This window comes from Mustela lutreola, chromosome 9 (assembly GCF_030435805.1).
Source record: "Mustela lutreola isolate mMusLut2 chromosome 9, mMusLut2.pri, whole genome shotgun sequence".
Lineage (NCBI taxonomy): Eukaryota > Metazoa > Chordata > Mammalia > Carnivora > Mustelidae > Mustela > Mustela lutreola.
This window is the reverse complement of record NC_081298.1, coordinates 130,675,397-130,963,754: the sequence shown is the minus strand read 5'-3', so window position 1 is coordinate 130,963,754 and position 288,358 is coordinate 130,675,397. Positions and strand designations below refer to the sequence as shown.

Genomic DNA, 288,358 nt, shown 5'->3' with positions numbered 1-288,358 from the left:
AGTGAGTGTGAAATGGTATCTCATTGTGGTTCAGATTCTCATTTTCCTGATGACTACTGGTGTTGAGCATATTTTCATGTGCCATTTGTGTATCTTCTTTGGAGAAATGCTTGTCAAAGTCCTCTGGGCATCTTTTAAATTATGTTTTATTTTATTGTTGAGCTATCAGAGCTCATTATGCATTCTGGATACCAGATTGTTATCACATATATGGTTTACAAGTACTTTCTTCCATTCTCTGAGTAGATGTTCTATTCCCTTGGTGATGTCCTTTGAAGCACAATCTCCTTTGATTTTGATGACATTAAATTTATTTTTTCTTTTGCTGCTTGTGTTTTTTGGGGCATATCCAAGAATCCATTGCCAAATCCAAGGTCATGAAAATCTACCCCTATGTTTTTTTTTCTAAGGATTTTACAGATTTAGCTTCTATATTAATTTAGGTCTTTGATCCATTTGGAGACAATTTTTGTATATGATGTGAGGCATGATCCAAGTGTGTTCATTTGCATTTAGATACCCTCTCTGGCACCATTTGTTGAAAAGACTATTCTTTCTGCATTCAATGCTCCTGGCACCTTTGTCAAAAATCAATTGACCATTTAGATGTACACATTTATTTTTGGACACTCAGTCCATTCCATCGATCTATATGTCTATCCTCGTACTAGTACCCCACTATTTTGTTTAAACTCTGGTATATATTTTTTCAATTTTTTATTTGAATTCTAGGTACTTAACATCTGGTGTAATATTGGTTTCAGGAGTAGAATTTAGTGATTCATCACTTACATACAACACCCAGGACTCATCACAAGTGCTCTCCTTAATACTCATCACCCAACTAGCCCATCCCCTTCCTACATCCCCTCCAGCAACCTCTGTTTGTTGTCTATAGATAAGAGTCTCCCCCTCTTTTTTCAATCCTCTTTCCCTATGTTTTGTTTCTTAAATTCCATATATGAGTGAGATCATATGATAACTGTCTTTCTCTGATTGACTTATTTCACTTAGCATAATACACTCTAGCTCCATCCACATTGTTGCAAATGGCAAGATTTCATTCTTTTTGATGGCTGAGTAATATTCCATTGTGCATGTGTGCGCGTATGTGCATCTCACATCTTTATCTGTTATTAGTCCATGGACATTTGGGCTCTTTCCACAATTTGGCTGTTGTTGATAATGCTGCCGTACATATCAGGGTACACATGCCCCTTCAAATTTTTGTATCCTTTGGGTAAATACCTAGTAGTGCAATTGCTGGGTTGTAGGATAGTTCTATTTTTTTTTTTAATTTTTAAAATTTATTTGACAGACAGAGATCACAAGTAGGCAGAGAGGCAGGCAGAGAGAGAGGAGGGGAAGCAGGCTCCCTGCTGAGCAGACAGCCCAACTCGGGGCTCAATCCCAGGACCCTGGGATCATGACCTGAGCCGAAGGCAGAGCCACCGAGGCACCCCACAGAATATATATTTTAAAATTTCCACTTAACACTTATAGAAGTTACTTAGGTGCTAGGCTGTAAAGGAAGATTTTAAAATTATAGAAAGCAGAAATCATATGGATCCCCTTTCCCAGACCATAATGCAGTAAGACTAGAAATGAATCACAGAAGGATAAAAATAATAATAATAGTGGTAAAACCTTGGAAGCAATAGCACCAACATGTCAACACTACTAGTATTTAAAATAGCTCCTCACTATTCAACAGGAAATAAAAACTTCCGAGTTAGACTTCTAAAAAATTAATGAAAATGAGAAAATTATGAAATCTGTGGGAGGTGACCCAAACTGTGCCATAGAAAATTCTGTAGACTTACCTATTTTTAAAAGTAACAACAAAAAAGGGGAAGTAAATTAGAAATGTGCTTCTAAAAAAAAAAAAAAAAAAAAAAAAACCCTAAAAGAGAAAAGGATCAAGTTAAAGCGGAAGTTAATGAATTAGATGGAAAAGAAGTAAAATAGATCTTTAAAAACAAAACTCAATTTTAAAAAAAGATGAATACATTCCTGACAAATATAACCAGTTAAAAAAAGAGAATAAAGGGGTGCCTGGGTGGCTCAGTCGGTTAAGTGTCTCCCTTTAGCTCAGGTCATGATCCCAGGGTCCTGGGATTGAGCCCCCCTCAGACTCCCTACTCAGTGGGGAGCCTGCTTCTCCCTCTGCCTGCTGCTCCCCCTGCTAGAGCTCTCTCTCTCTCTCTCTGACAAATAAATAAAATCTTAAAACAAAAAAAAAAAAGAGAGGGAGAGAGAGACAATTAAAAAAAAAAACAACCCTAGAAATGAAGATTGCACATTAGCCAACAATATGAAGACAATGTTTAAAGTTATAAAAGAGTGTGACATGTATTTGACATCTGGACAACTTTCTAGAAAAATATAAATGATCGAAATTAACTTGAAAAGACCTAGAAAAACATGAGGAAATGCATGTTTATCGAAGAACCAGAATAATTACAATGAGCTAATAAGCCCCTCCAGAGAGTGGGACATTTCTGAGGTGAGTGGTCGGTGGGATGGGGTCCCAGCGTGAGAAGGGCGAGAGGCAGGCCTGGGGACTGGCCAAGGGCTGCATCATTTTTACATCATTCTGATCTCCACATGAGCCTGGGGACCCACTTCTTGGATTCAGGCTCTGGGCTTCCTCCTCTCTTCTCTCTGAACTTGGGACCCTTAAGCCTCAGGTCTAAGGGCCTCTTCCTCAAGCTGAGCCCAAATACCAACGCCAAGAGAAAATGTCCTTCAGGAACAGGCAGGAACGTCAGCAGGAGCTGCCTCTCACGTAGTAGCATAAATAACACCTTGGGCTTCCATTAAGGGGAAACGAGGTACCCCACGTAAACCTCCTGGAACGTAGCCATGCAGCGTGTTCACGTGGAGCTGACCATGGGACAAAACACCTGTGTCCGACGCCACAGCAGGTGACTCTCCGGGGACTCGGAGGCCCGGCCCAGCCCCACAGCAGCATCCCTGCCTGCTGCAGCGCCTTGTGGGCAGTCTTTGGCTCTCTGCCCCTTGAGAACCACACAACAGGACTTCCTTGAGCCCAGTGAGCAAAGGCCCATGCGCTTTCTGACCCAAAGGGAGAGGTGATGGAGGCATTCGGCAGGACTGAGACTTCAGAGCCCGCACCTCGGGTCCTGATGGACCACTGAGTTTCCTCCCAGGAAGGCTCATTCTCTCTCTCTCTCTCTTTATGGTTTTATATATTTATTTGAGAGGGAGAGAGAGCACAAGCATGGGGAGGGGCAGAGAGAGACGCAGACTCCCCCCAACCCGAGCAGTGACCCCAGGATCATGACCTGAGCTGCAGGCAGATGCCCAACTGAGTCTCCCAGGTGCCCCAAAGCTCATTCTCTTGAGGCCCATGTAGTCCTAGCCCCTGGAGCTCGATGAGGCCTTTGGGAGAGCTCCTAGCACGTTTTCCTAGCACTGAAGCCCCTCAGCTTCATTCCACAAGAAGACAGAAGAAGGAAAAGCTGGCTGTGCTGCTCCATGATTGGCTCAGGGGAGCTCGCCCACCTCCGAAAGGCACTGAGCCGTCTTGCTGTAAATCCTCTCCACCTGCTTATCCAGGACAGCTACAGGGAGGAATGGAAATCATACAGAAGAGAGATAAGCTTTCAAGGAACCAAGGCCAGTTAACTCCTGAGGCTTCCAGGCTGGCCGGGTTTTGAGCCCTCATTTCTCCCAGGGGACTCTGGGGCAGGTCCTCCACTTCATGGGGCGGGGAGGTTTGCCCATCTGCTGGACCAGAAATCCCTGGAGGCTGTGGGGGGTGTCACTGGAGGTGGAGAGCAGCCCCGGGCAGCAGGGCTGACCTCTCGAAGCAGCGGGCATCTTCGGGGTGAATGAGCCTCAACTCGTGGTTCCTTTTTTTAAAAATCGACTTTATACTTTACAGCAATTTGTGGCTCACAGCAGAATTAAATAGGAAGTACAGAGAGTTCCTATGTCCCCTCTGCCCGCATACACAGCCTCTCCCATTATCACCACCCCCGGCAGAGTGGTACATTTGTTGTAAATGATGAACCTGCGTAGACACGTCATCTCACCAGAGCCCAGGGTTTTACATCAGGGGTCACTCTTGGAGGTGTATGTTCTGTGCGTTTGCACGAATGTGGAATGACACGTATCCATCCTTACAGTTTCACAGCGTAGTCTCACTGCCCTCAACGTCCCTCGTGCTCCCTCTGTCCATCCCTCCTCTCCCTCAGCCTGACCTGGCTACCGTCGCCATAGCTGTGCCTCTTGTAGATGGTCCCACTGTTGGGAGGAGAGGGTGTGGAGCCTCTTTTAAAGCTTCTTTCGCAGGCTTTTCAGGCTCCTCTTTGGAAGGAAGGTCTTCTCATACCTCGATGATTCATTTCTTTTTTGTGCTGAGTAACATTCCATTGTCTGGATAGATCACTGTGTGTTTATCTGTTCGCCTACTGAAGGACGTCTTGGTTACTTGGATACTCCCACGTTTTGGAAATTGTGAATAAAGCTGCTATAAACATAGGTGTGCAGGTTTTTGTGTGGCTCTGAGTTTTTCATCTACTTGGGTAAATACCGAGGAGCAGGACTATGGGACGGAAGGCCCAAGAGGACATTTACTTCTGCACTGTGGTTCCTTTTCCAGCAGCTTTATGGGTGTGTGATTTACATACAGTAAACTTCCCCTATTTTAAGCGTACAATTTAATGCATTTTGTTTATAGCCATGCTCAAATTTTAGAGTGTTTCCATCACCTCAGAAAATTTCCTCAGGCGCCCTTACCCAGCCCCAGCCCCGGCAACTACTGATCTGCTTTCTGTCACAATAATTTTGCCTTTTCTAGAATTTCATCTAAGAGGAATCACCCCGTTTGCAGTTTGGGGGTGTAGGTTTCTTCACGTCGGCTGTTTCTGAGGACACCATGCCGTCATCTTCGTTAGCATTTTCCTCTTCTTTGCTGAACAGTATTGCACTGTTTATGGGTGTCCTTGCTGGTTATCTGCTGACCGGCTCGGGGAGACGTGGGTTCCGTCCTTTGGTTGGGTGTGTTCTGAATGATGGAGCCATGAACATGTGTGTGTGTCTTTGTGGGTGTAGCTTCCTCCAAAGGGGAATGCAGGAACCCCGATGCCCGTCCTGGGAGACGAGGAGGCTGGAGGAGGCCTGAGGCATAAAGAGGAAGGGGCATCATGTCCAGGCCCTCTTCACAGTCTGGGCAGGCCACAAGCAGCCAGAAACTTCTCTCCACCCCCCGCTTCCTTCCCCAGCCCCGCCTAGCCAGTGGCTCCGTACAAAAGGTCAAGGGCCAGGAGAGGGAAGCCATGTGTTTATTTCCTTGTCTCCATGGTGCCGTACTTGTTTTGGGGTTCGGGGTGTGCTGGGACAAGCTCCCTGCTGCATGGCTTTGCAACTGCTACTAATAACGCTCATCAGAATGACGTCCTCTCCAGAGGTTTGTTTCCAGCACGTTCCATCTGCCCTCCCTCTGGTCACCCTCCATGGTCCATCCAGATCTAGGACACTGGTCACATCCCAGAGCCCCCAGCCACCAGGCCCCCTGTGGGTCTCAGATGGCGCATCTGCCCTCTGATGATGCCGCCTCCCATGACCCCCACCCCACGTGCGGTGGCCGAGCAGGCTGCGTAGCCCCGTGCGGCAGAGGGGCCAACAGCAGCCCAGAGAAGCCGAGACGCTGGCAGAGAACGCCACAGCCTCTCACCACCGGCCACCGTCATACAGCAGGCCCCATCGGCTTCATCTTCCTGATGAAGAGAAGGAGCACGCGGACCCTAGAATTGCTGACAGTGCAGCAAACAATGGAGTCACGACGCGCTTTGGTTCTGCCTGCGGAGTGTGTACCAGGCATCAGGTCCTGATCATAGAAACGGTACAAACAGGAACTCATTTTCTCCTATAACTACCCTACTGAAGATTACCATCCCCATTTTATAGGTAAGAACACTGAGGCACAGAGAGGGTGGGTAAGAGGCCTGGGGCCACATAGCCAGCCGCCGGAGAGCAGAGACTGACCCAGCCCTTCAGCCGCAGCACGCTGCTGCCCGTGGGTCAGCTCGCCTGTTTCATTCAGTCATTAATCTGTAAAACCGCTTCATTGAGGTATAATTGAACACTATAATTTAATTTAAAATTCACCCATTTTAAAGGTGCAGTAGAAGAATTTCAGTGGATTTGCAGCATGGTGCAGTTATCTCAACAAAGCCCCCGGAACATCCTCCGTCCATCTGCAGTCCCTGCTCGTTCCGACCTCCAGCCGGAGGCGAGGACCATCTCCGTTCCATCTCTGCAGGGCGGCCTCTTGAGGAAACGTCCTGGGAACAGAACGCTGTGCTCCGTGGTCTCTCCGAGTCCGGTACCTTCCACTCCGCACGACGTTTCTGAGATCGGGGCGTGGCGAGCCCACGTTGTCCTTCCCATCACCCGCTTGTGGGCTTGGTGGTGGTTTTCCCTTCTTGGCCATGGCGAACCGAGCTGCTGTGCACATTTGTGTTTAATGCATTGTGAGGACATGCGGTTCCCTCTCCCTTCGGGTGTGTTCGTAGAAACCGAATGGCTGGGTCATATGCTAAATTCATGTTCACCTTTGAAAAAACTGCCAGACTCTCACTGTGGTGCTGAAGCGTTTTTTGTTCCCGTGCCCGTGGATTTTATGGTCGCGGGGACCCGGGTTCCTGTCCGAGGGCCACCCATAAAACCAGACGAGCCTGATGAGGATCCCAGACCATCAGGGAGTAAAGCGAGGCCCTCGGGCCCCTGGCAGGTCAAGCAGAGCCTCTCTGCTGCTCCTGATGGTCTGAGAAACAGGGAGACAAAAAGTCAGCTGTTCTGCGGTCTAATCTAGAAGGATCACTTTGTGGGACCAACAGCCCTTGCTGGGGGGAAATCAGCAAAGTGGCTATTAAACTGAAAGGAGAAGCAGAACCACACATGTGGAGAAGCCGAGAGAGATCTCATCAAGGAAGAGAAGCCACTGGAGACAACAGGGGAGGCCCCCTCAGGCACCCGGGGAGTGGGCCAAGCGGCTGTCCCACTCTGGAGGCTGGTTCTCCCCACCAGCTCTGTCAGAGCCTTTTCTGGCTTCCTCAGATGCCCAGTGAGATGACAGGTTGCTGGTGGGAGGGCAGCCCAAGCGGCCAGGAGCCTGGGAAAGCCATCGAGCCCCTCCTGAGCCAGGGTTCTGCAGCGGCCCGACCGGGAAAGGCCTCCTCCAGCACAGTGTGTCCCTCTAGAAAGGGAGACATGGCCCCCCGCTAGCCGGGACCGCTCCGACCGCTGCTGACCCTCCATGATATACCACAGGTTGCTCCAAAGAGTCATTGTTTAAAAAAATTTCTTTTCAGCATAACAGAATTAATTGTTTATGCACCACACCCAGTGCTCCATGCAATCCGTGCCCTCCTTAATACCCACCACCTGGTACCCCGACCTCCCACCCCACTCCCCTCCAAAACCCTCAGATTGTTTCTCAGAGTCCATAGTCTCTCATGGTTCACCTCCCCTTCCAATTTCCACCAACTCCCTTCTCCTCTCCATCTCCCCGTGTCCTCCATGCTATTTGTTATGCTCCACAAATAAGTGAAACCATATGATAATTGACTCTCTCTGCTTGACTTATTTCACTCAGCATAATCTCTTCCAGTCCCATCCATGTTACTACAAAAGTTGGGTATTCATCCTTTCTGATGGAGGCACAATACTCCATAGTGTATATGGACCACATCTGCCTTATCCATTCGTCTGTTGAAGGCCATCTTGGTCAAAGAGTCATTTTTAAAGGAAGTTTTGAAGTTTCCCTATTCAATAAAGAGATGCAACTTCGGAGGAAGAGGTTTCGACCTTTCAGGTGGCAGCTGCCAACGAGAGAATGCTGACCTGGCACATGGCAGGAGGCCAACGAAGACACTTCTCTCCTGGCTCCCTCCCCAATGCAGACAGGGCACTGCTGCCACACTCACGGAGCCCCCACAGAGGCCACAGAGGCCATCGCTTGCATGGGACAGGACGGGACAGGACAGAATGGGATGCTGCCTGCCTCAGCGGACTCCTAAAAGCCCATGGCTCAGGACAGGAAGTAACTGAGACCCATTCTGGGCCTGCTATTGCCTGGGGAAGAGGAGGCATGACAGCCCGGGGGCAGAGGGTGTTAGGCCACCCCTTGGCCACGTGGGTCAGGGCCTGGAGCTCCACAAGTCACACACTAACCTTTGGTCACAAGTGATGACAAAGGCTGGGTCCACTCTCAGCGGCAGCTTGATGGTAAGTCCCAGATGGCACCTAGCGGGCCCTCGGAGAAGGTCTTCGCCAGGCCCTGGAGCAGATGCTGGAGGCACAGAAATCATCACTTCTGCTATCCAGTCAGTCAGTCTTCTGGCAGGTCCCAGGCCCTTAGTGACTACACTGGGTGGAACTGCCTCCTCCCGACTTTCGACATTCGTGTCTACCCGGACCTGTGAATGGGAACTTGGAGGTCAGGTCTTTGCAGGTGGAATTAAGGTAAAATGAGTCCTGTTGGGTCCTAACCCAATGACCCGTGTTCTTACAAGAAGAGAGAATTTGGACGCGAACCCAGAGAAGACACAGAAGCGATGGCCCTAGGAAGAGGAGACGGGAGTGCCGCAGCTACACGAGGAGTCACCGCCACCGCCAGAAGCCAGAAGACGCAGGGAAGGATTCTCCCCAGAGCCTCCGGAGAGCATGTGGCCCTGCCAACACCTTGATTTCGGGATTTCTGGGCTCCAGATTGGGGAGACGATAAATTCCTGTTGTTTAACGTCACCCAGTCGTGCTACTTCGTTACAGCCGACGGGAGGCTGGGCTCAGGTCATGCGCAGCGCTGTGCGGTGGTGTCGGACGGGAGGGAAGACGGGCGAGAGGCTGCCGGGGAGGGGGTGCCTCCCTCAGCTACGTCTGCTGTGTGGGCAGGAGCCCGAGGAACGGGACTGAAACTGGGCACTCCGCACAGTGCACGGCAGATTCAACTTTGACGGCTGGGGTTTCTCTATTGCTGTGACCTCTGCCGTGCTTGGGAAAGGCACTCAGGAAATATTCACGGCACCTCTAGCTCCCTGTGTGCCCCTAGCCCCAGGGTTGTGCCTCCCTCTGGTCCTGGCCTCCCTCTGTCTCGCCCCGGATCCAGGGAATGACCGGCCGGCAGGGCTGCCGGGCTGCGGGGAGCTAACTCAGCTGCACTAAAAAGCCCGGTTAGAGGCTGCTGCTATCTGCTGCGTTGGCAGAGAAGCATCGGTGCCTCTGAGAGTCGTCCGCAGGGATTCCCGCTTACCCAGGCCGCGCTCAGCCCCCAGTCCCTGCTCCAGAACTGTGATTTTATCCTAAGTGTGACTTGGGGAATGAAATCCCTCAGCTCTCACCCGTGGCCGGAGCCACGGAAGACTGGAGCCGAGGTCAGCCGGGAGAGGGGTCAGTACCAGCCCTCCAGGTTATGCTCCCCAAGTCGCTCCGTTCTCCACGGTGGACATAGCTCAGCACCTGGCAATCAGGGCTCAGTGCCCAGGCTGGACGCCAGGCCGAGCTGAGCCCGCCGGCGCCTTCTGACCACCCACCGACAGCCGGCCGCTTCCCATCAGGGTTCAGCTCATCCCGGGCCGGGGTCCCCCCGTGATGCGCTGGTGACCACCCCACGGAAATTCCTCCAGCACGAACAGGACGTCACAGTCCTGCTGGCCCCTTCACGAGAGCCCAGGGAAGTCTCTTCACTTGGCACTGTGGGCTGTAGGGGTAAGGGATGTCACACAGCCCAGCTGGACCCGAACCTTCCATGCCCAGAGCCCAATGGCCGGTTTCTCCAAGGCTCCTTCAGTCAGCGATCCCTGCTGTGAGGCCTCAGGGTGCTGCCGGGGAACGGTCTGGAGTGATCAGGATTTATACTGAATTGTTCCCTCTGAAACTTGACACTGAAAGGGCAGCCACTCAAAAAGGCTCTGGGGGTTGACCAGGCCTGCTCTGGGCAGCCATCAGAGCCCCAGCAGCACCAGCATCCAGGGATGGCAGCCGCGCAGCTTTTCTCCCCAGGATATGCTCAGCCGGACGGTCAGGGATCTGGGTGACTGGGCATAACTGCCCACACCAGGCCTCCCCAGAGATTCCAGGGGTGGAGGCAAACTAAAGCCTGATGCTGGGTGTTTGATCTCTGCACAGAGCGCCAACGCCATGCCCGGGCGGCGGGGAGGGGAAGCGGGCACCGAGGCCAGAGCACCCTGGAAAGTGGCTGGATGTCTGCTGTCTTGTCTGCATCCAGTGTGAGGACTCGAGCTCGTGGAGGAGCGGGGATGTTCCTGCCCATTGCACGGACGTGAACACGGTTGTACCAGAGCTCGGAAGAGCAGGCGCTCCCCAGCGAACACCACTGCACAGACTAGCCCGACGGGTGCTAGGATGGGGACTTCCCAGCAGAACTGGAGTTCCTGGCTTCCGGGGAGAACCATGCTGAAGGGGGAGGGGGACCCCCGCCACGGAGGGTACGTCCTGTCCACAGAGCTCATGGAGGCCTCAAAACAAAGGCCATTGCCCCTGAATTCCACCTCTGAGTTTTCTTCGTGTGGTAAGCACTCGGCGGCAGGCTTCTGGCTGCAGGGCCCTTCTCAGAAGAGTCCAACTGTTTGTCCTTGGGAGCCAAGACCCCAAGTGAAGCCTGGAGACGAGAGCCAAAGCCAAGCAGGGGGAGGAGGCCGGTGCTGGCCCACAGCCCACCCCAGCTTGGGGCTTCACTGGCTCCTGGGGACTCATTTCTAGTTCCCCAGTGGCTGTCAGTCTGCACAAACACCTGGCCAGGACCTCTGGGGCCCAGGCACAGAGCAGTGTCTCAGAATCTGAGCTCCAGCAGCGGGGAAGCAGGCCAGGACGGGAGTGTGTAAGGATGTACTTGACGTTGGAGCTTAAAGAGCCGAAAACCAGTCCAAGCCTAGGCCAGTCCCCACTGTGAAGAGATGCTAAGGGTCCTCTTTCCAGACTATTTCCAAGGGTCCTAGCTGGCCAGTTATTGATGCAGTGATCCCTGCGGAGCCTGGGCCTCTGGCCCCTCGGCCCCAGTTTGCATACACAGTGGAATCCTCCCTCTGGCCTCAACTCGCCCTGTGAGCAGCAGCCTGGGAGCCTGGGCAGAGCCGTGGCGGACCCCAGGGGCCTTCCAGGGCAGCAGCCCCTGCCAAGCCCGTGGCCAACAAGATGCTCCCCTGCCCTCCCCAGCGTTCCCTGCCAGACTGGGTGCAGAGAAACCACCATCAACAAATGCTGGAGTGAGTCACTGATGTGACCTTTATTGGATCACCGGGCGTCATCAATTCACCAGCAGATCACAGATCCACGGAGGAGAACCAGCCACAGTTGAGCGCCATTATTGGGGGATATGCTGGTCTTCACTCTGGTGTCTAGGCAGCACCAGGCCTCCAGGGAGGAGGCCGGCCTGCAGTGGGTGACCCCACCCCAGAACGGTAGGTTCCCTCTGCCACCCCTTCTGGGCACCTGCCGGCTGTGCCCTCCGCCCGTGTCATAGCTGCTGAGTAGGGGCAGCGGGTGGGGAGCTGGCACAGGAGGGAAAGCGGAGAGACAGCCCTCCCCTCAGCACTCTCTCCTTTGGAGGCCTTGCAGGGTGGGGGCCCGAGGCCTGGCAGTGAAAGGGAAGTGGATGGCAGGCATGAGGAGCCCCGCAGCCGGCAGCCGGCAGCCGCTGCCCCGGGGACGAAGACCTGGAAGCCCCGGGGAAGGCAGAGGAGAAGGTATGCAGCCCTCAGACCTCATGACTGCCTACTTCCCTCCTGTCCCTCTGGCCCAGGCTGGGGGAGGGCAGCCTCCTCAGACCTGACAGCTGCCGCAGGTGCCGGGGTGCAACAGACACAGGACAGAGCAGAGGGAGTGCCCCGCAGGGTCACAGGTCTGGACACGGGGCAGGAGCAGGGCACTAGAGACTGACGGTGGCCAACAACCGGCCCGGTTTGGAGCCTCCCTCAGGGCTGGCCGGTGGTCCCGATCAGGAAAGCTTCTGGGGTCCCACCTCCAAACCCCCTTCTGGGGTCTCCATTAAGCGGGAGAAGCCAAGGGACAACAGGGGTTGCATTTCATTAAAAACCGTCTCAATAAAAACTAGTTCGGAACATGAAGAATATATTTTAAAAAAAGATACTCTTTGCTCTATTCAACACCGTTCACTGAATTTCCTGAGCACTGCACCATGCCCGCCCCGTGTGCAGGGGTGTGGGGGCGGGGGGCAAGTCTAAGGCACTGGCCCTGCTCTGGCACAGGGCTCCTTCTCCCCGGAGAGGCGGTCCCCGCTGCCTAGAGGCCGGTGAGCATGTCCAGATCTGGGGGACAGGGGAGGCCTGGCAGCACCCACCGCTGGACAAAGTACTTGAAGCAGCAGCTAAGAGTATGCTGCCTAGGCCCACCGTGAGTAGGAGGGATGCCCCAGCCTCAGGCCAGGCAGTGTTCTGGAGGGTGCCATGACCACTCTGCTCAGAGCTGCAAGGGTGGACACTGGCCATGGCATTCCCTGGGAAAGGAGGGAGGAAGACCAGGGGCTTGTCAGGCCGTCCACACCCAAAAGAGACAGGCACTGGGCCTCATGTCTCCCTCGAGTTGGACACATGGGAAAGCACTCCGCTTAGCCCCTGGGGACCAGAGGCTGCTCAGGAACACGCCACCCAACCAGGCTCTCCCGGGCACCCACTCTGCATCTGTCCCCCGGGGACCCTCTTGGAGTCTGCAGGTCCCCAGGAGCCACACTGCCCAGGGACTCCACTCCTTCTCCCAGGCTTGCAGACCCTCCCTACCCTGCAGCAGGCATCGATGGACACAAAGTTTCCCTGCCCTGAGTAAGGCACCCTGGGGCTCCTGCGGCCTCAGCTTCATCCAAGGGGTCGAGCTCCTGGCTAGCAAGGCACCCCACATGCTCTCCCCTCCACACCCACGTGGCTGAGACCATCTGACCCCAGTTGCTGTGGGGAATCCCTCTTTCTGTGCCCTGCAGGGTTCTCTGACCCCACAGGCAAATAAAACAAAACAAAATACCAAGGTAGTACAGGGTCCTATGACCTGGGCGTCTACCCCTCCCCTGGCAGCAGAGGTCCTGGCCCCGCGGGGCACGGTGCCTCCCTCGGTGCACATCCCTTTGGGGAGAGGCTCTGCCAGCCCAGGGCCAGTCCAGGGTTGCGAGGGTTAGAAGAGGCTGGGGGTGGCCTGGCTGGGCGCATCGTGGTCCCGGATGTACTGGAGGATGTCCATTTCGTCCATGGCTTGAATCTGCTGCTGCTGCTTCCGCGGCCCCGCTACGGCCTCTGGTGGGCCCGCTGGGTGGGGCACGGCTGGCTTTCGGGGAAGTGCTGGCTTAGCGGCCACTGGCGGCTTGGGCTTGGGCTGGGGCTTGGCTGTGGGTTCAGCCCCCAGGTTCAGAATCTGGTCCAAGTCCTCTTCAACTCTAGGGAACCAGAGGGGAAGCTCTGAATGTGACCTCCTGCAGAGGGAGCAAGTGCCCGAGGCAAGGGCACCCCGCTCTGGGCAGGGCAATGGGCCCCGCCCCACCCAGCCTTTCCACAGGAGCTGGGGGACAGCCTCTGCCTTCCTTGCAGCCCCTCAGTGGCCTCTGCTTTTCAGGGGGTCCCCCGCTAGATGATGGTCCTTTAGGGGACTTGTCCTTCAACCTCCCAAGAAGAATAACAGCTGCCAGACGCCGAGTTCCTGCTCTGTACCAAGCACTGCGGACATACACAGTACCTTGATCTACCCCAAACCCCTTGGGGGTACGGCGGAGCTCCACCCCGCAGGTGGGACACTCTAGCCTCAGGAGGCCAAGCTACCTGTGAGACGACCACGTGTGACGTTGCCTGGGTCTGGACCAGGGCGTCTGACTTCAGGAGCCAAGCCCTCGTCTGCACCAAGTTCAGCCCAAGAAAGACTTGATGAGGGGATCTGACCATGGTGGGTGGTGCCACCCATCCACGGTGCCCACTGTGGGCCCACTGAGGGCCGGGGCCTCGGTCCTGGACCCAACAGCCCATCGCTGGGTGGGACTCCAGCCCGTGGCAGTGAGACGGTCACACAGGACCTGCCCCAGGTACCAGGTATCCCAGAGGCCACAACCTGCCTCTGCCCTCTTTGCCTGAGCGAGCATCTGCTGCCGGTTCCTGGCGGAGGAACTCAATTTGTGGAAACCAGATGCACAATGCAAGACCCTTTCAATCCATCCCAGCACCCAGCCACCCGAGGCACACCGTGCTGAATGCCTACCGAGGCTGGGCATTTCCACGTTCACTAATTCACTGAATGGTAACTAGACGCTGTCTGGGAGCAGGTCGTAATCTCATTTCACAGACAGGAAATATGAAAACTGAGGTACAAAGAGATAAAGGGCCTTGTCTGGAGCTCACGGCCAGCTTGTGAAGGAACAGGACTTGGCCTGGGGGTGCCTGGGTCTCTCAGGTGTGTGTGCCTTCCTGGGGCACCAATGCAACGAAGCCCTTTCAGATTGGAATTTCTCCAGGGTTGAGGGCCTTCAGGTGACACCTGCTGGACATGTTGCCTCTGAGGACCTAATCCAGATCCCCTGATCCAGACTCCTCCCCTGAGGGAGGAGCTTCTCTTGGGATTCTGTGAAAAACTCCACACACCTGCATCCTCAGGAAATTCTCTCTGGGTCAGGCTTCAGGATACCTGCTGTCCAATCTTCTGTCCTTTGACAGACAGCAGTCCCATCTGGACACAGTAATTGAAAGAACTGCAAAATAAGTGACCCCTGGCAGGGTCCTTCCTCTCCCTGGGCCTCAGTATCCACATCAGGGAGGAGCTGGATGAGGTCATTTCAAGGATGCTCTAGCTTCCAGAAGATGCTAAGGAAAATGGCCCGATCAGGGCTTTCATGCTTTCATGCTTTCATGCTCTCAGGCACAAGGCGGACACATGCGTTCCTGGCTTCACACTCTCAGGCGTGCAGCAGGCGTCCTGCCCTCTGGGAGAAGCTGCATGCCGGCCAGTCTAGTCTGGAACCGGGAGACAGCAGGAGACCCAGGGTTGGGGAACAGTGGGGAGTCTGGTAACACTATCCTGGGGGCTTTCACAGAGTCACACGGAAAGCTCCCTTTGAAATCCAAGGGCCAATTTTTGAATTCCTAAAAGAGGATGCCTGGCCCTTTATATGCTTCTTAAACCAGCGACCAGCAGAGACATCTGGACCAGTGCTGCCCATACTTGGGCCAAGGTGTCTAAGGGTATCTCAGCAGGCCGCATCTGCCATGCTGGGGACAGGGGAGAGAGGGCTCAGGTGCTAGAGGCAGAAGACCCCGGAGACCCCAACTGCGAGATGAAAACGCCGGCATCACCCAGCAAGGCCTGCAGAGCCGCTGTGGGCCTGAAAGCACAGGACACGGCTCCTGGGACATGGCTCCATTTCCCTCCCACTGTGCCTTCACCAGTGGCCTCAGTCCACTTCGTCATATTCCTTCCCTGGTCCTCAGTCTCCCCATGTCAATGGGGTCCAGCTCAGACATCAACCGGGCTAGGAAGCAGTCTGTTGGAGTGTGGCATGCCCAGCACCATCCTCCCCTGGAGGGGCGGCCTGCCAAGTACCAGCTGCCAGAGGAGCTCTGGGGTCACCCCCCTGAGGTGGGGCAGAGACCCCAAAGGGAGGAGTCAGAGCCTCTGAGGATGGCAGAGCTGTCCCTCCGGCCCAGCCCAAGCCAGGCCTTCGGAGAGGTAGCTGTCTTGGGTTTGAGGCAATCCCCAAAGTGTGACAAGACCGGCTGCTCCTGGCCACCTCAGCTCAGCTGTGGCCCGGCTCCCCGAGGCACGGGCTCATCCCTGAGGCCCTGGGGCAGGTGCAGGCTCCTCCTGCAGCCTCCACCTGGGCTGGAGCCCCGGGACAGCTCAGGGGGACTGAATTATCCTCGAGCAGTGGCCTTCAGGAAGCAGCAGCAGCTAAGAGCCCGTGTGAGCAGCCCGGATTTATGCAGCTGGGGGAAACCCTGTTGGGAACTCATCAGCAGCTGCTGTCGTGGCAGGTGGGACCATCACGCTTGGGGTACAGGTGGCGGCAGGGGCACCCCTTTCCATGAACTCTTTCTACCCAGGCTCCCTGAGTCACGGCTGGAACTGGGTTTCACGAATGCAAGGCCCAGCTCCCACAGAGAGGGACCTCCCCAGGTCCTCACAGCGGACAGGCCAACCACTGGCCTGGCTGCACAGCAGGGGGTTACTGAGCTTGTGAGACCCCCACACCTGTGGGGCAGAGTGCTCTGGGGGGCTTCAGGCTCGCTGATGGCCACAATGCCATCAATGGGCGGGTGATAGCATCAGCGAATGGATGAGGATTAGGAAGCTTTTCATCGTCAGGAACCCCGATCGCTGCCTGGATAGTCGTGGAGCCGGCACAAAGAGTACGACTCGGCTCCTGCTCTCAGAACGTGAGTTCATGCTCACCAGCCGTGTGGCAGAGTGAAGGCCGGGCCGCGGACACCCATTCCCCAGGAATTCTCAGAGGGCTCTGGGGGACGCCAATAGGCGTGACAAAGGGAAAGGGCCCCAGAGACCAACGGAAACATGCAACGCTACACGCTATTTCCTAGTCACGCCCAGAGCCATGCTGAATACTGGTACTGCCCCAGCCGTCTGGCCACAGAACCCCTTGAAGGGACACCGGAGCGCTGAAGAACGTGGGTCGGGAAGTGCTGGCATCACAGACTCAGGAAAGACTGTGCCAAGAAAGGCCCCACGGAATGGCCTCCCTGGGACACACCGAGTCCTGGAGATGGCAGAGTCTCCCCAAGGAGGGCACACTCTGCAGGGCCCTGACGCCCTCCCTGGGACTGACTCTACTAGTCTGCTTCCCCGTGCCTCAGTTTCTCCTCTCAAGGTTTCGCCACCCCAGCTTCTCCCAGCCTGGTGGGGCGGTCAGGGGCGAGGACACAGATGACAGCGAACAGATGTCGGGGCCATGGGGAGATGTGAAGACAAGATGCATTCGCTGTGACTCGGGCACTGACAGGGCTAATAGCCCGAGGCTGCTAACGGCGCAGAGGACAGCGTGTCAGCACCATGTTCCTGGAAAGAGACAGCTCAGCCTCCTGTAAACCACTGAGCACAGCCACGTTCTGGGGATGTGGGTGACGCAGCGGACACACACAGTACCAAGCATGCGAGAGCGCAGCCAGCACACGCGGAAGTGGCTGGCCCAGGGCAGGAGGCAGATCTCCAAGCCTCTCCTCCTCTAAGTGCTTCGAGGGTCCTGGAAGGTGCAGGAAGGACAGGACACAGACCGGGGGACTGGGTTCCAAACCCGGCTCTGTCCTGGGGGAGCTCGCATCTAGGTGGGGGCCGCTGTGAAGTCAGGCCGTGTGTAGGGTGTGGCACACAGACCACAGCCAGCACCCTGAAGCCGGAGCCCCCGTGCACACGTACTGTCCACCCACCTCTGTGCAACAGACCATGCCTCACCCTCCCCTCTAGAGCCTGCCCCTGGGACCCTCCCGGGACCGGCCGCGGTCCAGCACACCTGCGGTTTTCTCCCCAGGGAGGGCTGTGTGCTACCAAGAACCCACTTTAATGGTTGTTCCTAAATGTATTTATGCCAGTTATACTTGCTCTTGTGATTATATAATCTAATTATTCTCCACATAAATTATGAAAGCGTGAGTGTGGGAAGGCAAAGAGTCGTATTCACGAAGTTCTTTCTGGAACTCGCAGAGCAACCCGGCCTGTGGCCCATCCCCACCCCTGCCCCTATCCCCGCCGCTGCCTCCTGGTCAGCGCCCACGCACAGGTTCCTGCCTCTGATGGGCCAAGACGCCCTCCCTTGGTGGCCGAAGCCGGTGAGATGCTCCCACACAGGGACGGGTCCCTGGCTCTGCCCAGGCTGCTCTGAGGGCTGGCGGAGGAGCGCCCGAGGGACAGGTGGTACCTGAACAGCTCTGCGTGGGACACAGGCCCTCCGCTCTCACGGGCAGCAGGCAGCAGCAAGGGGTCACCTAGAGGGACGGCACCGCCGAGGTCAGGGTCTTCGAACAACTTCAGGGCTGTGGAGAAGGCAGGGGCAGAGTGGTCAAAGGATGTCCTGGCCTGTCCTCAGCAGCTGGGGGCACAGGTGCGGACAGCCTCGTCCAGCCTCCTGGCCTAGCTAGGAGACAGTGAGCAAGGGACAAGGCAGAGCAGAGAACTGGAGGAAGAGGCCCGGAAGGGGACAGCAAGAGGGCAAGGGACAGCACTCAAAGGCGATGCTGAAATTGCCAAGACATGTCCTCAGAGCCGTGAGGCCGGGACTTTCTCATCAATGTGTTCTCGGGCTCGGCACAGAGCCTGGCCCTCCGTGGGTGGTCACCAAGTGTTGGGTTAATGGGGGACAGCGTTTGTCCATCCTGAACGAGGACCCGGGTGATGAAAGGTCAGATCTCGGGACAAGTAGAGGAGTCCCAAGGCCGCTCAGCTCTCCTCTTTCCGACTCTGCCCAGGACCCTCCAGTGGGGACTACTCAGGTCACAGAGAATCTATCATAGAGCCACGGCACACCTGGGTAGTTGCATCCCCCTCCCAGACAGTGCCCACATCTGGCCACTGGAATGATAAAGATGCCACCCCCACTTCCCCAGGGTGACTAGAACAAACATACAGTCCTGGAAGGTTCCAGGCTATGGGGACACAAAGCGCATGACTAATCTCTCCAGCAGAAAATCTCCGTAAGCTGAGCATGAACCACGTCGAAACAGGACAAGGGAAGATCTCCACTGTGCTCACGTGTGGTGGGTCCAAGCCACTTGTAAGAGTCTGGCTGGGTCATGGAGCAGACACCCAGAGTAGAGAGAAGGCCTGTAGGCTCTACTTACGGTCCTGGAGGGGCACGTCCTCTGTGGGGCGCTGTGGGGAGAGCTTCGAGCTTGAGCTGAAGAGCCCCTCATCAGGGTCCACCTCCTCATCAAAAATGGTGAGTCGGGGTGAGGGTTTGGGCTTCACAGCCGCTTCAGGGCGTTTCTTGGACTTCTTAGAGCTACAGAATCACAGACACAGCTCAGTTTTCACGAGAGCCCGGCCAGCGAGTGCAGATGGCCTGGTCAGAGCCATGCAGGCGAGGTGAGCTTGAACTTGGGTGAGGAAGGAACTTTCCAGTACCCTGAGGTGTAAGACCCTGCTACGGGAAGCTGCTGGGCCCTGTGCCCCAGGATGTATGGGAGGAGCAGGGCAGTGTCAGCCCGAACAAGATGACTGCCGGACAGCTCCCCGCCCTGACGGGCCAGCCAGGACTCAGGCCTGCCTGCCCGGACACGGGGCAGAGCAGCTGCTCTCCTTCTGGAGGCTGCAGGGGCGAGTGCCCCCAGGGTTCCCAGGGCCAGGCTCTTCAGAGCCACTTGGAAAGGGGGGTGGATGCAGCCTGAGGCTGGGATCAGGTGGTACCCAGGGACAAGCAGAAAGCAGCCTTGAGAAGGGAAACCTCCATCACTCCAACAAATACTTCAGCCCCATCTCCTTCAGGAAACTTCTCGGCTACTCAGAGCATCCCCCACTGGCTCTGTCTCATTCACCCAGTGGCCAAGGTCCTCCCTTGGACCAGATGCTGCTTTGGCAAACTGGGAGAGGGCACGAGGGAGAGTTCTGGGCCATGGGCCTGCTTCGTTTCCTGCCCTGGGGGGTGCTGATGCAGAGCGCACAGAAGCCTTTACTGACTTGGACCCTGCAGCTCTGCATACGTAAGCCACACTGCAGATAAATAAACAAACAAACTTAGATTTATTTTAACACGGCGATCCAATCCCTGCTGTGGATACCAAAATTAGCCACTATAAGGTTCCTGCAAATAGTGAAAAGACGCTGTTTACTGGAAACAGAATTTCTGGGGTGCCTGTCTGCCTGGCGGGCAGTTCCACTAGACAGAGGTCACCGTCTGAGCTCCTGCTGGCAACACTGTGTGGGAAACCTGCGGCAGAAGCCGGCCCTTCCTCGATGGCACAGACCAACCAGCGGCAGATGGACAGAGTGCCAGCGGCCCCGGGGGCTGGAGGGCAAGCTGCTCAGAGGAGCCCATTCCCACGGTCTGGCTGCGACCTGTGGTCGAATCGGAGGCTCAGCTGAGATGGGAGAAGCTGTGGGAGCTGCAAATGCCCCTGCCGCGGGGTCACACCTCCAGGACGGAGCACACCTATGCACTCAGGGCCGAGGCCTACTCGCAGTCCTGCGCTCTTGTCCCCTTGAGGTGTCCCCGCAGCAGGGAGATCCAGGGTGGGGTGAGGACAATAGGCTCAGGCCTGCACATTTTGAGGATGAAACGGAGAGTAGAGACTCAGGGCAGGGGTGTGCCAGGAAGTCCCACGCGCCCCGACCCTGCTTTCTCCATCCTGGGCACAATCCAGACAGGCTCAGGTCACAGACCTCCTAGGCACACGACTCTGCTTTGGTGCCACCCCCAAGCCCTGCTTGTGCTGGGCCTTCTCCGTCCGCATAGCAAGTGCTTTCCAGAACCTTCCGCCATGCCACCTCACACACCCTGAAGGGCCAAGGAGGACTGCTCTGACAGGGACACCTGCTCTTTGTTTCTCGGATCAGGGTGAGCCGGTCCGCCTTCCTGACCCCTGGGACGTGGGTGCCAGAGGCAGGCCAGACAGAGGCGGCTCCAGCCGAGAGCTACTGAGTCAGAACCCCAGGGCCGGCCCAGGAAGCCGCACTGGAGTCTCCGAGGAATCTCTGCAGCTAATGGCCCAGCCTGAGGCCTGTGGGCTCGGCCCCACTGCTGGCCTCCATCACCCAACAGACAGCCCTCACCCGGAGCCCTGGAGCGTGAGGGCCGGAGGCTTCCCACAGACCAGAAATCAGAAGAACCGCGGAAAGATGGGAGCGGTCTTGCGAACAAAGGACGGGAGAGGACAGCATGATGAAGTCTGTCTACGGAGAGATCTGGGACTTCCTGTCTCACACCTACTTCTGGTTCTGAGAACACAAGTTCGGCCCGACTTTCCTGCTATGTCAATTTTCCTCCCAAACGGGATGAATGATCTTGTTTTTCTCCCCAGAGACATTTCTGATCTTTCATGGTCTTGAAATGACATAAAGCCAATCTGTGGCACGTGGGGGCGTCCAGTCAGGCAGGCACCGTCCGCACTCCACCCCCCCACCCCCGACCGGGCTACCCTCCGTCTCCCCAGCCCTCCCTGAGCGTCCCCAGGGGAGGCAGAGAACAGGCCGGAAATAGGGAGCCCCAGGGTCCTGCTCCGGTTGGCCCCCGAACTCGAGTCTCTGGGACACACCCGTGTGCCTGGTTCAGAGAAGACGCTCCACGGATACTGGGCCAAAGAGGAGGAGCGATGGATGGAAGGACAGATGGAAGGAAGAAAGGGAAGAGGGGAGAGGGAAGAACAGACACGTGAGCAGGGAGATGGACGCGGGACAGTACGTCTCTCATCCAGACTCATTTCTGCCTGCTCCCCAGGAAGAGCGGAGAGGGGGTGCGGACGGGGTTCCCAGCACCAGTCCCAGACAGAGACGGTACCTGGAAGGCTTCACTCCTCCCAAGCTGGCGGTCACATCAGCTGGTCTCCTCATCCGCCCTCAGCCACTCTGTAAGCAGCTGGCGTTCACCCCGGATGCCCTCTGGGACCCACACTCACCCACGCGCACCTCCTGGGCTGAGCTGTGAGACCTGCCACTGCCCCAGAAGCTCACAGCTGACTCAGAGGCCCATAAACCCGTCATGACCGCACAGGGCAAGAGTTCTGGAATGTGCGGAGGATCCAACCCAGCCTTAGGGGCTTCCTGGACGAGGCAAAGTGAAACAGACACGGACTCGGGCAGAGGAAGGGAGCCCCTCATCCATGGGGTCTGCCAGAGGCACGGCTCAGGCACGACCAGGAACCGGGTCCCCAGGGCAGCATGGCTTGTGGTCCACGGAGAAAAGATCAGGGCCAGGCCTGGGGAAGCACCGCAGTATGATGAGAAAACGGGGTCGGGGACATCAGAAGGCAGAGCTCCTAGAACATGTGGACGGTGAGGTGATCAGTGAGCAGAAGCGGCGAGTCTAGAATGATGCCAGACTTCAGGCCTCAGGGCGAGGTCGTGCACGGCCTGTGTGAGGTGAGTCTCTAAGCCCGTCTTCCCCTCGTCCACAGACTGTGTGAGCACGGACTCGGGCTGCATACACAGGCTATGGCCCTGCCCCGACCCCCACCCCCCAGGTCCCTGCTCTGCTCCTGCCCCCACAGCGTCCACCCAGCTCTCTGCGTCATGCACCACCCGACTCTGCTGTGCCCGTCTGCCACCCGCCATGCCCGTCTGCCACCCACCCTCTGTGCCACCGCAATATAGGGTGCCTCTCCTTTCTTCACCGAAGGGAGGCCAATAGGACTAGACTCTTGTCACCAGGGCTGGGGCAGCGGGGCACGGAATGGAGAAGTGTGCAAAGGACAGACCTCCTGGAGAGAAGGCAGGAGGTCACCTGAACTTGGGCAGGCTCTGGCACAGGGGGCACAAGGTGGGGCCGTGCAGGGAGGCCCTCCCTGGACGGGTGCAAGTCTGTGGAAGCAAGTCTCTGTAGCAGGCAGGTTTGTGCACGGACAGACACCAGCTCTCCCGCCTCGTGCGTCTGCTGGCAGACAGATGTCCCGAATGGGCCATGTGGCACAGGCAGGAGCGAACACGGGGAGGCGGCAGGCGCCCAGGCTGACAGCACCGACAGTCGGAGTCACAGCCCCACTCATGGGGCTCGGGCACTGCTCAAGCAGTGACAGACACATGACAGCAGCCTCCCCTCCGGCCACCCAGGGGGCCTGTGCCCATGTTTCCAGGTGCACCTGTGCCCCTGGCCGACCACCGAGAGCCACCAGCTGCCCAGGACCTGCATCACTGAGTTGTGGGAGCACCTCCTGGACCCAAGGGAAGGCAGTGGGTCCTTCTGATGCCCAGACTCAAAGACAGCACGACGCACCCACCAAGCCGGGGTGGTGCGTAACCAAAGACAGAGATCAATCTCCTTTCTAATCGTACTGTGTTCCTGTTTTCCAATAAAGCATTTTTCATTTTTAGATTTTAAATTAGAAACTCGCAGAGTGACCATGAATGAACTTCCGTGACCTGTGTTCTGGGACAATGTTGTCTGTACCAGCGCCAGGCCTCAGGGCCTCCACGATGACCCAGTCCTCACCGGGGCGTGGGTCACGGGGGACAGGCAGTCACCCCCGAGCCGTGCCTGCCTGCCCGGATGGGAGCTTCGGGGAAGCGCTGGACGGGGGCTGAGCAGAGCCGGGAAAGCAGCGCTCCGGGCGGAGAGGCTTGTGCAAATGCCAAGGAAGGAGGAGCGCAGTGTAGGCGCAGTGGCCTCGAGTCGGGCAGCAGGCACACGGGGGAGGGGAGTCTGAGGGGAAGTCGGGGCCAGAGCCCACAAGGCCTGGGGGAGAGTCTGGCCTCCCTATTCCTGGGGAGCAGCCCTGGAGGGGATGCAGGGAATCCACGTATGACCTCGAGTCAGTCGGTTCACTTCTCGGGGCCTCTTCCCTTAGCCGTTACATGGGAGTAAGGAATGCTCTGGAAGCGGGAGCCTGCATGCAGGGCGGCGCAGGGCACAGCAGGAGCCCGATACCAACTAGGTTCACATCAAGCTCTGGCCCCACAACTGTATTCTGTGCTCTGACAAATACACAAGGCCTGCCTGGTAAAGACCCATCATTTTTTGAAGCCCAGGTCACATTCAAGGATCTTTCTCAACAGCCAGAGCCGGACTCCCCAGGCCACTGAACCCCACTCGAGGGCTCACCGATCAGCAGCCCCCCCAGAACGCCCCTGCCTTTGCACCTCGTGCGAGCGGACGTTTCTTCCCCGGCCTCTCACCCAGCATGGTGCCCTGCACCACCACCGAACCAGGCCCGTCTGGCTGCAGGGGCCCTGTCGCCCCCACCCCCAACTGCTGGGAAGCAAGGCCCCAGCTCTGGCTGCACCCCCGAGGGACTGAATATACAAATGGGCAATGGGCAGAGCAGACGTCAGACAGACCCGTGTCTCACACCCTGCAGCCCCCAGACCAAGGCATCAAACCACAACACAAACTGTCAGCTACCCTAATCTTTACTCCGGCTTTCCTCCTCATCCAGCGGCCAAAGAAAGCCAACTATGCTCAACTATGCTCCCCGAACCAACCGCAGAGCGTGCGGGACGCCACACAGGCAGCAGCCTCCCTCGCTAACAGCCTCCCGTCGGGCACAGCTGAGCCTCTTCCTTCCCACTAGGAACCGTTCCTACTCCCGGCCTGCCTTGGAGTCTCTGCTAAATGCAGGTCTGACCCCTCCCTCACCACAGCCAGCTCCAAATCAAGGCCTTAGCCTGTTCTCACTTGGGCCATTTTGGTTTTATTCCCACATCCCTGACGATAGTCCAAATGCTCACATGACCCATGGGGCACGAAGAGGTTCAACGACCTGCCCCGTGCCCTTGGGGATCTCAACCTGGGCCTGCTGGCCTGTCATTCTGCTCCGGGCTGACCGCACACCCAGCTATCCCAGTGGCTTTAAACCGTGCTCTAAGGGGCCTGGCCTTCCACAGAGCCAGGCAGGGCCACGGGAGAGGTGAGATGAGGCCTAGGAGGCAGATGTCCAGTCCCTACTCCTGTCCCAACCAGGCCAATTCTCCCTCGGGCTGTTTGATACACACTGGGGCTCTGTATGAGATTTCTCCTGAACTGAAGTTCTTGCTACTAAATTAAAAGAGTGGAAAGCAGATGCCTGGGTGGCCCAGTCAGGTGAGCGTCTGCCTGCGGCTCGGGCCATGATCCCGGCCTCCCGGATTGAGTCCCACATCCGGCTCCTTGCTCAGGGAGGAGCCTGCTTTCCCTCTCTGCTTGTGCACACGCGCACTCTCTCTCTGACAGATAAATAAATCTTCAAAATGTCACCTTAAAAAAGAAAAAAAAAGTATACAGCAGTGTCACACCATTCATTCAGGCCAGACTTTCTGCGCTAAATGGATGAGGAGATCTGGTTAGTAGAGCATGCGTGGCTGCCCTAATGGGGGATGTGACTGGTAGGACAGCTGTCACCGTGCCCCCTATAGTCCTCATTGATTTTGGTCCCAGGCCAGGCCAGGGCTGACTGCACAGCCCCACTGTGACTGGGAGAACTGCCCCCTAGCAGGTGGCAGGGGAGCGAAGCCAGAGAGCCGGAGGGGGGTCCCCCGAAGGCTGCCTGGGACCACCCTCCTGGAAGCCCTGTGGAAGCCCCGTGGCCAGTGGACCTGCTGCTCCTGTCTCAGTTCCCTCTGCCATACCCAAGGCCCTCATCAACTTTGGCTTCTGGGGCTCCTCAAGCGGGACTTTCCCTGTGGATCACCTAGAGAATTCCTTAAAGCCCCAGTCCGAGGGGCTTCTCGCGAGCTGCAGGGTGTTCAGGGCTCCCAGCGGGCCTGCTACCCATGTGAGTGGGGTGGGCGAGGAGCCGCCCTGCTCAACTCCCCGCACACCCCGCCACGGCCTACCTGGGGGACACCATGCTTCTGAATCTCAGAAACTGTACTTTTGTGTGGCGATCGATGGCGGCTGCCGCTAACCTCACCGCGGTCACTACTTCACCGTATGTATGTGCATTAAATCACACAGAACACCTCAGACTCACACAATGCCGTATGCCGACCAGTTCTCAGTAAAGCTGGGGCAGAAATAAATCAGTCTCCCAATGGGAGCAAGTCTAGGGGTACCTGGCAGTGTGCTGCGGGGTTTCCAAAACCCCAGGGTCATCCCAGATCAGTGATGTTACCCAAACGTCGGGTAAGACATTTTTATACTAAGATGCGTAAGATTCTTTTGTGAAGATAACGCAACATTTGTATAAACAATTGTGACAAAACGCATGATTCATGCTCCAAAAAAAGGTCCAGCTTCTCTGCTGGAGGCCATGCACAGGCCACTGGGCACTGGCCCCACTCCTGTGAGCAGAGAATAAGGAACCCAGCCTTGAGGGAAGGCATGTCCACGCAGGAATCAGCCTGTCCCTAAAGGTGCCGATGTCCCTAAGGGTCCTCTGGGACTGGGGGCTAAAGAAGGGACTCCCTGAGCACGGGGGGAAGAGGTGGGAGGCAGCAGCCTCGCGAGTAGGCAGAGAGGCCTTCCCAAAAGAGAGGGACTGGGTCCCTAAAGAATGCTTCCCTGGAGGGGCACAACCAAGGCCCCTGGGCAGAAGAGCCCAGGACCTGGCTCTAGGGCAGTTATCCGGGGGGGAAAAGCTCCCCACAGGGTCAAGTTCCTCACCGCCTGTAATAGCAAAAACTTTCGGAAAACACCACAGTGCCCCCAGGCAGGCCTGGCAATACCACTTACAGGCCATCGACCCTGCGGACCAGCCCAGTTACGAATGTAAAAGTCGATTTACTGATCTGGAAAGACCCAATACAAGCTGAAAACAAGCAAACTGTGGAATGGTGGACACAACAAAATCCCATTTTGGGTTTGAGAAATGTACATCCAGAAGCACAGACCTTCAGGGCAAAAGGCTTTCGCTGTGTTTTCAATTATCTGTACCAGTCGTGTATCATCGGAGTTACGATTAAAGACCTTCCCAATGAGGTATTTTCCAGCAGAAGGCAGAACTAGACGGTAGAACTCCGTCTTTCTCAGATGTGCAAAATCTCTAACACGGAGAGCGAGACCCGACAACTCTGTGGGATGGAGAGGGGACCGTGACAGGACACGGAGAGAAGAGCACAGCGTGCAAGGCTTGTGTGCTCGGCGTACAGATCTGTGGGTCACGCCTGGACCAGGATGCTCAAACCCCCCGCGAGCAGGGGAGCAGCATGGCCAGGACGGGCCCACGGAGAGCGCTTTCTGTCTTGGAGCACTCGGTGTTGGTGCAGCAACTCTTTCCCTCTAATCAAAACCAGGTTTAAGAGACAAAGAAAAGCCAGGCCTTCTGGGCACGGGGCTTTGTGCTGGCAACCCGCACCCCCGCCCCCACCGCCCCCCAGCAGCCCTGCCGTGGAGCAACAGCGCCCCACCAGGCCCACGGTAGGAAGGACAGATGCCTGTCGCCTGGAAATGAGGCGGCTCAGGAAAGCCAGGCCCACAGGAGTGCTGGGGTGGGGGTAGGGGGACACATCTGGGAGTGTGGCCACGGTGCGGGGGGAGGGGGGCGGCGGCAGGGGGGCCACACACAAGGCTCAGCCAAGTCCCTGCTCAACTGTCCTGGACTTTCCCGTCCGTGAAAGAGGGTAATCCCAGGACCCGGCCCTCCTCCCACTTTGCAGAATGACTGGAATCAAGGGACAGTCAAGGGGGCGCCACTGAGTCACGGCCTGCCAAATGGGGCTGCGTGAATTTGGAGGAGCTACTTTGTTTGTGAAGTTTGTCTCCACACTTCAAGACTTCAGCTTCCACACACACACACACGCACACACGCACACACTTCCTGGAGCACACCAACCCACACAGGTTCTGAGAGCAATGTGGTGTGTCATGACCTCTAAAAAAAAACAAAAGCAGAAATAGAAGAGAAATGTCCAGTCACAGGATTGGAAATCACTTTCTGGCATTTCATAGGCTCTCAAAAGACCTTAGGGGTTATTCTCCCTGACGAGAGTGACAGAACTGACCACTGTCACACCCGTCATTAACACAGAGAGTGTTCCGTCATTACAGGAAAAACCAGCAGAAGGTCTTAAGCCTCTGGGGCCCTGGGCAGGTGCTACGTTCTCGTGGCATTCGAGAATGAGGCCCCCAGAGCTGGTGACAGTGCCGGGGGTGGGTGGTCCCAGACATGTCCCTTGACTATCTGCTACTGGAATAAGTAGGAAATTCAAGGCGGCCCTTGCCGACCCCAAACAGCATTTTCCTACCCAAAAAAGGAGCCGCTTTGCTAAGCATGACCCTCAGCCAAAAGCTGGCACAAACCACTGAAATCCTGGTCTGGCTTTACGTGTGGTTCCTCTGAACAACAGGGAGCCTGAGTTCAAACAAAGCCTCATCCTAACCAAAATAAGCCCAAGAAGGCCCTGCAGGTTGTATGAGGCTACTAAGAAGTGGCTCCTACAGACTGCTCCCCACATAACCTCGCTGCCTCTCCCCCAGGGCCGCTGACCCCCCGTCTGGGTCAGGGTGGCCGTGGAGGGCTAGGGGGACCAGACCCCAAGCCTGCACTTCTGGCTCTGGGCCCGGGTCTCCAGAGTGGGACTCTTCATCTCCCCTAGGCTGGTTACAGGGGACCGTGCAGCCACACCTCCACCTGCCCGTTCCCAGCCTCACACCCGCCGACTCCCCCAGGCCAGGAAGGCTGGTGGGCGGTGGGCAGAGCCTTCTGGACTGCGACTTTCATGTCCTTTACGCTGAACTTGCCCCTCCCTGATTCCTGGAATAGGACCTGCGAGGCAGGCGTCCCTTGTAGAATGACTGAACTTTGATCTCTCATCAGGACAGAGGGACGGTCACTCTGGGTCTACAGTCTGATTCGAGGTAGGGCGTGGGGCGGCAAACTGCAGCCGTGAGAGGAGCGCGTGCTGGCACTCGCGTTAACTCGGCCTCCACCCGGGCCCTGTGGAGAGGGGCTACCATGACCCGATTCACCACAGAAACTGAAGGGCCACACTGCTGGGAAACAGCTGAGCCAGGATCAAGGCCAAGCAGCGTCCAGAACCCTGACCTAGACTGGAATCCCAGTACGATTATTTACCAGCTGACTGACCTCGGGCCGGGCACTTGGCCTCTGCGGCTTTTCTTTCACCTGTGACGTGGGAGAACATCACCTCCTCGCAGGCAGGGTGTCCGTGGGACACAGGACATGGAGCGCGGGCAGCACGCTTGGCGTGTGGGAGATGCTCAGAAACATAGGTTCCCACCTGGTTTCTTGTTCGGGCTGAGAGGGGGTGAGGGCCTGGGGCGGCCGAGCCTGTCTTGTTTGGGAGGTCCCGCTCAGACACCGCGGCCTGTGCCCACTGGACGGGCCTCAGGAACAGACGTCTCTCCCACCCGGACCCCTGCCCCCAGCACAGGGCGGCCACGCAGCGGGGGCTCGGGAGCAGCGTACTGATTCGCGAAGGCATCAGGGGCTCAGGAAAGAAGGCAGCAGCGGATGACAGCCGAGGGACCACTGAGACCATACCTGGCTCACCCCTTCCTCCCCAGCCAGGGCACCTGTGTGTGCGCCCCTGTGTGCGTGTCCGCGCACGTAAAGGAACTCAGCTGACTGGCGGGGGGCGGGGCTCGCGCCACCTTCTCCATCACCCACAGCTGGCTCCTTAGAGGCTATCCGTCCCCTCCATCCATGTGATTCACGGGCCTTACAACTGCCTTGTGGGGAGGCAGGGCCCAGGTCAACACCCCCGCTTTAAGGACAGTGCAACAGGGCCCGGGGTCTCCAATCACCCGCCACAAGCGCCAGGCTGTCAATGATGAGCCAGGTGGAGAGCCCAGGGCTCCTGGGCTGCTGAGCTGTACGGGGGTGGGGGGGGGCAGCCCTGCGGGGACTCAGTACAGGGCTGGGACCCAGGGCCTGCCCTCTGGCCAGGGAGGCTCTGCCCTCTGAGCCCAGCCCGAGCACACCAGGCCACAGGGAGTGATGACCAGGGAGACAGGCGTTCTCAGACTCCAAGGATGGAGGGAGAGAAGCCCTCCCCAGAGAGCTGGGGGCAGGCCAGAAGGAGGCCCTACCCCGGATGCGGAGACCTACCGCATGATGCCCAGGGGATCCAGTGCCTCCTCCTCTTCTTCCTCGGAGGATTTTCCCGCTTCCTCGCCCTTCTGGCCTGGGATGGGCAGAGCCTCAGGCTCTGCTCGGTCCTGCTGCTCGAAGAAGTCGAAAGCCTCACTGTCTTCCTGGGCCTGGTTGTGTGTATCCAGGACAGAGACATCTCTGCTGGTAAGGTCTGCAGCCCCTGGGGATCTGGTGCCTGTGGAAGGAGAGGGAGGAAGGCACCTGACACCCCGTGCCAGGGAACGAGGCGGTCTTGCCCCACACCCAAGTCCCTGTGCCAGGACCTGAGCTGGGGGCTTCCTACAGCATGCTGGGACAGGCTGCTGGGTCTGGGTAGACAGCGGGCAGCCGGGGCTCCAAGCCTAGAGCCTGCAGCAAAGCCTGCAGTGGAGTAGCTATAGGCACGAGCCTTGACAAGTTGACAACACGGCAATAGCCAAGCCTATGTCCACGGGCTAAGGGCAAAGAAAGCCAGCCCGTATGCATTTCTGGGGCTTATCAGGGAGCTCTGGCAATCCAACCATAAATGAAGACCTGTTCCAAGGGTCTGGGCACTTGGACTATGAACCCAATGGGGTGCACAGTGAGCTCATGGAAGATTCCAGAACAAACTGTAACAGTTTCATTACAAACTGGCTTACATCAGCACTTCTCAAAGCATGGTCCGCAAATGGAAATCCATGATGTGGTAAGCACAGAAAGGAAGAGCAAGCATCTGGAAGCTTCCACAGCAGCTTGACATTGTCATGACACCCAGACATGTGATTCTGTATTTGTGAAAGTATCTGTCGGTGACAGATCGGGAATACAAATCTAGCCCTTCCCCAAGGACGGGTTGAGAAACATGGGTTTACATTACTTGTTCACCTCTATCCAGATAGTTACTGAGTAACAGACCGTTGAAAGCAGTTCCTTTAAAAAAAAAATACCACCCTTAGGTAGAGAACCTACTGCATGCCTGGGATACACCAAAGCAGTATGTGCGACTGCGTTATGTAGATCTAAATAATAACGATAGGCTGCCCGATGTTATGCTTGTTATTAGAACAAATGTGGAACTATCACTCAAAATTTCAATTCCGTGTGATAGGCATCGTGTAAAAAGCATTTTTGTAGGTATGGACTCATTGAACTATTGTAAAAATCCGCAGGAGAGATCCTGTTCACGCCTCCGCTCTACAGATAAGGAAATGGAGGCACAGAGGGCTGGGAGAGTCAGACCACTGTACCCCACCCAGTCTCTGTAACAAAGGGGCCAGGAGATCCGGAGTTTCTTCCAATGACGGGATCAGCTGGGGCGCCCGTATCACAGGCAACACAGCCCACTGGGAGGCAAACAGGCTGTGATCTCGCAGCGAACCACTCGGGGCCCACAGGTGCGTGTGGGGGCTGGAAAAGGAGGGAAGAAGCCGGGGCTCTGCAGCCTCGCCCAACCCCAGCCTCTGTGCATTCACCAGCTTTGCTTTTTTTATTCCTCACCCCTTTAAAAAGTTTTTGGCTTATTTGCTGTTGTCTGCTGAAAAACTCCCATCTGCCTTGCGAAGCTTGGAGACCACAGTCATTGGGAAGAAAAGTTAAATGGAATGGTCCAAAGAGGGGAGAAAGTCGGGGTTGGGGGGAGAGCCAGCACCTCTGGAGGGGGACCCCTCCCCACCCAGGGGCACACAAGTGCTCATTTCCGCCTTGGGGCCTCTGTGCAGGCCTGGATGCGGGGGTGTGCTGAGTGGGGGTACACGTCAGCCGTCCTAGAGAGCAAGCTCGTCGAATGCGCTTCCCTGGCGGGAGCTCGTGGAATTCTATGTCACCTGGCACCCTCCTATGTGACAGCTGAGGAAACCGAAAGGGGGGTGGAGCCTGTGAGGGTCTGAGGTCCCCAGGACTGGCCCAGTACGGGCCGAGCCTTGGCCTGCTGCCATACCTAGCAAGATCACCGGCGGGCACCAGCCCAGGGAGGTGTCCCCCGGGCGCCAGGTCTGCAGGCCTGGCTGGCAGGAGGCAAAGTGGGGCATGTGTATGTATGGGCTGGGAGGCTCTGGGGACGGCCAGGATGGGCACCGGTGGGGTCAGACTACAGAGAAGGCCCCGTGGGGGCCCCATCTGGCGGCTCCCGTGGGAGCCCTGGGCAGCAGTCTTCTCCTGCCAGCAGCGGTGGCCCTGCTCTGGCCCAGCCAGGGGAGTGAGGCCTAGTTCTGGGCCAACAGAGACCTCAGAGGTTTGGGACAGCGCCCCAGGTACCTAAGAATTCTAGCAGCTCTGGACTTCCAGCCAGGTCGGCGTCCTTCGAGACACAGCGCAGAATCTCATTGAACACGGCTCTTCTTTCCCGGATGTCGGACTCCCCAACGAACAGGACCTTCCTGGGGAGCGGGGGAAGGCTGGCCGTGGGATAGCGGTTGCTCAGTTTCTGGTAGAACTCCTCGATCTCACTGTACTTTTTGGAGACCTGGAATGAGAGGAGCCATGTGCTTCCTGAATGTTCTCCCCCTAATCCCACCCAGACAGCCTGGGGGGACCGGCCCTGGGGGACAGCTTCCAGAGGACAGGCAGGTGCCTGGGGCATGCCTCGCTCCCTCTGACCCTCCCCCCACGCCGCTGCCTTAGGCTCTGCTCCCAACACCCCCTAATCCATGCGAGGCTAAATTATGAAAGTCTTCGTAGCCAGAGGGGAGATGCCGTCGAGGGGGATCCCACGTGCTGTCACAGGTCCAGGTAGAGACATGTGACACAGGGACCCCAGCCTGGCCCACAGGTGACCGCGGGGGCCGCCTGCCTCCATTCTGAGCCCGCAGCATGTTAGTGGGGTGACCTCATGGTCTGGGTGGCAGTGAGGTCGTCTTCCTACAACAACATGATCTGCCTCTTTTAAGCATAATTTCTTGGTCATTCTCCTGCGCAGGAACAGCAGCCTCCTAGTGGGGACGGTCCTAGTGTTCATGGGGAGAACCAGATACGGCAAGGCTGTTTCTCGGGGCTGCTGTTGGCTAGGACCCCCAGCATCATGGAACCTCAGGGAAGCAGGCCGGAAGAGGTCCCAGGCCCCGGAATCACCCTGAGATAGCACCCTGTCCCCGGCTGAGTTTGCTCTGTGTGAGGCCACCCCAGCATGGTCTCTGCCCCACGTGGCCCAGGCCTCTTGTGGTGTGAGCGGCTGAAGCACGGTGGGAGGTAGGAATTGCTGTAGACCATGTCACCCACTGTGGGCTCTCCCGGCCCCGGGCACCCAGGCACACACCCCACCAGCCGCCCAGCGTCCTCACTCAGCTTGGACTCTGTGCTCTCCCTGTATGCGAGACCTGTCCCCCCAGCTCCTCTGAGGGAGCACGGAGTGTACAAACGGGGACAGTCCCACTTCTACTCCTAAGCCAAGGCTGGAAATGCTGGTGTGGCTGATGGACAAGACCTGGGAACCCCGGGGCACAGCAGTGTCACACCATGCAGCCCTGGATACCTTGAACTCTCCCCAGATGCCCCAGCCTATCAGGGATTCAGATGCCGGCAGGTGGCAGGGGCAGAATCTAGATCCCCAGCACCCCCAACCCCCACACACTGGGGAGTGGGACAGGGGACTGCAGCCTGCGGCTGTCAACACAAGAGCCTGGCTCTGGAGCTTTCCTAAGAACAGCCCTCAAGGAAAGGTAAGAGGATCCTTTTCACCTAAGGGATGCAGGCTCCAAGCCAGCCCCAGGGTCCTGAGAACTGGTGACTGCAGTCGGCAGGGACCCAGCCCCGGCCAGGAAGCTCTGACCCTAAGGGTTGAGCGCCCTCTGCTGGCTGGACAGCTCCATGCAGGCAGAGCCCATGGACTAACAGGGACCCTAGTCCTGGAAGTTGCTAGTCTCCAGAGCACTAAGCCTGCGGGGGCCAGGAAGTTCTATATCAGGGGTGTCACCCCATCCAGGACCCACATGCATCAGTGTTCCAAAGCCAGGACTTTTCAAGTAGCTACCCGGACAGCAGCATGAGGAGGCCTGGAGAGAGGCAGGGAATGCAGAGGATTCTCTGCCTGGTGCACCCACGTGCAGGGTAGACAGCACTGCTCCCCAGAGTCCCCGAGGGAAGCCTGTGGGCCTGTGCCACTAGCACACGGGGCATCTGCTCAGCGGCAAGCATACCCAGTGCCCCTCTCTGGGGATTGGTTTACTTCCTGATTAGCAATTAAACTCATTTTTACATTAAAGCATGGGTATCCTTTTCAGGAATAGAAGGCAAATGCTTTTTTTTCTTTTTGCAGCTAAATCATGGAACTTCAGAGATTTTCAGGCTTTGGGTTGCAACCCCAGAATTCATGGCGGCGGAGGGGGGTAAAGCACTCTCCCTCTCCTCTGCCCTCACAGGGGTTAAGACTGCCTGAGAGGCACCCGCCGGAATGACCACCCAGGCCTGCACATGCCCCCTACACAGGGTGTGGGTGTTACCGGTCAGAGGAAAGCGGCACTGGTGTGATGCACGAAGGGGTCAAGCTGTCCTCGCGCACAGTGTCCCACGTGAGGCTGGCCCTCGGCACAGCAGAGGACACTGCTCCCCGCTCCCCACACGCTGCCTCTCTGTTACGCCCAGAGACTGGACCTCAGATTTGCTCTTCAGCTCCCATCCCGGAAAACAGGGCTGGGGGGGTGGGTGCTGGGGTGTGTGTTGAGCGCCATGGGGAGGGGGTCAGACCAGACATCAGGAGCCGCAAACCCCCACCACTCAGAGCCAAGCAGAACCAGAACCACCACCTAACCTTAGACCTCGCCTCTCACCAGAAGTCCAAGCAGCACATGAAAGATACCGTCCTCTGGATGCTTCCATGTGTTCCATCTCCCGCAAAGACAGACCTGGGCCATGCATTTTTAACTCTGAGAAGGTGACATCTCTGCTACTAGAGCACCACAGCCAGGTCACTCACTGTTTCCCTTTCTGTCTCGGCTGCCAGGACGTTCAGAACGAACCATGAGCAAACCTGTAGCTACTGATCCTGTCTACACCACAGGGCTCTCGTTCATTTTGCCTTTATTTCAAAGCTCTCTCTTCCCTTAGCTCCTGTAACTCCAGGATGCCCCCTTCTCCCTCGGCCCCAGAGCCTCCTCCCTCTCCGTGACCATCCCGGGGCTGCTGGGTCTCTGGGGTTCCCTCCTAAGCCCTTCCGTCCGTCCTCCACGTCCATTCTCTGGGCAACTTCGTCCACTCCCAGACTTTCAACATCACTTCTAAGCTGACCCTTCCCAAACCTGCCTCCAGTGCCTGACCGGTCCCTGGCTCCGGCCCATGGATTGGTCCTCTTGTGTCCTTCTGACCGACCCGACACCCCACACAACCCCCTGAGACCCGCCCCTCTGCTCCTTAACTTCTGCTGGTGCAGACGATATGCACATTACCTTGGAGGTATTTCACACATCGCCGCTGCCCCCTCACTGCTGGCCTGCCTCCAGCCCTCCCTGGAGCACCACTGGCCTCATCACTGGGCCCCCTGCCCCTGCCCGGTTCCTCCCAATCCATCAGCCTTCCCCACTGGAGGGGCCAGTGAGTCACTCCCCTACTTACAACTCCTCCCTGGCTGCAGGACAAGCCAGGCTCCCCATACGCCCCCTGTGACTGGGACCCTGTCTGCTGTCTCTGCATCCTCCAGGCTGATACTCCACTGCACGCAACCCCCCCCCGCCCCCGCCCTGTGGCCAGTCTCCGCTTAGCATGGGCCCTCTGCCTGGGAGACCCTCACACCCTCCCCGCCTGGCACCTTCTGGCACTCTCTGGTCCAAGCAAGTGCTGGCTAGAGATGCGCCCGCTCGATGCTGCTGCTCATGCGGTGGTGGCAGGTGTGTCACCGGGCCCCTGGCCCCCCTGGAAACCCCCTCCCCAACCCTCCGCTCACCAAAAACTGGACGACATCCTCGGGCCTGTGCTTGGCCGACTTGAACGCGGCCAGCCGGGTGACCACCAGGATCTGGTACTCCACGTGGCCGGACAGCATTTTGCCCCGCACCTCCTGGTGCTGCGGCACCGTCAGGTCGAGGCCCGTGTGCACATTCTGAACTCGCCTGCCAGAGGGAGAGAAGGCAGAGGAAGCTCAGGTTTAAGTCGGCAGGCTTCTGGAGCGACACGCGAACGGGGCCTCAGGGTCCTCTTGCTGGCCTGGCAGGAGGCCACTCCGCAAGCGGTCCTCCATGGTCACTGCTTCGGGCCACCTGCCCCGCCACACACCGGCCCCCATAAGGCCTGGCTTCCCAAGCCCCACGTGTGGGCGCTGCCTTCGGGCTGCGTGCAGATCAAGGGCCGTCCCCAGCAGGAATACAAGCGGGAGCAGAAGAGACAGGGCTAGTGGAAAGTCACCAGCGGGGAGGTGAGCTCCGCACACTCAGGCACCTGCAGGATTTGGCGGGATGGCATCTGGGGGCTCTCGGCGCTCAGGGAAAGACGGACACGCCGCCGGGAACCAGGGCAGAGACCTGTTTCTTCAGCAAACCTGAGGGCAGGAGGGCTACAAAGGAATCTGCCCAGGGCAGGGAGGATGGAAAGGGCCCTGGGTGCAGGGTTCTCAGGAGCCATGCGGCCCCGCGAGGCCCTGAGAAGGCTGCGGCGTGAGGCTTTGAGAGGCTGCCCAGCAAAACAGCGCAGCTGCTGGAGAACCGGTCACCGCGACACAGAGGTGTACGGGGGGCAAACAGGTCATGAGACGTGACGGCAACTGCACGCTCGCTGTCTGAAAGAGGGTAAGGCGGACCCACGCGTACCAACACACTTCACACACACCCAGGCAGGACCCCTCATTCTCGAGGTGCAGACCTACAATGGGCTGAGCAGGACTTCAAAAACACTCTGTCCCCCAGGACTCCTTCGGTGTGGATTTCTCCCACCTCTACACAGGCATGCGACATGGTCACCACGGGGATGCCATCTGCCCCCACCAAGGAGGACAAGTGCCACCCGCCTGCGTGTGAAGTGCACACACACGCAGGGAGCCTGCAGACCTCCGCACACACACGAGCGTTTTCGTGGGACACAGGGCTGGCTGTCATAAGCACTGACGACTGAGGGACGCCCAGGCGACACCAAACGTACGTCTGTGAGATGGAAAAACACACCTCACGCATCAGCCCTCCTTTCCTTGGGCCAGGGACCGAATGAGCATGCTCGGCCTTCGGCGGAGCGAGCCGGTGCTGCTCCCGGCTTAGCACACGGTGTGCGCGCGTGTTCCTGGGACAGGCAAGGGAGCGCAGAGCCCATGACAGTGAGCCTGGGAGCAGCCGGCACTGCTGTGGGCTCTCAGGACCTCACCGAGGTCATTCCTGCTCTTGCAGCCTTACAGGGGACACAACTGCTGGGACCCATTTATACAGAGCGGGAACAAGGCACAAGGGCGTCACCTGCTTGGGTCTCGGCTGGTCAGAGCCGGAGCCAGCGTTCACACCCAGGCCGCTGCCCCAGAGCCCACGAGCGGCCTCTTCCAGGCTGGAGGGAGGCAGGACGAGGATCATTAAGGCAGCGAAGCACAGGTGGGCGGAAGTGCAGAGGAGGGGGCCTCTCGGCCGAGAAAAGCAGGTGTGCAGAAGCCCACCGGCAGGCACCTCCTAACGCCGGGTTCACACTCTCCCTCTCAGTCCCCTGCACTGGACCACACCACAACCTTCAGCCCACGATCCCACTGCTGCCACTGTACCTCCTGCTCCTGTCACGCCTCCTTGGCTGGGAGGCCCCAGGGTAGGAATCACTGCTGCAGGCCCCAGCTCTCCCGCCTACCCACTCCCCCACCGTAGTCCCGAATTCTCCAGTTCTCTGCCTCCTTTGTACCGGTGCCCAGCAGCTGCCCGGGACGGGGACAAACGCTCAGACATGCCACCTGGTCCCACCTGGAGTTCACAGCCACAACCTACAAGCCGCAGCCTGGGCCTGGCACCCCTCCCTTGGTCTAGACTGGGCTTCTCCAACCGTGGTCCCCGCCACATTGGTCCCACCTGGGAAGTTCAGTCCACTGCATCAGAAGCCCCGGGGAGGGGGACCCCCCAGCTCACGTTGACAACTCCTGCAGGTAACCGATGCACCTGAGCCTGGCTCACTCACTCTCGCACACCTCTGGACCCCAGGCAAACTTTTGCCGTAAAAGACCAGACAATAAACATTTCAGGCTTTGTGGTTCTATGACCTCTGTCATAACCACTCAACTCGGCCATATGCCATGGCAGCAGCCAGGACGATACACCAACTTTATGTACAAAAGCAAGAGGTGGGTGTGATTTGCCTCATGGGTGTAGTTCAGTCGGCTGAGCCCTAGACCAAGCTTCTGGAACCTCAGGTGCACCCGCGGAAGCCGTCAATGCACAGGTCTGGACTCAGCAGTTCGGGGATGTGACCTGAGAATCCGCTTTCCAGCCAGCTCCCGGGTGATGCTGACGTTACTCTGCTGCCCCTGGGACCATCCACTGAGCAGCAAGGCGTGGGGTCTAAGCCGCGTGGCTCCACTAACCCCCGATGGACCCCCGATGCTGTTCTCCCCTGACAGCCCTACTTCTTATTTCACTGAGAACAGCAGCGATCAGAGAGATCCCCGAGCTTCTGCCTCACAACCGGCCTGCACCCACCTCCCCCACCTCTGGGGACACACTGGTTGGCTCCTACTTGAGGCCATCGCCTTCTCAAGGCACACTTCTGCAAGTCTTCCCTGTTCCTTCTCTCTCCCTCCACCCCTGCACTACCCCCCCCCCCCACCTACTCCCAAACCCACAGCTCTTCACTGCCTCACCCAACACTCCCCCAGGCCCACGCCACGCTGGTCTCCTTGCTGGTGCCCTGCCCCAGGACATTGACTCTGCTGTCCTCTCTGCTCGGTACAGTCTTGTACAAGACATCCTCATGGCTCCCTGCCTCGGGGAGCCTGTCTGGATCTGCCCAACTGCCACTCTGTCAGAACGACACTCCTGGACGAAACAGCACTCACTCCTGTCTCTTTTTCCCTCCTGTTTAATTTTCCTTCATACCATTTATTGTCTCTGACACACCATCTATTTACCTACTGTCCAGCTGTCCCCAGTAAAGCTCCACAAGACGGGCTTCATTAGGTTCACTGCTGTACCCTAGAACCTGAACCAGGCCTTGGCACAGAGCAGGCACCGGGCCAGGAGCTGCTGGACAAACGCAGGTGTAAATGCCAGCGGCGAAGAGCAGTGGGGGGCTGCGCTGGAAACCTGCTTGGTGGCCGGTTTCAAGCATCTGGACCCCCCTGCAGCAGAGGCTTGGGCAGCGGCTTGGGTCTGTCGGTGCCTGCCAGCGGGAAGGAGTGAGCGCCACCTTCTGGGCACCCGTGACTGTGACAGGCCCTGCAGGCGGGGTGCAGGGAGGGAAGCCACCCATCCCCTTCCGAAGCCCTGGGCGAGGAAGTCGCACCCCATCTGCATGGGCCAAGAGGGGAGTCTGCCGCAGGCACGATTCATACCTGCCAATCTCAAAACTTCTTTTTGTAGAGAATGAAACAGGCTCAGGGAGAGGTGACTTAGGGAACCCCAGGTACACTTGTGCCAATGAAGACACAGCCTGTGACCTCACTGGGTCATGCAAGGGACACCAAGCAGGTTCTGGCATCAGGGTTCACTTACAGAATCACATTTTTCTAGACCTGAAGTCACAGGGGAGTTCAGATGACAGCGGGAAAAAGAACCATTGGGCTGGGAAACAAATACATCCATTTCTGCAAGAAACTGGCATCTTAGACCAAGATCCTGGGTAGGGGGAAGGAGAGTGGCGTCTGGGGAAATACCTTAGGTGAGTCCCTCTATAACAGAGTCAAAGCACATGCCTCCTTCCCAGGATCCACCTTGCACAGGTCCTCCAGGTCTGGCTCAGGCGGGGCCCCCACGGCACCTTCTGCCTCCCAGGCATCTGCTGTAACTTGCAATTTTCTCAGGAGCTACCTCCTGCAGCAGCTGCCACCGCTTCTTTCCCTCACCCGGTTAACTCCTACTCTTCCTTGGGACGTGGCCTGGGTTCCGCCCTTGCGCTGCGCTCCCATGGCAACCTGAACCTACTGCCCCCTCCCCCTTAGCTTCTGGCCCCCGCAGGCCTGGGTTCATTCCGTGTCCCCTAAGGGGCCGGGCCTTTTAGGATTCACCCCGATCCCCAGTGCCGTGCACGGGGCCTGGCACACAGTGAGCGCTGACAGGAGGCATAAACTATATTTTCGGGCTAAAAAGAGGTGAACGCACGTCGGCAAAGGGGAGAGGAAACCCCCTCTCCGCCCGCCTACGGGACCAGCCAATCCCGGCTTTCCACTGGGTCGGGAGCGAGTTCGTTACCCTCTTAAGGGCCTCAGTTTTCCCCATCTGTAAAACGGGGACACTCGATGCGCCCACTTCTCCTGCCGGGCGGCGGGGGGGCCGACTCCAGACGACCCGCCGGGGCGCTGGCGAGGCCGGGCCGCGGGCCCACGGGACGGAACGCCTCCGCCTGCTCCGCGGCCTGGGGCGCATCCGGCTCGTTCGCGCGCACCCGGAGTCGACGCGGCCCGAGACGCGGCGCCGGGCACCGGGGGTCTGGCTCACCTGGAGGTGACGAGCACTGCCGGGGACTGCATGACCGCGGCGGCTCCGGGCAGGGCGCACGGTCACGGGACCCGCGGGCTACGGCGACGCCGCGTCCCCGCCCCGCGCGCTCGGCCCGCCCCGGCTCCGGCCCCGGCCCCCGCCCGCCCCCTGGTGGCCACCGGGCTCGGCCAGCGGCCGCCGTGAATTTGCGGCCTTCCTGGTGCTTGGGACCTACTGCGCTGCGCAGGGTGGGCGCTGTCGGAGGCCTGGGTCCAGCCTGGCCACGCCCCCTGCCCCCCACGACGCCCCCATCCCCGGACCAGGGTCCTGGGCCAACCCCGTGGCCAGGAGGCACCGAAAGATAAACCGAGGCTTTCTGGGAACCGCAAGGCCTGGTCTGCGCCAGTTGTCCTGGCAGCGACAGCGCCTGGTTCGCTCCTAGCAGAGTGTCCAGAGTAAGACGGCAGATTACTTGGCTTCCCTGCCTTGGGGAGAGTGTTGGGAAGCAGCGCAGCCAGTGGTCATGGCCCTGGGAATGCTCAGAGGAGGGTCGAAGGAGATAACCTATACCCCAGCAAACAAGATCCGTTAGACCGGTTTGCGGGGCGCTGTCCGAAGAAGCAGCAGCTGACGATTCCGGAGGCCTCCCAGCGGCTCTTCTGAAAGAGACCAACAGGGTCTTCTCAACAAAAGCTTCCCAAAGTTTCTTTCCTCTCCCCTGATAAAGAGATACCGTATATCGTTCAGACTCTTGTTAAAGCCCCACGGAAGATTTCCGGAGACCACTGCAATGGGCTCTGGACTGTCACAGCAGGGGGGTCAGGCCTAGCTCGGTCCAGCCAGGGCACGTGGTGACAGGTGGCCAGGGGTCTGGAGGAGACAGACAGCAAGGGGCGGTGGTTCTTGCTCAACCAACCTAGCAGGATTCTTGCTGAAGGCAGGCTAGGGCTTAGACATCAAAGGTGGGGATGGAGACCTTGATCAGATGTGGAGGGGGATCAGATTCCCCTGGGGGTGGGGGTGGGGTGGACAATCATCTCTCAGCTTGCTTAAGAGGATTCTTGCTAAGACTGGGCCATCCATGCAGATTGCAGGGGGAGAGTAGAATCAAGGTCAAGGCTGACTGCGGATGAGGGATCAGAGGAGCCTAAAGTTTGGTTAAGGAGACAATCTTCTCCCTCTCCCAGAACTGCTAACACTCTCCCTCCTTCTCCATGTGCAGACCCGTCTCTCCAGGTGCCCTTCCTTCCTAATGACACACACACACACGCACACGCACACACCCCGAGCCCCAGATGTCAGGGTCCTGGGTCAGAAGCTGCTGAAGTCACTTGGGGCTGAGCCCTCATTGAGCCTGTGGAGACCGCCGGGGAGGATCTAGGGAAGCACTTATACACCAAGCACAGGTGCAGGGTTGCGGAGAAGGGGACTCCCCACTGTTGCCGCAGCTGGTAGCTTGCCTGTCACCCAGGCCTTGCAGGCAAATGAAATTCACCCCTGGCCCCGGGGGCTCCCGAGTGCACAGCGCTGGGGACTTTGGGGCTCCTGGACCCTGCCAAGAACACGACCGGCTCCCCATGATAGAGCGACCTGGTCCCTGAAAGCAATCCCACTTTCTGTCTCTGTGAGTCCTGCTTGCCCCTATGTGGCTCCAGTGGATAATTGTATACAATTCACGGAATGTGGGATCTAAATCTGATATTTTCTGCTTCCTGCCTGACTCAGGGAGCCCCTTCCATGGCTGAAGCCGCAGTAATGCAAACCACATTGCTGAGGATCTTACAGTTTCCCTTTGCACCGCCCTGGAGGAATGCTCCAGGCACCGGGCTTCCCTCCACCCCAGGGAAGTCGCTGGGCCCCAGGGGCACTGCCGTCCACGGCCCGCAGGGAGTCTGATCTGAGCTCTGGCCACACGGTGCACTAATGTTGTTTCTGCCGGGACGGTTCTCCTGGGGACCTGCTGGTTTGTCTCTGTCCTCCAAAGTGATGCTCTAGGACTCTAGCTGTGTAGGCATTCCATGTGGAGCAGGGCCACCATCTCCCCGGTTACTCAGCAAATGCTCCCAGCCACGGTTCTGGGCCTGCCACCCGGCCAGGCTTGGAGGATGCAGAAGACACAGCTTTCCTTGGTGGGGCTCACACATTGCTCAGGAGTCGTTGGAGATGTCAACAGGGATGCAGACCCCAGCTGCACAGGGAAGGGCATCCAGCTAACTCTGTCTGCGTCTGGGGCATTCAAGGAATTCTTCTGGGAGGAGGTGGGGCCAGACCTGGGTCATGAAAAACATGAATGTCGTCTCTGAGCTTTGGGTTTTCTTATTGGTGAGGTGAATGTAATGGCAACCTTTAATTCACACACTGCTGGAGATTCAGTATGACAGGGATGAGAGGAAATGTCTGGTAAGCACTGTGGATTAGCTACCCTAAAGCCATTCACAATCCCCTTCCTTGTTAACTTTCATGCCCTGGAGGCAGGGAGGGTGAAACACTCATACTCCCAGCCTCCTTTGCAGTTAGGAGGGCGCATGTGACAATTTCTGGCCCCATATCCTGAAGTTCCTGAAGTTGATTTACCTTGCTAGGAGAAAACTCTTTATTTTTTCCTGGTCTTCTGCTTGGAAAGGAGATGAGATGTTGGAGAGACAGCAGCCATCTTGGGGCTGTGAAGCACAAGCAAGAATTTGGGGCCTACCCATTAGGGATGGAAGAAGCCGGGGACCTGATGGCTCATGAACTATCGTACAAGCCCTAGATTCTTTCCTGAGAGGTGTCGAGACTTCTCACACAAGTGCTTAGACCACTCTAAGTGGGGTTTTTGGCAACGGCTTCCTAGTTGGTACAGCTGTAAAGCACTTACAGAAGGCTGGAACTAAAAACTGTTCGGTACAGCTTAGAGGTGCTTAAGGAGGGGGAGGGAGAGATGATGTAAAGTATGTCATGGCCAGCATTGCAAAGCCAGCATGCTTCCAGAGAGCGCAGTGTCCTGCGGCTGGGTGGGGGGCGGGGTGGAGCGTGCAGGGGGGCGGAGGGGTGGGGGGTGGGATCAGGAGGCTGCATGCACCACAGGGGACCTGCCCTTGGGGGTCTTGAGTGCGAGTCCAAGAGTTGACATTTATCCTGAAGAAGAAGCGAGTGGACTCACAGAAGGAACAAAGGGAAAGAGTACTTCAGGACGGGGTCTGGGGTGTGAGGGACAATATTCCTGTAGGAAGCTGAGGCCCGAGGCAGGGTGGGCCTCAGGATGGACATGACTGTAGGGCGGCGAGTGAGGCATCCTTCTCCAGAAGCGTGATTCTAGAAGATGCCCTGCTTCTAGAACTGTCGTATAGCTCTAATTCATCCTCATTACAGAACAAATACAGAAAATACGGATAGTGCAAAAATGGCCTCAAATTCACCGCTCATTCCATACCAGACATAACAACTGTGAACATCTTGTTGTTCCTGCTCTCTTGGCATTTTGTTCTACACACACACACACACACACACACACACACATCTTTAAACAATACAAAATCTTTGGGGATGTACTGTTTTATAACTTGCTTTTTCATTTATCACCCTGTAAGCATTTTTCACTGTTACCTCCCAAACCATCGTCTTAAATCTTTACCTAGGATGCTTTGTGCTGATATACGAAACTTAACTTTTCCAGTCCGTAAGCTACGGACATTTGACGGAAAGGTGGGGTGCGTGGTGGGATAAGGGTGGGTGACCGTTTGATGCTAGCGAGCTGTTTGAGCCAGATCCACCGGGAGGCTGCTTGGGAGAAAAGGGGTAATGTGTCAGAAAACACTTTGGTGGGTCTCCGTGTCCTTTGTTGAGTGAAGGAGGATCTCAGGAGATGGGGAGAAAGGCAGGAAGACCAAGAGCTTAATCCTTTTGCATTAAAAAGTAATAGATATTTCTGAGGAGTTGCCTGTGGGCAACTTGCGAGCTTGGGAGAGACAGGTGGGCCTCCGTCTGTAGAGGAGGACCCCACCAGGACGGTAGTGTTCAGTGGCTGCCTTGATTCTGTTCTTCTCTGTGATGCTCCTCCAGGACATCCCCTGACTCCATGGGGCCCGGCAAAGCCAGGCTTCCTGTTTGGATGCTAAAGGAATGGGACTGCGGAAACTTCCGGAGAACTTGGGCGCAGGCACAGGGACACAGAACTTTCAGTGGCTTTGAGAACCGCCACCAAGCATTCCCCCAGGAGGCTTGGCATAGAGCTCCTCCCCAAACCTGTGCCAGCCCTGGGTTCATTTCCTTAAATCCTCTCAAATACGGTAAGCGCAAAGTGATAGTTCCTGATTTGAAGGACATTGTATTTAACTCCTAGTGAGCTTAAGCATGTTTCCCCCCATTTGTTGGTCTCAGAATTTTCTTTCTAGCGATCCTGTTTATTTCCTTTGAGCATGTTGAAAGTTGGGCTGTTTGTCTTTTTCTTACTGATTTGTAAGAATGCTTTATAAATGAAAGATCCTACCCTTTTCTGATACGTATTATCCCATTTGTCTTTAACTTATTTTTCCCCTAAGTTTTTATTTTGAGAAAGTTTCAAACTCACAGAGAAGTGGCCAGGTTCATATCCCGCATATGCACTTCACCTGGGCTCACACTGGGTTTTGGAGAGGGAACCGCAGATGGCCAGGGGAGGATGCGGGGCTGGACAGAGGGGACTGAGTGCCACGGTCACAGCAGAGCCCAGCCCGGGGCGAGGGAGCTCCAGTGACCCTCCCAGACCCTCCTGATTTGAGAGGAGGAGGCAGGAGTTGATACCCCCACACTGACCAGACCAGCTGTCCATTGTGGCCACCCCAGGCGGGGTCTATCGGTGAGGCAGCTAGCTCTCTTCAGTCACCACAAGTCCCAGGGAGGACTGAGCCTCTGCTCAGAGGGTGGCCGAGTCCTTCAGTCCCGGAGAAGGAGCGGGGAGTGAGGGTGTCCCCACTGAGGAGATGCACAGTTGTTCGCACGACCGTGACCGTGTGCCTTCTCCTTTCTCTGTTGTTTTCCTCGCAGATGCCATGACATTTCGCACTAAACCCTTTAGCACGTGCTTTCTTAGATGCACAGTGTGGAGCCTTGTCCTGACTAACCACGATGCAGTGCTCGTACTCAGGAAATGGGACATGGACACATTACTCTTACCTAACTTTTGCTCATATTCCAGCTTGCCCACTTGTCCCAGTAATGTTTTTTCTTCACAACAGCTCCCCTCTCCTCCCAATCAAGACTCGAGCTGACGGTCATGCATCGTATTGGACTGTCATGTGCATTTCGTCTCCTTCATTCTACAGTTCCCAGGCTTTTCTGTCTTCCGTGAGGCTGACGTCTTTACGGGGTCCGCACCAATCCTGCAGGCTGCTCCTCGACTGGGATTTTCCTAGTGATTTCTCATGGTTCAACACAGGTGATCAGCCAGAGGGCTCGTGATGCCACTGTCTCCCGTGACGGGTGATGTTGAGTTGAATCGTTTTCCAAGGGTCAGTTCTGTTGTTTTGAATAGTTTTACTTGCAGATTTAAGATTTTTATGTAGTTCCAACCTTGGACATTCCTGCTGGTGGTTTTTACCATGGAATGATACTTAAAGAAGCATTCCTTACCCCACACTATATGAATAGTCACAAATTTTCTCCAAATATATTTTCCACAACCAATTCTTTGATTCACTGAGAACTCATTTTGGTTTATGTCTGAAGATAAGGGTCATTTTTTCCCCCTAAAAACTCAGTCAAGTCCCCAGTGTGATTCTTTGGCAAGTTTTTTGGAACAGTTTGTCCTTTAGTCCACCGGAATTGTGACTATATTGTACCCTAAATACTCACAAACACTATTATTCACAAACATTGTGATCTGGACTCCCTATTCTGTTGTCTTGATCTGTCAATTAATCTTCAAGTTCTATGCAGGAATCCCTTTATACTGACATGTAATAATGAAGCTCTCCAAGACAGATTTATTGTTTTATGATGTAAACAATGTGCACCTGTTTTTAGATGGAGCAAAAAGAAGTGAGATAGAGCCCCGAGGACGGGAGAGGGCTGGGGTACAGAGAGTGGATGGGACAGTGACTGACACATGACAGCTGGGCAGACACACATTGATCCACACAGCCTGAACTTTGTGTGGATGGAGGCTCCTTCCTCTTCCTCTACTCTGTCCACTGGGCATTTCAGTATGATATACTGCAGGCACCTTTCCATGCCACACACCAACATCTACCTCGGTCTTAGAAGAGCAGTCCGCATGAGGGTGTGTCATAATTTATTTTATTATGACCCTATTAAAAGCCATTTTGGTAATTTCCAGTTTTCATGATTTCCTCGATTTTAAAGATGCTTGTATATTTATCTTTACTTAAAACATAAGTAAAGATACCTTAACCCATAACATAACAACCCATAACATAACCCATAGTAACTTAAATTCCTACAAGAGTCCTGAGTCAAAGCATTTCCTTCTTTCAAATGTTGATGCTGTCACATTGCTCTTGGAAAAATCTATGACTTTCCATTCCTGCCAAGGATCTGCAGAATGTCCACTTGTCCACTGCTTACCAATAGCGGATTTTATCTTCTCCGGTTTTACTAACCAGAGAAGTAAAGAAGAAATGGCATCTCCTTGTTCTCTTAATTTGCCATGATTTTTGCTGGTGGCTTTTGGGATTTTGATTCTGACACCCAGTGTTTTCCTAATTCTCAGATTTGTGTCCCCAGCAGTCAGGATAAGCAATTTAATTAGAGTCCTCCAACTCTTTATCTAACCCAGGAAGGAAGTCTGGGACAGAACCCAGCTGGGGTGTTGCCTTAAATTAAGGTATTACTTTGAGGTGGAGCAGCTGTCTAGGAAAGTGGGGAGCACATGGGGGTGGCCATGGCCTCAGGCTAAGTTCCCAATTTTGTAGCCAGCTTCCTCCACTTCACGGCAGCCTCCGAGACTGTCTCTTGCAGACAGATATCACAGATACCTTTGCCATGTGGGGCCAGAAGACCTGAGAGAGGCCACCCAACCTGATGACACTGGGTCCCCAGGTCAACCTCCCTGGACACTCTGCTGTGGGAATCAGGACACTTTTTGGTCCCAATGTCCTCATCCTCGGGGGCAGTGGCAAGGTCTCACATCCCAGATTGGGGGACACACCTGGCTCCTCCACCTCTGCTCCTGACCCATGCCAGCCCCCATCTTCCCAGACGAAAACAGTATCGTCCGTAATTCATTGTATGTCTGGAACAGAAACTCCAGGCTCCTGTTTGACCAAGATTAAAGGATTGGGCATTCTAAATCATTGAATATTCTAAAAGTACCTGTTTTTTATTCCAAAAGGAGTTTTATTATTTTTTAATCTTATGTGTCTACAAAGGTCCTCAAGATAATCTCCAGAACATTCAGACTACTGATACTCACAAGACAACGAACTGACAGAAGGGAAATGTCTCAAAGACAGTGACTTTACCTACTAAATTTATGCCCTGCACACTTTGGCACACCCTGACAAGAGGGAACCCCATCTCTGTTTAAAGGTGAGGAGATGGAGGACTACAGGCTCAGTAACTTAACCAAGGTCATAAAGCTAGTGCTTTGCAAAGGTGGTTTGGAAGCCAGGTCTTTCTCATGACCCCATACGTACTTTCTTTCCTGACCTCAGTGGAGGCCCACAGTGCTTGTCCCCTCATCTCCCAGGACACCTTACAGATCCAGGTAACCTGGTTTAACTGCAGGTGCAGAACCACTCACCTGGTTAAACCCGGTGCCAGGGCTCCCAAATCTTTCCCCAGACTGTCCGGTTGGTCCTGGTCTTTTTAAGTCTGAGAGGGAGGATGTTCAGCCACACAGTGATGCTGTTATAACCAGTGACCAGCAGATGGCAGTGTCCACCAGCCCTTCACTATTTGTCCCAAGGGGAAGGAAGGGCTCTGAGAGGGCTCGGTAGGAACTTCCAGGAAAGAAGCGGCCCGCCCCTTTCTTCTCTGTCGCCTCCCCTCCCCCACTCAGTAGCGTGGGGCCCAGGGGGCAGGTCGAGCAGGTGGTCCCAGGGCCAGGCTGCAGCCGACCTGGTGTGGATGCCAGAGCTGTTGCCCGGTAACCTGGGGAGAGGCAGCCCTGGGTTGAGCATGGGAAATTCCTGGGAGCCTGAGGAAGCCCAGGCGGGGGCATCAGGCAGCGGGCGGAGCCAGGGCCCTGCTGGAGTCTTCCCACCCCTGCAGCTCAGGCAGCCCCAGCCCGGGTCTTCTTGGAGGAGAGGACTGCTGCGGAGACCAGAAGCCCGGATGCAATGGTAGGTGGCTCCCTCCGTGGGCCGTGGACACCATCTTCCCTTCACACCCTCCCAGGGAGACTGTCCTCAGGGGCGGAAACCCAGGCTCACCCCGGGCCCTGCCTCTTCACCACGAACCCTCTCTCCAGCTCTGAGCTGCAAAGGCCAGAGGCCCTGGTGGGTCCAGACTCCTGGCTGGGTCCCTGGCACAGCGCCACACCCTCACATGCTCTCTACCTCTTGCAGCTGGATCCACGGTGGCCATTTGATCGTCACCCTCACTGTGCATTTGCCAGGAGGAGCTGAGGAGCAGGCAGCCGGAGGTTAGGCGCTGGGTTTGAACATCAACCAGTCATGGCCAGGGGGCCTCTGTTTCACCTTGCAGAATAGGCTTGGCTGGAGGGACCCAGAACCCTTCCAGAACACTGCTTGGCTGCTGTGGGCAGGGTGGAGGCTGAGCACTCATCAGCCTCATCTACAGGGTGCCTGAGGCACACCAGCTGAGCTGCACAAACAGCAAAGGCACAGGATCACAGAAGGGACCCGCCATCAGGGAAGGTTCAAGGACACAGAACGGAGCACCGACGGCTTCCCTTCCCAGAGACTGGGCCTCTTTGTGGACAGCGGAAGCCATGGAGCAGGCTATCTTTGGGGGACCTCCCATGCTCCTGTCATCAGACAGGGAGGCCTGGTGTCTGGTGTGGCAGGAGACACTTGTTCGAGGCTGAGAGGGCTGACACTGGGGCCCGGGCAATTCCTGGCACTTGATGGTGGCCCCAAGGTGGCTCTAGCTGGCAGAATCCAGGTCAGCCGCGGACCCTTGAGCCACAAGGGTTTGAACTGCATGGGTCCCCTTTGACATGGATTTATCTCTATAAACACAGGACAGTACTGTAAATGTGTTTTCTCTCCCTTAAGATTTTCTCAGTAACATTTGCTTTTTTTCTAGCTTACTCTGAGAACACAGTACATGAGACGTGTAATATACCAAAGGTATGATAACAAAAATGGACCGTTCATGTTATCAGCTAGGCTCCTGGTCGGTCGTATGCTATTAGTAGTTCAGTTGTGAGGGAGTCAGAAGCTATATTCAGATTTTTGACTGTACAGGGTTCGGGGGGCAGTGAGGGGTGCCAACCCTTGCCTCGTTGGAGGGTCAAATGTAACTTCCTCCGGGGCGTCAACACAGCACGCCCGGCCTGGTGCTGCAGATGTCATGTGACCTCCCGTCAGGAAAGGTGCCTTCGCGAGAGGCCACGAGAGGCTGTGGCCGTCCCAGGTGCAGTGTGGAGCACTGGCTCACACTCAGGAGCTCTCAGAAGGCTGCGCGCCCTGGCGGACTTTGCATCTCTGCAGGTACACAAGCTCAGCCTGGGGGCAAACTGTTATGATTCAGGTATGGTGTGGAACGTTGGCCCAAGTAACTCAAAATGCTCCTTTGGATTCTGGGATTCTGTGACCTGCACCTGAGTCCCGGTGCTCTGGGAAAGCGGACAGCTCTGCTCTCCACGGGAAGGGCCTGGAAGTGAGAAGGTGGGGACCCTTCCTGCCCACCCCAGTCAGTGACACCCACCCCTGCACCGGGCTGCTTTTACCCCTCGTCCCCCTTTGCAGCCAGTCTCTCAGTAGACTGGTGAAGAGGGGAAGTGAGAAGTGTCCCCAGTTTTCGGCAGCCTTCTTGCAACTTCCGCACTGGCCTCAGGGCCTCATCCCTGGCTTCCCAGTGACTTTTGGGGCAACACAAAGGATGGAGGAAACTCCCTTCCGGAAGTTTCCCTTCAGGAAGAACACGACTTCTGGTCTCCAGGCAGGGAGTGCGAGCTCCCTCTGCCCAGCCCACCTCCCAAAGGCTCCCTGCATCCCCTAGGAGGAGACGCCAAGCACAGCCTGGGCCAGCCTGCCCACCCAGGGCTGCCTGTTCCCCCAGAGGCCTCATCCTCACAGAGACGGAGAGTCAGGGCTGGAGGACTAGGAACTCCTGGCCCCACATTTCTCTCTCCTGTGGGAGGACAGTCCTGGGTCCCAGCGCATCCAGAGACAAGGATCTCGTCAGGCACCAGGTGTGTGGGCCTAACCCACGAGGCCACCAGGTCACATCTTGTGAACCGAGCAGCTGAAGCAGAGGCTCCTGGGAACCCGTGTTCTGTTCTGAGCTCTGTGGCTTCTGGGACAGTGGGCAGGCCCTGAAGTCAGGGATGACAGGCTGTGTTCCACGGCGGATGTCGTGAGATCCTAGCTGGCAGCAGGGGCAGAAAGGAGTCCCCAGGGTGATACTGCCGTGGTCTTCACCTGGACCGGACCAGAGAGTTCATTCTCTGCTGAGAATTTCCCAGAGAGCTAGAGAGGCAAAGCAGGGCACTCTGCCTGGCCCGCAGGGTTGGGGAGGGTATTAGAGACCAAGACCTTCACATGCATGCCTCCTGAGAGCAGCCAAGGATTGGGCAAAAACAGAGACTCCAGGCTCTGCCACCTGCCCAAGGTGTTGAATAGACAAAATTTTGTCTAGGAAATGGGACAAACCATCCCTCCTTCACAGGACACAGCAGTGGTGGGAATGACGTGAGGTAGGATGAGCAGCTGACACGGTGCCCAGCAGTCCAAGAGCAAAGCATTACTGTCAGGATTTCAGGGGAAGGACAGGATCCAGGCATCCCTGTGCCCCCATCCCCTCTGGCCTCAGCTTTAGGGTGTCCTGCTGGTCGAACCCCACCCCCCCAGCCCTGGTTTCCTGTGCATCTGTCCTGGGCATTACTGGACCAGCAACACACAGAAAGCTACTGGCAGTAAGTATTTACTGGAAAGAAGAATGAATTGGGGGATGGATAAATGACCAAGGAATGAATGATGACGTCACTTTACAGACAAGAAACACAGGTGGGAGTGGTTAAGTCCCGGCTCAAGCAAAAACAGCTGGTGGGCAGTCTTTTACAGAGCCTTTCTGGTGCCTACGAGCAGCTCCTCTCTGGGCCATCATCACTCTTGGGCCCCAGAACAGACCCGCTGGGGGGGGAGCGGGGGCGGAAGGGGGGCAACGCTACTGAGCCTCATCCATGCCAGCCTGTTATCCTGGCCACACACCAACGCCCTGACGTGAGAATCGGCCCATTTTACAGATGAGGAAATTTGGTCTCCAAGGAGCTAAGTGGCCTGCTCCCGCTGGGGCAGCAAGAATGCAGGGGTTTCACCCCAAAACTAATTCCTAAGCCCAAAGACAGCCGCAGGGCAGGGGAATCATAGGCACAGGCTGTGCCTTATCTGCGCAGGCACCTTTCCATTCTGTCCTTGCTGTTAAGAGGTCAAAGGGCCAGTGTCTCTGGGGGCACCCTCTGGAGACAGCTTGCTTAGATTTCTGTGGGGCCCTTTGTACCAGCACCACCCAGAGAGGGAGACCTGGGGCCAAGGCCTTGTGGCTGGCACCCCATCCTCAGTCCCCAAAGCAGGGTGGGTTAATGCAGCCCTTGTCCTTCCAGCCCCCCCCCCCCCCCACGCCCTGCCCAACCACAACTCCCCAGAGAGAATAAACTCCGCTCTTTCTTCTCTGCTCACCCGAGGGAACTGCGGTCCTGGGAGAGTAGCCCCCCCCCCCACGCCAGGCCTTTCTTCCTGCCCCCACACGTCTCTGTACCCGGTGGTGGTGAGTGGACCAAAGTGCCCGGATGAGCAGCCACCGCGTCTGTGCGGTGGCCGGCACGGCGATGACTGGTTCGGGACCTCCCTGCAGGGGAGCTCCGAGCCTGGGCTGGAGTCGGCCGGGAGCTCCCTGCGCGGAGCTTCTTCCCAGGACCAGTGTGGCGCAACGCGAAGAGACTCGGGACTCCCTCGACTTTGGGTCCTGTGGCATCGTGTTGACGCTCGTCACCCAAAGTGGCCATGACGCACTGACCCCGTCTAGATTTCAAGTTCGGTAGCAAATAAAAAATTTAAAGGATAAAGAACGCATCTGCGCAGCTTCGAGGGTCCGCCTGGCTCGGGCCCTCCATCTACCCCGTGCATCCGCCGCACGTTCCCGCACTGACGTGTGCCGGGCTGCCGTGGAGCTGAAGCGATCAGTACCGGTCAGCCACCTCCCTAACCGATCCGAGTGCGCTCCGGGGGGCCGCCGCCGTGGCCGCTGGGCGTGCCCTCCACCCATCACCCAGAACCTCATCCTGAGGTACCACCCTGGGGATCCCGGCCGCCCGCCTTCCAGGCTTCTGGCCGCGCGCCCCAACATACCAGGTAGCCCGTTTCCGCTGCCCGCCCCCCCCCCCGAATGCGGGCGGAAGGTCATCACTTTCGACGCACGAATGAATTCGGGGCGCTGCTCCCGCGCAGGGGTCCTCTCCTCATCCCGGCTCTGCCTCCGTAGTTCCCGCGCTCCTTTGAGATCTTGCTCCAGCTTAAGCACAAGTTCTCCGTCCAAACCCTGGCTTTCCGACTGTCGGTCCACGTCCATCTGTCTTTCTGGCCTGCCCTTCCAGCCACTAGCCCTCTTTTCCCTCCGGGTCCCCTCCCCTGCTCCGATCGCGCGCTCCGGTATTCGGAGGCTGTGGCAGGCTGGGCAACCTTCCAACCGGAGACGAAAAAGGCGCCTTTGTGGCAGCCCTGAGCGCCCCCGTGGCCTCTTTACGCCCTATGGCCTCGCTGTGCGTCCTGGCCCGGAGGTCCCGGCAGTGACCGGCGGGGCCGCGACCTTCCACGACCCCACCTCTGGCGTCTCGGGCACTCAGAGAACCGGAGCGGGCAGGGGGCGGGTGCAGCTGCTTCGCAGGGGAGTGGGCACGAAGCTGGGCGGGTGCGCGCGATGCCTCGGAGCCCCTAACTCGGGAGAGCGCGTTTGGCTGGGGCGCGGGCGGCGGGAGTCGCACCGCCGCGGGGAGGTGAGGCGGGGCCCCGGGTCGTGTCGGGAGCCTCGGGCGGGTAGCACTTGCTAGACGAGAGTGGGGCGAAGCGCCGTGGCGCGGGGAGGAGGCTCCTGTCCCGGACTCTGCGTTAGGCCGGAGCCGGGGGCGCGGCGCTGCCACTCCAGTGTTCAGCAGGGGGCGCTGCTCCGGGCGTTGGGCGGGGGTGGGGTGGGAGAAGAGGGGGGGCCGCGACTTGCTGCGCACACTTCCCCCATTATTAAACACTATGTTCAAAAGGCGCCGGGGGACTTCCCGGAGCCACGGAGCCCGCGCCGCCCGCCCGCCTGGCCCACGGAGCCCATGGACCTGAGCGCAGCCGCCGCGCTGTGCCTCTGGCTGCTGAGCGCCTGCCGCCCCCGCGACGGGCTCGAAGCGGCCGCCGTGCTGCGAGCGGCGGGGGCAGGGCAGGTCGGGAGTCCGGGGGGCGGCGGCGGCGGCGGCGGCGGCCGGACCCTCGCCCCGGCTGCGGGTGTCTCCGCTGCCCCGGCCGCCGCAGCTCCCGGAGCCCGCGCCGGGCGCCGGGCCGCCGGCTCCGGCTTCAGGAACGGCTCGGTGGTGCCGCACCAGTTCATGATGTCGCTTTACCGGAACCTGGCCGGGAGGGCTCCGGCCGGGGCGGCCTCCGCCTCCACCTCGGGCTCTGGCCGCCACGGCCGCGCGGACACCATCACCGGCTTCGCAGACCAGGCGAACCAAGGTACTGACGCCTCTACTGCGCCCGTCCGTCCTGCCTGCTCCTAGGCGGAGGCCACCGCCGGAGCCGAGCCCCAGCTCCAGACCCTTCGGGGCGCGGCCCCCTCACGTCCCAGCCTCAGGTGGTGGAAACTCCGCCGAGGCCCACGCACCCGAACCCGCTGGACTGTGGCGAGAGGCACGGCAAGCTCTCAGGGCTCGGGCCCCAGAGGGCTGAGCTAGTCCCTCTGCCGGATTGTCCTGGCCCTGCCGGCCGGCGGGTCCCCTCGAGGAGGCAGGATCCGAAGCAAGAAGGGGCCTGGGCCGAGAGGGACGGCGCCGTGATGGTGGTGGCGGCGGCAGCGGCTTTCAGTGCAGCCAACTCTGCAGCTTCTAGTCTCCTGGGGCCGCACAAATTGGGGGGAACTCAGGGGAATAAGGGAAGGAGGAAGGCTAAGTACATGACCCCGGAGAGGCTGGTGGCATCACCAGGTACACAGAGGTCATCTCTGGGCAGGATCTGTCAAGGGGGAGGTGCATGGCTATGGTGGCCTGTGCCCTGTGCCGGGCCGCTGGGACAGCCAGAGGTGGAGGACGCCACCAGCCCTGTGAGGTGGAGAGGACGGAGCCCCAGCCGGAAGCCAGGCCTGGCCGGGAGCAAGCACCCCACCTTACTCTGCCCTGGGTCCTTCAAAGGTAGGACATGGGTATGACTCTGGTGGTTGCTGTGCATCATCTGGATTTTATTAATCTCTATTGAAGTCATTAAAGCAGACAGATAGGGAAAATTTAACTAATTTCAGGCGGAAATGCAAGTAATGTTGGCCTTAATTCTATCCAGCCAGAGACCCAGCATAGAAGGCAGGAGGGGAAAAAAGGGGAGTAGGGCTGGAAAGGAAGTAGCAGACAGGCCCACACTGCACACCCTAACCTGGGAAGGCAGGTGGAGGTGGTGCAGTAACCGATTACACACCTCCTCCAACACACACACACACACACACACAGGAGTCTACACACAGAGACGGCTTTATTTTGGGTGCTGGATATCTTGGGGCCAGATGGCTCTACAGTGCAGTGCGAACTCTCAGGCATTCTCTGAAGGCCTGGTTTGCCCCCAGGACTGGATGCCGCAGTACCCCTACAAAGCTGGAGCCCTGGTATCCAGGGCCACAGAGGGCCCCAGCCCTGAGGCTGCCTTATGAGCCCCCAGGGATATAGGACAAATGGGTGTGCAGGACACTGCACTAGTTGCTTTCTTAGATACAGTTAGGCCGACCCTTAGCCTCAGCCTGAGCTCAGTCTTTTCTTGGCTGGCAAGGCTCTGAGGGCATCCCTCCTTCCTCCTTCTGGAAGGAGGGGATGCAGCAGCTGCACCTTGTAAAGCGGGGAGGGGAGATGCTGCAGGGGAGGCTCAGGAAAAGTGTTCCAGGGAGCCTTGGGGGAAAGCAGTGGCAGTGAAGCCGATGCACTTGGCCAGGACTTTGTGCCTCCCTCCCTCTCCACTCTGAGGTTCAACTTGGAGCAGGGCTACTTGAGGTTCCCAGAAGCCACCGGCAGAGCCCAGACTTCAGAGCTCCGGAGGCGAGGGCCCCGCAGCAGTGGTCGGTGAGCAGATCTCCAGTGGTGGGGGCAGTCTGCACAGTCTCTCCGAGTTTGGGGCAAAATGAAACCATATGACCTTCTTCAAAGGGAGCTCCTTATCTGCTGCTCCGTGGAATTTCAACTTTTTTTTTTCCTGAGCCCAAAAAAGAAAAAAAAAGTGCCCAAGACCGAAATAAAACCCCCAAACTCAGAGATAAGTCATAACGGAGGGAAAGAATATGTTTGCGAAGGCATCGGTGGGTCCTGGAGGCAAGACCTCCTGGAGCAGCTGCCCTCACTGCAGTGAGGAAGGCAGTCCTGGGATCCCCAGACCCTTGGGAGAGGGATCCTAGACTCCTTTGCCACCTTGCCTCCTTCATCGGAGGTCGTGGAAAGCCTGGAGAAGCTAAGCCAGGGCTACTCCCATCTCGAGCAGCCGCGCTCCCTGGTGGGAGCCCTTGGGCCGAGCCCGCCGCTCCCTATGTGGGCCTTAGTTCCCCTTCAGCATAGCCAGGACGCTGGATGCGCTAGACGGTCCGCAGCTCCGCTGTGTCCTTCCCCTCCGGACGACTTCCATGCAAGGCCCAGCCCGCACGGGCGATCGTGGCCGGCAGGAGTGTCCAGGCTGGGCTGGGGAAGCGAGGTAGCGCAAGGAGCAGAGCTGTCAGGGGACCCGAATTTTCCGTTTTCGCACAGCCGGGACTTCCGGGCTGTCCTGGGGCATCAGCAGGGCAATAAAGAGCAGTCCCAGAACAGCGCGGGGCCTCTGCCCGGCCTCCGGGCCTTGGAAGGGGCGCAGGGCTTCTGATGCGCCCACTCGGCCTTCTTTCGGCCACCCGCCCGAAAAGTCTGGCTTCCGATCTAGGCCCGGTAAACCTGAGGCTCTGGGTCAGGCAGCGGACCTGTAGTTGCATCGGGTGTAGGGGTGTGGTTCCCTCCCCGGGCTCGGCGATAGGCGGTAAGTGAAGGCTCCTGGGTTGTCGCGGTGGCAGAACTTTGGCTCGATGAACCGAAGCCCCGGTCCCGATAATCGATAGTCAGGGCGAAGGCTCCCTTTATTCTGGGCCAGGCTGGCAGCTTTCTGACTGGGCCGAGACTGGGCGGCCGGCGCCGTCTCCGGCGGGCTCGCTCCCGCATCCCGGGCAGTGGGCTACGTGCACTTCGGAGGCCCCGAGTGCGGGCTTCGCTCTCGACTCTCACCGCGCTCTCTTTCTGTCTCTGCCCGACTCCTGCAGACGAATCGCCAGCCGAGACCGGCCAAAGCTTCCTGTTCGACGTATCCAGCCTTCCCGACACCGACGAGGTGGTGGGAGCCGAGCTGCGCGTCCTGCGCCACGAGTCCCCGGAGCTGGGCCCTGGCGGCGCCACTCCCCCGCCGCTGCTGTTGCTGCTGTCTACCTGCCCCGGGGCCGCCCGAGCGCCCCGCCTGCTGCACTCGCGGGCCGCCGAGCCCTTGGTCGTAGCGCGCTGGGAGGTGTTCGACGTGGCAGACGCCGTGCGGCGCCACCGCCAGGAGCCGCGTGCCACCCGTGCGTTCTGTCTCTTGCTGCGCTCAGTGGCCGGTCCCTCGCAGGGCCCGCTGGCACTGCGGCTGCTGGGCTTCGGTTCACGGGACAGGGGCCGCGCAGCGGCGGAAGAGCGCGCTCTGCTTGTCGTCTCCTCCCGCACGCAGAGGAAGGGGAGCCTATTCCGGGAGATCCGCGCCCAGGCCCGCGCGCTCGGGGCCGCGCTGGCAGCGGAGCCAGCGGAGCAGCCTCTTGACCCGGGACCCGGCACTGGGTCGCCCACGGCGGTCATCGGCGGTCGCAGGCGGCGGCGGACGGCGCTGGCCGGGGCTCGAGCGGCGCAGGGCAGCGGCGGGGGCGCGGGTCGGGGCCACGGGCGAAGGGGTCGGAGCCGCTGTAGCCGCAGGCCGCTGCACGTGGACTTCAAGGAGCTGGGCTGGGACGACTGGATCATCGCGCCGCTGGACTACGAGGCGTACCACTGCGAGGGCGTTTGCGACTTCCCGCTGCGCTCGCACCTTGAGCCCACCAACCACGCCATCATTCAGACGCTGCTCAACTCCATGGCTCCCGACGCGGCGCCGGCCTCCTGCTGCGTGCCCGCGCGCCTCAGCCCTATCAGCATCCTCTACATCGACGCGGCCAACAACGTGGTCTACAAGCAGTACGAGGACATGGTGGTGGAGGCGTGCGGCTGCAGGTAGCCTGCGGGCCAGGCCGGGCCAGGGAGGGGGCAGCCGCGCCACCGAGGACCCCCTGCTGCGGTCGGGGTCCGTCGCCAAGCGTGGGTGCGCATCAGACTCTGGCCCCGCGCCCGCACAATGGAGGGGGAGCGCGCGTTCACACTCACACCCACACACTCATTCACTCATGCACACATTTATCTTGGGCAGCACCAAAGCCCTGGGAAGAGACGACCTGACGCTGCCAAGCCGAATGCGTACTCAGCAAAGGCACCATTGCATCCGCTATCCCCTTTCGGAGGGAGGATGGTGTTTGTGTTAATGTTACAGTAACAGGCCCTAAATGGGGGTAGAAATGAGTTAGGGAATTGGGGGTTCTAGAATGGGTGAATTAATGGGAGTACGGGAGTAGGTTTAATCTCACCCCTTTTTGTTTGTGGCTGAGTGTGGGGGAACTCTGGACTGGGTTGGCTGGGTGCTTGGTGTTGCACCTAGGACAGTCAGAACGGTTGTCATGCCCTTTCTGAAGGTTTTGTGTTGCAGGGAGGTCATTTACTCTGGGAAGGAACCGGTGCAAAAGGCATGTTTATTCTTTAATTGAAAAACTCTAACAGGCGCCTTGAGTTTTGAAAGGGAACATTTGTCCAAAAGAATTCATGGTGGAACTACCCAGATCCTTTCAAAGGTCAGCACTACCCTTTTAAAAAAAATCAGTTCCAATTGGGAATGATCTAGAATGTGGAAAGAAATGTTTGTCTTTTAGGGGAAAGTGAAGTGGAGAGGAGGTTATAAACTGCCAGTCTGAACCGATACAAACTTAGGGGTGGGATGGTATGTGCCAAGTTCTGAAGCTCCTAGGCTGGGCAGCTCAGTGTGTAGGGGTGCCTTGGGGGGTGCTGAGGAGGAGGCTTAGTGCAGTGGCTGTGAATGGGGAAAGGCAGGCAGCCGTGCTTTTCCTAGAGACCCGCCAGGAGGTTTTGGTAAGGAGCTGGGAAAGAGGCTCTTAGGGCTTGGAAAGAGGTGGGGGAGGCGTCCTGGGGCGGGCTTCCGCGGAAGACTCAGGCTTTTCTGCCAGGTAGGCGCAACCCTCTCCAAATGGTGTGCTCAGAATGGGCCAACATGTGCTTGCGTTTAGCTATCAAGTCTGTGTTGGCTTTTACACGCCTTCGCTGTGTTGTTGCTGTAGGTTTTGGCAGTGTGATAGTAACGGGAAGTGAAGCTACACAAAAGTGCTTTTGTGAGATTTCAGCTCCGCACAACCCAGTGGTTCAGAGCAGGAGGAAACCCCCCGCCCCCCAACTTCTGCAGCAGTAGAGGGGCATTAGGGCTTGGCTGTGGCCCCTTGAGAAGGGCGGGACCTTTGCGCAGTGGGGAGGACAGAGGTGGAAGCGTCTCCCCCAGTCCTGTCTTTGTCTCATTGATGGTACAACTACCTGTCCTGGCACAGGGAAGCTAGAACACGACAGGCTACAGTGTTTTATTTGGTTCATCTCTACTTGGGAGAACTTTGTGGCCTTGTGTGAGTGGTTGACACAGGGAGAAGAAACAATTTGGATTCCACCTGTCTGGGACTCTGAGGACTTCTATGAAAACCCCTGCATGTCCCCACCCCGTCCTCCTCTTGAAGGTTGTGTGGTCTGTTGCCTTTGGGGTCCGTTTTACCCTTGTCTTGGATGCTACGGTCCAGATGAGTCATATGAATTTTAATTCTCAGTGATCAAACATTCAAGAGAGAGGAATACGAAACATTTAGATATAGCTAATTTATTTAAGGGCCCCACCCGAGTCCGTGCTATCCCATAAAATTCCCCCAGAGGAAAAAGAAAACACATTTACAATGTGAATTCATATGCTGTGGTTATCTGAGTCGCTATAAATAATGAGAAAGGAAAGTCTCTTTAGGTCAAAACACGCAAACAAAATATCTGAGGTGGCAGCTATGGTACGCTTCCTCACAGTTTCAGTGACTGGTGGTCCATTTACATTTATGGATTTTGCCAGAGAAGCTTCGCATTCCTAAACCGTTTTTAATAATTGCATGGCGATTGCTCTGTCATTGCGAAGAACAAAAAAGAATGACACTAAAATATTAAAGGTTGTAGTATTTGAAGTTTTAGAAAGGGAGTTAATGAAAAAACTAGCTATACTTTGAAGAAATTCTAGGTTATTTAATATCTTGGACAAAAGGAAACATTCTGATTCTTTTTTAGCGACTAGGAAAAACAAGTTTTTTGAGAGGACCTGTTTTGATTTAGCCTGAGCTTTTTGTGGCAGGAAAAATATGTCCATTTTCACTGTTTTTTTTTTTTTTTTCTTCTTCCCCTGATGACCTCTTTCTACCAAGATGTGTTGTAAGTGGTGTAGGAAGTAGGGGTCTTCCTGCATCTGGAGTCCTGCCTGCATGTTGGGGGGGGATGTCTTTGGGCTGTGACAGTTCCTCTGATGGTCTCGGACTCCCTCAGTGTGTCCTTGGTGACTGACTGGAAGTGATGTCTCCAGGAACTGCTCTGGAGCTGCCTGTCACCCTCCAGGGACCACCTGTGCCTGCCACCACTCTGCTCCGGCTTCTGGCATCTCAGAGTTAAAAGTAGGTGAATGGAGAAGATGTGTCACATTTTGCAGAAATGACAGAAGGGCCACCACATGTAGAGGCAGACGTGTTTTTGCTGCTATGATGTGGTCTGAGCTGCTTTGCCAGGATTTGGAGAAGGATTCTGCTGGCACGGTCGGCCCTCCACTGGCTGTATCTTCTAGGCAAGGGGGTGCGGGGCTGAGTCCCTCAGCTAGAAGCCCCAGTCCCCACCCATGGGAGAGCTGTCTGCTCGCAAGCAGGGATTCAGTGTGTCAGCCCTGTGGGCGAAAGCAGTGCCCCCTTCCCAACTCAGGTTCCCCTGGGTCTGGGGCCACCACAGTATTCTTCCTCAAGACCCGCGAATTTTCCATTCTGTTGGGGGAGACGCGTGCTTCTAGTTGAGACCATATGAACCGCTCCTTCCTGATAGAGAATAGGGTGGGCGTCCCTGCTTGGGGAGCACAGGGCAGGCCAGCTGGGGCCCACGCGGGTTGGCGCTGGGTCTGCTAAACATAAAGACAGTTCGGTCACTGCGGCTGGAACCAGGCTTCTGTATCGGGGGAGACATTTCCAGTGGCGGACACCTGCGGCCACTGTTGCCCAAAGGCTCGCCTTGAATTCTGGCTTTCCAAGCAGCAGGGTCGGGTTCTCCCGAGAGGGTGGCAGGCTCTGTTGTCTCAGTTGGAGCTCTGCCCATTCCTCATGCACAGACTCCCCTTCAGCCTAGTTTTCCACCATTTTGGTACCACAGTGGCGTGGGGGAAGAGAGGAGCTGTGGATTGTGTGATGTCCAGTCGAATCCGCCAAGCCCAGAGCAGTGACTGCTCCCTGACAGTCTCCTGGAAGTGTCAGCGGGAGTGGGGACCTCACGGTCAGTGCTAAAGGGAGTACGGACCACCCTGTGGCTGTAATCAGAGCGTAACTCAAATCCTACAAGTCATTTATCCTGTTTGTAATTTTATTGAAACTCGTAGCAGAAAATAACCTGGGACTGTAGACCGATTCTCTTCTTAAAGCGGGGAGGAAAATTGAATTCTTTCCAGGAGGAGCTTGTGCACAAAAAAAGGCAGACTCTTGCTTTGCTCGAATCTAGTGTCCAGCAAATGGGGCGAGAGGAAGAAGCAGAGCTACAGCCGTCTGTGGGACACAGACATCATGGGGGGGCCTGGCCGATCCCCTGAGAGCATGTCGGTGGGGATGGAGAAGCCTCCCCAGGCTCAGAAAGCAGGGCCCTCTCAGCGGTCCTGAGCCAGGAAGCCCCAAGCAGGTGCCCAGTGGGCTGGGAGGACCGAGGGTCTGGAAAGCAGCCTTCTGTCATTGGCAGGGAAAGACCTGAGTGGTCCCCTCCAGTGTCTGGATTGGGAAGGGAAGAGAGACAGCTGACAAGCGAGCCCGGCAGTTGCAAGATGTTGGGAGTGAGAAGGGAGGGAACTAGCTCCCTCTGAGGCGGGTCTGAGCAGCACTGGTGTGTCTGGGGATTCTGCATACCCAGGAGGGGACCGCTCCACGCTGTGGCCTGCTGCCCGCCTGCTGCAGGGTCACTTGGGGGCTAGAGCTCCGCGTCCTGAGAGGTCTGGGACAGCGGTGGGCGGCCACCTCTGTACCCAGAGCTTCCATTTTTGTTCCTGTAAAATGAGAAGCTCTCCAGTCCCATAGTTCTAGGGTTCTAGTTGGTCCAAAAGCTCACTGACATAGTTGAAAGGCAGAGCAGATGCGGCTGTTCCTGGAAAGTGTCCCTTCCCTACCCTAGAGGCACTTCTCACAAGTATCACAGCTCCTGCCTAGTGTACGGGTGTGTGTCGATTACAGTCCTGGTCTCTTTTGGTGCCTCATAGATGTGCCTTTGATTTCAACCTGGGTCACGGCAGGTGCAGGGGAAGCCAAGATCTCAGGGGTAGGACTCAGCTCACCAAAGCCACGATCTTTCCTGTGTTCCAAGTGAGGAGCTCCACCAACCCGGCTGGAGCTCCCCCAGGCTCACATGGTGGGGGTGGGGGTGGGGTAGAATGTTCTGGACCAAATCCTGGGATGGCTGCCACCTGCTGCTGGTGCCTCTGTAGGAGCAGCGGGAGCAAGCAAGCCCTGGTCCTATTGGGAGCCTGGCAGAGATCTGGGACTGTCCCAGAGTCCCCGCACCAGGCAAGCAGGGCTGTGTAAGGGGGGGGGGGACAGGCCCCAGCAGGTGGCCACGATTCCCCAAACCCCGGTTTGGCCACGGTTCACTGCCATACCCATGTCTGGTCCTTCTTGCTGGAGAGCGACCTAGGGCCGGCCACCATAAGAGCTGCTGCTTCTCACCATTTTGTGAAAAATGGTGGTAGAGTTTAACATTAAGAAACAGGAGGCATCGAAAAGAGGTTATTTCTAATTTTCAGGCAGCTCTGTCCTTTACGCGTAGAGCCCTCTGGCCATTTAGGCTGGAGCAAGCTTCTTCTTCTTTTTGTGTCATTTCTGGATTTTTCGTCTGTTAAATAGTTACATCCCAATGGGGCTGAAGGTGAGAAAAAGCCTGCTCTTGTCAGGAAGGCCACACGTCCCTTATGTGGAGTCACCTGTCCACACGGCAGCTGTAGGAAGAGGGCGGGAAGTTGGCTTAGTAAATCAGTGGGGGCAACTGAGGGCTTGATGCGTGCCGAGTGGGCTCTGGTTATTGTTCAGGGGTATCTCATGAGGCACGAGCACAGGGCATCACCAGAGCCGGGCTTCTTCTTCCCCTACCCCAGAGCAGCCAGCACGGGGCCATGCCTGAAACCGGCCTGGGACTTGGCCGAGTTGGGGGGTACTTCACGTAGCCACCGCCCGTTCCGCCGCTGAGCAACCCAGGGAACGGTGGAGTCAGAGTGTGAGGTCACAGAAAAGCTGGTCCGTGTTGCCAGTTGTGCTTAGAGTTGTTGAAAAGTGCAAGCGTGCCCCCTGAGCGGCACGACTGGTGGGCGATGGTCTGCTTGCTCCTGCCCGTGCCTACCTCCGGGGAGCAGTCCTCAGGCCCCTCCGGCAGGGGTGGGTGTGCGTGTGTGCAGAGGAAGGGGCTGGTGTCTCCCGCTTCACATGCCCTGACATTGGCGAGAGGGCTGCCTTGTGCACCGAGACTTCTGCAAAGGGGTGTTTCTGTAGTCAGGTGAGTCTGTGGGCAGGACCACTTTGCAACGCTGGCCTAGAAGACACTTTCTCCCCCAAGGTTAGAAGCTCTGCATTCCAGATGGGCCCACGAGGTCAGAGCTATAGTGCAGACACTTTCCTTTTTCTAAGTCAGTGGTAGGAAGCTGAAACAAATTGTTTAGGAAAACAAGGACAAGCTTCTGATGGTCGTGTCCCAGGCACCTTGCGGCTGGGTAGCACAGCCCTTCCAGGAGGTGGCCAGCTGCTTGGTTTCTGCATTTTTATTCTATTCCACCATCTTTCGAGCTGTTAGTGAACAGGAGCGTGGCGCGGGGGCGGCTGACTGGGCCGTGCAGGAGGGGGACTGGTCTTCTTTGCAGAAATCCTCTCCGCGCTGCTCCGTCTGACCCGCCGGCCATGGCAGTGACCACACCCAGCTCCTGCGACGGGAGCTGAGGGCCGGGGTGAGATGCTTGTGCTGAGCCCACATCCTGCTCAGACACTTGGTGGCAGGAACCTAGAACCTTGTCTGAAGCTTCTGGGGCTGAGGGGTGTCTGTGTGGTTGACAGAAACCAGAGGCCCTGTAAGGCTTATTCATCAGAGTGTTGCTGAACAGGCGGGGACCCCAAACCCATCTGGGGCACCCAGGCTAAACGGCCCCTGAGGCTCCCCACCCCGGGCTGCAGCACGGGAGGGGGCTCGGTGGCCCGGTGCCTGGGCACACAACCCGCGGCCCTCTTACCCAACAAGCCCGGCCTGTCGCAGACCGCACTTGTGGGCAGCCCTCGCCTGCACTCGTCAGCCGAGCGAGTCTGAAAGGCAAGTCTGACAATGTGCAGGGGAAGCCTTCCCCGGTCTGCGTGTTTCTGTCCGAGTGGCTGGAGGCTGCCGGGCGCAGAAGACGACACATGCATCCGAGGAGTCCTGAGGCTTCCCCCGGGGCTCCCGACAGCAGCAGCGCGCCTTGGGATGAGCAGCCTGGCTGGAGGGCTCTGTGCACCCGCAAGGAGGGCTTCTTTTTCTCTGCAATTTATATTTCCAGGTCAGGGCCTATCAGAGTCCGAGGAAAGCCAGCCATGCAGCATGCTGTCTAGAAAATGATGATACATGTTCAGGGAGAAAGCAAGAATGTATTTCCTGGCTGGGAAATCCTGGAGGGTTCCAAGCCAGGCAACAGACACTCTGGAAAGTGGAGCTTTCAGAGAGCTCCTCTGGCTGTCTCCACCTCGGATAAGTCACAGTCCGAACATAAGCTTCCTTACGGTAACTGCTGTTCTGTTGTCATGGTGGTTGTTTGTTTGTTTGTTTTTTTTTTTTTGTAGTCCACTGTAGTGTAAACAGCTTCTGTGTTTTCTGTGACAAAGAATCATAACTGAGTCACTTTCGGTCTTTCAGCTGGAAGCATTTTGCCCCCCAAAAGTTAATGCATTTTTTTTTTTAAACAAGGATTAGCATGCTGACTTCAGTTTGCCATTCAGCGGATGAGAATAGAGGATTCTGAACAGTTTGGAAAACTTAAAAAAAAATATATATATATATGTATGTATATATATCAAGAGGTTGCTGCTGAACCTGGGCACCTGGCTCGCGGCGTGCCTCTGTCTGTGTGGGCAGCAGCATCTGACACGACAGGTGCCCTGCCTCTTAGCCAGCACCTGGACTCTGCCGCCAGTACTGTGGTTCTGAAGAAACGGGCAAAACTTGAAGTGACAGGAGTGCCCTCACAGCTCAATACGCACACTCCCTCCGCAGCTGAAGACAGGATGTATTATTGGTGGGGGGGGGGTGCGAAGTCCCTTTCATTTTGCAAGGATATCCACTATTTCTCGGCTCAAAGATGGGGAAAGTGGTGAGAATTGTAAACTCACTGAATGCAGGCTGGAATGTCTTCCTGCTCTGGTTTGGCCAGAGCAGAGCTCCGAGGCTGGGAGGCTCCGAGACCCGGCCATCTCCCCCTGCTCCTCCGGGCGGCTGCGGCAGCAGGAGCTCATGTTGTGAACGCTGCCCACGCCCAGGCCGGCTGGCAGGGAGCTCGAGGTCAGGCACAAACCCACTGTGTATACGTATTCTCAAGTTTAAATAGATTGTACATATCGGAATGTAAATGAACTGTAAAACAGCAATCTCTATTTTTCTCGACAGTTATACAGCAGTATATAAATTTCTTAAACATGCTCTTGTATGCTCTTCCTTAACCATTTTAATATTTTGTACAGACAAGTTGATTAAATATTTTATCAGTGGAGCTGCTGGTGGTTGGTCTTCAGAGAACTGTGTTTTGCCTTGTTATTCCGCCGTTCTCGGGGGCTCTGCTTCCTCTGCTCCGTACTTCGGGCGTTAGGACAACTCTGGGCCTGTCGGACGTCGTGCCCACTGTTCTCCCTTGAAACAGAGCAGGCTCTCACGTGCCTTGATTCTTTGTCACTGGCGTGGCTCCGTGGGACACGGCACAGCCCGCACCGCGTGAAGCCACTGCATGGGAAGGTACCCAAGCTTGGGCTCGGGCGGTGAAGAGGTAGACATGCCGCGGGAAGCATTTTCTCTTTGGAGGTCGGGCGCCGCCATGTGTCGCAGGTGAGCGTTGACAATGCAGGCACAGTCCCAGTGGAAAGGTTTTGCTCCATACACAGCAGGCCCCTGCAGGATCTGTCTCACTGCAGGAAGCCCGAGCGCCCCCATTCTGAGGCTGCACAGGGAGGCCTCCACAACCACAACCATAGGAATGCCCAGCTGTGGCAGCTTCCTCTGCAAGCCAGGTATGTATTTTAGGGAAACCAACAAATTCTGACAGCACATCCGGCCGCTTTTTCTCAGTACTGTTCAGACGAGTAGATCTGTGCTCTGTGGCACCAGCCGGCATCCTTCAGTACCTGGGCAGGAGAGGACCAGTCACTCATGACTTTGCCCTACAACACAGGAAGGAGAAAGCTATTTTATCTGTTCCTTATATACTTCTGGGAGAGGATTAGTGATAGAACAGCCATATGGGGAAGGTGACAGGGCCTTGCTTTCAGGAATGGCTTGTTACCAGAATTACCTCCTCTGGGATAGGGACGTGGCCAGGGGGAGCCCCCCTTCCTGCAGGGCACACGTCCACTGGAATAGGGCTGTTCCTACCCCAGGGTTAATGCCAGTCCCCGTGGTCATGACTGTCTCTCTCTTGGGAAAGGTAGATCTAGAAAGTCTTCTCCCCTTTTGCTTCTTAATTTCATTCCTACTAAACAAGGGAGTCTTTTTCTTTGGAAGAAAATCACATTCACCTTTCAACTAACTCACTTGGTAGGTGCATTCAAGTATAAGATTTGAGACTCTGCCGTTGAAAAGTGTGAAGTCTTATCGTGATCGTTTATACGAACCGTGAGTCGGTTCTTCGTTTTCCTATTTCTCGGTCTCCACGTGGCCTACCCCGGCATTCCCTGGTGAGGGGATACCTAGTTTGCCGATAAGGGGGAGTTATGGGGAGAGTGGAAAGTCGGGGGGGTAGCATTTAGACTTTTACCCTGTTCCCGAACACTGATGAGAACCGAGTGTCAAGGTTCTCCAGGGACAGGGTTGCTGCCTGCTGGCTGCTCTCCCTCCTGTGGGTCCTGGTGTGCCCGATCCACACTGTGTGTCCAGTTCCTGCTCGGTGCTCAGCAGCCAAGCCGGTCGCGTGCCACCTGTTGCCCTGCAGAGGGCGGCGACCCCTCCCCCACCCAGCATGGTGGTTGTGCTCCTCCAATGCTGGGAATAATCCCACACTCTGCGGTGCGGAAGGAGGAGGGATCTGGGGAGGAACTCGTCCGTTGCAATGTGTCACCAGCGTGCAGCCCCGGACTGCAAGGCCATGGGCGTCTGCCAGTCCTAATCGCATGCAGGTGCGCGCCCTACGGCAGTGGCCAGCAGGAGGAAGCCCAGCTGTGGTGTGGAGCCGGAGCAGGGTGGATTTGCGGAGATGGGATTCTAGTCCCTCTGTGAGGAGGGAGGCCCTGCAGGTGCACCCGCACCCCTGGCTGTAATGGACGCCCAGTCATGGGGTCACATTCTCCTCCCAGGGAAGAGGAATTTTCCCATAGACTAACCCAGCAAGGAAGTCTGTCCCAACGTAGGGAGGTCAGCACAGGCCCCATTGCCAGAATGTCTGAGGAATGCGATCCAAAATGAAAACGCTCTCTTTCCCCAGCCCGGTCTCGTGTATTGTTGCTGTAATTCCCACTTGGGGTGCTGCTCTGGGCTAGTGCTCAACAAATAACAACCACATATTTGGTAGTTGCTAAGACTCAAACTCCAGAGGCTTTCTGACCATGGAGGAATGGAAGTAACAGTTGCATTTGGAGGGGACAGGAACGGCCACAAAGTGTGGGGACTTTGCTTTCTGTAGTCCCCAGTGCCAGAAAGCCAACGTCCCGGGAGGCTAGCTGGCCCGGCTGTGCTGGCTCCGCTGCCGGAAGGCTTAAGGAATAAAAGAGCTAGTCCACCTCCCGTTTCCATTTACGTACTCAGTCAGAGGGACACAGGGACACAGAATCCCTGAGATGTGATTCCCTTAGAGTCTGAGCAACTGAGAGAATTGTTTCTTGAGAGGTTGACTCTCAGGTATGGTAGAAACTTGTATTGATTTAGGTACAACTTCCTGAATATTCTGTGTGGCAGGCCCTATTCGATAAGCCCTGAGAGCAGAGATGACAAGACACAAGTTCCATGTCCTAGGACTCTCCTTTTAAGGGCAGGAAGGAGTTTGGTGGTGGGGGTGGGAGGAGCAGAATGGAAAAATATAATTCCAGCAGCAACTGGTAAGTACTCCAATAGAGACATGGCCAGGGGCCCCCAGGGCTAAGAGGGAGGGAGGGCGGGGCAGGAGAGGGGCTATACTAGGAGGCAGGAGCGGTGGCCTTTAGGGCCAAGTCTGGGGGCGGGGGAGTGGAGGGGTGTGGGCACTTTCTGAGCTGGAGCAGGTGCTCCAGAGGTTTCAGAGCACAGGTGCGGTCAGAGAAGTCAGCGCCTGCAGGGCCCAGGCGGCTGCGGCAGAGAGCAGAGGGGCAGAATGTGGGACTGCAGCCTCGTTTTGACTCAGCAGGCAGGGCTTCCTCCCTGCAGTCCGCTGCCTGGTGCACCACCCTCCCCGCCCCCGTCCCTGGTCAGCTGCTCTGTCCTCTCTTTCCTTCTTCTAAAACTATTCCTGTGTTACAAACTACCTGCTCTTCCCTGGGCCTGCTAAACTGGCGGTTCGTTGGCCCTTGCATCGACTGGACTTGCTCCTCCAGCCTTCCACTCTGGCTGGGCTGCCCACTCTTGCCTCCAGGAGGCAGCACGGTGCCGTGGAAAGGGGAGGAAGCCTTGGCTCAGAGTAGAGACTGCCTTTGAATTCCGGAGGCCTCTTAGTAGCTGTGAGATCTTGAGCCAGTCACTTACCTCTCCCCTCTGTGGTGACCTGTGGTGAGTAGGGCCACAGCCCGTGGGACCGAAAGGCTTCACTGAGACCCTGTGAAAGTGCAGGGGGAGTGGCAGCCTCTTTGTGTGGGCTCTCTCCTCTCTCCCACACTGCCCCAGCTCTCCCTGTCTTTTCTGGCATTTGGAGCAGGTGCCTCCCCTCTCCCTTTAGGGGTTTCCGCTTCACGGAACTACAGCAATCCAGAACCTTCAGTCTGGCAGAAGAGGCCAGACATGTGTCCCACAGTGGCTCCCCCCATGGACCAGAGCCATCACTCGCCTATCTACGGAGCAGAGGCAGGAATCCCTGCACTTTGGAAAAGGACTCCTACAACACAGCTTCTGTCTTAAGGCCTCAGAGAGAGATCTGTTCACAGGGCACACTTAGTTCCAGCCACTGACTGCTCTTTAAACCCCATCTCCCGTGGGATGAAGCAGCCCAAGTTTGTCTTCTTCTCTCCTGCAAGAGGAGGCCAGAAACAAAGACGGTGTCTCCGGTTACTTAAGAAATGCTTGGCTTCCTGCATCTTTTCTAAATCCACCATCAGGTCCTCAACAAGGTGATGTTCCAGATCCTGAGCTGCCCGTGGGAGGACTTCACGGCCCGGAAGCTGAGCCGGGTGAGCAACTGCCCCCTGCCCCCAGTAGGAACCAGAAATGCCAAGTCCACAAGAATCAGGTTGCAGGCTGGGTGAGACCATGTCGAGGCTGAGACATCACCGGGTCCTCTGCCGCACCGAAGGCAAGAGACTGCGAAAGTTTGCTAAACTTTTCCTTCAGGTACCATTTTACAGAGCATCCTCCATAAGCCGGACGGGGTGCCAGCTGCTGTTACACATGACCTCAATTAGCCCCATTAACGGAAAACAAAAACCCTCCCCAAATCTAACATTCTCACATCTCCCAATAAAAGCAAGTATTTTCATGGATGACAAGATGGGGGGTGGGGAGCCTCAGGGGGGCTAAGCCAAGGTAGCCTTGAAAGCCCAGTAAATGACAGATCTGGGATTTGAACTCAGATCTCCACTTACTGCTTAGAAGAAGAAATTTACTTTCCGGGAAAGAAGAAAAGACAGATGCGGAAGACGGCACAGGGATTTCAAACTCATCTCAAACGTATAAAAAACTTGCAGGTACAAAGAACATTTTCTTTCCTCTCTGACCCATTAGTAAGATGATCTGATGCCTGATCACCACCAGAAACTTCAATGTGTCTTCAATACAAATAAGGACATTCTCTTCACAGTCCAACCACTGAAGTCGGACAATAAACGTTGATCTCTTACTCGCAGGTCATCTGTAGACCCCGATCGAGTCGTGCAAACTGTCCCAACAATGTTTTCTTTTGTAAGAATCAAATCAAATGTTACATTAAGTTGTCATGTCTTTTTAGTCTCCTTTAATGGAATTAATTTTGGGCGCCTGGGTGGCTCAGTTGCTTAAGCATCTGACTCCTGGTTTTAGCTTAGGTGATGATCCCAGGGCTGTGGGACTGAGGCCTGTTTTGGATTTTGCCCTCTGTGGGGAGTCTGAAGATTCTCTTCCTCTGCCCCCTCCCTGACTTGCATGAGCTCTCTCTCTTAAATAAATAAATCTTTTAAAAGATAGTATGGAATTAACTTTAATATAATGTAGGGTAAAGAGAAATCAAGCCTTTGGTGGTTCTTGGCTCTCCAACGGTTGGATGGTGAAGTGGATGGTGAGAGGTCCCTAGCCACCTCAGACATGAGCCCAGAGGACCACGGGAGCTGCCTCTGGACATTCTCTCTGTCCTCTGGCCCAGTGCAGCCTGAGAACCTCCTGGGGGCACCGGTTCTGACTCTAGCTTAGACCCATCACTCAGCGCTAGATAAACCCATAGAAGACAAACCTTTGACAAGGACCATTCCTGTGGCTGACTGGTACATATAGGAAGAAATGCTTCTGGAAAGTGAATTTCATCCACTGCTTACCAATTTTAATCTTTTCTTTTTTATGATGATGATGCTTAATAATGAAAATATCTATTAGAGCCAATCTGTATTGAGAAGATACTCTCAGCCAAGAATTGCACTAAATGTTTTAATTTCATCATCCCACTTAATTCTTCCAACAATATGAGGCATGCTTTATTATTAATCCTGTCTTATAAGTGAGGACATCGAGGCATGGAAAATTAGAGAAAGTCGCCTAAAAATCACACCGAGGATGCAGCCTCCAGAATTCTTACACCATATCATCACCTCATACAAATGCATGAGAACATTGAGTCTTTTGTTTAATTCCTAACGAAATAAAATGAACTTTAATCTCCTAAAATCGGATTCTTCCTTCCCTAGAAGAAGTACTGAGAATTTAACAGAAAGACTTTGGCCCGAGTCTAACTCGGGGGAACCGCCGGGCTTACACCCTCCTCCCTCAACACGCAGATCAGGCCGGGCAGTCATAAGTGCTGGTAAAAGATTTATTTTGAAAATTCATTTGGTGATCAGATGATTAACAGAAAATGAGCCCATATCATTTACTTTATCATTTTACTTTTTACCATTTTTTAGGCTCGGATAAACCAAAATAAGACACAATGTCATACACGTGGACTTGTGAAATAGGGGGTAATATCAATTTGCTGAAAGGAGAGCTGGGGGTCTTCTTCTCTGAGTAGGTGGGATTCCCCCACGGCTTGCTCGAGGGCTTCAAGTCAGTACGACCGAGCATCTCCTATATACAAGGCACTTTGGAGACAGGAATCCTAAGCTTCTAACATCAGATTTCTAGAAGGTCTTCCCGCACAGAGGCTGATCAGGGCTGTATGTGCAGGCCTGTGCCAATGTGTGTCTCCTGGCTTCTCTCCAGGGCCAAGAGCACTCCTTGCCTGGGGCTTGGCTCTTCCCCTCCGAGAAGTCATTTGTTCGGATGCAGAAGCCATGCTAAGGGACAGTAACTCGCTCAACACTCACCACTGGGTTGGCAGCATATCAGAGCTGAATCTTTCATTGGGACTTTAGGCTTTGAAAGGAAGGACAACAACCTATTGTTCTTAAGGAATGATAACACCATGAGGGGTCTCCTCTAGTGGAAAACTGAATGTTTCTGATCAACTGTCAACTATCACTGCTGTCAGTGGGAATTATTGGCTCTTAGGGTCCCAGGATTGAGTGATTTTAGGGAAGGCAGAAATATTGTGGGCCTACTCTAGGATGGAGAACAAGCGTCTTCTCTACTGGACCTCAAGGCATCTGGAGAAGGTGAATTCACATAATCCATCATGGCCTGTTTTGGTTCAACAGTCAAACAATTTCTTTCCCACTAACAAAGCCAGGGCGGAAATGCAGAACTCATTTATGGCATTCTCTCTTCACCGATTGAAAGATGCCCTCTCAAACATTACTTACTGGAAGATTTTTCAGAAGAAAAAAATCATGACATAGCCAAGAACTCGCTCCTTGATGCCTAGCATAGTATTTGGCTCCTAGCTGGTCCTCAGTGTAGTTTCACTGGAAAAATCACAGCAGAAGCAACTCCATGAGGCAGGTACACGCTGGCTTTGGGACACCCCAGGCCTCTGCATCCTGGCCCCGCAGGAGAGGAGCCTGCCGAGAGCTCACAGCCTGGCAGGTTGGAGCTCAGCACAGAGCTCGGGGCTGTCTCGTGGCGGGAGGCACAGTCAACAATTCTTACTGAGTTCCTTGGCCCAAGGGATGTCTGGTGAACTTTATTCTCTGTCTGATGAAGAGCGATCAGGAAATCTCACTCCTCGGGGAAGCTTCTCAGAGATGCAGACAAGCAGTGCCTCCGATATTGGCTCTGCCTGTGGTTCATGACATGCTGCAAGGTAGTATCGGGGTGCGGGGGGCACATAGGCTGTGCTGGTAGCCAGCTGGATTCTGATGACCTCAAAGTGAGTCCAGACTCATCTTCAGCTTCTGTCTTTAAGGTCCACGTCTGAGATCCACTACTCATCACTTCCTGCTACTGGAATGTGTGTCCTCATGATTTGATACACTTACGTATCTGACTCTACACTTGACATTCACTGCTCTCCTTCACATTTCCTAGTGCGTGTTTCATAATTTCCTCTAGGAGAGCCTACTCCACATGGTAATTGGATTAAAATCAACTAAATTTAGACTTCCTTTGGTCTGCAAGGATCCTGCCTACGAAAATCAACTGCAGGGTGCCACTGGGGTATCTCGTGCAAACATAAGGGGTCTTGTTTAGGTCACTGATCACTGTGTTCCCTGAGTCTTGGAAAATGTGCTCTTAAACCTGTGGTGTATTTCATTGTGTTTCCTTCAGCGGGTGGTATGGGGAGCTAGCTGGGAGCTGATAACAAGCCAAGAGGTTCTTTTTTGTCTTTGCTGTCTAATATCAAACATTAACAATGAACTCTTATCTACTAAGGGTGTTACTAAGAGAAGGCACAGCCACTGCTGCTATGGACTAGTTCCCAGTCATGTCTCTGCAGGTCAGGACTTAGATTTTGGACAGATCATCCTTTAGCCAGTCAGCTACCATGTCAGCCATTTCCTGCGGAAAACGGAGGATAAAAGCATGAGGGATTTTTTTCTCACAGAGCCGAATATCTCCTTCAGGAAATTCTTTCTTTATGTCTTCATAGTACGCCGTTGGACACCAAGCATCTATAGTTCCATAGTAAAATGTAAGCTAAAAGACAAGACAAAAAACATTGTATTAGAAAATATTTTCCTCTTCCAACACAAACATGGCACCAGCAACCTGCAATGCTTTGGAAACAGCTCCCGTCTCTGGCCCTGCAGGCTGGTCCCAAGGCCCCCTCCAGAGCATGGCTCTCTTGAGGCAGTGACCTTCATGGTGTACAGGAGTAAATTAAGAGGCATCTGATGGAAAGAAATCCATTCCCGGATAGGGAGGGAGAGTCCTGCGTGAGAGATCACCCGTGATCCACTAAAAGGACGTGTACATTGAGCCTGGGATGGGCACTGGAGAGATGACTGGTGAGGACGAGTTACTGGGAGGTAATCATTGAGGGCCTAGTGACCATTCATTGCACACCTCACCATTTCCATGCAGCCACATGGTAGGCGGATGCGACAGGTTTGTTGAATGCATCCAAAGATGAATCAGATAAGACTCAGGCTTCTCAAGGTAGCAGATGAAAAGTGACCAGAACCCTAAGAGTGTCTGTAACATTTCTAAGAACAGGCTCCACGTAGCAGGAGAATGTGCTGACTCGGCGGGCGGGTGACCCAGCCCTACTTCGGGTGACGGCAAGCAGCTGCAGGGAGATACAGCCTCTGTGAGGACATTACTAAGAGCCTTACTGGAAACTGATCTAGACCTGTCCATGACACACACACACACACACACACACACACACACACCCTGCTTTTCCAAAGTCTATGTTCTGCTGCTTTGCGTCTCCAAAATACTTATGTTAGTACCTGTTTTTGCCAACTGAAAGAAATCCAAAGAGATTTTTGCTTTTATGAATAAAGGCAAAAAGTGAAAGTAGTGCTCAGTGTTTGTTCGGCAGTGGGCAGGTAGAGAGGCTGTGTGCTGCGTGTGTGTGCAGGGCTCCCCTGAGCACCTTCCCCTGGAACCCCATTCCACATCAAGCCACCAGGACTCTGAACTGTGTCTGCAAGCATCTGCGCTTTACCTCGATTAACTCTGTGCACCCACTAGCAAGATGTGTCCTAAGGTATCAGAAAAGCCTACGAGAGCTTATTTTTGGGGTCTGGGACCACTCAAAAATTTTTTTTCCATATAGATTAAAGATAACTGCTTCTTTGCTTTATGCTGTTTCAGCTTACAGCATTCACAGGAATGCTCGAATTTGGGATAGTGGTGGAAACTGGAAGTCCCCAGGATTTCACACGAAGAAGTGACATGATAAGGTCTGCACAGTAGGATATGTATTCTGGCTACAATGGTGATGAGAACCTGGAGGAGTCAAGGTGTGGTGGAGGACGGGATAGGCACGTGTGTTACTGTCCACTGATTCTGCTCTACAGCCATTAAATCCACTAGCTGAATATGGACAAGAGAGACTGCGTTTATAAAAACACGGTCTTTATTACAGTCACCTTATGACTTAGCCAATATTTATAAGGATAGTTAATACTTTATGTATTTTTAAAGATTGTATTTATTTCTTTGACAGAGAGAGAGATCACAAGTAGACAGAGAGGCAGGCAGAGAGAGAGGAGGAAGCAGGCCCTCCGCTGAGCAGAGCGCCTAATGTGGGGCTCCATCCCAGGACCCTGAGATCATGACCTGAGCTGAAGGCAGAGGCTTAACCCACTGAGCCACCCAGGAGCCCTTAAAAGGATAGTTAATACTTTAAAGGGGAAAATATGTGATGCAGTAGTCCAGAGAGTCAATTACTAACAGTAAACCTTGAGGTGCAGACTTCCTCTGAATTACGTCATCGAGATTTTTCTGGGCGTCACCTGGGGTCTTAGTTTTGAATGCTGTAAGGGCTTTGTGGCTCACAGGCTGCTCACTTATTTGTTCCATCTTCCTGGTTTTTGCTCGCTACAACCATTTCTGGGCACTCCGAAGGCCCCAAAGCCGAAATTCATTTTGTCATGGCTCTTAGCAGAATGGAAAGTTCTTCCTGTTGCTGGAGACCAGAGGGCCTGGCAGTGGCCTGGTTCCTTGCTTCGGGGGTCAGTCTCTCCACAGTGTAGGCATGCTATAGGCTCATGGGCAGTGGGCCACTATTTAGGCCAGCAACACCCTGCCAGTTTCCCTTGAGGTACTGCTGGGAGAACCGGCTGCCTGCGGGCATTCATTACCTACCCATAGGCCTAATAACTTTAGGTTCTCTCTACACCACGCCCTACCCTTACCCACAGGAATCTTTTAAATTACATCTGGGAAACAGCGTAGGGTGCAGTCATCGTGCCCAGTGGCTCTGCACTTCCTCAGAGTACGAAACAGTGCTGAGAAATCTGGAAATGCTGACTTGGACTTGTGTCCATCAGGGGTGTTCCTCTGCTCCAGGGCACTCTCTTGCCGGAAGATTCCTGAACACCGAGAAAGGCTCTCTGGGAGCCCTCACACCAGCCCAAGCTGATGGTGAAGTCTTGTGAAAAGTCTTACTATGAAAGGGTCACTCACCCAGAAGAAGGGCCAGGCAGAAAGACCTCCCCAGGAGTCTCTTTGATGAGGAGGACGATCAGCCTGCTGCCACTTCTGCCTCATTCTCTTTCTGTGCAGAACTGGCATTTCCTTTTCAGTGGGACAATCACCACTTGAAATGCCTCCACTGAAAAGTCCAGCTTGGCGAGGCTCAGCACTAGGGAAACACCATTCCTTCCCTCATGCATGAAAGTGTCAGAAGCTGAGCAGGAACAACAAGCATGGATCCCAGGGATCCTACACCTACCTACACCGAGAGACCAGTCGTATCCAAGCCGTTACGTGCATGCGCTGCCCGAGGCAAGTACTAGGAACCTGAACACTAAGTGTTCTAGATGGTGTAGTAGTAAGGATTCCAGATTTCCCATATGTTCATCAAATTTTATTTCTCAATCCTCCATGGCTAGTCACCATTTAGAGTAGGCTAGATTTTGTTAAATCTCTAAGTGATGGAGGGGTCTTTTTTTTTTTTCCCCCTGTAATTCTTCTTTGGACTATATTCACGAAGGGCCCTGTATGAAAATCTTGGCTTACATGTAAAACACATGGCTATTCTAATGCCTTTACATACACTGGCTCAAGATACTTCCCGTCCCTATAGATTACAAGTCACAGGCAATAGATCTGAACAGAAAACTCTGCATCTGTAACTCTAAACAGGAAACTGAAAAAGGATGGGGTGTGTAGAGGTCCTAGTGGGGGGTGGGGGCAGACAGGTGAAGTAGAAAGAAAGAAAGAACTGGACACCGAAGCCTGGTCGTTAAGAGTGTATACTGCTCTATGTCGCTCTGTCAAAGCAAATTTCCATCACGACACATAATAATGAACCGATAAAAACTGAGAATAACATGCTAAACCCTGGACTCAAGGAGTCCTCACAACAACACTCGGAGGGAGGCATTTCATCCCTATTTGATAGAAAAGGAAACTGAGGCTTAGTGGGAATACCTTGCTTAAGTTCAAATAATTGGTGCGTTGTAAAGCTGGGTTATAAATCCAGAGAAAACATTCCTGATCAGTTCTTTTTACTACCCTCTACGATTAACAATGAATTGACCCATGTTATGAAAACATATAAACCTGAAGTTGGGGGGGTGGGTCTTAAACTGGCTTTGAAAACTGAGTGTGGCCAGCAAGGGTAGGAGCACACCCAACATCTGTACTTTTTGGGTGTGTGTGTGGGGGGTGGGGGTGGGGTAAAGATTTATTTATTTATTTATTTGAGAGAGAATGACAGAGAGAGACAGAGAGCACAAGCAGGGGGGAGAGGGAGAAACAGGCTCTCCCCCGAGAGGGAACCTGACACAGGGCTCGATCCCAGGACCCTGGGACTGTGACCTGAGCTGAAGGCAGCCGCTTAACTGACTGAGCCACCCAGGCGCCCCCCAACGCCTCTCCTTACAGGCTTCCTCACCATCTCTGCAGTTCCAGGGTATTCATGGATGGGACAACTGCCAGGAAATTACCAGAATTGTTACCTGAGAATCTCAGGCTATCAGCGGCACTTTTAAATCTAACGGGTTGTTAGAAGATAAATTATTTCCTGTAGTTTCTTTCTCCTTGGCACTCGTTTTGATACGCATGAGAGTTGATAAAAAGTACACATTATTGAATGGAAATTATTCTGTTTCCAAATTGCTGTCATGTTAAGTAATTCACTTCTCTATTAAACACAAAATTTAATTTTCCCAGTTGTTGTACATTTTGACTGCTCAGGACTGCTTTTTGCTTTTTGTCACGTGTTTTCTGTGGTAAGGTGGAATTACAGTTATGAAAGTCTCTGCGCTCACAGATGTATTTTCCTTCAGCTTTCAGTGCACCCCTAAGGAGATCTGTCCCTGTAGAAATGTCTCTACCAATTGTTGTAGTTTGCCACCATACAAAAACCACATTTGTCTGTGCTCATGTGGGTGTTTTCTTCTCTCACTTTTTGCTGCTGAAACTCACAGACTCAAAGCAGTCCCACCAAAAATGACTCTAACCCTATTTCCCATCTGATATTGAAGTGGTTGAAATTCACAAGTGAGTGAAACAGCTCTGGCCTGGAGAAGCTGCCAGACTAGGGAAAAACACAGGCATGTACAAACTGGCCCTTCAACACAAAAGGCAGAAAGAGAGGAACTGTTACAGGAGCCCAACATAGGAAAACCAGAATTCTGCCCTGAAGGGGTCAACAAAGCTTGGTTTTAGTACACATTTTGAATTGTTGGCTTTTATGCATTATGAACAGAGGATTTATTTTAAGAGCAAAAGAAATGCTAGAAATCATCTTATGACCTCAGTTTGTATTTTTGATTTAGCTAATAACTAACAAAAAATCACTTTCAGTGACATATCTTAAAATATATTTTTTAGAGCCCTTGGGTTTTTTTTTTTAAAGAAAAATTCATTTATTCATTTATTTGAAAGACAGAGAGTGAGAGAGAACGAGCACAGGATGGGGGAGAGCCAGAGGGAGAAGCAGACTACCTGCTGAGCAGGGAGCCCAACGTGGGGCTCGATCCTGGGACTCCGGGATCATGATCTGAGCCGAAGGGAGCTACTCAACTGACTGAGCCATGAAGGTGCCCCAACATATCTTAAAATATTAAACATGAAAAAACCACAAAAGTCTCTATGTGGTGATGCATGTGTGCCCCAACCCCCTGCCATGGGAATACTATTCAGCTATAAAAAGGAAGGAAATCCTGCTGCTTGTGACAATATGGGTGGACCCTGAAGGCATTATGTTAAGTGAAGTAATCAGAGAAAGACGAAGAATGTGTGATTTCACTTAGAGGTGGAATCTATTAAAAAACCCACATCAATAACAACTCTTGGAAACAGAGAACATACTGGTAGTTTCCAGAGATGGGGGATGAGGGGTGGAGGGATTTGGTAAAGGTGGTCAAAAGGTACAAACTTCCAGTTATAAGATGAGTAAGTCCTGGGGATCTAATGCGCAGCATGGTGATTATAGTTAACAGTATTCTACTGTATACCTAAAAGCTGCTAAGACAAGTAGGCCTTAAAAGTTTCCATCGTTTAAGACATTTAAAATTATAACTATGTGAGGTGATTATGTTAACTAAACTTATTGTGGTAATCATTTCACAATATATCCATATAACAAATTCATTACGTTGTATACCTTAAACTAACACAATGTTTGGTGTCAATTATATCTCCATAAAACTGGGGGAAAAAATCTCTATTTATATTACTTCTCTTTACTCAACAATCCAGTAGGACCAAAGGCATTACAGGAAACACAGGTCTGATAAAAGGAAGTTTTTCATAGTCTCCGAATGTTATTTATTTATTTAATTTTATTTATGTATTCATTTACTTCATAAATTTATTTATTCATTTTGTTAACCTTATGGATAAGCTGAATTTGAAAAGCTCCTTAGAACACAGTTGACCGTGTAGCCAAGTTTGGTATAAACTGGTTCTTGGTGGTTAAATGTATCGAACTTCCTCTCTTCCAGTGGTTTCTGGGCAACCTGTTTCATGATACAGTGTAGGCTGAGCCGAGGGGTAAATGGTGTTTCAAGGCAACTCAGAGAGACAGGGCTTCTCATAAAGCCTTCATGTTCTGTTATGGTAAACTAATCTGTGAGAGCTCATGATGCAGTTGCGGGGAGAGCAGCACAGCGGGGGCAGTGTTGAGCGCTCAGGCTCCTTAACTCAAGTCAGGCTCATAGCTGCCTTGACTGGAATCTTGATTCCTCCATTTCCCAGCGTTGTTACCTTGGGCAAGTTTCTTAGCCTCTCTGTGCCTAATTCCTTCCTGTAAAGTGGGGACAGAACAGCTTACCTTGTGGGGTGGTAAGGATTAGAAAACTAGCATATCAGGTACTTGACATATAGTAAGCACTCGAAAGGGGAGCTGCTCTTCTACTGGTGATGATGATGAAGACAAAGGGACCTCCTGGGGGGGAACATCTGTTGAGGGTCTTCCCTATAGCGGGAGTTGTGCTCAGGTCAGAGGAAAAAGCAGTCACTTGACCTTAAATTAATTTTTAAGAAAATACATTTTCTTTTGAAAAGCTGCTTTTGATATGTCAGGCTCAGAAAATAGTTAAGTATTACACACTTTCTTTTTTTAAAAGGACTTATTTTTTGTGGGCGGGGGAGGAGGGGCAGAGGGAGAGAGAGAGAATCTCAGACAGACTCCCTGCCCAGCATGGAACCTGACACAGTGCTAGACCCCGTGACCTTAAGATCATGACCTGAGCTGAAATCAGGAGTCAGTTGCTTCAACTGACTGAGCTACCCAGGCGCCCCTGGGTATACTTTCTTTAAACCTAAAAGCATTTTATTATATACATTATCATATAGTGCACACACACTCTACACACACATACACACACACACACGCTGTATTCCCTTGAGAAGATCACGGGGAATATACTGGAAAGACATCAGTTGGAAGATCCAAGATTAGTCGCCAACCAAATACACCGTGAAGCACAGGCCCTGTTGTCAAGCCACCACTCATGCTTAGCTCGCTGAGGTGACTCTTGCCACTTTTACTTATTAATGAGACCTGCAGCCCACACTGAAGTGCCATCTGCGTATTCCTGGTCGAGTGTGTTCCAAAATAAAGGACGGCACCAGTATTTGGAGGCTGCCACTTCCCCTCCTGGTCGGGCTCCCAGGGGGAGCCCCTGGGCTCCGGCAGCAGCAGCAGTAAGGCCTCCTGCTTTGCTGGGCCGCACAGGGACTCCCCTGCCAGCACTCCACAAAGGGCTGCAGCTCCCTGTGAGCCCAGCGCGTGTACAAGCCCACCTCTTTAGAGAGAGTCCTGAGCGGTCACACTTGCGGCAGGGAAAGCCGCGGCATCATCGCGACAGCAACCAGAGCAACAGTGTAGATACTCATCATCGCGACAGCAACCAGAGCAATGGTGTAGATACTCATCATCGCGACAGCAATCAGAGAAACGGTGCAGATACTCAGGGAGGAGACAGTGTCTCCTTTGAACTCTGAGAAGTCAGAAAAATTGTCATTCCTGCTTTCTCCACTTTCCCTCTCCTTCTCAGAAATAACTGCCACCTGACAGGTTTGGGTTTGTTTGTGGTTTTTGTTTTGTTTACGATCAAAGAAGCCAAAGATCAGATACAAAGCAGGGTCAAATTAGTACCCCAAGTACCCCATCGATCCCACTGCTCCTTGAGGTGCCGGCAGAGAAAGAGGGCTCAGTGGTCATAAAGTACTACCAGGGGGTCAAATTTGTACCCGAACACCCAGTTACCTCCAGCTCGATCTCCCTGTCCTGCTTCATTGCCCTGTCTGCGTCCTCTCCTCGCCGCCACTTTCCGAGGCTCAGGGTACTGAGCCTTCTGTGTGCACCCCCGCCCCCCTGCAGGGAACCCCGGGCAGGCTGCTGCCTTCCCTCTTGGATAGGACAGTCGGACCCTCCACCCTCAGAGGCCTATTCTGTAACAGAAGCCCCTTTCCCGTTATTTAAAATCACATTCCTCTTGGGAACAGAAGGACAGCGCTAAATAAGAGCTTTACAATTTCACTGCAGTCTTTCTGAGCAACCCTTTTTAGGAACTTGAAGAATTGCTAAAGAAAGGGAGACCGTTTAGGAAATTCACTTTCCAATTTACCTTGTTTCCTTTCTTCCTTTTATCCAGAATTGGCTCCATTGTCATTCTTGAGGACATGAGAATTAAAATCCCCAAAGATGAAGAGACGTGGCTGGGGACGGAGGAGACAACACAACCCTTTATGACCACTGAGCCCTTTTCCCTCTGCAGGCACCTCGGGGAGCGCTGGGAACTGAGGCACCAAAGGAAGAGGGGGAGGAGGCAGGCTGGTGGGTGACCGACTGGACCCCTCTCCGGTGGCACAACAACAGGCTTGCAGAGTGGGGCTCTCTCTTTCCTGGGTGACTCAAGTGTAAAGGGCCAGAACACACTCACTCCTAAAGGTAGTGGGCCAGCTAGTGACCAGCTTTGTCTCCTTCTTACGTGGGACTAGCGTAAGAAGCTGACCCGAGGTGTCGATTTTCTTCTGGCGAGGCTACAGAGTCTGAGGCATAGGGAACAAATTTATCGCCCTGTGTTTCTGTTTCTTCCTGATCATACGCCTCTGGAAACTAGCAGATGTGCTGAAGGGTCTTATTTAACTAACTTAGAGAAATGGCCAAGTTCAGCTCATCTGAATTCTCTGCACGAGGGTACTGGACCAAGTCTTGGAAAGATTAAGTACTTCTCTTTACCACTGTTCGTTCCCGTACAACATCTCCCCTAGGCATCTCAAAGGGAGCGGTGTCTGTGATCTAGAACGGGGCTGGGACATTCCAGAGTCTCTTGGCTCTATATTTAATATCACCGAAATCTTTTGCTACAGAATGAAAATATCTGGGAAGGAGTGTGTGGGGGGAGAAGTTAAGCAAATAGTCTTTTGGAAGCACTTAGAGGCATATCTAGGATATAACTAACTTTATAGTAATAATAATAAACTTCTTTGCTTAGTATATGCCAGATATTCTTGGAAGGCCTTTATATGAATTACAGCAGTATATTTTTGGAACAAATGTGTGATACTAGATACTATTATCAAACCATTTTATTGATGAAAAAAGGAGGCATGGCGAGGTCACGTAACTTAGTCAAGGTTCCATAAGGAAGCGAGTGGTAGAGCTGGTGGGGTTTGAACCTCAGGCAGAGACCCAGAAGACTGCTCCCCAGTACACACCAGCTTCTTTCAACCACGCTCCCCTGGAGAACTCAGGGTACACTTACACAAGTGCCCAAGATGAAGCTCTCAAGGTCAAAATGATTGAGACAAAGACAAATATACGTATTTCCAGGATGATTATGACATTCCGAAAAGGTTTCAAATGAAACAGGCAGAACTAACACAATCCATTTCAGACTGTGGAGCGGCGGAAGGCAGTCCCGGTTAGCCGGTCCAGGCAGCACTTCCTACGCTCTGCTAAGCAGGACGTGCGCATGTCTGAAGGATTTGCACGCCCCAATCTGCAAACAACTGCACAGGGTTTCTTCCCAAAGGCAACAGGCACCTCTGGGCTCAGGTGGGCCAAGAAAAGAGCCATGGCGGAGGAGTTCCCACGCCTGAGGGCATTCTGCCCCTTTCCCAAACCACCCTGTCACCCTGGCCTGACCCTCTGGGGGCAGGGGCAGCACCACTTTGCAGGTGGTCCCTCGACGGCTGCCGGCCTCTGTCACAAAGCTGCACCTCGTGAGTTCTTGCTGGGAACGACCTGAGACCCCTGCTGCCTGATAGTGAGGTTCAGATCCGGGCTGGCAGTAGCACACACCAGCTGTTTCCATACGCCTCGGCCAGAGATGGTCACGGCAGTTTAGAATTTCCCTCCTAAGTGAGTTTTAAATGAAAACTTCAAGTTTCTAAACCAAACACTAATTCACTTTTCTGTGAATGAGACATACATTCCCTTACAGTTTAGAACAATGATAGAATAAGGGAATGCGGACCTATTGGCCTCAGACACACCAGGTACCTCATAAAGCATTACATACCCTAGGGGTTCCCAAAAGAATTGGGATTGGGATGGGGAAAAGGTAGAGCTGATTCTCTTACTTGGGTTTATTCTAGTCTGGTTCTCATTCCCAACCTCCCCTCCAACTCCTGTCTTGTTCATTAGCTCCTCTACTTCCAACCTTTCAAGCTCTGCTCTCTCAAGGATCAATCTTTGGATGTCTTCTCTCCACATACTACTTCCTTTTGTTACAGTTATCCAGGCTCACGGCTTCAAGTCTATCCTCATTATATCCGAATCGAAATTCTGCCCCGACCACCATTCTAAGCTTCACACGTGTCTGCTTGGTGGTCCCACAGCTCCCTCAGACAAAGTACCCACAGGGACTGCTTTCTCAACCACCTCCCACGGCTGGCTGGTTCTTGTCCCACACCCCTAGCCTGTACGGGTCTCAGTACAGAGACAACCTGACGCGCTTCCTTCTCTGTTCTCTCATGTCCCATTAGTGTAAGTGCTTCTGATTCTCCTTCCTAACCCTTCCTCTCCTCCCTCCTCTCCGCCCCATCCCACTGCCTCAGTCCTTGTAAAAACTTTTCGAGCCGTCTCCCTGTCTCCAATCTCCTCTGCTCCAGTATTTTCCATACATCCCCCACCACCCCAATAATCCTCTCACTTGTTAACCCAGCCACATTCTTAGGGCTGACTGATGTGAACGGGTCGCTCTCGACGGACTGGTGGTTTGCGGATGGCACGGGCTCGGATGAGTAAGTGGCGGTCAGACAGTGGCAAACATTTTGTGTATGACCCTGATCATTACCCCTTTGCTGAGACCATGCGCTAATTCTCCCACAGGTCAAAATAACCTCGTCTTTTTAGCGTAGCATTTCATGGCTTCTTATTCTCAGGCCAGCGCTCAAGCCACACCACCATGCTGCCCCACCCTGTCTGGTGTCTCCAGGGTAGGGCTTCCTCACTGGGGGTCTGTGGGTCCACATGGGTTCATGTGGAGGCGGTGACAGTGGGGGAGGGGTAATGTAAACCTGCTTGGGAAAAAAGATGACATCTTTATTTTTGCCAACCTCTAACTATAACTTAGTATTTCCTTCAGTTAGGAATACAGGCAACAAACAATAGTTGAGTAATGTCTATTTTTTTGTTACCTATAAAATTATGTAAATTTCCAAATCACAGAAAAGTTGGTGAAGATAACTAAAAAGTTATTTATGCTCATTGCTACAAATTTACAATACTAATTCTGACTGCTATTATATCTCATTATTTATATTTAATGTGTTAATAAAGGTGCACAAACTATCACAAATCTGTTTTTAAGTTATTGTGATAACTATACTTCAATATAATTGCTTTTTTTGGTAGGAATTTCATGTATTTATTTTATGCACTTAAAAAGTTACTCTGAGTAGGGGTCCCTGCATGAGCGGGCCAAACAGACCCATGGCACAAAAGAGGCTTAGAATCTCTACCTCGATGGCTTCCCCATCCATCTAACCATGCATCCGGTACACAATTAATTATTAACTCCACAGGTGTCATACAATGTTCTGAGTCTTTAGAGATACCAAGATGAGAAAAAACATAGTTCCTGACCTGTAGATAGACAAGAGGGGCAAACTGACCTCTTAAATACTGTGCAAAAAAGGCCATATTATAAACTACACAGGGAACCGGGAAAGCTGAGGGAGCGACATCTAACCAAAACCAGGGGCTGGGGAAGGCCTCCTGGAGATGACAATGGAGCCAAGTTTCAAAGGACAGGTAGGATTCAGTCAGGTGAAGACAGAACACAGTCTGTGAGGCCACAGGTCTCTTGGAAAGAACGGTGAGTCTGGTATATTTGCTCCGAGAAAGGGCAGCAAGTCTACATAGTATTGAAGCCCCGCTAATAAATGCAACAGCTACTATGGATGAAGTCTCTAGACTTGGGGGGGCAGAGAAGCAAGTAGGTTGGCAATCAGCCCAGTAGATTTTTCAGAGGTAAAAAGGCCCACTTTCCTCAAGAAGATAAAAAGTAGACACGTGGACAATGGAAATCCAGTGGTGGAAAATCTGAATGTAGAACTAAAGCTTGCAGATGACGGTATGATAGTTTTCTAGGGGATCAGAAAAAATCCCAAAGCCATCCACATGATGGAGCAGACTTTTAGACTAACTTGCTTGTGGCTCCCTGACCAGATGGCACAAAGACACATTTTTCAGAACTGCTTTAAAATTTGTTGAATAATTGAGATACCTTCAAGTATTTTTGCAACAAAATATGTGGGGCTCATGGAGTCTTCACACTGGACAGTCCTGGGTAGGTATATAGTTTTTGACCACCTCTGTTTGGGGCTGAAATGGGACAGAGTATCCTTGACGAGAGTATTCAGAAACAGGTATGTCTAGTCTTGGGAATTGGTTTTCAAGTTGAACAACGTATCAGGATTGTTTGGAAAGTAATGCCCACCACTTTTCTAAAACTACGTGCCCTTCCGAGTTTCCTTATTTTCTCAAGCAGACTGGGACGTATGTTGATTCAACTTTCACCAATATTAAATTACAGCATGTTTCCTCTTTTTTCATTACAGAAACAAAAAGTTGCAATAAACTTCCTGTCTCTCTGTACCTCGTTTCACTTAGGAACTGGAACTGTATTATTCTAGTGAAGGGATCAAACTGAGTCGGTACAAAAGATAATCAATTAATGGCAAGGTAGTTTTGCATCATTAAACTAAACAATGCCTCGCTTTCCCAAATTCCATAAGTACCTTTCATGCTGTCTTAGGAAAACAAAACAAAACTATTCTCTGTAGTTGGAAAAAAGTTTATTCCTGTGACTGTGTTAATAATAACCTTGAAATGGCCTGCTGTCTACCATTATACCCCCATACTTCTCTTATAAAAGTTTCAGTAAACTTACAGTCCTGACACAGTTACCATAAGCAGACTTCGATCTGGGAATGATTACACTTGCATATGGATTTAACTTAGGACAGGAATAAGTTAGCACCATCTTTTGACCTCTTTCTGAGCACAACATACAAACAGAATCCAGAAATGATGAGTATTTTACAGCAGCTGGCTTCCACAGGTGGTAAGACGGGTTCTGACACATGATGGGTCTAGTCATTCTGCAAGTGTGAGTTTTGGAAGTGGGCTTCTGCCAGTCTGATTATTAACTGGGAATTGAGTTGTTTTTATGAACTTCTAGCCTTGAGAACTTAAATGCATTTTTTGAAACAAATTCACTTATAATTTAGCTGAAAAATAAAATACTGTTTTTCTTGTATTTTTACATCCTTCAATGACTGGAAACAGCTGAAAGCCCTGGAGAAAGTGTTTTTCTGAGGCCCCAGCCTCCCCCATTCAGCCAGTGAGGGTTTCCTTCTGGCTTCAAAATTTCAATCTCTAGCCAAATGCTATTTTAGAAAAAAAAAAAAAAAATGACCACTATGGCCCTAAGTCAAACACAGATTTTCAAAAGTCCTCTTTGGGTACAGCTCCTATAGATCAATATTCTGAAAAAATATTTTTTTAAAGAAAGTATACATTTTTTGCTTTAAGATAATTGTATTGGGAGGTTCTAAAAATATGAATTAACACTGTAGCAAGCTGAAGTCAAACATTTCAAAGTTTATGAAGACATTCTAAACCCAGGGGTAGGGTATCTGAGATCTGACCTGCAGACTGCGGGTTCCTGGGTCTGGAATAGCTGGCCCCTCAGCAGGACGCCCTGGGTCGGACCCTACAGATGTCACAGCTCAGTGCTGACCATAAAACTCTAGATTAGCACAGCACTCCCCCCCAAATATATAAGTTTATATGTAATTTGAAATTTTCTAGTAACTACATTAAGAAGTATAAAAGAATAGATGAAATTACTTTTATTTATTTAGATTTTATTTACTTATTTGACAGAGAGACACACCGAGAGGGGGAACACAAGCAGGAGGAGTGAACAAGGGAGAAGTAAGCTTCCTGGCCTGATGTGGAGCTCGATCCCAGGACCCTGGGATTATGACCTGAGCTGAAGGCAGCCATTTAATGACTGAGCCATCCTGGTGCTTGGAAATTACTTTTAATAGTCTATTTTATTTAGCCTAATAGTCTAAAATATTATCATTTCAACATGCAATCAATATAAAAATATAAGTGAAATATCTATCTCTTGCGGGTACTGAGTTTCTGAAATCCAATGTGTCTGTTATCCATACAACACACCTCCTTTCAGACTAGCCACAAAGAACCACACGTGGCTGGTGGCTGTCGTGTTTAGACAGTGTAGCTCCATCCTATGCAGAATGGACAGCAGACAAATGACGCCATGCGAGTACCAGAGCCACCAATTCTAGGGTTCTTAGACATATTCTCAAACAAGGTACCTTCCAGTTTCAGAGACTGGTGCTTCCAAATGTGTTTGTGCAAGACTCAAACATTTGGGGGTGCCTGGGTGGCTTGGTCAGTTGGGGGTCTGCCTTTAGCTCAGGTCATGATGCCATGGTCCTGGGACTGAGTCCCACATAGGGCTCCCTGCTCAGTGAGGAGTCTGCTTCTCCTTCTCCCTTGCCTTTTTTCCTGCTCATGCTCTTTCTTTCTCTGAAATAAACAAAGTAAGTCTAAAAAAAAAAAAAAAAGACGCTAACATTTGGAGCAGTAACTCCCAAATGCTAAATATTTCAATCTTTGCCTTTCTGCACCTGCTTGCAAAGAAATCCGGTCTTGGTGTCAGAGCTGAACATTCCTATTCTAATGCACTGGAGAATAAAGAAAGACAGGCTGAGTCAACAGGTCATAGTGATGTTAGTTTTTGTCCAGTGTTCTATTTACAATTTGATATAACTCATTATTCTATATATTATTGAGACCTCCTCAGTAGAAGGCCCTAGAGAGAAGCATTGATTCTAGAAGCAAACCTAACAAAAACAGGTGGTAAACTTTATTTAAGTATATACTGAAATCTACAGTCAGCTGTACTTACTTCCTATGCAACTTTCAAGAACTGCCTTATTTGAGCTAGAAGTAGAACTCTGTGTGAAATCTACAAACCCTGGAGGTCTTACAGACTCTTAACCAATTCTAGCACTTCACGCTTAGTAAATATTTCTGCCCATCTACTTACTTCCTTGCAGCACCAAAGTGATTACCTTAGGTAAGTATGTCCTTATGGTTTCGTTGTCTCTCTTCACCACCTGCATCATTTCTTGGCCCCCAAGGTAGGCAGCATTAGCTACATATAAAAAAAGAGTCAAACACTTAGAATATACACAATGAACACAAATATCAAACTAATCGGATTTAGTTCCCATCCCCACTTTTCCTTACAGCAAGCACTGTCTGATGTGAGGTGTCACTGAGGCCAAGAAAGCTATGTTGCCCTCACTTTCTCAACAGCGACACACAGCAGCGACAGAACAGCCTAATGTCAGCCGCCAGAGCAAATGACCTATGGTGCAATTAAAAGCACAGACTTAGAGATAAATCATGTATACTAGAGAAACTGCATGCAGTTACTAAGGTGGAACTTTCCTGACTTTTTTTTTTTAAAGTTACAACTAAAATAAATGTTCATTTTAAAATAGGTTTAAAGGCTCCCTAAGAGTTTTTATTGAGGGTTAGTCCCTATGTACTGACTGTGTAATGAGCAAAGTTGACCCTCTCCCTTCCAAGATGTCACATACCTGAGAAAGTCCTCATCTACAAATTTTCATTAAATGTTGTGTACCTTGGGTTCCATTTTCATTGGCATATTATTGTTACATGGCTTTCTTTTCTGTCATCATCTGCCTCATATATTTGTCCTTTTCTTTATTTTTTAATCATTTCTCATTTTGTTTTAAGTATGTCTCTTGAAATCATAAGTAGACCTCTTTAAAAATGTAATCTAAAAGTGGGACGCCTGGGTGGCTCAGTCAGTTAAGCTGCTGCCTTCTGCTCAGGTCATGATCCTGGGGTGCTGGGATCGAATCCCGCATTGGGCTCCTCCTTGTCCAGCAGGGAGCCTGCTTTCCCTCTCTGCCTCTGCCTGCGACTCTGCATGCTTGTGCTCTCTCTCTGACAATAAACGAAAAAAATCTTTAAAAAAAAATGTAATCTAAAAGTATCTCTTAAATAAAGGGACTTAACGGAGACACATATATTAATATACGAGATCTCTGGTCTGATTCCAACCATCCTGTTTTGTATATGCTTTGCTTTCTTTTAATTTCCAACTTTCTATCCCCTTTAGTGTGAATGATGTTTTCTTCTTCTATTTATTTTAAAGTTCATTTGGTTTTTTTAGTAATCTCTACACCCAACATGGGGCTCGAACTCACAACCCCAAGATCAAGAGTTGCACGCTCTTCTGAGTGAGTTAGCCACGTGTCCCTTTACTATCTCTTAAAAATTTCTTTTCACTAAATAGTCTGAAAGCATGAATTCTCTTTTTATTCACTGAGTGGTTAGCTGTACCTAAAATTTTGCGGAAAAAACTTATATTTTTTCTATTGCTGTCTGGAATTAATCAGTGTCTATAATCTCTCCATCCAAACAAGGTGGGCCCTGGCATCCCTGCACTTTCCTCATGCCTTCCTCTACCCTGTCTCCTCCTGGGAACTGTAGGTAATAAACTCTTATTCCAAAGGCAGTTCTCTACGCCTGTTACTTTACCACAGCTGATTCAAACAAATTCTGGACACACTGTAAAACTAGGAGGCAGAGCTGGTATTCTGGGGAAGTCAGTGCCCTGGTTTTGTAGGTCAGAGTAGTGAAGGGGAGAAAGCTGCTCAAAGAGGGGCTGGGGAGGAAGCTCCAGAGACTAGCAGAGGGCTCCTCTTCAGCTCTAGCTAAGTACTAACTGGCACTATCACGTGGGACACCACTAGAAGCTGGGGAAAGAACCGCCGGAGAGGATTTAGAGGGACGAGTGCCCAAACTGGAGTAGTTACTGTTCCTACCAGCCTGGCAGGAAAATCTTTTAATTCATGGTGTATCAACTATAGAACTTGGAAACGTTTTGCTTTGGTAGTGGGGTAACATTAGCTCTAAACTAAATGCGGTCTTGCAACCAACTAACAAAGCTTAAAAGCAAGAACAGAAAGTATCAAACTATTTCCAAATAACATAACCATCCCATAACAAAGCTCAGGAACTTCTACATAAATACAAAAATATCTAGCATCCAAAAAGGTAAAATTAACCATGTAAAACATCCCATAAACAGTTATCAAACATGCAAGGCAGGAAAATACAACCCAAAATAAGGGAAAAAATTAATTAAAACAGGGTCCAAAATGACAAAGATAATAAAATTGGAAAACATTAATGTTGCTGCGAAAACTGGATATACACACATACCGTGTACAAAAATTAATTAACAACAGATCACAGTTCTAAATTTAAAACTCTCCGAAGGAAATATAAGAATAAATCTTTGTGATTTCAAATGAGACAATGGGTTCTAAGACATGGCACTAAAAGCAAAAGTGAGAAAAGGAAAAATAAACTGGTTTTCATAAAAATTACCACCATACACACTTTAAAGGACACCATCAAGAAAGTGAAAAGACAGCCCACAGAATGAAAAAAAATTGTATATTCAATAAGGAGCTAGTATCCACAATATATAAAGAACTCTCACAACTCAATAAAATGACAAAAACTTGGTTAAAAATGGGCAAAAAGGAGCACCTAGTGGCACAGTTGGTTAAGTGTCCAACTCTTGATTATGGCTCAGGTTGTGATCTCAGGGTCACTGGCTCGAGCCCTGCACTGGGTTCCACACGCTCAGCTCAGAGTATGCTTGAGTTTCCCTCTCTCTTTCTTCCTCTGCTTGCATGTGCTCTTTTTCTTTCTCTCTCTAAAATAAGTAAATAATTCTTTTTAAAAAATGGGCAAAGATTTGAATAGGCCTTACTCTAAAGAAGAAGTACAGATGGCCAATAAGTGTGTGGAAAGACGCTGAACATCATTAGTCATCAAAGAAATGCAATCAAAACCACAATGTCATACCACATCACACCTAATGGATGGCTACAAGAAAAAAAGACAAACAAAAGTGCTGACAGGGATGCAGAGAAATTGAAGCCCTCATACATTGTGGGTGGCATTGTAAATTGGTACAGGCACTTTGGAAAATAGTTTGACAGCTACTCAAAATGTTAAATATAGAATTACCACATATATCCAGCACTTCCATTTGTAGGCACAAACCCAAGATAACTGAAAACAGAGGTCCGCACAAAACTTTATATGAACGGGTACAGCAACATTGTGCATGATAACCAAAAAGTAGAAACAATCTGTACGGTCATCAACTGATGAATGGAAAACCAAAATATGATATAGCCATATAATGAATATTATTGAGCAATAATGAAGTACTGATACATGCCACAACATGAATGAACCCTGGACACATCATGCTAAATGAAAGAAGCAGGTTACAAAGAGCCACATACTATATAATTCCTTTCATGTTAAATGTCCATTATAGGCAAATACATTGAGAGAGAAAGTAGATTAGGGTTTGTTAGGGACTGGGGGAATGTGGAAATGGGGAGTGATAGGCATGGATTTCTTTTTAAGGTGATGAAAATATTGTAAAATCAGATAGTTGTCAAGGTTGTACTACTCTGAGTAATATACTAAAAAACAACCACTGAAGAGTGAGTTTTATGGCATGTTAATTATACCTAAATTAGCCTATTTTTATAAAATTGGTATTTACAGATACTGAAAGTTTTGTAATCTATTCCATATATTTGAGAAGTGAGAAATATTAAACATGTTAAGCAGAATTATGGAAGATATAAGATACAATTCAAACTTCTAGAGATGAAAAATACATCAGATGGGATAACAGCAGAGTAGACATCATAAAAGAAAAATTAGTGAATTGAAGACAGAGCAATAGAATCTATCCAAAAGGAAACATGGAGAAAAAGAAACTGGGGTTGGGGGGCAGGGGGAAGAACAGAACCACAGAGAACCACAAGTGAACTTGAAAGTGGTGTCATATGTCATATACCACGTAACTGGAGTCTCTGAAGGAGGGAGGTACAGAAAAAATATCTGAAAAAATATTAAAATATTACAACCATAAACCCACAAATCCAAGAAGCTCAAAGAATCCCAAAGCGTAAGAACTGTGAAGAAAGCTATACCAAAGTACATAATGAATTGCTTCAAACTAGTGATAAAGAGAAAATCTTAAAAGTACACAGAGAAAAATGATATACAGTTGACCCTTTTATAACATGTGTTTGAAGTGTGTGGGTCCACTTATATAGCAATTCTTTTTGATTAATGTAGGACAGTACTGTTAATGTATTTTCTCTTCCTTATGATTTTCTTAATGTTTTCTTCTTTCTAGCTTACTTTACTGTAGGAATACAGTATATAAAAATGCAACATACACAGCATGTATTGACTGTTTATGTTATTGGTAAGGCTTCTGATGAATAGTAGGCTATTAATAGTTAAATTTTGGGAGAGTCAAAAGCTATATGCAGATCTTTCACTGCACAGGGGGTTGGTGCCCCGTCCCTCACATTGTTCGAGGGTTAACTGTATAACATACAGACGAACCAAAAGCTAACAGACAGCAGATTTCCTTCTGAAATGATGTAACTAGGAGACAATGGAGGAACACTTCTAAAGTAACAAAAAGGGGAAAAACTTGCCAATCTAGAATTCTATAGTCCGTGAAAATAGCTTTAAAAAATGGAGGCAGAATACATTTCCAGACATACAGAAGCTGAGAGAATTAACTGTCAGTGGAACTACAAGAAATGTCATGAGAAATACTTAAAGCAAGAAGAAGATGGAAATTTTGTCTACACAGATAGATAAAGGACATCAGAAATAGTAATTATGTGGGTAAATTTAAATTACATTTCTGTTATTTATAGCTATTTATAAGACAACTGACTGTTTAACTGAAAATAATAATAACATATCAAAGAAGGAAATATATGACAACACTATCACAATGCAGGAGGGAGAAAGGACTCACTGTTGTTAAGTTTCTTATGGCATACTTCAAGTGGTATAATGTAATTTGAAGGCTGTAAAAGTTAAAGGTGTTCATTGTAAACTGTAGTGATCACTGACACAGCAAAACAAAGAATGACTAATAAGCCAATGAAGAAGATGAAATCATAAAAAATACAGAACTGATTCATAGGGAAGTAGGAAAAAAGCAAAGACGGAACAAAGACATAGGAAAATAGAAAATATATATCAAGATTACAGATTTAAGCCAGTCTAATTCATAACTATATTAAATATAAATTGTCTCAACATTCAAATCAATAAGCAGAGTGGATAAGAAAGCGAGAGTCAACTATTTGCTGCCTACAAGAAATAGACCTAATATACAAAGACATAAATCGGCTAAAAGTTAAAAAACGGAAAAAGGTATATCATGCTAACTTTAGCCCAAAGAAAGGTGGAATGCCTATACTAATATCAGAAAAACTGGATTTCAGAGATAAGAATATTACCAGAGCTAAAGGGTTAATTCATCAGGAAGGTATAAAAGTCCTAAATGCTTATGCACCTAATGTGTTTGAACTTCAAAATACGTGAAGTAAAAACTAACAGAAATATAAAAAGAAACAGACAAATCCACAAATATAGTTGGAGATTTCAACACTCATCTTCCAATAACTGATTGGAACAGTCAGAAAGAAAATCAGTAAGGATAAAGAAAATGACACCATCATGAATACTCAACTTTGGCATCAACATGGATGGGACTGGAGGAGATTATGCTGAGTGAAAGATGTCAAGCAGAGAGAGTCAGTTATCATCTGGATTCACTTACTTGTGGAACATAAGGAATAACAGGGAGGACATTAGGAGAAGGAAAGGAAAAGTGAATGGGGGGAAATCGGAGGGGAAGATGAGCCATGAGAGACTGTAGTCTTGAGAAACAATCTGAGGGTTTTAGAGGGGAGGGGAGTAGGGGGATGAGTGAGCCTGGTGGTGGCTATTAAGGAGGGCACGTATTGTATGGAGCCCTGAGTACTGCATATCAACAATGAATCTTGGACCACTGCATCAAAAACTAATGATGTATTTTATGGTGACTGACGTAACACAATAAGAAAAATAAAATAAAATAAAAAATAATAAAAAAATAAAGGAAAAAAGAAAAAGAAAAAAAAAGAAAATGACACCATCAATCAACTTGACCTAAGTGACATCTATAGAACAGTCTCCCCATCAAGAACACAATATACTTTCTTTTCAAGTATCCACAGAGCATTTCCCAAGTTAAGCCACATCCTAGTCCATAAAACATGTATCAATCCATTTAAACAATTAAAATCATACAAAATATGTTCTCTGGCTATAATGGAAGTAAATTAGAAATCGATAACAGAAAGATACCTGGAAAATTGCCAAATATATAGAAATGAAATAGCCCATTTCAAAATAACCCCTGGGTCAAAGAAGAAATCTAAAGGGAAATAAGAGAGTATTGTGAAGTGAATAAAAATAAAACCACATCATATCCAAATTTGTGGGACATGACCACAGCAATATTTAGATAGTAATTTATAAAGCACTAAAAACCTGTTTTAGAAATGGAAAAAGATCTCAAATGAATGACCTCAGTTCCACCATAGGAAACTAGAAAATGCCAAAGTAGGCAGAATAAAGTAAATAATAATATTTGTAGCATAAATTAGTGAAACAGAAGGCAGAAAAACAATTGAGAAAATAAATGAAACCAAGAACAAGTTCGGTAAAATTGATAAGCCTTTAACCAGACTGATCAGGAAAAAAAATACATGAGAACATGAGACATAAAACATTATCAATATTGGGAAAGAGAAGTGACACTCTATAGATCTTACAGGCACCAAAAGGATAATCAGGTAATCTTGTAAATGACTTTATGTCAAGAAATTCAACAACTGAGATAAAATGAACAAAGTCAGAAATTTTAAGCTTACTTGAAAACAGATAACCTGAAAAGTCTTATATCTATTGAAGAAATTAAATTTGTAATTTAGAGCCTTTTCACAAAGAAAACTCCAGGGTAAGAGGACTTCATTGGTCCACTCTACCAAATATATAAGGAAGAAATAATATTTATTTTATATAAACTCTTCCAGAAATGACTACACATATATGGATATCGGGGTTTTGACAGACAGAGGTAGCATTTAAGAGCAGCAGAAAATAGTGGTCTGTGGTAGGCAGAATTCTAGGCTGACATGAATAATCCTTGCCCTTCTATGGTCTCCTCTCTTTGGAGTGTGGGTGACACCTGTGAATCTGATGACATCTTAACCCCTTAACTAGGTTATGCTATACAGCAGAGATGACTAGGGATGATCACCCTGGTGGTCTTAACCAGTCACACAGCTCATTGAAAATTTGAGTTTTCCTCTGGCTGGTGGAAGAAGAGGGAGTCAGAGATTCAAAGTGCTCAAAGGATTAGAAGAACCACTGCTGGTTTGAAGCTCGAGCTCATGTGGAAGGGAATGGAGACTGACCTGTGGGAGCTGAGAAGGACCTCTGGCTCACAGTGAGCAAGACAGTAGGGACGTCAGTCATAAAGCCACATAAACTGGACTCTGCCAACAACCCGAATGAGCTCAGAAGTGGATTTCTGGACATGCAGGGCCATAATGGAGGTTTCTGAGATCCGGGTAATGGGGACTCTTGAGCTGAGTAGGAGTTACGTGGGAGTTTACTGTGGGATGATTCGTGGAGGTAAAAACATTCATGTTTTAATCACTTTTCTGTAGTATTAGTCCTGAATCAGAAACAACTTAAAAAATTCAAATAGCGGGGCGCCTGGGTGGCTCAGTGGATTAAGCTGCTGCCTTCGGCTCGGGTCATGATCTCAGGGTCCTGGGATCGAGTCCCGCATTGGGCTCTCTGCTCAGCGGGGAGCCTGCTTCCCCCCCTCTCTCTGCCTGCCTCTCTGCCTACTTGTGATCTCTCTCTGTCAAATAAATAAATAAAATATTAAAAAAAATTCAAATAGCTTATAAGGAATTTTGTATTTCTAAAAGTAATTTTTTTTTAAAATCAGGGAATGTACCTCACTCTGTCTTTATTTCTATACTTCTTTTTCCCTGATAATTTCTGATCTAAGTATACTTTTTTTTTTTTTTAAAGAAAGTAACATAGCAGTTTCCTTTCCAGTAATTGCTCCAAGGAAGCCATCTTTTTCATTCCTCAGAAATGCTTGTAACACAACACAGTGGTCAGAAATAATAATACCAAATGGACATGTAATTTCCTAAGGGGAAAACACATTTCTCTTGGCAATGACTGTCAACAGCATTCCTGGAAACCCAGCAGAATTCAGAGTTTCAAGCACCACGGTGAAGGAAATATCCAGGAGCAGGAGTCATGGAAACAAAAACATGAACATGAAGGAAAGAGAAGGATTCAGAAAAATGTGAATTGTTTACTTCTTTTTCCATCACAGATCTAAGTCCAGGTATAAGAAAACTCACCGAGGAGTCTAATATTCTGGTCTTTTTGCTACTGTATCCTCTGAAACCTGCTTACTAAGTATCATTGCAGGACTTGCCCTCCCAGGACAGTGGCTAATGGAATGAGGAGTGGGGACTGATGCTGGAAAACTGGTAGGACTTTCAGCTCACAGGGGAGATGGCATCACAAGTTCTCCAAGTACATGTAATCTAGGATGGAAAACTGTCTTCTGCTGAACTCCATCACCACCTTGATGCTACTTCATCTTTCTGGAACAATCCAAACTCATCTCTAAGTCCAATTCATTTGTCTTTTCCCTTCCTTACCTAGGTAGAACTGATTCCTCCTTTATTGGCATCGCTCATTCTGGGCATCGATTCTCATAACAGCCCTAACTGTGACAGATGACAATTCTTCACACTCGTCTGCCTTACCATGCTGGAAGTTAGCTGAAAGGCAGGTGCTTTATTTCATTTCTTATTCTTTTTAGGGCTTCTCTGTGTACTTGGGCTAATGACAGGTATCAGTAAGGGTTGTTAAAATGAAATGGGAAGGGATTGCGCTGGTGTTGGTTTTTCTGGGGGGTCTGGGAGGCGATTGCTAGGAGGAAAAACCTGCTGCTTTCCTTGAAGTGGTGCCTGAGCTGATGTTACGGTGGAGGTCAGAACTGGAGGCAGATGCACAGGGACGCTGGTGAGCCGAGCTGGGAGGTACTGGTATGAGACTAGCACAAATCACTTCAGGGAAGAGGGAGCATCTAGGAGCTTCTGTTGGGACTGACAAAAATTAGGCCTCATAAAGCACTGGTCTCAGCAGTGAGGAAAAATGCAGAGGGAAGTAAATCCAGTGAGTGATACAGTAGGAAGTTTGTGGGGGAGATGCACACACAGTTTTCTGAGGTAGAACTTGGGGACTGGAAGCCAAGTTGTCTTGCTGGTTTGGTGACAGGAAGTCTAGAGCCTTCTGTCAGGTTTCACAGAATGCCCCTGTTTGTTTGGTTTTGCCATTATACTGGTTATTATAACTATCCATTTAGTCTGCAGTAGTCTGCCAACAGATCATCTTAACATCTCTGTGACACTGAGTTCACCAAAGGGAAAAACACAACTCAAGGGTATATGATTTTTTTTTTTTTGGAAAAAAATAATACAACTTTGTAGAGTAGCAGATAACATATACATATAAATTTCTTTAGAAAAACACAGTTGGGGGAAATCAGAGGGGGAGACAAACCATGAGACACTATGGACTCTGAGAAACAAACTGAGGGTTTTGGAGGGGAGGGCAGCAGGGGTATGGTGACCCTGGTGGTGGGTATTAGGGAGGGCACGTATTGCATGGAGCACTGGGGGTGGTGCAGAAACAATGCACTGAAAAAAAAAAGATAAAATAAAATTAAAAAAAAGAAAAAAGAAAAATATAGCAAAACTTTCATTGAGTCACTTAATTCTAAATCAGAGATGATATTCTAGTGTTGTATCCAATCACCTTTTGTCCTAAATCCTAATACTGACCACACACACACACACACACACACACACACACCCCTCTTCCATCATGTTGCATTTTAGGCTAAATTTCCATGAATTCTTAAAGCTGCAGTTGTCTTTTAGCAAGAGATTTTTCTAAGCTACACACAGAATGAGAGAATAGGTAACATGGGAGTCTGATTTTGTCTTACTCAAAAAATTATTCTGAGATTGAATTAAAAATATTTGAGAAGAAATATGTGCTTCTTTAGTAAAGCTTATGTTTACTAGTACATGTTTAAATAGTTATTTCCATGTAGACAAGGAAAAGAAAGATAATGAAAGGTTTTTTTTTTTAAAGAATGTATGCAACAAAGTAACATGCCCACCAGGAATGTCCTTTCTATCTGCACTATGTTTTTCTAGTTAGTTAGCTGAAAGGAATTAAAACATGAATTTGGCCTAATGAATGAAAAGACCGTAGAATATTTTTTCAAGTTAATTATCTTGACCTGTGATACTGCTAAGCTAAAATATATTTGCTTTTAGCTTTGATCAAGAAATCCAATTTAACTGTCTCAATGAAAAGCCTATTTCTCATGAAACAGAAGACCATCTATTGTAAAGAAATAAGCAGTAGCAAACATTCCAGAATTAAAATTAAACTAAAAAACCCCATATGTTTTCTTTAAAAACAATTAAAACAATCTAATTATACTAATTGATCTGATGAACACTGAGGTGAAGTTTATAAAGTATGCTAATTGAATCTGAGCTACTCTTTGAATGCGACAGGAAGTGATGTTTTACTCAATCTGCTGAAGAAGGCTAATATGTAGAATCCCAGACCATAGCAAGTACCATCTTTGCCAAAAGGGCAACAGCATTTGAAGTACTTGAATATTTTGGTTCCTTGAATTTTTCAGACCTTACTGCAACAAAAAAATATGTGTATAAACTAAGGATACAGAAAATCAGTGTCTATCTAGATAGGGCAGGATTTATTATCCACTATTTGGACTAGCAAACTTCCTCCATTTGTTTCTGTAAGATTTCTACTGGAGCACAGACATTACATAATGTGCAAACACTGCAAGGCCTCCTAAAAGTCAGGCTGGCATGTTAAAGGTCACTGTCTGGATGACAGGAAAGCCAGAGGAACAGGTCTGCAGAGGATGTCACAGATGGCACAGACCACTGAGAATGATCTTGGAGCTGGTCTTCCTCTCTTGGTGAGCCTTCTCTTTGTGTAACCTAAAATTCATACTTCTGACTCAAGTGGGCTGGCTTGGTACTGATTACCTTCACCATTCATGGACACAAGTTCAGCAGGAGCCCACTAATCATCTGCAAAAGTCAGGATCTTATGACTGTTGGTCTCCCTCAGCTGGGACCATCTTCCTTTCATAGTAAGCAAGGCCATCAGAATCACCTAAGGGATAGCCAGGGCAAGCCCAGGCAAAGGCAGTTTCTGTGGTACTTATTGCAAGAGGAGGCAAGGGTGATGTGGGATCCCAAGCGGAGTGTAGGAAGAGGCTGGCTAGGATGACTGAAATGCTTGGTTAAGGATCAGCCTAGGGTCACTACTAGGAGACTTAATTAAGACTCATGTAAACCACTAACCAAGAACCCAAGTAAAAAAGAAGTAATTTTTGCCTGCTTTCCCTTTACCCAAGGTTTCACAGTCCAAGTGGGTAATGGGGAAATGAGACCCCTGAAGTACTGCTCACTTGAACATCAGAAAGCCAGATCCAGAACAAAGAGAACAGAAAAGCAGAGAAGGATGGCAGAAATAGCAGAGCTGTGCTCTGTAAGTTTGATTGCACGTTGGTTGTTGAGAACAGAGATGAAGCAAGGTAGCTGGGAGCTCAGTCTAGTTTACAGTTTAATTTGCACATAGTATCTAACTTGTACAACAGTGGTTGTGAGGAAAAGGAATCCTGGGACTCTCCAAGCAGCAATGCAGCTGGAAGGCTCTAGTTGCCTTGACCAGGGAGGGTAGTGTGTCAAGTCTGAACAGTCTTGTTTCTTGATGCCTGCACTTGGGGTCTCTGGATGACACAGCAGAGGGCAACTGCTATAGCTGGAAGGAAGATTCCTTTCTCTCACGTGCAGCTTATGCACCCTATTTCTCAAAGAGAGTGCTTAGAACTCTGGTGTAGAAAATTTGGAAGACACCTTTATATAATTCCCTCTTTCAGTTAAAAACATTAAACACTTAATTATATGTCACATGTGTTACACAGTCACTAAACGTATATAGAAAAACGAATAAAACTTTCATATACTCTATGTCCTAGTTTGGGTTTAGAAAATATTTCTGAAGAGGTTTAAGAAAAGCACAGGTAGCTACCTATCTAATGCCCATCAGAAACATATGATTTGGGTGAAGTGTTCTATAAATGTCTATTAAATCCTGTTGGTAGACAATGTGGTTGAACTCTTCTCTATCCTTGCTAATTTTCTGTCTTATTCTAGCAACTGTTGAGAGAGGTGTTCTTAAGTATCCAACTATAATTGGGGATTTGTCCATTACTCCTTTCAGTTCTATCAGTTTTGCTGATAGTTTTTCATTTATTTTGTAGCTCTCTTGTTTGGTACACACACATTTTGGATTGATATGTCTTCTATCTTCCTGGTAGAACCTTTTATTATTATATTATTTTAATTCTTAAATTAACATATAATGTATTATTTGCTTCAGGGTGAACCTTTTATTATTAATGCAATGTCATTCCTGGTTCCTTTTGATTAATGTTTACATGATGTATCTTTTCCCATTCTTTTACTTTCAATCTACCTATATAATTATATTTGAACTGGGATGTCTGAAGACAGCATATAATGTTTTTTAATCTATTCTGCCAATCTTTGTCTTTTAATTGGTGTATTTTGACCATTTACATGTAATGTAATTATTGGTATGTTAGAGTCTGTATGCCATTGTATTATTTGTTTTGTTTGTTTGTTTGTTTGTCTATGTTCTTTCTCTTGCCTTCCTACATGTTACCGAATATGCAGGGGTTTTGGTACTCAGTAGAAAAAGCAGAGAAAAGTACATCCATTCCATTTTCCTGGAAGCAGAATTCCAGGAAGGAGGAGAATAGAGTCCCTAACTAGAAAATGCTTTTTATAATCTTCACTATAGGGTAAAAAGAAAAACTCGAAAAGAAAAAACTGTAAAGGGAAATAAGATGATTTGTTGACATGTATGTGGAGTAATTTTATCTAGGCTTGCCACAATTTGAAATGACTTCCATTTGGTCTCAAATAATTTCCAAAGATGTATGGCCCTTAGAAATCAAGTCTAACTTTTGGTCTGATCAATGACTGGAAACCAGACAGGGGAAGGGTTTCTGACTTGCAGTCAGTGCCTTTCTCACCTAGGCATCTCTGTCTCTTCTAGAATAGGAAGGAAGGATAAGGGGCCATAACAGGTCTTGAAGGGGTCTCTCCAACTTTGGTCTTTGGTATTCTTTATAACTGTCCTTAGCCCTTCTCCCCTTCTGCCTATCTCATCTTCTTCCACTGCGATGCTAAGTCTATAATAAAGAGTGGGGGGTGTAGAGAGTATGGAACAGACAAAAATTTACAAACACAGAAAATATATTGAACTTGATATTTGCAATCACTGTTTCTTACTACATATTTATAAAAATACCGCATACAACCAATCTGTAGTTGTACAACAGGGCTGTGACTTGTTTCTGGATTCATTATGTACATGGCGGTGTGGCACTCTTAACACAGGTGAGCATGGTGAGCTTTTTCATGAGTCCTGCCTTTATGGTCGACTGGGGCAAAGAGATGATAGCAGCAGCTATGGTAAAAGAAAGTTTTAGCATACAGGTAGATCTCCAAAGTTTGAACACTACCCACTATATGTATGACTGCATGATTCCTGTAATTTCTCTGTATTTCTGTATCTTCATCTATAAAATGGCGAGAGTAAAATACCCAAGCCTGATTAGTTCTGAGGACTACAAGTAAAAGCTTAGAATGGTGCCGTTAGCTGCTGCTGCAACTGTCATTATATCCTTTGCTGGAGGATTATTATATATAATCCTTTATTATACATATATATAATATATATATTTATATTATTATAAACAAAATATTATATAGACACTTTGCATATGTTATCATATTTAATCCTACAATAAACTTTTGAGGTATAGTTAAGAAAGGATTGTTTTATTATGAAAATGATTTATAAATATTCTATAAATTAGTATTAACTAAAAAGGTAGATTACATTTAAAAAACCAAGGTTGAAGCCAAAAAGTAAAGTAGCAAATATCTCCTAGCACATTCAGAAAATATAATCAGCACAACAACCAGAGTTGTATTACTATGACTATCATTTGTTACTTTTATCATTTAAACCTCTCCAAAAACATTTAAAGAGGAAAATAAAAGTATTGCCTATTCACTCCATGGGAACATTGGGCCTGGTTTCCCTTAAGTTCTCACACTGGACTAACAGGGTGCCCCCTTGATTCCTATAAAGATTCCATATGTACTATATACAGAATTTTTCCTACCATCCGACAGCTAGAGTGGAGGATCAGAAGGATAAGTTTTAAAATTAAAGTTTCTATTCCTATTTTTATTTTATGTCTAGTTTTAAGCTTTTGGGAGAGAAAAAAAAAACAACAACAATAATTCCTTGTTCAGTATTCACTGACTGTCTGAGGTTATTCTCTTACCACTTTCTTTTTTTTTTTTTTAAAGATTTTATTTATGTATTTGACAGACAGAGATCACAAGTAGGCAGAGAGACAGGCAGAGAGAGAGAGGAGAAAGCAGGTTCCCCACTGAGCAGAGAGCCCGATGCGGGGCTCGATCCCAGGACCCTGAGATCATGACCTGAGCCGAAGACAGTGGCTCAACCCACTGAGCCACCCAGGTGCCCCCTCTTACCACTTTCTGATACGAGAATAAACATATACATTTTATTTTATTTTTTCTTTTGTTTCTAAATTTTTATTTACTTTTTAGATTTTATTTAAATTCAAATTAGTTAACATACAGTGTATTATTAGTTTCAGGGGTAGAATTTGGAGTTTTGTCAGTTTTATATAATATCCAGTGCTCATTATATCAAATACCCTCCTTAATGCTCATACCCCAACTAGCCCATCCCCCCACCCACCTCCTGCCCAGCAACCCTCTGTTCTCTATAGTTAAGAGTCTCTTACAGTTTGCCTCCCTCTCCTTATCTTATTTTTCCTTCCCTTCTGTGTTCATCAGTTTTGTTTCTTCAATTATGCATGAGTGGAATCTATACACAGTATTTGTCTTTCTCTGACTTGTTTTGCTCAGCATAATACATTCTGGATCCATCCATGTTGTTGCAAATGGCAAGGCTTCATTCTTTTAATCACTGCACAGTAGTCTGTTTGCATTTCTATACACCAATAATGAAGCAGCAGAAAGAGAAATCAAGGAACCCAATCCCATTTACAATTCCACCCAAAACCATAACAGACCTAGGAATAAAGCTGCCAAAGAGATAAAGGTTCTGTACTCTGAAAACTATAGAACACTTACGAAAGAAATTGAGAAAGACACAAAGAAATGGAAAAATATACACATTGTAAAAGGTACTTACCAAGGCAAAACGGTTCTAATACATTCAGGACCGAAAATTCATTCTGTAGGTTCATCATTCGAAGGCCAATTCTGATCATAAAGGACTTGATTTTCTCAGGCCACGGTTTAAGCAAAAGGTAGGCAAAAACGTAGAGAGCATATCGAAGCCAGCACAGAAGCGGAGTGGCGATCCTGCCGTTCGGGGATTCCGACATTCGCTCGATTGTTGGAAAGAGCAGAAAGGAGCGAATTATCTATAATAAAAAACACATTTTGATGAGAAGTTTTCTTAAGGGATAACCCACTGTTTTACTGTTTCATCCATACAGTATGAACAAATAGGGTTTCAGAATATGACAAAGATCTGTTGGGAAAGAGAACCACTACCTGCTTGTCTTCTCACTGCTCAAGCCATCTGGGGGAGAATGTAAGGATGTCTCCTTGAGTTACTGGGGTTAATTTTCAGGGGGAGGAGCAAATCAGATTCTCTGATACCTTCCTGATTGGGAAGCAATTCACAATCCTTCTGGAAGACTGCTGAAATTAGCAATGCCTGTCCCATTTCAGTAGTTATACCACCTTGCCTGACTAGTGATACCAGAAGAAAGCAGAGCTACATAAAGAACTCTCGTGCTAGTCAGGATTCCTTTTACGGATTAGATTTGGGATAGTTCACTTTGAAAAAGCTACTCTTTTCCCTACTCTTACCAGTAAAAGGTAATCTTTAAGAGGACCAAATACATTTCTAACATGTGATTTAATTTTAATAAAAAGTGCAGGCCAGAAACAAGCAAAGCTGGAAATCTTTACCTACATGGGAAAATGTTCAAGGCCAAAAAGATAATTTCGACTGAATTCATCAGGATATCTAGAAATATAGATGCCACAAGACGAAGAGCATCACTAAAACATTTTATATTTACCATTATCTACCATATTAATATTTAAAAAAATAATATATAAACATAACTTCTATGAGGGATCAGAAAAGGCAAATAGTTAAGCACAATCCCTATTAACACCAGAGTAATATAAGTGAAATAGATCACCAGTGTTCACAGATTATAGAACAGGAAATGAGAATGGATACAATGGCTTTACTTTTTAAAAAAAGTTTAAGATAACACAGTAAAGCATATAAAACATCAATGTGCAATTTAACAAATAATGAATAAAATGAACAGCTACGTGAATCCAGCAACAAAACACTGCCAGAATGGCATCTTCCTATCCCAACTCCTACCTCTGTTCACATCTTAGGTAACCTCTATCCTGACTTCCTTACTTTGCTTTCTACCAATACTCATCATTCCTTGATCCTGTAATCACTTCCTTATTTTGTTTCACATTAATAGTTATTGTCCTGCAATCAACTGAATTGTGACTCCCCTGAAATCCCAAGTTGAAGTCCTAACTCCCAATGTGATTATATGTCGAGATTCATGAGGTCACAGGGTAGGGCTCTGAGAGGTAGGATTAATGTCCTTACATGGAGATTCATCAGAGAGCTCGCTCTCCCTTCCCGGGCACACACAAAGAGGTCTGGTGAACACGCATGGAGAAGGTAGCCGTCTACAGGCCAGGAAGTCTCACCAGAAACTGAGCATGGTGGCATGCTGACCTTGGACTTCCAGCCTCCAGAACTGTGATACAATAAATGCCAGTTTAAGCTCCCTAGTCTATGGCACTTTCTTATGGCAGTTTGAGCTGACTAATACATATTCCTTAATACTAGAGCTAAATCTTGTCTGTTAATGAACTTCACATAAATGCAATCAGCAGTATGTTTTTGTGTTTTACTTCCTTCACTCAACACATGAAGATTCATTCATGCTGATATATGTAGCAACAGCTTATTATCTTGGCTCTGTAGTTTTCTACTGTATGAACATAGTGCTACTTATTTTACTGATAGATATTTGGGTTGTTTTTAGTCCAGAGATACTACAAACATGTTGCTATGAACATTTTTATACGTGTCTTTTGGTGCAGGTATGCATGTATTTCTGTTGATGATATCACTCGAAGTAGAAATACTATGTCATATGGTATGTCTAAGTTCAGCTTTAGTAGATAATTTCAAATAGTTTCCCTAAGTACTAATGTATTTCCATATTGAGAGACATGAGAGTTCCTATTGTTACAGATCGGCACTACGTTGGCACTGATCACTAGCCTGACGAACAGTGGTACACTTCGTTGTGGCTTTGCGCTTCTCTGATGACCAGCACTGAAGTTGAACAACTTTTATGTTGACATTTTCTGTATCCCCCAAAGTGCTTATTTAAGTCTCTTGCATGTTTTTCTATTAGGCTGCCTGTCATTTCCTCTCCTTGATTTGTAGTCTCGTTTTTGTTTTTTTATTCTAGATACCAGTCCTTTGTCATGTTGCTGTCCTTGGCCTGCCTGTTGATCTCTTATTTTTTTTCTTAATGGACATAAGTTCTTAAGTTTGATGCAGCTGAATTTTAATCTTTTCTTCTATACTTATTCTCTGGGCCTAGCTCAAAAAATTCTTGTCTGTCCTCAAATCATGAAGAAATTTTTTTTTTCATTCAAAATGCTTCTTTAGAAATTAGGGAAAGCTACCTCTTAGCAGAGTCCGCGAGTCTGTTCCTTTGATTCCAGCTATCAGTGATCCGCCATTTCCCTCATGTTAGTTACAGTCCTCTTGGATGAACTGAACGCACTTCTCCTGGCAAGACCTGACAGTACAGTACAGGTTTTTGTGGACTTTTTCACCCTCTATCACTGACAGTCCTTTTCCATGGTAACCTGTAGGGTGGCATTGCCCAAATGTTCGACTTGATCTGTAATTCTCACTAACTTACAGGCTCTCTGTTACTGTTCTTCAATAAAGAAAGGGGTTTGAGGGTCCAACTGCGGAGGACTCTTTTCCTTCTAATCATCTTTCTTGTTTTCCCACGGTCGTGTCTGTCAGCTGTGTGCTCAGCCATTTCCTACAGACTTTTCCTTTTCTCTCAACGGTAGCTGAGATATTTTCGTTATTTCTCGTTTGGTCATATTTTGACCTCTACTATGTCTCCTCCTCTGTCACCTCAGCAAGAATGTACTGGTCCGTGAGGTCTTGGTGGTGATTAAAAGACATTATTTGGGAGCGGGGAGCCACAGGCTTTTCTGATGATTTTTTAAATGCTGCATTAGCAACTTTACATGTAAAATGCTCATACCGGGCTTTTGGAACAAATGCAGGGTTTCAGCCAGAGTATGGGAGTTGCTGCCACCTTAGCATCTTCTTAAGTACAAAGCAGGGGAGATGCTGGATGGACTGTGTCTGCTCAACAAAGGCATTCATGGGGACTTGTGATGCAGAGGACGGGACTCCCGAGTATCAGGGGGATGGGGAGTCCTCCATTCAGAGCCAGCTGCCTAATCTGCAATGGGTTTATACCAAGATTCTATATGAAGATTCACATAAAGGTTGTGGCATCTCCTGCAGGAGGCACCGGTAGAGAACCCAACGGCCCTTGAACAGGCTGACCCTGCGCCCCTATTCAGTGAACAGCAGTATGCTGCTACTTCACCCCTGCCTTTCTGCCGTGCTCAGAGTCAAGTATGACTGTGGTCACTCTTAATAGACGTGGAATAGCCCTTCAGACTGGCAAGAATTACAGAGTGCAACAGTACCAAGTGTTAAAGACAGGGATCAATAAAAACTCTGCACAACATGGCATTACTATTACACTTTCCTCCTCTGTTTCTGACACCACTTTGGTGGGTATCTGGAACTCACCCAGAATGTCTATTTTTGTCATTTTGTCAAATGTTAGTTTAATTTGGAAATCTGGCGTTTCACCTGGATCCAAAGCAGCATGCTTTAAGAGTCTGAGAGGTAGAAATGCTGACTTCTCTCAGCAGCTGGAGTGGTGTCACAATTAACCATTGATTTTACACCTTCAGATTCAGAAGTCTTTCCCTATCTTCTGGGTAGTTCTAACATCACGAGTTCTTTTATTCCTGTAGTGCTATCAATGTTCTATGGGACCTAACAAGACTTGAGAGATTCAAACAGGGGTAGATTTACACAGAGCAATCTTTGGTGCTGGGAGAGGCAGGGTTTCTCGTTGCTCTGCGGAGGCCTCCTAGCAGAAGGGCCAGGAAGGAGCTACTTTTCCCAACCCCAGGAAGACTTCTCCCTTGAGACTGGAAGCAGGTGTGTTAGCAGCTGCTGTGTTTGCAGCAGGTGGCCACAAAGGAAAAAAATGAAAGGAACTGACTTCCTGGGTTCAGCTGGGCTCTTGTTCGCCAGCCTCAGCAGGAGCCCTAGGAATATGCCACACTGAAGAAGCCGGGTGAGGCCACAGTCCACCGGCATGGCAGGCTCCTCAGCAGCCAGCATTCTTTAATAGTATCCCCCAAAGCTCTGTGGTCTAGTCTTCCATACTTACGTTCATAATCTACCTGAAACTGATTGTTATGTATGCCGTGAAATATGGGTCTAATTTAATTTCTCAACATATGGAAACTTGATTGTCCCAGCGCTATGAACTGGAAAGGCTGCCCTTTCCCTGCCTTTCCGCACGGACACTCCTGTTGTGAATCCCATATGGATGTGAATGGGTTCTTTTTGGAGCTCTCTGACCTGTTCTGCAGGCCAGCCTCTCTCAGTCTGTGCCAAGAGCCCAGTGTCTTACTTAACAAAAGCTTCGTAATATATTTTGATATTTGGTTCATTAAGTTAAGCCCCAGCTTGTTCTTCAAAAATGCCTTGGGTATTTTTGGCTCTCAACATTTCCATAAACATTTTGGAATTAGCTATTCAAGTTCCACAAACATCTCATTGAGATTCTGATTGTACTAAATTTAAAAATTAACTTGAGAGAAGTAATATCTTCACAATACTGAATTTTCCACCTCATGAACATGGGAGAGTTCTCCTTTTTGAGTCTCTAAAAATGTTTACACATTTTACATGTAGTTATCTTGCACAACACAACTTTTGTCAGATTATTAGGTACTTTTTTTTTTTGCTATTGTAAATAGGTTATTTTAAAAATTTCATTTTCTAGGGGGTGCCTGGGTGGCTCGTTGGTTAAGCAACCAACTCTTGATTTCTCAGGGTCCTGGGATCGAGTCCTGTGTTGGGCTCTGTGCTTTGTGCAGAGTCTGCTTCTCTCTCTCTCAAATAAATAAAATCTTAAAAAAAAGAATTTCATTTTCTAAATGGTTGCTGCTTCTATATGATATAAATAATATTTATATGTTGATTCTATGTCCAGCAAACTTATTAAAGCCCCTTAGTTCTAATAAGTTGTCTGTAGATTCCTTTGGATTTTCTAAGTACATAGTCGTATCACCCACATATAATGACAGTGTTATTTCTTCCTTTCAAATCCTTGTATCTGTTTTTCTTACATTACCCAAGCTAAACAAAATCTTAATACAATGTTAACAGAAATAATTCTTGATCTCAAACTAAGAAATTTTTTTTCCAATATAATCACAAAACATGATGTGCACTGAAAGTTTTCTAGTGATATACTTTGTCAGATTCAAAACACTTCTTCTATTCCTAGTTTGCTAATTGCTTTTAAAAATCATAAATGGATGCTGAATTTTATCAATTACTTTTTTGTACCTATTGGGATGATTATATGATATTTTCCCTTTCATTTATTAATGTGGTAAACTATTAGTTGATTTTCTAATGTGAAATTAACTTTTCATTCTTGGGATAAACCCACTGTAGTCATGTTACATCCTTTTTACATGGTTTTCCTAATATTTTGTGTAGGACTTCTGCATGTTGATAAGTGAATTTGGTCTATGACTTTCTTTTTTTAAAGATTTTATTTATTTATTTGACAGAGAGAGATGACAAGCAGGCAGAGAGGCAGGCAAAGAGAGAGGAGGAAGCAGGCTCCCTGCTGAGCAGAAAGCCTGATTTGGGGCTCCATCCCAGGACCCTGGGATCATGACCTGAGCCGAAGACAGTGGCTTAACCCACTGAGCCACCCAGGCGTTCCCTATGACTTTCTTTTATTACATTACTTTTTTCCAGGTTTGGATGTAAAGGGTTTGCTAGTTGGAGGAAACTGAGTTGGAGAGTAGGGTCTCCTCTTCTGCTGCCTAGAGGATTTTATAAAATAATAATTATTTATTCTCCAAATATTTTATGGAACTCATCAGTAAAGACTGAAGTATATTTTAGAAAGTTCTGCCTATTGATGGATTCAATTTTTTTAACGGCTTAGGACCGTTTGGGCTTTTAAGAGTTCTTGGGAAAAAAATAGTAAAAGTTCTTCTTCAAAATGTTCAATGTTATCTTTTCCTGGTGGTTCGTCTATGGCACAAAGTTATTGATAACATCCTGTGGTTATACTTCAGTCTCTGGACTACAGTAGTAGTCCAGAATGACTCATTCCTGATACTGACTGTTACTAGCTGACAGAGTAAACCTTTGTGATTATGAAAGAATTCCCTTTAGGGGCGCCTGGGAGGCTCAGTCGGTTAAGCGTCTGCCTTTGGCTCTGGTCCTGGTCCCACAACCCTGGGATGGAGACCCGCATCGGGCTCCCTGCTCAGTGGGGAGCCTGCTTCTCCCTCTACCTGCTGCTCCCTCTGCTCATATGTGTGTTCTTTCTCTGCCAAATGAATAAATAAAATCTTTAAAGTAATAAAAAAAAGAACTGTCTGCATTTCTAGCATGCTTTTCCCTTTGAGCTTATTTTAATATGAACATAACTACACCAGCGTAGAATTTGTAAGATACAACTTTTTGTACTCTTTCATTTTCTGCCTTTCTATGGCCTTATATTTAGAGGTTATATGTGGATGTTTTTCTCTATGTAATCTTTTAACTAATGTGATTAATATGCTTACTTCCTTATTATTTAAATAATTCCTAATATTTTGGAACAAAGTCTAAAATACAAAACTAAAACCTTACTTTGTTGTGTTTTATTTTTGGTATACCTTCACCTTTTTTCTTCTTTCTTCTTATCTTTTGCAACAATAAAGATATAAATAATAAATATAATTGACAATAAATATTAAATAGTTGAGTAAATGATACAAAAAGTGATTAAATCACTTAAGTCCCCAAAATGATTAATCATTCTAAAGTAATTATAGGACAATTTAAGGAATAAATTACCATAAATAATAATAATTAAACAAAAATGCATACGTTAGTAAACTCAAGTCCACGATGATATAGGGAAGAAATACAATAAAGAAAGGAGATTAGGAATTGCTGGAAGGGGTGGTGCATCTTTAAACGGGGTGTTGAGGGAAGGCTACAAAGAAAGCTGACATTTGTGCAAAGGCAGTCATGGAGTGAGCTGGAAGACACTCGGAAAAAAAGTTTTTCTGGGAGAGGGAGGAGCAAGTCAAGTGCAAAGGGTGTAAGACAGAACCTAATTTAGCATATTGAGCAAAAGCACAGAGAACAGTACCGCTGGGGTGAGGCGTGTGCAACGATAGCAGCCCATGTTGTGATCACTGGGCAGCAGCGAGGACAGAGGATGAGAATCCTTCGAAGGGTTTTAGAAACAAGAGCGCTGTGGTTGGGCGCCTGGGTGGCTCAGTGGGTTAAAGCCTCTACCTTCGGCTCAGGTCATGATCCCAGGGTCCTGGGATCGAGCCCCACATCCGGCTCTCTGCTCCGAGGGGAGCCTGTTTCCTCCTCTCTCTCTGCCTGCCTCTCTGCCTACCTGTGATCTCACTCTGTCAAATAAATAAATAAAATCTTAAAAAAAAAAAAAAAAGAGTGCCGTGGTTGACTTCCATTTTAACAGAATTACTCTGCTGTTGTATTATTAATACTGTCTCAAAAGTGCGAAATCAATGATATGAGGCAAGAGAAAAAACGAATTATAAATTTGGAAAGGCAAAATTAGCATTATTTATAACTTATATGTAAAACATTAAAAATCCCCTGTATAAAAATAATAGCTAAATACAAAGGTAAGAAGAAATGTAGTGCACTTATCTAAAGAAAACTTTAAAACACAATGGGACATTTCTTTGGTCTTGCATTGCAAGAGATAAAAATTCTCCCACTAAATTAATGGATCAATTCAATTCACTTCAATCCCAATTAAAATACTTAAAGATCATCTTATTTTGAAATTTAATGAATTACATTAATGTTCATTTGAAAACGAAATGCATTAGCCGACTAGGGATTCTGAAGATGGAGAGAAAGAGATGGGCGCTCCGAAACAGTGGACAGACTACAAAGCTACAATAGTTGAAACTATTTATCAGAAAAGGGTCACATAGCTCAGTGGAACATCAGAGAGCCTCAAAACAAACCTGAATGCATGTGGGAATAAAATTCATGATGAAGTTATCAGTGGAGAAAAAAAGCTGTTCAATAAATTGGAAAAAAGAAAACTGGAAAAAAGAATTACTTGGAGTAGCAAAGGACTGGGAGAGCAGAGTTCATAAGGAGGAGTGGCGCCACATAGAGCCGTGTGCCCCCGTACAATGGAATACTGTATTGCAATGAGACCTCACGTAGATTTGCATGTGCTGACAAGAAGGAGGTCCAATTGCTCTTTCTTCTTGGAAACCAGCTGGTTGGGACTGTGGATAAAAGGGAGTTAGCAGGGGCACCTGGGTGGCTCAGTGGGTTAAAACCTCTGCCTTCGGCTTGTGTCATGGTCCCAGGGTCCTGGGATCGAGCCCTGCATCAGGCTCTCTGCTCGGTGAGGAGTCTGCTTCCTCCTCTCTCTCTCTCTCTCTCTGCCTGCCTCTCTGCCTACTTGTGATCTCTGTCTGTCAAATAAATAAATAAAATCTTAAAAAAAAGGGGGGGTGTTAGCAAACTTTAAAGGAGACATTCTATGCATTTGGTCTCGTCTGCTCTTTGGGCTTTTAATTCTGAAAACACAAAGGCAATTTTGCTTATTTTCAGGTTTTTCAACTACGTCCTATAAATGATACCTGGAGAATTAATGTCACTGAATAATGCAGTCTCCACCAACTGGAATTTACCTGCTGAACTCTCAATCTTCTTTTCTCTTTCAGGCAACTTTTAAACCATATTAGTAAAAAAATGAAACCAACTACTATAATCAGGGATTTGGCTAAAAAACGAATTCCAGGGAATAATGTGAGATCAGTACATTTAATCCTAATCCCCTAAACCTTCAGCCATTTATAAAACAGCATTGTGAATGATAAAGGAAAATACTCAGAACTAGAACCTTCAGGGGCTACAAATTCTTCATTAGGAAAGCAAAATGATTATGTTCTCTTGTACTGTTTCTAAAAGCAGAAAAATATGTTAAATGGGAAAGCTAGAAAGAAATGTTTTCATTTCTTTCCCGGGTCAGTCCACAGTTAAACCAGAACAGTCACCTAATGAAAATGACCTGCTTTCCAAAAAGTCTTGTGGTTTAGTCCTTTATGATAACTCCTTGCTAATTTTAGTTTCAAGTTTATTTACTTCAAAACAAGGGTTTCTTTGTGTTTAATAAAATGTCCTTAAAAGATTTAGAGAATGTAAATGGTTAATACAGTTACTGTCATACTAAAAAATATACCATACAGATTCCATACTAGCTATGTAACCCAGAGTACAAAGGAACTTCAGATTGATCAAATCAGCTGGCAGAAAGAGGAAGCAATCTATTACTTTGTATAAATGATCCATTACTGTGACCCATGTTAAACAAAACTTCATGCAAGGGAAACTCTAAAAATACACGAACAACTACAGGGTTACATGTGGTTGATCTGTATCAATAACAAAATGAGAATTCAAGTGCACTCTGAAATCATGGGAATGTACCGAAACAATAAGGAAGTTCGAATACATACTCTGAATGCACCATTACCTCTAAAAACTATAAGAAGACCAAAGATTGCTTATCACAACTAATACTTAGTTGATGAGACTGGTTTTCCTCTCTTGCCTTTGGAGAACAACAGTTATTACCTGTTTGGTAAAACTTATACTTTTCTTAGATATCATAATGGGAACTTCAATGAAATTTATAGTCCAGATTTGATAGGATAAGCCACAGTAATAAAAATTTCTTTTATTCCTATAGAAACCTACTGGCAAAAAAATCACCAAGGTCAAGGAAGTATACCCAATTTTATAACACAGCTGTGCAGAGAAGGTTTCCAAAACTGTGTACATGACAAAACATTTTCTTATGTTACTGTCTCATTAAAGAAAGAACTTCTAGGCTGGCCAGTTCATTCTACACTACGGAAACACTCTCATATAGTTCACATTCTCATTTGAAATCTACCAGAGTCAACTTTGATGATGAACTACAACCATGTGTCCTTGAACAGTGCAGGAAAGTAAATACACTTTTGTTTATTGGCTGAGCCCACCTGCTAGAGTAATGGCAGGGTGCTTCTCCACTGCACACGCTGAAAACAAGAACATATACCACACAATTTTCCCTTTTACATGATTGCCAACATTATTAAGACATGTCAGAGAACCACATAGCATTGAAAGATAAAGTTGCTAGCGATCAAGGCACAGACCTAGAAATCATCCTATTTTTAACTGTTTATCTCTTCTCCCCATGAGGCCGTGTTTTTCTCTCCTTACGATAAGACTATTCTGCTTATTTAATCAGATGTATGCAGTTTATGAACTGCAAATGCCATTAAATTCTAATGACCAAGCGCTTGCTGACATCTTGTATTGTAGCTTAACAACCTCATATAGGAGTAAGACAGGAAGATGCCCCACAGTAGGGAAGTGATTCTAATAAGAGTAGTAGTGTTTATTTGCTACTTTCTAGGAACTGGGTTTAGGCACCATACATACATTATCTCATTTAATACCTGGGACGAGCTTATCAAGTAAGTTTCTTCAGTCCATAGAGAAAACCGAGGTTTAGAGACAAAGATGAGGTTTCCTTATATACTTTCATACAAAATTATTTCTTAGCAATCATTATTGTTTGTGTCCTAATTTCCTACGGGTGAGCCAATCACTATCGTTATTGTTAGAGGCAGGCCAATATTTCCAAGTGTTTCAAATCAGTCGGCTTCAGAAATTACTAACCCCATGCCCTAAGAAGTAAAGCAAGAGATCTTTCAACAACTGATTGTTTAAAAAATTATGCGACTTTTGCTTAAGATGGACGGCATTCAAGAAAAATGACCACTTTTATCATTTCCATTCATGTGAATTATACTCACGACCTTCTGGGACAGAGAATTTTCTACACTTTCTACACTTTAATTACCTATATGTTAAAAAAACCCAACATTCCACGTATTCAATCTACATGTCGGTGTTGCTAATTACAAGGAACGCTTGCACATTTGCAGATAGAATTATATAGCTTATGACTGATTACACTTGAACATTTGAAACACAGGTTCAACATCTTCCTATAGCCCATTCTTCTCAAGCTTTTTGTCACTTCATACACTTCACATTTATTTTCTTTTGAATGCAAAGTGCTCTTCTCAGCTTAATATCTCTTGGAATTCACTTCGTTTTGAGTCTTTCAGATTCAGGATCACAAAGAACTCAGAGAAGAGCGATGCTCACAGGCCCACTGCAGATGATTCCTCATGGGCTGCTGGGCAGCACAGCCGACTACCACAGGGCACGTCACTCCAAAGTGAACAGTGTCCTCAGGCAGCCTCAGTAAATAATGATAACAGCAAATCTATCCTCATGTCTCTGCCTACAACATTCTCACAGGACTATTACTCAGAATCAGAAAGGATTTTTTTTTTTCCCTGATCAAAAAAAGCTGCTAGTTGGCAATTCCCTAAATTTGGAGGTAGAGCAGTCTATGTGGATCAGGAAGCAAATTAATTAATTAATTAATTAATTACTATCCCAAGTGTTCACAATGGGGTTGGGACTCTCCAAAGTTAGAAACTGCAATCTTTAAAAGCTTAAGCCAAGAATGACTGAGAAGAATCATTCATTAGGTCTACTGCTTGTTTTTTGGTTCATTCATTCAAGATATTCTGGTACCTACAATACACCAATGCCGTGGGGAGTGCGGGAGACTCAATGGTGGACAAGACAAAGCAGCTCTGCTTTTAGAGAACCTAAGTCTAAGCAGAGAGAGATAAAGCATCATAGGAAGTATGCTACAGGAAAGAAAGACTACAACAGAGCCATAAAATGGGCACCAGAAACCCGGTTCATCATGACCTAGGAACCTTCGAGAAGGGCCTTAGAAAGAGAAACTGACAAATATTCACAGGTATGTCCGTGAGCAGAGTGCTGACGACAGAGCGTAGGGTTGTCTGGGGAAACCTATACACAAGACTCCTCCCGATTTAACTTTGCTAAAGAGCCTGTGAAACACGTACACCTCTGTTTCATGGACTGAAGTACCATTTTAATACCTGAGCTAAGAGGAGGCCAAGGTATCCATCATGGGCTTTCAGACTGAGAGGGAGCAGCGGAAAGGCCCGTGGCTGGAGGCCCACGCTGGGTGCGCGCCAGAGCAGCCCGCCGCGAGGGACTTCCGCCACAGACGCTGTCCCAGACGACACTCCCAGTTTCTCAGAAGTCAAAAGGAAGCCTCAAAATATGGTTTTCTTGTTACATATTAACTGGTAAAAAGCAAATCCAACAGTCAGAGCAGCTAAGGCCCCAGGAGACAGAGATTAAAACTTGGGAAAACAAGCAATTGATTCACAGCAAAGGGTTAGGCCCCAATAACTGAAGTTCACACAGAAGCCCCATTGCCAGCTTTGCTAATGGAGCAGCTACGGATCTGTCCTCCTTTCAGATCAGGAAAAAACAGAGATGCATCAAAGACGTATCCTAACTTATCTTCTCCCTCCTGGGCCTCTGAACAGGGTGCTCCTCCTCCCACTGACTCCCAGACACACCAAGCTGTTGAGGGTCTATCCCCCCGGTGGTCTCCCCGGCTCGGCCCAAACCTGAGTTAGTTTCTGAGTCCTAATGCTGCAACTCACTGAACTTTTGAGAACTCAGCTTCCATGGAGCTCAGGGAGAGGCCAAGTGCCCCTGAAGGCCCTTCCTTACCTTCTCTAACAGGGTTGGCTGACACCCCAAAGAGCCTACAAACATTTCTGCTTTTAAGAGTATTTGGCATACGAATATGATAGGTCACTAACGTATCAGTTAAAATGTTCCATGGTGCCTGAGAAAGCTACATGATGGAAATGGGCACCATATACTCTGTTACCAGCTCAAATTTCAGCCAGTCATATACATGTGTGTGTGTGTGTGTGTGTGTGTGTGTAGTGTATACACACCCCTACCCTATATATGAGAGAAGACAGAGACAGAGACAGTAGAGTGTGAGGGTGGGGAGAGGGAGAACAAATAATAAAGCAAATGAAGTAAAATATTAACAATCATAAATGTGCGTATACTGTATATGGTTTATTTTATTCTTCAAACTCTTCTGTATGTTTGAAAGTGTTTCCAAATCAAATGTTAAATAACAAAGTACAGTCCATCACCGCCCTCTGTCCCCGAGCCATGGCATTTCCAATCCCCTTATCTTGCTCCACTCTTTATCAAGGTAGTGCCCTCTGTGACCATACTAATTTCTGCATTGTTTATATTTATTACCATTTCTCCTTAGCAGACCGTGAACTCTGAGAGGGCAGAGCTTCTTTTCTGCTTTGTTCACGGTCCCTTCCTATCACAGGTCCTTGGTGACAGTGCATGACGCCTAGTGGACTGATGAATGTAGGTCTGGCTGAGGGGCAGTGAGGCTTCCAAGATGACAGCCTCATCCAATACCCCCAAGCGACAACTCCTCTCCAAGCCCAGCTCAGGACTGTGGGTTTATTCTCTATAGAAACCAAAGGAAAGAGCTTTCTGAGCTGGGTACGCAGGGTCCGAGAAAGGCAGGGCAAAGGGCCCACAGGAAAGAGGGATTAAATGAAAATCCAAACACTAAATGCTGAAACTCTCATGTGCAAACACCAGCCTCTCCTGCTGTTTTGCTCTGATGATGCTGCCCTTAAGCAGATTAGGAGACTTTTTTTTGAGAAACTGAATGGCTCTAGAGAAAAACCATATGAATAGTAACAGAATAGTAACACTGAGGAATAACACACACACACACACACACACACACACACACACACACAATGTCAGGATACCTGTCCAATCACCCTGTAGGGAGGACAATTAGCTGATAAGGCCCACTCCCACACAAAACCTCCTGGGCTTTTCAGTGCTTCATTCTTAAATATGAATAGATAACAAAGGAATTTCAGACATTTAAGCAAAACTGTACTAGACAGACCAACACAAACAAAACGAAAAAAGGAAGTCAGAATCAATTGTGATAGTGCTGAAATACAATAAAATTCCAAAAGTTTGTTCTCCTCAGATAGAAAGAGAAAGCGAGTGAGCCGTGAAACAAAAAGGCACTACGAAAACGGAACAAAGGACAAGAAATTATCTTAGAAATTCTTTTCATGAAGGCTGAAATAAGAAGTTTAATTATATAAATTACAAGAAAAAGTTGGGAAAAAATTCGGTATTTCTCACTGTATAGAACTAAAAAGAGGAGGAAGGGAGAAAGAGATTGATAATTAAAATACATCAAGAAAATCAATTCTGAATGTTTAACATGTAAAGAATGAGAAAACAAGGAGGAAAAAAATACAGGAGAGGCTTTTGGTATGTAAGGATGCCAGTTTCCAAACTAAAGAGGATACGTCATCATAAAATGTAATAATGGGGATGAAGTGCAGATTCTAAAACCATCCAGAGAAGAAACAAGAAAAGAAAGAAATCAAAACTCGAAGTGGCATACTTTTCAACTGCAGAGCTTGAAGAACCCGAAGTCAGGCAACCAGCCGCTGGTGACGGTGGAGGAGGAGCGTGGGGGTGGCCGACTAGCTTACTGCAAAGCAATCCCCCTGCCAAGAACAATTAGAAAAGCTGGGAAAGGTTTTTTTTTTTTTTTTTTTTAAAGTGCCTTTGAAAGCATCAAAGGCAGAAGAGGTCGAAAGGACCAAAATCCTCGAGAAAAAAGAAACTCAAGAGAGGTGGGTTCAAATAGCTCTTATTTACCAGTTGGTGAGAAGTAGCGAAGAGGACAAGAAGCTGGGTTTCTAGAAGTACACGATGGCTCAAGGGTCAAAATATGGGCCTTTGGTGCCCATTCAAAAAAGGCACCCAGGCTTTCAGTGGGAAATACTACAGGCTTACCCCCTAGAAGCAGTGACCAACTGGACCTAGACCAACTCTCACCAAGGCAGTGTTGATTCAGCCCGAGTCCGGATGGCATTAATGTGTGATCCGTCCTTACTGTAATTGCTAGTCAAAAGCAAAAGGAAATTCTCCATGGAGGAACACAGAAGCTTCATACTGTCTTAGTAATTTTTCATATATAACATTAGGAATTCAATTTAAAAAAAAAAAAAAGAACACCTGACTAAGCAGCGATGGTTCTTCTTTTTTTTCTTTTTAAAGATTTATTTATTTATTCATTTGAGAGAGAGAGAGAGAGAGAACAAGCAAGCAAGCCAGTGAGCGGGGGGAGGGCCTGAGGGAGAGAAACTCAAGCAGACTCCCCAGTGAGTACAGAGCCTGACATGGGGCTTCATCTCATGACCCATGAGATCATGGCCTGAGCTGAAACCAAGAGCTGGATCTCAATCCACTGAGCCCCTCAGATGCCACAGCAGTTCATTTTTTGTGTCAACTTGACTGGACCATGGGGTGAACAGATATTTGTGAAACACTATTCTGGGTGTTTTGAGTGAGATAAACATTTGAATCAGCAGACAAGTCAAGCAGAGACTGCCCTCCCTGATGTTGATGGGCCTCAACCAATCAGAAAGGCTGAGTAAGAGGGAATTTCTGCTGCTGCTTTTGTTTTTCTTCTGCCTTTGGGCTCTAACTGAGATGTCAGCTTTACCTGGGTCTCGAGCTTGCCGCTTTGACCTTAGAACTTATACACCATCTGCCCTACCGGGTCTCCAGTTTACGGACGACAGCTCTTAGGACTTGTCAGCCTCCAGAATTGTGTCAGCCAATTCGTTATAGTTAATCCCCTTTTGTATGTACACATATAGGTACACACATCTGTTTCTCTGGAGAACTGACTCATATACAAACAGACTGAGGGACAAGATGAGACCACCAGAAACAAAGAAGGAAAAAGAAATGTGACCGCAAGAAACTTGGATATTGAGATGACCAGACATGAAAGAATTTCAAGAATTGGTGACAACAAAAATAATAAAATGTAAAGTTCATAAGCAAAAATTACAATAACTGAATTGAGGCTGCAAAAGGTGGGTGTAAAAGGAGTTTACACATAGCTGAAGGGAAGATTGGTGGACTGAAAAATAGGTCGCAGAAAATACCGAGATTGAACAGGGAGAGAAAAAAAGAGTTATTGAATTAAATTATACTTCAACCTAAGGGGGAGGGAAAGAAAAGCTTAAACATCTAATAGGAAAATCAAATAAATATGCAATACCTATAATACAAGGTAGAGTATAAAAGAATTATGAGAAAAAGGTTTCAAAGGAAGGATAATAAAAATGACTGAGAAGAATCAGGGAACGAGTTCCTGTAGCAGTTGGCATCTAAGATGGTTTCAGAAGATGGATGGACGGCATCTGCTGGGCGGCGGTAGGAGGAGCCAGAAAGGAAGTGGGCAAGAAGAAATACTAACAGGGAGGAGGGGGTACTAGGGATGCACAGAGCAGGTGCAGAGACCCTGGTCGAAGGAGACAGAGGAGGCCATCTCCCTCGGAGGACCTTGAGGAGAACTCCCCTGACACCCAGATAATCACAATCTGCCCCTGAGACTTTATGAAATCACTTCTGAATTGGCATCAGCCAACAATGATATAAAATGACGTAAGCCCTTAGAGCCTTTCTCCTCCGCAGTGGGGCTCAAGAAGCTCCTCAGCATGTCCCCAAGGGTCCTGGGCTATGAAAAAGGAAAAGGCTGTCTCCCTAACACTCAATTTAGTTTACTACAGAAGCTCCCAGAGCTCCACTGGTGTGGAGATAAATTAAAATTATTTGTTGAAATGGAGTTTCTGGACTGTCTACAAGCTTCATTTATGCAAGCTCCCTCTGGTCTCTGTAGGACTGATACTGGGAAATGATTTACTGTGTGCTTCCCTAGGGACAGGTTGCCAGAAATGATGCTGGCCTCAATCTTTATCCATTCATCAATATACCTTTCTGACACCTGATAATCTGGCTTCTTCCCAGCCGAGTGCAATTAGCCTGAACTGGCTTGGATGCAAGATCTCAAAGCAACCACATTTTATTCTCATGAAGCATCTTTCATTTAATGACTGCTAGGGTTTTTCCACTTCAGGGACTTTTTTGTGGCCTGTGTTGAATATTGTTCACAGATTTTCCGTAAAAGCAAGAGGGGAGGGTAGAACAGCCTCAGCATGCAGGACAACCATATTAGAGAGCCTTTTCCTTCCTTCAGATCACATTCAACGTTCTCATCGCCACACACTGATAGACCTAAAAAGAATCTTCTGGATAGAATATACAGGAGCCACAGAAGAACCACCTCACAGAAATGTGTTCATCTGTGTTCATACTCTCGCAAGCTAGCTCTTCTACGCTCCATGCACCAAGGCTCTGTGAATCTGCTCTTCTGTGAATGCCCAGTTCATTGGCATAATGAAGTCGAAATGTGGCAAGGTATGAGCTCTATTTTTCAGAAGTGTATTCATCTAACTGTAAGGGCATTCACAAAGATAACACTCATTCATACCCCAGAGCCTCTTAGAGTCCTAGCCACTATGAACCTCATGGTCTGATGATGGCTCTACTGTTCTAAAAAAGAACCCAGCTTCATTGTAGCAGTATGATGATGCAAATCCCAACCTGTGTGTGTGTGTTTTTAAAATCAATTTTTTTTAAAAGGAGCTATTTCTTTTCTTTTTTTTTTTTTTTTTTTAAGATTTTCTTTATTTGACAGACAGAGATCACAATTAGGCAGAGAGGTGGGCAGAGAGAGAGGAAGGAAAGCATTCTCCCTGCTGAGCAGAGAGCCTGATGTGGAGCTCGATCCCAGGACTCTGGGATCATGACCTGAGCCGAAGGTAGAGGCTTTAATCCACTGCAGCCACCCAGGCGCCCCTCAATTTTGTTTTTTTAATCACATTCAAATAACAGTCACAAAGAGTCCATCAAAAGACATACCTATCATGGGCACTTGGGTGGCTCAGTGGGTTAAGCCTCTGCCTTCAGCTCAGGTCATGATCCCAGGGTCCTGGCACTGAGCCCTGCTTCAGGCTCTCTGCTCAGTGGGGAGCCTGCTTCCCCCTCTCTCTCTGTCTGCCTCTCTGCTGACTTGTGTCTCTCTCTCTCTCAAATAAATAAATCAATAAAATCTTTAAAAAAAAAAAGACATTCCTAGCAATAATCCCAATTATTCTAGGAGTGGGGAGAAGCTTGTTAACAAAAAATTGCAAGGAAGGACAAACGTCTAGCTACTTGAGTAGAGGAGGAAGAGTAGGTAAGATAAGGTAAGAGGCGAGGATTGCTGCTATTGCTAAAGATGCCGCTACCGACCGGGTGCCACTACTGATCTCAGAGGGGCGTTTTCCTGCAGAAAAACCATGACGGTGACCTTACCTTTACTTCTCCCCTTTTATTTTTTATCTAGCACTGTGTAACAAATAACCAAAAATTTTCTCTCCTGAACCAGCTTTCTGTTATGAACTCTTGCAATCACATTGGTTTTTTTTTTTTTTTTAAAGAGAAAGTGTATAACCCCTAAATGATTAGGACAGTTCAAACACAATCACTATATTCATTTTGGTAATTTTATTTCAAGCTTTTAAATGTATGTTCTTTTAATACAGTTGTACTCATATATTCTGTATATATTTTAACACCCTTTACATTTGATAATTTATGTTCTACAGTGTCTTCTGAGAATATATTTATGACACTTGCACATTCCATACTCAACCTTTTCTTTGGAGTTGGGTAGTAGGGTGTTTCCAACTTTTATTACAACAAATATCTTTTGTACATGAGTGTTTTCCTATCTTTGAGATTATTTTCTTAATATAGATTCCAAAGAAAAGAATGAGTAGGTTCAAAGGGTTTGGACAATTTTTAGAGGACTTATTTTTTTTTTTCTGATAACACAAAGTCATAGTAAAATAGCAGAAACAATGCAGGGTCTCTACCTCTAATAACCCTTACCTCTAACCCGAGAGGTCACCATTATAAGGCACCTGTTGTTGACCTGTTCAGACTATCTAAAAGTGTATACAGAAGTATATCACAACTCTACATTTTCCTTTCAAATACTGCAATAGAAGCAGCTCATTTTGATTACTACTGAGGTCCATTTATCAAGCATTATTAAATGCTACTATATATTCAATAAGCAGACACAACCAAGTACTACCATATACTAATTTATTAAACACTGTATCATGCATTGTGCTAGGTACATATTTTTTGATAGATTTTATAAGCCAGCTCTTCTTCAGTAGGAGCATGGACTTTGGAGCCAAACACACATGGGTTCAAATTCTAGCACAGGCACTTTCCAGCTGTCTAACTCTGAGCAAGTGACTTCTGTCTTAGGTCTCAGTTTCCTCAAGTAGAAAATGGGAACAGGAGCCCATCAAAGACTTGGTAAGACCCACAAATGACAGTTATGGTGATATAATAATCATCAGAACAAAAATAGTTTGTAGTTTAAACTTTAATCACTCTAAAAATAGTTTGTAGTTTAAACTTTAATCACTTTAATACTAGAGAACTAAGTATCTTACATAAATTTTTACAACCTAATAAATAACAATGTAAAAACAGTTCAAATTTTCACATTAAATAAAAGTTGAGAGGGTGTGCTGTATTATCCTCTGGTCTAAACATGGAAACTCAAGGGACAAGTTAGTTAGGTTTAAAATGACCTACATAAAATCATGATCTAGCCATACTTTTCTTTAAGCGATTTCACATTCAGTTTTAAAAAGCTACTCTGTTGAGTTATGAAAGCAATTTATGGTACATTTCATATGTTAAGTCTCTCTGGATACTACACCAATCTTCAGAATTACATTGATTTTTTACTTTTTCTCCTACTTACTAAAACTTAGAAACATATATGAACTTTTAAAATTGGAAAGAAAACTTTTAAACTAAAGAAAGATGTTGCAAACCAGCTGTAAAAAAAAACATTTTGGGGACAAAGAAAATCTGAATATGGACTATAAAAGAACTACCAATAATTTTGTTAGATGTGATAACGATATGGTAGTTATGTAAGAAAAGGTCCTTTTAAAACAGGCACAATGAAGTATTTATGGGTGAATACCATGAAGGCTACAATTCACCTGGAAGAAAATGAGGTAAAGATAACAAAATATTAGTAGCTACATTAATCTGGATAATGGGTTCTGGAGATTCATTATACAATTATTTTAATTTTTCTGTTTTAAGTTTTTCATGGTAAAAATTTTAAATGATCAATTTAAAAACGAGTCTTTTTTCCCTTTCTGTCTGTATCAGCTTAGATAGCTGTATTCATGCTTAGCTGAGAGGGGTTGTTACTGAATATACCTTTAAACTGCTTCAACACCTCCCCCAGGCTATGTCTGAATTTTCCATCCTAACAGCAAGCCCTGGGTGATTAGCTCAAGGCCCACCTACCGCGGACTGATGACTTCCATCACCAGGAGAATATTCTCAGAATTTGATACAATGCCACAAACACAGCTACTTCAGTGCCTAGAGACATAATAACATAGACATAGGTTTGCTGGAATGCAGAGGACCAATGCAAAACGTAAGATTGAGACTTTGCACACAGAAGAACGGGGCTTAAGTCAGTTTCCACTGACAGACTTCTGCTACCTTACTACTTAAATCTTGGAACTTAAGGCAGCAAAGAAATGAGAATGACGTACATGGGCCCACCCCAGGTGTGACCTTGACAACTCAAGGAAATGAGAAACTACTTCTTGGTAGCATTGTTTCCCTGAACAATCTGGATATCAGCACCTTTACTCAAGAGGGTCAGAGTAGGGGCGCCTGGGTGGCTCAGTGCCACTTTACAGTGCACTTCACTGTGATGGGGAGACCCTAGAGAGAGTTGAAGACAATGAAAAGCACCACATGCAGTCTGCATGAAGTCAGCAAAAGCTTCTCGAAAGCTGCATCTAACCAGAGATAGAGCAGAGGAGTAGCCAGGCAAGAATGTATGCTTTCGGGGCACCTGAGTGGCTCAGTGGGTTAAAGCCTCTGCCTTTGGCTCGGGTCATGATCTCAGGGTCCTGGGATCAAGCCCTGCATTGGGTTCTCTGCTCAGCGGGAGCCAGCTTCCCCTGCCTCTCTCTCTGCCTGCCTCTCTGCCTGCTTGTGATCTCTGTGTCAAATAAATAAATAAAGTCTTTAGATGTGGTAATACAAAAAAAAAAAAAAAGAGGGTCAGAGTGCTTGAGGATCAGATCACAGGCAGAAGGAGCTAGGATATGTGAAATAGACACAAAAACAATGTTCCTTTAGAGAACCTGATTAGCGTTCCTCCTGCTTCCAGGGCGTGATGTGAGAAGACAGAGCTGACAGACCAAGGACAGATTTAATTGTCCACAGTATCTCCACACATCCTGTGCCCCCAGCTTTTGGAAGGCTTAGGTTGGTGGCTCCCCAGCAGGATCAAATGTCAGAACCACGGGGGGCACTTGTGAGAGAGAACGTGGTCCCAGCCAGAGAGAGGTTCAGATTCAGAAGGTCTGAGTAGGGCCCGATAATCTACATTTCTAACAAGACCCCAAGTAATGCTGATGTCACTTTGAGAAATGCTGGCTTAGCTATCCGAATGAGCACCTACTGTCGTCTACTACATTCCGCTCACACCGATTCCCAGGCCAGGAAGAGGAGGTGCTAACGTGTGTGCGAGCAGATGTAAGGTTTTCTCTGCCTCATGGCCACTTCACTTCACTTGCCTTACTTGTCCTTTTTTTTTTTTTTTTTTTTTAAAGATTTTATTTATTTATTTGACACAGAGAGAGATCACAAGTAGGAGGCAGAGAGGCAGGCAGGGGTGGGGGAGCAGACTCCCCGCTGAGCAGAAAACCCGACGCGATGCGGGGCTCGATCCCAGGACCCTGGGATCATGACCTGAGCCGAAGGCAGAGGCTTAACCCACTGAGCCACCCAGGCGCCCCACCCTACTTGTCCTTTTAAACACATCTCACTTACTCTTAATACACTGAACCTGCGAGAAGATGGGGGAAATTTTCCGTATCGAACTGGATCATGGATACACCAATACTAAAATGGTTCAATATTTAAATCTGAACAGGGCTCAAAAACACTCAGATGAAATGCATTAGATAAAGTACTAAGGATTAACATGCATGAAGAATGTTTTATTATAAACCCCTGTTTTCACTTTCTTGCAGCTTTCCAAAAAATTAGCCCTTTGTGGTGAAATTTTCCATGCTTGGTTTCAGCCCAAAGGTGATTTTTTTTTTTTTTTTTGCTAAGTTTGAGAAAAATATATTAAATAGTTTTTGAGTTATGAAAAGATGAAAAAAGCCCACACAATTTTTCCACTTTGAAAGCAATTTTAGGATTTAAAAAAAATATGCAGATGACTAAAACATGGCTGAAGTCGCAAAGCTGAAACTTTCCATGTGTTCGGCTTTCAGCAAGGTAATCTCCTGGGTAATTAGAAAAGATAATGTGTGTGCACACACACAAACAGATAAATATATGCATTTAAATAAATGCACAAGTGACTGGCAAAGTCACATTTCACCATATTCAGTACAAACCTTCCTCAGAGGAGGGGACTTATTATTTTCTGCTGGGAGCCTTCCACCAAGAAGGGTAGCTGTTGACTGACTGCCTGACGCTTATGGTTTTCATGTAGCAGGGGTCACTGGTGGCTCCCGAGGACATAAGTGTGGCACTCCTTGACACTGCATCTCCAGAATCATCCACTTCTTTTCATACTCCCACTCCCCTGCTGCCCCCAGCTCAATTCAAGGATTCTGATTGTCTTCTGAGTTCACTTTCTGCCCTTGGCCCATGCCTCAACACCAAGTCCCTCTATCTTCCTTGCTCTAGAAAACACATACATGTTCTCATTTCTCCGAATTTTCTCTGAAATTCCCCCAAGAGCATCAACCTGCTTCCCACTAAAGCCTTCCTTGTGTTATTTGAAGAACTCAAGTAGTAAAGAAACAGTAGTAGAAATCTTATGTTTGGGTCAAATAGGTTTTGGTGGTTTGTTACAGTAACTTACTCTATGCCATCTATAATCATCACCTTCCTAGCTACTTCACCTGGAAAACAATCTGAAAGTCAGACAACAGGAGGCAGAGTCCTAGTTGTGTCCCTTCATGGCCAACTGACATGTGGGTTAGACACGCAACTCCCAGTTACTTCAGTCTCAGTATCTGCAAAATGGAAGAGTCAGCTTGTCACGTGACCTTGTTACATGTAAACATGTTCTGTAAATTTCAAATGACTGTTGGCTATAATTGTTCGTAATGACAATACATTAATTTTAAAAACTGTTTCAGGTTTCCAGACTCAAGTGAAGAACCAAGTACAGGGAACATGTATCAAATGAAGACCAAGTTAAATCACAGAAACATTTTTGCAAGGATGCAGTCAAAGATTAAGAAAAATTTCATTTCCCTAGTTTTCCTGGGTGCAGATTTAAAAGATAAGTAGATGATGATGTTCCTCCAACCAATGTTCCTGACACCTTTGCAGCAGCTTTCTCTGAATGGGCTATTCCCCTCGACATATGTTGAATTCTCTCCCACTTATAGGAAAACATGTTCTCTTGACCAGCTTCTTCCTTAAGTTATAATCTTGTCTCCTCCTCTTCAATGGCCAATTCCTGGAACACAATTCATTTATCACCTAACTGCCTGAGGCCCCCTTCTCCCACTACTTCACTAAAAGTGTTCTCTTCTGGGTCATTAATGCCCTTCTGATTACCAATACCAGAAGCTTTACATTCTCCTTGAACTCAACTCTGTTATCCTGTTTCAGTTATCTGCTGCTAATAACGTACCATGCCGCCAGCTTATGGTTTAAAACCACAGTGATTACTCTTTCCTATTCTGTGGGGTCAGGTATTCAAACAGGACTCAGCTGGATTTCTGCACCATGTGTCATTGGCTGGGGTCCCTCCCTGGGCTGCATTCAGTAGCAGATGGGATAGGCTGAAAGGTCCAAGAAGGTCTCACCCATATCTGGTGCCTCATGATCCCCTTCCGTGGCCAGCTTGGGCTTTTTCACGGTGTGGTGGTCTCAGGTAGTTGCACTTTGTATATGGCAACTGGCTTCCAAGAGGAAAAAACCAGAAGCTCCCAGTCCCCTTAGGCCTGGAATTAACATCACTTCCACTGTATCCCATTGGTGAAAGTCACATGCTCAGCCCATATTCAAAAGAGAAGGGAAAGAGACTTCATCCCTGGAGAGAAGACTGGCAAAGAATCCATGGCCATCTTTAATTCACCACAAATCTACATCTTTCTTGATGTTCTCCTTCTCTCCTTTTAGCATGTGGTACACTCTAGTCTAGGGTAATGGCTTTCATTCCTTTTTTTACCTTGATTCATAGTAAGATATATACTCTACACTGTAATCTAGGATAATCAATACACCCCATAAAAAGTGAAACAGAAGTTTCATAATATAATCCACTCTCATATTTTCTATTCTATTTTATTATATATATATTAAAAAAAATTTTTAAGATTTTATTTATTTATTTGACAGAGAGAGATCACAAGCAGGCAGAGAGGCAGGCAGAGAGAGAGGAGGAAGCAGGCTCCCTGCTGAGCAGAGAGCCCGATGTGGGGCTCAATCCCAGGTCCCTGAGATCATGACCTGAGCCGAAGGCAGTGGCCCAACCACTGAGCCACCCAGGCGCCCCATATATATATTTTAAAATGCTATTTGATTGTTCGCAAACATACACTTCTCTGCTCTGAGGAGGATGACACTTTGCAGCCTCTTGGATGGCAGACTTGGTCATATAACTTGCTCTGTGTAAAAGCTGTGTGAGTGGGACAAATGTCACCTCCAGGCAGAGGTTTTAAAATGCAGTGGGTCATTCATTATTTCCTTTCTATCTTCTGCCATGAGACTGGAGTATGCCAGACAGAAGCTACTCCTTTAAACCGGAATCTGGAGTAGGCGTGCACAGTGCACAGTGAGAGCTACATGGTAGAGCCAACCCTTGAAAGACTTGTATCATGAGCAGTAAATAAATCTTTGTTGTTAAAAGCTACCGACACCGTGTTTGTGTAGCACAGCCTACCCTACCTTGACTGAGCCACTGGTTGCAACCCACTGAGCTGACTTCAGAATTCAATAAAAAACAAATGTAGTTATTACTTTGGAAAATTACTATACCTTTTGCTTCTTTCTCTTCTTCATCCTCCTTTCTATCAAATAGTCATTCTCCTAATATACATCTATGACCTGTTTCTCTCTTAATAGGTTCCCTTGGCAAATCTCAAATACTATCTTATTTCTCATCTGAACTAATAATAACTTGCTTATCATGTGGCTGTTAGCTTCTTATTCTACACACTCTCTCCAATTCACTCTCCTTTTTGGTGAGAGGTTAATATATCTGATTCAGGACTATTATCATTACAGGTCCCTCACTGGCTCCTTACTGCTCAGGATATAGAGCCCACATCCACATTGGGGACAATTTTTTTTTTTTTAATATTTATTTATTTGACAGAGAGAGAGATCACAAGTAGGCAGAGAGGCAGGCAGAGAGAGGGGGGAAAGCAGGCTCTCCACCGAGCGGGGAGCCCGATGTGGGGCTTGATCCCAGGACCCTGAGATCATGACCTGAGCCGAAGGCAGAGGCTCAACCCACTGAGCCACCCAGGCGCCCCTGGGGACAATTTTTTTATCCCCACTTTTGTCAGCTTAGGTTCTTACATCCCACTGCCCCCTGCATGTATCCGAATCAGACCACTCACTGCTCTTTTCATGTGGCCGGTGATAAAAACCATTTTTTTCCATACTGTTCCCACCGCTTAGAATATATAACAACCCCCTATCACCGACAACGCATCAAACTTCCTATTTATAAACATTTCTAAGTATTGACTCAGTCTTCTTCCACTTAAATACGAGCTCTTCATGAAGTTTTTTTTCTGATCTACCCAGTTAGGAGCCATCTTTCTTCAAAACTTCAGAGCCTTATGGTAGGGACTTCCTCATTTTGTCTTCTGTTTCTTACCAGTTAATCTAGGGGACAGGGCTCTGGCAACAGTTACTTTGACATATGAATGGGCTCCTATTCTTTCCCCTCTCTCCAGTTTGTCTTGTCTGTTGAAGACGATGCAGTGATGTTACACGAATGTTTATCACAAACATATCTAACTTTGACTGCAGACATGAAGATTCATTAGAATAGTTTAAGTGCACCATGGTCTAAATAATCTCATTGTTCACAGAATATTTGATTTTATTTATTTCCCTACTGTAGATAAGATGTACTCCAAAGTCAACATACACATGATCTAACATGCTATTTTAAATCCTTCAGTAAAAATTTTCAAGCTTCTCAGCTGTAACTGTGGTTTGTGTTTTCAGTCTCTCAGATTTTGTATCTAAAACACCACTGGGGACCCAAAAGAAACAAACAAACAAAAAAGCTCCAAGCAATAACAAAATCTATGTACTTAATTTCATCAATTTTACTCTTGTTTATGCATTTAAGACCTGTTCATTCTCACTTGAGACAAAATGCTAACATGATTATCTGTCTTCTCTACTAGCAGCAAATTATATTAACAAATTGTAAGGAGGGAAGAGAATTGGGAACCAAAAATGAGGGAGAAGACATTGAAACTATAAAATAAACAGACAAGAGAAGTGTTTTGTTTTTTTTTTTTTAAAGGCACTATTACCTAAGAAATTTCAGGACATAGGCAAAATATCCTTGATTGTATTTTACTATAGTATAGTAACATTAACAAAATGATGTCCTTGAATCACTAATTCCTCTACATCAATATGCATTGTTGAAGAAGAAAGATAAGTAAATAATATATTTTAGACACATTTTATCCAACTGGATAAAAGAGGCTGGTGCTTAAAAAAGTGAGTTTAAGTAATCTGGAAATTTCATTTAGACAGAAGATCGTTTTGCCAACCAGACAGACAAAGGAAGCTCTATGTTATTGTGCATTTTCCCCAAGAAACGCCAAACGATATAAAAAATTAAGTTTTTGAAGGACCTGCTATCCCTGGAAGGGAATGAAGTGTTTTCATAAAATGCTATATAAATACTTAGAGGAGAATAAAAGTAAAATTACTTGAGATTCTCCTCACAACTCGGTGCAGAGCCCACTTAAGAATCAAGGTCTTTCAACTTCCAACCTTGAATTTTATGCAGACAATTTACTGGCAAAATCAGATGGCACAATTTTAACACACAGAGGACCAATGTTGAAGGAAGATTCTAAATAGTGGGGATAAGACTATCACTTTTTTGTTCCAGTTACTCCAGCTCCAGCCCCCAGTTGCTAAAGCAGCATTCATGGGGTCTCCTGCTCCTTGAGCTGCACCATAATGGACCGCATGAAACTCCTTGTATGTAGTCCAGGAGATACCATGCTATCTGCAGGCTCTGCTATCATCCAAAGTGTGAAAGAGCCATCAAGTATCTTCTCAGACTCTCTTGATACCCACAGCTAATATAAGTGTACCCCACCCCTGGATTCAGACAGAGCTGAGGCTGCATCCTGCAAGGGACCTTGCTCTCAGTTCTCATGCGTGAAATGAAAGACGAGACGAGATTGCTTCTAAAGCCCATCTCAGTTCTAAGATCCTATGAGTCTAAAACTATGTTATTACCAGTCACGATAGATACTATGAACGGTCTTCCAATAACCTATTTTCTTGGGCTTCTTTTAAAATTCTTTATTACTGGACATTACTGTCAAAACAGGAAGAATCTCTACAATTCTACGTACCAAATTTGCTTAAAGAAACAAAAAAATTTGAATAACAGATTTTTGAAAGAGCCAGTTTTCTTAATATTAAAATATAGGTCAGATAATATGTTGAAAGTATGTAATAAGTCTCTTAAAATGATTTTAAGACCAAAGTTTCCTATAATTAGTTATAAAAATATTGTAAAGAACTGAACCAAAATAAAACCAAATAAACCAGCTACTAAACTACACATATGTCTTCAAAATCTTATGGGAGTCAAATATTCCAGTAAAAATAACAGAAGAGATGGAAACACAAGTTTCTTATTATCACACTTCATATGTTATAAAACATAACAGCTAACTTATTTTTGGCAAAATGATTAGGGATTGCAACACTCTGGCTTACACAAACTTACTTGATTGTCAAATGCATCTGAAATGGAGCGTGTCAATGCTAACTTCAGGCACGCAGGCACTGTGCCGTCTGAGAGTAGCCCAGAGACACTGAAATTTCAACACTTCAGCGGGGATCACACCACTGATATTAACCGGGCCAGGTGTTTAAAGAGGGGTGGGGGGACTTCAACAATGCAGTTAATTGGAACCAGACAAAGCTTTTGAATAATAATAATAATAATAATAAAAACCATACAGATGTTCACCTTCCTCCCTGGGTGACCTTTATGGACAATTTATTACATGCGTTATTTTCTAGAAAACACCCTTTTAAAGAAAACACAGTTTCGTATGTCTCTCTGAAAGCTCTATAATCGTGGTATGAGTTATGCCTCCACGAACAGACTACGTTACGCTCATGTTTCATTTCCCTTTCCCCTTTTCACCACGGTTCCTGTAAGGGCGAGAACACCTGGCAGGACAGCAGTAATGAGAAAGCTCGAAAGCAAAAGGAGTTATAAGAAGCTGCATTTCCTTAAGATGCACTGTACTTCTAAAAAAAAAAAATGCACTGTACTTCTTCCCCAATAGATATGTGAGCGCATGCCAAAAAGGAGAGATGGGTTCAAACCAATGTGTTGAACAACTTTTTGCAAATATGCATAAGAGAAACCACGCGGTACATGCAGAATCAGTGGGAAGCAAGCAAAAATCAAAAGGACAGATCAGTGATTAAGTTAATAAGACGGTGAAGGACTCAGAAATGAGCAGTGTATTTGTCAGGGTTCCCCAGGGAAAAGGAACCAATAGGATATATATGTGTGTATATATATGAAAGGGGATTCATGAAAGGAAGTGGCTCACATGATTACGGAGGGCAGAAAGTCCAACAATATGCCATCTGCAAACTGGGAATGAGGAAAGCCTGTGGTAAGTATGATTTAGTCCGAGTTCACAGGCCTCAGAACCGGAGGAGCTGATGGTGTTAAGTCCTAGAATTGAAAGCCAGCAAACCCAGAGCCCCAATGTCAGAGGGCAGGAAAAGATGGATGTCTCGGCTCAAGAAGAGAGAAGTTGGGGGGTGGGAAGAGGGAGTGAGAGAGAAAGAGAGAGAGAGAGAATCCCCATTTCCTGAGTTTTGTTTTATCTGGAACCTCAGTGGATTGGAGGATGCCTGCTCACAATGGTGAGAGCAAATCTTTTCTCAGTCTACTGATTCAAATGCTAGTCTTTTCTGGAAATATCCTCAAAGACACACTGAGAAATGTTTTACCAGCTAACAACTGATAACCAGTCCCTCAGCCTGGCCCAGCTGACACATAAAAGTAACCATCAGAAATAGTAATGCTCTCCTCATTACCCACATGCAAGTATTCTCTTCTTCAAAGTTCTTTTTTTTTTTTTTAAGTTTTCAAAACACATGGGATAACTAATAACCCCAAATTGTATTTCACATCAGTTTGCTACATTTTACTGGACAGGACCAACTCACCTCTTACACTGGGAAGTAAACTGGGTATTTGAATTTCTACGTATCTGTATGCTTGATCGTGTACTGCACAAGTGAAATACTAACTGGTAGTGGTGGGGTAGGCAGCTTCTGATATGACTCTCAGTTCTCATGCTCATGCTCCAGTGTGTTCTGCTCCTCTTTGGTGGGGGGCTGGACTTGGGGACTTACTTCTAACAAATGGAATACTGTACAAGTAATGGGATGATTTCTGTAATTAGGGGGGAGTCTGTGACTTCTATCTTGCCAGCAGACTTTCTCTGCTTTTCTACCATACTTCCTCTAATGAGGCCAAGTTAGAAAGACCCACATGTTAAGGAATTGAGGGTGACCTCCACCCAAGGGCCACTAATGGACCAAGGCCCTCAGTCCAACAACCCTCAAGAAACCGAGTCCTGCCAACAACCATGTAAGTGAGCTTAGAAGCACATCCTTCCAAATTCCCATCTTCAGATGAGAATACAGTTCTGGAAGACACCTTAACTGCAGTCTTATGAGAGACCCTGAAGCAGAGGACCCAGCTGTGTTGTCGCCAGATCCCAGACCCACAAAAACTGTGGGAGGATAAATGAGTATGGTTTTATGCTATTACATTTTGGGGCAATTAATTACACAGCTGTATAACTAATATGGTTCTTAACCTAGTGACTGAGCCAATGATTCCACTGTCGTTTCCACCATCATAAGAACAGCTAATACTTATTAGGGAACTTTTAAGGCTGAGGTACCATTCTTAATTCTCCCTTGGAGAACATATATTATCATCCCGATTTCACAGATGAGGAAATGGAAGTACAGAGATACTCAGTAACTTGTCCGAAGTCACACAGACAAAATACACAGCAAGTATATGAACCTAGGTGCCTTGGCTCCAGAGCCAGGGTTTTTGGCAATTGTGCAGACAGAACCGTGGAATGGCAGGGCTGGGAACTACAAGGTAATCTCATCACATTAGAGGAGATTTAGAAGGGAAAAAAGAGATCAGGAGCCATGCAAAATGCTAAAAACAAAAATAAAGTCTCCTTTCCAATTAAGACACCTTTTCTATGGAAAAAGAAAAAGAGTAGAAACAATAATACAGTGAATGGAAAACAATCTTGAATTTATTGAAATCACACTTAGAAATGCGAAATACATTTTTTATACCCAATAAACGAAAATTAACAACCTCCATTCGGTATTAAAACCCACACCCAGGGAGGCTATAGTTATATGTTTCCTAAGGGCAATTGCAAGTGAGACCTAGTATGCCAAGCTGGTAGGAGTAGAAGAGAATTTCCAGGGAGCTCTGAAACTCCTCTCGAGACTTTCATCTTATGGAATGAAAAAAGTCAAAATCCTAGGACACAGAGATTCCAGGAAGGAATCACTTCCTATCTTGCATTCAGATTACGAAGTTAAATAGCATTCCCTCACACTCCTACACAATCGTAGTTATCAGCCCTGTGGGTTCGTGTGTCTTCCACTAGACTTTGGACTCTCTTACTTCAAAGACTACCTTACTCACTGGGATATCCTTAAAACACAGCTCAGGGCCTGACACATGGCCAGTGTTCAATATGTGTTTGTTGAATCAAGAAATAATTTATGTTGTGAATTGCATCTATTCAATAGATCCTTTCAATGGTACGTGTTCATGAGAGTAGGAGTTTCCATTTTGTTTTGAAGTCTCTTCTAGCTCACTAGATGTCTTGGGCACTTTAAATAGGTCTTTTTGTCTCCAATATCTCACATAATATCTGACACCCAATGGGACCCAATCATTTGTGAATGAATGAATTGAATGTCTCAAAAAGGCTGCGAACCTACAGAATGGAGAAGGATCCAGGCTTATGACTAAATACAGATTTAGTGTTCTGTAAGGACAGCTGTTTGTTTACTGATGACGATGATATTGCAAAATATCTGCTCAATAAAGACAGATTCTTGTCGAGGTCTTAGCTGGTGACTACTCTAAAATACCCCTTTATAAATAACAAGTTATATGCAACTTCAGAATTCCAGATAATACTAGATTAAATGGCACTCATCTGGAAAATTTCTACCTCCTTCAGTATTATTTTTTGAAACACATGGAAACTGCATGAACATACACTCACACAGGCCCACAGTAATATGGATAAAGATAAAGGCAGCTATAGAATATCCACCTGTCTGTTTTACTTATTAGTTAAACAAGAGACAAAAGAGGGAAGGAAAGCTGAGGAGGCTTTGCGCAAGTGCGTAATCTGGCACCTACAATCACCTCATGAAGCATACTTACTGGGAGTTCAGGAGCAAGCTTCAGAATCTCAAGGTTAATATGGCAGCCTATGGAATGGCCAATGACCACAAGTTTTGTTTCCTTTGGCACATGAGTTCTCAAGAAAGCTAGCTTGTGTTCCACTTGACCTTGTAGTCCGTAGATGTCGTTGATTTTTTGAGCATTTGAATCTAAAAGCAAATATATGAATATATTATCACTCAGTAAGGGAAAGTAATAAACTTACTGGGAAAACAATCTACAAACTAACAACTAACAACAACTAACTAACAAGAATAGTAGTTGTTCCGATTTATCTAAAGCCTATAATATTTTAGCTACAGTGTTAAACACTTCATTTAAATTACATCAGCAAGTCTTTAAAACAGTCCTGGAAAGGATGAAAATCCCAAAGCTCATAGACATTAGGTGATAGACTGACAGTCACACATCAATGAAGGAAGAATGGTGAGATTCAAACCCAGGTCTCTCTGGCCTCAAAATCCATGAATTTTCAATAGTCCATGAACTATAGTTAGCTTAGGCCACTAGCTCTCAAACTTGATCATGTATCAGAACCTCTGCAGGATTTAGGAAAGCAGTAACTGCTGGGCCCCACCACCAAACTCCATGATTCAGTAGGTCTGGGTTGGGGCCGGAGAATTTCTAAGTTTCCAGGAGATGTTGATATTGCTGGTCCCAGGACCACACACACTGAGAACCGCTGGTTAGGCTATTTTATATTATTAATAGACAACTAAGAAAACCCATGACACTGCTTCATTATTTTAGATAATCTTTGTTTGTTGAAGAACTTAGACTGAAGGGCTTAAGGAGAAATGTTGTAAATTGTTCCTTTTAACCAGCAGTCTTAACCTGAAATATCCTTTCTTCCTTTCATAAATGAACTGTCTTCTGAAATCTTCAAGAGCTAATTAAAACTTTATCTAGCTAATCTCCAAGAAAAATGAATGAGCCTCCCTTTGTGCTTAACCAGTCTTTTCCACTCTTATTAGAGCACTTTATCATACTTGTATAATTGTCTGTTTATTTCCTCTCGTAGCCTGTGAGCTCCTTGGAGGCAAGGTCCACCTTTTCCTGTGTCCTCTGTGATGAGCACAGTAAATAATATGGAGTGAAAAAAATGAACTCACTGGACACTCTCTGAGGATGCTGCCAGCTCTGGTATTCTATAAATATGGGAAATTCCAATAGATTTTCCCTACGCACTTGTAATATTTCAAAATATCACAAGGTAGTAAATTGGTCATTAAAGTTTGAAATACTGGAATACTAAAATTCTTGCCACAATGTCACTCATTTGAAAGGTACCCAGAACCCATTGCGAAGGACTGCTCTTCAGTTTTATCTGTGCATGCTCTTTCCATATCGTTCGGTGCTCAGCTCCCCTTGTTAATCTGGCTAACTCCTCTTCATCCTTCAAACTCCCAACGGCTGTTATCTCCTCTGAGAAGCCATTTTATGATTCAGCGGGTGAGTAGTAAAGTAGCCTTCCTTTCAGCTCCCCCAATACCCCATGTTTATCTTACCACACTACTCCTAATACATTCCTACTTTACAATTTATGTCTTGCTTATCTCTGTCCCCCAGTGCCTGGCATACAGTTATTGAAGACCTTTTTACTGAGTCAGTGAGGCTTAGTTCTTTTTTTTCCATGGTATTACTGTCTCTCAGGTAAGATGTGCTCTGTACTTACCCTTCTTCCTAGGTCAGCCTAGAATCCATTCTTCATTTAACAAAGAATTTCAGCATAAAACAGAATGGGGGAAGAGAGAGGATCTGGAAGTCTGACTTTGACAGGGCTCCTGATAGCTCCAAATACAAATGTTCATTGAATATAAGAAGACATACAAATGGCTAACAGTCACATGAAAAAAATGTTCAACATCATTAGCCATCAGGGAAATGCAAATCAAAACCACACTGAGATACCACCTTACACCCGTTAGAATAGCAAAAACTGACAAGGTAAGAAACAACAAATGATGGAGAAGTTGTAGAGAAAGGGGAACCCTCTTATACTGTTGATGGGAATGCAAGTTGGTGCAGCCACTTTAGAAAACAGTGTGGAGGTTCCTCAAAAAGTTAAAAACAGAGATACCCTATGACCCAGGAATTGCACTACTGGGTATTTACCACAAAGATACAGATGTAGTGAAAAGAAGGGCCACATGCACCCCAATATTCATAGGAGCAATGTCCACTATAGCCAAACTGTGGGAAGAGCTGAAATGCCCTTCAGCAGATGAATGGACAAAGAAGATATGGAATATCTTCTTTGCGGTGAAATATTATGCAGCCATCAGAAAGGATGAACAAAATAATGTTTGAAAATGTCAAACATTATTCACTGGGACAGCATGGTGTAGTAACATCCTGGGTATTGGAGACAAGATAAACCTGGGTCTAAATCCCAGTTGAGCACCTTATTAACTTGGTGGCTAGAGCAAATCTTTTAACCTGGCTTCAGCGTCCTCTTATCTATAACAGAGATAATAATTCCACCCTCCTAAGAGTGTAAGCATAATACTTTAAAATCACATAGCACAAGTGTCTGGCATAAATTATGAGAGAAATGAAAGTTATGGCTGCTATCATTTCAATTTCTGTCCTCTAAGTCCTCCCTCAAATATACACCAAGAACATTTACTTGGATAGTGCAAAGAAAGAAAATGAGCTAAACGTAGTAAACATTTTAAAACTTCACTGACACCAGAAATAAGGTTCTAAAAGATTATATTTCAGATGAACTTTAATGAACATTGTAATTCAAAAGATTAGTCAAATGAATATTTCAGAAGTAAATCTGGCTTTACCTCTGGGAACTGCTTAGTAACTTTCCAAGATAAAGAAATTACTTATTAGCATCTGCTGTTGTAATGAGGTTAGAGTAGAAGACGACACTTTCTAGGAATAATGACAGCAAATATTAAATGTGCTATCGGACATTATTTTACTAGCAAAAACTAAAGGTTAAAGGACTATATACCTCACTACATATTTCAAGTCTATGATTATTTTAATATACTCTGAAAAAATGCTTGAAATCATTAACTTACTTTCCATAAAATACAGTAAAAAAATATTCAGTTGTACCCAAATCAGAAGAATAATCTAGAAATCACTTGAGCCATTCTTTCCATTGAAAAATAGGCTTCAAGTTATAATCGACTAAGTATGTTTGAAACATAATATTTATCAAGATATCATCTTAAATATGATATTGACAATTCCCTTTCAGAACCTGACCCTATTTGGGGTGCCTGAGTGTTTCAGTTGGTCAAGTGTCTGCCTTTGAGTCGGGTCCTGGGATAGAGCCCCCAGTCGGGCTCCCTGCCCAGTGGGGAGCCTACTTCTCCCTCTTCCTCTGTAGCTCCCCCTGCTCTCTCGCTCTCTCTCTCTCAAAAAAAAAAAAAAAAAAAAAGAAGAAAAGAAAAGAAAAGGAACCTGATCTATTTTTCAGATCCAGTTCTATGGAATTTACTTTATAGCTTACTTATTGATTCTGGAGTTTATTTCAAAAGGTACATATAATCTGTTCCTGCTTATCTCATAGAGGAATTAAGTAATACTAGTATTCCACATCTACTCTTCATCTAGTTCAAATTGATTGATCCAGTTATTAATATTTGGTCAATTTTGGATCAAAATATTATGCATCGCATACAGTTTCAGGACACAGGTATCTGATAACTATTATTTCGTTCTATTTCACATCAACTAAATTGACCACTCTGACAGAAAACCATGACTAAATGGCTGGAGGTGACTTTGAAAATACAGATATAAATACAATGTATACTTCCCTTATTTTCAAGGAGTTCACAATCTAATAAGAGCCAACAAATAGTTAAAAACACAATTATAAAACACTGAAATAAGTAAGATCTCAAGCATTTCCTTGAGAAAAGAACAAACTTTCATTGCATCACAACTGAAAGGTAATGCCCCTCTGGATTCATGAAAACTACTGTGACTGTCTCCAAATGAACCAAGATAAATATCTAGAAAATATTCTTTACTAATGCACATTACTATAAATGTGTAACTTTACATACTTGAATGCAATCAGATGGCCTAAATTTAACAATACACACACATATATGTATGTCTAGGTACATACGGAATATAAATGCTTAAGTTTTACTATATATTATCACATAAGCAGTATTTATTTACAAGTCATCTGTGACCAGAGAACTAACGAAATTGGAGATTAGTGTACGTGAGCCTTCTGCTAGGACTGAGTCTGTGGACAGTAACACTCCAAATCTCATACCAGAATTTCTCAACTGGTGAACTCTCCCATCTGGCCCCCATAATTACTACAAAGCTGTATCTTAATAATAACTTGATTATTATTAACAACCTACATGTGGAGATTAAAACATAGGCCAAAAGGCTAAAAATAGCACTTCACATTTTAAAGAATGCTTTAAGGAAGATATATATATGGTTTACTCTTTAGGTAAAGCTTTAAAAACACAGAACAATATCATATGCTGTTCATCACATACATGTCACTAAAAATATAAAAAAAGAAATGAAATTTACCCTAAATTTATGACAGTAAAACTGAAGATAGGACCTAAAAAATGGAATTTTATCAGAGTTCCTATTTGGTTAACCAGTAAGTTAAGCACCTGACTTGATTTCAGCTCAGGTCATGACCTCAGGGTTGTGGGACTGAGCCCCTTGTTGGGCTCCTTGCTGGGCATGGAGCCTGCTTAAGATTCTCTCTCTCCGGGTGCCTGGGTGGCTCAGTGGGTTAAGCCGCTGCCTTCGGCTCAGGTCATGATCTCAGAGTCCTGGGATCGAGTCCCGCATCGGTCTCTGCTCAGCGGAGAGCCTGCTCCCCTCTCTCTCTCTCTGTCTGCCTCTCCATCTACTTGTGATTTCTGTCAAATAAATAAATAAAATCTTTAAAAAAAAAAAAAAAGATTCTCTCTCTCCTTCTGCCCCTTTCCCCCAATCTCTAAAAAAAAAATAATAACAAAAATAAATGTAAAAATGGGACTTTTTCTGTATTGCTCTGTTTATTAAGAGAAAATAATTAAAGCAATTATGGCAAATATGGCAATTATGGCCAAGTGTTAACTATGAAGAGAAAATCAAGTAACAGAATCTTGGACTGCTACACAATTGTTTGTACTTCTCTACATTTAAGATTTTTTTTCTCAAAATAAAAGAAAAAAATTTACTTAAGAATGCTTTGACATGATAATCCTACCTACCTTACATCAGTTTTATTGGGGGAATCACCATTGGCTTCCCCATTACTCTCAGTGGAATACAAAAGCCCCAAAGGACTTTATCTAGGGTTATACAAAACATCAGTGAAAGGGTAGATGAGAACTGTCCCTAAGTCTTTTTTTTAAAATTTTTTATTTTTTATTAACATATAATCCATTATTAGCCTGTCCCCAATTCTTTATGTTTATTTAATTCAATGATCCCAAGGCCTTCCTTTCACGACTGCACTCTGACTTTCCTACGCCAACGTGAAAGCATACTCTCATAGTCTATGCCTCCACTGTCGCTGGCCCCCTTAGTATTTCTGCAAGCTCCTTGCATCTCAACATTGATGCAAGTGTCTTGGCTTTTATGGCGTGCGACACAGGTTGTGGTTAGGTTATGGTAGGTAGGCATCCTGTTTAAAACTACTATCAAGCAAACAAAACTTTGTTTTGTTTTTTTGAAGATTTTATTTATTTATTTGACAGAGAGAGACAGGACAAGCAGGAGGGTAGAAGGAAAAGCAGCCTTCCTGCTGAGCAGGGAGCCCCATGCGGGACTCAATCCCCGGACCCCAAGATCATGACCCAACTCAAAGGTAGTCACTTAACTAACTGAGCCACCCAGACGTCTCAAACAAACAAAACTTAGTAAACCCCAAACATGGTTTATAAAATATGTTTTATTATTATTCTCCCAATAGATGGTTAAAAACCAGGGTCATTAAAGTATGCTTTCCACTTGACAAAACCCAGTGCTCTGCTAAGGATTTCAGTGGGGGAAAATACGGGAAAGGAGAAAGAGAGAGAGAGAGAGAGAGAGACAGAGAGATTAATTCAGCAAGGAGAACATAATGTTTATTGACTTAGCGAATAACAAAAGCCAAAGACATAAAAGTGTGAGGTGTAGTTTTGGACAGTGATGAGTTCCGTGGCTGTTTGTGGTTTATAGGGAGGGGGAAAAATGAGGTCGGGAAGGAAGGCCACAGCCAGATCAAGGAGGACATGATCATCAGCACGGAGTCTGAACTGCACTGCTGAGAGCCGTGAGGAGATGCTGAGGCCCACGAAGACGGGGCAGCGAGCTGGCCGCTGTAACAGGACACTAACTGCCCTGCCCTCTCCGTCCTGCTGCGCTTCTCACTTCTGTATTCCCTGAGCCTCTAACGATCTGCTGGGCTCTTCTTTTACTGCTCTGCCCTTTGTTTTTTGTTTTTTTTGTTTTTGTTTTTGTTTTTTTTTTCCCACCCACTTAGAGGCTTGTTTGCTTTCAGTGACTGTGAGCCCCCACACTGACTGACGGACTGTCCCTGCCACGGGCTCTTCCAGCCGTTCCATTCTGCCTCCAGGTTCCTCTGCCAATCATGGTCCTGGCAAGAGAGAAAACCCGACTGTTTTTCTCTCTTTCCTTCTGTTTGAATACTGGAATGGGAGTGGTTTATTGTTTCTTTGGATAAGCATGACCCGAATTCATCATTAGTTGAAAGATTGTATAACTTTTTTAGGTAGTGTTTTATCAGCTGAAACCAAACCACTGTGATTTCTAGCTTTTATGTTACACTTTTCGAACAAATGACTTAAAATAGTTGATAATGAATCTGCCGTCAAATAAGCTGACTCTGTAGTAAATCAAAGCCAGAAAGAGTTTATACTTCTAATTCCTCACATTTTCTTTTCACACTTTCTTTGTCTTGAATCACCCCCTCCTGACACTGGTGAACATCTGTTCTCCCAATTATACTCAATTTATGATTGTGATAATGTGGTGCAACTAGAATATTATTTCCAACTGTTCATAATTTTAACATGTGCTAATATGAACCAAAACATACTTTCAACATTTGACGGGTGGCTACAGCTTATGTCCTCTTCTCTCAGTGATTACATATTTTTCATACCGTATTTTGCATGTCAGAAAACCTGTACGTGGAGCAATAATCTTGGATGATGTATAATCTATCTGCCCTGCCTATACAAAGCAATCGAGCATAGCGTGCAAACATAACCTTCACTACATAAAACAGATGAAAGCAGAACTGTCTGGCTGAATGGGGGTGCTGGTGGGACCCAGAGCCCCACCTGCCCTTCGTAGAACTTTTGGGCTCCTCAGAACACAGATGGAAAGTCACTATACTAAAAGGCAGTGACTGGAATATCTATTTCTTTGTAGACCCTTGTGGTACCCACACATAATAACCTAGTAGGTTGTCAATAAATCCTTGATGATTATGAGCTGCCCATTCAACCTCTCTAGAAAACCACAGCTTCCTTTGGCCCTCTGGTGGCCCTTTGGGCTACTGCCTCTAGATGGCACTGTTCTCATTAGGTAGCAAAGGGACGAGACTCCAATTACTAAGTTATTAACTCAGCAGTACAGAATAAGCATACTCAAAGTGATAAATAATGTCAATTTAAAATGAGAACGGAAGACACTTCCCAAAAATTCAAACACATAACAGATAATTTCAGCTGGTTTTCCTCAAGATCTTTGATAGCGGTTCTGAAAATATGGTCCTAGGACTAACTGCATCAACATAACCTGGGGATATTGTTAAAAATGCCAATTCTCAGATCCCACCCCACATCTACTAATCAGCATCGTGGGGTGCCACCCACTCGCTTGTGTTTTAATGAATCCTCCAGGTGATTCTGATACTTGCCAAAATTTGAGAAGCTTTGATCTACAGTTAAGCTTTGAATCTATTTTCAACTTTCAAAGTTGTTCTTCCTGTTCAAATGCTTGATTTTTGTCTTCACTTAAGGGCTTACTGTGATAATGGAGTTGACATTGCTCCCCCTAGATAATTCAGTACAGAGCTTCTCACCCAGAATGTAGGAATTAGACACATAACCTAGTCACCATTACATTACACAAAGATGTATTATCCTTCACTGTGAACCCTGAGGTTATTCTGACTACTTCCTAACTCCTTTTGACTTGGGCTTATCTCCTCTTCAGCCAGAGGAAAGGTAACAGGCCAGCAATAACAGACCAGCAGAGTTGGTGGCTTTTGGAGGTTTAACAAGTTAATCAAGTCTGTTTCTATCCATCTGTTGAGAGAGAGAGAGAGAGAGAGAGAACATGCTCACGTGAACAGGGCTGGGGCGGAGGGAGGGGAGGGAAAGGGAGAGAGAAGCCCAAGCCAATTCCACACCCAGCACGGAGCCTGACGGGCCTGATTTCACAACCTGTGATCATGACCAGAGCTGAAATCAAGAGTCAGACACCCAACTGACTAAGCCACCCAGGAGCCCCTCAAGTCTGTTTTCCATATATATATATATATATATATATTTTTTTTTTTTAAATAAAGATTGTATTTATTTGTCAGAGAGACAGAGAACACAGTAGGGAGGCTGCAGGCAGAGGGAGAATCAGGCCCCCCGCTGAGCAAGGATCCTGATGCAGACTCCATCCCAGGACCCTGGGGTCATGACCTGAGCCAATGAACCAAAGGCAGACACTTAACCAACTGAGCCACCCACGTGTCCCTCAAGTCTGTTTTCTAAGAAGAATTCTAACACCTCTGTTTTCCAAATACAACCTAAGATAGTGAAAACACACTCCCAAGCAAACATATACATTTCCTGATAAAGGAAAAACTATGGTATTGAGCCTAAAATTTTCTTTGGGCATATATTAAAAACTTAGAACAATAAAGATGCATCTTTTAAGCAGAGCAAGTATCTACTGCTCATTCTGTTCACCTTCAGTCACATTTCAATAAGATGGCTATTGAAATATATGTCTTTAAATTATATATTCAGTTTCACCTCATGACTGCTCTTAAAATCTTTCACTGCTAGGTAATCAATATTTACTTGCTTTCAAAGTATACCCTAGTCTTTAAGCACAGTGTTAAAGAGTCTCAAGTGAACCGCATTCATAGAGGGACACAGACACACACACACATACACACTCCATGCATATGCATTAACACAGAGAAAAAGACACTTTGAGGTATTTATACAAGCATCTGCCATGAGCGGCACTGTTTCTTCTACACCCCATGACCCTGTTCCCCTATGAACCCCCGCAGGAAAAAGGTCACAAACCAGGTATAACTGGTGATCATAGAAGGACCAATATGAGAATTAGCTCACGGACTAACGAAATCTAACAATGGAGTATCATTAGCACTTCACATTAAGCCACCTAAGATGACCGACAGGACTAAACACTGAACTAAACATTCCAAGTGCTGACTTCTTGTCCAGGTTTTGCCACTCACTAGCCCATGATTTAGCCCTGTTGGGCCTTACTTTTCTTCCTTGAAAAATAACGGTTCAAGGAAGGATTTGATGTGGATACTTCTAGCTCTATAATTCTATAGATTCTATAATTCTTTCTCTTTCTTTAAAGTTTTTTTTTTTTTTTTAATAGTGGAAACTTCCAAACAACATAAAAGTAGAGAGAACAGTACAACAAGACTCACAAGTATCCATCATCCACTTTCTACAACTGTTTTTTTCTGCTTCACTGAAGTACGATTGACAAATAAAAACAGTATGTACTTCGGTCGTACCACACAATTGTTTCTATGTGATGATTTAATATACGGATACACTGTGAAATGATTATGACAGTCAAATTAACATATCCATTATCTCATGGAGTGTACTATAAGTGCCTGACATTCAACTTTTGATTGACTAGGCCTCCATTTCAAAAGACATCCATCACGAATAAGCATATTGCCACCGGTATGACACAGCTACTAGAAAAACAACCAGACAGGGAACTAGGCCACCCCACCCCACCTGCGAAGGTACCTTTCAGAAAGCCTTGGGTAACTCAGAAAACTGATTCCTTGTGTGACCGACTTCTTCCTTCCCAAGCCCTAATTCTGGCTTTTATGCCTCACATTAGCCAATAAAGAGAGAACCTGCAAAACCATTGGCACCCCACCCTCGGACTCGAACAAAGGCAGGTCCCCAGGTCTGCTCCACTTGCTATGTACCCTCCAGAAACCGCAGGTAATAAATCTTTGTCCTCAAAGTTCCCTCATGGTTTCCTGAAGTGCATCCTGCAATCATAGTAGGAACCACAAGAGCCAGCCCAGCCATGAGTAAGGGCCCCCATGGAGGAAATGTCTGGGGAGCTCCCTACCAGTGTCCCGGGAAAGCATAGCAGGCACGCCTGATTGAGGTCACTGCCATCAGGAGGCTTGGGATGGAGGGACTAACTACCTTTTTTCTTTTTTTTGTGATGGTGAGAACACTAAGATCTATAAATTTCTATTACACAATATAGTATTAGTAACTATAACCATCATGTTATATATCAGATCCCCAGAACTTATTCATCTTATAACTGAAAGTCTCTACCCTTTGACCAACATCTCCCCATTTCTCCCATCCCTCAAATCCTGGCAACGCTCTGATTCTATTAGTTTGTCGACTTTTTTTTTTTATTCCACATATAATTGAGATCATACAGTTGTTTGTCTTCCTGTGTCTGGCTTATTTCACTCCGCATAATATCCTCCAGGTTTATCCATGCTGTTGAAAATGGCAGGATTTCCTTCTTTTTTTATAGCTGAGTAATATCGCATTGTGCCTGCACATTTGTGTGTGTGTGTGCGCGCACGCACGCGTGTGTGTGTGCATGTGTGTGTATACATTTTCTTTATTCAACCATTAACAGACACTTAAGTAACTTGTTTCCATACCTTGGAATGATCCATATACTGTGAATAATGCTACAAGGAATACGGGTGTACAGATCTCTCTCCGGGATATTGATTTCATTTCCTTTAGCTACAGATCCAGAAGTGGGATTATTGGGTCATATGCAAGTTCTATTTTTATTTTTTGAGGAGCTTCCATATTGTTTTCCATAATGGTTGTACCAACAGTGCACGAGTTCCCTTTTCCCCACACCCTTGCCAATACTTGTTATTTTTTTGTCTTTTTAATAACAGTCATCGGAACAGGTGTGAAGTGAGTCTCATGTTCCTGCTGGCCATCTGTATGTCTTCTTTGGAAATATCTGCTCATTTTAAAATCAGAACTATTAAGTTTTGTTTTGTTTTGTTTTTTCTATTGAGGTATATGTGTTCCTTATATATTTTGGGTCAGATAGATGGTTTACAAATATTTTCTCCCTTTCCATAGGTTATCTTTTCATTTTGTTGATTGTTTCCTTTGCTTTGCAGAAGATTTTTAGTTTACCACAGTCCCAATATTTATTTCTGCTTTTGTTACCTGTTCTTCGGTGTCATGCTCAAAAAATCCCTGTCCAGTCCAGTGTCAAGGAGCTTTTCCCCTATGTTTTCTTCTAGGAGGTTTTTGATTTCCAGTCCTAAATTTAAGTTATTTAATCCATTTTGAATTAATTTTACACAAATTTCTGTTTATTCTCTTGCATGTGGATATTTAGTTTTCCTAACACCATTTACTGAAGATACTATCTCTTTCTCCAGTGTGTATTCTTGGAGCCCCCATCAAAGATTAATTGGCTCTATACATGTGTATTTATTTCTGGGCTCTTTGTTCTGTTCCACAGGTTTGTTTTTATGCCAGTGCTATACTGTTTTAATTACAGCTTTGCTAGATAGTTTGAAATCAGGAAGTACAGTGCCTTCAGTTTTTTTCTTCTTTCTCAACATTATATTGGCTATTTGGTGACTTTAATGATTCCATATGAGTTTTGGGATTCTTTTCTATTTCTCTGAAGAATGCCACAACTGGAATTTTGGTGGGAATTCATACAGGGGTTGCACTGAATCTATAGATCTATAACTCTAAATGGAGGATAATTAGGGCAGTACACAAGGTAGTAGAGGGGGCAGTAGAACTCTTGAGTAGCTGAAGTATAGAAGTCTGCTTCTATGATGGCTTGCCAAGGGCCTGAGCACTGACAGTGGAAGCTGTGAGCAGAAAGGAGTAAAGAGTTTTCTGAGATGAGGGTAATCTACACATGAGATGCCTTACAGAGGAGATACAGGAAGTCTGGCCAGTGACATTACCTAACCATAAACAATTTAAGTGCAACAAATGTGTTCTAAGTACAGGTGTATTTTTTCCTAAATGCTAGTGAAGAGGCATGTACACAGCAGGTACTCAAAAATGACTAAATTAAGTGAAACTGGGGGGAAAAAGGAGATTCAATTCTCTTCTCAAGAGCTGGTGTCTGATGTTAAAATCAATTTAAAGTTAACGCAGGATTTTGGAACCAGAACTAAGATTTCAGGAAGCTGACTACAGTTCTACATATGAGAAGTAAGAGGAGAAATCAAGAACTGGGGAGTTGCGGGGCGCCTGGGTGGCTTTCAGTTAAGTGTCTGACTCTGTATTTTGGGTCAGGTCATGATCTCATGGGTTATGAGATTAAGCCGGGCATCTGCGCAGGACGTGGAGTATGTGGAGCCTGCTTAACTTTCTCTCTCCTTCTTCACTCCTCACCCCCACTGGCTTGTGCTCTGGGAGTGCTCCCTCTTTCTCTCAAAAAATAAAAAAAAAAAAAAAAAAGAAAAAGGTAAAAAAAAAGAATCAGGGAATTAAGATGTTCCCAGTGAGGTGACACACAGAGTCACCTAAGTTGAAGGCGGACACTTAACTGACTGAGCCTTAAAATTCTTATATTAAAGCCCTGACTGCCATGATGGTACTGGGAGATAGGACCTTTGAGAGTAAATTAGGATTAAATAATAAGGGTGGGGCCCTCATGATGGGATTAGTGGCCTCGGTAAGGAGAGAGATCAGAGAGCATCCTGGAGCACATGAAATCCTTCTCTCTGTCTCAGTCATATGTAAGACTCAAAGAAAACCAGGCCATCTGCAAGCCAGGAGGAGGGCTCTCCCCAGAACCTAACCATGCTGAAACCCTAATGCTGGCCTGTAGCCTCCAGGCTATAAGAAAATAAACTCATATTAATCAAGCTACCTAATTTACAGTTTCTTTCACAGCAATGATAAAAAGCAAAATATAAATACCAAATTACTTTTTAAAATTCCAGTAATTTTTTTTAACAAGTTTTGTTCTAAAGAATGGTTTTCGATTTATAGAGAATTTGACCAGATTAGTACAGAGAGTTCCCATATCACCTGTTCCTTTCTCCGTCCCTCCCCACACATGGTATCCACTGTCAGATGCTCAGTAAGATGCTCATACCATAGGAGAGGCATACCAGATCCAGGAGCAAACCGGAGCCACAGCCACCTCTCTTCTACCTCAAATTAACTAAGGGTCATGCTTAGGACAAAAGCCCCTTGAATGGAAGGCCTACGGAGAAGTGAAGTTATAGATTTCTTTTTTAGAAGAGTGAGCATGTTGAATTTTCATACATTAGAAGCAGGTAATTTGCAGCCACCTAGTGCTACTTTCTCCACTTAAAGGCCTCCAGGAGTCTACCAATGCAGTCATGGCTCTCTCCCCAGCTCCGAGGTTCCTCTAGGTCTGGCCTTGCCCAGCACCAGGAAACCTACTGAATCTCCCCCTCTGCTGTGCTATGTCTTCTGCATGTTACACCTCTGCACACACCCTAACCCCCAGATCCAAATTCTACTCAACTGTTGGAACCCATCCCCTCCACAAAGTCTTTTCAGACCCATACTGTGTTCTTTCCTTCGTTACTCCTCAAATAGCCACATGATCAGCAGGTCAGAGTTGATCATTGAATCATTCTCTAAATGTTCGTGTACGAGCCTCTTTAGAATAAGGACCATGGATCATATTTTTTCTCTTAAGTACAGCCCTGGAAATACAGTGTTTGATCAATAAATATATTTGATTACTAGTCAGTCCACAGACAGGGCAAGTTTTAGACAACTGCTTTATCTACTCAATCTTTTAGAGAAAACTACCTGCAGAAAATGAAGAGGGCTCTAAAAATCCTGAAACTACCGAAACGTGGCAGCCTGGGCCCAATGCCACAAGCAGAGGTTTCCAGTGGTATAACTCTTAACCCTAGCTGAATTTCTAGACCCGTGAACACCCACTCGCTAGAGAGGAAAACAGATGTTAATTAAGACATACCGTCTGAAGTTGTAAGAATCTTCTTGCCTTTGGGGACGAAAGCATGCCCAGCATGACCGATAACCCAAACCGGAAAGCGTCCGTTTATTGAGGAGTACAAAGCCTTTGCAAATGGCACATAAAAGGCAGAAAAACCTGGATTACCTAAAAAAAGAAACACAGAGTTAGCTTAGTTAAGTAAGGCAACACAGAGTTTTAGTTTCGTTAACTAAAGCAATAAACTCACGCAAGATATGCAGACTGGAAAAGAAGGATCTATTTGACCTCACGCTTTCTTCTACAAATCTACTAATATTTATACATACAATTCAATTTTAATAGCCTTTTTATCTTAAATCTGGGAATGATCACTCAGAAAATTTCTGCTCCTGCTTTGTTCCCCAACGGTTTGAAGATGAATTCTTCCTCCCTATTCCTCAGCTTAGTAAATGGAACCATCAATCCTAAACCAAATCAATACTCAAGTCCTAACACCAGAAGTCACTCTTGGTTTCTCCCTGTTTTTCACAACCAATTCACCAATTAGTCCTGTTAACTTTGTTTCCAAAATAGATCTCATGTCTTATGCATCTCATGTCGCTCCCTTAGTGTTATCCCAGAGTTTCCTACAGCAGCCTCCTCGTGGGACTTCTATCTACTCCTGTCTGCTGGGAGCCCATTCTGCAGGGTACCCAGAGAGATACCTTCAAACTTCAAATCAACTCATAGCAGTACCCTATTTACACCCCTCTCAGTGGCTTCCCATTACCAGCCTAGTAGTCCAAGGTCATTAATCTTGTCTCGAAAGGCCTTCACGATTTTACTGTGCTCAGTTAGCAAGTTGCATGAGAACATATCAGTGTAAGAATCATTCACAAAGAGTACTTGAGGAGTCTACTGAGGTTTCGTTGTCATTTATCACAAGGACTTAGATTATAAGCAGATGTACAGTTTGACCTTTTGGGAAAAAGACATATAGACTTTTCTTGTGTATACACAGAAGGTATTTTTGACATAGGTTTGCTATAGAGAAATGGAATGAATAATGACCTTTTAGAAAAAGCGTCAATCTGATACATCTTCAGGGGGAAAAGACAGTGAGATGGGGTTTTCATCTTGCAATCATCATCTGTATAATGCTTTCACAGATACTGGTCCATTTCCATCAATGCCAATTTTCCAATCAATTTATTATTTCTTCATCCTATTAGGTTTTCTCCTCTTTGCAATTCCATAGACACGGTTTTGCTGCACTGATAAAACTTCTGCCACCCTTGTTGAAAAACATGGATTTATTTCTTCATGACCTGCCTCTGTCAGTTCCTAGACAGGCCAAGAAGCAAAGTGGTGGAGGGCACAGACTCTGGAGCCTGATTGTGTGAGGCGGAATCCTGGCTTTGCTATTTACCAAGTGTGTGACCTTCGGAAAGTCATCTAACCTCTCTGGGCCTTAGCATCTTCGTCCACAAGATGAGGATAATAATCAACTACATCATGTGAGAACTAAGTGAACTGATGTATACAAAGAACTTAAACACCGCTTGATAGATACACAAGTGCTGCAGAAATGCTAGCTACTGACTTACCATGTCTAGCCATGATATGTAATAAATGGTCTTAGCACTCTTACTGCTATTTTACTTCTGTTGCATTCTCACCTACTGACCCAAGTTCCAAATATCTTTTTGTTACTGTACTAGTGTCATCTTTGTTAAATAGCCTAGAAACTTCCTCAAAGGCAGTAGTATGCTCTCTGGCCAGCTGAGTGGTCACAGCGCAGCTTGAGGAGGAGGAGGAGAGGAGGGGTGTGGTGTGTAGCACTGGGCTGCAACATCTGTGGTGGATGGGGACTGCATTGCTTCATGTTTTGTATCTAAATCTTCAATAAGTTTGAAATATTTTTTAGAATAAAGGACAAAGTAGCAATCCAACTTCTTTCCAAGTGATTAGCAAAGTGTCCCAAGACCATTTATAATATAATCCACTCTTTCTGCATTGATTTGAAATGTCTTTTACATTAGCTTGCTAATTCTAATTCCAAATTCTAATTCCAATTCTAATTCTAATTCCAAATAATTCGATTTATCTTTTTCCTTTTCTCCTCTGCTAGTGCCACACTGTCTTGATCACTACCTCAGTATTTATTTATATTAATTAATTAATTAATATTTATTTTATTTATATTTTAATGTTTCAGTAACTGGCAGGGCAAATCCCTTCTTCTCTTAATTTCCACCCCCTAAATTTTCTAGGCTGATCTCATAGCCTTTAGAATTATTTTCACCAGCTTCAATTTTTAAAAATCGTTTTGGAATTCTGACTGAAATTTCATCTCATTTATACATTAATTGAGAAAGATTTGATTTTTTTACCTTACTGATTATAATTTTCTAGGAATGCATCATGTTTTACTCAAATGTTTTTGTCTCTCAGCAAAGTTTTACAGTGGTTTTCATATGGCTAGAAAATAAGTCCACATTTTATTTTAAAAAAATTATTTATCTATTTATTTGAGAGAAGGAGGGAGAGAGAGAGAGAGAGGAAGAGGAGGGGGAGTGGGGGAAGGAGAGAAATTCTGAAGAAGATTCCCTGCTGAGTGAGGATCCTGATGCAAGGCTCGATCTCATTACGCTGAGATCAGGACCTGAGCTGAAATCACAAGTAGGATGCTCAACCACCTGAGCCACCCAGGTGCCCCTAGTCCACATTTTAAAGTTTTGTACCTTATTACATGCCAGGCAGCATTTAAGTGTTTTGCATGTACTAACTCATTTAGTCCTCCCGTAAGGTAGTACTATTCCTATTTCCATTGTCTGGATAAGGAAACTGAGGCACAAGGAAGTTAAACAGCTTGACCAAGACCACACAGATGGTAAGTGCTCAATAAATATGTGATGGCTACAAGAGGATACAAAAGAAAATAGTAATAATGAATTTTAAAAAGAGCATAAATTATCTGGCTTAGGATCTTCTGTATAACTTGCAGTTAATCTTACAAAGGCCCACAAAGTACCTGGCATTATCATTAGGGTTAATGCCTGGCAATCACTTGTATGGTATCTGACACACAGTACGTGCTGAATAAATGGTAGCTATTACTGCTAGCATTATTATTACATATTTTTTAAAAATTAGTTTTATTAACATATAATGTATTATTTGCCCGAAGGGTACAGGTCTGTGAATTATCAGGCTTACACATTTCACAGCACTCACCATAGCACATACTCTCTCCAATGTCCATAACCCAACCACCCTCTCCGTACCCACTTCCCCCTGGCAACCCTCGGTTTGTTGTGTGAGATTAAGAGTCTCTTATGCTTTGTCTCCCTGATCCCATCTTATTTCATTTTTGCCTTCCCTAATCCCCACAACCTCCCACCCTGATCAGAGAGATCATATGATAATTGTCTTTCTCTGATTGACTTATTTGACTCCGTAATACCCTCTAGTTTCATCCACATCACTGCAAATGGCAAGATTTCATTTCTTTTGATGGCTGCATAGTATTCCATTGTATATATATAGGAGCTCTTCTTTATCCATCCATCTGTTGATGGACATCTATAGATGGCTATTGTGGACATTGCTGCTATAAACATTCAGGTGCACGTGCCCCTTCGGATCACTACATTTGTATCTTCAGGGTAAATACCAGTAGTGCGATTGCTGGATTGTAGGGTAGCTCTATTTTGAACGTTTTGAGGAACCTCCATACTGTTTTCCAGAGTGGCTGCACTAGTTTGCATTCCCACCAACAGTGTAGGAGGGTTCCCCTTCTCTGCATCCTCACCAACACCTATCATATCCTGAATTGTAAATTTTAGCCATTCTGACTGGTGTGAGGTGGTATCTCATTGTGGTTTTTGATTTGTATTTCCCTGATGCCGAGTGATTTTGAGCACTTCTTCATGTGTCTGTTGGCCATTGGATGTCTTCTTTGAAGAAATGTCTGTTCATGTCTTCTGCTCATTTTTTCATTGGATTATTTGTTCTTTGGGTATTGGATTTGATAAGTTCTTTATAGATTTTGGATACTAGCCCTTTATCTGATATGTCATTTGAAAATATCTTCTCCCATTCTGTCCACTGTCTTTTGGTTTTGTCGACTGTTTCCTTTACTGTGCAAAAGCTTTTGATCTTGATGAAGTCCCAATAGTTCATTTTTGCCCTTGCTTCCCTTGCCTTTGGCAATATTTCTAGGAAGAAGTTGCTGCGGCTGAGGTTGAAGAGGTTGCTGCCTGTGTTCTCCTCAAGAATTTTGATGGATTCCTGTCTCACATTGAGGTTGTTCATCCATTTTGAGTCTATTTTTTTGTGTGGTGTAATGAAATGGTCCAGTTTCATTTTTATGCATGTGGCTGTCCAATTTTCTCAACACCATCTGTTGAAGAGACTGTCTTTTTTCCATTGAAAATTTTTTCCTGCTTTGTCAAAGATCAGTTGATCATAGAGTTGAGGGTCTATTTCTGGGCTCTCTATTCTGTTCCATTGATTTATGTGTCTATATGTGCCAGTACCATACTGTCTTGATGATGACAGCTTTGTAACAGAGTTTTAAGTATGGAATTGTGATGCCACTAACTTTGGCTTTCTTTTTCAACATTGCCCTGACTATTCAGGGTCTCTTCTGGTTCCATATAAATTTTAGGATTATTTGTTCCATTTCTTGGGAAAACACTGATGGTATTTTGATAGGGATTGCATTAAATGTATAGATTGCTTTAGGTAGCATAGACATTTTCACAATATTTCTTCTTCCAATCCATGAGCATGGAACGTTTTTCCACTTCTTTGTGTATTCCTCAATTTCTTTCATGAGTACTTTATAGTTTTCTGAGTACAGCTTCTGTGCCTCTTTGGTTAGGTTTATTCCTAGTTATCTTATGGTTTAGGGTGCAATTGTAAATGGGATTGACTCCTTAATTTCTCTTTCTTCTGTCTTGCTGTAGGTGTATGGAAATGCAATGGATTTCTTTGCATTGATTTTATATCCTGACACTTTACTGAATTCCTGTACAAGTTCTAGCAGATTTGGGGTGGAGATTTTTGGGTTTTCGATAAAGTATCATATCATCGGCAAAGAGTGAGAGTTTGACTCCTCAACTTGTTTGTTGGGAGATTTTTAACTCACTGACCCACCCAGGTGCCCCATGTTTGTTGGGAGATTTTTGATGACTGCTTCAATCTCCTTACTGGTTATGGGTCTATTCAGGTTTTCTATTTCTTTCTGGTTCACTTTTGGTAGTTTATACATCTCTATAAATCCATCCATTTTTTCCAGATTGTCAAATTTTCTGGGATACAGTTGCTCACAATATGTTATTGTATTTGTATTTCTTTGGTGTTGGTTGCGATTGCTCCTCTTTCATTCATGATTTTATTAATTTAGGCCCTTTCTCTTTTCTTTTTGATAAGTGTGACCAGGGGTTTCTCAATCTTATTAATTCTTTCAAAGAAACAGCTCCTAGTTTTGTTGATTTGTTCTACTGTTCTTTTTGTATCTATTTCATTGATTTCTGCTTTTGTCTTTATTATTTTACTTCTCCTGCTGGGTTTAGGGTTTCTTTCCTGTTCATTCTCCAGCTCCTTGAGGTGTAGGGTTAGGTTGTGTACTTAAGACCTTTCTTATTTCTTGAGAAAGGCTTGTATTGTTACATACTTTCCTCTCAGGACTGCCTTTGTTTTGTCCCAAAGATTTTGAACCATTGTGCTTTTATTTTTATTTGTTTCCATGAATTTTTAAAAATTCTTCTTTAATTTTCTGGTTGACCCATTCATTCTTTAGCAGGGTGCTCTTTAGCCTCCATGTATTTGAGTTCTTTCCACCTTTCCTCTTGCAATTGAGTTCTAGCTTCAGAGCATTGTGGTCTGAAAATACACAAGGAATGATCCCAGTCTTTTGGTACTGGTTGAAGCCTGATTTGTGACCCAGGACGTGATGTATTCTGGAGAATGTTCCATGTGCACTAGAAAAATGTGCATTCTTTGCTTTGGGATGGAATGCTCTGAATATATCTGTGAAGTATATCCAGTGTCACTTAAAGTCACTTAAAGTCATCCAGTGTCACTTAAAGCCTTTATTTACTTGTTAATCTTTTGCTTAGATGATCTGTCCATTTCAGTGAGGGGGTGTTAAAGTCCCCTACTATTATTATATTATTGTTGACGTGTTTCTTTGATTTTGTTATTAATTGGTTTATATAATTGGCTGATCCCATGTTAGGGGCATAGATACTTAAAACTGGTAGATCTTCTTGTTGAAAAGACCGTTTAAGTATGATATAGTGTCCTTCTTCATCTCTTATTATAGTCTTTGGCTTGAAATCTAATTTATCTGATATAAGGACTGCCACCCAGCTTTCTTTTGATGTCCATTAGCATGGCATATTGTTTTCCACTCCCTCACATTATATCTGGAGGTGTCTTTGGGTCTAAAATGAGTTTCTTGTAGACAGCATATTGATGGGTCTTGTTTTTTTATCCATTTTTTAATCCATTCATCCCTGTGTCTTTTGATTGGGGCATTTAGCCCATTTACATTCAGGGTAACTATTGAAAGATATGCATTTAGTGTCCTTGTATAAGGTGTCTGCTACTGTATATTGTCTCTATTCCTTTCTGGTCTATTACTTTTAGGCTCTCTCTTTGCTTAGAGGATCCTTTTCAATATTTCCTGTAGGGCTGATTTGGTATTTGCAAATTCTTTTAATTTTTGTTTGTCCTGGAAGCTTTTTGTCTCTCCTTTGATTTTCAATGACAGCCTAGCTGGATATAATATTTTTGGCTGCATATTTTTCTCATTTAGTGCTCTGAATATATCATGCCAGTCCTTTCTGGCTTGCCAGGTCTCTGTGGATAAGTCTGCTGTCAATTTAATATTTCTACCATTGTATGTTACAGGACTTTTGTCCCGAACTGCTTTCAGGATTTTCTCTTTGTCACTAAGACTTGTAAGTTTTACTACTAGATGATGGGGTGTGGACCTATTTTTATTGATTTTTTGTGCCTCCTGGATTTTGATGCTTGTTCCTTTGCCATATTAGGGAAATTCTCTACAATAATTTGCTTCAATATACCTTCTACCCCTCTCTTTCTTCTTTTTCTAGAATCCCAATTATTCTAATATTGTTTCATCTTATGGTATCACTTTTCTCTTGAATTCTCCCCCTGTGATCCATTAGTTGTTTGTTTCTCTTTTGCTCAGCTTCTTTATTCCCCATCATTTGGTCTTCTATATCACTAATTCTCCCTTCTGCCTCATTTATCCTAGCAGTCAGAGCCTTCATCCTTGATTGTACCTCATTAATTCCTTTTTTGATTTCAGGTTGGTTAGATTTTAGTTATTTCATTTCTCCAGAAAAAGCTTATATTTATCCAGACAATGTTTCTCTAACATCCTCCATGCCTTGTTGGAGCCCAGCTAGCTCTCTGAGAATTGTCATTCTGAACTCTAGTTCTGACATATTACCAATGTCCATATACATATTACCAAGGTCCCTAGCCATCGGTACTGCCCCATGTTCTTTTGTTTTTTGTGGTGAGTTTTTCCACCCTGTCACTTTACCCAGATAAGAATATATGAATGAGAGAGTAAAACACTAAAAGGGTGGCAAAGACCCCAGAAAATATACACTAACCAAATCAGAAGAGACCCGAAACTGGGGGGAGAAGTAAAGAGGAATAAATAAATTAAAAAAAAATATGTATTAGACTGGTGAATAGAACAGAGTCACCCACTTGATGTTGGGTGTATTCTGGTCTCTTTTAGAAGAAACTATCTCCCAAAATCCAAAATTTTAAAAAAATTTTAAAGAACGAAAACCTTATATGTATACAAAAATAAGGGGAAACACGATGAAGTGATGGAATATGACTGTAAAGATGAAAATTAAAAGATTCTAAAAGAGGAATTGATAAGTTGGTTGGAAAAAGAAAAAAAAAAAGCAGAGAGAATGTGATCAGGCTGAAGCTAGATTTAGGGTATATTTTGATTTATTAGAAGAAATTATATATCCCAAAAATTTAAAGAAAAAAACCCTATATGTATACAAAAAATAAGGTTAAATACAAAGAAAAGATAAAATATGACTATAACAATGAAAAATTTAAAAGATTTTTAAAAAAAAGTATTGATAAGATAAAATAGTTAAACAATGTTAAAAGAGCAAAGAGTAAAAGTTAAAAAAAATAGAATGAGAAAAAATAAAATTAGAAAAATTTAACTTTGCAAGACTAAAGATTATGCAAAAAAAAGTCATAAATTCTATGTGTTCCTTTCCCCTAGCTCTGGAGTTTGGCAGTTCTCGTTGCTTGGTGAACTTGGGTCTTGGCTGGATATTCTTGCTGATCTTCTTGCGGAAGGGCTGTTGCAGTGTTTCTCTAATGTCTTTGCCTGAGGTGGAATTGCACCACACTTGCCAGGGGCCAGGCTAAGTAATCTGCTTCAGTTCACTCTTGGGAACTTTTGTTCCTTGAATGCTTTCCTTATAGCTTTGGAGGACAGGAATGAAGATGGTGGCTTCCCACTCTCAGGCCCAGAGAAGCCCAGAGCTCTGAGCCCCACTCCTCAGTGTGCCCTTGGAGAAAAGCACTCGATCCCTCCCATCTCCCTGGTTTCTGGCTGTGCTCTGTGCTAACCTGGTCTGTGACCAAGCATTTCTATTTCTGGCCCATGGCCCCATTTGGAGTCTCCAAACCCAGCAGATTCCTGCTGTGCATTCCCACCCTGCTCCTCCTGGAGGAGGAAGCCGGGGGGGGGGGTTTCTCTGAATCTGCCATGTGTGGGGTCCCTGCTTGAAGAGCCGTGGCCCGACGCCCCAGATCATGATTTAAGGTAACCCGGAGCTGAAAGCCCCATCCTCAGCTCTGTCTCTGCAGCCAGCTTCCCTGCTTCGATATCTGGGAGCTCTGTCCACTCAGACACCCCCAGTCTTTCTGTGACCCTGCAGGTCCTGAGATCACACTGTCCCCGTGAGGGCTCCACCCCCACTTAGCCTCTGGAGTGAAATTCCTCTGTGGAGCAGACTTCTAAAAGTTCCGATTTTGTGCTCCGCTGCTCCGCTGCTTGCTGGGAGCCGGTCCCTCCCCCCATGGTCTATCTTCCTGTTGCTTAGAATTCACTTCTCCACATGTCCTTCATTCCAGAAAGTGGTCGATTTTCTGTTCCTAGAGTTGCTGCTCTTCTTCTCTTCTACCTCCTGTTGAGTTTGTACGTGTTCAGAATGGTTGGATAACTATCTAGCTGAACTCCTGGGATCTAATGCTATTTCAGTTTCCTACTCCTCCACCATCTTGCTTCCTCTCAGCAAAATACACATCTACATATTTATTTTTTATTGAATAAATTTGACATGTGACATTCTGTGCTTTAAGGTGTATAGTATGTTAAAACTGGTTTCAGAAGAATCCATAGATAACAACTATATAATTCAGATGCAATAATTATGATGAATTATAATATGAAACTGAGAGTACTAGCTAACGAACTGCTATAGAACAATGTTTTCTCCCTATCTCTGGGTTCTGAGTTCTTTCCCTTAATAACTATAAGATCTTAAGCAAATCCCTTGAAGCTTTCTTTTTCACCATTTTATCATCATTAAGTAAATGATAATGTCAACTACTCCATGTTCATTTCACTCTAGTCAGTGCTATAGCTTCATCTGTATATTCTTTTAGTTATCAATTACTCACTGAGCAGTTACTACATGGAAGTCATGGTGTCAGGCACAGGACAGATAAAGGTCTTTTTGTAATTCATATTCTAGTAGGAAATATATACACATAGCTAAGTAAGTAAATAAGATAACTCAAGAGTGAGACAGCTTCTATGAGGAAATAAAGAGGATTGTGTGATAGAGAAGGGAAGAAATTAGAGTGGCCTGAGAAAAATATTTGAGGAGGAGGTGGCATTTAGCTAAGACCCAAAAGATGAAAACAAATCACCCAGACCAGGACAGGGCTTAGAACAGGTGCAAAGGCCCTCAAGCAATGAGGAGTTTGCCTCCAGAAGAAACAGAAGAGTCCACAATGGCCAGTAAGTATCATGAAGATTCAACTTACAACTGAGATAGAAGTGGAAAATGTAACACAAATGATTTAAATGTCATTGCATACTTCACCATTACATGTTATGAGCCACGAACTTAACTTCTTACTTAGAAACCACAAAAGATTGAAAAGGGTCTTTTCTGCAACTAAAATCAGACATACACACACATGCATGTATGTATATTTGTATCTTCAGAAGTAGGGATGTTTGAAAACATTCTAATATAAAAATGATAGTAAAACACTCTATTGAATCATATCAAAATGTGTTATTAACACATACTTGGCTGAGCGTATGGTCAAATGCCTGAGCAACATATAACAGAGGCTGTGGTGACCATCACTAGACCCTAACTGGCAATACACTCTAACTATTCAACATGGTAATTGTAGACCTATGCCTTCCAGTTAGTTAATCTTGTAGAGGACAAAACCACCACATGTGAAGTTAATGTGGCACGGCACCTATACAGAAGGCTGTCATGGGGAAGGAACTCCAGGCTTCCCTATGGAGACTTGTCTGTTCCATTTCGAACCACTGTACTCCACACAAGACACATTACATGACTCTATTATACCCAGATGACCACTTGAGAGTTAGAATGACTCAATATGTTCTAGAGTGAATTCTCAAGTTGGCTCCCTTTGCTTATTTACCTATTTAAAGAAAGTCCAAGGATACTGCTACTTAACAAAAACTCTTAAAACACAGGTTCCCTGGAAAAGATGAAATTAAAAGTTGCTCCATCTGCAGATTCTACTAAATCCCTTCTCATTATCATTACTAACTTAAAAGGGATTGATTAATTTTGTTAGCTGCAAATATAAAATGGTTTAAAATGAAACGTCCTATTAGTCTGTCAGAGATAGACTAAACATGATGTCTTTTTTTTTTTTTTAAAGATTTTATTTATTTATTTGATAGAGAGAAATCACAAGTAGACGGAGAGGCAGACAGAGAGAGAGGGGAAGCAGGCTCCCTGCTGAGCAGAGAGCCCGATGCGGGACTCGACCCCAGGACCCTGAGATCATGACCTGAGCCGAAGGCAGCGGCTTAACCCACTGAGCCACCCAGGTGCCCCTAAACATGATGTCTTTAGTGGCTTAACAATCCTTGAAATACTGTCACCCTAATTTCCCCAACAGTATAAACAGACTCAGCCCAAATACAAAATACAGTTTTGGGTTCCAAAACTAAGGAGCAGCACCAGCCTACAGCTTCCATGAACTCCAAGAAAAAGGGCCAAGGGCAGCAATGAGAATAGAAGGGCAAACACGAAAGAACACTAAGAAACCAAGTATCATCTGAAAATGTCAAAGCACTATAAAACAGTGACACCATAAAACAACAAATGTTTTAAGTTTCCCTCTCTCCACCAGGTCTTCGCCGAATGCTCCCTGTATCTTCCTCTTCATCGTTTGTTAGACCCTGCTCTCCACTATAATGGACTCTTCCTTTCAAGCCTGTGCAGAAGAGCAGGCACTCTTCTCTAACACCCTTATGCCTCAAGGAGAGCAAAGACTTTTGCGACAGAGGATTCCCCACACCGAGTGCAATACAAGTAAGTGAATGAGACCTCTGATGGGGAAGCACAGGAGCAACCAGCTCCGCTTACCAATCCATTTTACTCTAACAACCTCTCCTCCTCCACTTTCATCTATCAACGGTTTAGTCGTTCTCACACATTCCCTGAAAACCTTGACCCTTAAATGATAGTCTCGCTTGCCATTCCATGTCAGGAGATTTCGAAATCCAGGTGGATTCACTGAGCCAACACCTTTGTCCCATAACTCATTACCTTAATCAAATTTGAAGAATGTCACCTACATTAAGCTTACCCAATGAGCTATGCCCCAGATCGGTGGTGCGTGTATCACAATCCTCTGGAGGGTTTGTTAACGCAGAGGCTGTTACATCCCCAGAGTTTCCGGTTCAGAAGATCTAGAATGGGGCCCAAGAACCTGCATGTCTAGGGAGTTCTCGGTTGATACTGCTGGTCCCAACCCCAGCTTAAAGAATCACAGGCTTAGCTTTTCTCATTACTCAGAAATGGTTAACATTCAAACCATTCTCACTCTGACAGGCCTTCTACTCTTCGAGATCTCACTCCCAATACATCTGCTATCCCATCACAGTGCAGCTCAAAGTCTGCCTATTTGTTTTTGGTTGATAATTCCTTTCATCCTACGTATCTGCTGTTCTCAGTGCTGACCGCTTTCCTCAGGGCCCTTAGCTACCCTTTGTCACATTTATTCTCAACAGATGACCTCGTCTCTTAATTAGCAGAGAAGACAGAGCTCAGGAGGCAGAAACTACTTTATTCCCTCTGACATGCCTTCATGCTTCTCCACTTCAGTAACTAACTTCACCTCCTTCATGCTAGCCTCAGAAGATTCTGGCATCTCCAGTCTAAGACGACGTTTCTGCTTACCTTCTCAATCCTATACTCTGCCCTGGCCTCAAATCTCTGCTCCATCAAACAGCATGTGTCATGCCTAGAACTTCAAACTCTCCCTTGCTGCTAGCAAAGCATATGTATTTTTAATTTTGGTAGATATCAATAGACTGCTTTCCAAAAAGACTTTTACATCATGGCAGGAGACTGGAAGTTTTACTTCAAGAAGAGGTGAAACAGAAGAGGAATTTTGGATCAGGAATTTTGGCCAGCTGCAAACAGAAGCACTTTACCAAGAAGGGGCCAGATTAAGTGTTACTAAACGCCGAAACTCCCAACCTTCTTTCCCTTGTTCAGCCCTGAATATCAGCAAACAGGCTTCCACTCCTCAAACTGGATACTGGAAGATTCCTTCCTGGAAGAACTGAATGGCCCAAGAAACAGCTGCAGATACCAAAAGCTGGAAATTCTCCAGTGAAATCCTGGGTCCCTACCCAATTACCCTAGCATGAGGATTCCTAGGGTGACCAGCCATCCTGTTTTGCCTAGGGCTGTTGTGATTTTAGTACCAGAAACCATGTGTCCTGGAAAATCTCTCAGACTATGACGGTTGGTCACTCTAGGTGCAACCGTGGACAAGCATCAACACTGAAGACAAAGACTTCAATTAGCTGTTTATGTCTTCCTCTGAAAAATGAAACATTTGGTAGTGCATACTAAAAACTCTAAGAATGCAAGAAGCCAAAAGAAATGATAATGCACCCATGAAACAAGAATCTATAAAAAAAAGAAAAAAAACCATAGCATTTAGAATTGAAGTGTATGAGTTTTTGGCTTAAAAGGGTCCACTAAAGCCTACAGTGGATAAAAAAGCACCCATACCAAGGTGCTTTTCCTATAAAATTTCAGACTCTTACAACAAAGAAAAGATCTAAAATGTTCTGCCTTGCAGGGGAGCTTCAAATACAAAAGATCTAATATCAGAATGATATTGAGACTTCTCAAAAGCATCTCTGAACCCTAGAAAACAGTTAAAACACCCTCTAAACTGTCAGGAAAAATGATCTGCATCCTAGAAGTCTAACACATTTTCTGATACGATAGATCTTTAAAAGATTACTTCCCAAGCACTCCTTCTCAGGAAGTTCCTAGAAGATGTGCTTAAGCAATAAACCAAGAAATAAGAAAATATGGGATCCAGGAAATGGAATCTAACCCAGGAAGAGAGTGAAAAAAATCCCCAGGATGGCCTGTACAGCAAACCCACAGGTCAGTCAGTCCAGACTGGAGCCAAAGAACAGAGTTCTGTGAGGGATAGCTCCAAAGAAAGAAAAAAACAAGACCTGACTGATTATTCAAACGCAGTAAGAGGATTTTTTCCCCATTTCCTAGAGAACAATTTTAGGATAAATTAGTGATTCAAAAATATAAAACTATGCAAAAAAGACAATCATTGACCTAGGGAGAACAAACAAGAAAAAATGTACGAGAAATGTGGTGTGCCTGGCTGGCTCAGTCAGTTAAGCATCTGCCTTGGGCTCAGATCATGATCCCAGGGTCCTTGCGTCAGACTCCATGCTCTGGGGAGACCCTGCTTCTCCCTCTCCTCCCTGCTCATCCTCTTTCTTGCTATCTCTCTCTCTCTCCTTCTTAAATACATAAAGTTGTTAAAAAAAAAAAAAAGAAAAAAATGCAATCATAATACCCCATTGACTTACCTATATATGGTACGATCATATTTACAGTTTTACTTTTGATCTTTCCAGGTGATATAAATATGTTCTAATCCACAATTTTATTTATTTATTTATTTATTTATTTAAGATTTTATTTATTTATTTGACAGAGAAAGATCACAAGTAGGCAGAGAGGCAGGCAGAGAGAGAAGGGGAAGCAGGCTCCCTGCTGAGCAGAGAGCCCGATGCGGGACTCGATCCCAGGACCCTGAGATCATGACCTGAGCCGAAGGCAGCGGCTTAACCCACTGAGCCACCCAGGCGCCCTAATTCACAATTTTAAAAGAACTCTGAATACCTACAAGCAAGCATCTACCCCTACCTAACATTCTATTGTTAGTGATCCAGCAAAAGTCACAAGTGATCCAGCTGCCGAATCTCAGGATAAATAAAGGTTCTACAGTAAACTTAATCATCTTGGAATGAGGCAGAAATAACTGTGATGAAAACTGTCAAAAATGTAATAATTTTAATACTCTAACACTAAGAAATTTTATTATTTATTTATTTATTTATAAAGATTTTATTTATTTATTTGAGAGAGAGAGAGAGCATGAAAGGAGAGAGGTCAGCAGGAGAAGCAGACTCCCCACTGAGCAGGGAGCCCTATGTGGGACTCGATCCTGGGACTCCAGGATCATGACCTGAGCTGAAGGCAGTCGTTCAACCAAATGAGCCACCCAGGCATCCCCCCGGCGCTTTTTTTTTTTTTTTTTTAAAGATTTTATTTATTTATTTGACAGAGAGAGAAAGAGATTACAGCAGGCAGAGGCAGGCAGAGAGAGAGGGGAAGGCAGGCTCCCCGCTGAGCAGAAAGCCCGATGCAGGGCTCGATCCCAGGACCCTGAGATTATGACCTGAGCCGAAGGCAGAGGCTTAACCAACTAAACCAACCAGGTGCCCCACTAAGATATTTTAAAAAGTGGATTACAAAACTATATGTATAGTATACTTCCAATTATGATTTAAAATATATATAATAGACAACATAACATACATAATATAAATGCACAGAAGAAAAACATAAAGCCCAGCCACTGAAGGACAAAGGGTAGTTGTTACCAATGATTTGAGTGATTTTATTTCCTTCCACACAGTTTTCTATAATTTATCAATTTCTCTTTAAAATCTGAAAAATTTACTATATCTACAGTAAGACGCCTTATCCAGATTTTTAAACTTACCTGTAATAATAAAAATAAGCAGCTTAGGCTTGTTGGCTCTTGGCTCATTGAAGAGGTTAGTCCAGGGCCCACATTTTAGGACCTGGGTTTCAACTCCACAGCATAAAATAAATTCTTCATGCACAGGAACTTCTTCCTTGATTTCCGAGTCCATTTCTAAATAAGAGGGGTAAAAACAATATAGTGAGTTGCTAAAAGGTAAAGCTTTGAGCCAAAGGCAATATTCAAGATTTTTTAAAAAGGCAAATTTCAGTACATACAAGCAAATACAGGAGGTATAAGACCAGTCAGCTATTCTGGATTATAGGATGACGCACACGCACAAAATTAAACGAACCACAAGAGTAAGGAGAAACAGGGAGACGTGTCTTCAGTGAACTGAAAGACTCAACGGGAGTGTGAGCCAAGGTCAGGTTAGCCAGTGGGGCTGCCTAACATCCTGCAGTGCTGAGGGTAGTGCTTGCACCGAAGAATTAACTAGCCCAAAAGGTCAATAGCACCAAGATTGAAAAAAATACCCTGCTCTAGTGCTAAGGTGCCTACAGGATACAGCTTTCTCCAGCATTTAGCTGGTCCTTCTCTAGCTCTCTCCTCGGGCAGCAACGGCAGTAACACAGTCAGAGCCCCAGGGAACACAGGTGTGTACCTCAGACCAGGGGGCTGCTCCCTGCCCGCTCTGCTCAGCCCACGGGCACACTAAAGAACTAGCTACCCGACCCTGGTCCCACATAGCAGCCTGGAACTGCCTTGCCCAATAGAGCTCTGAGTTGCTTAAGAGGGAAACTTCTGTAACATTCCATTCTAGCAATACCCAAGGCAGTGCCCCAACTTCCTCTGAACCTGCTTAGCAGTCTCAACTCATCTGAATCCCAGAGTGTTTACTGTGGCCCTTCCAACACAGGAACCACCCGCTCCTGACCTCACACCGGCACCAGCTACCTGATTCACTCTGTACAACCTCTCACCAGTCTTGGTTCACCTGCCAACACAGTGACTGCTGGCCAGCTCTGGTGCAGGCAACCACCAAATTTCTCTACCACATACCTGCAACCACACCTTCTTCAATGAGATCGAAAGCCACACTCTATGTTTGTCCCTTCCTGGGTACTCTCCCTCAGCCCTAGGGTATCTTTAGAGTTTTCTTTATACAGGAACTTTAGAGTTTCTCTTCTTCCACAGCTTAGTAATTCCTTATGTTAGATTAACTATTTAAGTTACTGTGTGGTTTCTGTCTCGAATGGATCTAGACTAACATATCTTTCATTGATTATGCATATTTTTCTCTTCAAATCTTTGCCATTTTAGAAGTAGCTCTAATTCTACTTCCTATTTGAAGACTTCCCTGAACATCTCAAATAAAGGAAAATTCCTCTTCCTCTAAGCTCATAGCACCTGTCATTATCATAAGTCAACAGTGGCAAAGGAAGCCGGGTAAACTTCACCTAGTCATTGTACACTTATTCATGTCTTTCAAAGCGTAACAGTCAACAATCAACTGCAAGCACCACCCACCTGACACCTACCTTAAGGCAAGCACAATGGTAGCCAGAATGTAGTGACACCAGAGATTCCACATTGAGAATGGCCTTTGGAAAGATTTTACTTTTTTTACATTCTGGCAGAATGGAGCAATATCCATAAGACATACACTTTGACTCAATAATTTTGGGGGAAACAAGTCGAAAAAGGAAATCTAAAATATTTTTTCAAAGAACAAATGCATGGAATGCTATTTACATTGAAGAGCTGAAAAAACTTCAATGGTCATTATTGGGAGAATGGTTATATAAATTATGATAATTCATTATGCAGACACTAAACATGCTATATATGACTCAACATGAAGGGGTATGATTAGATAAATTATAGTTCAATCTTTTGATCACTGTTATGTTCAATCAAAACTGCTCAGCTCTGCTAAATGGTGATAATTTCTCCATCTGTTTTCTTTTTTTCTTTTTTTTAAAGATTTTTATTTATTTATTTGACAGAGATCACAAGTAGGCAGAGAGGGAGGCAGAGAGAGAGAGGAGGAAACAGGCTCCCCGATGAGCAGAGAGCCCAATGCAGGGCTCGATCCCAGGACCCTGGAATCATGACCTGAGCCAAAGTCAGAGGCTTTAACCCACTGAGCCACCCAGGCGCCCCCTCCATCTGCTTTCTAATATTTCTAACACCTCACTTCTCTAGTCAGATATTATGTTGCCTCATTCAGTTTCTTCAGTTATGCCCTTATTACCATCTTTTTATTGCATTTAGGAATGAAGAAGAAATAAACATATTCCAACCTCCATATGTGACCAAAAGTCTAAAACCCTCTTAAATAAAACTACTTAGAAAATAAAAAAATTCTCACTCAAAAAATGGGTATTTAAAATAAATAAAAGTATCACCTCATATTTTCTTAAGGACTTTTAGTTTACTAATAAATGTCACTGTAGTCCAATCTCTTGAACTGTCACAAAATACATTTATAAAGGTCTTCTGACATTTATAAAATGTTGGAAACAATATTAGATTTAGCTGTTCTATACTGCCTTCTAGTAAAACACCATCAGAGAAGACAGTGGCTAAACTGAATACTTGCACCAGAAGAGAATCTCAAGTTATGAACTATATTCAACTCATAAACCCTTAATGTTAAGCAAATAATGTCTCTGGAGTTTGACAAGCCACAAAATTAATGAGAATTCAAACAGATATGAAACTCAAATGCAGTCTATAGAGTTTGGAAAACAAACAAAAAGTGACTAAACCTCTAAAACACCTCAGATAAAATACAACTGGGAAACACAGAGTAAACCTGTATATTATAAAACAACTTTTTATTTTACTTCACTCTTATGTTTCTGAATCAATCCTACACTGCCCAAAAAAGCAAAACAAAAAAAGGGCAAAGGAAACCTTAGAGTATGAGAATTCAAATTCTTCCTTACCCAATAATCCAAGGTAATTCAGTCTGCAAACAAGTTTCTGATGAAGAAGAGACAATGTGTTCTAATACCTAATATACTAGAGGCTGATGGCTCCACCTACAGTCCTGGCCTACAAGCAATCTCCAATGAAAACAGTGTTGATACACATCAAGACGTAGGCGGGATAAAAACCAAGTGTGGCTACAATGTATACAGCTAAAGCAAGCCTCACTTAAAATAGGTATTCATCTGTTTATACTGATGAGTATAATTTTATTTAGTAAAATTTTTTTTCTGATTAAATCTCACACAAACCAAGACAATATAAAAAACAGAAAAGCATTTGATGAGTATGAATTTTAGAGGTTCAAATTTATAATATTTATTTATTATAAAGTCAGCCAGTGAAAACAATGAGGCTATACTAATGACCACAAATACCTGAAATTGGAGTTATAAGTCTCATTTAGCTTCGGCACCCAAATCCAAATAATGTGTGCATTTCATTTTGGCTACTCAATTAAGAATTCCGCTTTAAAATAAAAATTTAAAATAAATAAATAAATAGAATAGAATAGAATAATAAAGTAAAATAAAATAAAATAAAAATGATGGCGGGCGCCTGGGTGGCTCCGTGGGTTAAGCCGCTGCCTTCAGCTCAGGTCATGATCTCAGGGTCCTGGGATCGAGTCCCGCATTGGGCTCTCTGCTCAGCAGGGAGCCTGCTTCCATCCCTCTCTCGCTCTCTCTCTTTCTCTCTCTGCCTGCCTCTCCATCTACTTGTGATTTCTATCAAATAAATAAATAAAATCTTTAAATAAAAATGATGGCCCTTGAAAAAAAAAAAAAAGAATTCCGCTTTAACTATTGGGTATTTACCCCAAAGATACAGATGTAGTGAAAAGAAGGGCCATTTGTACCCCAATGTTTATAGTAGCAATGGCCACAGTCGCCAAACTGTGGAAAGAACCAAGATGCCCTTCAACGGATGAATGGATAAGGAAGATGTGGTCCATATACACTATGGAGTATTGTGCCTCCATCAGAAAGGATGAATACTCAACTTTTGTAGCAAAATGGACGGGTCTGGAAGAGATTATGCTGAGTGAAATAAGTCAAGCAGGGAGAGTCAGTTATCATATGGTTTCACTTATTTGTGGAGCATAACAAATAGCATGGAGGACAAGGGGAGATGGAGAGGAGAAGGGAGTTGAGGGAAATTGGAAGGGGAGGTGAATCATGAGAGACTATGGACTCTGAAGAACAATCTGAGGGTTCTGAAGGGGCGGGGGGGTGGGAGGTTGGGGTACCAGGTGGTGGGTATTAAGGAGGGCACGGATTGCATGGCGCACTGGGTGTGGCGCAAAAACAATTTTATGCTGAAAAGAAATTAAAAAAAAAAAAGAAAAAAAAAGAATTCCACTTTATTCATCCACGTAAGAAAGGCTGTTTGTTTGTTTGTTTGTTTTTAAATATAAAATCACACTTTAGTTTAGCTGGTAGCCAAGACTCATTAAGCCACTCAAAGATTAATGAATATATATCTATTAAGTGAAACACACATATGCACATGCACACATATGTATGGGTCTCAACACCTAAATGATCTTTTTAAATGAGCATATAACGTATTATTTGTTTCAGTACAGGTCTGTGATTCTTCAGTCTTACACAATTCACAGCACTCACCGTAGCACATACCCTCCCCAGAGTCCATCACCCAGCCACCCCATCTGTCCCATCCCCCTCTCCTCTAGCACCCCTTAGTTGGTTTCCTGAGATTGAGTCTCTCATGATTTGTCTCCCTCTCTGGTTTCATCTTGTTTCATTTTTCCCTCCCTTCCCCTATGATCCTGTCTTGTTTTTCAAATTCCTCTTATCAGTGAGATCAAAGACAATTGTCTAAGAAAGTTGTTTTTTTTAATTTGTGTAATACAAATCAAAACCACAATGAGATACCATCTCACACCCATAAGAATGTCTAAAATTAACAAGTCAGAAAACAACCATTGTTGGCGAGGATGTGGAGAAAGGGGAACTCTCATACTGTTGGTGGGAATGCAAGCAGGTGCAGCCACTTTGGAAAACAGTATGAAGGTTCTTCAAGAAGTTAAAATGTGACCCTAAGACCCAACAACTACATTACTAGGTATTTACCCTAAAGATAATTTAATTTAACCCAAAGATACAAATGTAGTGATCCAAAGGAGCACCTGCACCCCAATGTTTACAGCAGCAATGTCCAGAACAGCCAAACTACAAAAAAAGCCCAGATGTCCATCAACAGAGGAATGAAAAAAGAAATGTGGTGTGGGTATACATATGAATATATACATACAACGGAATACTACCCAGCCATCAGAAAGGATGAAATCTTACCATTTTCATCAACGTGGATGAGTGGAGGGTATTATGCTGAGTAAAATAAGTGAATCAGACAATTATCATACGGTTTCATTCATAGCTGGAATATAAGAAACAGTGCAGAGGATCATAAGGGAAGGGAGGGAACACTGAATGGGAAGAAATCAGAGAGGGAGACAAACCATGAGAGACTCTTAACTGTAGGAAATAAACTGAGGGCTGCTGGAGGGGGGTAGGTGGAGGGAGGGGGTAACTGGGGACAGGCATTAAGGAGGGCATGTGATGTGATGCACACCGGGTCTTCTGTGTTACTGAGGAGTTACTGAACTCTACACCTGAAACTAATGATGTACTATACGTTGGCTAATTGAATTTAAATAAAAAAATAAAATGGGGAAGGATGTAGTTCTTTTAAAAAGATAGTGAAAGACAGGAAAAAAAGATGACTACACTCAAGTTTGAAAATATCAAAATAACCTAAGCAGGAAATGAGGGTGGCAATAAAGGAGTGAATGTGAGACTCAAGTCTCAGTAATGAGTCTGTATGAGAAGCCAGGGAAGGGATGTGACAAAGATGACTCGGATTCTGATGCTAAATATGAGAAGAATGGAAGCACGACTCACAATAAAGAGGAACTACCAGGGAAGGGAAGTTAGTTGCAGGAAAGGAAGTTGATTCAGTTACAAACATAGTAAGTTTCAAGAAAATAAGGGACAAGACCAGAAAACAGAGGGAGCCATAGAACTAAAGCTCCAGAATGTCACAGTAGAGAAAAGATTTGCCCAGCTCCTTCCTAAAGAGCTCCCTTACTATAGCTTCACTGACGCCTCCCCATTCTAACTCCCTGAACCCAAAGATTCTGCCTTGGGTCCTCTTCTTCCTTTGAGTACTAACTGTAAGTAAGGGCCTATTTAGCCAGAGCAGCTCCATCCTGCCCCTGCCCCTGCCCACTCCCCACCCCCCTTCAGGGAACTTACTTAAAAACAAGTCCGGGAAACCAGTCCCAGGTAACAAAGCCCAAATACAAGGGTGGGTCAGACCAGGTGGAGGTATTCAATCAGTGGGGATGCATAGTGTCTCCTAGCTACCAAGGAGTATAAGGCCCCGCCCTTTGGGTACCTTTTGGGTGCCCATTCTGACCAAGGTGATAGGCCAGTTCAGATATCTACTATAGGGTAAATTGTAATTCACTTAGTCACTTATGTGTGACCTAGCAGGACTGTGCAGCTTTCTCTGTGTTACAATCTCATTGGCCACCTGTGCATGGCCAGGCCCAACCACATGGCCTTTACCCTTAAAAGCTAGTCTGTAAGGCAGAGGGTTGTTGCCTCTTTGCAAGAGACAGCCCTGGCCGGTCAGTTTGATTATTGATGCTTGGGGCGAAATAAAGCTTTGCTTGACCTTTACTTTGTATCAGTCTCGCTCCTTTGACCATGGACCCAACACTGACTACTAAGCGTTTTTATCTGGGTGCCTCACAGATGCATCAAACTTTTATAAGTGCCAAAAATAAAAATCATCTTGTTTTAATAATCAACTCTACAGACCCTATATCCTGACTTCTCTGTCACCACACAGAGTACATTATTCACCCAGTCACATAACTCAAAAGATTCTTTGACAGACAGCTCCTGCTAGAATGCGGGGGTTGGGGGGCAGTGTGGGGAGGGATATCCCTAAGCAAGAAAAAAAGAAGCCAGCAAAAGAATGAAAAGGAACAATTTGAAATACATGAACTAAGAAGATATATAAAGTCCTGTAAGCCACGGGGGGATGCTTCATGTAAGTTAGGGGCTGGTAATGAATTTTTAAAAATATGTAAGTGTCAAAGAGCAAGAAAGATAAGGAAATAGCAAGAACTCACATTTTAAGAGAACTTTCTGTAAACCAGGCATTGTGCTGAACACTTTATAAATGTTGTACCACTTAATCCTGACAACAATCTTAAGAGATGCATACTATTGTTTCCTCCCTCTACCCCAACAAAACAAATGAGAAGAAAACTGACTGAAAGATACTATGGAAATTATGTAACAACTAGTAAACTGGATGGTGGTAGAGCCTGAATTTGAACCCAGAATGACTCCAGAGGTCATGTTCTTTGAGAAATTTTACATAAATCTCTATCTCTATCTATCTATCTATATACAATTTCGTTTGAATGGATAAATGAGATATAATATATGCTGGGATTTTTATAATTAGTCGATTATTTTTTAATCTTTTACATGCCTCATCTCTACTTCTTTTCACTTCCATGCATATCACTTGGAAACTCATGTCATTAACTCACGTTCTTCTATAATTACAAATATACACAAGCATCTATATACATTTTGATAAATATGAGTTGTCAGTGTTTGATAAATAGGAGCATATTATATACACTTCAATGCATTTTGCTCTCATACTTAATAACACATGAAAACCCTGCCAAGTCAAATAGTATAACTCTAATTCATTATTTTTAATGGTTGTATAATATGGATACACTCTAATTCATGTGACCATTTCCCCGCTGACAGGTTCTCAATTAGTTCCCAGTGTACTGGGACAATGTCACAGTAAGTTAGGGGCTGGTAATGAATTTTACTCTTAAATCTCCCTGTTTTTACATATATCCATATATACCAGTTCTTTTGTTTCTAATGGCCAGATTCCCAAATGTGGAATTACTTGGTAGAATTTTAATTGGTATTGCCACATTGCTTTCCAAAAAGACTGTAAGAATCACATTTCCTCTAGCAATCTAGGAAGGCATCTTTTCCCTCTGTAATCCTAGCATTAATAAGTGGTACCACTATTTTTAAGTCTTCGGAGAATAAAATAACTCACTCTTCAGTTTGCATTTCCTTGGCAGCTAGTGCATTTAAACATCTTTTCATGTTTGCTGGGCTTTTGAACTTTTTCTTTTGTGAACTGTCTATGCCCATGTTTCAAATGGGTTATTTATCTTTTTCTTATTGGCTTGTAAGAGCAGTTTGTATACCACTGACCCTCAACCCTTTTCTTGGCTCCTGTATTTTACATACAATGTCCTAGATGTTTATTTTCATTTTTATTATTCTAGTGTTCACATTTAAGCTTTTAATCCACCTACATAAGTATCTATTGTTTTCTTTCAGAAAGAGAGCTACATGTACTAATACCATTTAATAAGGAAACCATCTTTTCTTCCCCATTGAATTAAAATACATTATTTTTCATCTAATAAATTTTCATACTTATGGGAGCTTCTTGACTACAGAAATAAAAGCACCTTATAGTCAAACTTCAGAAAACCAAAACAAGGAAAAAAATCTTAAAAGCAGATAGAGAAATGACACAGTATCTACAGGGGAACAATAATTTGAATGTCAGATTTCTCATTAGAAATCAGGAAGGCCAGGAAAATGTGGCACAACATTTTTTCAAGTACTTAAGAAAAATAACTGTCAACTCAAATTCCATATCAGTAAAAATGACCCCTCAGAAATGAAGAGGAAATAAAGATAATCCCAAAGGGAGAAAAACTAAAGGAATCGGTCCCTAACAAACCTATTCTTAGGAATTCTCCAAACAGAAAGAAATAAGTGAATAAAGTTTAACTTCAAAAATGGAAGAACAATGGAATGATTAAAAGCAGTGGTTAATATAAGGGACTATCCTTATGAATTTCTTAAATTATATTTGATGAATGAAGTAAAAGTTATAGCATCATTTGATGTAGTGTTCAATGTATATAGAGGAAATATGACAATTACATATAAAAAGTAGAGAGGGTAAAAGGATCTAAATGTAAGATTTCTCAATTTCACTTGAGGTGGTAAAATATCAATGCTAGTAGGCCATGTGACATTATTTACATATACTGCTATATCAAGGGCAATCACTAAAAAAAACAGTATACTAAGCAATAAACTCAAAAGCACTATAAATAAGTCAAATGGAATATTTTTTAGAGGCAAAGAGAAAGAGAGAGCACGAGTGTAAGTGGGGCAGGGAGGGGCAGAGGGAGAGGGGGAGAGAGGATCCCAAACAAGCTCCAGGATCATCATGCAGCCCAACAGAGGAATGGGCAGTGGGGGGTGCCGATCTCACAACCCAGCAATCATGACCTAAGTTGAAATCAAGAGTCAGACATTTAACTGAATGAGTCACCCAGGTGCCCCCAAATGGAATTCTAAAATATATTCAAGTAGGCTACAAGAAGGCAAGAAAAGAGAAACAGAAAGGAAATAAGAGGAAAAAACCAGAAAACAAAAAATAAAATGGCTGAATTAAGCCCTAACAGTAATCTATAATTGCTTTAAATATAAATGGTCTAATTATACAAGTTGAAAGGCAGAGATTGGTATTAAAGATTTTAAAAAGAAATATAACCAAGTTACATATTGTCTATAGGAAACTCATTTCAAACATGATGGGGTAGCCTGAAGATAAAAGAATGAAAAAAGATATATTGTGCTAACATTTCTTTAAAGCAACACTGGCTATCTTACTGTCAGAAAAAGTGGACTTTACAGCAAAGAAAATAAGTGGATAAGGAGAGACAGGTCATAATGATAAAAGGATCACTCCACCAAAAGACAACTTGTATATGCAACGAACAATAGATATTCAAAATACATAAAGCAAAGACTAATATAACTGAAAAGAAAAAGAGAAAAATGCATAGTTATAGCTGGGAATCTCTCAGCAATGAAAAGAACTACTAGATAGACAATCAACAATGTGTGGAAGAATGGAACAACAGTATCAACCAACAGGATGTTATTGACATGTAACTGGCATCCAACAACAGCAGAACAGGCCTTCTTTCCAAGTGCCCATGGAACACTCACCAAGATACCCCATATTCTGGGTTATACAACATATGTAAATGTAAAATAATTAAAATCATATAGCTTATGTCTTTAAGATAAAAGAAAGACAAGACATATCTCCAAATACTCAGAAACTAAAGAACATACTTCTACATAATCTACAGGTCAAAGAGGAAGTTTCAAAGGAAATTTTAAGAATAAATAAAACTCAGTGAAAATGAAAATACAACATATAAAAACACGTGAGTCGCAACAAAAGTCATGTTGAGAGTGAAATCTATAGCACTATATGCTAACATCAGAAATGAGAAAGGTCTCAATGAATAATGAAGAAACTAGAGAAAAAAGTAAAATAAGCCTAAAGCAAGCAGAGAAGAAAGTGAAAAATATCAGAGCAAAAATCATAAAATTGGAAGTAGAGAAAAATGAATTAAAGACCAATAAAAAAATATAACTTCACTGAGAAAGACAGAGAGAAGGCACAAATTACTAATATCAGACATGAAATACAGGTTTACCACTAAAGACTCTAAAGAATACTAGTATGCTGATTAAGACAAAACCAAAGACAGCACACAGAAAACTATATACCAGTATCTCTCATATCTATATATTAACAAAATATTAGCAAAAAGAATCCAGCAATGTATAAAAAGTATTATATACCATGATCAAGTGGGACCTATTCCAGGTATGGTTAACATTCAAAAATTAATCAATATAATCCACCATATCAAAATGCTAAAGAAGAAAAAGCATATGATCATATAAATTAACTAAATACATACCATATGACCCAGCAATTACATTCTTGGGCATTTATCCCAGAGAAATAAAAACATATTCACACAAAAACTTTAAAGGTTCATAGCAGTTGTAATTGTAATAGCCTGGAACTGGACACAACCCAAATGTCCTTCAACAAGTGAAACGGTTAAAAATGGTACGATCATACCACAGAATACTACTCAGCAACAAAAAGAAACAAATTATTGACACACTAAACAACTTGAACGGATCCCAAAGGAATTATGCAATGTAAGGAAATTTCAAAAAAATTTATATACTATATGATTAGGTTTACACTACATACACTCTTGAAATAGGCAAAATTGTAGAGTTGGAGAACAGACTAGTATTGCCAGCAGTTAGGGATTGGGGTGGGATGAGATGGTTGGTTATATGGAGCTATATACGTGTATACACACACAAATGAGTGCTTGTGAAGTGGGGGAAATCTCAGTAAATTCTGTGGATATATTAATGCCAACTTTCTGAGTTTAAAATTGTACTATAGTTATACAAGATGCTACCATTGGGGAAGGTTATTTGAATAGCAAATGGGGATCTCCTTGTACATTTTTTTTGCAACTTCCTGTTAATATATAATTATTTCAAAATAAGAAAATTAAAACTACACATGTATTTATTTAATTGCAATTGCTCTAAGGGGAATTAAAGAGAAAAACTTGGGGGAATCTTACCACACAACCCATGTAAGCTTCAAAATATACCGCTGAGAATCAACACATAATACAGATGCATGAACAGAATCGTTTTTAGTCTGCTATAACTATTAGATTTGTATCTATTCCATCTTTCTCCAAATAACATATTTGGAGAAGTAATCGTTTTCTATGTTGACTTGATGATCATCTCACCAATAGCAACAAAACCACTTTTTTTTTTTTTTTTTTGGTAGTTCTTTTCATTTGTGAAGTACATTCTCATCCTTCTCAATTGACCTTAACAATGCCTGCAAAACAGGCAGGACAACGGCTGTAATATTATTTGTCCAAGATTATAGGGCTTTTAAATGGCAAAATCAATTCTCTAGCCTTCTGACTCCTATTCCAGTATTTTCCAGTCACATATCACTCTGAAATTGCAGAATCCAAAGAAAAAAATAGCATAATATCGTAAGGGAAAGTCAGAGAAGGAAGAGGCACGATGCACATTATACCAAAATTTGAGCAACAGTTTCTTGCTCTTGCTTGATAAGTGGCCATGAGGCCAGCAATTTTATAATTTTTTTTAAATTTTATATTTCATTAGATTTTGCTATTTTAATGACTGCATACTAACCTCCAGTGAGATTCTTCTCAACCTGTGTAACTGGATAAACTTCTATGATGAATATAAAGTCCATCACCCTCACTGAGGAAATATCAAAACTGAAGCATGTATGACACTCATGATAAACTTGCAGAATTATCTTTTCCCTTTTCTTGAAAAAGGCAAAAAATTTTTTTTTCATAACTCTTTTGGGAATTTTAAGCCATCAACTATGACTTCAAACTGTATTGTAATCACACACAAAATAATTTTTTTAATGTCTCAGAAAGCAGCTGTCAGCTTCTGGACATCAGTGAAAAACAAGAATTCTACAAATTTGTACGAACTGTTCTATTTATATATTAAATATACTCATTAAAAGTAATATGCTAATTTTCCTTTGAAGTACACTTAAAGTCGATTTCAGAATTAACAATATTCTAAATATTATGTTCTAAACATAATAGTACTATAAACGAGAAAATGCTGAAAAGGATGGGCTTTTTAGGAAAGAAAAAGAAAAGCACCTATTACAAAGGTCTAAGTTATTAAAATAAACGCCAACTTTAGAGGCGCACCTACAGTGTTGCTTTGATTGCCCCCCCCATATATGTACCTATGCTGGGAAGAGGGCCATAGGTCTTTAAGCCTTCTTTACCTTTAGGTGGAAAAATGGAGGGGAAAAAAGTCCAAAAGAGACATTCTTATTTATAGTTTTAGAAAGAAGTTTAAAAACAAACTTTCATGAAAAAAGATTCCAGAGATTTTCCTAACTTTTCTGGGCTTCTTTTTTCTTTTTGTTACACCTGTCACTTTCTCCACAGGGATCTGTTCTTAGAATGAAAGTGGCTAAGAACTACCGGTCCAATGTTAGACAATGAACTGTTCCAGGGTCGGCAGACTAGACACAAGGCAGGTGTCCCTTACTACTCCTGAGGGAAAAAATGAATTTGTGAATCAAAGAATACATGTCTCATCCTACCTTGTGTGGAAAAATAAAAAAACTCAAGAGTGAAAGTTTATACAATTAAGGTCCCAGGGTGAAGGGTGATTGTAAAGCATTGTGAGTACCGATGCCTGTGCAAAGATCTAGAGAGTTGTGGGTATGGATGTGTCATTCCGAAACAGTCGGGATTTCACAAGTGCTTATTGTGTGTAAAACACTGTTTCAGTGCTATATGAATTACCTCAGTGAATAAAACAATATTAACAAATGGATATTGATGTATCCCATTTTATAGAGGTGAGAAAAACTGAGGCACAGACGCCTTCTGTAAAATACAATGCAGGGCAAGTGGCAGAGGCAACTGGAAGCCTGTGATTTCCCCAACATGCTGCACTCTAAATTCAGGGGAACAAGCTCGGTTCTGACCTTGGTGCCACAGAAAAATACTTTAAAAAATATATTTTAGAGAGGGCGGAGAACCCGTGAGCAGAGGGAGGGGCAGAGGGAGCAAGAGAATCTCAAGCGGATTCCGCGCTGAGCTCAGAGCTGCACTCCCCGCTGGATCCTACCACCCTGAGATCATGACCTGAGCTGAAATCAAGAGTGGGTGCTCAACCGACTGAGCGACCAAGGCGCTCCAACGCTGCAGAAAGATACTAGAGCATCCAAGGCGGAACAGCAACCATGGGGTCAGAGGCGGCGTGTCAAGTCCAGAGACTGGCCCACGAGTCAATTCTCAAGGGTACCTGGTGTAACGAATTTGGGAGAGGCGTGGGGGAGGAGGCTGATCCTACGAAAATCCTGAGATTCAACCAAAAGAGTCTTTCATGACCCCGCGGATGGGCAAGTGGGGAAACCGATGCACGGAGCGAAGACAGTGACTTGTCCAGGGCTGGTCGGAGGCTAAGCTGGTACCAGAACTCTGTTCTTTGGAGCCCCCGGCCAGACTCTGGCCCCTCCTCGTCACTCCTCCTGGCCAGTTGCCCCGTATCCCAGCCCCTACCTCTCCGAAGGGCTGCTGTGAGACGCCCGGCCGGCAGGCTGCACTTAGCCGTATCAATGGCCCGTACGGCGCCCAGAGGAGCGACTGCTGGGACAGCACCGAAGTGGTGGTGAACCCCGAGCGGTCGCAGCACGGCGGTTCACGCCCCTGCGGACCGTCCGGCCCAGGGCAGCACGGGCTCTGCGAGGAGCCACACACAGCAAGGGCTCTGGCTCCCACGCGCCCGCTTGCCAGTCAGCCCTCGCGCAAAGTCGTACCCCAGCACTGCGGGCCGTGCCTCACCGGTGCACCTGGGAAGCCGCGGGCTCTCCCGCAACGCTCCTGCTCTGACGTCACCGGGAGCGGAAATCCCGCCTACCCTGACGTCACAGCTCCGCGCCGCGCCGTGCTGCGCAGAGGGGAGGCGGTCGGTTTAGACGCGGGACGGGTTCAGGGTGGGGAGGTCCTTGAACTTAACGTGGGGCGTGTGTTCCAGGCTCAGCGAGACGGTCGAAAGGGTGTGGCTGTGCTGAGACTTTCTCTTCCCTTTCATCCGAATGTCTTCTCCCTTTTACTTCAGTCTCTCCGATACACTGCTGCCCTTACGCCTTTCTCCAAGCTCGGTCTTTCCCCCTCCGTTAACGGCTGTATCGCTCCCTGCCCCTTACCCACAGACGCCGGACAGTGCATCCTCACGGACCTTCACTAGCAGCAACCCGGCCAGCCGCTGCTACTCCGCGTTTTAGCAAAAGGTGGAAAATGGCGATGCCAGAGGTATTTCGAACTTAACGCACCCAACCTCCGTGAAGACAAAGGTCATACGGGGCGTGTGAACTGTGGGCATTCTCGGCACCTGCCACGTAGTAGGTGGTCGCTGTTTTTCTGTCCAGAAGTGCAGTCGTGAATGTGACGTCGTTTTGGAGTGAGGCGTAGAAGCAGAGGAGTAGAAGCTTAGCCACAGATAAGAAAGAAGCCTTGATCCTTTTGTATTCCAAACCTTAGTGATAAGCACCACCCTCCTACCAGTCCTGGGCATGGACTGGTACCTCTTCTTCATGACCTTTCCATTTTTCAGTTCAGTTTTACTTCCTTAATACAACAGTTAACACGATGAGTTTAGAAAAAGCCTCTCACTGCCTAAGAGGGTGTTTTTTTGTTTTTGTTTTTTTTTTTTTTTTTGTGAATTAACTCATTTTTAATCCTCATAGCAGCCCAATGAGGTCAGTATTAACATGTGACCACAGAGTCTGGAAAAACAAATACACAAAATAAATGAATGTAAATGAATGATTACATTACAATGGCATTACGCATTCAAGGTATTCTCTCTCATTAGTAATGTACGACTCAATGTGTGCATTTCAATCAACATGTTTCACTAATGCAGCCTTTCAATCCATGCTGGTGCCTTTGTGGTGCACTGCTCAAGTGATTTATGTCTCTGATTTCCTTCAATAAGCCTATGCCAGAAAACATAAGCAAGGGAGTTCAATCATTTTTTTTTAAAAAACTATCTTTCTAGAGTGATGACCACTCTATTATTGCCGTTTTTATTTGAAGGATAAAATAAGGCACAGAGAAATTAACTTGCCCAAAGTCACTTGGCAAAGCTGGATTCTACAACTCTGTATTGTACATCATGCTTGGATGAATTCCCACCACTTCTGCTATTGTTGAAGCTCTTCCTCTTCTACTCCTGGGTTACTTGCAGCAGCCTCATTGTTTTCCACATCTTCTCTCCTTGCTGTTTCTGGAATGCCCAATCTCTCTTCCATACAGCGTTCATATTTTTGTGCACACTGTTCTCTTTATTGGGGTTCCTTTCCTTATCCCTCCATTTACTCTGACTAACTCTAACACACGATGCAAGGTTCACTTTGGCATGACATTCCCTGGTGCCCCCAGGTGGGGTGAGGTCCCTCTTTTATAGTCCTGTTTCACCACCTGTGTTCTTCTGTTACGGTGCTTATTTGTCTCCAACATCAGACTGTGAGATTCCAGAGAACAAGTACCCCTTCCTTCTTTTATCTTTGTATTCCTCAGGTCTAGAAAAGAGTGTGAGATATGGTGAGCATTCAATAAGTCTATGTTTAAATGATTCCACTCAAGTAGTAGAGTGTAGCACCCTGTGAGGCCCATAGGATCTGTTTGGCATGTGTTCCAGGTAAACTGGTATTACAGAGTTTTCATATGAGTATCTTTTCTTCCACACTGTTTTTCAGGTCTAATTAAGACAGAGATTGCCCTGAAAATTATGCTGTATACAATCCTTGAGTAAAGAGTGTTAATGTTCTTATGCATGTATTAATTTATTTGAAGAGCTGCATATTTTGAAATCAAATCATCTTTTTCCTAGAATTATCCTCAAAACCTTAATTATCCCCTGAAACCTTAATGTGCATAAGATTCATCCAGAGAGTTTGTTAAAACAGATTCAGGGTGGGGATTTAGTAGTTCTTGAGTGGGACCTAGAATTTGCATTTCAAACTCAGAGATAATGCTGCTACTATTGCTATTCTTCAGGTCACACTTCTCCTGGCTGGGCACCATATGATGGGCATAGAGACAATGTTTCCTGGGAGGGTGATGGTCTTGACTTATAGTCATTTTTACCTAAGACTATGTATAAGTGTCATCACTTCTAGCATTCACAACAGAAGTTCCATGAAATATTTTTTTGAATATATAGCTGCTATGTGCTAGGTATTGTTTCAGATGCTAGAGACAAAACGGAAGGATCTTTGCCTTCTCGAAGGACAACAAACAAAAAATGAGAAAGTAGGAAATAAAGTAATAAAAGAAAATTAAATGGTGGGGCGCCTGGATGGGTCAGTTGGCTAAGCCTCCAACTCTTGATTTCAGTTCAGATCCTGATCTTGGGGTTGTGAGTTCAAGCCCTTTGTTGGGCTCTGCACTTAGTGGGGAGTCTGCTTGAGATTCTCTCTCTCCCTCTTCCTCTACCCTCCCCCTGCCCCCTCTCATGCACACACACTCTCTCTAAAATAAATAAATCAATGTTTGAGTATATATAAATAAATCTTTAAATAAATAAGTCTTTAAAAATTAAAAAAAATGGTAATGTGAAAGAGAGTGGCTCAGTTAGGTTAGGCAGTCAGGGAGGAGCTGGCGTCACATTTCACAGATGAAAGAATGTCCACAAAAAGATGCTGTGCAAGGTTTTCCGATTACTTAACCTCATGAGTGGGTGGCAATTAACCTCATGAGTGGGTGGCAAGGAATAACTTATGGAAAGAAAGCTTAGCTTAGGTTGAATAGGCTAAGTATAGAGCTCCAAGGAACGTAAATTACCAGAAGGAGAGACTTTTGTCAATTAGCACTTACTGAACATTTACTATGTGCTGGGTTTTGTGCCAAATGTTATATAATTTCAAGACAGAGTTCAGGATGATGATCTCAGATAAATGGTCTCCTCTTAGCCCTATCCATTTTAATTTATGTTTGAGTATCAGAGAGAGAAAGATTATAGGGGGAAGCATAAAGAAGTAATTTCCCCCACATAATCTGTGAGAGATTTGGGGATCCCAAGGCCATACTCCTCAGGAACTACTGAGGCAGTGTATAGTACCAAGGAAATATGTCTCTTGTTGAGCTCAGAGAGACCTCTGCACCGTGTCCCATGGATATGAAGTGATTTCAGAGGACTGTCAACCACATGCAGCCCTTACAAGGAGGGAGCTGTAGTGGAGGTAGTGTCAGAGCCTCTTGTAACTTAATGGGCAGGGTCAGTGATGAGAAGGAGAGGAAAAATGATTGCTTTTTTGATATGACCCAGATCAGGTATGTAGGGACCCTTGAAGATAACTCCTAGAAACTGCCACAGTTGTTGAGGACCCTTTCGTGGAGGTATGAGAGTAGAGACATTTTGTGGGGAGGACCCACAATAGTAATGAGAATGAAACAGAGAAAAGTATGGCACTTAGATATTTATGACAGGAAAGAACTCTTCTGGTGGATGTTAGAAAACTGTTAGAAGGACCCGTACTTACTAGTAAAATATGTTCTCCTCTTCTTCATTTTTCCATTGCACAGGAAGTTGAAACTCTTGGTTGACACCCCCCCACACACACTTTGAACTAAAATATGGAGATTGAAGATTATATAAAAAGAAACAAGAGGAAGAAAAAGAGAAAAGAAATAGAAGAAAATAAACATTTTTTCTAACTGTAGAAGACAACTAAAATTTATTCCAATATATGTTCTAGAAATAGAATCACTAGTCATAAATATCAGTTAACTTTTGAATTGTGGTTTCCCACTGACTCTAATAGTGAATTTTTGACTTTGTAAATTTTTTAGTATATGTAATTCTGAAAGTTTGTGAACATATGATTGTTTCATGCAGCCTCCCTAAGTTCTGGTGCATCCTGAGACCCACATTAATAACTTTTTCAAACACCTTAGATCAAGAAAACTGATCCATATAATGATTTATTTTAAGCACAAGTTAAAAACAAATAGCTAAACCATTGACAAAGCCATATTTAACTCTTATATTATAGCTATCCTATCTCAGTTGACATTTCATTATGCAGAGATGTAAAGAGATAGATGGTCCTAAGAGCCAGAATACTTGAGCTGTGAGACTTGGAAATTCTTGCTAAAGGACTGTTCACTGATAACATGGCCTTCAAAGACGCACTGGGCTTACAAAGAGAATGAATTTTTAAAAATCTGGCACACATCAACATTTAGATGTTTGGGCCAGCAACAATATATAAATTTTATATATATATATATATATATATATATATATATATATATATATATATACATTAAAAGTGTCTTTATTATGTGGTTTCATTGAGGGGAATTAAAGGATCATAGTGATGGATTACAACAAAACATTTGAAGTTGCAGTTATGTTATATATGGTGAATGACCCTGAAAGTCTTAAAAATAAAAGTCTTAAAAAATATATAACATAGGGGCGCCTGGGTGGCACAGTGGATTGAGCCGCTGCCTTGGCTCAGGTCATGATCTCAGGGTCCTGGGATCGAGTCCTGCATCGGGCTCTCTGCTCAGCAGGGAGCCTGCTTCCCTCTCTCTCTTTCTCTGCCTGCCTCTCTGACTACTTGTGATCTCTCTCTCTCAAATAAATAAATAAAATCTTTAAAAATATATATATTATATAATATACATACAATATATGTAGTAATATATATATATATATATATGTATCATAAAGACACTTTTAATGTCAGGACTGGTGAAAATAAGAAAATATGAGACATGTAGTTCAACTATCTAATATTAAAGACAAAATAGAGTTTGGGACTAGCTACACATGAATATTCCTTTAGAGTACTGTAAGTTTCCATTTTATTGGATTCCTCAGAAACTCATGGCTCCATTCAGTAAGTTTTTGTGAGCTAATCATATTACTACTTTTACAAATTACTCCTTCTTTTTAAATTTTTTAATGGAAACTCTTTAGTAAAATAAGAATGGAAATTTTTGTCCATCAAAATGTCTTCCCATATCACTCATCTATCAAACTGTAGTGGACTGAAAAATGGCTCTTCAGAGATGTCCATGTCCTAATCTCTGGAACGGGTGAACATGCTACCTTACATGATAGAAAGGAATTTGTAGATGTGATTAAGATGTGTTAAGGATCTCAAGGTAGGGAGATTATCCTGGATTATCCAGGTGGACCTAATGTAATCCCAAGGGGCCATAGGAGAGGGGATTGGAGGGGGTGAGAATCAGAGAGGAGGATGCAAAAGTGGAAACAACACTCCAAATCAGAGAGACAGGTCCGAAGGTGCTATGCTGCTAACTTGAAGATGCAGGAAAGGGCCAAAACCCAAGGAATGCAGGCAACCAATTGCTGGACAAACCAAGGAGCTAGGTGCTTCCCTACATCTTCCAGAAGGAACACAAGCCTTCCACCATCTTGATTTTGGCCAGTGAAATTGACTTTGAAGTTCTGACCTCCAGAACTGTACGATGGTAAATTTGTATTGTTCTAAGCCACGGATTTGTGGTAATTTGTGGCAGCAGCAATAGTAAAGGAATATACCAACTAAATAAAGGCTTAGATCATTTCTGTTTTGTAAACAAGGGAATAATATTAAACCAGGTAGATTTCAAGCTTCAGAGTGTCAGCTTCTGCCAAAATACTATCCCTTCTCTTACTTCCACCAAACGTTTCTCCTTCATTGCATCTTTGTCCTGCTGTTGGCTGAATATTCCCGTTTGATGTGACTTTTGACAAGTTTCCAGTCTCCACAGAGAGAAAGCCAACTGACTCAGCTGATACATGTTTTTCTCTAATATTTAGTTTTCTTTGGGCTTAGCCATATGTGTTAGTTTTTTAAAGTTTATAGCTTAAAAAGGCAGTATGTTGTGACCTTAAAAATTGCAAAACCATTTTATACTCAACCCAAACTGATCAAACTCACATATTTAAGAGATTTAATGATGCCCAGGCCTACAGTTCAGCTCTCTGAATTATCCATCAAAGATACTGCCCACTATGAGCCTGGGTACCACACAACAGAAGAACGAAAATGTCAACTATTCTCTTGCCCTATATTAGGGTTTCTTTGTTAAATCTTGCCTTCTTGGATTTAGATACCTTTAAAAGAGTCTTGTGCTTGCACTTTCTTTTCATAGCCTAGTTCCTGAGAAACAAAATGTAATCACATTGTTAGTTTAGAGTTCAAATCCATTCTTAGATTCCATTTTAATTCATGATTTTCTTTAGAAATTTTGAGTGAAATGGACAAAGTCAAACAAAAAATTAAAAGAAATATTGAAATTCCAATATTATTAGAGCATCTCAACTTTTAGTTCTGGTATTACCCATTTTTGTAACATTTCAGAAATGTCAGGGAATCATATTCATTTTCCCTTTCTGGGGGATTTCCCCCCCCACAAGGTAAAACAGAGATATCAACCCCAAAGAGCATCTATGGGTATTGAATGGATGCATGGACTTCTGACTGCTCATATCTGGTCCTCTCCCTGCCTGTGTTTGGGGAAATGCCCCATAGATGAGTCCAAAAAGATCTTAAAAATTGTCCTAGGCTTGGTTAGAGGTAACTTCTTCTAGCCAAGGAATGAGATGATTCCACATAAAACTATACTGATATTGTAAAGGAGCTCATTATCAAACGCCACATTGAATAGCCTGCTCTCAAGTCGGAAGAGGGGGAATTTAGTGGATGATAAATTGGGTAGGGAGAACTTTTGACTGAAGGGTATTCTTGAGTTCTGTCTTGAAAGATAGTTGGTATTTTCATAAAGGAAAAAAGAAAATGGCATTCTAGATGAGGAGATAATTTAACAAAATTAGTTGGTCTGGAATGGCATGATCCAGTGGAGAAAAGTTGACTCAGTCTCAACTCTGCACAATCAGACAAATAACCCTTTTTACCTTAAAGGTACACATTTTCTACTGAAAAATTGCCCTGAGCTCCTTCATGTATATTTTAAAATCCTCTTGCAAACCTGTGTACTCTTACATATCCCAGGCCCTCTGTTTAGAATGCTATTACCTTCCCTGGTAACCCTATCCCAAATAGACCAGAAAGGTCTTACACATCTTCCAACACACAAATAATACTGCTCTCATATTCCCAGGCAGAATCAGACTCCTGGGCTTTTGAGATACCTTGAACATATCTAGAATCCAGCACTCACTACATCTACATTATGTTCACATTACTGTAGTTTGTTTATTTGCTTTATTTTTTTGCTGGGAAATTTAAAAGTGAATTCCTGAAATCATATTATTTTAACCTCATATATTTTAGTATGAGTCTCTAATACATAAGGCCTTTTTTTGGAGATAGGGACTTTTAAGAATAGAACGACAACAGCATTATCACACCTCATAAAATTAACAATAACTCTGTAATATCTTTTTACTACCTAGTCTTTATTAAATTTCTCCAATTTCTCTAAAATGGATTTAGCTGACTACATCCTCAAGGTTCCAATCTGGGGCTTCTAGGACAACAATAAAGATTTATGTTTTACCACTGGAGTATTATAATATTGCCACTTAAACTGATTGCAGAAATTCTGTTTTAGACAGCACAGCAAGGACAAAAATTAAGATACAAAATAGAATGGAGAATAAAATTTCAGCCCCGAGGACTCATGACTTCGGCTTTATTACATAGTGTACTTTTCTGAGGGAAATACAAATCAAAACCACGATGAGATACCGCTTCACACCAGTCAGAATGGCTAAACTTAACAAGTCAGGAAACAATCAATGTTGGGGAGGATGTGCAGAAAAGGGAACCCTCTTACACTGCTGGTGGGAGTGCAAGCTGGTGCAGCCACCCTGGAAAACGGTATGGAAGTCCCTCAAAAAGGTAAAAATAGAACTACCTTATGACACAGTAGTTGCACTGCTACTCAAAGGATACAAACATAGTGATCCCGAAGGGGCATCTGCACTCTAATGTTTATAGCAGCAATGTCCACAACCATGGAAAGAGCCCAGATGTCCATTGACAGATAAATGGATAAAGAATAAAGAATATGTTATATATATATATGAAATCTTACCATTTGCAACGATGGTTGCAACTAGATGGTTGGAACTAGAGGGTATTATGCTAAGGGAAATAAGTCAATCAGAGAAAGACAATTATCACATGATTTCACTCATATGTGGAATTTAAGAAACAAAACAGAAGATCATAGGAGAAGGGAGGGAAAAATAAAAAAGACAAAATCAGAGAGAGAGGCAAACCGTGAAAGACTCTTAACAATAAGAAGCAAACAGAATTGTTGGATTGGAGATGGATTCGCGGATGGGATCACTGGGGGATGGGCATTAAGGAGGGCATGTGATGTGATGAGCACTGAGTGTTATATACAACTGATGAATCACTGACTTCTACCTCTGAAACTAATAATACATTATATGCTAATTCATTTAATTTAAATAAAATAAATTTTAAAAAGAAGATGTTAGTTGAAAAAAATTTAAGGCATTCTTTTTTAAATTAAACTATACTTAATTTTTTTTTCAGTGTTCCAAAATTCATTGTTAATGTATTCTTCTGAGTTAGTTCATAGCCCTCCCGGAGAGAAACCCATCTTGTTCATTGATGACATGAACAGGGCATGTAAAGAACATTTAGGGATGGAATAGCCTCTGAGGGTAAGAACTGGACTTTTTATGATCTCTTTCTTGAGGGATATGGACCATAGACTCATGGTCAAACCAAATGAAAAATAATAATAATGATAATAGTAATAGTAATAAAAGCTGGAATATAATTTCCACTCCCAATGTTTCTTTCCAAAAAGTGAGGATCTAAATAAATGTAACATTCCTGGCCCCTCTCAGTCCTTCCTCACTCTGCCCCAGGAAAGTGGAATGAATTGTCTGATATGTAAGTTTTGGGAGAATAAACTGTGCATGCTTTACTCATCTCTGGTTTCCTCTGGGAGCTAGCTTTGCACAGGGTATAGGAGGCCTTTGCTTCTCCATGATATAATCTGGGCAAGTCTCCACCCTAGTAGAACACTGTTTGGGTAAATCTGATTCTGGGGTTCACTGTACAGTCCCTTTCGACTCACATGCCAGCTGTGGACCCTAATATAAACTTTATTGGAAATCCAGATGATGTTTTGGTCCCCATATGTTCTATTCCTAGTCTTCTCAGTGTTTTTAGAACACTGATGTGATGAAGGGTACTATTTGGGGAGTGTTATAAAGGATAAAAACAATCATAAAATATTATGTCCATATGCTGCTATATTCTACTAGCTAATATTTTATGTAGAATTTTATATCGATATCCATAAGGGGGATTATTCGGTTGGTTAAGCATCTGCTTTGGCTCAAGTCATGACCCCGGGGTCCTGGGATTGAGCCCTGAGGGGGTCCTGGAGTTGTGCCCTGCATTGGGCTCCCTGCTCAGTGGGGACTCTGCTTCTCCCTCTCCCTCTGTCCCTCTTCCATCCCACCTCACTTGGACTTTCTCTTTCTCAAATCAATAATACTTAAAAAAATTCCTCTAAATAGGAAAAAGAAAACATTTTAATTTTTTCTTGAAACCATCCTCAAGAAATCAGGTAATGTTTAAAGATTCCAAAATGCGCATCTCATTTTGAAATCACGGATTGAGTTGTACTTTTACTGCTGAGTACTTATATAATTTTATAATTATTTTAATATTATATCTTACGGAGCACTTTTTGTCATAAATCAAAGCAAAAGCATAAGGTGCCAAAATATGTGAAAATATTAATTTGGTTCAAAACGTCCTGCTCTGTATTGTCATTATTGTACAGGACAAAGCTGGCGTAAGTGAAAATTTGGTTAAATGTCTAATTTTGTTCTTATAAACCCCAGCTCTTGATATGTTAGCACAAATCTGAGTTCTAGTATGTTAATCTCTGAGTAATCAAATATGCCTAGGAAAAAATAATCTGCAGGGAACAGCATCTACAGACCATATGATTTGCATTATTAGTACTTTCCATGTAATAATTCTACACATTGTTATCATTAGCAACACTATTTCAATCACGAATATCACCAAGAGGAATCATTTCTGAATTGTCTCTATTAGGCCATGATCAAGAGGAAAAAATACAAGACTGAGTTTTCCTTTAGTGCTGTATCTGACATTTTTAAATAGACTCGTTTTCTGTGGTTTCATGTAACCTATTACATTTGTCACTGGATGGCATGGAGGCCTGTCTCTCATTAGCACTTCCGCTAGCACTTGAGAAAAATATCCCAAAAGAAAAAAGATTCAATTTGCCTCCTCTGGATTTGGAGGCATTTGATTTTTTTTTTTTGAGAATTTCGGTAAATATCATCTCTAATTTTAGTTGAATACCCCTCACCATATGATATTACAAGATATAACTAACATACTATCCGCCTAGAAATATGTTTCTCTTTGATCCTAAAAATGGCTTTTGATTAAAAAATTGGCTCTCCATTATGTTAAGAGTGACATAGAATTTAAGTGGTGGTGGGGGAGGCTGATCTGTAAAAGGCAGAACAAAGGAATAGATCAGAATTAGACCTGTGACTTTTTATCCACCTCTTAACTTCCCCCTCCTTTACGTTGATCTGAATCCCAAGATTTCCCTGTAAACTTCCGTAAATTGGGAATTTACATTTTTCAAATGTTGCGCGTTTGAAATATGCTGGTGGTATGCCGTCGTTAGTTAGGTTTTCTTTTATATTCACCGACTCTAATTGGGACGAATGCATCCACATTATAGCAATTACCAAAATTATAATATTGGTCTGTTTTCATATGTATGTCCCCCACTCTGTTACTTTTCAGGAGGAGAGACAGGGTTACTGTGTTGTGTTCTAATATAGCAAGACTATTGTGCTGAGTTCTGCCAGGACATGACTTTTGAATTGGTCTTGGGGGGTGAGAATGGGTCCTTCCCCAAAGGTCATTCTTGGTGTCTATCATCCAGAGAACAGGCAAAGTCTTCAGATAAAACCAGAGGAATTGTAAAGGGGAACCAGATGACAAATAACTGGGCCTTTCTCATCCTCTCTGAGCCTGAACTGTGAGGAGTCTGAGTTTCCAGAAGGACACTTACAGGTGACGAGGCTGATGGGGGCCCAGATTGAGTTGGGACCGTTGTGCATCACAGAGTAAAACTGAGTAAGCCGTAGCTTGTAAGTTGGTTCGCTCTAGATGCATGCTGCTCTGTATTTACATTTTAAATGTTTCAGCCCTATCTAAGCATTATTCAGGAGTGCCAAGGCAAGCGCCTGTTTCTGTCCTGAGCCTGAGTGTTGGCAGAGTCTTTCTAAGTTAGCATGATGGTAGCCACGAATTGACCAGGGTCCATGGAGTAAGGGAGAACTCAGGAAGAAAGAGTGAGAACAGTATATCAAGGCGCCAGCCACCCCTCCACAAAGAGCACTTGCTTCTAATACAAGGCTGTCCATTAAGGAATACTGAACTTCCCTTCAATTATGAATACATCATAACAGAAGGACACATGGAGGTTATTTCGTCCAACCTTCTTTATCTTACAGATGGGGAACTGAGATCCACAGAGGCTACGTGAACTTGCCCATGCTCATGGCAGAGCCAGCTCAATGTCTTTCCACTTTGCAATATTGGTATCAGTTCCCTGGAGAAATCAATTGTCAAGGAGTAAAAATAAATGTTAAAAATCACAGGTTTACATATTTTTGGAGAGAAGAAATCCACGTTTTTTTTTTTTTAAACCAAATTTGCAAGAGCAATTATGAGCCATAGCATAAATAGTAAAGTTTGGGAGAATGGCAATTTTTAAAAAATTAAAAAAAATTTTACATTTTTTAATAAACATGTAACATATTATTAGCCCCAAGGGTACAGGTCTGTGAATCGCCAGGTTTACACACTTCACAGCACTCACCATAGCACATACCCTCCCCAATGTCCATAACCCCACCCCCCTCTCCCGACCCCCTCCCCCTGGCCACCCTCAGTTTGTTTTGTGACATTAAGAGTCTCTGATGGTTTGTCTCCCTCCTGAGCCCATCTTGTTTCATTTATTCTTTTCCTACCCCCCCAACCCCCCCCCCCCCCACACTGCATCTCCCACTTCCTTACCTCAGGGAGATCATATGATAGTTGTTTTTCTCTGATTGACTAATTTCGCTAAGCGTAATACCCTTTAGTTCCATCCACGTCATTGCAAATGGCAAGATTTCATTTGTTTTGATGGCTGCATAGTGTTCCATTGTATATATATATATACCACATCTTCTTTATCCGAGAATGGCAATTTTAACAACTTCTTCATCTGTTTTTCCAAGTTGCTGTGAATGAGATTCCAACAGGTAAGTCTCTCCCACTCCCTAATTCCATCTACAAAGCAGTTTCTTCTGAAGGAAAAAGTAGCTTGTATTTTCACTGTAATCTTTTTTCTTTGATGTTCTACTGTAATTGTAACTAAGACTTTGTTGGGAAAATACCTTTATTACAGTAGGATCTCCATTCGGAGGCAGGTGACATTTCCATATCTGATCCCACCTGCTGACAGATGAACGATAGTTATTTTTTAAAATTTTTTATTATGTTATGTTACTCACCATATAGTACATCATTATTTTTTGATGTAGTGTTCCACGATTCATTGTTTGCGTATAACACCCAGTGCTCCAAGCAATCTGTGCTCTTGTTAATACCCATCACCGGGTTAACCCATCTCCCACCTCACTCCCCTATAAAACCCTCAGTTTGTTTCCTGGAGTCCACAGTCTCGTGGTTCATCTTCCCCTCTGAATGCTTGTTTCTATTAGTGTTGGCTGCACTGAAAGGCCTGGTGCTTTATAGTCAGTGCTGATATTTTCCCTCATTCTTCACAAGCGTTTTCTCAGTTCAACATGAGACTTTGAACTTGGATGTTCACTCATTCAATATAATTTCTGACCTCTGTTGACTTGGAAAATTATGTTCATTTCCAAAGTGATTTTTTTTCCTTACTCGTTTTATTAGATATTTTATGCATCACACTTCCTTTACTCAAAGTAGCTAACAAAATAAAATTTGAAAATGTTAATGTCATGGAGTGAGTGAGTGAATGAATAAATAGCACTTTGAAGGAGAAACATTGGGTCCAGGTGTAGCTGTGGTCGGAGTCTGCTAAGTGGCCGCTCACCTCGACTGGGTCATTGGTACCTCATACCTACTCCATGCTTTCAAAATGAGCATGCCTGTGGTATGATGCTGCTGAAATAAACTAATTTAGATTTGTCCCCAGTGTGTCCTTCTGGCCCTTCTCCCACCTGGTTGGGTGAGCATTCCAGGGTAGGAAAGCAGGGTAGGAAAGACACAGCAGAAAAAAGAAAGAAGGCTATAGTTGTTTTTGTGTTTCAAGACTCTGTCTCAGAGAAAGGGGAAGGCACTCCCCTACAGTATTTGGCCTGTAGACTGGAAGATTAAATGGTAAGAGAAAGCTGGGAGACATTCCTTAGGCTAGGGGCATTGAAAGAGAAAGGGAGAAGATATGATTAACCAGGGAAGAATGTGGGGAACGTAGAATGGACCATGCGAGAGGAAGAGAGATGGCATCTGGAGACTGTTCAGTGTTCCCTTGAGCAAGCAGCCAAGGTATTCGCTATGCATGAGCCATAAAGGAATTAAGCCAGTGCTCACGGGATGTCTAGTCTCCTTGTGAGTATCCCCTGGATCAAGGAGCTATGCTATTTGCTCTTGGGCTGGCTTCTCAAAGAGAAACTCCCTTGCAGCCGTCAACGTACTACTAATGGCCCCTAGAGTAGTTCTGACATTCTTTCCAGAGCTTTTGATCGGGCTCTACTCAATCACACTTTGTGGAACTCTCTCTTTCTTGATGTCCTAGGACAATCTACGATCCCTCTGAAGGAAGGCAGAGTCCTAGTCGGGAAGTCTTGCGGTGAGAGCAAAATTCGTGTGACCTTGGGTTTAGGTTTTTAAATATTTTCTGGTATATAACATTAAGAGTTATCCCCCCCCCCCTTTTTTTTCCTTTCAAAGAGGAAAAATTGTTTCGGCTAAACAAGTTGAGGGATGGGGCCAGAATAAGGCATAGCAGTTGAGAGTTAAGAGAATGATAGAAAGGACTTCTTGAAGCAATACGTTCTACCGTGTGATTCTCGCAGGATGGGAAGTGATGCTCTGTGTCAAGATGTCCACACCTTGCTGGGACGTTTGAGAACTACAGCTGGAGCAGCACTGTGTGTTCTCACCGCCCCATTTCCACAGGTCAGGGGCAAGTGGAAGTACGAAGTAATCCTCCTATCCATTTTTCGTCTCTGGACACTGGTTGTTAGTGTCAAAACCTTGAAACACGTATGCCTTTTTTCAGGGCTGTAACTTGCCCTCCTCTCACAGTTCCTGGGGTTCTGAGAGAGATACCTGCCACTTGGGTCATTCTCTGTATGGTGTTAAAGGGATTGTTCAAACCTCTTCTGTCATCTAATGACTGTTACACCCCAGAGTTGTAATTTCAGTGCCAATCATGGTAAATCTTGGCAGCAGAGAGCATGTACTTTTGTCATTTCCTATGAAGTCATATACAAAAGTCAAGACCTTTCTTGGGCCCAGAAGAAAATTGCTGTTTTAGACAAATTGTGGGCTACAAGATTTGATGTGTGTGATGGTTAATTTAATATGTCAATTTGACTGGTCCATGGTGCCAAGGTATTTGGTCAAACGTTATTCTGGATATTTCTGAGAAGTTTTTTGGAGGAGATTAGCATTTAAATTGGTAGGCTTTGGTTACCCCTCGTAATGCAGGTGGGCCTCATCTAAGCAGATGAAGGCCTTCATAGAAGAAAGATTGACTGCCCCCTACTCCCAAGCAAAACAGAATTATGCCACAAGATTGCCTTTGGACTACAGCTGCAACTCTTGCTTGGATCACCAGCCTCTGGCCCATCCTACAGATTTAGAACTTCCCAACCTTCTACAGTCATTTAAGATAATTCCTTGAATTCTCAATCTTCCTTGGTCTCCCTCTTTCTCTAAGTTTTTGTCTCTCCTTCTCTGTCTCTGTCTCTATAGGCTGTGTGAATCTATTTATAGTGTCAGTTCCATTTTTCTGGAGAACGCTGATTAATATAACATGTGATCTATTTTTCTACTTATCTTATTGTTACATAACAAACAACCCTAAAACTTAGTGGCAGAGCTGGGCCAGCTCAGTGATGTGCTGGAGTGAAGATCCAGGTTTTTTTTTTTTTTTTTTTTTTTAAAGATTTTGTTCTTTTTAAAGCCATCTCTACACCCAATGTGGGACTCGTACTCGTAACCCGGAGATCAAGAGTTGCACGTGCCTCTGAGTCACTCAGCAAGGCATCCCAGACCCTCTTTGAAGACGACACCACATACAGCTAGCAAATTGCTGCCTGCTGCTGTCTGGGGCTTAGCCAGAGCTGTTGGCCAGCAGCCCTGTTGCCTCCCATGGGGGCCACAGGCTACATGGACTTGTTCACAGCGTGGTGACTATATTCCAACAGCAAACAACCTAAAAGAGAGGACCAGGCAGCTGTACCATCCTTTGTGACCTCCCCCAGGAACTCACATAGCATCGCCTCTGCTGTAATCACCAGCCCACCAACTTAAGGGGGTGGAACTCAAGGACTGCCAGATAAAATACAGGGTGCCTAGTTATATTTGGATTTCAGATAAATAACAATATTTTTTAGCCTTAACTGTGTCACATGCAAATTGGGAGCCATGCATAGAGTCAACGATTATTTGGGTTTTTTGCATTTTTCCCTTGTTACATCTGGCAACCTTCTTACAGACCTGTATTGATGCAAGAAGAGTCAAAGGCACATAGTAAGGAGATCAAGTGAAATGACAGTATTGTGATGCCCATAGTTGGAAAAGACCCTCCCTTTGCCCGTCCCAGTCTGCTCTCTGGGCACAGCAGTTGCCATGCCTTACCTATGCAAAATGCACCCATCCCTCATCCCCTAGAGCACCAGTTCTTATCCTTTCAACAGTCAGCTTGAAGTGGGGATCTTACCATCTAGACCTGGTCCAGGTGGAGATGGAGCTCCTCTGGGGGGCATACTGTCCTGCAGATACAATTCCTCAAGTATCATTTTGTTTAACCTGAACACCTGTGGAGTGAAGAGACAAGTTTTCTATCCCTTATGCATTCAGCCTGAAAGAATGAGACACACAGAAGTCAGCTGCTATAGACACTCCCATTCCCAAACAGGAGACGCGAGAGTACACAGCCGTTACTTGTTTGGAGTAGCTCTGAAAGTCAGCCAGGTATCTGTCACATGTTCCCTGCTTAGGGCTCAGTGGGATTGCCTGGGAGTTGTTCTCCAGAACCGTTCGCTCTCTGGGCTCTGTGAGTCCCCTGTCCTTTTCCAGAAGAAATATTCTGTTGAAGCTGGGGACTTTTCTAAGGCTGTTTCCTGCCCACGACAGTCTGGGAGTACAGAGCCCTCTTTTCATTTGTGTTCTCTTTAAAAATGTTCCTTTAGGGCGCCTGGGTGGCTCAGTGGGTTAAAGCCTCTGCCTTCGGCTTGGGTCGTGAACCCAGGGTCCTGGGATGGAGCCCCACGTCGGGCTCTCTGCTCAGCGGGGAGCCTGCTTCCCTTCCTCTCTCTGCCTGCCTCTCTGCCTACTTGTGTCTACTACTACTGTCTGTCCAATGGATAAATAAAATTTTTTTTAAAAAAATGTTCCTTTAAAAATGTTGTGAGTTTTTTGTGTATCAATTTATAAGCCTTTCCATTAGCCCAAAGTTACACTCACAAATCTTTAGGCTCCCTGAGGGCCCACAACCCATGGAACAAGGCCCCTAAGATTGTTAGAGGACCTGTTTTTTGCCTTTATTTAGAAACACCTTCAAATTTAGAAAAAGTTGCAGAACAAAAACAATACAAAGTAAACCTCCTCTTCCCTTTACCCCAATCTGCTTATTGTGTTAGTTTCCCATGACAGCTGTAAGACATTGCCACAGATTGGGTAGCTGAAACCAGCAAAAATGTATTCTCCAACGATTCTGGAGGCTGGAGTCCAAAATCAAGGTGTTGACAGGGCCCTAGTCTTTCTGAGGGCTCTTGTGGAGAATCAGCTCTGTGCCCTCCTGGCTGGGGCTGCAGCCGGCAATCCTGACATCCCTGGGCTCATGGACAGACCACCCCAACCTCTACCTCCTTTATCATGTGCCCTTCTCCCTGGCGTATCTTCTCATCATCTTTTTTCTCAGTGATGTCTGTCTGTGTGTCCCTTCTCCTCCTAGGAGAACACTGGTCACGCTGGATTAAGAGCCCATCCTACTCCTGTTTGACCCCAGTTTACCTTAAATACACCACCAACAACCCTAGTTCCAAATAAGGTCCCATTTTGAGGTTCCAAGAAGGACATGAATTCTTGGGGGGACGCTATTCAACCCAATACCCCTGTTGGCAATGTTTTACCCTGCCAGGTTTCTCATGTGCACTTTCTTTCCTCTCTCTTCTCATTCTCTTGTTCTGTGTCTGTTTCTTTCAGTTTTAGTGTCTCCCAGCTTCCACCCCTGTGTTCCTGTTCTGATTGATTTAATTTTCTTTTTGAACATGGAGGGCAACGAAATGCTTTCAGAAGTCAAAGATGTTTCACTCCTTCCCGTGTCTTTTACACTGCATTCTCCCTTATGCTGGTAACCAACTTCATTATTTTCTGGGGAATGCAACCTGTATTTCTGTTTTTTCATGACAAATAGAAGCATATATGTCTATTTTTTTCAGCCTTTCACAAAAGGTAGCATAGTCTTTAGCATTTTGCTTTTTTCACTTAATAATATCTCCTAAAAATAACTCCACAGCAGTTCATAGTGATCACCCTCATTTTTAACAGCTGCATAGTATTCCATTGAGTGTATATCCCAGAGTCAATGCAACTGCTCTCCTGCGCTTGGATGTTCAGGACGTGTCCAAATTTTGTAATTGCAAAAGATGCTATCATGAATAGCTCTGTGCAAATGAATGTCCTTGTTGTTGGAGAGGTTTCCTCTAGGTAAATTTCTAGTAGGGGGATTTATGGGCCAAAGAAGCATTCATGGTTCTGTTAGATATTGCCAAACTGTTCTCTAAATGGGGTCCTTCCCCTTTCGCATCTCCACCAGCAAAATACGAAACCCTCAATTTCCCACAGCTTTACCAAAAAAATGCACTGCCCATTTTTAATTTGTGTTCATCTATAGGGTAAGAAATGGCATTTCAGTGTGGTTTTACTTCTATTTTTCCTATCATGAGTAAGAACAACACCTTTTCATGTTTTGGAGCCATTTTTATATCTCTTTTTGTGACTCGTTTGTGCTTTTGCCCCCTTTTCCTCCCAAATTTTAAAATTAGAGCTACGAGCCCTTTATCTGTCGTATCTGTCATGGATATTTTCTCTCAGTTTCATTGCCTCCGAATTTTGAGTTATGGCAAAAAAAATTCTCTTTCTACATTGTGGTTAAAATGGCACTCACGTATGTTTTCCTCTGACGCTTACATGCTTTCATTTAGCTGACTTTGGTATTTGTTCAGTTCCCCGTTTTTTTTCTTCTTCTGGAGATTCCTAACTTTTTGTCAAGTTAAAAAAGTGAATAAAAGTATTTTATTCAGAAATTTTGGTGGTGTTTATCAGGAGTCATTCAGAGGATTGAATCCACTATGCTGCTGGAAACATAAGTAAGCTAATCCCTTCTCTGCAGACCTTGAGGAAGACAGTGTGTTTTAGCTACCTAGTTCCTAAACTTGTGGTCTTACAACCTGTCAATCCTTTTGGTCATTTGCTTTTGCTTAAACACGTTCTTTTCCGTCACAGCTATTGAAAAAAGAAGAGTGCTTGCTAACTTTTTCCTCAAAGTTTCCTTCTGTCTTTACTTAAAATATAACAAAATACATATTACTTAGTTAAATCTATAGTTTTTAAAAGAAAGATCTTAAACAAAAGCAAGCTTAATTTGAAAATATGGTGCTTGAAATTGGTACATGATTAGCAAATATTAAAACAATTCAAATTTCCTCAAGATAAACCCAAACAGAAGCAGACTATTCAATATAACAGATACTTGTTTAACAAAGGAATGAAACTCAGATGATCAATTATAAATATTTAAATTGTCCAGAAATGCCCTTCATTTGGAGATCATTAACCATTTGAAGGCACCTATGCTACTTTCTCTGTAATCTAGAACGGACAAGGTATAATAGCTCATAGCAATTGTACATGTGGCTCTTTTGTAGCCAAATTGGTGCCAGGATTTCTCATAGTGGAATTTCTATTTATTCACAAGTTGATTACAGATGAAAACAAAACTCAGAGTTTTGGGAAATCGCTCTTTCTAGTCCCAGTGTGCATTCCTGGACCTGATCTAGTTTCATCATTACTCCTTGCACCTGGAGCTTTTGCATTCAGCACTAAGGACAATGCTCAGTGTAGTCTGATACAGAAATACATATGATTTTGCACAGTCTACATCCAAGCGAAGCTTAGTTTCCTTTCAGCTGATTTTGGGTTTCCTACCCTCTAGACTTCATTATAGTTTCTTTTAGATTCTGAATTTGATAAAAAGGTTTTTGACGAGCTGTTGGTTAAAAAAAGCAAGCTGCTAGGATTTTTATCAGGCCAAATATAATCTTCACTGTCAAAGACACATTTTGAAAAAATCATTGTCATTTTTAATGATAAAGTGTGGAAATCTAGGAAGAAGCTTTGCATAAAAAAATTTCCTCTCCAAATGCTCCCCAAATTCACAGTCCATAGGGTATGTTCGTCGTTAAACTTTTCACTCAATTCTTAGTTCCCAGCAGCTGCGTGGTCTCTGTGGCTAGCTCTCTGCCGAGTGTTCGCTTTGTCAGTGTTGGTGGGCTCAAAGCATAATACAATAGTAATAGGCAGTACCTGAGGCCATGTTGTTAAATCTCTTAGATCTGGAATGGTTTCAGTGATGATCTGATACTACATAATTTAAGTGGATTTAAATATGGATCAATAACCATCACAGTCCTTAATTCCCAGGTGAGAAAGTTATTGGCTTTATAGGAGGCTATGAATAATGCAGGGAACACAGCTGTCAAGTTATTTATTATTATTATTTTAAAAGATTTTATTTATTTATTTGAGAGATTGAGAGGGAGAGCACAGAGGAAGCATGAGAAGAAGCAGACTCCCCATTGAGCAGAGAGCCCAATGCTGGACTTGATCCCAGGATGTGGATTTCACGACCTGCACTGAAGGCAGAAGCTTAGCCAACTGAAACACCCAAGTGCCTCTGTCAGATTATTAATAAGTTAATTCTAAAAATGTGGACTATTTAGGGCCAAAGCTATGGACAATATCAAAGGAAACTAAGTACACTGAAATGACATGACATTTGATGTGAGACGTCTGTAGAAAATTTGAAATTCTCTTTGCTATGGCTCACAATGGGTTTCAGATTACTTTCTCAGACATGGTTCTGTCTGAAGCTCAGAACAGTTTTGTGGGACAAGCAGCTTAGAAAGCTTCTGTGTCTTTTGAGAGGAATCTGAACCCAAGAAGAGTTCATAGACCGTCAAGGTTTTCTGGCAGTTTTGGTAGTGTTCAGACTGAAATACAGAACTCCGGACTCTTCCTTCAGTGCTCCTTCCTGTTCGTCAGGAGAAAATAAAGCATAAGAAGAAAGAAAAAAGGAAATGAGTTTAGTTTCATCCATTGTTACAAATGGTAGATTGATGTTACAAATATTTTTAAACATAAGGGGGTGGGATTATGGACATTGGGGAGGGTATGTGCTTTGGTGAGTGCTGTGAAGTGTGTAAACCTGGTGATTCACAGAGCTGTAACCCTGGGGATAAAAATATATGTTTATAAAAAATAAAAATAAATAAATAAAATAAAACCTTTAAAAACAAAACAAAACCATAAGTAATTTGGTGATCATAAGTGACCTTCCCAGGGTTAAAATGTCTTTTTAAAATTCAGATATAAGGTGAACATAAGCTTTGTGGAACAGTAAAGCCCTTGGAGGGAGTCAGTGGTAACACTGACTATCCCGGTTAGCAGGGTGGATTTTCATCTCTTACTGGGGAGACCTTCAGCATACAGTCTCATTCACAGCGGAAGTGCCGATCCTGCCGGGCTTTGCTGGGGGTTTTCCAAAGGAAGCACCTCTCTTCTGCACTCTGCGCTGAATGCACGGATGACAGTGCTCTGAAGAGCCAGTGTGGGTTTCTATTTTACTTAGCAGGACATTTCAGAAACCTCCCTCTGAGACATTACTCACAGATCAGGAGAGAAGAGATGCTGAGAACAAAGGCAGACATAGATGGGACTCAGATGGCTCATGCTAGGCGGTCATCACGGCAAATTTCCCGATGCAGATCCTGGCCCGACACTATCATCCACTGCAGCACAGAGGTCACTTTCCAAGGCCCAGAAGGAACAAGCATTTTTATTCTTGGTGAGAAAACTAATGAGTAGAAGTATCCCAGCACTGCAAAGGACAGTCCTTTTCGTGGCTCTGCTTCTCTCTGTTGCCAGACCTCTTAGGGCTCATGCATCCTAAACTGTGGAACAAAATCCCCATTCTTATTTCTTGGCTCTTAAGAAATTAGAGTTTCAGTCTCTAGTTCATTTGGTTACATATGTGCAGAATACTTAAAGCACATGTGCAAAAATGGTTTTGACGAGCTGGTTACAGCATATTCCAAGATACCATTTAGGGACCGTTTTAGGTCGCGAAAGTTCTTTGCAAAGCCCACGTGAATTTTGTAGCACGATGGTCTGTGTTAACAGTTGTTAAAATATAAGTTACTAAGCGTAAAGCCTAGTGAAAGCATCTCTGCTGAGTTCAGGCACTTTTTCTTTGGGTCCCTCAAGGTTTAGAGCTTTGTATTTTTCCTGTAGCTGGGGCTGGGGTTGGGGCTGGGGCTGGGACTGGAGCCAGGGCCAGTGTTGACACATGAAACAACTCTTTAGAACACAGAAGGGGATTTAGGAAGTTAAGTGTAAACCTACTAACGGCTAGAAGAAATCTTATTTGTGATAAATCAAGACTTGGAAGTACAAATGGGACCAAATCATGGAGCTATGGTCTTGAGTAGCCTTATTCTTACTCCCCACAATCCAGAATCTGTGCCTTCCCTGTGTTCTTCTGGCCACAACTGCATTCATGTCTATGCTCAGGTGCTCAGGTCGACAGCCTGTTCTACTGGTTCAACCTACTCACACATGTAGGTCTTCAAAGTCTAGTCTCCCTGTGGCCTCTGTAGGGGCAGAAAACAGCATGGAAGGAAGACATCGTGGCATAAAGTTCTTTGTTCAGGCATCTTTCCAGGCTCTCATCCAACAGCCGCACTTGCCACCAGAATCATCTTTTGCAAACACAAATCCAGTGATGTCACACTCCTTTCAGACCCTTCTGGGACGCTGCTGCAGGTGTTCAAAGAGTTCTTGCTCAGGCTATCTTATGTTTCATCATCTTTGCTTATGTGGTCCCTTCTGCCTGGGAAAAGCCAGGCACCACCACCACCACCACAAAAAAAACCCCAATTCATTTAGCTCTTAAGGCTTTGTTTTTGTAACTTTTATGAACAATCCCATGATCTCCCACCTTTATCTGTACTTCTAAGCCAGAACTAGGTGTGCTATTCTTTCTGCACCCACAGAATATAGTGCTGACTTACAGATTACACTACAGCAGGCTGTTTGCACTCATGTGTGCTTATGAACGAGCACACACCCATTTTAACCACATGTCGAGCTTGTTGTGGGCTAAGCCATTTCTTTTTCCCACATGTACAGTAGAGGCTGTTAGAAAATAGGGAATCAATAAATTAAAGGAGAAAACACAAGAACCCCTGAAGAACCATGAGTTTTCTGATTCTCAGAAGATGTCATTGACTTTGGTGGCTTCACCTATGCTCTAAACACCGATGATTTCCTCTATGTCCTACGCCTCTGTCCTGAGCTCCAGCTTTGTATGTCCAATGCCGATTAGTTATCTCCATCTGGATGTTTCTCAGGCACCTCAAATACAACATGGCCCACGGGTCACCCCATTATCTCCCTCAAATGCCCAGTTTTCTTTTCCTGATCCCAGTGAATGTCATCACCAGTCGCTTACACTCCAAATCTTGGAACCATCAACTTCACTAGGTATTTGTTGAGTGTCTACCTTGGACACTGCCCTGGGAAAATATTTTCATATACATTGTCTAATCTTTGGCTTTTATACCAGCTTTTTGGCCCTACTCTACCATATCTAACCTGATGTCAGTTGGCTCACTTTGATTGCTACAAAGTTCCTTTTCCCCCTCTTCTCCTTTAGGCAGCAAGTGTCCAAGCCTGTCACTTGTCATTGGAATGCATGCAGAATAAGGTGCATATTCAGCTTGTCATCCAGAGCTCTACGTGATCTTCTCTGACCCAACTATCTAGCCTCTCCTCCTTTACTGTCCTTTTACCCCAGGGCTTCCATCTCCAGCAACACTGATGGACTCTCTCTCTCTCTTTTTTTTTTCTTTCTTTTCTTTCCTCCTTCTTCTTCTTCTTCTTCTTCTTCTTCTTCTTCTTCTTCTTCTTCTTCTTCTTCTTCTTCTTCTTCTTCTTTTTTTTGCAGGCTCTTCTCTACCATGGTGCCATGCTAGAGGTGTTCTATTTCCTTGGAGGGCTTTTCTCCTTTCCTACCAGGCTTAACTATCCAGCTCCATCTCCCATCTTCCAATTTTCCAGTATCTCCTTAGATTTTAGTAATCACTGTCCCTCCTACACTTCCAGAATTCTTGCCATCCCAGAATTGCTGAGCATGAAGTGCTAGAGGGGACAGGTTGTATCTTGGGTTGGTCTGTCTGATCCCACTTCTAATTTAAAATAGGACAGTACCTCATTGGTCATAATCCCCATGACCTTGGATTGTTATGCCCCGAATCTGTGGATGGAGAACACCCCAAACCAATGCACTTTGGGGAACTTTGCTGCTTCATTTGGTTAAAAATAAAAAAGTTATTTGGAACAGGTAATTGTCCTGTGGAAACAAAACAAAACCAGACAAAGCAAAACCTCGGGCGAAGAGCAGTAGGCTTGCTGTGGAGGTTTCAAGGGAAAGGGCCGGGAGCGGCCAGCTGGGCTAAGGAGGCTTAGCTGCAGACAGCAATAAAACCAGATGACCGTGGCAGTGATAAGATGAAGGCGGGCTTTGGAATAAGTGTTGCACATTTGTTGGGGTGCCTTAGGCAGCTGTCCTACTTTGTCACAGTCCTTGGCTTAAAAGTAGCTCTGCCTGAAGGGGTCAGACACTAATTATGAGTTATCAACTTCTTGACACTTTCCTGCATGGCCTCTCTGAGAATGGGGTTTAAAAGGAAGACTGAAAGAAAGGAGTCCCAAGGTCTAGACATCTGCCCTGGCTGGTCAGAAAGCCAGGTTGTCTGAGGGAGGAGTGAGGGAAGAAAGAAGAGGAAGAACAGAGACACGGGGAGCATGATGTCAGAGGGACAGATGGAAAGAAACAGAAAACATTGATTTGGGGCTGGCTTTGGCCAAAAAGGGAGTAGAATGAGCCAGAGACCCCGCCCACTCTGCTTGACTGGGGAGCCTCACCCAGACAACGCATCTGGGAGCAGGGACAAAACTCGAGGCCATAATGGCTTTTCTCTCCACTGAGAGCAAGAGTTAAGCTCATATAAAGAGAGCTGATGGAGAGGGGGCTGTGCCAGAGAAAACAGACAAGCAAAACAACCTCACCCAAGACTGCAGGCTGAGAAAATGAAATAGGAACATGGATTTCTTTCTGACATGGGGCTTGGCTGTAAATGGCAAAACATGCAAAGGGCCTATTGGGGAAACGGATTACATAGGGAAGACTATTCCCGTCAAGATTGGTTAGTCCTCAGAGTACATCTTATTTCCACCTCCTTGCATCAGCTGCCCTAAAATCTGGGTTTTTCTACCTCAGCAACTATTGACATTTTGGGTCAGAGAGTCCTTTCTCCTGAAGGGCTGTCCTGTGCACTGTAGGACATGTTTTAGCAGGATCCGTGACGTCACCTATGAGATACCCGTCGCACCCTCTCTCTAATGTGACAATAAAAATTTCCAGACGTTTCTAGATGTGTCATGGGGGTTGGGTACAAGATCTCCCCCATCTGAGAATGACTGGCTTATATGTTCTAAAGGAGGAGGTTTCTTTGTTACTTTGTTCAACTATTTCCTGGTCTAGTTTTTTTTTTTTTTTTTTTTTCTTCTGTCACTGGGCTAGGTTTATAAAGCCTGTTCGTTCATTCAATCAAGTTTCCTGCTCATTAAAGTGCTAATAAAAAATGACATTTTGGAAGTGCAAATGAGATGATGTTTGAGGAATGGTAGATCAACTGTGTCTTATTTAGCTAATTAGCAACATAATTAGTACATTTACAAAATTATTAATGGAAGCAGTGTAGAGGGCTTAATTGACACACTGAATCTGGTGTCAGAAAACCTGTTGCCCGGTCTCTGCCCACACATGTGGGCTACCAAAGCTTGCCCTAGTCAAGTGGGTTCAAGGTGCACACCCACACTGAAATCATCATTTTATTTTTCCACTTTACAAAGCTAGAAGCACATAGTAAAAATTTTCCACTAGGAAACTTTCTGCAGAATGGTTTGTTTCTGTCCCAATAGTAATGCACCATTAAATGCATCCACCACAGAAGGTGGGATTTGTGTCTGAAATCCCAGAGAGATACATAGATGTAAAGAAACCAAGAATCAAACAGGTAGAAATCGCAAAAGGGATCAATATGGTGAATTGTATGGAAATAACCACAGACATGTTCATCAGAAACAGGAAAATAAGAGAAGTCTTTATCAACTGACTGAAACAGAAAAATCATTAGAAAAAAAAAATTCACAAGAGGCTAAAACTGACTTACTCCATAGAAAAAGCTCTAATACTTATTATTATTTTTTTAAAGATAGGCGGCAGTACCATCCCTGAACAGGTTGCCTATATGTAGATTCACCTTAGAGGGATTGATTTTAGGACAACTGGCTTTAGTTCAATTGTCTTTGTAGAAAATTGCCCTGCTCTGGTGATCCTTGGGTTAGACCAGCAGTTTTTGGAGTGAAAATAAAAACAGTGTTGGTGGATACAGGAAAAGCAAAAGGAGAAGGTGTTAAAGGACAGGTTCCTGTCCAAAGTCTATACACCCGTGGGCTTGGCACTTAATGGAGTGAAGAATGGCCAACACCGGCCCTCAGTGGAGGTCCCCTTAGCGAGAAGCCGTCCCTCTCCACCCTGGCCCAGTACAGACCCCGTCCGGAGTTGGGTATTTATTTGTGCATTTATTTATTGTTTGTCTCCTGCACCACTGTCCTCCAAGCAACATGTACACATATAGGTGTGCACACACATACATGCACACACAGGAATGTAAACTCTTTCCTCAGCGCTGGGTTCTCTAGAGATTTTCCTTCCTGGTCCTTCAGAACACTTAGGCATTGAGTTTTGTTTATTTGTTGATTTAGCATTAGCTGTTGGGCCCTGATGCCTGATCTCACAACATCTCTGCCAAGCAGGCATCCCATCACATCTTCAAGAAACTCACAGAGTAAGGCAGGTTATATGGGTTCTCTCTCTTTTAACATGAAGAATAAGATGTTCAGAGAGGTATAGAAACACCTAAGATCATACAGCTAATAATGGGATGAGATGGTATTTAAAGCAAGAAACTAAAATTATTCTAAAAGGCCTTAGTGCTCTAAAGGAGCAAAAATCATCAGACAAAGAAAGAACTTTTTGTCTGTTCCAAAGTGTCCTTCAACCTCCACCTGGACCCACTGTGAACTGTAGGTTTGTTCCATGCTTGGGAACAGAGCAGGGGCAGGAAAGCCCTGTGGAATGTCACATGGTTCAAGTGACTCACCTGGTGAGGTGGGGAACAACTGCCCAAGGTCCCCAGCTTTGGGCTCCTGAGCTTGGAAATGATGCTCAAGAATCTCTTTCCAATAGAAAAACAGAGTAGTTCTACTACTATGCATTTACCCAAAGAAAATGAAAACATGAATTTGAAAAGATCCCTGTACACCTATGTTTATTGCAGCATTATGTACAATAGCCAAATGTTGGAAGCAGCCCAAGTGTCCATTGATGGATGATTCAATAAAGAAGATGTGGTATATATGATAGAATATTACTCAGCCATGAAAAAGAATATTTTGTCATTTGTAACAAAGTGGATGGATCTAGAGGGTATAAGACTAAGTGAAATAAGTCAGAGAAAGACAAAAATACCATATGATCTTATTCATATGTGGAATTTAAGAAACAAACAAATGAACAGACTTAAAAAAAGAGACAAACAGGGCGCCTGGGTGGCTCAGTGAGTTAAGCCTCTGCCTTCGGCTCAGGTCATGCTCTCTCGGTCCTGGGATTGAGACCTGCATCAGGCTCTCTGCCCGGCAGGGAGCCTACCTCCCTACCCCTCTGCCTGCGTCTCTATCTACTTGTGATTGCTCTCACTCTCTGTCAAATAAATGAATAAAATCTTTAAAAGAAAAAAAAAGAGGCAAACAAAAAAACAGACTTGGAGAACACACTGGTGGTTGCCAGAGAAGAAGTGGGTGGGGGAGTGGGTGAAATAGACTAAGGGGATTAAAAGTACACTTATCTTGATGAGCACTGAGTCATCTATTGAATTGTTGAATCACTATATTGTACTCCTGAAAATAATGTAACACTGTATATTAATTATACTGGCTTTAATATATATAAATAAATAAAAATTAACAAAAATATAAGGTGAGCCATAACTAATTTAGAATTTCCTAGTAGCCACATCTTAAAAAAATGAAAAAGAAATAGGTAAAATTAACTTTTAATAACATATTTTATTTTACCCAGTATATCCAAAATGTTATCATTTCCACATGTCATAATAATGATATATTTTACATTAACCATAATGTTAAAGTGAACTAAAATTTAAAATTCAGTTCCTCAGTTGCTTCAGCCACATTTCAAGTGCTCCTTAGCTACATGTGGCCAGTGATGGTGGTTGTGGACCTTATCGGGCTAGAAACATTTGGTGCTTGTGGCAGTTAGGAGGTGAGGAGCTCCCTCATGTGTGTCTGTGCATATTATCTCATTAGGGATTTTAAAGGCTCTCCGGCATGGCAGTTCAGCGTGGTCGGACTGCTCAGCGTCCCAGAAACAGGCCAGAAGCTGCATTGCATACCTCTTATGACTCAGCCTTAAAAATCACATTGTGAATTGCATCTACTATATTTCATTGTTGTTCATAAAGTTTAATTGGAAGGCAGACATGCTTATTTGTTTACATGTTGCCTATGGCTGCTTTTGTACCACAATGGCAGAGTTGAGTGGTTGCAATGCCAGGCGTGAAATATTGACTCCCTGGCCTTTGACAGGAAAAGTTTGGTAATCTCTGCAGTGGAGGATCAAACTTCAGGATGGCATGATTGGACTCCCAGTTTTCAAGTGGCAGAATAAAGTTAAGATTATGCTACCTTCTCATCTTGGATATTAAATCAAAGCAACAAAGAAAACTATCAGACATATCTCCATCTCTAACAAAACAGGACATATCTATAACCTTGAACCACAGTATATGAAGAAATGCCATGGAGATGAAATGGAAGAAATCAGAAGATGGTGCATGTCTTGGATGTCTCAGAGAAAGCTGGCAGAACAGAGTTCTGTGAAGTAGATGGCTCGTCCCGAGGAACAAAACCAACAATTTCTTATTTGAAATAATGGGAGTATCATGAGCAGAGTGATAGCAGATAGCAGGAGCAGAGTGATGGTGCTCTTGAACTTGGTTTGCCACCAAGGGCAGTTCAAAGATGGGAGCACTGTATCAGATGCCATATTGTAAAAAGAATAGAGGAGACAGGTTCTATACTGACTCCCCAAATTTTTGGAAGAGACAAAAGCTAAAAACTTACACAATTCTTCATTTCTTCACAGGTGTAGTGTTTCCTAGAGCTGCCATAAGAAATTTCCATAAACTTGGCAGCCTTAAATGGCAGCAATGTATCTTATCACAGTTTAGGAGGCCAGAAGTTTGAAATCCAGCCTTGGTAGGGCCACATTCTGTCTGAAGTCTCTAGGGAAGAATCCTTCCTTGCCTCTCAAAGCCTCTGGTGGTCCCGCCATTCTTTGACTTGTCATAACTCCAGTCTCTGCCACCACCTTCACCTGGCTTTTTTCCTGTGTCTCTATGTCTGTGCATCTCAAATTTCTCTCTCCTTTCTCTAATTAAGATACCAGTTATTGGATTTAGGGCCCACTCTAAATTCAAGATGTTCTCATGCCAAGATCCTTAACTTAATTAGATCTACAGAGACCCTACTTCCAAAAAAAATCACATTTATAGTACCAGGACTTAGGACTTGGGCATATTTTTTGGGAGGGGGGGTGGAACACAATTCAACCTATTACAGAGAGTGTGGTAGTTTTAAAATATGGCCCCCAATTCCTTGAGATTCCTTCCATCATGGGGAGGGGGTCTATGGCTTCTCTGTATGAAACTAGTGACCCACCCATTCTACAATAATTACTGATTTCTCCCTTCCCCCAGCCCTTGGTAAACTTTATCCATTTTCTGTTTCTATGAATTTGCCTATCCTCAACATTCCGGCTAATTTCACTTGACATAATGTCTTCAAGTTTCATCCATATTTTTGTATGCATATTTTGTATGCAAAAAAAAAGCATTCTTTTTTGTTATTGAACAATAATCCAATGTATATATAGGCCACATTTTCTTTATCTATTTCTTCATCTGTTGATGGACACTCAGGTTATCTCCACTTTTTGGCTATTGTGGAGAACACTACTATGAACATTGGCATACAAGTATCTGTTTGAGTCCCTGTTTTCAGATGTATACGATGAGTGGAATTGCTGGTTCAATGTGATAATTCTTTGTTTAGTTTTGTTGGGCAACCAACAAACTATTTTCCAGCACGGCCGCACCACTTTACATTCCCAATAGCGATGCAGAGTGTTCCAGTTTCTCCACATCCTTACCAATATCTGCTATTTTAAACATTTCATTTGTAATCATTCTAGTAGCTGGGAGGTGGCATCTCATTGTGATTTTGATTTGTATTTCCCTAATGACGAGTGATGTGGAGAATCTTTTTACCTGCTTATTGGCCATTGCGGATCTTCTTTGGAGACATGTCTATCAAATCCTTTGCCCATTATCTAATTGAGCTCTTTGCTTTTCTGTTGTTATGTTATAGGTGTTCCTTATATAACTGGATATTAACCTATTATCAGATATATGATTTTCAAAGATTTTTTCCTTTTCCATGGTTACCTTCTTACTCTGTTGATAGTGTCTTTTGATGTACCAAAGTTTTGAATTTTTTAAGAGATTTTATTTATTCATTTACCTGAGAGAGAGAGAGAGAGCGAGTGCACATGAGTTGGGGGAAGAGCAGAGGGAGGGACAAGCAGACTCTGCTCTGAGAGCAGAACCCAGTGTGGGGCTCCATCTGAGGACCCTGTGATAATGACCTGAGCCAAAATCAAGAGTCAGATGCTTAACCAACTGAGACACCCAGACACCCCCAAAAGTTTTCAAGTTTAATGGAGTCAAGTTTACCTATATTTTTCTTCTGTGGCCTGTGTGAACCCCAGCATCCGTCATTCGATTTCTGTAACCAGTAATGTCTTTCAGCTGAATTGCCCTCAATAGTCCAATGCCTTTAAAATGCATAATATCACCAGTTTAAGAGTTGATTTTTTCCCTAAAGATACCCTTTTTTTTTTTTTCCATCTCTGACAGGGACAAGAGATTTGGACAATAGTATACAGCAGTTGTGTGTGTGCATGTGTGTGTGTGTGTATGTGTGTGCACACTCAGATAAAAGCACCTCACTCTGTGAATGCAGGTGGGTTCTCCGAGTACCCCAGACATAAGCAAGTCATCCATGCCTTTTTTGGATTTCAAATTCAAAATTTTTGCCACATCTAGGAAACAAAAGCACACTCACAAATTACATCCAAGAACCTATGGGAAGATTTCGGGTCCCAATTCCAGATAGTCCTTCTTTCAGAATAGATTTAGTTCATAGAAACTGTTGGTATAAGGACTTAATCAGCATCAAAGTTGAAAGGCAAACTTGACAGAAGCCTCATGATTTCACTACATTCACATTTCCAAGGGAGAGCAAGGCGGAAGCAGTGGTCTGAAAGGGAAAGATTGGAAAATATTTAAAGAAGCCACGAGTCCTGCCAACCCAACACCAGGGCATCTTGACCACACGTTTGGAACTACAAGAAACAAGTCATAAACCTCTGAACTCTGGGAATGATTAAATCATGTCTGGCACTAGAAGAGGCTGGGCGGGGTCCCTCGATCCAGTCACAGCTATCCTTGGTGTGTGTTTCCAGCCTCTCTGGGAGGAAAGTAAATCGAGCCAAGGAGCCTGAGTGGGCATTTATCAGCAGGAAGGGAAGGCCAAAGGTCACAAGAGGTCTGTTACAAAAGGTAACAGAAAATGGGAAAGAAGGGGTGCGGAGACTAAAATATTGCCGAGGATGGCTTTACGAGGTGGAGTCTGATGGAGAAAGGAGCCACCCCAGCTAAGAACACATATGGACGTGAGAGACAGGAGCAGAAGAATCCAGAAATTCTGTTTGAGAGATCAGTACTTCTCCAAACTTAACGTACCTTCGAATGACCAGAAGATCTTGTTCACACGCAGAGTCTGATGAAGTGGGTCTCGGGTAGGACTAGGGCTCTACCTTTCTAAGACCTGCTCAGTGACGCCATGATGCCGGACTCCACTGTAGTAGCCACGCCATAAACTGAAGATAAGATAGAAAAGGAATGGCAGAAATGAAGGAAGGATGGAGGGATAAAACCTTAGTGGCTACTGTGGACCACACCATGGGACTACTTCCAGAGGAGGTCCTTTGAATTTTTCTGCCACTGAATCTCCTTAGTCAGGTTCGTGATGGAATTCTATCTTGTAAGGTTGTCTGTGTTTGCTTCTCTTTAAGCTGTGTGACAAGGGTGATGCAGAATGTGGAAGGGCCCAGTCTCCTCATTTTGTGCAGGGAGACATCATGACGTCAGGGTAGGGAAATCCTTGAAGCAGAAGCATCAGTTTTCCAGGAAAAGGACTGGCATAGAAGCACCACATGAGGGGTGCCTGGTTGGCTCAGTGGGTTAAGCCTCTGCCTTTGGCTCAGGCCATGATCCCAGGGTCCTGGGATCGAGCCCCACATTGGGCTCTCTGCTCGGCGGGGAGCCTGCTCCCCCCCCCCCCCGTCTACTTGTGATCTGTCTGTCAAATAAATAAATAAAATCTTTAAAAAAAAAAAAAAAGAAGCACCACATGAAGTCTAGGTATATGAGGTAGCATACATAAGACATCTCTGGGAATGCTTCGAAAAACACTGTTTTGGTAAACTAGGTAAAAGTTGAGAAGTATGTGACCCTCCAAGGAACCACATGTGTGCTGACGGGAGACCACCATTGGCTTGTCTGTCCCAACCGTGCGGCATCCATTTGCCTTTTCCTACTTTCCCTGGTCCTACCCCAACCCTGGAGGAGCTACAAGATGGCGGCTAAGAGAGTATCGGAAAGACTCTCTTTCTTTATTTGATCTTAAATACTTTTAAAACATGCTTTAACATATATTTTTCTTACTGTGAATCTGCATGTTTATAATTCTTGCCAATTTTTTATTGTGTTTATATTTCCTCACTGATTTATAAGGATTCTTTATATATATATGTTAATATAATTAGGACTTTCTTGTGTGTGTGTGTGTGTGTGTGTTTGTTTAAAGTTTTAGAACATATGCCCTCCAAAAATGCAAATGCTGCTCTTTGGGCATCAGGCCTGTGGGTCACTAGTGTCCCATGAATACTGCTCCAGAACAAGCATGCAAACTGTGTGGTGGGTTGCAAACAAATGGAGGTTAAATAGGTACCACCACCAAGTGGTTCATTAAAGTTCTCATGAATATTTATTTAGTGCCTCATGAAAATTTGATGGCTCACATGCCTCATGAATATTTAGTGTCTACTTGGGCCTTCCATCTATTCCAGTCTGTTTTTAACACATGTGTGTTCTAATTTTTTTTTTTTTTTCAAAACATTACTCACATGATATCTGTTTCCATGCTTGGTTTCATTTATCCTCATTTGTTTCTCTAATTTTTTGATTGCAGAATTGAATATTCTTTTTAAAAAATCACAGACATTTATTACTTTCCCCAAGGCAGTTTGCAAAAACCAGGGAGGTATGGAGGCACACAAGGCACTATTAAAAGTCTCCTCTCATAAACTTCAGTATCTCTCCCGATGTTGACTGAGTTTGGGTCCCAGAGTGCAGGACATGGGAAACCGGCCATGTTCTTTCCCATCAAGGGTGTATAACGTCCCCATGTCCAAGGGGAAGGAGAGCTTGCGTGTTCTGACAGCAAGATAGGGGCTCGTTGGAGGTCATGGGGGGGGGCATGGAAAGTAAGATTGTTCAAGAATTGTAGGAAGGTTGTGAATGCTGGTAGATTCTTACTGCATGCACCTGCACTCTTGAGGTGGTACAGGGGTGGAGGTAGGGTGGCACCCATGATCTTACGTGTTAATTCCATACAAAGCAAAAACTAACTGAGATCAAAACTGGAAACATAAACAAATCCCATCTTCCAACACTTGTGACATCCCATATAACTAATGGACAAAAGTGAAAACTTAAATTACCCTCATAAAATGAAAAGAGTCATTGAAATAAACTTTATTCCTCCCATTTATAGGAATCATTAGGCTTTTATTTTACATGGGAACAGGGGATCAAAGGCATGAAAGACCCATTATTTAAAATCAAAACAATGTTTTATTGGGTTTTCATGAATTAAAGTAGGTCAGGGTCTTTTCAAAGTTCAGAAACGAAAATGAATAAGTTTAGGAAGAGGATGTAGTTTGGAAGGGAAGAAAGTTAAAATACTAGAAGTTCTATACTTAAAATAATAACTCTTTCCCCCTCCTCCAATTCTTGTGTTTGATAGAAAAACAGAGATAAATTGTTTTCATTAGCTAAGCATATTCTAATGTTCTGTTAGCTAAATGGAAATCTTATTATAGTCCCTGGCGGAATAATTTAAGCTAGTATTCTTTATGTGGCTCTGCATATAAATATCTAACTTCAGAGTTTTAACCAAGATCCAAATCAAACAAAATTAGTTAATTTCATCTTTCAGTAAGACATTGTTCAACTAACACACAGGTGTACTCTTTGGAAGGAAGCCAGTTAGAAAATACTTGAAATTGACTACAGAGAAATTGCTAGAATTTACTAAAGACCATAGGTTACAGTTTTAATTACTTAAAGAGCAATTTATTCAAATAGCCAGGAGGGGTTTTAATCTCAGCTGAGAATGTTTGGGTAGGTTCCATCTTAGTTTTACCTTATTCTAGAATCGAAATCTTGTGGGGTTTTTTCCTCCCCAAAGTACCATATTGCTTTTTGGGTCATGCCAATAAATACAAAGTTCTTATTAGTTGAAATATGGGCAAACAAGAAATACTCACTCACTGTCTCAATACTTTTGATTCACATGTCTGAAGTGCTTAGGATGAATGATACCTATGCCCCTTTGCTCTGCAAATAGAGCTGAAAATCTCCAAAGATTAGATTTTCTTGCAGCGCTTCCAATAATAATACTTGATTACACCAGGAATTGATGTAATAATAGTTTCAGATAATAACAATGCTTAGCTCTTAAGCATTTGTCATCTTCAAAGCGTTTTAACCATTTAATCGTCAGAAAACCCCTGTGAGGTGAGGAATTCAGCAAGCAGTACGTGATTCTCCCTTCCTAGTCTCGAGCTCAAGCCTCTGAAGAGTGTTTGCTTCCTTCTCTATTACTTGGCTCCAGCTGGGATGGAAAAATTGTGAAAAATGTTTCCTTACCATTTCATCTCATCTCCCATAAACCATAAAGCTGGCAGAGGGCTGCTGTTTTTTGTTGTTGTTGTTGTTGTTATTATTATTTTTTTTTACATTGTAAACATTAGCTCAATTATCTTACTGTCACAAAAATATCTGGTGAACACCTTCGGTAGTACAAGTGAGACACAACTCCAAGCCCTCTGTCTTACTAGATTTGGAAGTGTTCTTACTAGTTATGAAGGAGAGTCCCTTTGCTTGAAAGATGGTCTAGAAATAAGAAGAACTTTGAAGACTTAAAAGCATTTAAACCTCATCTAGTTAAAACAGTTTGGAATTTTAAACAAAACTATCCAGGCTTAAGAGGAAAACACTTACATAAATAAAATTGAGTGATTACTTGATTTTTTAAACATCAATTTGAGTAAGGATCATAGAATGCAATATTGCTTCTATTCACTCTGAGTTTAAAACTGTACTTGAGGTCTAATTGAGAGAATTTCAAGGAACAGTTATGGTATCAGCCAGGATAGGGTAAGGTATATCAGGATAACAAATTACTTGCAGCACTCCAGTGGCTTAACACAGCAAGGGTTTACCCCTCATGCTACCTGTCCATTGTGAACCAGCCAAAGGATTAGTTGGGAGACGGGGCTCTGCTCCTGGGATCTAGTCAATGGATTCTCCACCGTGTTGTTGCTACACCTATGTGGAACACACCATTACCAAAACAGAGGAAGAAGGAAGCACAGAGAAATCTCATTGAAGTGGCAAGCCTTATTTCTGACCAAAATCCATTGACCAGACAGGCTAGAAGGAGAGCAAATGAAATGCGTAGTGAGCATTACTGCCTTTGCTACAGTTACTATGTGATCTTTATGACATTTCATGCACACGTAATATTTTATATAGACATGTAGTACATAATATATAATTCATATACATAAAGCACATGATGTATCTAACAGTATATTATATACACATAATGTACATTACATGTATATTTATCTTATTTTACTTCTATTTGCTATGAAAAACTGAATGAAAAATAAAAATGTGTACTCTTCTAATTTCTATTTCATTTCAGAGGAGCAATTCTATTGAGAAAACCATCCGCCCCTGTAGAAAATACAGAGAACAGTGAAGAAGTGGTTCTCATGTCTGTGTTGGGAAACGCTTTGCCTTCATCATTGTAAGTCTATTGAATGAAGAGCTTCTCATGTAAGTTCTTTATATATTCAAACAAAACCCACTACACCACTACAGATACTACACCACTGAAATAGCATTGGTCATGGAGTTTAAATGACAGCGATGCTAGAGCACAAAGAGTAACGTGGTGTGTCCTATCCATTCACCCCATCTGGTGGAGAGATAAGCCAGGATTTGTTAGTACCCTGGCTGCAGCATGCCATTCGTAACTCAGAGTTCCTTGTCAAGGGTACAGTGAGCTAAAACAATAACCCAAATGCTATTTAATGGTGGTGTGGGCTGGGAGTAGCAGGACCTATTTTCTGGCCATTTGAACGTTGGTCAAACACTGAAAGGAAGTGCAGCGGAACATCTCTGGATGTTAGCGAGGCTTTGCCTGGTTTTTAAGTTCACTCTAATTTTTGAGGTGTCTCAGATATTTTGTTCCAGGAAATGTAATTAAATGCAAGAAATCCAGATGGATCAGTAAAATGATCACATTTAGTGAGGGCTTGCTGTATGCCAGGTACATTACTAGGTGTTTATAACATTATCTTATCTAATGTAGACCCCCCCCACACACACACAATGACTATTTGAGGTAGATAATAAATCCATCCTACTGATGAAGAGATTAGGATCCAGACAATTTAAATAAACTTGCCCAAAGTCATAAGTCTGTAAGTTGCAGAAATATGACATGAATCCACACACGTTTGTGAGCTGATTGGATGCTGGGGTCTGGTTAGAACTTGATTCCATCCAACTAGAGGGTATTATGCTTAGCAAAATAAGTCAGTCGGAGAAAGACAACTATCATATGATCTCCCTGATATGAAGTGAAGATGCAGCGTAGAGGATTTGGGGGGTAGGGAAAGAATAAATGAAACAAGATGGGATCGGGAGGGAGAAAAACCATAAGTGACTCTTAATCTCACAAAACAAACTGAGGGTTGCTGGGGGGAGGGGGAGTAGGGAGAGGGTGGTGGGGTTATGGACATTGGGGAGGGTATGTGCTATGGTGAGTGCTGTGAAGTGTGTAAACCTGGCGATTCACAGACCTATACCCCTGGGGCTAAAAATACATTATATGTTTATAAAAAAATTAAAAAATTTAATTATTAAAAAAAACACTAAAAAAAAAAAAAGAACTTGAATCCATCCTTATCCTTTGTCGGTGTCACTAATCTTCTGCAAGTAGCATGCTCAAGAAAGCTGCGATGACCCTCTTTGATCATGGCCTGTGAAAACAAGCTTAGCTCTCAGAGAAACCAGGATAAAACCCAAGTTAGAGGCTAGCTACTATCTGGCAACGTAACTCTTGTGCATTTGTCACTTCTTCACTCTCACCATCTTCATATAATTTGTCTTGGGTTTTACTCTCTTGCTGGTATTTTTTCTTTCTGTTTGCCACTCCTTCTGATCTTACACTTCATGCCTTCCATGAGAAAGCTTTTCTTCTCATTCTTAAATCTGTTTTCCTTGAAGGGGCCAATTTCCATTCCTTTCTTGTATGTCACAATGATGGGCAGCTACTCCAAGAATAGGACTAATCTTTCCTCCAACTCCCCAGCTTTGTCCATACCCCTTCCCACCACATCAGCTTGGAGCACACAGGAGGTCAATAGCTTCTCTGAAGACAGTGTCCTCTGGCCCCTGGATTCTGTCTGGATTTTCCCTTTAAGACAAAAGAACAAAAATTGAGCCCAGTGTGCAAGGGTCTCTGGCCCAATGGGATTGATTTTTTCCATGTTCATTTCTGCAGGCTTCCTTATTCTAGCCCACCCCTAAGTACATCCAGTGGGAGCATACATCCCCCAAGATAACCAGGGAACTCATGCTGTCCCAGAAAACACCTGTGGGAGCATGCAAGAGAGAAGTCGGACTGAAGCAAAGCTAGAGGAACATATGCTTTAGAACCAGGACATCCTGGGTTGGAATTCTGGCTCTGGGGACTCATCACAGCCTTCAACAAGCCCAACGGGAATGTAGTCTCAAAGAATTCTCTGGCATCTTGCTGTGGTATCCAAAGAGTTTTGCACGCAAGAAGTCTGGGAAGTCTTTGAAGACGGCAGTCAAGGCCCAGTCCTGTTCTGAGCTACTTACCCACCGCTCCATACCACCCCCACTCTTGGTTCTCTGCCTATCAGAGATCTGCAGCTCATTCCCAGCGTGAAAACCACCTCTCGGGGGGCACTCAGAGTTGAATCTCTTTTGGGGTCTTGTGTTTTAAGCAGGTGCACGTGAGAAATTCAATAAACATATTTTATGGAATGAACGCATATTTCTCACAGGGAATTATTTCACCAAGGGGGACTTGGAGTGCAGGAAGCCTTGACAGGTCCTCTGAGACCATGTGGGGAAGTAGAGGAAGAGGGGTGTCCGTGCTCACTCAACTCCAGAGCTCCAGTCAAGGTGTACTGGACTGCTGGGGAGTCCAGAGATGATGCCACGAGTCCCCAAAAAGCTCTGGAATGGGGTGTTTACACTCATTTTCCCAGGGGCTCCTTCTTGCAGTTGAATCCAGACCATGATGGTGGCTCTTGCTCCCTTGGCTTTCTTCCCCCTTTGCTCCTCTCCTGGGCTGACACAGATGTCTGCCATCTGAAGAATCAGGGCGACTGTGAGCCAGACCCAGCCTCCAGCCCAACCCTCGCCTCCATGCCCACTCTCCATGCAGACCCCTTACTTCTGGGCTTTCTGTCCCTCAGAGCCCTGAGAAAGGCCTGGGATTTGAGATGCGTTCAGACACTGAGAAGCAGAGGTCAGGATCCCACGGCTGCAGGTCTGAGGAGCTTTAATTAGAGGCTTCTCCAGACCACCCGCCTGTCGGCCTAAGGCCCTGCTGTCTGCATCCCAGAAGGGTCCTCACCACTGTGGGTGGCAAACCACAGAAGGACGCCTGAAGGTAGTCAAGTGGGCCTGAGGAGGCCCTCAGACCTCAGCTGGTTTTAATCCCATAAAACTGAAACTTAATATACAAGGCAGGCAAGATAAAAAAAATGCTTTTGTGCTGCATCGGTGTTCCACATTGGCCTTCAGATCCCATGGGCAGAATTCAACTACAATAATGACGATGATGGTACCATCCACAATCACAACAACCACGTGATGACAAAAAAGAAAAGCAGGAGCCCACTGGTCTGGCCGTGTCTGGTGTGTGTTGTCCTGGCTGGTTAGATGGGAAGCCCAAGTAACAGGGCCCAGTAACTGCAGGTCTTCCCGGTCCCCACAACTCTTCTGGAACTGCTGCCCACCTGGGGTCATCCCCAGGCTGTGTCTGGTTGCTCAGAGCCAGGCTGGGAGTCCAGTCAGAATTCTGTAGGCTTTTGCCCAGCTGTGGTGGCCTGACACTCTGACCTCTGGGCCCAGGAGCACGTGTGTAGGTGGCCTCCTGAAGACACTTTAGCAGCTGGAGTCAGGATGAGAACAAGTGACCAAGAGTACACAGAAGACTCATCGCCTTTTGTTACTTGAGAAACTTGCTATGAAAACTAGGAGACCTTCCACCTCTGTCTAGGTGAGCACTTTCTCCAGCCTTACCACAGTGGTCTCGCACTTCCCACCATGCCACATGTGGGCTGTCTCGCTGCGACCCTGGGGGGCCGACTTCACTCTGACCTACCCTCTTTCACTCTGGCTCTCCCGGAGGAGTCAGTCTTCTTCCTTTCCAAGGCTAGTCCCTCTGGTTTGCCCTTGACTTCACTTCCCTCATGTGTCCCTTTTTTTGGACCATCGAGTCTTCTGACACAGATCATTAGCGGCTCATTCCGCGGGGCCTATGGACACGCCGCAGTCACTCCTGTCTTAAAACAAAGCAGAAATTCACGACTTCCTATCTCTTCTACCTCCATTGTCTCTTCTTTCCTTGCCTCCCCCGACACACTCCCCTACCCTGCCCACCTTTGGTGTTTTAGCTTTTGTGTGTGTGGTAAAATACATATAACACACAAGACAGCACGCTGACCCCTTCAAGTGTTGTAAGTGTATAACTCGCGGGCATTAGGTACACCAACTTTGGGGGCTCGAAGTACAGCACCACGGTGCACTCTGCTGCCGTCTACACCACCGCACTGAAGCTTCTCTTGCTAAATTCATGAACAGCCTCCTGATCTCCGAGTCTGGTGGATAGCCATATAGGCCTCGTCTAACTGGTTTCCTTGGGGCATGTGGTCCCTGGCACCAGGGCATCCTTTTGGAATGACTGCTGGCTTTCACCCCTTTCATTCCCTCCAACTGGCTGGCCATACCACTGTCCATGATAGGAGCCTCTTCCTCTGCCTCAGATACGGCAGCTCCTTGGGAACCCACTGGCAGCTCTCTATTCTTCAGCCCATGTGAATTATCTCTTGGTGCTTTGGCCAGGTCCCTACAAGTGAAGGGCATAGAGGGCCTCTTACTGTTGAGAGAGGCTCCAAAGAGGATTATACAATTGATCTCAACCCAACGGATCTTCGCCAGCATCCATGTCCCAATCGCTGCAGGTGACCAAACCAGTCTGGTTGGTAGAGGAACCCGACCAGTCGGGAGTTCTGGTGAAGGATGGCATAGACTACAGATAAGTTACTATTGTTGTTTTTAAGAAGCAAAGAAGAAATCCCTAACTAACTACAGGCAAAACAGATGGCCTGCACATGTGGGAAGATAATATTGTCCTTCGAACCGTCCTTAAAACTCTGATTCCTATACACAGAGCCTTGGTTCTTCAGCTCCGTTGTAGTCCCCTGTTTTAGAAAACAGGAGGATGGAATCCCTGTGTTCAGGGAAGGGCAGTGTGAAAGTGAAGGCTTTTAGCACCCCAGGGGAGGGGAAAGAGGCCTAAGGACAAACACGGGCAGGAACAGGAGCCAAGGAAAGGCCTTCAGGGTCCCACTTGTTTCTTTTCAAAATTGAACAGTGACCGATTATTAACACAGCCATGCCATGACTGAGAACACACAGGCCCGGTCGCAGCGTGCGTGCCTGGGAGATCTTTGCAGAACGAGGTGAGCCTGAGAGATTCCTTCCCTGGGATTGGCCGGCTCAGGGCCGGGTGATGGCAGAGCCAGCCTCCGCTTGCCAAGGCTGTAGAGAGCCAACCTGGCAACAACTGTCAGCATCTTAGGGAAGGACTTTTGAGGGGTTAGTATAGCGTTATAAACAGCTATATGAGCAGGTCTGATGCAGAATAGGAAAATCAAAAGTCCTGGGAATGATGGATGATGCCTTGGGTAACTCTCGCTCATCTTCTAAGACTCAACTTCCACGTCCCCTCTCTCTGAGGTCTTCCCACCCCTGACAGAGTGGATTTCAAGCCCCTCCTCTGTGCCCCCTCTGATTGCCTTTCTGCCATATAATTTCTTTGCATGTGCTGTAATCATCTGTTCTCTTCTGTCTCGGCCCTTGGTCTATAGGGTCCCTGAGGGGAGGACATCTCCTTCTGATGCCTACCATTGCTCATGGTCTGCAGAAAGCCCTCGGGTAATTTTGGATGTGACTGGTTTTCAGAGCCAAATTCAGAAATCATTCCCTAACAATGGACACACATTGTTGAGTGTGTATGAAGCATTAGATGGCTACTAATGGAGCATCGGAACATGGCAACCAAGAGAGACATGGGGATGGTGTGACCAGAGCCTCAGAGAAGGAGCACGTGTTAGTGAGTTCATTAAATGTTTCATATGAAATATCAAGATGACATAAAATACGGGGAGCTCCCTGGGTGCAAACCTCTTTCCAAAGTACCACCTAGGCATACCTAGACATTGGTCTGGACAAGCAAGCTTGTGCTTGTTTTTTTCTGTATTATTCTGAATAATTTGACTACCCCCTTTAAGAGATGAATTGACTTAAGGAGAGTGTCTCTGAGAAAAACATCCTTATAATCTAATGAATTCACTACAAAACATTTAAAAAATAATTACAGGTCTTTGTCCATCCTGGCCAGTGTTGATTTTCTTATCCAGGGTCAGCCCATTCCCTGGCCTGAGATAGAGCCCAGGATTGCTAAAGGAACATCCCGTCCACCATGCCAAAGGGTCAGGGTGTTGGCCCCATGGACGGAGCAAACATTAGATCTAGCAACTGTTATCACACCCATTGTTTTAAAAAAGCCCCTTTCCCCAGCTCTGTGATGACAGGGAAGCTGGACCATTTTCTACATAAAAGAAGGAGGCCCCAGTAAAGGGGAGAAGGCATTCAGGTTCCTTGTGGGCTGGGGCGGAGTGAGGAAAGGCTCAAAGGGGCAAAGGCAAAGTCCCCCACTGACGTGCAACCCTATCAACGTGGCTCTGAGAGCTGAAGGTTTTTCTGGAGCCGGGGAAGGAAACAGAGCCCAGCTCCTTCAAGCCTGGTGGGCTGCTTAGCACCCCAGGTTGGAAGATCAGGGCTGGGCCATCCTCACCGCTTTTGCATTATTTCATTAGGCTGTTGACAAATAAACACATGGAAACAATCCATCCCCAAGGCACTGATTACATTCTCCTTCAAAGGCATGGCAGGCCATGTGTCTTCTGTGAAAAATTATCTTAATCCCCCATTGACATTGAACCCACCCTCACATTTTCCAAAATTCCGTAGTCATGCTTTTCAAAGGGTTTGATTGCTGTCCCTTCTACATGAGTGTGTGCACAGTCTGTCCCAGAGTAACGTGGGCAGGATGACAGCTGAGCCGACCCCCAGCAGCATCCCCTCATGCGAGACGCCGCCTGCTCTGCGGTGGCCCACTGAATCCCCCACCATCCAGGACCTTTCTGCAGATCCAGAACATGTTTTCCCCTCTCGGTCATGTGCGCAAAATCGGAACCTTCTCCATCCCATCATAAACACTCTGTATTTCCCTGTCTCCCACCCTCCCTAACACTCTCCTGGCTTCCCATTCATTGACTGACAGGCTAGAAGCATCGATGGTACATAACAAATCAATTTCTCCTGCGTGCATTTAGAATAGTCCCAGTTCCATGCTATCTTTGTAAAAGTGGGAAAATTGTCACAACAGTAATTTTTCCCGTTTCTGTGGTTCAGATGATCCTGGAAAGCACCTCAGTGGAACAGCTCACTTCCACAGTGTAAACAGCAGCCTCGAATCAGGTTAACTTGGCGGCTTGCTTAGCAATTTTCCACTGGGTCACTGTGAGTGAGGGCAGGAGGTTCTTGGAGGCTTATCATTCCATATGTGTTTCTGCAGGCTTTTCTTTGTGAGAGCGTACCTCCTCAACCTGACAGTCTGTTTATGCACGGGCCTCCCGATCCACCATGCACTAGTGAATATGTCCAATGTGGAAAGTATTAAAACAGCTTGGCAACCACCTTTGATTAGAAGCAGCTTTTGCATCAGATATGATCGGGGTTACCAGAAAATTGGGCATGTGTGGGGGTTGGAGGGGGCTGGCTTAACAGTTTTAGTCTTTGCTCTGCTCTTGTTTATCGTTTTGTAACCTTGGGAGGTGATTTCTAAAGTTCCCCACAGAGGGTCCCGCAGTGTGGACACTGGGGAGCACCGATACGTAACACATGAAAACCATTTATGGTAGCGGGGAAGTTCTGAGCGCAGAACTTTTTGGACGTGTCATTCTCGAGCTTTGGCTCATTACCTGAGAGGTGGAGGTCCTTAACAAAAACAACAGACCAGAGTTAACCAAGACCTCAGACAGCGAATGTCTGAGGACCTTGGTGTTTTGTGTTTTGAGTTTCTTAACTACCCATGATTACTGAGGATCGAGCCATGCCCTCCTGCAGGTTCCCTTGAAATCTTACCTAAAATGCAACATGGTTTTGTAACAAAAAGTAGCCAAGTCCCACTCAGAGTCTGGTGCCAGGTATAAAATACATGGCCCGAGGCGGGGTGGGGGGTGGTGGTAGCTGGGGGTGGGGATGAGGAGGTTCTTGTCGGACTGGAATGCAGCCCTCCGCCTGCTAGGCCTTGCTCTCTGGTCCTGGCTGTGTCCGCCCAGAAGGTGGGGCATCTTTTTGTAACTTGTCATCCTTTTGCCCAGAAGTGCTGCACAGTAAGTCTGCCATGCTCCTTACCGTCTTGGTGTTTCACAGGCCTCCTCTTCCAGGTGACCCTCGGGCTTCTCTAGGGCCAAGGAGAGACCAGAAAGGAAGGAATTTCTCTTCTCCTGCCATTGCCCACAAGTGCTTGATCTCCCCTATTAATTGTCAGCTTCTTCCGGGATACTCCCGCCCGCAAGATTCAACACGCCCGAAGGGCTGTCTTCAGAGCCACATCCTATAGCAATGGGATACGTGGCATGGCAACATTTTGTGACATGAACTTATGGGATTTTTTTTTTTTCTTTCTCCCTATAGTTAACTATTTTGCCCTTCCCTCTCCACTCAGCCAGTTTAAGCAGTGAGGCTGTTCTGTGCTCGGTCCCTCCGGAGGGGGGATGGGAAAACTAGGAAGCAGGACAATGAAGAGTTGTCTTGACATACATTTCCAGAAGCTGATACTCTTAAGGGAGAAGCAAGGACTCTGTGTTAAGACAAGGTGGAATGGACACCGTGAATAAGAGCCACGATGTCCACTTGTGCCATCTGTAGGAAGGGCCATCCTGGGGGACGGAAGGTTGATAAAGAACTCTGTGGTCAGCCTGTTGGCAGTTCCATCTGGAAAGGTCCTCCAGCCCCGACATGGGATAAAATGAGCCTTCATGAGCAGCACAGGAAAGCTAAAGGAATAGTCCGATCTAAAGGGATTTCTGCTTGGAATGAGGGATGTCCTGCCAAGGACTGAAAACTGATGGCCCAGAAGGAGGATGCCTACAGAGGCTCCATGAGACCTCCCAGCCGGTCCCTTAGCACTACGTGAGCTTCCCAGAATACACACAGCCCCGGGGAAAGCAGAGGTCCCTGAGATTAAGCTTCTGCCACCCAGGGCAGTGGGACTCAAAATAAAGAGGAAGTTACAGGAAAACAGGTGACTAGCACACCGGAATGGTGAGCAGGGTTCCAAACCTGCTGTAGGATCTGTATAAACCTCACCTCTCCTTCCTGCCTCACTCCGCCCACACCCCTGCCCTTGCTTCTGTAATTCTGTCCAGCACCCACGTTGTGGGGAGGAAAGCTGCTAGTTGGGGTCTGTGGGGCTGCTGGCGTGGGGTTTGGGCTGAGAGGCTACGGAGCCCAGGTGCTAGCGAATGTGATGCTAGCGTGAGGAAAGCGTCGGGTGTCCACGCACTTGTCTTCTCAGGCTCCCTCACCCTGTGGCCGGAGCAAGATGCCAGCTCATGCTTTAACACTGACCAAGGAGCTCTCTGGCCCCTCTGCTGTCAGGTGGAGTGTCCTGAGAGTCTGGCCCTATCTTCAGACTCTGAGTGAGAACTTTTGCTACCTGGGGTGGAGCTCTGGGTCTCTGACTTCTGAAGGACGCGCCCTCACAGCACAGACGGGCTGCGTGGCCAGGGCGCAGGTGTGCAAGTGCGCTCTGGACCGGAGGCAGGCCGAGGAGATCCCGGTCCTGGCTCTGGCGGGGCATGCAGTGGGGCCACAGCCCGTGCCCAGACTTCTCCAAGTCCCCAGTTCCTCCCTGGGAAATGAGAAGACTGGACGAGAAGGATCTGTATTGTTCTTCTAGCTCTTCAATATTTGTAAGTATGACAATCCCTGTCACTTCTTTTCCCTGATTTGGGGCAGCAGTTTCGTTCTTTTAAAAACCTAATGGAGGGGCGCCTGGGTGTCACAGTCGGTCAAGCATCGGCTCTTGATTTCGGCTCAGGTCATGATCTCATGGTCTTGAGATGGAGCCCAGAGGGGACCCCACAGGGGACCTGTGCTCAGCTCAGAGTCTGCTTAAGCTTCTCTCTCTTCCTCTGCCCCCCCCACCTCCTCCATTCTCTCTCTCTCACAAAACCAAACCAAACCTTACCAAGATCCTGTCCCATTGATCTGCCTGGCCCTTTTGAGGGTTCCTTTCCCATCTCCTATAGTAATGACAACAGCAAAAAATTCCCAAAGGAACAGGGCTTTATAGTTAAAAACAAGAGCGTCGTGTTAATGAATACTGTTCAGAATCAGGACCTGCTATCAGGAGTCTCTCTTGCCCTTCTCCCTCTGGTCATCTGCCTCTTTGGTGATTGCTTTTCAATTTCTCTTGCTCTGCCTAGCAGGCTCCTGACTGTGCCTGGGGCCAGTTCCTGCAGCCCCTGGCTACGGTCCCCTCGGAGCTTCCCTGAGCACACACTTCCATGCTCCTTTGTAGTGACCAAAGCAAATGACTTTGATCACACTTTATTTTTTAATTTTAATTTTAATCCCAGTGTAGTTAACAAATAGTGTTATATTAGTTTCAAACATACAATACAGTGATTCATTGTTTCCAAACATTACTCCCTGCTCATCATGACAAATGCCCCCCTTAATCCCCATCACCTACTTCGAACATCCCCCCCATCACCTCCCTTCTGGTAACCACCTGGTCTTTACAGTTAGGAGTTTGTTTTTTTGGTTTGTCTCTTTTTGCTTTGTTCATTTGTTGTGTTTCTTAAATTCTACATAGTAATGAAATTGTATTTTTCTTTCTCTGACTTATTTTACTTAACACTATATTCTCTAGTTCCCCCTATGTTGTTGCAATGACAAGATTTTATTCTTTTTCATGGCAGAATAATGTTCCTTTGTATAAATATACTCTTTATCTATTCATCTATTAGTAGATGTTTGGGCCCCTTCCATAATTGGCTATTGCAGAGAACACTGCTATAAACATGAGGGTTTGTATATCTTTTTGAATTAGTGTTTTCTTATTTTACAGATAAATACCCAAGTAGTGGAATTTGGGGATCACATTGTAGTTCTACTTTTAATTTTTTGAGGAAATTCACACTGTTTTCAATAGCTGTACCAGTTTGCATTCCTAATAATAGTACCTGAGGGTTCCTTTTTCTCCACATCCTCACCAACACTTGTTGTTCCTTGTGTTTTTGATTTTAGCTATTCTGACAGGCATGAGGTGATATCTCATTGCGGTTTTGATAGGCATTTCCCTGATTAGTGATATCGAGCCTCTTTTCATGGGTCTGTTGGCCATCTGCTTGTCTTCCTTAGAGAAATGTCTATTCATGTCCTTTGCCTATTTTTAATTGAATTTTTTGTTTTTCCGGGTGTTGAGTTGTGTAAGTTTTTTAAAATATATTTTGGATACTGACCCTTTATGGGATATGTCATTCGTAATTATCTTTTCCCATCAGTAGGTTGTCTTTTAGTTTTGTTGATTGTTTCCTTTGCTGTGTAGAGCTTTTTATTTTGATGTAGTCCTAATAATTTATTTTTGTTTTTGTTTCCCTCACCTCAGAAGACATATCTGGAAAGATGTTACTATAGCCAATGTCAGAGAAATAACTGTCTATGGTCTCATCTATGATTTTATGGTTTCAGGTCTCATGTTTAGGTCTTCAATCCATTTGAAGTTTATTTTTATGTGTGGTGTATAAAAGTGGTCTAGTTTCATCCTTCTGCATGTGGTTTCCAGTTTTCCTGACACTGTTTGTTAAAGAAACCGTCTTTTCCCATTGCATATTCTTACCTTTGTCAAAGATTAATTAGAATAACTGTAGGTTTATTTCTGGACTCTCTATTCTGTTCCATTGATCTATGTATCTATTTTTGTCCCAGGACCATACTGTTTTGATGACTACAGCTTTGTAGCATATCTTGAAATCTAAGATTGTGTTCCCTCCAATTTTCTTTTTCAAGATTGCTTTAGCTATTCCGGGTCTTTTGTGGTTCCATACAAATTTTTAGACTGTTTGTTCTAGCTCTATGAAAAAATGCTGTTGGTATTTTGATAGAGATTGTGTTAAATCTATAGATTCTTTTGGGTAGTATCAATATTTTAACTATATGTATTCTCCCAATCCGTGAACACGGAATATCTTTCCATTTGTGTCATCTTCAATTTCTTTCAAACTTGACCACATTTTTTACAGATTTTATTTATTTATTTGATAGAGAGAGACACAGCGAAAGAGGGAACACAAGCAGGGGGAGCGAAAGAGGGAGAAGCAGGCTCCCCGCCGAGCAGGGAGCCCGATGTGGGACTCCATCCCGGTACCCTGGGATCGTGACCTGAGCTGAAGGCAGATGTTTAATGACTGAGCCACCCAGGCACCCCATGACCACATTTTAAATAGTTCTTTATGCTTCCATTTATGTAAAGAATCTACTGTTCTTTTGGCAAGAAGTCACATACAGTTATGCAAAGTTTGGATATTATAGAAAGCTTCTCATGTCAGGTATAAAGCCTATCTCCCTGAAAGGAGCACTCACTGTTAGGGTTTAAGTACACTCTGCCAGGCTTTTCTCCACACAAATGTACCGTGCACCCCATCACCTCCTCATCTTTAAACCTGATGCCTCCTAAGGTTGAGAAATTAAAATACTTTTACTTTTTGACAGTGTAACTCAAGGCTGGACAGGAGATAGACCTTGTTCTGTAATAAGGAAAAAGAAACAAGCTAGTAGGAGATTCCCCTATTCAGACTGCTCTTTAGGATTTTTAGTTTCCTCTCCCCTCTCTTCCTCTATCTGCAGTACTGGAAGCTTCTCTTCCACCCCACTAAGATACAGAGCAAGTCAGGGCAAACAAGGTGCTCATCTGGCCCTGACTGTTTCCTTCTGTCATGGGTTAAATCTGGCAATCTCTCCTAAGAGGAGTCTTTGGCTTACACTGGAGCCTATTTCTCAATCTCTGCCTCTCCATTTCTCCTGTGTTCCAGGTCAGCAGAGGGGAAATACTACTTCATACTACAGTGAGCAGGACTGTCTCCTGGCTAGAAGTGGGCATCTGCCCAGTGTTGGAATAGGAACAGGGACAGAGTGGCAGTGGCATTACATAGAAGAGACTATCTATGGCTCCTTAAACATTTTCCCGCCGATTGTGTCCTTAGTGCTTGTGGCTTTGAAGAGCTGTTCCTAAGCACAAGGGTTGTGTGAACTTTGCATTTCACAACACTTTGTTTTCCTATTTCCTCATCCTCTGAGCTGGGTTGGGCAGAGCAAAGTGCAAGTGGGAGTGGCTGGGCCAAGGTACATCCGTAGTGGAGATGGGACCCGTCACACTTATGCCCTGACTCCCAGAGCCTGTGGCCCAAGAGCAGTTGGCCAGCGGTTTGTCCCCAAGGCTGTGAGCCAGGCCTACAGTTGCTATAAGATGTGGAGCACAGCAAAACTGGATGGTTCCTGCCTCTTTTCTACCCTGGAGCCCTTCCCAAGGTTTGGTGTCTCTGCATGGTTGTGCCTCTTAGGGAAAGCAGTATCTTGGGGCCCTGGGATGTGGTTAAATCCCTGGGTAGGGTTAAGGGCACCATTGCTGGGTAACCTTGAACTCCGTCAGATCATCACAGTTAGGACTATGCATGAAGGCCCTGAAAGACTGGTGTGCTCCCAGAGGGATTTTCCCCATTATGTGCATGGGCTCAACCCAGAGCCAGGGATAAATGAGTGCCTTCTGGCTGACTGTGAAAATGTGCGTGTCTCTCAGTCCAGAACAGCTCTTTTACGGATGCCACATATTCTAGAATGTTCTCCAGCGATTGTGCTTAATGTATCTCTTCCATCTTCCTGACCCTGTGACTCTGAGGCCCACCTCGGATTCCCACAGAATCAACTTTCTCTGAGGATTTTGGGCTTGGTGACAACGCGTATGTGCGCATGCGTGCGTGTGTGTGTGTGTGTGTGTGTGTGTGAGCGTGTGTGCGGTTGTTTTATTATGAGTGCTCTTCCTTCTTTCCTCCTCCACAAACGATGTTATTTCACTTCCCTGTGACAAGATTCACAAATGACTGTGCTGTAAATGCATGCCAAGTGAATGGGTAATGGAGCCTGTTCTGTGGGTGAGGTCGGGGAGTATGTCACTGGAAACCATTTGATGTCCTTCAAGTGCAAGGTCCCTAAGAAACATTGCTTCTTCATGAAGCCGTCTGATTGCTCGCAGCTAGCAGCCGAGAAGAGCCCTCCGCACGTTGGACGGGGCTCCATGTACTTCCTTCAGCCTGACTGACAACTTACTTCATGTTGGGGAGGTGGCTTGATAGAAGAGTAGGTCTCGAACTGGGGACTCTAGGTCTGTGGGTGCCCCAGACTGAACTTGCCTTCCTGCTTTCTCTCAGACGGTGCTGTGACGAGCCGCACTCCTTTTGTTCTCTCCCTGCCAGTGGTACAGGCTGGGAGATGTATCTGCAGCGGCTGACCTCAGCCTGTCCCTGTCAACGTTTCTGAAAAGCCCTGACGTCTAGAAGCTTCGTGATGATATAACCTGCCTCATTATATTTTATTGGGTGTCCAGGTCTCTGCATGGCTCCCTGTGGACCCCAGAAGGTAACACCAGCGTTGCTCCTGGGGAAAGCATCTAAGTGGCAGAGAAAACTAGTTGGAGGCCTGTTGCAGCCCCTCGGCCTGACTGGCTGCTCTCCCCGCTCCGCTCACACACGGAGCCGCCTGCCTTACCAGCCAACTGGCTTCGCTTAGCCATTAAGCTCTGTTTGAAGTTTTATTTCCTTCTATTCTTGTTATCTCCATGGGCAATCACTCTCAGGACGTTTTGTAACAAATAGCATTTTCTGTTCTGCTGAGAACACAGGCCTCCGGCCTCTAGCCTGGTCGTTCGTGAGAGCCTAGCCCGTCCCTTCCCCCAGCCTGAGCCGCATTCTTTCTTGCTTCTTGTTGTCGTTTTTAATAATATTATTTATTTCTGAGGACCTCAAGTGTACAGAAGTGAAGTATATATATGTGCTTCAGTTCAAGTCACACTACCATCAAGGCCTTGTGTGTTTTTTTTTTAATTTATTTTTTATTTATTTTCAGCATCACAGTATTCATTCTTTTTGCGCCACCCCCAGTGCTCCGTGCAATCCGTGCCCTCTCTAATACCCACCGCCTGGTACCCCGACCCCCCACCCCCCGCCCCTTCAAAACCCTCAGATTGTTTTTCAGAGTCCATAGTCTCTCATGGTTCACCTCCCCTTCCAATTTCCCCCAACTCCCTTCTCCTCTCCATCTCCCCATGTCCTCCACGCTATTTGTTATGCTCCACAAATTTTTTCCTCCATCTCTGTCCCATTCTCTCCCTCTGCAGGAACCCATTTATACTGCAAGGCCTGAAATGCTGTGGGCTGAGCCGCACAGAGCCCCACAGGCCTAGCGGTGAATTCCCTGCTCTCAACAGACATGTCCCCACCCCGCAGGAAACTCTCTCCTCCTGGTTAGTCCCCCACCAGCTGGACCAGCCGCATCCCATTCGGCCGGAGATCTAATGATTTCGCCTCCTTGCCAGCCTGCAGAATTATTCAAACAAGCCAGTCCTGTTCTCCCAGGGGAGCCAGGAGCACCCCACCCTGCAGCCCCGAAATGCCTGCTGCCTGCAGCCCCTGCGGGTTGTCTCTGCTCCCTAGTGCGGCCCCCGATGGCCCTATGTGCTGTGTGGTGTCCTCCGCCCCGGGGGCTGTGAGTACACGTGACTGATAAACAGTGGTCAGTCTCATTTGTCCTGGGTCCACTGCCATGGTTGCAGGACGCATAGGATTTGGGGCAACAGGTTGAGCAGTAGACAATGAGGATAGTGCTCTGTGCGTTTCATACCTGTACTTCCAAACCGTCTGCCATCATTCCATTTAGACCTGTGGGTGGCCATGTAAAATGCAGGGCATGTTTTACTTTGCCGAAGGGAAGGTGCTGTGCTCCAGGGTTTCTTCCCGGAGCACCTGTTCTCAGCGCCCCACCCCCCAGATCCTTTTATCACTCACTGTTTATTGCCTGCTCCTGGGACTTGAGAGGAACTTTCTCTGTTGTAAGAGCGGGACAGGTTGGAAGGAGGCAGGGTGGGCATCATCCCTGGGAACAGTCCTCAGTCTATTAAGTAATAAAACCCCAGCTTTCTCACAACCCTGGGGTGTGCTCTAGGGGGTTCCCCGGAGATCCTCGGCAGGAGGGAGGCCCAGCTGCCCACAGAGACGCCCTGCTCTGTGACCAACCCGTTCCTCGCCTCCCCTCCGCTTTCCCTCCACATCTCCCCCACTCACCTACCAGTTCTTCCTGTGATCCCTACCCAAGCAAACTAGTTACCCTCAGATCCTTGTCTTAGCTTCTGCTTCCGTTTTCACGTAACGTTGCGTTTGAGAACTCCACGAGTGGCTGCATACAAACACAATTCAGTTGCAAGGAATCCCAATACGGGCGTTCACTACCTGTCACACATCCCTTTCCCAGGTGACAGCTCCATTTCCCATAACCTGCCCTGGGCTGGCCATCCTTGGCTCCCTCTCCATGTGGATGGGTGACTGAGCCTCTCTGGGGTGGACACCCAGACCTGGGAGTGCACACTAAGAATTGTCAGCTTTCTCTCAAAAGTGGCTCTGCCCATGTATTCTATCCCTCACAAAGCAGGAGATTGACTTTCCGGTGTTGCAGGCTGGGTTTTCCAGAAACAGGCACCATGACAGAATCTTGAGCAAGAGGATATTTATTAGGGATCAACATCTATGAAGGGAAGGAGGAGGAAGGAAAATTGGGAGGAGGAAGCTGAAGGGGCATGCAGGCTTGGGGAAGGCTGGGCAGGTTGTGGCTAACCTCGCAAATCAGCTGGGGAGTCATTGCTGCCCCTCAGTGTCCTGCGCTGGCTGCAAAGTCCAGGCCTTTCTTTCTCATTTTGCCCACGGTAGCTGAGGCTGAACCTGAACACGGCTCTGTGCCGAAGACACCCTTGCAGGTAGACAGCAAGTCCTTCTTCAGATGGGGATCGGGGCACACATCTTCCTGCATGTGACTTAAGAAAGTGGTATCTCATTGCTGTTTTGACTTGCATCTCCCCGACTACTGGGGCGTTTGGAAATGTCTTTATGTGCTCATTAGTAAAGCTGATTCAGCCAGCTGAAATCAGATGTTAAAATGGCCCCGGCTCAAACCCCCCAAATGCCGCCTCCCTAACCTGGCCCAACCACCAACTCAGCCCCTCCCCTGGGGCCCCCTAGACCGCTTCACAATCCAGTGTTCACAGCGGTGTCTAGCACCACGGGGGTCCTCCATGACCCTGACTCAGGAATGCAGCCAGGCCGTTCCATGGGCCAGTGCCTGTGTCATGTCTGCTCTGAAAATCGCCCTGAAAGGAGCTGTTTCCTTGCCATGAACTGCCTGGGTATAACCTTCTGCAGTCTTTCTCTGGAGTTTCTAAACCTTATCCAGGAGGATGGTGTTTCAGGTTGCAGGGCTTTTGCGGTGGGGAGTGTGGGGTAAGTGAGGGGGAAGGGTTTAGGCTGGGGCCTCCCTCATTTAGCTCCCCGCCAGAACCAGCAGGCCTTCAGGTCTGAGGCCAGACAGATTCAGGGCCTAGGAGAAGGTCAGGCTGAGAATACTGGAGGTTCCTTGGGCAGAGAAGAGCAGAGGCCTGCAGCTGTGCTCTTGGGGAGCCCAGGCGATCAGTGACATTCCTGAGGAAGGCTTATTGAACACCTGCTGTGGCTGTCCCTGGGTGTCCTGCCGATGCCACCACCTCTGCCTTCACACCAGCTCCACACACCTGCCTCGATTACTCCGTGTCCCACTAGCCTCTGCCTGCTCAGGCCTCGCCCTCAAACACCTACTCTTGACCCTAAATCCCAACTCAAACGTATTTCTAAGATACAAATCTGGATGTATCTCTTGAATTTTCAAAACCCTTCAAAAGCCCCTTATTGTTTATTAGTATTGTATTATCCAGGGAGCATAACTGGTTGGGTCCCTTTTAGCTTTAAACGATGGATTAAAAAAAAAAAAATCTAAATGTTCTTCACCAAAAGTGAAGTGAGTGTTTAGGTGTAAACATTTGAAAAACATGAGAAGGAAATCTTCAGTGATTGAAATTATGTTGGGGTTATACTACTCCGAAATGGTTGCATTCCTAATTTTATATTTTTTAATGTCCACAGCTCATAACTTTTTTGAAATATGCCAAGAATAAAAGGGAGAGTTTGGAAAAAAAAAAAAAAAAGAAAGAAAGAAAGAGAAAAGCTCCTCATTGTCTGTAGCATAAAATCCCTCAGCCCGACACATAAGATCTACTCTCAGCCGGGCCAGCTCTCATGCTGTCCCGTGGCCCACGGCCCTCCTCCTCACAGACACCCATTTACCTTTCCTCTGTCTTCCATCCCCAAACAGCTGTGGAGTCCCCACGTCCTCATGGCTTTGCTCACTGGGTTCCTTCTGCCTTGATTGCCTTCCCTTCCTTCCCATTGGGGACAATCCCTCTGTGAAGTTTCCCTGACTCCTAGTGGTCAGAATGGGCGGTTCCCCTCCCTGGCTCTCCCAACAGGTAGGGCCCGAGATTACCCAGGTGAAGAAGAGGGAGAGCAGAAGGGCTTCCCAGGCAGAGGGAATGGTGTGGGCAGAAGACTGGGAGAAAGGGGGCTTCGTCCACCAGTCGTAGGCAGTTCAGGAGGGCTGGAGAGAAGCTCGTGTGTTGTGTACGTTGGGGGTCCAGGGTGGGGTGGCTGGAATGAGAGCAAAGAGACAGGCAGGGACATCTTAGTTGAAGTCTGACTTCCCTTCTGGTGATGGGGAGCCACTGGGCGTGGTAAGCAGACAGAAGCCCGGCCATCTTGTCACTGGGTTTCATCAGCCTCCTCTTGTGCTTCAGTCCAGCACCTTACTTCAGTTGGGACCTTTTTCCAGGCTCCTGTGTCTCGACGGTCTCCCACTGGCCACTGAGCGGAGCCTTCTGAGGCTCATGGAGCCCAGCTGCTTTGTTAATGGTATCGCTCCATGGGTCATGCGGTCTCTGGTTCTGAGAGAGCTGAACCCAGGTAAAGCCTGGACTCGCTCCTCAGGCTCTAGTCCATATGAAAGCTGTTCCTCATCTGAGGAGCAGGGTCTCTGGGTGGGCAGAAGTGGGGCATGGGTCCCCCACGGCCAGGGGGAGCTCAACAATAAGACCAAAGCCCATTGTCTTTTGTGTTTCAACCAAGTGTACGATTGGCTTCAAATGGCTTTTGAAACTCAGGCCTTAACCCAGATGATCTAGGTGCCACCAGGATGGGGGATAAGGGGACAGTGCCCAGCTTGAGCTAAAAGAGCCTGAGTCGAGGGGGCCCCACAGAAGCCTATGTTTTCATTACTAAGCAACTTTAGGAGGAGTGTGTTTGGGGAAAGAAAGACGGTGGGGTAATAAGTCTGTAATAATGGCTGCCATGTGGAGGGGAGACGATGTTACCCAGCTACGAACTAGAAAGCATGGTTTATATTTTCAACAGTTGGAGAAAGAAATGAAAACTGAATATTTGCTGCACCTGTGAAAACATATTTGATCATGATGGCAAGTCCAGCATTCTTAGTGTGGGGTTCATATTTCATAACTCGTGTTCAAACAAGAAAAATGATTATAATGTTAAGTATTTCCTGAGTTTATTTTGATGGATGACAGAATAAGTACTGTATCTTTCACTCATTAAAATACAGATTGGTGTAATTTAATAAATGAACTTAATACACAGATGTTCCAGCCTGTTTTACCAGGGTGTATATTAATCAACTTCTTTATATATGATCCTCTTTTATATTTTTTAAAGAAACTTGCAGGAGCCAAGAATTTATTAGATTTGCATGCTCTAGGACGAGTATCCAATGTCAGGTACATGCAGGAGTGTATTAAGATGAAACAGAGCCAGAGTCTGCAGAGCAGCTAGGCCCCTACAAGAGTCGTCCTGGGCTCCCGACCTGCTCTCTGGGTCACCTCAGAGCCCAGTTCTGCGCCAGCTCATGGGTCCCTGCTGGGCTTAACCTGCTGCCGCCGCTGCCTCAGGCCTCTGGAGCTCCGAGGTGCCTCTGGAGCTCCAGGTCAGAGGGGGTGGGCTTGGGTCCTTAGGTGGCCCAGACTGGACAGGATAGTGGCTTTGGCAGGAAGAGGCCTGCAGCCCAGGGGGCGGGGGAGAGCTACAGGGAGGGCTCGAGGGCCCTTCTCAGCTTCCCTGGCCACCCTCCATGGCCTCTCAACTCCACATCACTCTCCCTTTCCTCACTGTCTCTTGGCAGCATGTTTGGGGGCTCTGCTTTGTTCTGTTGTGTCTCCCGTGAGGGAAGCTTGCCTCACTGACGAGACTACAAACTCCCAAAGGCAGGAGCCCTGTCTCTGCTGCAGTCTGTGCCCCGTGGATCCGGCTGGGCTGTACCGAATCCGTGTGTCAGAGTCAGGACCTGCCTCCTGACGGAGCTGGCTTTGGAAGGGGGCACAGAAACCCTGGTTCAGCCGTTCTAGAAGCCGCAGGGACACAGCGTTGTCTTCCTTCTCTGGTGAAGGGTGGAGAAAGCGTGACCATAGGAGCTTCAGTTACTCTCTTTGCTCACGTGCAAATCCTGCTGAAAATGACCGAGGGCTCAGGGGAGGCTGTCTCTGGCTGGCAATGGCATCGGGAGCTGGGGGAGGGTGTCTTGGGCCAGGCAGCCTGCTCTGTCCGCATAGAGCTCTCAGTTTTCTCTCAGAGCACCACGCACTCTCTCGGTAGTTGTGGGACTATTGTTCCATTTCTTGATGCACAGCACTGGTTAGAGATACTACAAGGCCAGGGGTCATTTCTCATCCATTTTGGTATCTCTCTCCTCCTGGGAGCTGAGACCAGCCCTCTTGCGCCCTCCCCCACCCCCCAGATAGATGGTCAGTGCAGGTTGGCTTGATCCTGAGCCTGAGATAAGCCCTCGCCACTGAAGCACAAACACTGGTGTCCCTCCAGGTCACCCCAAGGATAGGTGCTTCTGGGCAGCTGCAGTTTGAGTCGGCCCATCCGCTCTGCAGCCCCTCTGCACCCCTCAGTGGCTCATCAATCACGCGGGCAGGGCCTGCGGGTGGGTAGTGGCTCTGCTGTCACTTGCCTGTTTGCAATAAGCTCTGGCCATAATCATTAATCATTCATGGAAGCTGTGGTTAGCGGCCCTCCGTCAAGTAGATGGTTTCAGGTTTTCCAGGCTAAGTGCCTCTCCAGCAAGCATCCTTCCCGGCCCTTTCATGTCCAGCCATTTGATGTTCTGTGCATGCCGAGCTGGCCTCCAAGGCCAGGCTTTGTTCTGGAAGGTTGTTCTGAATGCTTCCTTCAGGGCCAGTCCAAGAAAGTTCTGGGCTCCAGATCCACGTCTGCACGGGAAGTAGAGCTTGTAGGATGAGTCTCTGTTGAGCACTTCCAAGGGTCCAGTTCTCTGCCAGGCCATGGGGATCAGAGAGAAAGAGAAGGCAATCACTCTGCCCTTAGACCCCCATTTAGGGACAGAGCTCATGCAAAAATTTGGCCAGCAAGATGGAATTTATTTGGATGCAAAGGACTTGAACAGCCCTTTGGTCCACAAGCTTCCCAAGAGGGTAGAAGCCTGTGGGCTGGGCAGCGGACCGAATTGAGGGAGAATTGAGGGTATACAGGAGCAGAGGCCAAGGGGGAGGATGGCTCTGTGTGTGTGTGTGTGTGTGTGTGCGCGTGCGCGCTTGTGCGGGCCCTGCCGTGTGGTCTGAGCTGGGCCTGCGGTCTGAATGGCAGACTGAAGCCCTTGGATAATGGCCTGGAAATGGGGCTTGCAGTGAAAACCCTGTTTGCTGGGAGAAACATAAACTTTAATCTGAGAAAAATTTAACTTTACATTTAATCCGAAAATGACAGTATTTCCTGCAAATAAGTAATATGGTCATAGTCAGAGGTTCCTGAGTTCCTTGCAAAGATGCATAATGCCCAGGAGGGGAATTTGCTGGGAAAGCTAGGACTAGTGTTCAGCCGGGTTCAGCAAACACTTCCTGGCCCCTCTAGGTGCTTGGAGCTCTGCCATGGTGCCGGGGAATCGTCCTGAAAATGCGGACAGAGGAGTTGGAGTGCGCTGCACCCAGGGCCACGCCTGGCTTCACAGTGTTGGGGTTAGGGACTCCAGGGCCCTGAGCTACAAGGAGTATGGGCCAGAGGCTGGGGCTTTTTGGTTGCTGAACTGTGAAGTTGACATAGAGATATTATTGAGGCTGATACCCCAGACTCCATTTCAGCATCTTTGCCAGAGAATATTTTCTCCCAAGACACATTCACTGCGTGTTCATCCACCGAGGCCCAACTTTGAACCAATAAAAGAACTCTGGGGATTCAGAAGGAAGAGACATCACATCTAGTTATGGGGGATCAGGCATGGCTTCATCTAGCAGATGCACTTTGGTGGGGTCTGGAAGGACAGGAAAGACTTTCCCAGGCACAAGTGGGCTAGAAGGAGCTTGCCAGGTGCACAAAGGCACAGAGGCTGGTCTGACTTGCTGGTGGCCAGGGTCCTTGTGCCAGGGTGGAGGGAGAGGCGGCTGGTAGCACAGGATGGCATGAAGCTTGGCATTCCAGGCTGAGTCTCGGTCTCTAGCCCGGGGGGAACCATGCTCTGCTCCTGGATCACACCCTACCTGCTTCGCTGTGAGAATCGCTGTGTTCTCATCGCTGTGTTCTCAACCTTCTCATTCCTGCAGCACAAGATGTTCTCTGTCACCTGAACAGCCATCCTCATGTTCTCTCTGTGATTTTCTCACACTGCCTTCTCTACTTCGGAAACACTTCCTTTCTTTACCTCCTGGAGAATTTCTGTTCGTCTTGCAAACTCCAGCTCAGATGCCAGTCTTTCTTGCAGACTTCCCTGACTGCTGGGGGTGGTCTACATGGATTACCCTCCCCCTGGTGTCTCCCAATGGGGGCTCACCACTTGCCAGGAGGTAGTTGGGGGGAGGGGTGGTGACAGTCTGAGACCTGTCTCTGCTCCTCACTGCCTGGGTAACCAACCATCTTGATTTCCTCATCTATAAGAGAGAAACAATATTGCAAAATGTTTTGAGTAGCAATTCATGGAATAAATAAAGTGATGTGTGTAATGCCTGCTACAGAGTCCTGCACAGAGTAGATACTCAGACTGGGTTAGGCTTCTTCCCGCTCCTTGGCTGCATTCTGCCTGTGCCCCTGTCAGCTGTTTACACGCAAGTCTCGGCCGTGAGGCTGTGAGATCCATGGGGCAGAATCCCTGTTTCTGGTACCCTCTGTGTCTTACACGGTAACTGACATGGAGTGTGGGTGCACGACTAGGACTGCTCTGAACCTGTTTCATCAAGACTCCTCTACCATGGAAAAGGAGCATAGCTATTCAGGGAAATTTATAGATGTGGGAATCAAGCTTGCTTTTTTTTCCTTTTTTTATGAGTGTTCTGATTAAGCCAGAAACTTCCTGAAATCATACAATTCTCCTATCCCCAGAGAAGGATTTGAATAAAGTATGCTCTTGATGGAAGGAAAATTAGAGATAATTAGTCCAGTGGTTTTTAAGATTTGTAAAGACTGGAGCCATTTTTTCAAATGAAATTTTGTATAGAAGCTTGAACTACACAACCAGATAAGGCAGGATTTTAGGAATATAGTGATATTTATTAGTGATTAATGAAAATTAATTAAATCCTATTGACAAATATATTTATTGTACAATTTCAAGCTTATAACAAAGAAGTGAATAAATAACAAGTAAGTGTATGAATAATAGATCAGCTAGACAAATGTATTTATTTTATAATTCCAAGCTTATAAAAATATTTTTAAAATATATGGAGGGCCCGTATTGCATGGAGCACTGGGTGTGGTTCATAAGCAATGAATTCTGGAACACTGAAAAGAAATTAAAAAATATATATATAAAAATTTGAAATAAAACATTTCTAGAATCCATAAAGTAACTTGGCTCTCTAGGGCCCAGAGTGTGTTGATATGACTTGCTGATTGAGTTCACCCTTTGTGTCACAGATGAGTAAACCATGAGATGCAGTATGACAAGGACATGTCAAGACCACACAGACACTAGGTGGTGGGCTGGGGTTAGAACCCAGGTCTTCTGCACCCCACCCCAGAGCTCTTTCAACTATATTCTCTATCTCTCTTAATTTGTCTGAGTAAAAAAGTGTCTTTATTGCTTTTTTTTTTTTTAAGATTTTATTTATTTTATTTATTTATTTGAGAGATAGAGCATGGGAGAGAGAGAGTGCACAAGCAGAGTGGAGGGTTCGAGGGAGAATCAGACGCCCTGCAGAGCAGGGAGCCCAACATGGGACTGGATCCCAGGACCCGGGACCATGACCTGAGCCGAGGGCAGACATTTAACCAACTGAGCCAACCAGGGACCCCTGTTATTTGTCTTTTACTTATTTATTTTTAAGAAGGTTTTATTTATTTGACAGACAGCAATCTCAAGTAGGCAGAGAGGCAGGCAGAGAGAGGGGCGGGGAAGCAGGCTCCCTACTGGGCAGAGAGCCTGATGCGGGGCTTGATCCCAGGACCTAAGATCATGACCTGAGCCGAAGGCAGAGGCCCAAACCACTGCGCCACCCAGGCACCCTTGTTATTTGTCCTTTAATAAGTAAGATACCCCAATGCCATAGTTTGATGTATATTTAAGGCTTTCTTGTAGTCCCACTAGGAGCAGAACACAGGCTGCTTCCTGGAGCAAACAGTACAACCTGGAAATCTCCATCCGTGTCTTCCCATCTCAGCGAGAGAATTCTGCCCCGGTGATGGGTAATTGAAAGGGATTTGGTCAGCCAGGCCTCTATGCTGATGATGGTTTTATGTTTGTTCATCTGTCAAAAAAGTAAAAAGCAAAGCTGGTGATTCGTGTTAACTAAGCACCTTCATTATAAGAACTCAAGGGAGAGGGTGGAGAGCGAAACATTTTTTCGTCCAGCTGTCCCGGATCCTGAGGATGATTTGTGTAGTTAAGGAGAAATTCTAATAATGTTGAGCGTATGGAAAAGTTTAAGGCAGAGATGATGGGTCATTTTCCAAGTGTTCAGGTTGAATATGAAGAACTCGCGCAGCTTCCTTCCCAACGCCTGCTTTTCCTGGCTGGGCCGACCTCATATTGTGCCTCCGAGGGGCAGCAGTGACCTCTTGTGAATTCCCAGCTTACAGATGGCACTTTCCCTGTGAGCCATGGCACAGAGGGACCCAGAGTTTCCCATGCTTCACCCAGGAAGGCCAGAAAAACCTCGCTCTAGAGCATGTTGGATGCACCACACAGAACTGCTTTCTTCTTGCTGCTCCTGATCCCTGGTTCTGTCTGGCAGGTGCCCAACACCCAAGTGCGGGCAGCATTTTACGTGGTCCTTTCTGGGGTTGTTCTTACCTACAGGGAAACTGGCTACTGGTCTCTTTTAGTCTCTCCTGTCCCCAGGCATTCTTCTTCCTCCTGTAAGAAGGCTTGAAACCCATTCCTAGGAAATAGAACTTCTCCTTCCCTAGCTGGAATGGAGGGTAGGGATCCGAATACTTCTGAAGAGGGAGCTAAGGGTCTGATTCTCGTGGTGGGTAAGTGGCCGGCATTGCCTCTTTCTTGAGAGCAGAGACAGCGTGAGGGCCCTGAGAGACTGAAATTGCAGGACAGGGTTACGGAGCAGTGAGAAGAGAAAGTAACAAAAGAATAAGACCATCCTGCCTATTTTGCCCCAGGATAAAACAGGTAAAGAAAGAGCCCAATCCTGTCGGGCATTTTGAATTGAGGCTGTTTTCTGCCCTTTGGAACAGGGATAGCCCTGGGTCTGACCCTTTTTAAAAAATGTAATTAAAACTTTTTTATTATATTATCATAATTATGCTAGTCACTATGCAGTACATCATTAGTTTTGATGCAGTTTTCCATGATTTGTTGTTTGTGTATAACACCCAGTGCTCCGTGAAATCCATGCCCTCCTTAATACCGTCAGTTTGTTTCCCAGAGTCCTTAGTCTCTCATGGTTATGACTACCCTTAACCAATAAAGGTGAAGGTTCATTCTTCAATTTGCAACAGAGATTGTCTCTTCGTAAAAACAAAAAGCCTCAGACCTGAGCTTTCTTAAAGAGCAAATTTCAGATAGGATAGGAGTCACATGTACAGAAAGTGATTGACCCACATACCTCCAAGAACACATTATCCAAAGCAAAACTCTAATTGAGCCTCAAGAGCCGTCAAACAAAAATGAAAAGGATTTTTTTCCTAGATAGAGAATAAGCTGTGCCTGCCCTAGAAATCATCTTGGCTAATTCTGTGTGATGTCGCATTTATTTCTAAGTGCAGGGAACTATAGAGGAAGACGGTCAGAGGAGTGTGAACTTACTGGCTTCCAGCATGATGCTCCCCATGTGGCCTTGAGTTTTGTCTGGTCCAGTATGGCTAATGATACAACATGGAGTGATATACTATAACCAAACTTAAAGGAAAATGTTATCCTTTGAGACCAAAATGTGCACCATTAAGGCTGCTGCTGATCACAGCTATGGATGGTGAGGCATCCCCCCCACCTCCGCCCACCAATTTTCTGGACTGATCAGAAACATCTCCTAAGTATGGCCATGTCTCTCAGGGACTTGGAGTCAAGGGCAAAGTTAAATATGTCTCCCTGTGTGGGATTCAGATCTTGTTTTTGAGGAGATTGTACCTGAAGAGTTAAAGGCAAGTCTGACAAAATAAGTAGGGATCAAAATATTTGCCAGCGAGTCTTTTTAAAAAAGAATTGTGCTTTCTCTTGGAGCCTTGGTTGACCTCTATGTGTGAGGGGGTGGAAATGTCCCCAGGAAATCTCCAAAACCTCAGAGGAAGCTGCTGACCGGCTTCCGGTGAACTTTTGCTTGTGCTCTGAAGGCAGAGAGTAGCAGATGGACTTGGACAAACTTCGGCAGATGAGTATAATCTTCAAAAGGTAGGTTTCTGGGATGCCTGGGTGGCTCAGTTGGTTGGACGACTGCCTTTGGCTGAGGTCATGATCCCGGAGTCCTGGGATCGAGTCCCGCATCGGGCTCCCAGATCTATGGGGAGTCTGCTTCTCCCTCCGACCTTCTCCTCACTTATGCTCTCTCTCTCACTGTCTCTCTCTCAAATAAATAAATAAAATCTTTTAAAAAAAAAAGGTAGGTTTCTTACTTTCAGTTGTATTTTTTTTTTTCCTTCACTGGCAGCATTCCAAGCTCATGCTGCAGTGTTTCTGGGCACCACCATGGGGTCCTGGTTTAATGGCAGTTTTTAAGAAGTTATAAAGAGCACCTGACTGGAGTCAGGAGCTCTGTGTGTCTAGACAAGTCAGCTAAACTTTAGTCCAGAAGCTTCTCATTTTTAAGGAAAGATAACAAAAACCCCTATCTACCCGTCCGAGCTATTGTGAAAACTGAATGGGGCACTGGACACGTCAAACAATGAGAGCAGATTGGGAGCTGTGGGAGCTCAGCTCTGGGACTCAGCAGGGCTGTTCCATAGAAGCACAGGTCAGAGATGGCGGCAGTAGGGCAAGGCTGGACCTGAGGAAGCATAGGTGAGTGCAGGAATAATTGCGTTATCTCCAGGGAGCAAAGATATTTTCTGTCACCCCACAGACATAGGCTGTCTTTACTTGGAGATCCACTCCTTTCTACTCTTGGTTTAGAGGCTTCTGCTCCAGTAGGAACAAAGATCAGGGCAGAGACTGATGCAGTGTATGAATCTCCTCAGGGTTCCCCGAGCATGTGACCAGAGGCAAAACCTCCTCCCCTGAAATGGGCACTGAGCCAGAGGTCAGGTGGCTCACACATCACTGCTGTCCTTGCTGCCAAGTTCATCCTATGCTGCTAGGACTGAGATGCTGGAATGTCCATAGTGGGATGGCAGGGTTAGGCTCTGGGACGCATACGTGGCAATAGTCCAGAAAGATGGGGTAACTCACAGGGGGCTTGTCTTTTCATTGGCAATTAACCTGAAATGAAATCATGAAAGCTGCTGGATCCTGTGTAGTCTAGGCACCAAAACGTGTGGAGCACCAGTCTTTAGCATTAATCTAGCTCAGCTATGATTCAGGAGCATAACCACCAACCTCTTGTGGACCACATGAGCAGAGGCTGTGGAGTCCCTGACACCTAATTCTGGGCTGACTTCAGGGCCATTTGTATTTTTGGGATCCTGGAAATCACCAGGCTGGGTAGCTGGCTAGCAGAGGTGTTCAACATCAACTCTTTTTTTGCCCCCTGTCACCTCCTTCAGAACTGGTCCAGTTAGCTCCCCAACAGAGGTCAGAGCTAGCGCTCTCCAAGGTGCTGATAGCTCAGGCCAACTCCCCCAGAGGACACATTACACTGTAAATGTGCCTTGAAGCTCACCCAGGTCATCTGGAGTATCTTTCTTCCCCTCCATTCTTGTCCCATTCCTGGTAGGTTTGAGGGATAGAATGGGATAGCATGCTATTATGCTCTCCAGACTGATGTGGGAAGATTGACCAAAGGATCTGAGCAAACATCAATGTAAAAATGATGTATCCCCAAGTTGCCTGGAAGAGGCTGACTCATAATGCCTTACTACTTACAAGTAGCCACCCTCTAGTTAGATATGTTCACACCAGTATATTCTCATCACCTCTGAGAAGTAGGAAAATATTCCTTGTAGAAAGTGTCTCAACACAAGGGCAGGGCAACTTGGGGGCATTCTGTTGATAGACTATAGGTGGGACCAGTGAAACCAACTAGAGGTTATTTGATAGTCCAAGCCAGAGATAAGTACTGAATTAGGGCCGTGACTTTATCATGGGGAGAACCCTAAGAGGCAACACCAGCAGGATTTAGTGAATATTGGATGTGAAAGCTGGGGTGGATAGAGAAGTCATCCTTGATTCTTAAGATAATAACTTGGGAAACTGAGCAGATGATAATACCATTCACCAGGAGGGGTATCAGGGGTTTTGGACAGGTTTTGGACAGGAGAGATGATGTGCATGTTGAGTGGCAGGTGCCAGTGATAATTCCAGAAGCGTTGTCCAATGGCAGTTGGACACAAGGCTCTGGAGCTCAACAGAGAGGTCAGGGCTGATGATAGAGGTTTGGGAATAGTCCACAAAAGGAATTTGGCTGAAGAGATGAAAGAAGATTAGACCAACCAGGCAAAATGTGTCAAATGAGAGGAGAGGAGGGCAGAGAGCAGGTCTTGGTGGAAGGTATACGTTTTCTGGGTATGCTGAGAAAGAGGTGCTCTTAAATGAGGCTGTCACAGGGTTCTCATCGTCTGCTGACAGTCCACTTCAAACCAACTTGATGTCATTCCAATCATTTTTTAATTCTCCTCTGACATATATTTACCTATATTATATAGGTATAGAGTTAGGTTTAGATACACAGATTTATTTTAAAGAATTGGCTCATGGGAGGATTCAGGTGGGCAAGTCCAAAATCTGTAGGTTTGGCCAACAGGCTGGAAACAGAAGGAAGAGTTGATGTTTCAGTCTTGACTGGAAGCAGAATTCCTTCCTTCTTGGGGGACATCAGACTTTTCTTAAGGCCTTCCATTGGTTGAACAAGGCTCACCCGCATTCTGGAGAGTAATTTGCTTTACTCCAAGTCCACTGATTTAAATGCTAGTGTCATCTAAAAAGTGCCCTCACAGAAACACCTAGACTAGCATTTGACTCCATATATGGGTACTGTGATCTGGTCAAATTGATACCTAAAATTAAACATTACAAGGGGGGCGCCTGGGTGGCTCAGTGGGTTAAGGCCTCTGCTTTCTGCTCAGGTCATGATCTCAGAGTTCTGGGTTCAAACCCCGCATCGGGCTTTCTGCTCGGCGGGGAGCGTGCTTCCTCCTCTCTTTCTACCTGTCTCTCTGCCTACTTGTGATGTCTGTCTGTCCAATAAATAAATAAAATCTTAAAAAAAAAAACCCCAACATTACAAGGTGGGACACCCACTGGAAGCCTCATACCCAGGTTCAAATGACAGCGATACATAATAAAGAACAACCTGTCCCTTCACAGTTGCTATAACGACCCACATGCCCACTCCTTCTCACCACGCTCACCACACACATGCACTCCGGGGAGGGAGGAATAGGAGGTGTGGGGCCAAATACCTATTTGATCATATTTACTCATTCCAACCTGATCTTTCCCAATTCTCCAACCTAACTTTCACTTCAGGCCTCCTTTCCTCCGACTGCCTAGTTTGGACACTCTTCTTTGTTCTCTACAGGGAGAGTCTCCTTCACATTTGATTCGACTATTTATAGTATTGCACCCTGGAGCAAGTAATAGATGCTTCAGCTTCCACTCCATCCCATCCTCACAGGTATAGGAAGGTGATAAGATGAAAAAAGTTTTTTTTTTTTTCATTTTTATTTCAAAGCTAGGAAAAGTGAAACGAAGAGGAATTAAATTCCTGTCCCAAAAATCTTTCAGAGAGTCTAAGTGCTGCCAGCAATGGGGTTTTCTGCATAGCTACACCATTCCCCATCTGTGTCAAAATCCTTGGTGCATTTTTCAAGCTTAGTGTCTAAGACATCTCCAGCCTAATAAGAATAAGGTGCCCTGGGCTGGTTCCCAGCCAGGGAGGGAGGGCGCAGATATGCATTCCTTTGAAGCCGGTTTCAGATTCTGGAATGCTTTCCTGGAAACCACACAATCTTAGGAAAGATTCATCACCTCCTGATGCTGCCTTAGGACTAGGTCAGGACAGGGGCCCTGGACCCCTGAATGAGACAGTGTCTGCCCTGATTAGCAGCTTCCTGTGTGGTGGCTGCAGGATTTACTCAGGGCTAGCTTGGGCAGATCTGGCTGAGATTCAGAATCAACTCCCCACCTCATCTCTCTCTCCATCCCCCTCTCTCTTTATCCCCATATGTACTCCCCTACAAAGCATGAAGGTGGGGATTTAGTTCTCACATATCAGGACAGAAGGCCTGGGGCCAGAGGCAGAAGCAGATCTGAATGAGACCTGAATATAGTCTCCTGTCTAGGAGCTAGGGATAGGGTTTGGCTTCACCATTGTATATTAACACTGAGATGTCTTAGGGAAGACAGCTATGGAGGCAGTCATGTGAGCACTGCACATGGAGTCAGGAGCCTTGAGACCAGGCCTTGATTCTTCTGTCCCTTTCCTGGGCACTTCAGGCAAGTCACAAATTCAGAGAATGGTGATGCCAGATGGGTCCTCAACGATCATCTTTCCATTTCTCTCAGTTGAGAGATGGGGAGGCTCTAAGAAGTCACAGCATAGGCTTAAAGTCCCAGACCGAGGTGGTGTCAGAACCAGAATTAGAAATAAAGTATCTCAACAAATACACTTCCCATCATTGCCTCCATCCCTACTTAATTTCTCTGGACCTCAGTTTGCATCACCTGTCAAATGGAGGCCAGTAACATCTGCTTCTCAAGACTATTATGAAGACCCAGTGCAATCATGGATAGAAAAAGGTACAAAAATGGTGAAAAGGTTGAGTCCTAGGATCTGGGTGTAGGTTGCCTTCCCCAGTGACATGACCCAGCAAGGATGTAGGCATGAGTTCTAGCATGACGGAGGCCAAGGACGATGTCCAGCTGGTGCTCATGAGTTTGTCCATAACTTGTGTTCAAATACTGACATGCTTCCTGCCCCAGTCTCCCTGTGTGCCTCCCTGCCACCGTGGCCTTCCCCCAGAAATTAAAGGTTAATCATTTGACACAGCAGGAGATCTCTAAAGACTGTGCTCCGGCCCTACTGCCAGTCAGCATCAATTCCAGTTGGTCAGTGTGTACATCATACCATACATTTTGGATATCCATTGATAGGCAACAAATCACGCCAAAACTTAGTGGCTTAAAACAACAGTTTATTGGGGCACCTGGGTGGCTCAGTGGGTTAAAGCCTTTGTCTTTGGCTTGGGTCATGATCCCAGGGTCTTGGGGTCGAGCCCCACATGTGCTCTCTGCTCCGCCGGGAGCCTGCTTCCTCCTCTCTGTCTCTCTCTGCCTGCTTCTCTGCCTACTTGTGATCTCAGACAAAGAAATTAATATATAAAATCTTTTTTAAAAATCTCTGTTTAAAAACAACAACAACAACAAGAGTTTATTATTATCTTTCAAAGTTCTGTGGGTTTACCAGGCTCAGTTAGATGGTTCCTCACCTGGGTCTCTCCTGTGACTGTGGTCAGATGGTGGCTGGGCCGCCATTGTCTGAAGTCTCAGCTGGACTAGAATCTAACATGGCTCGATTCTGTGGCTGGAAGTTGATATGTCCACCAGCTGGGAGCTTGGTGGGACTGTCCACCCAACTGGAACAATTACGTCTAACCTCTCTGAGTGGCTTGGGCTTTTCATCGCAGGGTGGCTGATTTTTCCAGAGGTAGGATCCCAAGAGCCAACATGCCCAGGGCAGGAAGCTGACCTGGTCTGGTGCCATCACCACCACAGTCTATTTGTCAAAGCTTCCAAGGGCCCTTTCAGATTCAAGGGGGTGGGAGAGTGCCAAGATCACATTACAGAGAAGCAAGTGAATAGGAGATTCTATTAAATTCATTCTTGGAAAATACAATCTATGTCAATCACTGTGGAAAAATCTCACCAGTCTGGCACTCTGTCTGAAGTCCCCCTGCCCTCTTGCTACAGCCTTCTCTCCTTTCCAGGCAGGCCTCCATCGGCTGAAGGGGAGAGTCTCCCCTCTTTCCAGAGCTCACTCTATTCTGTTCTCACATTTCCATTGGAGAACGAAACTGACCTTGCTTCTTCAAACTATTACACCAAGGTTCTCCATAGCTCCTTTTGACCAGATTTGCATCCACAACAACATGGGGCAGTCTCAGGAACATGAAGGAGAGCAGTATGAGATCTCATCCTTTGGGTGTCTATTGGCAAGGAGGGGGCATGATGTTAGATGATGATGTTAGAATATGGTGATGCCATGAGTGAGCTATCTGAAAAGGCTTTGCCTTTCCCAACCAAGTCAATCTCCACGTCATCAAATCCTCACCTCTGGCATGCAGGTTTGTGTCCTCCTGGGCTGAATTCTGGGTGGTATTTGGATAGTTCCTCCTGTTGCTCATAAAGTCTGTACCCTCACCTTCTTGGGCCAGGGAGGTTTTGGAGTAATCATCAACCATCACGTCTTTCTAGAATGTTCCATTCACCTGGTTTCCTTCCCCCCAGCATGAAGTGTGGGTGCATCTGCAATCTGGATCTCTACCATGTGCTTCCTCACACTTCTCCCTGTCAAATCTCTGCCAAGCTATCTTGGGGAAAGGAATTTGTATGGGCTTCTTGTCCACTGAGGAAAAATCGAGTGGTTCTTGCTCTTTCTTTCATCCAACCAACCCCCAATGTGCTTTTTAACTGAGGGAAAATCTGTTATTCATAAAGAAAAACAAAAGAAGATAAATTATAGGACCTTGTAAAATATATTTACATGAATCCACACTTTCTTCTAGATAATTGAATTTAGAGTGACATGGCCCAGACTCTGCAGCTCATGCAGGAATGCCAGCCTCCTTCAGTTGTTTTTCATTCTTTTAGTGTGATTCCCACAAAGGCCTGGCTACGTCCAAGGGCCTCCACTGTCTCTAGGCCAGCACATGTTGTAACCTTGTCCACAACTTTGTGACTAACTGTGAATTAGGAGCTTCACTGAAGTATGTCTCTCTCAGCATGGTAAATGACAAGTGACCTTCTAACCAAATGTGACCTCATTAGACGACAGGAAAGACTTCAATGTCAGAATACAGGGTAGTAAGGTTTTGGTATTTCTGAAGGTCAAAGGCAGGGTGAGTCATACAACAGAGTATTCTACTTAACGTCAGATCAGTTCCTGCAAACGACCGCTGTGGCTGCTCTCTGGTGCTGTAAGAAATGGGTTTTCCGTAGATTCCTCTTGAGCTGCAACGTTGTGGACTGTCCATGGTCTCCTTGAAGCCACTGCCATATTTTAATTATAATTGGAAGGCTGTTTGGGAAAAAGGTGGAAAATGTCCAGAAATAATTTGTTTCTGCCAACTGTCTTAACCTTCCACTTTAACCGATTATTCACTGGTTAATTGGTATTTTGCCAAAGGAGAGGTCTCTGGAGAAAGGCTGCTTTGCTCCTCTGAGAATCCCTCTGATTTGGCTCTGCTGTACTTCCTGTGTTTGCAGACCTTGTGTTGAGCTCTTCGCATAATAGAAGAAGTCAGGTTTTAAAAGCCATGCTCAGTGCAGTTCACTAGCTTGGGGCTACTCAGTAGAATGAGGAAGGGGCTTTGGGTCTGCCCCACCAGTATTCTGACCCCAAGATCTGGATGCTGTTGGAGCAGGGGGGAGTTGGTGGGGCTTCAGGGATGTAAGACTGCTGGATTGGTCCATCCCAGGTCCAAGAATTTTGTCCCCTTAGGTCCTCAGCATCTTGGGGATTCAGAGGCAGGTCCACCATGTACCGTTGTGCAGGATGTGCACAATCGAAGGGATGAGAAGTGGATGTGTTTTAGGTGGTGTCATTCTACAAGCCCCGGTGCTGGCCTACATCCCCCTGCAGCAGGGATTGGCAAACAACAGCCCATGAGCTGAATCAGGTCCGCTGCCCATTTTTATAAATAACAATATCTTGGGACATTGCCACATCCATTTGTTTATGAATTGTTTGTGGCTGATTTCATGAGACGAACAGCAGAGTTCAATAGTTGTACAGAGACCTTCTGGCCTGCAGAGCCTAAAATAGTTACCTGGCCCTTGAGAGAACACTGATCTAGAGGCAGGGGCACATTTTTTGAATCGGCAAAGGTTCTGTCTGCCTGCCAAGCCAGGGTTGCCTCTGGAACATAGAGGCTGTCTTCTCCTAATTTGCACAAAGATGCCTAGTGGGCCAGCCAAGCCCTCCAGAGGAGATCCCAGCCATGCCGCTGAGGGTGGTAGTCGGCAGGAGTCCACTGGAAGCCTTGGCTCCGGCCTCCGGGGACTTTGGTGGACCCCCGAGTGGGGGTCCAGGCCGTAGAAGAACCACAGACTTGCTGCACAGAGAGGCTGTTCAGGGAGCGAGGGGCTGGTCAGGGCAGCTCCCAGAGGTCAAACAAATGCTTCCCTTGTTCCTTGTCCAAATCACCGTAAAAGAGCAGGTTTGTTTTTGGATCTTTGTGGCTGGCTACTCCATAAAGAAATGCAAACTCTCTCCTGGGTTATCATCGGCCCCTTGTTGACACAGCAGGGCTGACTGACACGGTTTATTTTTCTGTGGTTTTTCTTCCAGTCCACAGTGAAACATGAACTAGAGCATTCGTGGAGTCCCTTCACCTTTGGCAGCCCACAACCTGCAAGGGAGGTGACTGCGTTCGCTCGCGCCACTAGTAGAGGCCCCATGGAGATCTGGCTGCACCCATGTGAAAGGCTGGGTCAGCTCTACTTGAAAACCCACAGGAGCCCTGTCCTCCTCAGGGGATCGATGGACAAGGCAGGACCAGGGACTGGTAGAACATTCGACTGGAAGGGAACTCAGGGCTGTCTTGTCTTTTGACAACTCCGGAACCCCTTCACTGAGAATCAGCCCCGTGAGTTGTAGGGACTGTTCCAGTGTCTCCCCAAACCCAAATCAGCCTCTGGGAGTCAGCACTCGGAGCCCAGGCAGGACACCCCCCGTGGCGGGAAAGAGTACCCTTGGTGATCCAGACTGCAGGGACCAGGGCATGGTAGGAATAATCCTGGAAACATTTCAGCATTTCCAAAGCTCTTCTCACCTGTGATCTTACTTTGCCCCAATCTCCCCGGAGGCTGACACTTTGCCCATTCCATTGGTCCTTATATATTGTTTAGAGAAAATCTCAAAAAAAAATCTGGTTGAGTGGGATGGAATAAGAAATCTAATGGCTTGCACATATTCCATGTGTCCCTTTTCACTTTATTTATTTATTTATTTATTTTTAGAGATTTAACTTATTTATTTGACAGAGAGGTAGAGAGCACAAGTAGGCAGAGTGGCAGGCAGGGGGAGAGGGAGAAGCAGGATCTCCACTGAGCAGGGAGTCCGATGCAGGACTTGATCCCAGGACCCTGAGATCATGACTTGAGCTGAGAGCAGCCACTTAATGGACTGAGCCACCCAGGCGCCCTCCCCCATTTAAAAACAAAAACAAAAACAAAAAAAAAACAAGCAAAGACCTCTGGCCTTGTTAACTGTGCAAAAATCTATTTTTTAAAAGTTGACTCTACAACTTTAAAAGTTGACTCTACAATATCAGAATGGGGGGCCTGGCTAGAGGAAAGCTCATGCAGACCTGGGGGTCTGCGGTGGGCGGAGCTTGGATCAGGGACTAAGAGACTGCCCAAAGAAGGTAATGCGGGAGGCTGCACTGTGTGGGACACAGGGTCCAGAGATGGTCGTTGGCCCTCCCAGAAAGAGAGGGACGACAAAAGGGCAGCCTTCCGACCCCCCCTAGCATTCCTGGGCCACCTGGATTGCCCCCTGAGCAATCCTTCCCTGCATGGCTCTCCCTCTCCCTGAGAGTTGTGTGAACCTTCTGACTTTGGTGGAAGGACCAGAGCTACAGATTTTGGAATCCAGGAATCAGGACTGTAGTTCTGTTGTTTATTATAAGGGAAAAAAAAAAAAAAAAAACCACCAGTTCTTGGATCATATTAGCTGGAAAAAGGACCCTCTCAGGATTCACTTCCCCTGAGGCTGGAGCCAAGAGTTCTGAGGGGGGATCCCTGGGGCAGCGAGTGCCCGGTGTGAGTCTTTGGACCTTGTGGCAGAGGTCAAACAGACCGCAATGCCTCCAAGGGCACAGACATGTTTCTCAGGAACCAGAGTTCTGTACCACGGAGACTGGCTTAGCTTTGGAAAGCAGAGATGTTCAAAGGTACCCACATCCTTTCCTGAATTAGTTTAATGCATTGAACTTGTCCATTCCTCCCTCTGCAAGTATGCTGCTGACTGAGAGCTGGGTTCTCATACTCCCATTCCTCAGGCACTGCCTCTTCAGCCTCTTTCCATGCTCAGTTCTCTCCTTCTTCAGGAAGTCTTCCCCGTCCATCCCCAGTCCTGGTCCTCACCCTCTGGGAGCCCAGAGCATCTTGGGTCTTTGCCCAAGAGTGAATGACAGGGTAATTGTTGGCGTGGGAAGTACTCCATCCTTGCTTCTAGACTTGTCCTACAGAAAGGCTCCTCTCTCCTAAGGAACTATAATCTGGAAGCTTGGCCAATTTAGACTTGGACCCTGGAGTTTAACCAAGCAGGGGGAGCTGATGGAAGTGAGGCCATGTATAGATCAGAACACCTTAGCAGGAGTGCAACGTGGACTTTGCCCCTTGAGTACCTAAATGTGGTGTGGTCCAGGCCCCAGATGCAGAAGGGATGGGTCTCTGCTCTTCCCAACTTCCCAGGCCCTTCTATCCTGTTATGGATTAATGAAAAATTTTAAGTCTTAGGGCAACATCATTGTTACAGTCGTTAAGTATTTTAAAGAGATTACTTATGCCAACAACTGTTCATATTTTCCCTTAAATGACCAGAACCTGTGACCACAGTCACTTTTACCTCTGTTTTCCCCTTTAGTCTCAGGAATTTGGGGGGATGGCATGAGTTTCTTGACACTCAGAGGGTCTTTGAGCACCAGTTACAGAACAAGGAGGTGAGGGACTCATAAGGAGTTCTGGGGAATGGGGTGTTTGCCTCCCCAAAGACCACGTGAATAGTTTTTTAATAATTGATCCTGGGATTGCATTTTCTTGTGCTTTGGACATCACCAAACATTTCTGAGAGCAAGGGTAAGACACATTTCAGTCTCTTGTCATTTCTTTCTTTGGTTTTCCTGTCTTCTGCCTCTGATACTGTCTGGGTAATCAAAAGACATTTGGGTGATAAAAAAAACTATCTCTCCATGGTCTTTGTCAAGAGTACATACATGCATACTGGCTGGTATGTGTGGCTGGAGCTTAGTTGTCTCACCAACAGAACAATCCACCAGCTAAGGAAGATGGAACAGACTTACCTGCCGATACTCATTTGGATTCTGAGTCAAAGCAGGAGGACACCAGGACAGGTTGTCCAGGGAAAGGATGATTTGGGGGGACTCGTCAAAGGGAAGGAGAGGAAAAAGATTGTATGGCCTTAGAGGGGCCCAAAGTGTGGTATATGTAGGCCAATAGAAGACGGAACTTCCTGACAACCAAAGGGCAGGGTTGCTGTTAGGTCTAGAAGGAAACAGCCAAAGCTAGGGGAATACTCACTAGTGATATTGCTAAGTGTTTCCATAACGCCTGGTGCCTACAAAGCCAAACGTATGATGAGAACATACAACTTGGTGGTCTTTAATAATAAAGTGACACAACCTGATAAGGACCCAGCTTAAAAATAATGATATTGCTCATCTTCAGTGCAAAAATCATGAAGCAGGAGGATGAAGAAAAGAACAGTACAAATTAAGAAACTTTCAAGACAGGTGACTATCATGTACCCTGAAAAGGAAGGGATGATTGTTCATCCGAGGTTAGAGCAGTCCTGGCAGGTCTTGGGCGGTACTCGGACCTCTTCTTCAGCTCAGGGGAGAACAGTCCTTGCTGGGACAAAGTCAACCAGTCTCTGCCTGCTGAAAGGAGGTGCCCTCAGGACAGGAGCCCCTGGGTGGAGAAGATGGCCATCTCGTGTTCGCCTTCTACCAGCCCGTACGTACAATAGCAGGCAGGCAAAAGAAGGCTCCTGAGTGCCCCATTGTATGGCAAGCCTCAAAGTCCTGCCTGATGTCCTCTATGAGCCCCAGCTCCCCGCCCCCCATGCGTCTCCTCATCTTTGAGATAATGCTGGTTGCTGGGTCGCTGTCCCACCATTTTGCTGTTGCACAAAGGGCACACTCAGGCAACCCCACAATAAAAGCAACTCGCAGGGAAACCAGCTGTACTTATAAATAAACATCCCCAGCACAGTAATCTGCTGAAGGTTTTTATGAGGGGAAACATAAAATTTCAAATAAAGGGCTAATGGGAAATATGTCCAAAATGTTGGAGCGGGTGATGTTCTACAGTAGGGAACGGCCCAGCTAGATCCATCAAACAAAATGTAACTAACGACGGATTCCATTTTAAGACCTTGGCCCTCTCCCTCCCACACCTGAGCTGTATATTTTATCTGAAGGGTCGTTTCATGTTCCAGAGTCAGCTCTGTTTGCGAGCGAGCTGTCACAATTTTATGGCCTTGACTTTAAAGAGCAGGACATTTCTTTCCTGGAGAAGAGAGCTAATAGGAGGTAAAATGCAGGGATTATGGGCTCTCCCCCAAATCCAAGCTAGCAGATGCGCCTCTTTTCTGTAATCAAAATGAATGTTTTCTTTGGATCCAGCTAGGAAGGCCCCTTAAAACATCCCAGGAACAGGAGACATGTGCCAGGCCAGATAACAGATTGGAAGCAGACGGTGAGGAAAGCAGGTGTCTAGCTCTTTGGAGTACCTGCTCCTTTCCCTCTTCAGGACAGGTAATTTAAAAAAATGACAAGGTGATTTTCTTTTTTTATGGGAAAAATGGGAGATGGCATATGGTTAGCATTGCTCCTTGCCCTGCCCTTCACCTCTGTTAACAATCTGCTTTCTTCCCCCTGCTGGGGCTACAGGGAGCTCTGTTTGGCGTTCTTTTCCTCCTTAACTTTGTTCCAGACCATTCTGGGCTGCAGGGGAGGACTCCCCCACCCCCCACCAAAGTAAGAGCCTTCGGAGCAGTGCAGAGAGCTTAGACTGGGGAGTTAGAATGGGTTCGAATCCCCACGCTGTCACTCACCAGCTTTGTGGGACCTCAGGCAAGTCACTCATCTTGTTTTTTCACGGACGAAGAAGGGCAGAGGCTGCAGCATCCCGGGCTCCTTGTGGGTTCGCTAGTGGCTCTGGGGAGGCACCTGCATGGACATGGGGCAGATTGCTGAGGAGCACAGTTCTCTGAGTCTGAGCTATCCTCTATAAAATGGGGATACTAATACCCCACAGGGTTAAGGTTAAGGGAAATCGGCATGGTACCTGCTTGGCAGCGGGCCTGGCACGTGGCAGCCCTCCCTGCGCCTTCACCATCATGGCTGTTACACAAGCAGAAATCTGGCTGTCCAGCAGAGGGTCTGACTCCCCCAAACACCACAGGGTAGAAAGTTCTGTACAGCCCACACGGGGCAGTCCATACACTGCTCCTGTGCTCATGATGGGGTCCTGGCTTCAGTCCTGTTCCAGCCTATCTTTGACTCTTGGCTTCTGTCACTGTCAGGTTAGCCCAATTTGCTTTGGGCTCATCACGTGAACTTGACTCGTCAAGCAGGGTGGTGCTCAGTATGGTCTGGGGTTTGGCTTGTGTCCCCGTTGGGCTGTTTCAGCTCCCGTATACTTTCGACATGGCCTCCTAGGACAGCTCTGACCCTTGCATGCCAAATACCAGCTCCAGACTGCTTTGCCACCCTCCCCTGGGTCAACTGGAACCCCCCAAGAGAGCAATAAATGACTCAAGGTGAAGGGGAATTGGGTCACACTAGAACTTTTCCCTCCCTTTTTATCTGGGGGCCCAACACTAATTTCCCTGCTATCTTCACTCCACACTGTCACTCCACACTGTTGTGTGGCATGACAGCCACACAACATAAAACAAACACAAACAAAGCTAACAAACACACTCTCTACCAGCAGTGGGGACAATGGCAGAACAGAGGCACCACCCATTGTGTCAAGTTTATGTCTGGCATACTGTCCCTACAACTGTCTGGCATGGTGGGGAAGCACCCCTCTCTAGGCTGAAGGAAACTCATCTCTCCTCTGCCCACACCACTGGCCTCATGCTACTTCCTATGGTTTTTTTTCTCCATCTTCCAAGGGAGACTGAGTTCAGGGAGTGTGGATACCGTGACCCACACCTGTTTGTTCCCCCTTACCTCACATCACAGAGCAGCACTGTAACCAAGACAAAAGTGGAGGCGAGGCCCTATGGAGAGGCCACGCTGGAGGTGTTCAGCCGACGTCCCGGTCTCTTTGTCTGTTAGACGTGCGGAAATGTCTAGAGTTTCTCCTGCCCCAGCCACTGCTGACCACAACCACACGAGGGACCTGGAAGAGTGCCATCTAGCTGAGCCCAGTCAGCCTCTAGAACCATGAAAATATCAACAACAACAACAATAATAATAAATGATCATTGTTTAATACTATCAGGTTGGGGTGGCTTGTTGAGCAATGACAGATGCTTGGATCACTGATGGTTTAAACATCTCTTTTGGCTATTTGTATGGTCATGAGATCCATAAGCCATGCTCTTTAGAGGACTGGTGGAAGAAGGTGGCTCTAGCAGCTTCCCATCATACCTGCAAGCCATGCTTCAGGATTGCCAGGGACCTTGGGCTATGGGATTCCTCTGGCTGGACCCCTTGCCTGTGGAGGCGTTGACTGCCTGGCCCCGGGGAGCAACCCACCCTTCCTTCTCCGGCCGAGCTGGGAAGATGTCCAGGACCAGCTGTGTGCTTTGGAAAGCTACTTCTCTGGTTCCTCGGCTTTCTCCCTTGTGCAGGAATATAAGATTAACCTCCAGTTTTATACCCTGGAACTCCAAGTACCAAACAAATTTCAGTGTTTTTCAGGTGCATGTTCTTTGTTGGGCTTTCGCAAATGAGTACAATAACAAGCTCGAATGTGCAGGTCCTCAGGGGGCGGATCTGAGAACCACAAGAGCAAAGGGGTTTCCAGTTACCCTCTGGCTTGTGCTCAAAGTCCTCACTCTCCCTGAAGAATGGGTGTGAAGGCTCAGGCTACGCAATGGTCTGGGAATGAAGACTTGGAAGAGAGACTGAGGTTCCCCAGAATTGTAATTCAGGCCTTTAGCTAGCAAGCAGGTGGTCAGACAGAAGGGAAGGGAGGGGAGGGTTGTAGGGAGGGTGTGTGATAAGCACAATGTATCCTTTCAAGATGGTTTTCAACAGCTCTACTTGCCTATCAGCCCTGCTGTGGACTGAACATTTGCATCCCCCCCAAATTCATATGTTGAAGCCCTAATCCCTGGTGTGATGGTATTTGTCAGTGGGAGTCTGCGGTAGATCAACGAGTTTAGATGGGGTCCATCCTATGATGGGCTAGTGCCTTTATAAGAAGAGAGAGAGACCAGAGTCCTCTCTCAGCCATGGGAGAACAAAGCAAAAAGGTGGCTGTCTGCAAACTGTAAAGAGTGCCCTTCCCAAGCACCAAATCCGTGGGCACCTTGACCTTGAATTTTCTAGCTTCTAGAACAGTGAGAAGTCAATGTTTGTTGTTTAAGCTACCTGGTCTATGGTTTCTTGGTATAGCGGCCTGAGCTGACTGAGGCAAGCTCTGAGATCTGTTTTTAACTCGTTCTGTGGGCCCGGAGGGATCTCAGAAATCATCTCCTCCAGCCTGATCTGTTTACAGGTGAGGACCCTTGATGCTTGGAACGTGCAGCCATGTTCTTCCCGTTTTTCTATAGTATTATGGCTTTTTCTACTGATTTATTGGGAATTTGTTGGAAGAGACAGAGGCATTCCCCTTCTCCATGGCTTTATATTTCCAAGTAAAAGGATGCCAGTAGGTGTAACTCTGGTCCTCTTTCTGGTCCCTCTTTCACTCCAGCTGTGGAGAAGGAGGTAAATGGTCTGAGAGTAAGTTTGGAAGGAGGAAGAGGAGAAGTCTTACCTCTCTCCCCTCACACTTTGGGATCACCTGCCTGCAGACACAGGTGCTCCTGGGGGCCCTTGGCTATGCCCCGAGCTGAGCAGTGAAGTCACTTAAGATCTCCCTGTGGCTTGGGGGGGGGGGGTGGGTCTGCTTCATCCAGGGGCCCAGCATGAGGAGACCCCTGATCTGCCTGCCCAAGTCGCATTCTCCAATATCTCTGTCAGTAACAAAGCTGATATTTATTTTATTATTTTTTTTTTTAAAGATTTTATTTATTTGACAGAGAGAGATCGCAAGCAGGCAGAGAGGCAGGCAGAGAGAGAGGAGGAAGCAGGCTCCCTGCTGAGCAGAGAGCCCGATGCGGGCCTCGATCTCAGGACCCTGAGATCATGACCTGAGCCGAAGGCAGCGGCCTAACCCACTGAGCCACCCAGGCGCCCACAAAGCTGATATTTAGATCCTCGTTTGCCTCCTCGTGTTCCTATTCCAAGTTGGTTTGGACTTTTAGTAGGAAAAGGCGTGCCCTTTATCATACTCCTCCAACACCACGCCAGCTTTGTACGTATGAGGTAAATTTATCTTTTCCCTGCACGATAGGAGTCCCAAATACTGCTTCTAAGTTTCCATTTATCTTTTCACTTGCTGTTTGGTATTTTTCTTCTTTATGTGGAAATCAAGTCAAATTGATCAATTTCGTATTTTGTGGATTTTGAGTTTCTGTGTGTTTTATGTTCACAAAGGCCTTTCCCCTCCTGGATTATTAAACGTGTTTTTTGGCGTTTTCTCCAGGGACGTTTCTGCCTTCAGTTTCCTGTTTAATCTTTGAGAGGTGCTACCTGCTGGCGCGTATTACCAGGAGGCTGGATTGATCCTGAGCAAACGGGTTTTGGGGGTTGGCAAAAGAAGGAGGGACAAGGGAACACAGAGGCACGTACCTTTGCACTTGGGTCCGTGTTGTTCCTCGAGTGCAGTTATGGGTCAGGCGTTGGTCTCTAGAGCTGCCTGAGAACTTTAGCGGCCATAACAGGGAGGGGCAGGAGCTCACGCAGCCTCCCTCTGAGGCCTAGAAAGGGTAGGGGCTCGTTCAGCCATTCTGTGAGCCGGGTGGTGGAAGGACTGGAGCCCAGATCTGGTAACCACCAGCCGAAGGACTGTTCTCTGGTCACAGAGAACCAGCTTGGTTCCAGTTGAATTAGAGAGCTCAGCTCTGAGGCTGATGGGCCCACATGCCTCCTCACCCTGAGGGCCCGCCGGATGCCCTGGATAGCTGCCTTGCTGCCTGGGCCTGGCTGAGCTCAGACTCCTGCTGGGGATGTGTGGCCTGCCAGGATGACCAGAAAATTGAGGCAGGCCTGTGGCTGTGGCCTTCGAGAGAACAGTGGTGAGTTGTCTCCTCATTTCAGAGGGAAATCAACAACAGGCTGCAAACGTGGGATCACTTAGAGACCAGTCTTCTTCCATCGGGTACTTGTTACTCTCGAAGTTTCTTTCCCATGTTATGAAGGAACATGCCTTTGGGGAAGCAGGGCAAGCCCTGTGTTTGTCTTCTCTCAGCCCCTCGTGACTGCCACAGCCTGAAGGACAGGTTGATGAGCAGCTCAGTGTCTTCTCACCTGCCTCCCAGCAGTCCTGTCCTCTTCCTGCCAGCTCATCCTCGAGTACTAAAACAGTCCCTAACGGGCGCCTGGGTGGCTCAGTGGGTTAAGCCGCTGCCTTCGGCTCAGGTCATGATCTCAGGGTCCTGGGATCGAGTCCCGCATCGGGCTCTCTGCTCAGCGGGGAGCCTGCTTCCTCCTCTCTCTCTCTGCCTGCCTCTCTGCCTGCTTGTGATGTCTCTCTGTCAAATAAATAAATAAAATTAAAAAAAAAAAAAAAAAAAAACAGTCCCTAACGGTTCGTTCTTCATAAGCCTAATCAACACTGAGAAGTTCTTTGGTCCTTCTCCTAATTCTTTTTTAATATAAATTAGGGTGAGTCTGGATGAATGTGAAGATCCCTTACTGTAGGTATTTGTGGGCTATGTGTACCCTTAAATCTTATGTATTAAATCTTGTTCTCTTATCCCAGTGATGTGATCAATTTGATGTCATCTTTGGTTGCTGTCTTCCTAGCTATCTTCCCCTCCTGCCCAGAAACCCCCGAACAGCCTCCTCCAGGGCTACCACATACAGTTGCATAGGCTGTGCACTGCACAAGTGGTACCATCCATTCGTAGTCTATAGGCTGAAAGGCACTCTTGGACTTGTGGACTATAGCAGCCCTATCTCCATTGATTATGCAGTCACAATTTACATTGGCAATTCTTTTATAATTAAAAATTCATAGGCCATCACTCAGAGCCACATGGAATGATTTCATGGGTTACCTGCTATTCTGGATTATCCATGCTTCACTCTTCTACTAATGTATGTGTTTTAGAGTGACTCCCCCTCTCTTAGTTGAGCTGAATCAAGGAAATAAAAGGAAAATATCGGAATACATTGATGCACACTGAGGTGAGTCATATGCCCCTGGAGCCCTGGATGAATGGGGAAGGTTATTCCATTTTGGAGAAGGATCTTATTGGCTAAAAGAAAGATTTATGGTGTAAAATCTTAACTAAGTGGGAAGAGGAGGGGAAATAGTTTTGTAAGGGTGGGAGCAGATTTGAGGGGAGGGTTCTAGGATCAATCCACTCATCAGCCTATGGGCCTGAGCAGAGTGTTTCTGCCGTGGGCATTTTAGTATTCTGTCTGTTTGGGAAATCCACTAGGTGTGAGCCTCCCACCTCCTGCTACGGAAGCAGAAATGGTTTGAGACTGCTCCTTAAGCCCCTCACTGCTGGGGGTTGCAGATATAGGACTTAAAGTCAGCCAATCAAAAGCACCCACTCAGAACCAGAGCCGTGGGATGCCAAGAGGCAGGAACTATTTAGACTCCTTTCTGGCAGAAGGTGGAAGCACCCGAGATCCAGGTCCAGCGCCCCCTGGTGTCAGGGCCTGTGATAAGCATCCGGCAGCCTGGAGGTGAGCCTCCGTGGGCCTCCATGGCCCAGCACACCCTGCCTTGCCACCCTGGGTTCCAGCCTGTTTCCTGGTCTGGATTTTCCATATTCCCTGTGGATTCTGTGAACCACCCGATAGCCTTCCTAAAAGTCACATTTGTGCTTACCAGAGTTAGCTTCTGTTCGTACAAGCACGGACGCTTTGATAAATCCCCCCCTGGTCACAGAGGCCAGAGGTCTTGTTGAAGTCCCAGTGATCCTGTCTAGCCAGCAGTGATGTGCTGATAAACCATTCTCTAGAAAAGAAAAGAAAAAACCCTGATTTGAAGCATTTGGCATTTGCATATTACCATTTCCAATACAGGCAATTTCAAAATACCAACCTTAAAACACCTGACTAGTGAGATTCTGGAACATTTAACAATTGGCTGTCAGGAGCCAGCACAAGCCAACTTCTACGTAGCCGTGTTAAGACTTTGAGCCAGGCTCTGAGCCTCTGATTGTGAAGGACACCATCAGATAACAGGTTAGAGTGCCAGGAGGGCAGTGGTGATCAGTGGTCAGGCGCCAAACTGGCGTGGAGAGGCCGGGCAGAGCTAGGCCAGCTGCTTCTTCCATCTGGGACTCAGTTTCTCCATGCGAACAAGGGGGTAGCTCATACCTCATTAACACCTGCAGGAACCAGGTGTTTTGTGCTGAGGCCTTGAGGAGGGGTTCAGGGGTTGGCTCTGCAGGAACAGCTCTAGGCTTTCAGGGCAGAGGCTGAGAGATTGAGTCTCAGGGGAGGCCCTGGCCTTGCAGTGTCTGTGTGACGTGACGCCTGCCGGCTGTGTGTGTCTCTGTGTGTGTTGTGAATGATGTGGTAGAACTGGGACCCTGGGGACACCCAGTCCAGTGTGGCTCCAGACATGTGTCTTTGATTACTGCTTCTCAGCGGGTGAGAAGACAACAGAATCCTGTTTCAGAGGACGTGAAGAGGATTTGAATGTTTAATAAGAAAAGGATGGGGCGAACATGCTACAAGAAATCCACAGAATGTCCCTGGCATGGGCTGGCCTGCTCCCTCCGGCGTGTGCTGACAGGATTCTGTAAACAGTGTGATTGATTTCTGTCCTCTTGTGACCTAGCAATTCACAATTTGAGTTTAGGTCTGTTCCTGGGGTATGCTGGCCTGTTGCAGAGAGAAGCAGGGGGAGACTGCATGATTTCCTGCATGATTTTAGATCAGAAGAGCCCTGAAAATAACCTCCCCAAGGCTTCTGTCCCCACTAGGCAGTAAAGCCGGCTCTACTTGGAGGTTCTGATGTACCTGCTGCTTCCCGCCCTGCGGGGCCCCTGCCAGCCTTGCAGCACTGTGTGATTAGGGTTACACCTGAGGTCTTAGGCAATACCGCCCACTGCACTCAATAGCCTGAAGGCCGTTCAAGTGCCTGATCCCTTCTGTGCCTCCCAGAACATTCTCTTGGGATTAAACCCCTAACGTATCTGGGGAGATAGTGAGGTCCTCAGTAGCAACCCCCTTACGTTTATGAAGCACCTTAACCCAAGACTCTGTTTCATGTCAACTGCGTTCCAAAAAGAGTGTAGCATCACTCACATTTGCTGATATCACCGGATGGTGCTGGCCCTCTTGGCTCAGGCATCTGGCAGGTCTTAAAGCTGAAAGGGAGGGCTGCTGAGGCTCAAAGGGTTAAAGGATCACCTGTCCCCATTTGGAACTTCTTTCAAGATATGTCTCCAAAGGCAAAGGAAACAAAAGCGAAGATGAACTTTTGGGACCTGTCCCCATTTGGCCCCAACAGCTGTGTGACGCTCGTCCAAAGATCCCCCAGAGCACTAGTGCCTTAGCCCTAGAGGTGCACAGGGTTGGGGGCAAAGCACCAGGCTCTGGTTGGAGGTCCGGTCTCTCTGTCGGCAGACTCCCTCACTCCATTTTCACCACCTGCTTGCCACCCCCCACCCTGCCCCTCTGCATTCTGAGAAGCTCTAGAAGGGGGTGTCCCGACCTGTCCCTCCAGTCTGGAAGAAAGTGGCAAAATTCCATTTCAGAAGTGAAGCTGAACAAGAGAGTCTGTGCTCGAAACGCATGTTTTGGGGGAGAGGGACAGGAGGCTTCCCAAATCATTCTGTTTTCCCCACAGAGAGCACACTACAGCAATATTCTAGCTACTCACTTCGCCCTGAATTCGTGTGATGTCATCCAAAATGACTATTAGTGTGAAGTTACACTTTCAAAGCCAAAAAAAAAAAAAAAAAAAAATCCCTTTCTCCCAAAATAAACATTACATATGCTCAACTATAGGAGAACAGGATTATAGACGCTGGGAACTGGAAGGGATTCTAGAGTTTATTTTACAAATGAAGAAACTCAGGTCTGGGGAAGGGTGTTCACGGCCTGGAGCCCAGATGAGAGGGCAGGATGGGGAGGCCCCCAGGGCTCTTGCCCCATTTCAGGAAGGCGGTATCACGGGGTTATCTGAGGCAGCCGCTGAGTGGAATTGGGCCACCTGCCAATTGAATGGTGGTCATGTTTGGTCACAGACTGTGAGGAGATGATGTGGGCCTAAGGGACACCTGTCTCTTCTCATTTCTGTGTCCCTTGGGACATCCAAAGTCACTGGCTTGATTGTGGCAAAGAGAAGTTGGTTGTAAGCAGGGTACTTAATTGCCCACCCCCACCCCCCAGCCTCCAGAGGGAAGATGGGTCCTGCTAGGAAGGGGCGACTGTGTCCATTTCTGCCATGGGCCTTTGTGGCTAAGCCCCAGCAGATGCCAGTGACCATGGCCAGCTGGCAAAGAAAGGGAACTTGGATGGGAGCCGGCTGTTGGTTTGATCCGTGGAGCTGCTCAGGAATGCCCAAGGAAGCCCAGGGAGGGAGATGGGGAGGCTCTCTGCCTCCTTGGGGCCAGATTCACCGTAGGGCCTTAGCCTGTTTCCCGAAGAGTGTGTGCGCTGCGGGGTGGGAGGTGCGGGACAAGAGGACGTCCCCTGGCCCTGGAGGGCACCTGGCATTTTGACATGGGGACATGCGGTAGTGGCATAAAAAAAATACTCCGTGAAATAAAATTTAAAAAGACTAGAAAGAAAAAATATAAACAAAGATACCCTGGGAAATGCTTAGCTCTTTTTTCTTTTTTTCTCATTTTTCTTTTTTTCTTTAATAGTAATTACTAACAATCTGGGTAAGAGGGCTCCTCTGCCCCCAGGTGAGGCTTACAGGCTGGGTGATACATGGGGCTACGAATCCTATACATTACCCAGCAAAAAACACAGTCAAAAAGAAAAAAAAAAAGGGGTTTTAATATATAGAAGGGGCTGCTTCAGAGAGTCCCGGATTACAAAACTGCTGCATGTAAGTATCTCACTTGGGTTCTTAGCAGCCCTGGGGGAGGACCACAGAGAGGGCTGGAGCCCCAGGGCCCTCAGCTCCCTGCCCGTGCCCTCCATCTCTGCACACCACTCCCCCTCCCAGTGGGTCCTGGCCACTCTCCTGTGGGCTCCATCCTGCACCCCAGGAGCACACTCCGGCCACCCCATTTATAGGCTCCTTCTGGCCCTCGTCCCGCACAATCTTTTCTGCAGGTATCAGGTCGATACTTGGGTTTCATTTTCCCCAAATCAGCACTTGCAATCTGCTCCAGGCCTTCAGCGGAGACGGAACCTCCCGATTCTTGAGAATGACTACCTCCAGGAGTGTGTCTATGCCTCCTGGGACCCCTGGGAGTTGGACAATAGAAGTCTTTGCTCCAAAAGGAATGCATTTGAGTTCCCTGTAATTGCTTTGTTGGACCAGAGCAACAGGGCCTCGGCTCAGCCTTGAGGCACCAGCAAGGTCGTAGTCACCCTCATATGTGTCCTAAGTCTCTATGTGCTGAAAGGGGAGGAGAGGGGGGCCCAGGGCTGGGGCCTGAATCCACATGGAACAGAAGACCTGCCCAAAGATGTGCATGAGGAGGGAGGAGGTGTGCCCTGGCCCTGGCTTTCTGGGTTGGGGGCCCAGCAGGCTGGGAGACCAGAGGGTCTGCACACAGTGGGGCCCTAATTCGTATCTGTTAGACAGAAGGGTCGATGAGGCTGCAGAGCAGCCTTTTTGAAGATCAGATAGCTCCGCTCTGTCATAGACTACTCTACCTTCTAGAACGTACCCTTGCCCCGCTGCTGGTGTTCACCCGTCTCTGATGGCTGGCATTCAACCAAGCCCAGTTCTTAAACTTAGGATTTGATCATATTGCTTCTCTGCTCCAAAATTTTGGCTGGCTCCCTTTCAGCAGTGCTCCCTGCACTCTTTGTCACGGGAGGTGTTGTTCAAAGTTGGCCTCTGTGATCAAGGTTCTACTCTTGAGGATTTGCAACACACATTAGCATACTTAGGGGCCCTGAGAAGACCTGCAGGGAAGAAATTGGTTTCTCAAGCTTGACAATGGACTTTGTCTTTTGTTTGCTTAACATCTATTAGCACAGGGTGACTCTGGGAGGTGTGTGATCACAGTAACCTACTGCACAATGACCAGATGAATTAGCCTCGTACTCAAGAGATGATGAAATCCGCTTTTGACCTAAGGATCTCCCTGTCTCGCAGCCATGGTGCTCCTTCTCCCTAGATCCCCCTGGATTCCTTCCCCAAGCATGCTGTCCCTGTGCACGGAATTCTGTTGCCCTAAAATTCATATCCGCGGCTCTAAACTGCAAGATCTTAGAATACGACTGCATTTGGGGATAAGGCCTTGAAAGAAGTAGTTAAGTTAAAATGAGGCCATTAGGGTGAGCTCCCTATCCAATATGACCAGTGTGCGCAGAGGGAAGGCCACATGAGGTTTGCAGAGGAGGCCCTGCAAACCCAAGAGAGAGGCCTCAGGAGACACCAACCCGCCGATGCCTCAATCTCGGACTTCTAGCTTCCAGAACTGTGAGTAAATACATTTCTGTTGTCTAAGCCCCCCATCTGTGGTATTTTGTTGTGGCAGCTGGATCTCCCCACTGCTCCCCGAGTTAAGTGCTCCCCCCAAGGTTTAAGTGCTGCGCCCCATGATTCTGTGTAGCCTCCATTCTCCTCCCTCAGGGCTCCACGACTGTCTTTCTTATAGCAACAACACAAACCAACAAAGCCAAATAAAATGGAATTCTGCCTACTTTTCAAGGTCTGACTTGAATGCCTCCTTTTCCAAGCAGCTCACCCTGAGCCCCTCGTTCCTGTGCTCCCACAACGGGTAGAAGGTTCCGTCCCGTTCTTTGGTGTCTGCCCCCGCTACGCTGTGCTGAGCACGTCTACCTCTCTCGCCCGCCATACTGTGGGATCTTGGGGGACAGAGACTCGTCCGTTGTCCCAGGACCCAGCACTGTGCCCTCCACGCATAACAGGTGCTCAAAGATTAACTTCTGGCTACAATTGAAATTAGGTCTCTGCATCCAGCAGGCCAAAAGGAAAAGTGAGAACCTTTTGCCCATCTGGCGTTTTCCAGTTGTTGGGACAGTGGGACCCAAACGGCAGCCTCTGCTCCAGTTCAGGGAGGGCTGAGGGGAGGAGGGAGCATTTGAGGTAGGCTTTGAAGGATATGCAAGAGCTGAAGTCATGCCTCCATGAGAGCGAGGGAACAGGGAGCTGCTGAACCAGAGTTCCAAATAATTGCACACGTGTTTGACTTGATGGCCCCGGGACCCTCTGCCTTGCACGCAGAAGTCACTCAGGAACCGTGATGAGGCTGAAGGGGGTCCAGCCGCCAGCACACCCAGCTGTTGGGCTCGCTCCAGCCATCCCACTGGAGCCGGGAGGCGCAGGTCACGCGCGGTGGGCGGAAGTCGGGACCCCCTTCGGGAGGCTGGGATGGGTGACACCTGTGCTAGGCCACCAGCGCTTGAGTCACCGGCCCTCACGTGGTGTCTGTCAAGTGAGGCATCTCCACGGCCGGTGGCCTGGGGAGAAGGGCCCCCGTGGAAGGGGAGCTTTGACACCCTCCGCTCTGATCTGAACACAGGTTTTTAATTTCCCTGTAATTTGCCCTGCTCCCTCTCCTGGGCTGGCTTCCCTGTCATTTCATTTCCTGCTCTATGCTCATTTTACAGCAGAGGTGAAGAGAGCTGACCTCTCCTTGCCCCAAAGCTGAATAAAATACACAACAGATTTTTTGTGAATAAAAATAGGTTTGAATACCACTGGCCAGTCACTCGGGGCTCCTTGCAGCCCGTCTGGTCTAGGTCCCCCCCCCCCCCCAGCTACAGGCCTTGCAGGACAGGGCTGCAAGGAGGTGCGGTGGTCCGAGCCCGAGCCCATGGAGAAGGGGGGCAGGAAGGTGGCCGCCCCGGGGAGAAGGGCAGCATGAAGCCAGAGCGAGGCCAGTGCAGGTGGCTGGTGGACAGGATTGTCCTCTCACACAGACGGCTACAAGTATGGGAAACCGCCTCGCAGGTTGCCCTTGCCAGGGGACCAAAGAGGAAAGATTGAGATGTCAGCACCTAGTGGGAAAGAAATTTCTGTCTGGAACATTTGGGAAAATTCCAAGAGGGATGCAATCAGAGTCTCTCCTAGCAGAGTCGTGGCGGGGGCGGGGGGGGAGCTGGTTTTAGCGCCAGCCGTGCCGCAGGTCGGTCCGCTCCTCACTCCCCTGCAGCGGCTGTATTTTCTCAGACAAGAAACCGAATTTCTGCAAACCTCAGTTTTGTCATCTGTAAAATGGAGATAGTGGTGTAGCTTCTTTAGGTCAGCTGTTAGAATCATATAAAACAATGCATGGGACGTGCTCAGCACACGAAAGGTGAGTCCCGGTCTCTCTGTGTCCTCGGTCATTCCGGTCTGGGTGTAAACATCAAGGAACCATCTCTTACCACGCCCCCCCACCCCCCCTAGCTCTCATCTAATGCAATCGCCAGCTTGGGGACATTGAGTGCCTTGTTTTCTGCGGGGCATGGATGCTTCCCTGCTTCTCTATTTGACAGTGTGTTGTCTGCCTCCTCCTGGCAGGAAAGCCGGTGAGGGCAGGGACCCTGCTTCTGTGTGGACCACTGTTCCTCGGCAGCCACCGTCTGGCACAGAGTGGGCACTGGCTCACGAGCTATTGGATACAAGGTTGCAGGAATGATGACTGTGATGCGTATTATGTCAGGATAAGCTTTCAAGGTTTTAATTATGTTTTTATCCCTCCCTGTCTTTTCCTAAGTCCCATCCCCCTTTCCAGCAGTTAGGGGGCTGTGGGCTTCTTCCCTTGGGAGACTTGTGGCTGGGCTGAAGGCAGAAGCTGTCTGCGAGACTGTCCTCCCTGGATTTTGTTTCCACAATGTGTATGGCCACTGAAGAGATGATGCTAGAGCCTGGTGGGGGGCGGGGGAAGGGTGTAAGGAGAGAGAGAAGAGGAGGGAGAGAGACAGAGAAAGAGAGAGACAGAGGTGGAGGGAGTGAGTGAGGGTATGACAGAGACGGAGGGAGGGATATTCTGCAGGAAACATAAAGAAAGAGACACTCCCTTTCAGCCACCCCACCAGGTCTAGAAGGAGACTTCGGGAGACCAGATGGGGCAGGAGGAAGCTCGGGGTTCTGGGAATCACAATGGATGCCCACTCTGCCTGAGATAGTGCCCTAAGGAGGGGTCAGCACTCAGAGGGGGTGGCTGTGATGTGCCCTGGGGAGGCAGGGACCTGGACACCAGGATTCCCAGGGACAGGAGCTGCACCAGAACAGCAGCGTGGACCAGTGTGAGCCAGCATGAAGATGGCTGGGTGCAGCTGGCCAGGGCTGGTGACTGATGGCCACAGGGGCCTCCCTGGTCCCCGGAGGCTACTTACATCCTAGAAATAGCCCCCCCCTTCCTCCGCATTATTTGTTTGCTGAGTCCTTGGAAAGGCCCAATGATGCAGCATGCTGTGCCCTGTTTGGAGAGAGGAATGGGGAGGTGGGAGTGTCAGTCTGGTCCTAGATGAGGCAGGAACCCGGGCTTTAAGAGATGTGAAGGCATAAGAAGGTCATAAGTCCTTCTTTCCCTACAGCATAACTAAATTGAGTAAAAGTGTGCCCATACAGGGTTAAGATATAAGATCTGTGACTTTCTTATTTTTTTTAAGATTTTATTTATTTATTTGATAGAGAGAGAGAGATCACAAGTAGTCAGAGAGAGGGAGAGGGGGAAGCAGGCTCCCTGCTCGACCCCAGGACCCTGGGATCATAACCTGAGCCTAAGGCAGAGGCTTTAATCCACTGAGCCACCCAGGCGCCCCATGGATCTGTGACTTTCCAAGGCTCCTCCTCCTCACTTGTGTTACACTGAGACCTCAAGGCTTTGCAATCCAGGGAGGGCACGGCAGAACCAGGGGTCGCCCACAGGACACCTGCCCCTGTGACGGCTTCTTGCCCAGGGCCAGGTGCTTCATTAGAAGGCAGCCAACTCCACAGGCAGGTGCAGGCCTGTTCTGCATGGGAGTCTCTGGGGTTAGGGTCTGCTGGGCCCTGGCGCTCCTTGTCTGCCCCTCCCCCCGCATCCTGCAGCAGGCAGGATGTGTGCGGGGAGGCCAGAGATCTGTTCCATTCTCCAGGGCAGGTTTCCCTTGAGGGGGTCCGCCTCCCTCGACCCCTCAAAGAACCAGCTCCTGATTCCTTCCCCATGAAGGCAGAACTAGATAATTCTCTTCCTGTAATTTGGCCTTCCAGAAAAGTCCACTTTGTCGCACATGATGATATCTCTCTCCTCTTGCTCTGAACACAGAAGAGAGGTCAACAGGTTCTGGCTCCAGAGGAAATGGCCAACGTCTGGGTTAGCTTCCTATCGCTGCTGTGCTACATCGCCACAGCTCGGTAACTTAAAACAGCACAAATCTGTATCTCTTGGTTCTGGCAAAGTTGGACACTGGGCTAAAATTAAGTTGTTGGCAGGACTGTGTTCCTTTGCAGAGACCCTGGGGTGAAGGTGCTCCCTTCCTTTCCGTCTTATAGAAGCGGCCTGCGTTCCTCACCTCATGACCCCTTCCTTTCTTTTCAAAGCCAGCAGAGTTACCGTCTCTGATCTGCTCACAAAGAAGAGACACTATTTCAGCAGCAGCCAAGTGAGCCAACAAATGTGCTCAAACAGTAAATGAGGCAGGATTCAGGGAGGGAGCAGGGTGGGAGCAGGCTAGGCCGGGAGGCTCCTCTGAGCCCTGTTACCCGAGCTTGGAAAAACCTGAAGACAGGGACTGGGGTGAACTCCCCCTCTTCCTTCCCTCCGTGCTAAGTTCACTGCTTTGTACCCCATAGACACCCAATATATACTACTTGCAAGGAACTGACTCAACTCTTTCGGAGTCATTTTTCTCTTTAGGAGTGCTTTGCTCAACTGTGCTGTGCCTGGAAGTCAGGGACAGTTGCCCATGAGGGGGACTGAGCCATCATCCTCAGGGCAGAGCCCTGGGCCCAAGGTTTAGAGAACTTTCTTTCTTGTCATGCATCAACCCCCTCTCCCCCCATGAGAGATGAATACCAGACTAATGCTGGGAACCCTAGTCCAGAGCTAGGGCCTCACCAGGAAACTTTCCAGACGTCAAGGAACTGGACTGAAGAGCTACCCTTCGGTTCAAGATCACTTGAGGGTTAATTAGTGATAGATGTCTCCTCCTTTGGGTTTCCTCATAAAGTAACATGTGGGGAGCAAGAGGATGAAATTGAGCAAGTGAACTACTTGACAGAAGGTCAGGAAGCACTTTCTGGGCAGATCTATTACCCGTGCCCCAGAGGAAGTGGGCTGTGGACTGAGCCTGGGGGAGTCCCATATTGGCTGCAGGAGAGAGCATTCTGGGGACTCTGCCTCTGGGCCCCTGCTCTGAGGTTTTGGCCTCTGGTCAAAAAAAGTCCCCTTGAAGCTTCTGTCTGGTGAAGGCCCTAGGCCTCAAGCTTCTTCTCGTCCTCTGGCCTCAGATGGTTCCCCCTCATTCCTGTCTTCTTCACACAGAGTTTCTGAATGCGGACCCTACCTGATTTCTAGGACCTGAAGGCTGACCCCAGGGAGGGGTCTGAAGCCAGAAATCACCTCCTGGCAGGGCTGGCTAAGGACTGGGTCGAACTCTGAGGGCTGACTTAGTGTTTGCTGAGGGGATTAAGTGGGGGCTGAATGGTGAATCAAGGCTGCCTTTGACACTGTCACTAGGCCATTTTTCTCCTTCAAGTGGAGAAACGCACAGTCCTTAGACCCCTCCTATGTGCCTGCAGAACCTGAGTCACACAAGGCATGGCGGTGCGTCAGCCTTGAATATTCTCCAGGCCAACCTTCAGCCTGTAACCAGTTAGTGGGGAGTGAAATTCATGTGGTCAAGCATTTAAAAAAAAGGTAAAAGGAGACATAGAATCAAGTACAATTGAAAATAACAGAATGGGGTACCTGGGTGGCTCAGTTGGTTAAGCAACTGCCTTTGACTCAGGTCATGATCCTAGGGTCCTGGGATGGAGCCCGGTATTGAGCTCTCTGCTCAGCAGGGAGCCTGCTTTCCCCTGTCTCTCTGCCTGCCTTTCTGCCTACTTGTGATCTCTCTCTCTCTCTCTGTCAAATAAATAAATAAACTTAAAGAAAGAAAGAAAGAAAGACCAGAATGTATCTCAAGAATACAGATACTACTTTGTAAAAAATGTGTTTCGGTTTTGGGTATGATATACAGAACAGTAAATGAGGGTTGCGATGTGCACTGTATTTCTTGCAGTGGTTCAAAGTAAAAAAATTTAGAGCACCCCGGGGACGGCTGGGGATCCCACAGTCCCTGGGGGAAGAAGCTGCTGCAACTTCATTGACTATAAGTAAAGATACACAAACCTTCCCAGACTTCCCTTTCCTGACATCTTGGGGGCAAGTGGAGAAGGGCCAGCTGAGAGGTGGGAGGCTGGGGTTCTGAGCTTGGCTCTGTCCTATGCTCCTTGTGAGCCTTGCTAACCCTTCCTCCAACCTTAGTTTTCTCCTCTCTCAAATGGGAAGAGACCTGTTGTGTCTGTGTACAGGGCTGCCCTCTGGCGGTGAGCTCTGTAACTTGCTGCAGCCGTTGACTTCAATGGAGTTTGTCCATTGGCTTGTGGCTGTCTAGCTTCTGTTTGGTTCTGCGGATTCTGTTTGTTTCTGCGAAGGGGCAAGGTGAGCTTCACTCCCAGGTGAAGTGTGTAGTACCCCAAGGTCTCCTTGAGGTCTCCTCCAAGGCTCCTGCCTTGAGAAATACTCCCGTGTGAGAGCGAACAGGACAGACCTTGGCATGCTGAGTAGCTCTTCCAAACTGTGGGAAGTCGGAAGGCTTCAGGCTATGGGATTAAGGTAGCAGCCTTCACCAGCCTCAACAGCAGCTGGCTTTCCAGTGTGGAGTTCATTGTAGGGGCACTGCCTGGCATGGCCAGGCTGAAAGACCATGCTTCTGGGGTGGGCAGTATGAGGCCCCTGAGTCTCAAGTGGTGCTATTTCTCCTTGACTGCCTGCAGCTGGTCTCCTTCCCTGTGGGTGTCTTTACCTAATGTCAGGAATGCTGAGTGGGGCCAAGAGCTGAAGCTTCCTTCCAGGGGACCTACCTTGTAGCCTGATGAGGTCCACGTGCTTGGGGTGATTTGCTGTATGTCAGGCACCTGGATGCATCTCTTCCCTGGAGCTGCCAGAGGAGAGCCCGGATGTTTCTGGCACAGAGTTTGTCTGTCTTGCCCCTTCCACCAGCCTCTTCCTTTTCTGATGGTGTGAGCACCTATCTGCATCTCCCTTCAGTCTTTGACTCAACCTCTTCCAAAAGAAGTGATTTTCTGAAAAATGTCTTGCCTAAACAGCATGCTCTATCTTTCTGAGACTTATTTCTAATAAATGAAGAGGACTAAATGCCCCTGGCACTGTCTCTGGATTGAAAAAGGTCAGTTGTCAGCAGGAGGAATACATCTTTGAATCCCCCAAAGCAAGTCTCTCGGATCATTGCATTTAACAGGTGCTGAACAGTAGTTTGTTAAAAGGCTTAATGAACGAAGGGATGGGCGGAATCTCAACAGTTGTCCTTCACATGAAGCTGGTGGGCTATGAAGTCCCAGTGTTGTGCGAAACAATTGGACATGTGAACCCCACAATTACCTGATAGGACAGAGGGCCTGGAGCAAGTCAGGGTACTCAGTTGATGCGCTGGAAAGACCCAAGTAAACATTTGGCAAAATGGAGTCAAATCACTTTTTAAAATAATCATTTATGTTATTAAACCCACTATTTTATGGGCATCGGGGGCCTAAAGTAGGACTGATTTATTTTTAAACAATTCACTTGTCTTTTGACTTCAGGAAGTGCCGTGATGGCTGAGTTTTGAGGATATAACCAGTCAACCCCAGCCTAGAAGTGATTACCAATGGCCTGCTTCACAGACATGGCTCTGACTGCTAGGCTGAGTTCAAAGCAGAGCCCTTAGTGTAACAATAATATAAGATTTGCTTCCATTTCCCATGCTGGGACCCTTTGGAAAACAAACAAACAAGCCCCAAAAACCCAGAAACATCCCTGAAAGTTTGGGGGCCCAAGTGAAGACTCTGAGAAAACAAGAAGCGTGTATTTGAGTTCTTGTCCACACCCCGTCATGATGAATCATGGAGAAAATGTCTCTCCTTTATTCTCTTGATGGGAACCGGTGGTTGTTTCCTGGGACGAATGAAGCCTGGGCTTTAATCCTCCCGTCAGCAAACACCACACTGGACGTTGGTTTTAGGGCTCACAGAATCATAGAGAAGGAGAGGTATGGCCTTGGATGTCATTTATTGCCATGTCATTTAAAATAAATTGATTAAAGATTTGGGAGAAACACTAGACTTCTATGCACAAATTTAGAGCTGGATTTCCCACAGCCGGGGATGAGTACCGATGGGAGCACGTGACATAATTCAAACCAAGACATGGACAAGTATTTTTATTTTAATGGCATATATTTATTTTCACAAATGTATCTTATTTACTTTATTTTTAAAATTTTATTTATTTATTTATTTGGCAGTGAGAGAGAGACAGAGAGAGAGAGAACAGTCAAGGAAGCAGCAGACAGAGGGAGAAGCAGACTCCCTGCTGAGTAGGGACCTCCCCCCCACCAAACCCCCGCCATGCTGGGCTCGATCCCAGGACCCCAGGATCATGACCCGAGCCAAAGTAAGAGGCTTAACCAACTGAGCCACCCAGGTGGCCCAACAAATGTATTTTAATGGCATATATTTCATGGCTATTTATTTAGTGGCATTGATTTTAATGGCATATATCTATTTTAACACACATTAAAAGGATATACAACTAACACATCTTACATGTGATTTCATGAATAGTTTAGGAAAAGCCTAAAGAAGCTATTTAAGTAAGAACAAAAAGAGGCATGTTAAGTTAAAGAAAACTAATAATAGTATGTAGTGATATTGTGAGGCTGGTACCTACACAATGAAGTTTGGGTAACAGATTTAAAAGGAGAATTCTAACAGCACTGTTAGGAGAAATACTCAGATTCTGCAGCCTTATTTAGAATAAATATTCAGGACCTGCAATCCACTTGGGGGAAGGCTCAGATACTGTGGTTGTGTTTGGAGGAAGTCTCAAGGGCGTGGCCATTCTCCTGGGTTATGGGAAACATTTTGACTAAAGGATCTTCCTAGATAGAGATTCTATGAGTCCACCAGTAAAGCCTCCCAGCAGGCAGTGGTATCTCCTCAGAGAGTGGACCTTCTCTTGGATGGAGCCTAGACCTCAGACGGAAGCTGACAGCTTCTTCCCACCTGTCAGGGATAACACTGCCAGCCACCTGGATGAAATTCCCCCGGGACCATCAGACCTCATCGCGCACCTGAGCAAAGACCAAGCCAACAGGTATGTCATCTGTGAACTCCGGCTCCTCCACGACTTGGGGATGAGGCTGGTGTGGGGAACCCCCCACTGCATCTCCTTCAGGATAAGGCAAGGGGAATGGGCTCTGCCTTTAGGCACATTCCTGAGCCTTTGGTGATGGAGAAGTGTCCCGGGAGGGCACTGAAGAGGATAGTTGAACTGCTGAGGTGCCTTTTCGTGAACTTCAGCCTTGATTAGAGAATCCTTTCCTAAGCCTGGCCTTGCTGGGGATCCTGGCTTTCTCAGAGAAGGAACTCGAACAGTGCCCAGAGCTGGTGCTGGGGATACCATTTGGTGGTCTGGGAGTTACTGATTGCTTTCTCTGTCACAAAGCCTTTGATTTCCACCGGCTCATGTGTACACATGTGGGTATTCTTGGTGGCCTGACCATTGAGCATAATTAAAAGAAATGATTGGCTTTCTCTTGATGCAAACATCTGGTTTTACTTGAAACAAGATGACTTAGCTGTTTCAGAAACATTCTTGTAACCCTGGATTCACATTTTCTTCTTAAAATATATATTTTCTCTGTAGGGCAGCATGCTAATGTAAACACTCCGTGTAACTGACAACCGACAGTTTCAGAAGTATGTGGGGCTCCAAGCACCGGAGCGACCGCAAGAATGATTGCGTTTTTGATTTGATCACTGGAAATCTGTTTCAACAGTCACTCTGATTTAAACAATTACTCTGATTTATACTCCAAACGCTATAATTTGCAGAAAATGTAACCATGTGAGGACATTTTTGTAGAGTATGTCTTGGCAACTTTGTTTCGTTGTGATGTCATTCCCTTCAGTTTCAAGGAAGCGCCGAGGGAATGAAGAAGGAAAACAGGGTCCTTCTTTCTGATGGGTTTTCCTAGCCACCAGGGGAACTGTTCTCAAGTCTTCCTGGTTGATTACTCCTTACCACTCCCATCCCTACGGCCAGCTCCGCAGGGCTAGGAATGACCTCCAGAAGAGAAGCAAGATCCAGCGTTTCCTGTAGGTTGAGGAATTGAGGATCAAAAAATTAAGGATTGTGGTGGCTGGTTCAGTTGTTCCCCCATTGTCTACAGTGGAGGAGGGTGGGCGGGAAGCACACTGCCACGCCTTGCTTATTCTTCAAAGCCCAGTTGGTAAGAGCTGGAAGGCTTAGAGAGCTTAAGGTTTAATCCCTTCATTACCCAGAAAGGAAGATCTGGAGACGTAAAGAACCTCACCCAGGTTCTAGAGCAAGTGTCAGAGCCAATGGAAGAACTAGGTCCCTGGATTTCTGATTCACTGCCAGATTGAAAGGTAGGTGTGAAATCGCAAGTTGGTCCCATTTTACATACAAAGAATGTGTTTCAGTAAAATGCAAGTATAAAGTCAGAAATAAACAAAATTGAGTGGTCTATATTTTGTAGAGTGCAGCTTAAGAAAGCTGGTGTTTGAAGTATTAACTCTATTTATATTCCCATCTCCCCCCCCCCCCCATCCAAATACCCCAGTTGGGCTGGTGCTGTTGGCAAAGGAGCTGGGAACAGAAGTTCCCTCTGGCCATCTCTGCCAGCTGGTTTGGTGACAGCTCAAGTTACCATAGGCATTGAAGGAACTTCTTCCATGAGGTAACACTGTGCCTCTGGGGATGGTGTCAAGACTCATGATGGTGGGGGGTGGGCAGGTCTCTCTAATCACATCTTCCTAGGCCACTGGCTAGGGATCGAATGTTTTTGATCTGCTAAATTCATATTTGAAATCTTAATCACCAATGTGATGATATTTGGAGATGAGGTCTTTGGGAGGTAATTAGTCATGAGGGTGGAGCCCTCATGAATGGGATTAGTGCCCTTATAAGAAGAGGAAGAGCTGGTCAGCATCTAAGCTACTATCTCTCTCACTTGACCATAGCTATGGATCCTAACTGGGATTCTGACTCCTACTTGTGTCTCCAAGGAGCAGAGGTTCTCATCTGGGGTCAATCCTTCTCCATCCAAGGGACATTTGGCAATGTCTGAAAATATTTTTTTGTTGTTCCTGGGGGAAGGTGCCACTGGTATTTAGTGGACAGAAGCCAGAGAGGCTGCCCAATATCTGAGAGTGCGCAGGACAGCCCCTCCACAACCAGGAGTCACCTGGCCCAGAAGGTACTGAGCTCAAGAAACCCTCCCACACTGCCAAAGGGTTTATTTTCCCCACACAGTGACAAGAGTGATCTTTTTAAAATATAAATTAGATCCTGTCACTTCTATGCTTAAAACAATATGGATTTCTAGTGCAACAAGAATAAAATTTAAAATTTTGCATTAGTCTCAAAACCCTATAGAATCTATCCTCTGTATACCTCTTTTCCCAATTTCTCCATTCTGCTTTTTTATAATACTCTAGCAGCAGTGACCTTTGTCCTTCTCTCCAATTTTCTAAACTTGTTCCTGTCTCAGGACATTTGTACTTGCTATTAGTTCTTGGAATGGTGTTCTTTAGATCATTGCTTGGTTGCTATCTCATTTCTCAGGTCTCAGGTTAAATGTCACCTCCACAACAAGACTTTTCTGATCTCTCTAAATAAAACAGGCCTTCTGCTCACCTTCCAACACACACACACACACACACACACACACACACACACACACACACACCCCATATCCCATTATCCAATTTTATCTCATTCATAGCACTTATTAATGCCTAATATTACCTTCCCTCGGTTTATTTGTTTGTGATATGTCTCTTTGCCCTGAGTTTCCTGAGGACAAAACTAATCTTCTGGAATAGTACAGAGAAGGGGCTCAATAAATATTGCCTGATTGATTGTCAATATGTTGAATAGAAGCTAAAGTGATTTAGAACATCCTTTCTCTCTTGTCAATGGCTAGCTTTCAGGCTATCCTCTTACTGTGAAATCGTATTTCAATAATAGGAGCTGAACATTAACTCTTCCTTTATGCATTCCTGTTATAACAGTATCAGCTACCCCCTTTCCACCTCACCCGCCCAATATATTCCTCAGCTGGCTAAAGACTAGGTCATGCATAAGGGAATGCGAAAGAGAAAAAAAGTAATCCTTATTTTTCAAAATGTTTCTCTGTAACAAATATAAACAAAGTGTTTATTAAAACAAACAAACAACAACAACAAAAAAAAACAACCACATCTTCCAGGAGGCAGACTCCATCTCCCTTCTCTTTTCCCAGTGGGCAGCAAGATGTGCCCTAGCTGGTTGGCCTAAGGGTATGGCCCCAGTAACTGAATGTTGGTCAGCCGCCTCCTTTGCTGCAGCACAAACATACTTAGGGCTATTTCTACATTGGTGAAAAGAAGCTGTTTCCTTGCAAATTAGCAGACAAGGCTAAATGCAGAAGTGCTGGATTCTCAGGAGCCATTTCCCATAATAGGCTCCCATTGGCCAGCGTACAAGCAGCCTGAGTTTTCACCACACAGTGGGTGACATTGTGACAGTATGCTTCTTGTGCGTGAGTGTGTATTGTGGTGAGTGTGTATGCACAGTTGTGCAATCTGTGTTTGTGAGGTCAAAAATAAAAAATAAGATATTTTGTATATCAACCCAGGAGAGAGTAGTGGGAAGAGCACATATATTCCACATAAACTAACAGCATTCAGATAGTGGTGGCTTTTTATTATTTATTTGCAAATGGGTTCATATCTATTTATTAGTGTGTTTTGAGAAAGTACTTACTTTTGAGCCTCAGTTCTTTTAACTGTAAATTATGGCTGACAATTCACTTATGATGGTCCAACAAATATGAAATGCTGTCTCTACCATCCCCTGCCCTCCCCTTGCTGGCTAAGAAGCAACCACTATCCTTGCCTGATAGTTCTGGAGTCTTTATCACCCAGACTGGGGAGGAGGAGGGTGAAACACAGAGCCTTATAGGATTTCCATTGCAAATAGCAGGTGCTACTTACTGGCTCAGAATAAGACAGAGTGGGGAAAGCAAAGAGGGAGGTGTTGTCCTGCAGGCTCAGTTGGGAGCAATTCTCTTGTACTTAGGGCTGAGGGAAGAAAGGATTTCAGAGCATCCATCAAGCAGGTGAACCATGGTAACAGAGGGAACTAGGGAATGACAATCTTTAGAAGTTTCTCTGTGCGTTAGCATGGTGCTACCACTTTGGTATTTCCTTGAGGGACTACAGTATTGATTGAGTCTGTTTTTCTACCACTTCAATGGTTTCACAAAGGAACGGAACCAGAAAGCCAGACTTTATTCAAGTTAGAACCAGTTTGCACTGCTGTTGTATTAAATGTGCATTAAATGTGATTTTTGTGTGTAATTTTGAACATAGAGTCTGGTACTAAATAAGATGTAGCTACAATTAGCTTGCTTGTTATTGTCTTATCTCTCAAATGATTGACTTGATTTCAGGAGTTCACATGCTCTCCTATATCAGGCACTAACCATTTGCTGCTGTTTTGCCTTGTCTGGATTTTCCCTTGGCAACTCACAACCCATGTCCTATTGGCTCATAGCTGCTCATGAACCTAAGACTAACTTCTCAAGTTTGTTTCACGAGCCAGAGAAATAGAGCTCAGCCTTAAGGATATGAAAGACCTCTTCCTAGGAATGGTTAGGCCTGGGTCCCTTGGATGTATCTTTGAGTAAGCAAGGGAGTGACAGCTGTGGTAGAATTATTAGTTAGGTTCCCTCGGATGTATCTTTGAGTAAGCAAGGGAGTGACAGCTGTGGTAGAATTATTAGTTAGGTTCTCCATCAATGGGCTTGGTGAGAGGGTCCCAAGGATGCCAACCTAAACCCCTTTCCTCTGCCCACCCACCTTGTTCCTTCCCAGTACTGTACTCCAAAAAGCTCTGAGCTTGCTCTGTGCTCTGGCAGAAGGACTTAGTTCTTCCCAATATGACAAGCTTAGGAACAACTCAGTCATGATGTCCCATATAGTGTACCAGGACAAAGTATGATCCAGGTGTGGACAACTTTTAGAGAGAAATTATGATATCCCCAGGATTGTCATAGTGTTGGACCCAGTAGAAGCATGCTTCACCATGTTGTGGCTGGAATGTGGAGAGACTTCCATCACCAGTCAACTACCTTTCTGCCCACTGTAGTCCTTACTCTCTACATCTTTTCTTTTACTTAATCCTCCAGGTACCTGCTCTCTTGTTTCTTGTGTGCAGGAACACTGGATGCCCATCTATCCCAAGGGCTGGAAGTCCATTTCTTTTCATGGAAGGATGAAAAGCATAGACTCAGGTGCTTGTTACCTGGGGGGAATTTCAGGTTTACTATTTAGCACCTGATGATTCTGAGCCAGTTACTTAATCTTTACATGCCTCAACTTCCTCACCTGTGAAAGGGGGGATATTGTTAATATCTGTCCCATAGAGTTGTAATTACTTAAAGGAGTTAATACTGAACTCTTCCTTGCACCAATCTATGTAAGTTTTGTGGTAATGATGATGGTGGTGGTGGTAGTAGTGGTGGTGGTGGCGATGGTGATGATGGTGATGGTGGTGAGAGTAATGATGAAGATGATGGTGATGATGGTGGTGATGATGATTGTGGTCATGGTGGTGGTGATGGTGGTGGTGATGGTGATGATAGTGATGGTGGCAGTGGTGGTGATGATGGTGATAGTGGTGGTGATGGGATGATGGTTGTGGTGTTGGTGATGGTGATGATGGTGATGGTGGTGGTGGTGGTGATAGTCATGATGGGGATGATGGTGATGGTGATGGTAATGATGATGGTGAAGGTAATGATGAAGTTGATGGTAATGGTGATGATGATGGTGGTGGTGATGTGATGATGATGGGGATGGTTATGATGATGACAGTGAGAGTAATGAGGATGATGGTGATGGTAATGATGATGGTGATGATGATGGTGGTGGTGGTGATGGTGATGATGGTGACAGTGGTGGTGATGACCTTTCTCTTCCCTTGTACTCAGCAATCTCAAAAGATCTATTGCTTGTTGCAGCCTGGACCATACTAGCTCTGAGGTCTCTGTGGACGGTGGTAGCAGTCTCTGGGCAGACTCTTTCCTGTGAATAGTCTTGTGTCACTCCCAGGTAGTACTTGCAAGGTGAAGGGTTTACTCTAATGCTGCAGTCAGCAGAACCTGATGGGGTTGACCTTAGGGGGCAGTGGGGGAACCCAGAGCCCTACATAATGTTGAATTGACTTAATGGTGATAATTACTATGACACAGGCACTCCTTTCTTTGGCTATGAACTCTCACTCCTTCCTGGGAATAATCTTCCAGTATTATTGTGAGACTAACCAAAATATCTTTCAATCCAAATATTTGGAAATTATTACCAGGGCATTCAATGGGCTGGGCAAGAAGGGTCACTTCCCACTCCCCACCTTTGTATCCTGGGAATAGTAGTTAGAGCCAGTATACCAGGGTTGTTCTGGGGGGAAATTTTTATTTTATTTTTTAAAGAAAAGCTCTATTTTCTGTATCAGGGAGAGTCCAGATCCTACTAGGTTTGACTGGCAGGGTCTCACAGAGAGAGGCTGGCCCATCCAGCTATTTGGGTTCTGGACTAAAGCAAACTTCTCTAAATTCTGATCTTTTTCTCTCAGAAAGTTGTTCCTAAATACTGCAGTTCCTCGATTCAAGGATTTACTGATGAACAGTGACCTCATAGGAGGAAAAGGAGTTTTTGAAACAGTCAGAAGAGAAAGGCCATAGACTAAGACCTGGCCCAGAGGCTGAGCATTGCAACCTGAGGATGAGCCTTTCCCAGGAAGACTGTCTTCTGGCCCTTACCCCTCTCAGCAGTTGACCGTGGAGATGACTTCGCATCATAAGAAAATGGGGACATGGATCTTCTGGACATATTCCTATATTACTAGTTCTGACCCGGTTTAATTAGAAGATTTAAATGTATTATGTTGACGGACTCTCCAGAGACCTTGGACCCCTGAAGTGGTCAGATGGTTCAGGCACTTTGTTGACAATTGCATTAGGAACTTTAGCTATTATGGAAAAAAGATCTGAGGTATCCTGCTAAAAATGGTTGGAGCATAATCTCAACCTTCGACAGAATGGGTCAGAATGGAAATCCCAGTAGGAGGAATGAGAGAATAAAAAGGACTCATGATCACAGGGAATGCAGGGTGAGATACATGAGGCTGGAGGGAGGAGGGACAGGTGCTGAGGCAGCATCTCCAGTCTGGCTAACCTGAGCGCAGCAAACAGGTGCGAGATGCCAAAAATTAAGGGGCACTAACTGTCCTAACTTCATTCTGAAATTTCAGATCCCTTCCTTTGGCAACTGTGAAGGCTCTGCCTTTAGAGGATTTTAGGGACTGAGTATTTGCGTCCCCTTCCAAATTCGTATGTTGATATCCTAACCCTCGATGAAATGGTATTAGGAAGTGGAGCCTAGGGAGGTGATCAGGTTGTGAGGGTGAAGCCCTGGTGAATGGGGTTAGCGTCCTTATTCGGAGACACATGCTTGTGTCTTCAAGACACGCTTGTTTCCTTCTTCTCTGCTCTGTGCCATGTTAAGGATATAATGAGGAAACAGGAAGCCCGTTTTCACCAAACACCATATCTGCTGGTAACTTGATCTTGGATTTCTCAGCCTTCAGAACTGTGAGAAATAAATGTTTGTTGTTTAATCTATTCAGTCTATGGCATTTTGTTACAGAGGTCCAAGCTGACTAAGACAGGGGTCAATGTCAGCCAAGTTCAAGAATATAGTGTTCCCAGAGGTATAGGGCCCTACAAGCTGCTCTCCTATCCTCCATCAGGCAAAGCTAGATTTATCACGTAACAGCTCCCAAGACAGTCTATGGAAATGTGTGAAACTCTTGAGGCCCAGGAACATCATGTTCTCTGAGTTCTATCATCCAAACCAAATCACCAGCTCAAGACATAGATTCCACCTTTTGATGCAAGAAGCCGCAAAGAATTGTGGCGATTCTTGCAATCAACCGCAGGTGTCCTCTGTGCTTTTGGTAGCCTTAAGGATTTCCTTCCAGCCCTTTGAGGTCCATCAAATAAATTGTGAAAAGGGAATCTGAGAAGAACTTCAATGTCTGGGAGATGATACGGATTCCTTTTTAATGTTAAAAAGTTTCAAAAACCCCACAGAATGGTTGATGGCCTTTCACAATCTAATGTTTGAAAAATTAGTTAATAACCAAGTTACTGTAAATTTGAGAAAGTTGGGACATAAATGTATATGTTTTAGTCACGGTAGCATCAGATGGGATTAACACAGTAGTCAAAGTTTATGTGAAATAAGACATACAAAGGCTTTAGGCATTAGTGTGTGAACAGCCTCACGGGCTTCTTGTTGCAGTTCTGAGATATGATAAGGATCCAGATCCACAGGATGAGGACCAGTGTTCTACAGGAAATGAAAAGCTGGGCCTAATGTAGAGATATGGATGAAGCTGGAAAGAAATTGTGGCTGGAAATGCTTGCCGGTGGTAATGGATATTTCTGGAGGGTAAAAGAGAGTCATTAACTGAGATCCATGACAAATTTCTGTGTGTTATTTTATGTTTGCATTTGAAAGTCATCATCCTGGGCTGTGACAGAGGGATGTGCTCAATATAGAATTTCTGCTTTGCCCGAAACACTGGCTTTTTTGGCTGTAAAAGTAACACATTGTCAACTCTCTGTATTTTGGCCTTCACGCTGCATTTCAGTCCCTCCTGTGAGGCAGTAACCAGCTACATGCCTCCTCTCAGCCTGCTCTGTGCTCATCAGAAACCTGCCTGTCTTGCTCTCAGAGCAATGACCATTCTGCTGAGACTGAGACCTAGCATTCCAGCCCCTCTGCCAGCCAGAGGCCCCCCAGCTGTGGAAAATGGCCCCCAGACTTCCTGGGAGAAAGACAGAAAGCCGTTCTGACTTGCTGATCATCGCTGAATCACTGTGGCCCAGATCGGGGCTTGTTGTCATGGTGACAAGCTTCAGCCAGGAGCACAGAGGTGGACAGAGATCCGATAGGCATGGCCTCCAGCAGTTAAGGCCACGCCTTTTGAAGTTATGCTTGAGTTTAAACTTCTAGTGTATCACTTATTAACTGTGTGTCTTTGGGCAATTTGCTTAACCTCACTGAGCCTCAGTTTCCTTATTATAACACCGGATTCGTGCAGTAAACATTAAGTGAGAAAACACAGGCAAAGTGCTTCTCCCAGTGACTGCTCCCTTTCATGTGCTTGGAAAACATTAGTTTTCTTAAAGTCAACATTGCTGGTGCTATGTTTCTACTCTGCCTGATTTTTAAAGTCCGGTGTAAGCAATGCATCGAGGCGGGGAAAGCTCGCCGCGTGCTTAAAATAGCATCTGGGAAGAATCTCTCACGTTTCGGAGATGCCAGCCAAAGAACATCTTATTTCCAGCCAAGCACCTTGTTTGTCCAGTTACGGAGTGTGGCCTATTGATCTGAGACAAAGTCACCCCAGCCCCATTTTTCATATTAACTTCTCCAGAAGTACAGCCAGAGAAGGAAATTAAGTTGCGGCTTGGTTGCAGCCCAAGATGCAGACATTTTCCCTTTTGATAGGCGCATCCGTCCTTCCAGTGGCCCCGTGAAACATGCAGGAACGAAGAATCACTTACGGTCACTGGAGGAATTGATACCCTTTGAAAGAGGGTTGAGAATAATGCACATGTCACGTGACATCGGCTGCCACAGAATGGGAGGAACAAACCAATTAACTGATGGAATGTGGAGCCTCTAGGGGAACTGCAGGGGCTCTGAGAGGCCAGGGAAAGAGCAAAGTGTGTCCCTGTGTGCACAGGGGTCGGCTAAGTCTGGTCAGAACGAAAGCTGGTCCAGAGACTTTGACTGGCTCGAGGTCATCCTTCCAAATTTTCAGGGTCTTTATTTTCTTTTTAGGATGGGCACCCCCCCCCTTTGAATCCGTAAGCTCCTACATTAGGGTCCACACACCAAGCCCAGGTTCCTCCCTTTCTGGAATCTTTAGTTCTCATCGCCTTCTGCGGCAGCTGTGACGGGATCCGCCTCTTTTGTTGAATTGTCAGCTCCACTGAGGACACCAAGTCCAACCAGACCTGTACCAAGTCCTTATCTCAGGCAGAAGTAGATTTTAGGCGGGGGGTGCTGAGGCTGAAGGTTCTTTGGGAACCTTCTTTGGGAAAGTGTGCGACCATCGGTCAGCAATGTCTGCTTGTGGACAAGGGCACACACACACCTAGGCTAATCAGGGACTAGTGCACAGTAAGTGATTTAGAAATGTTTGTAAATCAAATAGTCAAACGAAGAGCGAGAACAATGGACAGGTGAAATGTCTCCCTGAAGCTCACATAGGCAGCTTGTTGTTGAGTAGGGACGAGAAAGCTTTCTTTTGATTGGCAGCCCAGAACTCTTCCTCTAGGTATCATTTACTCTTGCCCTTGGTGGCTATGGGAAGTCATCAGTAAAAGTGGGAGAGGGGGTCTGGTAAGGGCCAGAGCTCTTTCTCCAGCTCCTGTTTGATCTGGTTGAAAGAAGATGCGCCTGGAGCCAGCCTGGGGAAGAGCCCTCAGCTGAAAAGAGATTGACTTCTCTGGGGGCGGGTGGTCAGGGGGTGCTGGTTGCTGACATCTCTCCCACTCAAACAAAATTTGATACAACTTGCGAGTGGGGATTCTAGTCACATGTATTTGCCATCGAGAAATTATTTGTTAATCAATGAGTGTGCTTTTTTTTTGGTATGCTGAATGACATCTGGAAATGATCTATCCCTGTAAACTGAGGTTCAGGAAGATGATTAAAAAAATCTGATTGTGCCCAAATGAGTATGGTAATGTTTCATAAGGAGTTGGGTCTTGGGATGCCTGTGAGGCACACTCTGGAAACCTCATGGTTGGGGCTTCACTTGGGGCAAAGGGGGGATTGGGGAAGTGCTGGTTTGGTTCGTTTCCCAGCCTTGTATGGGCGAGCAATCCCCGGCTCCTGGCTTGCCTTCCACCTGTCTTTCTGAGACCCAATTTCCCATTGCCTGATTCTCAAAAACACACCACCAGCCTTGTTTCCCAGGGCAGAAGGAAGGCGGAGAGGAGAACGTGGTTGTCACAGTGTTAGCATCTCACAGAAACACTGAGAATCCCAGGAGCATGTGGAGATTATTACCTGTTTTCACTCTTGGAGAGGTTATGGTGTCTTAGTCTTTCTGAGCCCAAGATTTCATTATCATTTCTGTGATCATGTAAGATCACAGAACATGCAAACTGCCTCAGGGCTGGTTGGCCAGACCTCTGTCCTGTAGAAGCTCACACTGAGTAAGCAAGAGCATGCTAACCAACTTCCCTTGCAGAGGAGGGCAAATGCAGGGTGAGGGAAAGGCCCGGGAATAGCTTGGCTTGCTGCCCTGGGGACTTTGGTACATGTAGTGACTTAGGAAGTCTGCTGGGCACCCCAGAGTTGAAAGAAAGGGCCCCTGCCTGTGCTCTCCTACCTCGTATGGGTCTAGGGAACCTGATTACTTGTATGATTCCAAGGGCCAAGGAGAAGGCACCTTAGCCAGGACAATAGCCTCATCGGTCCGTCCTTGGTTGGACTCCATTCACTTCAGCATCTTTTTCCAGGAGGGCAGCTCCCTGGCTCCCTCCACATTTTTCTGTCCTTTGGCCTCCTTCCAAAGAAACTAAGAACACCGAAGTCTAGAGGGAAGAGGAGGTTTTCGCAAGGTCTCGCGGGATGCTGGGGACAGAACTAAGACCTGAAATAGGACTCCTGCTCAGACCCGAGTTCTGTGTTTCCCAAAACCCTTCTACTTGCCAGATGGTGAATGCCCACTTTTCTCAAGCCCCCTGGACATCTGATAAATTGGGTGGTGCCATGATTTTTCATCCCCCCAAAAGTTATCAGCCAGGCATTGGAAGACAGAACTGAACAAAGAGTAAGAAGTGGACAGAACCTGAGAGAGAGACGACAGTAACAACCAGTGCCAACAGCCCCGGGAGGAGAAAGGAAGCAATGCTCATTCGCCTTCGCAGACTGTGGGACGTGAGGTCCGCAGCTCAGCTTTACACTTAGTCCTGCAGATTTCCTGTGAAGCCCTGAGCTCTCACAGGCCCCAGGATGCCTGTCTTCTTGGATGGGCTGGACATCTAGGGCTTTTCTTGGTGTGGCATGAACAAAAAAACATGGCGAGAGGCTTAAGAAATGGACAAAACCCCAAACCAAACCAAACAGAAATAACTTGGCTCTTGTCACTCATTGGAGAATACGAGCCACATGATTGCCTTGTTCTGGGCATTGAGAACGCGGAGTAGAGTTAAAGCCTCAGTACAGCTGTCATTTCAGTGGAAATGCTCGACATTATGTGAATTCTTGATGTTACTGAGGGGGCTAAAGTTTTCTTCCAAGTATGTTTCCCGGGAATGGGAGGTACTTGAAATGGCAGATATTACCAAGGTGAGTCAAAGTCAGAGCAGCATTTTGTTCTTGTCTTTTTCCCTTCTTGTTCTGTTCCTGGTGCAGGAAGGGGAGAGAGCAAAGTGCCATTTTGCTCCAGGCTTGGCCGCAAGGCTTTCTGCCACTGGCTGTGCCTGAGGCTCTCTGGCATCCAGCTGGTTGTCAGGGACAGTGATTGTGGTCCAACATGCAGCAAACCCCTGCCTCCCGCCCTGAACCACAAAGTTGGGCGGCAAGGCTAGGGAGAATAGCACCCTCCTAGAGAGGACTTGGGCGTCCGAGAGTAGCTCCAGGGGTCTGCTCCGCACTGGTCCTCTAGTCAGTGAGGAATGCACCATCAGCTTAACACCCATGACTTGGTCGATGCTCTGTAAATCCCTCTCTTGGGCTGAGCCTTTTTGGCCCATTTTGAGCTTTAGCTAATTTGGAAATTTTGCTTGGAGCCAATAGTGGGCCTTAGCCTGAACCTCAGCGCTGCATATAAAATATCTGTGCCCTTGGGCTAAGGACAGCCCGTGTGCAGATGCTGCCTCGTCTGCCCCGAGTGGGTTGCAGGTGTGAGGGGGGAAATGGAGATGAGCGGCAGGGACGACTCGAGCCAGCCCCCTGGAGGCAGGAGTTATCCGGAAAATGAGCTCCCTGCCTTGACTCCTTCAGCTGATGTCTACCTGGCGGGCAGGTGGTAGAAGTAGAGAGGTGATGGCTGGTGGGGAGAAGGACACATGAGTGTTCAGGAAAGGAGAGGGTCTGAAACAGAGACCTTGCCTTCACTGAGCTGATTCTGCGGGAGGAAAGCACAATCAGTATGTGTATGGGGTCATTACTCTGTGCCTGATCCTTCACTGGGTGTGAAGATGCTGTGGGATGTGGCCTTGGCCCACAGAGAGGGCACAGG

At 46.3% G+C, this 288,358-nt stretch overlaps 3 protein-coding genes across 6 annotated transcripts; 1 reads left to right on the top strand and 2 right to left on the bottom strand.

The window, feature by feature from the left end:
- Positions 1–12,103: 12,103 nt before the first annotated feature.
- Positions 12,104–40,249, bottom strand: HS1BP3 (HCLS1 binding protein 3). The gene is made up of 7 exons (XM_059132551.1): positions 40,142–40,249; positions 35,485–35,650; positions 31,869–32,076; positions 29,610–29,829; positions 18,819–18,979; positions 17,900–18,014; positions 12,104–13,429 (listed from the first exon to the last, which is right to left on the bottom strand). The coding sequence occupies exons 1-7, from the start codon at positions 40,171–40,173 to the stop codon at positions 13,171–13,173; spliced, it is 1,161 nt and encodes a 386-aa protein (XP_058988534.1). The 5' UTR covers positions 40,174–40,249; the 3' UTR covers positions 12,104–13,170.
- Positions 40,250–53,503: 13,254 nt separating this feature from the next.
- GDF7 (growth differentiation factor 7) lies at positions 53,504–65,615 on the top strand. Its single transcript, XM_059132550.1, has 2 exons — positions 53,504–53,943; positions 56,735–65,615. The coding sequence occupies exons 1-2, from the start codon at positions 53,547–53,549 to the stop codon at positions 57,706–57,708; spliced, it is 1,371 nt and encodes a 456-aa protein (XP_058988533.1). The 5' UTR covers positions 53,504–53,546; the 3' UTR covers positions 57,709–65,615.
- Positions 65,616–71,197: 5,582 nt separating this feature from the next.
- On the bottom strand, positions 71,198–179,902 carry LDAH (lipid droplet associated hydrolase). 4 transcript variants are annotated; one of them, XM_059132547.1, is made up of 7 exons: positions 179,814–179,902; positions 165,443–165,598; positions 150,095–150,238; positions 135,881–136,050; positions 103,861–104,095; positions 88,476–88,558; positions 71,198–73,412 (listed from the first exon to the last, which is right to left on the bottom strand). In XM_059132547.1, exons 2-7 carry the CDS (start codon positions 165,594–165,596, stop codon positions 73,221–73,223), a joined length of 978 nt encoding a protein of 325 aa, XP_058988530.1. In that variant the 5' UTR covers positions 165,597–165,598; positions 179,814–179,902; the 3' UTR covers positions 71,198–73,220. The 4 variants fall into 4 exon arrangements, with proteins under 4 accessions (XP_058988530.1, XP_058988529.1, XP_058988531.1 ...); XM_059132546.1 differs by having other exon boundaries at positions 179,532–179,880; XM_059132548.1 differs by lacking the exon at positions 179,814–179,902 and adding an exon at positions 179,789–179,809.
- Between the last annotated feature and the right edge of the window lie 108,456 nt (positions 179,903–288,358).

Excerpts from the sequence above, each read along its gene's own strand:
- HS1BP3 (XM_059132551.1), bottom strand. The coding sequence starts at position 40,173 with ATGCAGTCCCCGGCAGTGCTCGTCACCTCCAG. Across the intron at positions 35,651-40,141 it reads GCAGTGCTCGTCACCTCCAG|GCGAGTTCAGAATGTGCACA; the intron begins GTGAGCCAGACC and ends TCCCTCTGGCAG. Across the intron at positions 32,077-35,484 it reads AGGATGTCGTCCAGTTTTTG|GTCTCCAAAAAGTACAGTGA; the intron begins GTGAGCGGAGGG and ends CTCTCATTCCAG.
- GDF7 (XM_059132550.1), top strand. The coding sequence starts at position 53,547 with ATGGACCTGAGCGCAGCCGCCGCGCTGTGCCTCTGGCTGCTGAGCGCC. Across the intron at positions 53,944-56,734 it reads CGCAGACCAGGCGAACCAAG|ACGAATCGCCAGCCGAGACC; the intron begins GTACTGACGCCT and ends CGACTCCTGCAG.
- LDAH (XM_059132547.1), bottom strand. The coding sequence starts at position 165,596 with ATGGACTCGGAAATCAAGGAAGAAGTTCCTGTGCATGAAGAATTTATT. Across the intron at positions 88,559-103,860 it reads ATTAGAACCGTTTTGCCTTG|CTAATGCTGCCTACCTTGGG; the intron begins GTAAGTACCTTT and ends TTTTATATGTAG. Across the intron at positions 73,413-88,475 it reads TAAGGACATACTTACCTAAG|CTTACATTTTACTATGGAAC; the intron begins GTAATCACTTTG and ends CTTGTCTTTTAG.